Source organism: Hermetia illucens, chromosome 5 (genome assembly GCF_905115235.1).
Source record: "Hermetia illucens chromosome 5, iHerIll2.2.curated.20191125, whole genome shotgun sequence".
Lineage (NCBI taxonomy): Eukaryota > Metazoa > Arthropoda > Insecta > Diptera > Stratiomyidae > Hermetia > Hermetia illucens.
This window is the reverse complement of record NC_051853.1, coordinates 106,176,253-106,379,492: the sequence shown is the minus strand read 5'-3', so window position 1 is coordinate 106,379,492 and position 203,240 is coordinate 106,176,253. Positions and strand designations below refer to the sequence as shown.

The 203,240-nt window shown below is 39.1% G+C and overlaps 3 protein-coding genes across 6 annotated transcripts; 2 read left to right on the top strand and 1 right to left on the bottom strand.

The window, feature by feature from the left end:
• The first annotated feature begins 50,560 nt into the window (after positions 1-50,560).
• LOC119656758 (disks large 1 tumor suppressor protein) lies at positions 50,561-189,884 on the top strand. 4 transcript variants are annotated; one of them, XM_038063325.1, is made up of 18 exons: positions 50,561-51,429; positions 60,719-60,850; positions 101,323-101,450; positions 103,672-103,833; positions 144,824-144,856; positions 146,632-147,126; positions 148,220-148,454; positions 148,515-148,602; positions 158,994-159,207; positions 161,722-162,126; positions 162,277-162,379; positions 162,520-162,558; positions 168,989-169,033; positions 173,014-173,094; positions 181,563-181,712; positions 182,630-182,912; positions 182,970-183,061; positions 186,869-189,884. In XM_038063325.1, exons 1-18 carry the CDS (start codon positions 51,027-51,029, stop codon positions 186,973-186,975), a joined length of 3,195 nt encoding a protein of 1,064 aa, XP_037919253.1. In that variant the 5' UTR covers positions 50,561-51,026; the 3' UTR covers positions 186,976-189,884. The 4 variants fall into 4 exon arrangements, with proteins under 4 accessions (XP_037919253.1, XP_037919257.1, XP_037919255.1 ...); XM_038063327.1 differs by lacking the exon at positions 173,014-173,094 and having other exon boundaries at positions 50,562-51,429; XM_038063328.1 differs by lacking the exons at positions 168,989-169,033; positions 173,014-173,094 and having other exon boundaries at positions 50,562-51,429.
• Positions 83,927-86,191, top strand: LOC119656759 (PCI domain-containing protein 2 homolog). Its single transcript, XM_038063330.1, has 4 exons — positions 83,927-84,076; positions 84,800-85,037; positions 85,118-85,358; positions 85,432-86,191. The coding sequence occupies exons 2-4, from the start codon at positions 84,815-84,817 to the stop codon at positions 86,159-86,161; spliced, it is 1,194 nt and encodes a 397-aa protein (XP_037919258.1). The 5' UTR covers positions 83,927-84,076; positions 84,800-84,814; the 3' UTR covers positions 86,162-86,191.
• LOC119656760 (protein CTLA-2-beta-like) lies at positions 96,751-97,543 on the bottom strand. Its single transcript, XM_038063331.1, has one exon. The coding sequence runs from the start codon at positions 97,402-97,404 to the stop codon at positions 97,081-97,083; it is 324 nt and encodes a 107-aa protein (XP_037919259.1). The 5' UTR covers positions 97,405-97,543; the 3' UTR covers positions 96,751-97,080.
• Positions 189,885-203,240: the final 13,356 nt, after the last annotated feature.

Genomic DNA, 203,240 nt, shown 5'->3' with positions numbered 1-203,240 from the left:
GTTTCTCAATCTCCGCACAGAGAATATTGATCTGTTAGTGGTTTGCTTGGAGTGGTATGGGTCGATGATGCTATGTGCCTATGAGGCTATCCGGCCTAGTAAGATAGCGGAGAATACCTTATAGATGGTACTCAGCAAAGTGATACCTTTGTAATTGCTCCAATGTTTTTATGTATGGGACAGATAATCTTACTTAGAACAATGTGCTTACCGTCACGTGCCATAGCGTTTATGATTTGTTGTTTATCTTTAATAGAACGGCTAATTCTTTTGAAGGCATGGTAAAGTTAGACAACTGTAACGAAATTGAATTGTAGGGAGAAAAGTAGTACGAATTAACGAGGTTTCTGAACTGGAGATAAGAATTATAAAACTTTTAAGTGAACTCAAGCACAAAAATAACCGTGGGGTCTAGATGCATTGTTTTTATACGACCTTTCAAGATTTTCTCTGGAGATCGGCAAATTAATACGAATTAACCGAAAGTACACTATATTATACCTATATTTAATATAATATTATATTATACCTAACATACGTATGTGCTCCAAGCTGTTATATTTATATATGTTTACAGATTTTTCTCGATTCTTATTCAACCTCTCTGCGTAACTATATATTATATTATTTTAACTTTCTAACGAGTATTCCAAGTTCATCCTTTTTCAAATGGACTAGTTCATCTATTTGATTTTATTTTCTCCGTTTCACCCGCATCGATTAGATAATAATTACAATTCTCCTAAATAGTAGTTTTGTTTAATACAATTTTAAGGTGGTAGTTTTTGTTTTTCGTTGCGCTACATGATAGCCAATGTTTTCTTTTTGTGTTTGGTATTGAAATTAAATCGCTCGTTGTGTAAAAATTGATATCTAGTTTCCGTTTTTATGATTTTCAGATTTTACTTACGCCTGAAACTAAGTCTATCGGTCAACGTGCTGATATCGTGCACAAGCATCCTTGACAACTAAACTGAATTCACGACATATTGTATTGCGTTACAGTGCAAGCCAACATTGGGAAGTTTCTAGCTGCAGATTTCAATCATTCTTTTCTCAACCTGGATAGCAGCGACAATATCTTGATCTCATTTCTGACATTAGAATAAAATTTAAAAAATTGTGTACTTATGTGTCGGTTTAATTAAATTTGAAAGTATTAATAATAAATAGAGGTCGTGAAAGAGATAAAAATGTGCGTTTAGGCAAAATTAAGTTTTACATTATTCCGAGAGTAAAGTGTATTGTAAAGTGTGTTAAAACGTTGTTGATTTATTGTTTTTCTCGCTCCGTCGAGTTGTTAACCTGTACGTTACGGATTTTGTTAAATCCATAAATTGTTGCCGTATTGCTAATTCGTTATTTCTTTAATACAAAATTATTCAAATTTCGTAATCTCCATAGACATTAACATTTGTAATAAATTATTGTTAAGTATTTAAGTGCCAGAAAACTACTGATTTGAAACAATGCCCGTTAAAAAACAAGGTAAGTAGAAATTTTAGCCTTATGAGCTATCCTAGTGTAAACATTTTTTTTATTGTTCGATAGCTTATACCATGTTGAATGATGTATTAATATTTCCAGGCCGAACTCTTAAGTAGACTTGAAGTAGTAGGGGTTTAGACAACGCAGCGTCTCGTGCCCTAAAAAGGCCCTTGTGGGAGGATCGCTTATGACATATTTGATTGCCATTTACCCCTTGGTGGGGTGTAGCGCGTCAAGTACACCTACCCACCATTACTCATACCCTCTACGTCTTCCCGAGATGCCCGCACTCCTCCTCTACTGTTGTGCTTTCGTAGAAACCCACACATCGGCCGTTAGGAGAATGGGTTCCACTGTATGGCGTAGAAAGCATTGTAATAATAATAATAATAATGGAAGGAATGGAAGTCGAAGGCAATGCACGGTAAACACGTGAATTGTCTTTGGCAGCCATTTGTCGATTTGCATCTGTCGAACAGGTGGCTGTGTGCTGGGGAGCTCTTTGCTGAGACGGAGGGGTTCATGTGTGCCATCCAGGATGGCGTGGTCGCCACCCGAGCTTATAAAAAGCTCATCATGAAAGAACGGGTGGAGAACGACCAGTGCAGAATGTGTGGTTCGGCGTTAGAGACGTTGGACCATCTCATTTCTGGCTGTACTGTTATGGCACCGGTGCAATACATCACCAGGCATAATGCTGTATGTAAGGTTATCCATCAAAACCTTGCATATAAGCATGGGCTGATCACGGGGACATGTCCGGTTTACCGATATGAGCCGCAAGCAGTACTTGATAGTTCTGCTTACAGCATGTATTGGGACCGGCAAGTTCTGACTGATCGCCATACCGCACACAACAAGCCTGACGTACTGCTAGTTGACAAGACGGGTCGCTCCGCGTATATTATTGATGTTGCTATCCCCCATAATAGCAACATTGAACGGAAATACGTGGAGAAGAAGGTGAACTATGAGCCATTGGCTCGGGAAATCAAAGAAATTTGGCGTCTCGAGCGGGTGGTTGTGGTTCCCATAATATTGTCAGCTACAGGTATTGTACCTAAATCCCTCACGGCTTCCCTTGATGTCCTGGGACTTTCGCACAGTCTGGTTCAAACCATGCAGAAGTACACCATTCTGCATACGTGCTCGATGTTGCGGGGAGTACTCGACGGATTCTCCCACTGACCTACCACCGGCCACCACCACCAGTGCCCCTTTAGTTTTTAAGTAGGTAGGATCGTCCGAGCCTAAATGCTTGGCACTTAGTGCTAGTATTAGGTAAAATCCGGCATCTGCCGAGATTGTGATAACTCGGAAATAATCGTTGCCGTAACAATCCAAATTGGATCAGGGCCTTGAAGTGTGTTAGAGCACTTCATTCAAGACCGTAATGGTACACTACAGTACACTGTAGGAGGCAATGTGATCAGCATTGCGCTCGCCCGAGATGATTACCCTGATTTGGCTCAGAACGTCAAATCACGATACAAATTCCACTGTCACCAGTGATATTTGAACCGCGACCTTCCGTACGACAGCCTTATGCTCTAACCACTCAGCTATCCGGACACTATAGCAATACTGTAATACTCGTCCTTAATGTGTGAGCAATCCACTGCAACTTGCGCTTTCTGTAAACATTGCCCATAGATGACAAGCCTGTCAAATAATATCAGAGCTCGTCTAAATGTGACATTGATACCACACTAGTGAGAGGGGCCGAGTTTTTATCGTAGAAGTATAAAAAATAGTCCGGGTAGCTGAGTGGTTGGAGCACGAGGCTGTCGTACGGAAGGGCGCGGTTCAAATCTCATTGTTGGCAGTGGGATTTTTATGGTGATTTGATGTCGGATACCAGTTCACTCAACTGTGAATGAGTATCCGAGTCAAATTAGGGTAATAAGCTCGGACGAGCGCAATACTGACCACATTGCCCCCTACAGTGTTACTGTAGTCTACCGCTATGGCCTTGAATGAAGTGCTCTAACACTTCAAGGCCCTGATCCAATTGGATTGTTGCGCCAATGATTATTATATAAAGAATACACGTGTTTAGTAATTAATATTAATTAGTAAAGGGAGGCAACACCCAGAGTGACTATAGTTATATTTAGTTATAGTGGCTCGCTTTGACACTTTACTCTAAAACACCTCCACAATGGAGCAAGAGCTGTTCAACTCTTTTATTGTTCCAATCTTTAATAACTTATCAAGCAAATAGGCGAAGCAACGAGGCTTCGTACAGCTAAAACTTTAGCGAAGCAAAGAGGAAGATGAATTGTACCGGCCGGAATTGCGGATTAGCTGTTATAATCGTAAAATATCACTTTACCGAATTAAATTTATAATAATAATAACCGTTCGCGCGACAATCCATTTGGGCCTTAAAGTGTGTTGGAGCACTTCATTTAATACCGTAACGGTACCCTACAGGATAACAGTACCCTGTAAGAGGCAATGTGGTCAGCATTGCGCTCGCCCGAGATTATTATCCTGATTTGACTCAGGTATTCAATTGCAGCTGAGTCGACTGGTATCCGACGCAAATCACCATACAAATCCTACTGCCACCAGTGAGCAACCTTCCGTACGGCAGCCTTGTGCTCTAACCACTCAGATATCTGGACACTATTCAGGTTCCCTATTCTTCCCGAATTGGTTCCGATGTAATCGCCAATTGTTTCTGCTCTTCCTTTTTGACACCACGTGTGTTTCATAGAACGCCTCTTTTCAAACCCGTGCTCAATCTTAGTCAAACGTGTAAACACAAAACCTTATTAAAATCGGTTTACTGTCTGTCTGTCTGTCCGTCTGTCTTTTTTTGAGGAGGTGGAAATCTTCAAAAGACTCTGGCCGCCAGAGTGTGGGATTTTTACCCACTAAAACTACCGTCGACTTCCCCCCCTACCCCGTGGAACCACCTTTAGATATTACATTACGGGGCGGAGTTATCTTACTTTAGCTAGGTCTTCTTTCGTCTACCCGCATGGTTCGTAACCGCGTCGACCTCACTTCTTCCGCTTTTCGCAGTTTATCTTGGATTACAGCGATCATGAAATTGATCGCAACCCAGTCTTCCTGGCAAGCTACCATTCTCCGGACAAAATTTTCTGGTAACAGCACTTCACCTAGGGTTTCCTCTAGGTTCCTCCTTTCTTCCACGAACCTAGGACACTGGAAGAAAACGTGCGCCGGGTCCTCTGGGACCCCGCAGTTTGGACAATTAGGCGAGGTGTCCAATTTAAACCTGTACACGTATTGACGGTATCCTCCATGGCCGGTGAGAAACTGGGTGAGATTATAATTGATCTCCCCATGCTTTCTCTCCAGCCACTCCCCGATGTAAGGGATCAACCTGTAAGTCCAACGACCCTTTTCTGACTAGTCCCATCGCTGTTGCCATCTGCTTATGGATTTATCCCTTTCGGCTGTTTTCACCTGAGATAAGGGAGAGGTGGACCTGGTGTTATAAATATTTACCACCACCAGGATGTCAATCGGCATCATTTCCGAGATGACGAACGCTGCATCATCTGAGACGGTCCTGAAGAGCCATACGGTGCCAGAGCCATACTCGTGGTGGATGCTCTTTTACAAGTATGCTCTATGTGCTGCTTAAAATTAAGTCCTCCGTCTATCATCACCCCCAAGTATTTGATGGCCGGCTTGGAAGTGATGATACGATTCCCGATTCTAATGCAGGCGTAATTTCTTTTGCGGCGCTTAGTGATGAGGACCGCTTCCGTCTTTTCCTCCGCGAATGCCAGTTCAGTACTCCCTAAGCAAGTCTTAACAACACTGATTGTTTCGCTTGAGTACAACTCAGCATCCTCGAGATGCTTTGCGACCACAACCAATGCTATATCATCGTCGTAATCCACCACCGTGGCCTCCTCCGGAACCGGAAGGTTGAGTACATCATTATACATGTTGTTTCACAGTAGTGGGCCCCCTTCCTCTGGGACGCCCGCGGAGACAACGTACTCTTTGGGTCCATCATCGGTATCATACCAGAGTGTCCGCGCTTTCAAGTAGTTATCGGTAATAGCGGCGACGATTGGTGGGAACACCAATCGTCGCCAGAGACTTTCGTATAAGGCTCCAATTGGCCGAGTTAAATGCATTCCTCACATCCAGGATCACCACCACACAATATTTGCTGATACAACCCCTTCCGTGAATTGCATTTTCGGCCAAGCCAGCAACCATTTTGATGGCATCAATGGTTGATCTGGCTTTACGGAACCCATACTTGGCTCTCGACGACTGGGAGTAGTCCATTATAAATAACCCGCTCGAACATTTTCCCCATAGTGTCTAGAAGACATATGGGTCTATAGGAGAACGGTTCCCCTGGAGGTTTGTCAGCCTTAGGCAAAAGCACCAGCTTCTGCCGTTTCCATGGTGCAGGAAAGATACCCTCCGACATGCACGTTTCGAACAGCTCCGCGAACATATCCGGTCTACATTTGACGGCAAGTTTGAGGGCCTTATTGGGTATGCCGTCAAGACCCGGAGCTTTACTGTCGCCTATTCGACTGCAGATCTTCATCAGCTCGTCCCTGATGACTGGTGGAATCGGCGTCACATTCATAGGGCGCTGGAAGGTATCAGTACCCCCCTCTTGCCGAGAAAATAATTCCTGGATTATTTTCAACAAGAGTATAGAGCACGAGGATCGAGACGATCGGCCTCTGCATCGTCCTGTCGCGGTTTTATAGGCGCTACCCCACGGATTTATGTCTGCTTCCGAACAGAGCTCCTTAAAACATTCCCTCTTACTCCGCTGGATGGCGACCTTGAGGTTCTTGCCAGCTTCCCTATAGGCATGCTCCTTTTGCCCCTGATCGTTCTTACCTATTGCCCTCTGAGTCGTTCATCTGGCTCTGTGGAAAATCGATCGAAGGCCGGCAAGTTAACTATTCCACCAATAATTGGGTCTTCTAGTGGGGAATGAGCATCTCCTAGGCATCAACGCGTCACATGCTTTAGAGATGCTCTGTGTGACATGGAGAGCTCTATCCGCGGAGGTGTCTGCTTTGCTAGGTAAGTCTGGCCACACCTCCACGAATGTCTGCTCATCCATCGCTTTGCCAGACCATCCTGGTGTTCTTTTGGATTTCGGTTTGTGAGGTGCGGGTCTCCTTCCTTGTTGCTCCGTCCTTAGTTCAAAGGTGATTGCCTGGTGTTCGCTGTACGTGAAGTCCTCGCTAACTTCCCAGGACATGTCACGTGCTAACGCAGGGCTGACAAAAGTCAGATCAACAATTGAACCAGTTCCCCCTTTCTGATAAGTGTTTATATCGCCTTCGTTGGCCAGAACTACATTCAACTGGGCGAATGCTTCTAATAAGCACCGCCCCCTTGCGTTAGTCTCATTGCTGCCCCACTCTATAGCCCATGCTTTAAAGTCACCGGCTATCACCTTTGGACTTCGTCCCCTTGCGTCGTGAACAAGATCGTCTAGCAGGTCTTCAAACTCAGGCAGTGTGAGACTCGGTGGGGCGTAACAGCTATATACGAATATACCGCTTATTTTTGCCCACACGAAGCCTCTAGTCGCCTGACCAATGCTATATTGTATGGCTTGACGACGGCACGCTTATATCGCCGCTCCACCAGTCGAATCTGTGACCCATACACCACCGTCAAAATTTCTGTACGGTTCACTAATGATAGCAATCTCCATCGCGGATTCGTAAGTGTTCTGCGCAAGCAAATCTGGCGCGACCCTGCAATGATTAAGGTTTATTTGTATTAACCTCATTTTTTCACTGCAGTTAGCGCCTTCCTAAATTCTGGGCATTTACCACTTCCGGCAATATGCCGGTTATTCCTTCCCTCCTTTTCTTCGCACAAAATACATTTGGGATCTCTATTGCACTCCTTGGCAATATGTCCTTTTTCCCCACATCTTCGACATCGATCGGACCGATCGATGCCGCTAGTGCGTGCCTTCGCGAAGTGTCCAAACATCGGTCTGTCTGTCTAACTGTCTGTCCGTCACACGCATTTTTCTTGGAGACGGTTATAGCGATTGACACCAAATTTGGTAGAAAGCTGGGAACTGTGAACACTCACGCATACAGTGAGTTACATCCTTTTACGACGAATTTAAGGTGGGTCCCCATACATGCAAAAGGGGGTGTACATTTTTTTTCACCAAATATAGCCATGTGGAATATCAAAAGAAAAGTCTTGGTTAGTACTTTCCGAATCCGGTCTTAATTTTGACATTTTCTGGAAAGGTGGGGAGTGGGAGGGGTTGCAAATGATGGTTCCTTTAAGGGGGCCATTCTCAGAAACTACCCAACCGAAAAATCAGGAGGGGCCTACTATATGATGCCTGGGCTCCGAAATACCTTCTATACTGATATCTGTACAAATAAAGTTAATAATGTACAAATAAAGTTAATAATATATTATTATAATTTTTAGTAATTGGCTGCAAAACCCCCCTTAAGTTCATGCTAGCACCACAAAATTTCGCAACCATATAGTGTATAACATAGAGCATGATCTCACCAAGGCACAAAGTTGTAATACGTCAAAGTTGTCGCTTCTTTGCAATTTCAAGATTATTAATGTCAATATCATCCGAAAGTGGATATTCTCACATAATATATGCATATATTACGTGCTACGTACTAAGAAATACACAAAACCTTTCGTACCTGAAGCGTCCAGCTTCCGATTTCCCGACTTGTTATGACTTCAATCTGATGTGTTTGGAGAAATATTATTAAAAATAATGATAATGGCGTCCTCGATAGTATGGTCACGTAATTCACGCTAACGAGAATTCACTTGCCAAGATTGGTCTGAACATCGAAGTTGATGGTAAATGACCAAAAGGCCGGCCGAAACAACGGTGGCTTGATACGCAGGATGGCGATTGCATCCAGATTAGGTATTTGATGACGAATGGCGAAATCGATCACAACGAGCCGATCCCGCTTGTGAACGGAACAAAGGCTGAAGAAAAAGAAGAAAGAAGGGAAAGTTCGAGCAATCAGGAAGATTGGGAAATCAACCGAGTCCTGGAAGGCCAAAGCGACTCTCTGCAATGGAAATACACTCCGCTGCAAATATCACACAAACTGAGGGGCACAGGAATAGAAATTAGCGTCTATAAAATCAGACGGGTGTTTCATGCTAATGGTATGTTTGGAAGGGTTCCGTGGAAGAAGCCATTCATTTTGAAAATCAACCAACAAAGACAACTAAATTTTGCGAAAAAATATATAACAAGTTGGGAACTGGGAAGTTGGACGCTTCAGGTATGAAGCATGAACATTTGAGTGGACAGTTATGCCATTAGTACCTAGCACGTAATATATGCATATATTATGTGAGAGTATCTACTCTCGCATGATATTGACATTCAAAATCTTGAATTTGCACAGAAGCAAAAAATATGATCTATTATAACTTTGTTAGCAATAGTGTATTTTCCACCAAATCTCAGAGAGTTTCCGTGATGCCACTAAAGAAGTTGAACGATTTGATGACCGGCTGTTTACCGTGATTACCAACCATTACGAATTTGGAAGAATCAAGTAGAATCAAACTAAAGACGCGATCCACAAAGCGGCCTTTGCAACCCTCGGAGTGACCAAGCCAGGTAAGCGATACATCAATCAAGATACTTGGTTTTGGAATGATGAGGGTCCGCGAAAAAGAAAGTCCCGAATTTCTCGACGGTAAAACGCTGACCAATTGGCAAATTTATAAGAATGCCAACCAGGAAGCAAAGAGAGCGATCACTGTCACCCGGATGGCGAAAGAGATCTGTATCGACTTGCGAAAAGCTGACACGAACGCACACAAGATATCAACCACTTAATGACAAGAACGGTACTTTCATTACCGAACGTCGAGCCGCGACGGGTAGATGGCGAGAATATTTCGAACACATTTGAACTGAAGAATCTGTTCATCCTCCCCTTCCACAATCACTGCTGATATTTGGAGCAATAGATTCCTCGCGTTATTTTCACTAATAACGGAAATCACTTCTATGGTCGAATCTCACAAAATTCTCAAAGACCGTTTTTGAGAAAAAACTGTGTGTTTGAAATTACCAACATTTCTAATTTCAACTAAATTCAAACTGAGTTCCGAAGGGAAATTTTAGGAAGAAGTCGAACACCATCGTCCGACGGAATCCAGTTTCTTTGGAGTCAGGTTTAAATTGTGAGCGTCATTTCAATGGGAGTTAACATTTTTTAAACTTTAACTTCAATCTTAATTGATAATATACGGTTTCGTTGGAATTTTGTGCCTCTATTATTCAAATTCAAATCAAGTCAGAGAAAAGATATCGCAGAATATTCAACGTGCCCAAGGTTCAAATCCCGCTCACCGCAAATCCGTACGCTTTTTGTCGCCGTTCAGGTAAAATATCAGAATTTGTTATATAGCTTGTTGGCATTAGTGCCAACACTTAAAGTAGCTTGAAGGATTGTCCATTCACACATCAATTTCCCACCTTTCTGTCAAAAACTGATTGATTACTTGAGAAGTAACAAACACTAAACTGACTGCCTTCACGTAGATCGGATTCAAATTGCTCGCTCGATGACGTCATCGCCTTTTGTTTCCCACCTTGTGAGAATTTAATTCTTAAACCATTATAATTAACAAACGAGGGTTCCGAATGTTTTTTTTTTAACAGACGTGCTAATTTGTCAGGTGAAACTACTATTTTAGCGTAAAAAAACACAGTCATTTCTTAACACGTCTATTTCACATTTCAATACAACTGAAGTCGAGGAAGCAATGAAACGAATGAAATCGGGGAAAGCAACAGGACAACATCGCATCTGAACTCTCGAAAGCGAAGAGCTGGGGCCCAACATTGTGGCCGAGTGAAATTTTTAATCGGATTATTTAGGAAGGTAGAATACCATCTGGCTGGCAATGAAGTACCACAGTTCCAATATTGAAAAAGAAAGACTGTTCAGGAGAATTTTCTAATTACTATCCAATCCGGTTACTTTCCTATACCATTCGAACGCATTATTGAACGCTACTCGCGAAATTGTTGAAATAATCGTGAATCAAGCCGGATTTGTCAAGAACTGCGGACCTACTGATGCAATATACGCTGCGTAGTTACTCATGGAGAAACTCCGTGAAAAGCATCGCCCTCTTTACATTGTATTTCTGGATCTAGAGAAAGCGTTTGACTGCCAGTCCTCATGTATTCCTCGGAAACTTGGGTACTTAGCAAGAAAAATTGCGAACTATTGGCCGCGTTCGAGAGAAGAATCCTCCGAAGAATTTTTGGCCCCCTACATGAGGATGGACGATTCCGTAGCCTACACAATGACGAAATCTATGAGCGATACCATGACCGTCCGGTTGTGGATAAAATCCGGCTCAATAGGGTACGGTGGGCGGGTCACTTAATCCGTACGGATGAGGATGATCCCACCTGGAAAGTCTATAAGGGCAATATCTATGGTAGAAAAAGAAGGCGATGGCGTAGGCCAGGACGCCAGACAGCTTTTAGCGATATCGAATTGGTGGACCTCGGCGCAAAACCGGGATGGCTGGAGTTCCTTATTAAGGCGCCGTTGAGGATGATGATGATGGACGCTGTCACACGAGACATACAACGTCCAGCGCCGTATACAGTGCTTTATGCAGATGATGCTTTCCTAGCGTCTAATGATAAAAATGATCTCGTGAAACTTGTGCAAAAATGGAATAATCGTCTCATGCAACACGGTCTCAGATTGAATCTAAATAAAACTGAATTTTTGACGACCGATCCCCATGAAACAGGCACAATCAATCAATCAATGAAATATTTTTTGAAATCGCTTTGTTAAGCATCGAAATGAAGCAAATGTTAAATGTATGCTGTACACTTTATTTTGATGCTGACAGTATATGCATGTTTCGGAACTGGGAATTGCAGCTCACAGTTCACATTTGCAAATATATTTGCACGCATCTCAATTCACAATTTCGACTTTCAGCAAACACGCTCGTAGATATATATGCATATTGCTACGGAATTCAAAGTAAGCGACCTCCTATCCAATTTCGGATCATCTATGTGCGTACTACGAGGGGTTGTTGTGATGACATACATATCTAGGAGCGTTTTCGAAACTAGCCGGAGTCGTGCATCGAGGTATATACAAATGTATGTACATATGCGTATTGTAAACTGCAACTTCCAATTGCGAAACATACCTACTTATACATATATATACGTATATCGTAGTAGCAAACGTGTATATGTACGTTCTGTGGCAGGCTCGAAATACAAATCGGATGGAAATATTTGCCTGATTCAGCCACAGCCAAACATCTGTCTGTTTGTTGCCTGAGACAGATACAAACATTTTTTTGGCACAGACACATACTTTTTCCAGCAACTGAAATTTAGCTGAGACAAACATGTCTGATATCTGACCCAGACATTTGTTTAAAACAAGCGCAGATTATTGTCTTACATAACAGTTTGTCTGGAATAAACATTTGCCCAAAACAAACATTTATCTGTCTGATGCTTGAACTGAGTGCGGGTGTTAAATTCTTCTGTTGTCGACTTGCACGAAAACATAATTTCAACGAACAGCCAAACCAGTTGTTAGTTCCCCTCCTCATTGCAACCAATCCACCAATTTGTTTAGTTAAAAGGTTAAATAGCCAATAAATATGCTGATTCGTAAAGCACAAATGACTTCATGATGATTTCATATGATTGCATGATTATGATTGCACGATTACGTAATTACATCATTACAATCATAATCATGGCCTGTGATTATGACTACAATCGGGTAATTACGAAATCATCCCTGATGACAATCGTTATTATAAGCATGATTACGATTTTGCTCAATTCTGTGATCAGAATGTTATCATCATCATCATCTAGGCCTGCCTTAATAAGGAACTCCAGACATTCCGGTTTTGCACCGAGGTCCACCAATTCGATATCCCTAAAAGTTGTCTGGCGTCCTGGCCTACGCCATCGCTCCATCTTTGGTAGGGTCTGCCTCGTCTTCTTTTTCTACCATAGATATTGCCCTTATAGACTTTCCGAGTGGGATCATCCTCATCCATACAGATTATGTGACCCGCCCACCGTAACCTATTGAGCCGGATTTTATCCACAACCGGACGGTCATGGTATCGCTAATATGATAGATTTCTTCATTATGTAAGGTACGGAATCGTCCATCTTCATGTAGGGGGCCAAAAATTCTTCGGAGGATTCTTCTCTCGAACGCGGCCAACAGTTCGCAATTTTTCTTGCTAAGAACCCAAGTTTCCGAGGAATACATGAGAACTGGCAACATCATAGTCTTGTACAGCAAGAGCTTTGATCCTATGGTCAGAGGTTTCGAGCGGAACAGTTTTTGTAAACTGAAATAGGCTCTGTTGACTGACAACAACCGTGCGCGAATTTCATCATCGTAGCTGTTGTCGGTTGTGATTTTCGACCCTAGATAGGAGAAATTGTCTACGGTCTCAAATTTGTATTCTCCTATCTTTATTCTTTCTGTTTGACCAGTGCGGTTTGATGTTGTTGGTTGGTTGTTTTTCGGTGCTGACGTTGCCACCATATACTTTGTCTTGCCTTCATTGATGTGCAGCCCAAGATCTCGTGCCGCCTGCTCGATATGGATGAAGGCAGTTTGTACGTCTCGGGTGGTTCTTCCCATGATGTCGATATCGTCAGCATAGGCCAGTAGTTGGGTGGACTTAAAGAGGATCGTACCTCTTGCATTTATCTCATCATCACGGATCACTTTCTCGTGGGACAGGTTAAAGAGGACGCATGATAGGGCATCCCATTGTCGTAGACCGTTGTTGATGTCGAATGGTCTTGAGAGTGATCCTGCTGCTTTTATCTGGCCTCGCACATTGGTTAGGGTCAGCCTAGTCAGTCTTATTAATTTCGTCAGGATAACGAATTCTCTCTTTGCCGTGTACAGTTTTACCCTGGCTATGCTAGATGAATAGATGGTGCAACTGTTGTCCATATTCCATCGCTTACCGCAGAAAGAAAATCTGATCTGTTGCTGATTTGCCTAGAGTGAAGCCTCTTTGGTATGGGCCAATGATGTTCTGACCGTATAAGGCTATCTGGCCTAGCAAGATAGCGGAGAATATCTTATAGATGGTACTCAGCAGCATGAGACAGATAATTCCTCGGTGTCAATCGTCAGGCATTGATTCGCTGTCCCATACCTTGAGCACAAGTTGATGAACCACTTGGTGTAACTGGTCGCCTCCATATTTAACCAATTCGGCTGTAATTCCATCGGCTCCTGGCGACTTATTATTTTTTAGCCGATAAATTGCATGGACTGTTTCTCCTAAACTTGGTGGTGGCAGTATTTGCCCGTCGTCTTCAGTTGGCGGGACCACCAACTTGGTGCGGTTGCTCCCTGTACTTTTCTAGTTCACAGATTTGTTGGTTCTCCCAGGCTTCCTTTTTCCGTCTGTGAAGTCGCTTCTCCGCTCGACGGAGTTCGAGATAAATCTCTGCGCGTACCCGCGTTCTTTGTGGATGCAACATTACTCGGTATGCGGCATTCGTCCGTTCCGTTGTTACATTCATCGTCAAACCAGCCCTTCCGACTCCTTTCGCGGCTGAGGCCAAGTATGTTTGTGGCCGTATCAATGATAACGTTCTTCAGGTGATTGTATGTAATTATGTATGTATGTATGATTTTCATATCATACTTGGGGCAGGCTTCGAGGGTCTGCTCAACTGCCTTGTAGAACCTGATTGTCAGAGGGGATTCTAGGTGGTGTTGTTATCCGAGCTCGGAGCACCATGCCAACGAGATAGTGATCCGAGTCTATATTGGCCCCCCTATATGTTCTGACATTCATCAAGGCTGAGAGGTGGCGGCGTTCGATCAACACGTGGTCAATTTGGTTGAAAGTGGTCCTGTCTGGAGAGGCCCACTTATGTTTGTGGACCGCTTTCCGCGCAAGCCGGGTACTTCCAACAACCATTTCGTGTGATGCTGCTAATTGAATAATCCGGAGTCCGTTATCATTTGTATTTTGGTGTAAGCTATCGGAGCCAACATATCGCCTAAATACGGGCTCCTTCCCTACTTGGCTGTTAAAATCCCCAAGTATGATTTTGATGTCATATCTGGGACATGCTTCGAGGGTTTGTTCTATTGCCTCGTAGAAGGTATCCTTCTCCTACTTTGCAGTCTCCTCTGTTGGAGCGTGAACGTCATTTTTTGGCTGACTACTCCTGTGTAACCTACTCCGAGAACATGGGTTACTGGATGGCCAATATAATATATGGTGTAGCGGCTCTTCTCCAGGAAAGCGATCCCTGTCCAACGCATCTCCTGTAACGCTGTTACATCAGCCCTATATTGGGACAGGGTATCGGCTAGCTGCTCATCAGCTTCATCTCTGTACAGAAAGAGTTCCCAGCGGTGACCATGTGGAGGTGGAGATAGGGTTTGGTAGTGGAGCTGTTGGTTCAGCAGGCATTTCCCAGGTTCTATGCTCCATCGTGGGTACCATTCCGCGTTTCGCCCTGGGACCTATACTACCCTTTGACCACCAGAATATACTCTCCCAATATTATTTGAAACGGAGAACTTAGTCGACGCACAAATCTGTCACTCATACGTAATGTGATCAGAAGGCGGAAATGGCAGTGGATAGATCACACATTAAAAACAGAAGAGCAGAGCAATTCAGGCATCTCGGGAAGTCGTAGGGGAAGTTGAAGCGCATTTCAGGCAACCGTGAACGATGGTACGTGGGGATGGGTGACGTGCTATACCCCATCAAGGGGTAAATGACAACCATGTAGATATATTATATTATGTTATATGTATTCCTGTCTCCTTTCGAAGTGCTTATTGGTATTAGATCGCAAAGCGATGTGATTCCCTAGCTTGACGTTTTCTATCGATATTCCCAAATTCCGCAAGCAAAGTAACTTATGTCCCATCTAGCGAATCCACCGAAATGTACAGATGAATGGTTCCGAAGTCTTGCATACAGGGTGCGTTCCTGGGCAGATGAGGCAATCAGGAAGGAAACGGTAGACCAGGTATTTGGGAAGGAAACTGTAAACAGTAAATAGGCTAGGGATCGGCATACCAAAAGCCCTTTCTTTCAATATACTTGTACATATACATACATACACATAAGTACCCGTTTAATCGCGAAATTGCGATTAATGCTACACGATATGTCTAATTCAGGAAGCAATTACGTTTCCAATCATTGAAAACTTGGACTGTTGGCAACAGCTAATATTCCTAGCACAATAAAAAAGCTACAAATATTAATTGATTATTGAACTCCTCATAAGACGAGCTGCATCAGCTATGTATATATGTAGATCGATTCAACGTGCAGCGTAAGCGTTTCACAGGAGCCTTCAAGTTACTCCAATATAATAGGAAGAATGCATTTGTTATGGTTTTTCCGCAAGCATTCACTTTCTGTGTCAACAAGGTAGAAAATATTCCCCGTTATCACCTCAATAAAATAATCTCTGGTATTGTGTGCTTAGCGGTGAAGGAGTTTCGATTGAATGCATGTGCAGATAAATATTCGATGCGGTAAGTAGATACATACATTTAGCTTTTGCAGATGTGTATGCATTATGTATGTGCTATGACGACATGAAAATTTGCGCTGATCTCGCAGAAAGTTAGAAGTGAGATGTTATGAAAATCAATACGTTCCCTTCTAGGTCCACGGTGCAAGTATTTATAGTAGAGACGACGGTTAACCGGCACTGTCTCATTTCCGTTTTGATGTTTACGTCACAAAGCAGAGAAACTAGGTCGACAAAAGGGATTCCGAAGTCTGCACACGGCCACACGTACACTGTCCGATAAGAGCTTTTGTACATTTTTGCTTTCCGGCTTCCGGGAATTGTTAAGCCGATCACATTATTTCCATTGACTTACTTCCTTGTAAGTACACTTGACCGATATTTTTGTTTCACTGCAAAGTGATGGATCCCTAATGGCAATGGGTATGTGGTAGTATTTGCATATTGTATCCTGGAATTTTAGCCAGTAAAAGGGTTTCAGATGCATTTTTTGTTTCCCTTTGCTTTGAAGGTTGCAATGTTTCCTTTGAATCATTGCAAATGGCCAAGGTGCCTGTAGCAAGTTTGGAAATTATTCAACAATTGTGGTAAAATAAGATATATAGTGTATCAGTAATCGATGAATGAACTCGTCCCAATATTTTAGACGATCAGAACTTCAAACGCACAAGCAGATTCTATGAGAAAAAGATTTAACTACGTCATTATTCCATTCTGAATAATATACCCCATGTAGGCCTACAGATAGTTCAAGGATTCTGGTTCACAGTGTTAGTATCAATTTTCGTGGGTGTTAAATATATAAATAGAACTAGCGCCCCCTCTACCATTTAACTCCCTTTTAGCGAAGAAATCAATTTCGCTGGCGACAAGAAGATACTTGTACTTCCTGGCTCATGGCATCCCAAATTGAGAGCACTTAATTCTGCCGCTAACAGCCTATAATAGATTTCTGTATCATGGAGGCTGTGTATTATAGAAAGCATGAGTTACATATTTGGGAGGAAGTAACTTGGAAGTTGCTACTGTGGTGCATCCTTTTCTGAAACCAGAGAAATCCACCTCGGAAGATAAAACTACATCATATAATTTTCTAGTGTTTAAGCGTCTATTTAGAGCTAGAAAAGTATTAACTTTTAAATTCATAGCGGTCCTCATTTTTGTTCACCAATGCAAAGTAAATGTTTGTTATAATGGGTCAAGGTTTTAAACGATTATTGAAAAACCAAACATTGTTAAAATTACTTCGCTATATGTCTGGTTTTGTTGGAGTATCACAATATATCATATGTATATTTTGAAAGTATTTGTTTCACCGTGCGACGGTGGAGTTGATTGAGCATCGGCGTATCGATCTCGTTGCCTCGGGTTCAAATCCCTGTTAGTCATGAATAGTTTGTTTTGTTTCGTTGTTGTTGGCTTACCACTTGCATAGTATTAGTAGTGACAATAAGAATGAAACTGAAACATAGCCACATTGAAATAATAAAAATAAGAAAAATTACAATACCGTACCCACCACGAAGGACTAAAAAGAAGACGAGATATATGTATAAACGCACTGTAATATATTTCTTATCTGCTTTATTATTCACAAAATAACTTGAAAAACAGCATATTATGTCTCAAAATGATCGTTGAGCGAACAAGAAATGTTATTTATTTGCAAATAACAACTTTCTTTTGTTTTACAATAGCGACATAGCAATATACGAAAATCATCGTTGAATAGGGTGCGTTTAAGGGGGTCATCCCGTGCGAAGGCCGTTTTTTTTGGCTTTTTTTAGAAATTTTTTGTGAAGAACTGGATAAAGACACAAATATGAATTTTTCACTATAGATTTATTAATATCTTGAGCGTTCATGTTAATTTTTCCAGTCCGATCGCATAGTGGGTTATTGAAATACAGAGCAATTTATACACCCATCTCCAAAAAGAGATGTTTTTCTGCTGTCACGCTAGAGGGCGCTGTGATCATCTTACAGAAAAAATTAAACGGTATTTTAACGTCGAGACTTAACTACAGTCCGCAAACTAGGATTATTAAAAAATATTAAAAACTAAATTTTTGGTGCCATGTTAAACTTTTTTTTATGAATTTTGATTTTTTTCACGACTTCTTCAACGAATAAAAAAAAACTATTGAATGAATCGCAATTATCCTAGTTTACGGACCGTGGAAATATGTTCTGAATAAGTAGTAAAAATTTCAAAGAATTTCGTTGGATAGATTTTGGGTTATGGTGGCAGCCGATTTTCAATATGCAGTTTCGAGAAAAACGCATTTAAAAAGTAGAATGCGATTTTTAGCCATAAAACCTTAACAGGCCATTAATCTGTTATACCTAGTCCATAAACCTTAGGTTTCTTGAAGAAACACATATACAGTCATGGCTTTAATTCTTGTCCTTTTAGCGAAGTCATTCGGATTGATAAAGACGAGCTTTATTACGGCGATCGAAATAAATCTGGCATGTGATTTATCACCTGTATAACACTATAATTCCCGAACGACTCCGAATATCAAAAAATCGCTTTGTCCATATATTCTACACTATATCTATATATAGTTCGATTCCGCGGATCCGACACACGGGATGACCCCCTTAAGTGATAAAACCTGATTTCAAGATATTTAACGAATAAAACATAAAAAACTTTAGATGTGTTTTTCTCCAAATGGTGCTTTTACAACTGGCTGTAAGTTAATCTCAGTACTCAATCGATTTTAATAAATGTTAGTGCGTTTTGCTTGTTAACATATTCTGCACAATTAAGTCAAAAAATTGATAAAAGTGGTTTTAGGGTGGATATTCTGCACAATTAGACAAAAAAATCGAGCAAACCAATTCTCGCGTGCACACAAAATTCCCACCATCTTTTTTCTTTTTCAATTTTTTATAAACAGTGGTCAATTGTCACGTAAGGGACCTTCCACTATAAACCCCATTTTTAATTTTCTGTTTCAATCTTGCCAGATAAACTGTCCGCTGCGATAAAGTAATTTTTGAGTTATCAACTTTAACACCCTTTGTAAAATAGCTAAATAATGAAAATTAAAAAAAATATTTTTTGTATTCTCTCTCTCGGTGTCCGCGTAGCTGAGTGGCTAGAGCACACGGCTGTCGTACGGAAGGTCGCGGTTCAAATCTCATTGATAGCAGTGGCATTTGTACTGTGATTTGACATCGGATACCAGTCGACTCAGCTGTGATTGAGTACCTGAGTCAAACAGGGTAACAATCTCGGGCGAGCGCAATACCTCCTACAGGGTACTGTAATCCTGTAGTGTATCGTTACGGTCTTGAATGAAGTGCTCTAACACACTTCAAGGCCCTGATCCAATATGGATTTTTTCCCCAACGATTATTATTATTATTAAAGGATAGATTAATTGGTCAGATAAAGTTGAATGATCATATTTAATAAAGGAACTGAAGACAAAATTCATAGAAATTGACTTTTTGACATCTAATGTAGACTAGTACCTATCTGTCGCAGAAACTCATTTTTACTAACCAACTCATTTTAACTGTATAATTTGTCCGAAAGTCAAAAATCAACTGAGATGTTATTTCAACGAGTGTTAGAGAAAGCCACGGTCAATTAAAAGTTGTTAAAATAATGATAATTTCTAGAAAACACAAGCCAGTTTCAGTTCACAGTTCCCTCGTTTGATACTGTATGTGCTTTCTTTAAGGGGGTCATCTCATGTGAAGGCCGTTTTTTTGCCTTTCTTTGAAAAAATATTTTTGAGGACTGGGTAAAGATAGAAACGTGATTTTTTCACCATATGTCTATTGATATCTCTAGTATATGTGATAAATTTTTTAGCTTGATATCGTAGCTAGTTTTTGGAATACGTGTCAATTTATGCAGCCATCTCCAAAAAAAGGTGTTTTTCTGCTGCCACGCTGGAGGGCGCTGTGTTCATCTGAGGAAAAAAAACTAAACGGCATTTTAATGTGGACAATATTCCACGGTCCGCAAACTAGGATAATTAGAAAATATTAAAAGGTAAATTTTTGGTGGGCCTTCAAACTTAATTTCTTGGATTTTGGTGTTTTTTTACGGCTTTTTTTATGAATAAAAAAAAACTGCCCGTCCGATTGAAATTATCCTAGTTTGCGGACCGTAGAAATATGTACTAAAGAAGCCGTGAAAATTTCAAAGAATTTGGTTGGATAGATTTTGAGCTGTGGTGGCAGCCGATTTTCAAGATGCAGTTTCGAGAAAAACGCATTTGAAAATTTAAATGTGATTATCAACAGTAAAATTTTAACTCACCATTAATCTGCTGTACCTGGTCCATAGAGAGCACCCTCCGTTTCTTCAAAAAAGTCTTTTAAGGCCGATTGTTGCTCTCTGGTTTCAATTCTGGCTCTTTTAGTGAGGTCAGTTGATCGTCGTTCGGACAGCCAAATTCGCGCTTCATTACGGCGGTTGGCATAAATCTGACATATGTGACCAACTTGACATCCCATTGTCACTAAGATTTTCAGAATGCCATTGAATCCTTCATTGAAAATAATTACAGCCAGAAAAGTGGTTATTTCTACGACCTTGGTCCCAGAATGAAGGTGTTTAGGAGCGAAAGTCCAGATCGATGCATTTAACGACTTATTGTTATTCCGGGTCTCTGCTCCTAAACATCTGTTCAAGAGATCATCTCGTGACAAATCTTCGTAGATTGGTTTGATGACTGTTTGAACTTCTTCAGTCAAAGGTGCCTTCTCATGGTGGAAACTATCCAGTTCTCCTTTAGCTTCCGCATTGCGCCATTTGCACCAATTGTCCTCGCCTGCTGGACAATTTTGATGCTGAGGATTTTCGTCTGTAGAACATTTATGGAAGAAAGTTGCCCAAATTTCTTGCTTCATTCCTTCTATCGAATTTGCGTGTCGACCAATTGCTAACCCAAAAAATGTAGTGAGGTCGTTAATAACCTTATCAGTAAGTTTTCCAGCCCCTTTTCCACCAATGCCTTTGTGATTCTTCTTTGCATTTCTAAGCCGCGCTCCCATTTTTTTCTCGACATGTCCTACGCATTCCTTTTTTACTACTACGTATATTTTATTATTTGCAGAAATATCGGAGAAAACTCCAGCAAAATCCAATATACAATATACAAAACTTGTCGCAATTGGAACATCCATGTTCATGCTTGCTAAAAGTTTCTTTGCTGATGTTGATGCGAAGTCCTTTTTCTTCTCTGATAAGTATCGATTCCCATGAAATACTCGTTTTTTAGTGCGAGCATGACGTTGAACGTTAAAGCGATCTCCCATCGTACGATCCATTTAAAAAAATCACACACAAACAGCACAATACTTACAACAAAATATAACTGAGTATAGCTTGAAAGCCTTTCAGTGCTCACTCTAGACTGGATTATCCTTTTTATTCCAAACAGCAACTAAGTTTAGATAATTTATTGGTTTTCTATCTTTTTATATTTACACCTGTGCTCGAATTTATAAGGCTCAGGTAAAAAACTAACAGGTAAACAAGTCGGGAAACCGGAAGCTGGACGCTTCAGGTACGAAAGGTTTTGTGTATTTCTTAGTACGTAGCACGTAATATATGCATATATAATATTATATGAGAATATCCACTTTCGGATGATATTGACATTCATAGTCTTGAATTTGCAAGGAAGCGACAACTTTGACGTATGATAACTTTGTTAGTAATAGTGCTATTCTGACCAAACTTGGTGAAATCATGCTCAATGTTATACCCTATATTATTGTGAAATTTCATGGTGCCAACATGAACTTAAGGGGGGTTTTTCTGCCAATTACTAAATATTATGGTAATATACTATTATTAACTTTATTTGTACAGATATCAGTATGGAAGGTATTTCGGAGCCTAGGCACCATATAGTGGCAGCCTCCTGATTTTTTTCAGATTTTTCGGTTGAGTAGTTTCTGAGAATGGCCCCCTTAAAGGAATGGTCACTTTCAACCCCCCGCACTCCCCACCTTTCCAACAAATGTCAAAACTAAGACCGGCTTCGAAAAGTACTAACCGAGACCTTTAATTTGATATCCCACATGAGTATATTTGGTGAAAAAAAAATTTACACGCCCCTTTTGCATGTATGGGGACCCCCCCTTAAATTCGACGTAAAAGGATGTAACTCACTGTATGCGTGAGCGTTCACAGTTCCCACCTTTCCACCAAATTTGGTGTCAATCGCTATAACCGTTTCCGAGAAAAATGCGTGTGACGGACAGACAGACAGACAGACAGACAGACGGTAAACCGATTTTAATAAGGTTTTGTGTTTACACAAAACCTTAAAAAAGATTCGATACTTTTTCTCATGGAGTACTCTAGCCGCGGCTGCAGACTCCTTACTTGTTTAACACTGTAATTTCTGAACGACTCGGAATATCGGAAAATCCCTTTGCCCACATATTCTCCACTATATATAGATGTGTGTGTGTGTGTGTGGTGGGGAGAAGCTACAGCTTCTGAGCACTCAGGCCGTGTTGGCCCATTGTACTCGCGTCCCCCGTCTAACGGAATATTCCGGATTCGTTAACGTATCGTAGGATTTCCGTTAGTGGATGTGATGCTACCCATCGTAATTGGAGAACATCGGCACCAAAGATTTGATGCCTGATACGTCCATAGGCGGGGCATTCACATAGGAAATGCTCCGTGGATTCCGCTTCCTTATTACAGGAGGGACACGTATCATCTTCGGTAATTCCTATTCTGAACATATGCCCAGCTAGTGAATTATGGCCTGTCAGAATGCCCACAATACACCTGCAAGTCCTCCTGCTTTTCGACAGGATAAACTTTGCGGTACGTATGTTGGGTTCTGGCAGGAAAAGTTTGGTGTGTCGAGCAGCATTAAGGCTCTGCCACCTGTCATTATGGGAAACCTGTTCCCAGTTTTTGAAAACAGATTTAGCCAATGCTACTGATACCCCAATTGCTGGTTCCGGTCCCGGCATAGCGGAGATTGACCCCTCTTTCGCTAAAGCGTCCGAGATTTCATTTCCTTCTATGCCACAGTGACCAGGTACCCAGAGTAGTTCCACCGTATTGAATCTAGACATAGAATTCAAACGGTTTCTGCATTCCTGAACGATTTTCGAGGTGATCAAAGGACTGCTCAATGCCCTCAGTGCAGCTTGACTGTCACTGCAGATTGCGATGCGCCTGCCCTTCAACCGCTCGTCAATCACCCAGTTTGCCACCCTTAGGATCGCATAAACTTCGGCTTGAAAAACCGTTGCATATTGTCCCAAAGGAAAAGCCCACTTCTCGTTTTTATTCGAGAGGTAGACTCCGGCTCCAGAACCCTCTTCTGTTTTTGAGCCATCCGTGTAGAAGACTTCCGTATATCCCTCCACGCATTCCTCTGGGTCTTCCCAGTCCTCTCTACGCTTCAGGGTAACTACATATCTTCTACCAAACAGATGTATGGGGACACGAGAATCGGAAGGCATTGTAAGAACTGGATTCAGTCCTCCCAGTAACTCTTCCAATGCTCTGTGCCCCCCATATCCGTTGTTTTCCCATAGATCTAATCGAATTAGCCTATGGGCTGCTCTCATTGCAGTGCTTTGAATAAATATATCCAGGGGCTGCAAATTGAGTAGTGCATTCAGAGCTGCGCCGGATGTCGTGCTCATGGCACCAGTGATACCCAGACAAACAGTTCTTTGCAGTGCAGCTAGTTTACGGTGAAAACCTTTTTGTCTCACTTTAACCCACCACACTACGGATGCATATACGAACATCGGCCTAATGATGGCAACGTATATCCACATTACCACATGAGGTCTGAGTCCCCATGTCGAGGCAAAGGTCCGTCTGCACAGCCCATAAGCTGTGAGAGCTCGTTTCATCTTTACCTCTACATGTTTGCTCCAAAGAAGTTTTTTATCTAGAGTAACCCCCAGGTATTTCACTTCTTCGGAGAGTTGAAGGGTAGTACCCCTCATCTCAGGGAGGCAAAGTCCACCCAGTTTTCTCCTTTTTGTGAATAAAACCATTGTGGTTTTATTTGGATTAACGGACAAACCATGTCTAAGGCACCAGCTGTCTATCAAATCAACGGCACGCTGTATATTCCTACACACCGTTCCAAGATCCCGATCAACAGCAAGTACAGCCACGTCATCAGCATAAGCTTGAGCGTGTATTGGCAAATTTTGCAGTTCGCATAGCAGTGAGTCGATCAGCATACTCCACAGAAGCGGCGAAAGCACACCTCCTTGGGGGCAGCCCTTCGTTGCCTCCGTAGTCAGGTAGCGATCGACCCCTACCTCAGCGCACAGCAATCTTTGCGTTAGCATAGCATGGATCCACTTAATTAAAGCATCATCAACACCATGCGCTCTGGCGGCATCATAAAGTTTTTGAAAAGGCGCACAGTCAAAAGCCCCTTCAATGTCCACAAACACCCCCATCGCGTACTCACCATTCAAAGTTGCATCCTCTATCTTTGTGACCAAAGAATGAAGAGCAGACTCACAGGACTTTCCACGTTGGTAAGCATGTTGGTTTTCACTAAGTGGGTGTGACCTAAGTGCCTTTCCACGAATGTGACGCTCCACCATTCTCTCCAAACCTTTCAGCAAGAATGAAGTCAAGCTGATCTGTCTGAAGTTCTTTGGATTAGAATAGTCATCTTTCCCAGGTTTCGGTATGAAAACTACCTTAACCTGTTGCCAAGAAGAAGGCACGTAGCCCAGAGCAAGACATCCTCGAAAAATATTTGTTAGAGGTCGCTCTAAATGCTCCATACCCTCCTTTAGCATTGCCGGATAGATGCCATCCATGCCAGGTGCTTTGAAATGTTCAAAGGACAGTATCGCAGCTCTCACCTTTTCAAGGGTAACAACCGCTTTCGCAGTGTTCCAGTTCCTCTTGCAACACTTGCGTGTTGAAGGGGTTGCAAGAACCGTCAACTCTCCCCCTACCACCTCTCTCACCCGTTCCCCCGGGTGGTGTACTTCCAGGAGGGTCTGTACTGAGTCCAGTCTGGAGTTCGTGAAAGTACCGTCGGGTTTTCTAAGAGAATCCAACTTGGCCGACTCATCCCTTTTGAGGACTCTGCACAGCCTTGAAGTCTCCCTTTCGCCTTCCAGTTCCTCACAGTACGCTCTAAAGGAGTCTCGTTTCGAGCACCTCACGAGCCTCTTATATTCACGTTGTGAGTTCCTGAAATTTAACCAGTCTTCGTTCTTGTTACTTTTGCAAGCACGATTTAGAAGTCGCCTGGTTGATTTTCTGAGTTTTTGCAGTTCTCGGTTCCACCAAGGAACTGTTTTACCGCTTTGGCCTCGGGAAATAGGACAAGCCTCTTCATAACACTCTAAAAGTGTGTAGTTCAGAGTTTTCAATTCATCTTCCAGCACCAAAGGAGTCCTTAGTCGCCTAGGGAACTGTACTTTATTGCCAAGAAGTTCATTGAACTTTGCCCAATCCGTTTTCCTAGGGTTCCGTCTTTGTACTGCAGACTGTTCGCCCGCAATAGTCAGATTGAATTCTAGATATCGGTGATCTGACAGTGAGACCTCGTCTAGCACTCGCCAGTGTGTAATCAACTCTAACAATTTTGGGGTACAGATTGTTAGGTCAATTACTTCGCTTCTTCTCGGTCCCACGAACGTAGGGGCGCACCCCACGTTTGCAGTCATAAGACCAGCTGAAGTGATGAAATCAAATAGCTTCTCTCCTCTTGGATTGCATTTGCTACTGCCCCAACAAATATGTTGAGCATTCGCATCGCAACCTATTAAGAGTTCGAGACCACTTGATTCTGCATACGCCACCAGATCCCTAAGTTCTTGCGTCGGTGGAGGATACAAAGAATCATAGGGTAAATAAGCGGAGGCAACTATGATGTTTTTCCTCTCGCCATTTATCTGGTATTGTATGATGACCGTAGCTAAGTCCTGGGAACAATATTGTCTCAGCATAGTTGCCTCTAACCGTCTTGACATCAGGACGCAAGCTCTCGGTCTTATGGATCTTTCGTCGTAAAAGATCCTAGCCCCCTTTACTGATCCAATACCACAGATTCTGTTAAATCGAACCCACGGTTCTTGCACCAGAAAGATATAGGGGAAATCCTGTAGCTTTGTCATTCTCGCTGCCAACAGGTAGGAGGGAGCTTTGGCATGCTGCAGGTTGATTTGACCAATCTTTATGTTTTTCGACATAAACTTAGTCTATTGTCTTATAGAAAACAGTTAGAAGCGTATGCGGCAGTCCGCGTATGACGGGGTTTCCCCCACACCGTACCGCCAGAGACTCGATCCCCTCGTGATTGATTTCTCTGAGAAAAACCGTACTTGGGAGTACCGCAATTCCCATGTTCTCATCCACGAAAGATCTCACCTCATCCCGCAGAGCATTCGTCTGTTTTCCACTTAGCACCTTACTTGGTTTGCGGTGTCCGGGTTGCATAGATTCGATCACTCGAACTGGCATCAAGTCAGTTTCGTTCACGTCTCTGGCTACCCTTCCTTCCGCCTGTTCCTTGGAAGGTGTAGGAGAAGTTACTAGCAGGTAGGATTCACTCTGTAGTCCCTTCCCCAGTGCGAGCCCCCATACGGGGGTTCCGCCCCTGTATGCACTATCCTCCGCGCACGTCTCCATTGTGGGAGAGCGCACCGAAGATGCTGCAATTTGCTCTATGTTGTGTAAGTCGAAGACCATCATTGTTCTTCGCTCTCAAAAATGGAGATGATGCCCTACAGTCTCCTGATATGACTGAATTTCAGTCTATATAGGAAAAAGTGGAGCACCATATGGTGACTTCCTCTGAGCACATTTAGACTCTGTTGGTCCAGTTCGAATACCAAGTTGAAGCCCTCCACGTTTGTAGATTGGTCCTTCCTGGCATTCATGAACTTTACCCTCCAGTGTCCAAAGTCCATGCCCGGGTTCTGTTCACCCAGCAAGCGGATGATGTCCTCTGCCTTCCTTCGAGGGCCCGGTAGCCAACATCCGACATGTTCTATCCTGCGTAGCTCAGTGTTCACAATAGTGAACTTGGGCCGACCGCCGGAACTCAAAGTTGGGATTACCTGCTGGAGCCACTTTAAGGCAGCCTCGTCAGCGCACTCCAAATGTAGAAGCCCATCACGAAAACCTTGATCGTTAAATCGTGGCTTCGATCCAGGCTCCATCATTTTCTTCCACAGGCATTCCTGGAGGATGGTAAATTGTCCCTCTGACATTTTGCCATCCTTGGAGGAAACTCCCACGGCAGCAGTCAGAACAGAGGCCGCAGCTTGCGCATACGTCCTCTTCCTTCCCGCCTTCGTGTTCGTATTCCTGTGGGAGGGACCAGCTTCATTGAGATCTCTCTCGCTGATTTGATCACCTCCCGGCACACCGGTCCTAATCCCCGCGAGACGCGTGGATGTAAGCCCTGGTGCGGAGCACAATAAAGCGTCGGCCACAGCAGATGTGTTGGTCTTACGCTTCTTGCGCGCATTACCGCTGACTGAAGAGTCTGGTGCGTCCAGTGTGGATCTTACCGGGGTTTCCAGTTTATCCCCACCTTCCGCCGGAGATTCCGCTACCTTGCGTCCGATTTCTCTGGGCGTTACCGCGCCTAGTGGTACAGCCACGTCCATGTCCTCATTCCCAAGGTGCTTCATCTTCCTTCGCAGTGCTCTCTTCTGCCGTCGGCTTAGGGCCTTTCCAGGTTCACGGTGTTCGGACCGCTTGGATCCATTTCCACATACTGGCGTTGAACCAGTAGCGTCCACGTCACCAGCTTCCCGTTCTTCCGCTCTTCCCAGTAAGGATGGCGGAGAAGGTTCTGACAGGCAGGATTCAGCCTGTAATCCCCCCTCCTTAGTGGCCGAAGTTCCCTTCTGCCAGGCCTTTCTCTTCCGCTTGCGGGTAGATTTGGGCTGTAGTACCGCGGACGGGCCGGCCGTAGTCGGATTTCCAGTTTCTCCCAATTTGAGAGTTTCCGTACTTTCCTTTCTGGCTAACTTCGCCGTAGGCACTAAATGCAAACTTTCCACTGAGTCGGAAAGCATGCCTTCTACAGATTGCTCTATAGGCAAATATGAACGTGGTGAGGCCTCCAAAATCCGCGCCTCGGCCGCGACATGATTGCTCATGGTCGCGGGTGGATTCGAAGTCTGTGACTTCTTACCACTTGGAGAGTTTATATCCATTGTTTCCATATTCATATTTTGGACACCCTTAGTGTAGCAGTAAACTACTACAGGCTCCCCCACCACGACAAGGTGGTGTTCGAGGGGGAGTATATATAGATACAATTCATGCAAAAAAAAAAATCGATTTCTCCAACCCGACACACGGGATGACCCCCTTAATTGACCATACATAATTCGCACATATTTTCCCAACTATTTTGATCACAATAGCAATGATCGTCACTATAGTTAACGCTAGAAAAGAGAGGGCGAAAAGTAAAAATACACACAATCCCTATTTCAAAAAGTTCTCTATTATAAATTTTAAGGAATCAGGTTACACTTTCTCATAACATATATAATATATGTCAAAATATATCTTAATACCTCCTCACCTAAAGCGGTAAGTTTATTTCAGATACTGACGTGCATGAAGGGTAATAAAGAAATAAATAAAACTACTAAGAATGATTGGTCGAAATCCTATTGTTATCAGTATTAATAGTTTAAAAGCGTGCTTCCGACGGAAAATACTTTGACGTGTGGGCAGGAGATTTTCAATGATCCAGATTTTTATGGAAGTATTACATCATAGCATTCAATTTAAGTATTCGTTTTGAGAATGATGGGGTCCTAAGTCCGCATCAACTTAATGCTGGACCGGACCAATTTAAGCTTGTTTTGAAATAGTAATAAATGCATTTTTGGGAACTTTCTAGAAAACTTAGCTTTCAAAATCTATTTTTATCTTCTAAATATTTTTTTGGTTGCAATAATATTAACAAGTCGGAATACCGGAAGCTGGTGCCTCGACTATGAAGGTTTTGTGTTCATTTTATGTGAGAAAGTTTCCACGTACATTTTTCCATTCGTGTATGGCTAAAATCCCAAAATATTTCTTCATATTTCATATTTTTTTAAACCACAAGATATATGTACATAACTGTTACAGACATAGGTATTATCGTCACCCTAAACAAACAAACTGCCTATTACTGAATACTATACTTATACATGCATGTATAGAAATTGATCGTACACATATTTCCGATTTATTTCGTGCACAAAAGCATACATATGTACATATATAGTATGTATATTGAATATCGCTGGTTTAATGAACAAATATATCTATTTGAATTAGGTACTACTCCAAAGCTTCATTAGCATATACATACATATGTCTGCCTCGAGTAATTGATATTTATATATAAATGATTGAAAAACTAAAATGAAATGTTTCCCTGCGATCCCCCATTCATATGAGCTGACTTTGATGTGATATTGACGAATTGCAATGGGATAATGACTTCATACACCTTTTAGAATGTACGAAATTTACATAAAATGTAAAAGTTTCACCTTCTATAACTTTACTAATAACTTTTGGATTTCCTTCAAAATGTCCAAAGCTATGCCTTATGCAATCGTTTGTACCTATGCCAAATTTTGTATTTCTAGGATGAACTTAAGAGGGTTTCCGGCTAAATTTCTAAAATATACATATATAGTATTATTAATTTTATTTGTGCAGATTTCGGAACGGCATGTATTTTGAGACCTAGATATCGTTTACTTTGTGTGTATTTTTTTTTGTTTAGATTTTTCGGCTGGACAGATTTGAAGAACGAGACCTGTTGCACTTTTTGGGGATCATATTTTGAGCCTTCACTCCCCTACATTTCAGCCAAAGTCACATATGGGGTCAGTTTCGAATAATACGAATTTAGCCCTTTCATTTGATACCTCACATGGCCATATTTTGTGAAAAAAATTGTGCACATTTTTTTTCGCATGTATGGGGAGCGTTCCTTCAACTCAACACACAATGGCGCCACTTGCTATATATAAAGGGATTCACAGACCACATATTCCCACCAAGTGACAATCGGTCTAGCCGTTTCCAAATAAATCAGGTGTAACAGACAGATAGCCAGACATTGAATTGATTCCAAGAAAGTTTTGTTTCATACAAAACCTTAAAAAAATATGAAGCCAAATACCTACTTTGTTTCGAAAAATATAATACTCATTGCAGATGAATGAACAAGAAAATAAAAAGCGCATTTTTTGAAAAGTTGTACTTTTTGAAAACAAAGTTCGCAACTTTCCATGAATGCTCTCTATCTTCAGGTGTATGATCACCACTTCCCATATTCTTAATTCTTTCTGTATCTCGGTAATTCGATTAAAGTGATTTGCTGCAGTACTCACGTCGGAAAATGAATGGCTGATTTTTGCATGTGAACAAGAGATACTTTTTAACAGATACAGGAATAACATATCTATTTGAAGAAACTTGGTCTTATAACTCGTTTTCGCCGGTTCTAATGATCTCTTTGGCATTCATATTCGCGCTACAACCTACAAGATGGCACTGATCACCTCTTCTAAATATTCTCCAATTGACCACGCACTTTATTGCACGAAAACATGAATGCAATTTTGATTTTGTGATATCAAACATATACTTCGATTAGGAGCTACTACGAATTCTTGTATTAGAAGAAACAGAATTCCTTCCGATCGTCTGTCTTTCAGTATTTGACATTGACGAAATTACGAAATAGCATTTCTTGGGCAGTGACCTATTTACATAAATATGTAGACTAAAAGTCATATGAGCACCTTTCTTACTCAAATCTAAAAATATCCGCCAGACAGCGTAAGACATGAGTAAAAATAGAAAATTTTAGGAACTTTCATCTTGAAGATCTTTACACTATCTTTCGGGCGATTAGAAGCAATTGCATTCTCTTTTCAAATGTTATGCATTTGACTACAATGTGAAGGAAACTGACTACTTAATACGATGCTGTAAACTATAAATTCAAAAATAAGAGATTTCCAGAATTTGTTTAAATCCAAACAAGTTGATTCTCGTGATTCGGGAACTCCGATATCACTGACTGCTAGAGTCTAGAAGTTTATACATTGCATGGTTAGACAGTAACATCGGTTGTGAGGACACTGATAATAACACTTTTTTTGGTGGCAGTCTTACTGTTCACATATTCAGCAAAAAATCTTTATCGAATTTCGAGAAATTTTCGGCCAGTGTAGGTACGAGTATGTTTAAATTTTCGCCTTGCAGTGTGTTTACCATGCTCACATGTCATTAAGTTACATAAATGTTCCCACTTCTCATGAATATTTGCAAATGTTGTGTGTTGGATGAAAATGTGACCAAAACAATGCGTCTAAACCTGCATTTGTAAATAATTTTGAAATAGGTGGCTAGACGAAAATGGCCGCAGCACTTCTACTTTCATCCTGCACACGCGTATAAGGCAACAAAAACAATGTCCATGGTAGTTTTAGATACATTGTTTTATTAGAACATTTTATAAGCTTTTGGAATTTCAATATTCGCTGATGTCTTTTCCTTGGCTCAAAAGATTTACAAGTGTGATTAAACCTACCTTACTGGATGCCTCGGGCTAATAGAAAAAGGGGCAAATCAGCTAAATACGACATTGCGGATTTAATTTCAAAATATAATATTACATAACTGTAGAATTCAAGTCTTCTATGGTTCACGGTATATTATTGCTGTTATTGGAGTTGGAATTTGATGAAAATGGAATGATCAGCAAACTTGCAAATAAAAGATTATTGATGGGTACATGGGCCTATGACGTATTGTCTAAGATCGGAACTTATAATTACAATACGATATTAATATTTAATTAGGGCTGTTAGACACTTGCTGATACAAACACTTGCTGTACAAATTATGTTATTATGCACCTACTGTAGCACTATGTGCATCAACCCAGAGATCCTATTTCACAGAAATTGAATCCGAAGTTGGGTCATCAATTAATGAATACCAAATTGGTCATATATTGCCTTATTGTTTCTATGCAGTGCTATGCATTATGTAAACGACTTTTCCAACAAATCTGATAAATGATTCACATGAAACCGATACATTCTAGGAATCTTACTTGGTATTTTTTTTTAAAAAGACGACTACGGTTTCGTCCGGAGCAGAAGCAACCAATCAGACGCTGTCTCTGCCCTGGGAGTAGCGTGACCGAAGTGGTTAACAGATGTAGTTCGCTCCTTTTTATTATTTTCGCCTAGTATTTTGGCCAAAAGCCGGCCGAAGCTGAAATGTTTTTTGTTTAGAATAGAGTTTATTTTCCGTACCCGTAATCGTAATCTTATCATCTCTTAATAAATTATATTAAGAATTTGTTCCCAAAATGACCGAAATAACTTCAATATTTAACTGATCCTTCACTTAACCACCTCCATAACCGCCTTTCCAATATCGAGCTTAACTCTAACACATATAGAGCTTAGGCAATTATCGCCGTGCCTCGGCAAAGCTGCAAGTTTTAACAATATCGTTCCACAAACTATTTCCCCTCCAGAAATCCCACAAGGCCCTGACCTCTCTTTCAACCTTTTCTCATTTTTTACCGCGATTATCCCGAAACTCGTCATCAGATCCAATCCAAACAAGATCCTGCAATATGTGGATGACCTCATCGTTTACACCACCACAAGAGATATAGTATCCGACAGAGTTCGTTTGAATTTACATTTAGACGAGCTCTACTGATACTTCACGAGGTGGAAGCTTATGCTTATCCAACAAAATGCCAAAAAAATAGTTCTTGGGGAAAAATGAAGATGACAGCGAAAATGATTTCCACTATCAGAAACCTGCTTTTAAATATCCATTCCCATTGTCACAGCGAACCACATTATCTACCTTGGTATCAATATAAACTCAGCTCTATCGAGTATTCCTTATAAAAACAAAGTGTATAGTTAGTTAATAGTTAATCACTAATAAATTTTGGTTTCTGCTTCTGGATCAGTATCTATCCTCATCAGATGGAGAGGTTCTGCCTCAAAGAAAGACAAACCCACATCCACTGTATGAGCGACGATGCTACGAAGTAAATATCCTATCATGTCTTATATGAAACACTGTAACACTGAAAACACTGTATTAATGCTTTCATAACGCATTATCCAGTGAAATCCCTTAAACATTGTTGGTCGCACCCCGTAGTGGCGAATTGTTGTTGTGGAAGAGATAACCGGTTTTCCGACATAGAAGGGCGATCAATCCTCCACACATCCACTCTCATGTCCAATACATGTCTCCACTCGAGCAAAACGACCAAAGTCATCTCTAACCCGCTTTACTATCTCCAATGCTCATTCCACTCCTCTCTCATTATCCCACCTCTTCTCCGCTGTTAACATAAATCAACAACAACGATAGGGAGTTTCCAGTTATCTTTTTTCAAAATGCCGTCCGAATAGGATAGAGGCTGAAGACGAAAAAACCATATGCACAGTCTGTTTTTCGTATTGTTATGTTCTCCCGAGCACATTTGCAGAATGGTGTCCTTCTGCATGGTTTGAAGAAAACCGTGTGACAATCCCAGGGCGTCAAGGGTAGCTGCGAGGGTTTTAGGTACAATACCTGTAGCTGAAAATATTATGGAAAGTACAACCGCCCTCTCAAGACGCCATTTTTTCGAGGTTTTGTGTCAACCATTACCACTCCTCTTTGTTCCTGTTATGGACACCGCCTCACGGGGCATCCAACGTCCAGCGCCTTATACACTGCCTTATACAGATGATGTTTTCTTCGCATCTAATATCAAAAATGATCTCGAGCAACTTGTCCAAAAATGGAATGATCTCCTCATGGAACACAGTCTCAGATTGAATTTAAACAAAACTGAATGTTTGACGACCGGTCCCCATGAAACAGGCATAATTACTGTCAGCGACGTTATGAAATTGCTTCACGCATTAATGCAACCTGGATGAAGTGGCGTTCCACAATTGGTGTCCTTTGTGATGGACGTATCAACGAACGACTCAAATCTAAAATTTTTCGCAATGTCGTCCGTCCTGTCGCCCTTTATAGTTCCGAGTGTTGATCGATTATAAAAGACAATGAATGGCGTCTTGCGGTAATGGAAACAAAGATGCTGCGTTGGACTAGTGAGGTAACGCGTTTTGATCACATCCGAAATGAGGATATCCGCGATCGATATGGGATTGCACCGAGCTTGGAAAAATTACAAGAGAGGCGTGTTCGATGGTATGGTCACGCAATTCGTGCTAGTGAGAATTAACTTGCCAAGATTGGTCTGAACATCGAAGCCGATAGTAAACGACCACAAGGCAGGCCAAGACAACGGTGGCTTGATACGTTGGATGGAGGTTTAAAAGCCTCGAGATTTTTAAACCTATCACGACGAGCCGACACCGTTTGTGAACGGGACAAAGACTGAAGAAAAAGAAGAAGATATACCCGTTTCTTGTTACTTGGCGAGTTTGAAACCCGCACCAAATAAACCCAAACTCCATATATATTGGTGAATTGTGAAAATTTATACTACATGGAAAGCTGAAATAGAAAAATTAAATAACAGCTCGGCCGCCATCGGAACCACAAAACTCGACAACCTGAAACCCACGATCACTGGATTCTTTAACCTTTGCAGATAGTGAGGAGCGACCTTTGGGATGAGCCCTTCGTCGTCATTTCAGATATGCCAACTTACCTTTTGTATTAATCGCAAGCCAAAAATATATGTATCATATATACTTACAAAAAAATTTAAAATTACTGATGTCATTCGATAAAATGCACTTGAAGAGAGCAGACGGGTTGAACGGAAGGCAAGAAGCATGAATTTTTATTTCTAAAGTACTATGCAAAACAAAACCTTATTAAAAATCTATTCAATGCCCGTCTTTCCGCGTGTCTAGTTGTCTGTTTCGCACTTGTACCAAGGTAGGATAGCCCTATGAGAACAAATGCACTTGGAGAATCCCACCATGGGGGCCGGTTATTTGCGCTGTGTGCTCTGATTGTGGTCCCCACACTAACTGTGGAATTTTTACTGCACGGCAGGTACTCATGTTAAACCACCAGAACATTTATATAAGCATAATTCACTCAGAAACGCATGAAATTTGGTAGAAATATGTGGTCTTCGAATTATTTTACATGAATTCAGTGATATTTATAATTTTAAGTTGAGTTTAAAGAGGGGAGACTCCCTATGCATTCGAAAGAGGAAAGCTTGACTGGTGCTAGTATTGCAAAGCAGCCTCTAAGGGTGAAGATGGGGAATACCATACCAATACATATGAACTAACGCATCTTATATCTCACTGAGATAGTAGGCGATAAGAAGGGATAGAAATTTGTGTGCGGAAATTTTGATTCTTCCTTTTGCTATCGAAGCGTCATCCACCCCTCGGATAAGCACGAACTTATCAGTTACAATCTTTGGTCAGTGCGCTCCTCTACAACGATACAGAGGGTCAGGTGAATAAAGTTAGGCGGTGGAGTTGTGACGAGCACTCCTCTCCATATTGCTATTTTAGTCCGAAACATGTGATGGGAGCGAGCATGAATGAACTAAAGTCTACGATAACCGCATTATTATTATTATTAATTTCACGATGCGACAATTTAGTGGCACTCTTACACCTCTGGATGAAAATCAATGCACTTCTTACTGTCACTATCTAAGACGGTGCTTATTGTTGAAACTATAGAAAGATGGTTTTCAGATGCTAGCTTAGGAAGTGAAAATTCGATACACGAACACTAAAAACAAACGTCAAAGCATTGCACCGAACTATTTCAATATTCTCTTAACTTGCTGAATATTTTAAATTAAATAAAACTTTAAAATTTGAAATAATAGTTTTTGATCATTATTGGCTCGGTAATATCCTAGCCATTGCGTCATTGGTTCGGTAATATGCTAATCTTTGCAAGCACTTTAATGAAAGTCTAAAATTATTAATATTTCACTTTTCAAAATATACACAAGCGACTAACCATCGCTTCCTGCATCCCACTATCGACCAAAACCGTCGCGTTTACTTTTCATTGCCACTAATCCCGCATGATACGCCCATTCCCTTTGATCGTAATTGATGTTACCTAACTAACTGCGAGATCGACAGACACTACAAGGTTTTACAATAAATGTCGAAATTCTTTTAGTTATACCGTATTATTAATTTTATACGGAAGGATATGGGAGAGATATTTTGAGGCCTTGATCATATAGTGACATAATCATTGAATTTATTTGAGATTTTCAGATTCGTTTGTTTCTAAGAATGAGTTCGACCTTCTTTTAAGGGGGTCATTCCGTGTGTCGGGTTAGAGAAATCGAATTTTTTTTTGCATGAATTGTATCTATATATAGTGGAGAATATGTGGGCAAAGGGATTTTCCGATATTCCGAGTCGTTCAGAAATTACAGTGTTAAACAGGTAAGGAGTTTGCAGCCGAGGCAAGAGTACTCGATGAGAAAGAGCATCGAATCTTTTTTTATCTGATAGTTTTTTACCTGAGCCTTATAAATTCGAACACAGGTATAAATATAAAAAGATGGAAAACCAATCAATTGTCTAAACTTATTTGCTGTTTGGAATAAAAAGGATAATCCAGTCTAGAGTGAGCACTGAAAGGCTTTCAAGCTATACTCAGTTATATTTTGTTGTAAGTATTGTGCTGTTTGTGTGTTCAGTGATTTTTTTAAATGGATCGTACGAAGGGAGATCGCTTTAACGTTCAACGTCATGCTCGCATTAAAAGACGAGTATTTCATGGGAATCGATACTTATCAGAGAAGAAAAAGGACTTCGCATCAACATCAGCAAAGAAACTTTCAGCAAGCATGAACATGGATGTTCCAATTGCGACAAGTTTTGTATATTGTATATTAGATTTTCTCCGGTATTTCTGCAAATTTATGCAAATAATAAAATATTCGTAGTAGTAAACAAGTCAGGAAACCGGAAGCTAGACGCTTCAGGTATGAAAGGTTTTGTGTATATCTTTTATAAAGAGATTTGGGTGTGCATTTGTCCCATTAGCATGTAGCACGTAAAATATGCATATATTATGTGAAAATAGCCACTTTCAAGTGATATTGACATTCATAGTCTTGAATTTGCAGAGGAGCGCAGATTTGACCTAGTATAACTTTGTTAGTAATAGTGCGATTTTCACCAAATTTGCGGGATCATGATCTATACTGTAGCCTACATTACTGCAAAATTTTGTGATTCTAGGGTGAACTTAAAGGGGGTTTTCCTGTCAATTACTAAAAATTATTTTAATATACTATTATTAACTTTATTTGAACAGTTATCGATATGGAGGATATTTCGGAGCCTAGACACCATATAGTGGCAGCCCCCTGATTTTTTCCAGATTTTTCGGTTGGGTAGTTTCTGAGAATGGGTTCGTTAAAAAAATGACCACTTTCAACCCCCCGCACTCCCCACCTTTTCAGCAAAAGTCAAAACTAATACCGGCTTCGAAAAGTACTAACCGAGACCTTTAATTTGATACCCCACATGACTATATTTGATGAAAAGAAAATTTACACCCCCCTTTTGCATGTATGGGGACCCCCCTTAAATTCGTCGTAAGAGGATGTAACTCACTATATACGTGAGCGTTCATAGTTCCCACCTTTCTACCAAATTTGGTGTCAATCGCTATAACCGTCTCCGAGAAAAATGCGTGTGACGGACAGACAGACAGACAGACAGTAAACTGATTTTAATAAGGTTTTGTTTTACAAACAAAACCTTAAAAAGGAATACGTAGGACATGTCGAGAAAAGAATGGGAACGCGGCTTGGAAATGCAAAGAAGAATGACAAAGCATTGGTGGAAAAGGGGCTGGAAAACTAACTGATAAGGTTATTAACGACCTCACTACATTTTTTGGGCTAGCTATTCGTCAAGACGCAAATTCGATAGAAGGAATGAAGCAAGAAATTTGGGCAACTTTCTTCCATAAATGTGCTACAGACGAAAATCCTCAGCATCAAAATTGTCCAGCAGACGAGAACAGTTGGTGCAAATGGCACAAAGCGGAAGCTAAAGGAGAACTGAATAGTTTCCACCATGAGAAGGCACCTTTGACTGAAGAAGTTCAAACAGTCATCAAACCAATCTACGAAGATTTGTCACGAGATGATCTGTTGAACAGATGTTTAGGAACAGTGACCCAGAATAACAATGAGTCGTTAAATGCATTGATCTGAACTTTCGCTCCTAAACACCTTCATTCTGGGGCCAAGGTCGTAGAAATAATCACTTTTCTGGCTGTAATTATTTTCAATGAAGGATTCAATGGCATTCTCAAAATCCTAGTGACAATGGGATGTCAAGTTGGTCACATATGTCAGGTTTATGCCGACCGCCGTAATGTAGCGCGAATTTGGCGGCCCGAACGACGATCGACTGACCTTGCTAAAAGAGCCAGAATTGAAACCAGAGAGCAACAATCAGCCTTACAAGACTTTTTTGAAGAAACGGAGGGTGCTCTCTATGGACCAGGTATAGCAGATTAATGGTGAGTTAAAATTTCACTGTCGATAATCACATTTAAATTTTCAAATGCGTTTTTCTCGAAACTGCATCTTGAAAATCGGCTGCCATCATAGCTCAAAATTTATCCAACCAAATTGTTTGAAATTTTCACGACTTCTTTAATACATATTTCTACGGTCCGTAAACTAGGATAATTGCAATCGGACTGGTCGTTTTTAAGGTTTTGTGTAAAACAAAACCTTATTAAAATCGATTCAATGTCTGTCTGTCTGTCTGTCACACGCATTTTTCTCCAAAACGGCTAAACCGATCCGAATGAAATTTGGTGGACAGATGGGAACTATGAAATCCCACGCATACAGTGAGTAGCATAAATTTAGGTGGAGTTTAAAGGAGGGCTCCCCATACATGCAAAGGGGGATTCAACATTTTTGTTCACCGGATATAGTTGTGTAGAGTATCAAATGAAAGGTCTCGATTTGTACTTTCCGAAACTGATATTAGTTTTGGCATAAATTGCAAAGTGCATGAGTAATGAGTCAAAATGTACGCACTTGAAGTGAGACAGGACTCATTTTCGGAAACTACCCAATCTAAAAATCCGAAAAAAATCAGGGTGGTGCGCCTAGATCTAGATCTAGGCCTCAAAATATGTCCCATTTCGATATCTGCTCAAATGAACTTACTAATAGTATATTACTACTTTTTAGAAATTTATTGAAAAACCCCCTTAAAATCATCCTAGGACTTCCGAATTTTGTACCAGCATAGGGGACAATATTTCGTATATATTTGCTAAATTTCATGGAAATCAGGCAACTAACGCCAAAGTTATAGCAGTTCAAACTTAGCAATTTCGCGCGAGTCTACTGTTTCCAAAGCCATGCAAATAAGATGCTGACGTTATAATTAACGAGAATAATTGAAATTCCAGTGAAATATTAAAATTCCATTCAAGAAGAATCTAATTCTCCCTAGCCCTTTTTTATATTTGATGTTGGTTAAATTGTTTTCATTCGCTAATAATATTAAACTCAGAGCGTGAAGCGTATCAGGTTGACCATTATCAACACAGGGCTTTCCATCAAATGATTTATTTAAATCGCTTTCTAGAAAATAGAGGGCAATGGAATTTTTAGCTATATTACACGGAGCTGTCGTGCACTCGTCGCTCCTCACATCTTTTTCTTCAGTTCACAAGCGGGGTCGCCTCGTGATGATCGGTTTCGTCATTTTATTTTATCAAATGCCTCATCAGGATGTAATCGCGAGATCTTTAAATCCCCATCCAGCGTATCAAGCCACCGTTGTTTTGGCCGGTTTTTTGGTTGCTTACCATTGCTTTCGATGTTCTGATCAATGCTGGTTGTTGAATTCCCGTTAGCGTGAATTACGTGACCACACCATCGAAAACGCCTCTCTTGCAGTTTTTCCACGATCGGTGCAAACCCATATCGATCGCGGATATTCTCATTTCAGACGTAATCAAAACGTGTCACGCCACCAGTGCAATGCAACATCTTCGTCCCCATTACCGCAAGACGCCGTTCATTGTCCTTTATAGTCGGCCAACATTCAGAACTATAGAGAGTGGCAGACGGACGACATTGCAGTAAATTTTAGATTTGGGACGTGCGCTGATACGTCGATCACAAAGAACACCAGTTGGGGAATGCCACTTCATCCAGGTTGCATTAATGCGTGAAACAATTTCATTATGCAGTTCTCCATTGGTTGATAGCGTTGACTCGAGATATTTAAATCGCTGAGTTCTGGCAATGGAAGTAACCTGCCCTTCGAGATACTTAAATCGCTCAGTTCCGGCAATGGCAGTAACCTGCCCAGAACTGAACGATTTCTATATCTCGGGTCAATGCTATAAGCCAATGGAGAACTACGTTATGCTCCTCACATAGGGAAACACAAAACCTTTTATACCTGAAGCGTCAAGCTTCCGGTTTCCCGACTTGTTTTTTTATTCATAAGAAAAGCCGTAAGAAAACACCAAAATCCAAAAAAGTAAGTTTAAAAGCCCACCAAAAATTTACCTTTTAATATTTTCTAATTATCCTAGTTTGCGGACCGTGGAATATTGTCCACATTAAAATGCCGTTTAGTTTTTTTCCCTCAGATGAACACAGCGCCCTCCAACGTGGCAGCAGAAAAACACCTTTTTTTGGAGATGGGTGCATAAATTGACACGTATTCCAAAAACTAGCCACAATATCAAGCTGACAAATTTATCACATATACTAGAGATATCAATAAACATATGGTGAAAAAATCACGTTTCTATCTTTAACCAGTCCTCCAAAATAATTTTTCAAAAAAAGGCAAAAAAACGGCCTTTACACGGGATGACCCCCTTAAGTTTGGGCTTTTTGATCCCTTTATTTGGCAACCGATATCAAAACTAAGACCTGTTTCATAAAATACATTTACTGTATTTTATGTTAAGGAAAGTAACCCTTTTTATCGAAAAATGAAACACGAATTCCTAGATATATGAATGAGGAGAGGGCGAGATTTTATAGCGAAGTTAGCGGCTTTATATTGGACCCCTCATATAGAAAAAAAAGTACCCATTTCTGAATAATAAAAGGAATCCACTGTAAATATTTGCTCTGCTTTCTTTGATAGTGTTCAGGTTATAAGACCAGAAAAATGGGCGTTTAATTTAAGAAAAAAAGATTTGCATGAGCAAACATAGAAAAAGATCGAAATGGAAATCCAAAAAGGCAGGAGAGTATTTTACGACGAGGACTTTTCGGAGGAGAGAGTCAAGTAGACGTTTGGAGACAGGCAATATCGATGAAAAACTAGGAATAACTTAAAACGGGTGATGACGAAACGACAGAACAAATTAATCTTCAAGTCATTTTCTAAATTTATCCTGAGGAAATTACGATAAGTCAGTGATATTCTGTCAGAACGCAGTATGGGCGTATCCCTAAATATAGCAAGTCAATTATTGAAACTAAAGTGATTCATACAAGTTATGTGAAACAATGTTTACTCTCTACAAAACAGCTGCAAAAAAGAATTCAAAGGGACCAAGAAAATATTAGTCACGAATAGACTAAATTATTTCACAGATAAGTCGTCGTTATCCGTGGTGCGGGACCTATGCAAATGGTCTCAGGAAACTGAAAGCTTTATTCAACTTATCGTAAAATATTCTCCGAAGATCCAAAAGCTTTGATTTGTTATATCGATACCTTGGATGTAAAATTAATGACACAATTAAACAAATTTGATCTGTTGAAGTTTTCCGAAAAGCTATATAGTCAAATCAATGAGAATTAGGCTCTTTAAGAAGGGAATGATCCCAAACACCAAGCCGATTAGGGTTGTAATAGAAAAGAAAGACAGGATCAATAGACTGTAGACTGTCTATCTCAGCCACCAGATGTCAACTAGGGAGAAAATGTTTGCGCTTTAATAATGCTCTGTATATTTGGGAAAATTTTGACAAAAGCAAACTAGCTCGAAAAAGGGTATAGCAGGTTTATGGAAGAAATGTATTGCCTGCGTAAGTATCTGTTGATTAACAACAACGGATGAAGTTAGATTACATATATAATGGCGTGGAAGGTTTGCCCGTGCTCAGTGTGCTTAAAAATACCATATAAACTTATTCTAAACAAGTCAGGAACCCGGAAGTTCAGCGTTTCAGGTATGTTTTTAGTGATTTTTTATGTAATAATATTTGGCTAGATGGTGATTCTGCTTATGTATAGCTCGTAGTATATATATGTTGAATATACCCGATACTCAATTCAATGTGGTACTGAAATTTTATCTCGTGGGAAATAGTAATTTAGCGTGAAAAAGACAAACTTAACCTACTATAACCTTGTTAATAATTATAGGATGCCTACCAAACTTTCCAGTATGGTGGTTCCTACTAAAATCTATCTTACCAAGCAAATTTTACGAATCTACGGTGAACTTAAGGGGGGTTCGCAGTAAATTTTCAAAATATAATAATACACTATTATTGGCTTTAATTAAACAGACATCGTAACGAAGAGTCTTTTGAGAACCAGATATCATGTGGACCACCATGTTTTTTTTTCAAATTTTTAAGTTGGGTAGTTTCTTTCGGACCTCCATATTACTTCCCTTTGCAATTAATGTCGACACTAATATCTGCTTCGAAAAGTACTAATCGAGATCTTTTATTTGATGCCCCGCATGGCTATGTTGGGTAAAAAAAAATTGTACACCCTCTGTTTTAAACAAAAAAAAACTTAAAAACGACAACGTTTAGTATTTTCAGGAGACATAAAAGGCGGCTCTCTTACATACTATATATACTTGACCATCGTTTTCTTCTTTTAACAAACTGTAGGCAAGCTCCAAAGCCGCTATTGGCAATGAATTTAACATATCCCAGAATATGCACTTCAAAAAGCCACACACCTGCTTCGTTGCAAGGCATACGTCATCACTCAGGAAATAATGGCTTCCGACTAATTCTTGCATATGTGCATGGAAGTAATCGTATACAATGAATGTACAAGCTTATGTCTGCAGTGAGTGTATTCAAAATCTGATAGTGAACCAACAAATGGGTCGAGACGGTCCGCACAATCGATTACATAATCCTTGTTTTCGAACTTTGCTCGAATTATTTTTAAAAATTGATCGGAATACTCACAACATTGCTGCTAAAAAATATTTGAAAGCTTTTGGCTGATAATATAGACACTACAGCAAAAACAATCCCTTAGAAGTGGATTTGCACTGGCTCGGGTTGCAATCACTTGTGGTCTACTACTGTATATATGGTGAAATCGAAACTTTATTTGTTACTAAGGGTTATATCTGTTTAGATTTTTTTCCTGCCCTTTCTTATTGGCTTAAAACACACTAAAACATCCCTAGATTCATAACATAACAAAGGAGTTGTTCATCCCCGCATGACGCTTTTACGAAAGGACCTGCGTCGGCCTCACATTATTACCTGTATACCGGAATAAAATTCAATTGGGGCAGAAGTAAAAAAAATTTCGAAGGATTTTAATGTTTAAAATAATGAGTATTTCAATTTCCATGTTCCGCATGTGGATATTATATATGTACAGGCACAATGTCAGCAACATTCGATTCTGTTCTTTATGAACTCTGACTTGAAATTTAAACTTCTGTTGTCTATTTTCAGCATAAGTGTTCATCCGAGATTAGTTCTCCTTTAAATTCTTCATGCTCTTCGCACACATGGCTAGTTCTTTCTTTATTAAAACAGAAATAGTTATCTTCCCCACTCAATAATCCTGCACTTAATAATTTTCAAGTACACGATCCACCGTTTGTGGCAAGAATAATCGTATCAATTTTCAAGTTGAATTAATTTTTAAATGAACCAACTGCCATTCATAAAAATACAATCGCTGAAATATTATATATTAAATCTGGTACTGGTATTCACACAAGTAGATGCAATACAACGTATCTAAGTTGTCAGTTTAGGGTCTGAGAAGCAAGCTTTAAAAAGTAATATTCCATAAAATGCTCCAGATATACTTTAACGATCCGCTTACTTCAAATTCACAAATGGTTCCTTAGTTGTTCTCACAGTCAGGTCGGGAAGAGTTGAATTTAGTGCCATGGAATAAGCTGCGAATATGGGAACTATCAAATCTCAATTATAGTTAGGCGAAAAAAAAAACCTAATATATGCACCATAAAATGTAAACATTTTGATATTCAGAACTTATTGACAGAAAAAAAATTGGACTATGCCCTATACAAGGTCCACGGTTACCAATATTATGTATGGTAAACCATTATCACCATGCTACGGTGAATTCGTACCTTTGAATTGCCATACTGAAAGTTATAAGTTTGACCGAGTATTATAAGGAAAAATTGAAATGAATATTTATTTCAATATGATCATGACATTCAATAACATCTTGGCGTGCAGTAAATTCAACCAAAAACTTCAAAAAAACTTTTTGCCAGCGGATATGTCGTATATCAGTAACAAACGTAATGAAAACCAAGTCGAAAAACCAGAAGATAGGCGATTCAGATATAAAAGGTTTTGTATTTTTTGTTATGTGAAGTACTTTCAATGTACGTTTACCCATACGGTAACTAAAAATTAAAACTATTCCTTCATATATTTCCAAACTCCATGGTAACCATATCTCGTATGCAAATCCTAAACATAACTCTAATTTTATAGAAATACTGACCCAAAACACGCTGCGAGGTAACTCATAGAGAAACATCGCCCTCTCTGTATTGCATTTTTGGATCTAGAGAAGGCGTTTTACCATGTGCCACATAAACTTATCTATAATAGTATGCTCTGCGGCAACACCCGCCAGGGGAATTTGTATATCAACATCGCTTCGTATTTCTGTCGGTACGCACCAAGGAAGCGCAATGTCAACTGACGTCTCAAATTGAAAATTTAGTATAATGTCATTCGCCTGAGACCAGCCGCATAGAGGGCTATGTTTCTGAGTAACAATGACAATGAACTGGCTGCGCTTTGCAGTCATGGATGCTAAGACATTGCGTTAGGCACACATTCGAAATGAGGACATCCGCGATCGATATGGGGTTGCACCGATGATGGAAAAATTGCAAGAAAGGTGTCTTCGATGGTACGTACAGGTATTTCGCGTTGACGAGAACTCACTTGCCAAAATTGTTCTGAATATCGAAGTAGACGGGAAACGACGAAAAGGTCGGCCGAAACAACGATGGCCTGATACGCTGGGTGGTGATCTTGTATCTCGTAACTCCATCCAGATCACGCCTATGTCCGAGCAAAATAGCACAATCGATCAAGATGAGCCAGCCCCGATTATGAACGGGATGAAGAACAAGAAGAGCGTACATACATATATCCACATGTACGCATTTAAGGTGATCATACACATCTGGATATTTCCACCTTATATATATGTATATATCAAATAATCGCATTGTTTCGAAACTTCAATGGGAGCTGGGAGAGAGTTAATTAAATTTAATTAAATAATTGATAAATTTGTATACCCTTTTGAATTCAAATTATTTTGGTTTCAATTTAAAATGACTTAACGCTTCCAATGCCGTTAGAAACAAGATGATCGGATCGAGTAATAAGCCTCGAAAAGTGGACGTCCACCTCAGTCGACGCGGCAGGACGGGCCCCAATCCTGTCGAGAAATAGACAAGGGTTCTTGCCCATTTTGGCGCATGGACGGCGTCAGGATGTAAGTAAGTTAATCCGAACAAAACAAATACGTGTCTACATGCTACTCTTGGTACCCTAACTGGAAAGACCGAGGAACTCGCAAGAGTCTTTCGGAAAAGGCGCATTGATATCTGCGCTCTGCAAGAAACCCGATGGTCTGGTGCCAAAAGCTACGACATAGAACGCGAACGCGGCAAAAATGGCTATAAACTTCTCTATTTTGGTAGCTCACGCACTCAACATGATGTTGGCATTGCCATCTCCGAGAGTTTCCGTGATGTCGAACCTCAACATCTACCGTTGATTGCCGTCCTGCGAGTTAAACCACCGATAAAACAGCGTGAGGAACGCACTAGCCCGCTGCGCATTAAATGGTGGCGATTTCGTGAGAAAAAAGAAGAAATTATCTCACTTACGCGATTACCAGCCATTATGATTGTGGAGGAATCGTGGAACCAAATGAAAGACACGATCCACAAAGCGGCCTCTGCAACCCTCGGGGTCACTAAGCCAGGTAAGCGGTACATCAACCGAGATACTTGGCTTTGGAATGATGACGTGAAATGAAGGACCGTGCAAATAAACGCCTCTACCACAACTTTCTCAACCATAAAACGCTCGCTAATTGGCAAATTTATAAGAATGCCAACCGGGTAGCAAAGAAAGCGGTCGCTATCACTCGAGTGGACCATTATAAACATCTTCACGATAAACTGGACACTCGGGATAGCGAGAGAGATCTGTATCGAGTTGCCAAAAGCCGAAATGGACGCCTACAGGATATCGAACACTTCTGTTGCGTTAATGTCAAGAACGGTACTTTGTTTACCAACTGATAGATGGCGAGAATACTTCGAGCAGATTTCAACTGAAGAATTTTTTTATCCTTCACTTCCACAATTATTGCCAACATTTGGAGCAGTTCAACCTGTCAGTGGAACTGAAGTCGAGAAGGCAATAAAACGAATGAAATCTGGAAAGCGAAGAGCTGGGACCCAACACTGTGGCTCAGTGAATTCTTTAATCGGGCTATTCAAGCAAGTAGAACGCCATTTGACTGGCAAGAAAATACTACAGTTCCAATATGGAAAAAGAGGTAGTCCAGCAGAATGTTAAAATTACCGTCCGATCCGGTTAATTTCCCATATTATGAAGATTTTTGAACGCATTTTTGAAAATCGTATTCGCGAAATCGTTGAAATAACCGTAAATCAAGCCGCATTTGTCAAGAACTGCGGAACTTCTGACGCACTACACACTGCGCGGAGAAACATCGTGACAAGCATCGCACTCTTTACATTGCATTTCTGGATCTAGAGAAAAGGTTTGACCGTATGCCACACGAACTCATCTGGTATATTCGTTTTGAGAATCATCTGGTATGCTTTACGACAACACTTAATGCCAGCAGAACTCATGCGCTGGGTTAAATTGCTCTATCACGATCCGAAAAGTAAAGTTCGAGGTGTGGCGGATGTATCAATACCGCTTCGTCGGTTGGTGTTCATCGAGGAAGCGCCGTCTCACCAATCCTTTTTGTTCTTGTTATGGATACCGTCCAATGGGATATTCAACGTCCAGTGCCCTATACACTGCTTTATGCAGATGATGTTTTCCTAGCATCTGATAGCAAAAATGATCTCAAGCAACTTGTCCAAAAATGGAATGATTGCCTCATGCGAATGAGAATTCACTTGCTAAGATTGGTCTAAACACCGAAGTGGATGGTAAACGACCAAAAGGCCGGCCGAAACAACGGTGGCTTGATACGCTAGATGGGGGTTTAAAAGCCTCGAGATTTGATAGAGCCAAATGACAAAATCGATGACGACGAGCCGACCCCGCTTGTGAACGGGACAAAGGCTGAAGAAAAAGAAGAGGAAGAATGTAATGCTATATAAATAATAGAATATATCCTATGTCTGATGTCTTTCGGGCAATAAAGCCACGCGAAATTGGAAATTATTGGCAAACGAAGCGATAAGCCGCAAATCAGGAAATCAAAAATAAACGTTACAAACCTGATTTTTCTGGCATTTGCCCGCAAGTGGAGATTTACGAAAGTTAAACTCAAAGTATTCCAGCATAACCCATTTAGTGTTCTGGTCTCCCCCTACTCAAAAACTTCCTCAAGAAAATAACGAACTGATTAGGCACATGTTCCACATTGGAAGATTTGGTTTCGACATATATATTCTATTCATATGTCAACTTTTCCCTCTTTGTAGAGTCTAAAATATGCAGTATTAAGGAGTATCCTGATACATACAAACAACAGGGGGGATATCAAACGAAATTTGTCGGAAATGAGCTACGACATTGGAAAATGAAGAGGAATGGCTGATGAAACTTTACTGGGCTAACTTATCAGGAATAGAGCAATCCAGGGTGCTTATGGGAGGTTACGAACCCAAGCTCTCCGAAGAATGTTAAACCTCACCAAGAAGAACCTCTGAATTATAGTGGGAATACTCACTGCAGGCAACTATCACCTGACGAGGGTCATCTACGGACACTGTCTTTAGATTCTGTGAGGAGAATGATGAAATCTCCTCACTTATTCCGGGCAGTGTCCAAAGTCCAAAGTAGGTTTAGGCACCTGGAAGAATAATTAATACCAGATGCTAGATTGAGATGCTTGGAATTAGGGAACATAATAGAGTTTCTGTCAGTTATAGGTTTAAACGAAATATAGGAGTGCAGTTTATGTCTATACTATAACCAGTAAAAATGCCCAATATTTATTTTAGGACGCAGTGTGACATCCTTTGACGATATTATTAATATAATATTATACCATTGCGCTGGGATTACTTCTTCTTCAGGGGTGTTTCTTCACGGCATCCAGAACTTTATTTATTGCTATAGAGGCTTCGTTAACATGGATTCACGTTTTTTTATTGCGTCTGTAACTCCTCGGTTTCATGTCGGCCTTTTCTACGTTGCCTTCTTGTCTCTCTTGAATATCACATGCAATTTATTCAGAATATTATGAATATGAATGGAAAATAATTTTCGAAACAAGGCTTCGTTCTGACGGAAAGTACACATTTAAATCTAAATTGGAATAGAAACCGAAAAATAAACTTTCTTTCTAATTGTTCCGATCTGGACAATCTCATACCATTAAAAAAAAAATGTAGATCAGTCTCGGCCGATTTAGACTTGACGTTACTAGGCGGTTTTTAACATGGAAATAATTCATACCCATGTCTTCTTATGGATTATATATAAGGCGACTAACAACACTCTGTAAAAACTCGCAATCTAGGGGCAAACGAAAGTTAAAAATCAATATTTCTTTTTTAAAAAAATTTTCAAGACCAATGTGTAAACTGAATACACCAGAATAATCACAGAGAAGGTGTGTAAACACAAAATCTTATTAAAATCGGTTTACTGTCTGTCTGTCCGTCACACACGCACTTTCCTCGGAGACGGTTGTAGCAATTGGCACCAAATTTGGTAGAAAGGTGGGAACTGTGGACGCTCACCCATATAGTGAGTTACATCCTTTTACGTTGAATTTACATGCGAAAGAGGAGTGTAATTTTTTTTTTCATCAAATATAGTCATGTGGGGTATCAACTTAAAGGCCTCGGTTAGCACTTTTCGAAGCCGGTCTTAGTTTTGACATTTTTTGAAAAGGTGGGGAGTGCGGGGGGTTGAAAATGATCATTTTTTTAACGAACCCATTCTCAGAAACTACCTAACCGAAAAAACTGGATGCCACTATATGGTGCCTAGACTCTGAAATACCCTCCATACATTACTATAATTTTTAGTAATTGACAGAAAAACTCCCCTTAAGTTCACCCTAGAATCATCAAAACTGTCGCTTCTCTGCAAACTCAAGACTATGAATGTCCATATCACTTGAAAGGGGAAATTTTCACATAATATATGCATATTTTACGTACCACATGCTAATGGGACAAATGCACACTCAAATCTCTTTATGAAAGAAATACACAAAACCTTTCTACCTGAAACGTCTAGCTTCCGGTTTCCCGACTCCTTAAAATTATTGAAGTTAGATAAGCTACATTTTAAGCTAGAAGTAAAATATGTGTGTAGATTGTAAGCCACTTTGAAAATAAAAAACTTAAACTTAAAACCCAGGGCAAAGGCATCATCTGACACGGACACATCGGACACATAAGAAGAGTCTGCAGTCAATCTACAAAATATAGTAACATACTATTATTAACTTTATTTGTTCAGATATCGATTGAAAGTATTTAGAGGAATATTTAGACGTTAACCATGATTTTTTCTGAAACTTTTCGATTAGGTGTGCTATCTATTATTATTAGCTATGCTATCATAGGCGGATTCAATTGGAACATGGCCATCAATTGCACCATGGGCGCAACTGGCGGCCAGATTACAACAGTCCCGCTATCAGCTTCTAGACTTGATTTTTGTTGGGAAATTGTTAATATGTTATATGTCATAAATCGAATGCGATTTCGCTTTGAAACCACGTTGTGATATCCCGAAAACCAAAGTAAAAACTTCCAAAAATCATCCTTAATGGAATTAAAACAAATCCAAAAGCGCTACCGTTTATCTCCCCAGATGTTCTCAGCCTGAACTCTTTGTTCAATTCATTTAATTGTGGCTTGCTACTTTCGGCTAATACTGTGTACTTTTTTTGCAGATAATAGATATTGGCTAGCATGTATCTGTAAATAGCATGCAAAATGTGAATAGGTTCCGTTGTCTTCCACGCTAATATGGAGAGCATTCCTTTTGAAGAGCTCTTCCCTAAGGCTTAACCAGTATTCGAACGTTGCAAATTCGAATTCGGCGCGAGTTGCTAGTTATTTTATTTGGAATATTCGAGGCCAAACACGTTTAGTTAATAGTATCGCGAATGGGAGCTCGGATTTTCTTGACTTCGAAGCGAAAGTTAACTCGAAATTAATCGTAATCTAGGAAGTAGTTAAAGTAGTGTAGTTAAATTTTGAATTGAGTTAACAGCTCAAGTCGAATTTCCGAAAAGAAGCCATTTGGTTGCACCAAGGAAAAATCAGAAAGCGCACAGTGACGAAAACTACATTTCGCAGATCCATAATTGAATTATAATATCAATAAAGTTCAGCAGAATGCACGTGCACAGTGCATTCATTCAGTTTACACTAATAGAATCGGCCAAGCCAAACGCCACAAGAGCAAAGTAGGAAATTTGAATGGATTGTGTAATATTCAAATGTGGCTTTAATGTTCGAATTCAGAGGTGATTTTACCACGGCTTTGATCGTTGTGCTGCAGTTCTTCCTGCAGGTGTATAATGGTGAATTTTTGAACCGGAACCTCAATAATATTAGCGATCCGTTTAAAACTCTAATAGATAGGATTGAGTTCAGTGACAGTAACGTAACCTGTGTAGATAAAGAAAAACGTGCGTGCGTGGAAAACGGTGCAACTGGGGACAAAGCCAAGCTGGAAGAAGTGAAAAGACTTCTCACCTCCAGGAAGATGGCAGTAGGAAGTGACGAAGATGATGGGAGTGAAGCGAATGATACAAGCGGTGATGAGAGTAAACTAGAACGTAAAGAAACTTGGCCAATAATCAACAACAAAATCTCGCAATGCATGTGTGTCACGATCCCTTGGCTAAGAAGTATGTGTACATATATCTATATCTATATTGTATTTGTAAGGCCTTTTACAGAAAAATCGAAGAAAACAGAAGGAAAACATTTCCAAATTGTCAATTGTTGTTATTGTTAAATGGCAATCGATATAACTGGGACAGAAAGGTGATGAAGTTAACTTGTGCCATATAATTGTCCGGATAGCTGAGTGGTTAGAGCACAAGGCTGTCGTACGGAAGGTCGCGATTCAAATCTCACTGGTGCCAGTAGAATTTGTATCGTGATTTGACGTCGGATGTCAGTTGACTCAACTGTCAATGAGTACTTGAATCAGGGTAATAATCTCGGGCGAGCGCAATGCTGACCACATTGCCTCCTACAGTGTATTGTAGTGTACGGTTACGGTCTTGAATGAAGAGCTCTAACTCACTTCAAGGCCATGTTCCAATTGGATTTTTGCGCCAACGTTTATTATTATTATTATATATATGTAACTGTCCACACAAGCAAAGCCAATCTTTTTCACCTAATATAGTCATTTGAGGTGTCGATGAATATTTTTCAAAGCTGGCATTATTTCTAAAGTTTCATGCAAAAGGAAGGAGAGCAGGGCTGGACAGTGATTATTTCTTTCGTTGATCCATTCTCAGAAACTACCCAACCGAAAACTATGACAAAAATTATGGTGGCCTATATACATACTATTGTGGCGCGGCAGGATTCGCAGCATTCGAAATTTATTTCGAATGTTGCGAGTGCGAGCGAATAGATGGCGCGGATCTATCCACTTTGCGTAGCACGCCACGGGAGTGGAAGATCGGAAAAAAAGTGTGCCATGAATTCAATAATTCCTCATGCCAAATTAATTTGTAATTAGAGTTTTAAAATAGAATGAATTCAATAATTCCTCATTCCAATTAATTTGTAATTAAAGTTTAAAATAGAACGAATTCAATAATTCTTTTGTTATTAATAAATAATAAGTATACAATAAATATTTAAAATAAAGAATGTTAAATACTTAATTGGTGACCCCGAAGAGCACCGCAGCCCCAGACATCATCCAATTCCGACAGCGTCAGGGGTCGTCTTTTTGTAACCGGCACAACGGCCCGGGCGAAGAACAGCAGCAGCGCAAATAACACATATTGGTGACGCCGGAGCACGCACCATAATTGCGTGAACAACCGCAGCCGCAGTCGTTTCCAGGGGTCGAAGCCGCCCCCGTCACTGCAGCTCCGCTGTCCCCGTCGCCGCCACCGCTGCCGCCACAGACGCCGCAACCACCACCGCTGCCATCACAGACGCAGCAGCTGACACCGGTGCTGCCACAGACGCAGCAGCTGCCACCGCTGTCGCTACAGACGCCATCAACGCAGCCCCAGCCACCATCATTGCCGCAGCCACTTCCGCCGCCGGAATCGTCTCCACCATCGCCGCAGAGGTCGAAGCCGCCGCCGTCACTGCAGCCCTCAAGATCAGCGCAGCTGACCGACACCAGCATCACTGCCACAGCCACCGCTATCAGGCAGAAACCGAAGACTCCGCCACCATCGCTGCAGAAGAAGCCGCCGCCACCGCCGCCGCCTTCACATCGACGCCGTCTTCACCAAAGAGGCCGCAGCAGCGAATCATTATTGTAATTTATTTTAAGTGAAATTATTGTTCAATACATTAAAAGTTAAAAAAAAATAGTAATAAAAGATTGAAATCGCTGCAAGAGACGGCGAGGAGGTGTTTAGCACCGCGAGTTCTCCATTTTCATTGGTGGTATTTTTGGTCTGCGCTGGAGAGCGTCCGCTTCGCTCGTCGTTGTTTCTCGTTTCGTGCGTGCATTTGTGGGTGCGGCCTGCCGTGTCGGTGTAAAGTTCACCGCGTTTCAGTATAAACTCACCGCGTTTACATCTCAATCTCGTACTTCTCAGTAAGAAAAATGTCTTTTGACAATAAAGACGCGGCAGGCCCATCGGACCCGCAAGTGACCGCCCTCGCCGTACGCGTTCCTCCGTTTTGGCGACGGAACCCCGAGCTGTGGTTCGTGCATTTGGAAGCACAGTTCCAAATGTCCGGCATCACATCGGATGCGACCCGTTTCAACTACGCGGTGGTCGGCCTGGACGAAGAGTCCATACTTCTGGTGTCCGACGTGGTGAAGTCGACATCGTACGTGCAGCTCAAGAGCGAGTTGATCAGGCGCCTGTCGGCAAGCGAGTCGTGTTTATGCGGGAGGAATTTGCTGCCGCAAGTTTGAGCGGTTGTGGGAAAAGTTGATGTTGCCGAGGTACGGGAAGAACCGAAACCTCCGCACCAGTATCGATGAGGTAGCTGCGCCCGCTGAGGGGGTCGAAAATAGTTAGGCGACGTGGCGCTGCGTTCTGGGTGGCCGCCGCCAAGGCCCCCCGCGGACCTAGTTTTTTGCGGTAGGAGAGAATCTACACGGTAGCGTACACCTTGTCGCTTTATTCCCGAATCTGCGGTGGTACCAGCAAATCCCTTGGTCCGTGGAGTGTCTTGACGACCTGCTACCGGATCGCCCTTTTCGGGTGGCAGACCGCGAGCGTGCTCGCGATCTGGCGCCCGAACGCTGAGCGTCCAACGTCGCCCGCATCTCGGCCATACTGGCTGTTAAAGCAGCAATCTCGCGCCTCAATTCACCCACCTCATCCGACGGTGGTTGAACGGCCGCCAAGGTTGGGCGTACGTACACCTCCTGGACCTGGTCGGCCGTCGCTGCCAGTTCCTCCAAGGAACCGGAGACGCAAGCGAGGATCGCCTGGGTGCCCTCCGGGAGCCGACGCAGCCAGAGCGACTTGATCAGGTCGTCGCCGATCTTGCTCCCACCCAATTGCCTCACTATCCAGGCCTCAAAATACCCTCCATACCGATACCTGTTTAAATAAAGTTAATAACAGTAATTATTATAGGTATATGTTTTTGGAAATTGACTAGGAACTCCACTTAAGGGGGTCATCCCGTGTGTCGGGTTGGAAAAATCGATTTTTTTTTTGCATGAATTGTATCTATATATAGTGGAGAATATGTGGGCAAAGAATTTTCCTATATTCCGAGTCCTTCAGAAATTACAGGGTTAAACAGGTAAGGAATTTGCAGCCGCGGCTAGAGTACTCGATGAGAAAGAGCATCGAATCTTTTTTACCTGTTAGTTTTTTACCTGAGCCTTATAAATTCGAATACAGGTATAAATATAAAAAGATGGAAAACCAGTCAATTGTGTAAACATATTTGCTGTTTGGAATAAAAAGGATAATCCAGTCTAGAGTGAGCACTGAAAGGCTTTCAAACCATACTCAGTTATATTTTGTTATAAGTATTGTGCTGTTTGTGTGTTCAGTGATTTTTTTAAATGGATCGTACGAAGGGAGATCGCTTTAACGTTCAACGTCATGCTCGCACTAAAAAACGAGTATTTCAATCGATAGTTATCAGAGAGGAAAAAGGACTTCGCATCAACATCAGCAAAGAAACTTTTAGCAAGCATGAACATGGATGTTCCAATTGCGACAAGTTTTGTATATTGTATATTGGATTTTGCTGGAGTTTTCTCCGAGAAAAGAATGGGAACGCGGTTTAGAAATGCAAAGAAGAATCACAAAGGCATTTGCGGAAAAGGGGCTGGAAAACTTACTGATAAGGACCTCACTACATTTTCTGGGCTAGCTATTCGTCGACACGCAAACTCGATAGCAGGAATGAAGCAAGCAATTTGGGAAACTGTCTTCCATAAATGTTCTACAGACGGAAATCCTCAGCATCAAAATTGTCCAGCAGGCGAGGACAGTTGGTGCAAATGGCGCAAAGCTGAAGCTAAAGGAGAACTGGATAATTTTCACCACGAGAAGGCACCTTTGACTGAAGAAGTTCAAACAGCCATCAAACCAATCTACGAAGATTTGTCACGAGATGATCTCTTGAATAGATGTTTAGAAGCAGAGACCCAGAATAACAATGAGTCGTTAAATGCATTGATCTGAACTTTCGCTCCTAAACACCTTCATTCTGGGGCCAATGTCGTAGAAATAGCCACTTTTCTGGCTGTAATTATTTTCAATGAAGGATTCAATGGCATTCTCAAAAATCCTAGTGACAATGGGATGTCAAGTTGGTCACATATGTCAGATTTATGCCGACCGCCGTAATGAAGCGCGAATTTGGCGGTCCGAACGACGATCGACTGACCTCGCTAAAAGAGCCACAATTGACACCAGAGAGCAAAAATCCGCCTTCCAAGACTTTTTTGAAGAAACGGAGGGTGCTCTCTATGGACCAGGTATAGTAAATTAATGGTGAGCTAAAATTTTACTGTTGATAATTTCATTTAAATTTTCAAATGCGTTTTTCTCGAAACTGCATCTTGAAAATCGGCTGCCACCATAGCTCAAAATCTATCCAACCAAATTCTTTGAAATTTTCACGGCTTCTTTAGTACATATTTCTACGGTCCGCAAACTAGGATAATTGCAATCGGACGGGTCGTTTTTTAAGGTTTTGTGTGAAACAAAACCTTATTAGAATCGAGACGGTGTCTGTCTGTCCGTCTGTCCGTCTGTCTGTCTGTCTGTCTGTCTGTCTGTCTGTCTGTCACACCCGATTTATTCGGAAACGGCTAGACCGATTGTCACGAAAATTGGTGAGAGTATGTAATCTGGTGATCCCTTTACATGCAGTAAGTGGCGCCATCTTGTGTTAAGTTTAAGGGGGGCTTCCCGTACATGTGAATGGAGGGTGCAAATTTTTTTTTCACAGAATGTAGCCATGTAGGGTATCAAATGAAAGGTCTCAATTAGTACTTTTCGAATCTGGTTCAATATTTGATATTAGATGAAACATAGGGGAGTGAGGGTTCAAAATATGACCCCCAAAAAGTGTAACAGGTCTCGTTCTCAGAACCTATCCAACCGAAAAATCCGACAAAAATCACAGTGGTGCATCTCTACGAAATCAAGGCCTCAAAATATATCCGGTTCCGATACCTGCACAAATAAAGTTAATAACAGTATATTTCCACATTTTAGAAATTTACCCGGCACCCCCCCTTGTGTTCATCCCAGAAGTACAAAATTTGGCATGCGTGTAATGAAGAATATAATGCACAGTTGGGTCAAGTTTGAAGAAAATCCAACTATTATTAACAAAGTTATAGGGGGTGAAACTTTACAATTTTTTGTGAATTTCGTGCACTCTAGAACCCGCATGACGTCATCATCACATATCAATCCGTCAATACCACAACGAAATGAATTCTTATGAATTGGGTCGCAGACAATTATTTTGTTTTAGTTTTTTAGTTATTTGCCAACCAGACATGGTGTATGTAGGTATATAATATATGCGTGCTAATGAACTTTGCGAGTAGTGCCTAATTCAGATAGATATAAGACGTAAATCGGAAATATGGGTACGATAAATTTAGATACGTGCATATATGTGTACAGTAGGTAATAGGCAGTTTGTTTGTTTAGGGTGAGCGTGATATCTATGGCTCTAATATGTACGTATGTCTTGTAGTTTGGAAAAATATGAAGGATTATGTTGGATTTGTAACTATATATGGACAGAAAAACGTGCGTCTCTTACATAAGATGAACACAAAACCTTTATACTCGAAGCGCGAGCTTCCGGTATTCCGACTTGTTTTATTCATAAAAAAAGCCGTAAAAAAACACCAAAATCCAAAAAATTTTGTTTGAAAGCCCACCAAAAATTTACCTTTTAAAATTTTCTAATTATCCTAGTTTGCGGGCCGTAGAACATTGTCCACATTAAAATGCCGTTTAGTTTTTTTTCTTCAGATGAACACAGCGCCCTCCAGCGTGGCAGCAGAAAAACACCTTTTTTGGAGATGGGTGCATAAATTGACACGAATTTCGAAAACTAGCTACGATATCAAGCTGACAAATTTATCACATATACTAGAGATATCAATAAACATATGGTGAAAAAATCAGGTTTCTATCTTTATCCAGTCCTTCAAAATAATTTTTCAAAGAAAGGCAAAAAAACGGCCTTCAAACGGGATGACCCCCTTAAGTTGATCCTCGAATCGTCTATACTATAGAGCATGATACTGCCAAGTTTGTTACAAATCGTAATGAAGTGCAACCTTATTATAACCAGCCTTAAAATAACAATTTCCTCGATTTAACAAATTTTTGGGAATCCTCTAGAACTCTCCATAAGAGTTAATGCAAAATATACCTTTACATTACGAATAATTTTTGCCAGAAACCTCTTTATAACGAATTTTCAATCATTACGGAATGTAAATAAAAAGTATAATTTACCTCTATATAACGAATTTCATCAGCTTATAACCATTACATAACGAATCCTACCAATTAATCTTCCACAATTCCACAATAACAACAACAATTTATACATTTTGATCATTGATCATTGTTGTTTGATGCAAAGTACCGTAAACACTGCTTAAAGTTTTTAAAGTAATTTAAAGTTGCAATGGCTGAGAAATTGAAAAGCTGTTCCTTAACCGTCGCAAAGAAAAGAAAAATCATTAAGTATGTAGGCGAGAATCCTACAGAGAAAAGAATGGACATCGCTTCAAAATTTAAAAAAAAAGACGAAATTATTTTTCGAAAAATATGTGGGGAAAGTGCTGGTGTCGATCACGGGAAATGTAATGAGTGGAAAGACAAACTTCCACAACAGACCGAGGGATATGGACCTGACTACATCTTTAACGTGGATGAAACAGGTCTTTCCTATAAATATTTACTTGATAAAACCTTCTCATTCAAAGGAAATAACGTCGTGGTGGGAAAAACAGCAAACTTCGTTTAATAGTATTGCTAGGAACAAACTGTAGCGGGACATACAAACTTAAGCCATTCATCATTTAAAAATATAAAAAAACACGATGATTTATAAATGTCAATAATTTACCAACAGAGTACACGTCAAACACTAAGACTTGGATGACCTGTGATTCTTTTAACAATTGGCTTAGAAGTCTTGACAAAGAGATAAAGAAAAACAGAATAAAATTCTCTTATTCATCGATAGTTGTGCTGCACATGGGGACATTCCACATTCCAAACCGGTGGTAAGCAAACCATAACTTACGACTTTTTTCTCTAATCGAGATAAACAAAACGAAGATTAAGCTTCCATAACCACTGTACAAACTGTTTAAACTGCTTTTAAATAAACAGTACAGTGTTTTCATCAAAATATGTTTTAATTTATTAGTGGAAGTTGTTCGCTATAACAAGGTAAGCAGATGTGTACCTACGTAATGTTGAGGTTAATAAACAAGTTTTCTTACCTTGTTAAAACGAATCGTAGACAAACCTATATAACAAACCTCATTGTAATAGATTACTGAATATAACGAATATTTGGTAATCCCCTTCAACTTTGTTATATCGAGGTTGCATTATAGTAACAAAGTTAAAACAGGTTAAAGTTCTCCCGTTTGTACAAATTTACTACATTCTGAGACTTTGAATGTCGGTATCATACTAAAGTGATTAGTCTCACAAACTAAATGTATAAACCCAGATATTCTTAGATAAGAAATACACAAAACCTTTCATACCTGAAAGTTTCAGCTTCCGGTTTCCCGACTTATTTTTAAGTTTTTGTGTGAAACAGAACTCTATTGAAATCAATTCAATGTCTGTCCGTCTAGCACACCCGATTTACCCGGAAATAGCTGAAACGAATCTTACGAAATTTGGTGGGATCGTGTGGTCTGTGAATCCAACAACAATCACCCCCATCGCCCTATCATTGAATAGAATTGCTAGAACGACTGCTCCTGCTTTTAGTAACTCGCTGGAATTCTATCATTACTTGGCCTTATTGTTCTAAAAAATTGTAATGGCAATTCGCGAGCGGGCGTTAATGTTGCGGTGTTGAGAAATCGTTCGAAATAGTGAGTCAATCTGTTCTTTATTTTCTTCATGTCTCTTAGGAAATTTCCGGCCACATCTTTAATATATGTATCTCATGATCGCCATATGACAATATTCTAAATATTGTCATGGCGCTCTATTGGGAGAGTCTTGAATCCTTATTTCTAAAGCTTTTCAATTTGCGAAATACGTCGTTTAATTTTTTCCTCTTGCAAATTTTGTCAAATGTTTTCTCTCAAATCTGTGTTTGTCTTCTTTAGCTCTCGGCAAACGCTGCAACATTTTTACTTCTAATGGCGATGGAATTCGGACTGTTACGCTCGTTATAGTTTCTGGGTTTTCATCTGTCGGTTATGTTGCTTGTCCATTGGCGAAAATGTAAAGTAGTCAATTTATTCACTATTAACTAAGTTTCTTTATGGCTTTACTTGATGGGCCAGCATTCTGAAAAAGAATTGATAAAAGCATAGAGCTTCTGAATGGTCATTTTTCAGCTGTTCCTAACACCGAGGAAAATTTTAAAAACATAAGATTTATTTGAATTTATTCCTTGGCTGCATTTTGGTTGAGGGTAACATTTGGATTAGCGTTTTGGCTTTAGGAGCTAGCACGAAAAGAGCCACACGTCGAGCTCAAAAAAGTTACTATTTGATAACTGTTGGCTTGTATGTATGTTGTTTGCTCGCAGGCTTGACGACCCTATCCTCATAGTGGATTTCCTTTTGTACAGAGGTAACAGAATTTATCAACTTGCTAAAAATAGCGGGCGGCGTCCAAGCCCCCAGCCAGCAAAACCCTGGGTCAAACCGAATTGCGTGTTGATGAACATAATAACAGGATATTTGAAGGAATTTAGTTGTGTGGTTTTCGAAGTTGTGGAAATTCCTAATAATAGTTATGATTTCGAAAACATAGCTGAGTGGTTAGAGCACAAGGCTGTCATATGGAAGATCGCGGCTCAAATCTCGTTAGTGGCAGTGGAATTTGTATCGTGATTTGACGTCGGGCACCAGTCAACTCAGCTGTGAATGAGTACCTGAGTCGAATCAGGGTAGCGCAATGCTGGCCACAGTGCCTCCTATGGATACTGTAACCCTGTAGGGTACCGTTACTGTCTTGAACGAAGTCCTATAACACACTTCAATCACTTGATCCAATTGGATTGTTGCGCCAACGATTAAACACAACGATTTAAATCCAGAATATAAAATCGAAAGTTTGACAGTCAAACGCTTCGGCTGTGGCACGGTCTTTTGTAATCAGTAAATTACTGTATTCTATCTTGGTGATCGGTTCCATAAATAAAATTTACATGGCCTGCAATTTTCAATTGCAACCTTTTTAATTTCAAATTTCAAGCATCTTTTAAAATGTTCTGTAACTTCCTAGACTGAAAAGGATTCATATGTTTTTTTTACAGAAGCTCATCGTGCTCTTGAACTTCTCGAGGATTACCATTCGCGCTTATCAGAGCCACAAGACCGTGCACTTCGTATAGCAATCGAAAGAGTTATACGAATCTTCAAATCACGACTGTTCCAAGCATTATTAGGTAAGTACACATTTGATCTTATTATGAAAAACTAAATAAATTGCACAAGGAACTAGTTAAATAATGTGTGTTAGTTCAATTTGAAACTCCACCGATTGCATTTTCTGAATGTTACAAATACATAGTTATAAACCGCATCAGCTCAGACTCGAAATTTACATTAAGGGATTGCCCACCCTTTGGCCTCAAGAACAAAGTTACCTATGTGTATTTTGTAAGTGGTGGTTAGTGGTTAGTTAGTTATAGTACATAATGATATAATTTCTTCCAGATTACATTAATGCACTTCTCTTTTATGAATTTTACACTGGCAATAGTTAATTATAATGTTATAAAAATGCTTTAAAAGAGGGGTAGTCCGCTTGCGTTGTAAAAATCTCCGGTTTGGATGGTGTGAACCCAAAAAAGTCAAAAATATTTGTGATCAGTAACAGGCTATCATCTTTACCTAAATAAAATTTGCTCATTCAAAAAAAAAGACGGGAAACAATTGATAATTGCAACTTACAAGTAATCGGTAATCTCTGAACGATAGAGACTTTCTGATATGCAAAAATTGCATTTTGGTCCAATGTAGCCCTTCTACGTTGGGTCTTGCTTTTTTTATGTAATGAAAGCCAAATAGCTCGCGGGAGGAAGAGCAAGGAATGTGTTTTTCGGCCAATACCGATGATCACGGACTCACAAAAATTAATATAATTATGTAAGTACTATCCCGATCTTCATGAAATTTTAAATATCAACACTTTCCAAAAATGCAAAATAAAGCTATTTTTAAAAAGTTCTATGGCTGGAATCATCCTTAGCGAGTTTTGCAAATAAATATTTTATTGTAAACAGGAGTCAAGATTTTGTGAAAATCTCGTTATTTCTGCACGTTATTAGCAATCAATTTCGTCTCACCATATCAAAGCTCTTACTGTACAAGACAATGTCTTGCTTGGCCACGTTCGAGAGGATAATATTTTTGGCCTCCTACATAAGAATTGGCGATTCCGTAGCCTACATAACGATGAAATTTATGAGCGATACAATGACCATGTCTGATTGTGGATAGAAGTTCAATTGGTTACGCTGGGCGGGTCATTTAATCTGTAGTGACGACCATCTAACGTGCAAAGTTTATAAGGGCAATATCTACGTTAGAAAAACAAGACTTGGCAAACCCTGCCTGAGATGGAACGATGGCGTGGACCTGGCCGCAAAACCGGGATGTCTGCAGTTCCTTACTAAAGCAGGTCTAGATTGAATACCAATTGCTGCACCGTTGATAATAATGAATACTATCGTATTATAGAAATGTATATTACATTATTTTTTTCCAAATATCATAATTGCATTTTTTTAAGTGCCTTCTCGTGCTACGTACTAGCGGGACAAATGCACACTCAAATGTTTTTATAAAACCTTTCATACCTGAAGCGTCCAGCTTCCGATTTCCCGATTTATTTTATTGTAACGTGCTCTAATTAGTCGCGCGATCTGCTCCACTGCTAGCGGAGGCAGTGACCGGTCTAGTTGATCAATGAGTGTGTAAGCTAGCAAGTCAAAAATCGAAATCTCGACATTTCAGATATAAAGGTTTTGTAGATTTTTCATGTTCATCAAAATATTCAACTACGGCTCCTATATGCCCATATGGACGGAAATCCAATTTGCCTGATGGGATGAGCATCGAGATTCATCTGCCTTCATCCAGCTGAATTATTAGTAATGTGGTTGCTCCTCTACTTCTGAAGTTCACAGGGCTTCTGACGAAGTTCGCGGCAAGCAAACAATGATCATTTCAAAGAGTATCTTCAACAGAGAATAATGTTTTATCGAAGCATTGACACTTTCACAAGCAAATAATAATTTTAAAAAAATGCGAAGGTGGTATAATTTTCGATGATAATCAAAACTGTAATTTTAAGGATTTGTGAAAAACAATTTTAATTGATTTACCATCTGTGTGTCTTTATATTTTTCATACAAATTTTCCTCAGAAACGATAATGATCAAATTAAAGATCTCAATAAGTAGTTTTCGGTCGATTTGGATCTTCATGTCAATGTTACGTACCGTGGATGATGCGTCTCTGGCAATGATAGGCACAACAAGTTTTCAGTTTAATGGCGAGCGACCTCATCAACGTTAAATATTTGACCTTTGGTCTAGTTCGCATCTATATCTTGGAATTTCTTTTTGAAAACATTTACGGCTGGACTTGCATACCTATCTCATACAAATTTTATTTTCTAACTTTGTAACGAGCCTACTACCTATCAAGGCAATGATTTTCCATTAAACTTGGTACTGGTATTGACAGCATCTCTTCCTTCGGCTGTGTAAACCACAGTAAACGTTTCCTTTACCTTTTCATACTATAAAAGCTCAAGAAGTTGACATAACTTCCTATTCGGCACTTGAGAGTAATATTCTTCTAAGGTTTATTTTTCACCCAGATTTATAGAGGAAATTAGAGACTTTGGCTGGTTATTTTTATGTAAAAACATTAGACTTTCAAAGCTCCTTTTACGCAGAACTCCCTCGGAATCCGTATAGTAATTCTAAGCTTTGGTACGAATTGGATACATTCCGTGGATCCTTATCATTGTATTGCCTTACTTATTTACAAAAATCGGTGTAGTAAATTTTATACTAAGCTTTATTGACAGCAAATTAAAAAGCAGTTGAATTAAATTCGCTTATTACTGATGCGTATTACTTCGCTGCTCAAACTGCACTGATTCTCAGGAAAACGTATTGCGGAAAACAGAATTTTATTCCGTATAAATTGACAGGGGAACTCAAGAGCATAGATGGTACTTACTACTACTACATTATATTATACATAACGACGAAATCTATGAGCGATACCATGACCGTCCGGTTGTGAATAAAATCCGGCTCAATAGGTTACGGTGGGCGGGTCACTTAATCCGTATGGTTGAGGATGACCCCACCCGGAAAGTCTATAAGGGCAATATCTATGGTAGAAAAAGAAGACGAGGCAGACCCTGCCTAAAATGGAGCGATGGCGTAGGTCAGGAATTGGTGGACCTCGGCGCAAAACCGGGATGTCTGGAGTTCCTTATTAAGGCAAGCCTAGACCGGATACCGGTTGTTGCGCCGTTGATGATGATGATATTATAATATGACTCAAATTTCTGCTATTAATTATAAATGAATTTGGAAAAATATTTCAAACCTTAAGGGATAGGAAGGGAAGGATAAGGAAAACCAACTAGTAACTTATTCTGGTCCTTAAAGTAAGAATTTTAAACCTGCCAAACCGCAGGTATAAGTATAATTGTGTGGAGCATATATGTAGCTAAAGTGTGCCCGGATAACTGAGTGGTTAGAACACAAGGCTGTCGTAGGGAAAGTCGCGGTTCAAATCTCACTGGAATTTGTACCGTGATTTAACGGCGGATACAAGTGGACTCACTGTAAATAAGTATCTGAATCGAGTCGGGGTAATAATCTCGGGCGAGCGCAATACTGACTGTAGTGTACCGTTACGGTCTTGAATGAAGTACTCTAACACACTTCAAGGCTCTGATCGAATTGGATTGTCGCGCCAACGATTATTATTATATAGCTTTTATTCCCTACACAGGGAATTGATGAATGAGAGCACCTGCCTAAGTTCCTTCCAAATGACTCTGGAAAGACCGAGTTCAGAAAAGCTGGAATTAAACAGTTCTTAGGCTTTGTTATTAAACAGGTGAAATGACGTCTATTTGGTGGCGATATCGTGCGACGGGGTCTAGGAATTTGCTGAACTGAGTCTTCGAACGGACCTCAGGGCCTTACTGAATGTTCTAGAAAGGTATGTGGATACTTTTCTGGAAAACTGCTTTCATGGGGCAGGGAATGGATTTTTTTTTTTCATGGTAACACGGTGTGCGTTAAACTTCTGGTAGTTCACCAATATTTAATTTATTCTTCTCCAATATCACTAACATTTCTCGACTTGGGAAAACCGAAGGAAAGCTTATATCGCACATTGAACCTTCTTTTTGTTTTCCTTTGAAAGTTTATCAACAGAGCTGATTTTACTTATGTTTTCAAGTTTACATCTTGGGTCTTAAACTTATATGAATAAAAATGCCAGCAAAGGGGAGAAGTAAAATCACATGGATTTAACGAATCATTAAAATACATATTTATATTCAGTTTACTAATTTTAGATTGAGATTACGCTGACTAATATTCTTTATTATCTTTTATGTGGTATTCACTTTTATTTATGTAAAAGGTTTATTCTTATTCTACAGTAAAAGGTATATACATATGCCTACTCAAGCAATATTAAGCTTGAATACTTTCACCCATTAATTCATGATGTGGATAGTGCCTCTCGCTGCTTCAATTTTCCATCCCGTTTATGAATAATAGGTTCAAATAAGAGGCAAATTATGCAAGCAAAAGAGTTCTCCATGAAAAAAGCACTCCAGACAAAGCCAAATACATAACTGAAATCATGACTTTAATAACCCACTTCTCCGCAGGATTTGCTTGGAACCTTGAACCAGGAATAGTTATGGTTTTCTTATGGTTAAGCGAATCCTTCTAATAGGATTTTTTTCAAAATAATAAAACATGTCAAACGAATTTTTAATGAATTAACTAAATCCCTTTCATGAAATATTAAAGTATTTACAGTGGTGTTGTCTTCTAAAACAAACTTAAGTATCTTAAATCTGGCGAAAAGAAGCTAAGGTTATGGAGTAAAATATGTACATACATAGAAATGAAATCATATCAACCTTGTCTATATGTCACCTTTATGGCATTAGCCTCATTTTTAAGGTTTTGTGTGATGATTCAATGTCAGTCTTTCTGTCACACCCAATTTACTCGAAAACGGTCGTACCTATTGTCACGGAATTTGATAAGAACGTATGGTCTGTAATTCCCTTTACATGCAGTAAATACAATGAGTTTGTGTTAAGTTTAACGGGGAACCCCATACATGTAAAAGTGGTGTATAAAATTTCTTTGATTGGCCATGTGAAATATCAAATGAAAGGGCTCAGTACTTTTCAGAACTAGTCTAATTGTTGATATCAGCTGGAAGAACAGGGAGTTGGGACCCTAAACGCAGTCATCATAAACTGTAACAGGTCTCGATCTCCAAATTTCCAACCGAAAATTCTAGAAAGAAAAAATTAATATAATAATAAACTGAACGTCTAGAAAATCTAGGCCCCAAGATACATCTCCTTCAGATATCTTCTCATACACTGTTATTAATGGTTTATTGCTATATTTTAGGAACTTATCAAAGAAACCCCTTTAAGTTAATTCTAAAAATACGAAATGTTCCATGAGAAAGAACATTACAGGGCGTAATAATGGATAGATGTACTTTGAAAGAAATCCTACTATTTTCAACAAAGTTTTAATAGGTCATATGAAAGTACTGTCCCTCAAGACATGATGCACAGAATGGAATAAGAAAAACCCATATACATGTGGCCACATTTATCCGCTTTTCCTTACGAAGTAAAGTGGAAATATCATTTTTTAAGGTTTATCATCATTTTTTAAGGTTTTGTGTGGAACAATTCGATGTCTGTCTGCCACACCCAATTTATTCGGAAACAGCTAGGCCGATTGTCACGGAAATTGGTAGGAGCGTGTGGCCTATTGCTCCCTTTACATACGGCAAATGGAGTCATGTGTTAAATTTAAGGAGGGCTCCCCATACATGTGAATGGAGGGTGCAAAATTTTTTTTTATAAAATGTGGCCATTTGGGGTATGAAACGCCCCTTCATTTGATATCGGGTATAGCATAGGGGAATGAGTGCTCAAAATATGACCATCAAAAAGTGTTACAGGTCTCGTTCTCAGAACCTATCCAACAGAAAAATCTGAAAAAAAATTACAGCGGTGTATCTCTATGAAATCTAGGCATCAAATTACATCCCGTTTCGATATCTGCACAAATAAAGTTAATAATGGCATATGTTCACATGTCACCCTTATGTCCATCCCAGTAGTACAAAATTCGGCATGGATGGAAAGGATAACATAGGGCACAATTTGGTCAAGTTTGAAGAAAATCCGACTATTATTAACAAAGTTATAGGAGGTGAAACTTCGCCATTTTTGTGAATTTCGTGCATTCTACAACATGTATGACGTCATCATCACATATCAATTCGGCAATACCACAACGAAGTAAGTTCATATGAATCGAGTCGCAAAGAATTACTTTGTTTTAGGTTTTTAGTCACTTGTATATGAATATCAATTACTCCAAACATGCGTATGTAGGTATATAATATATGCGTGCTAATAAAGTTTGCGGGTAGTATCTAAATCAGATAAATATATTTGTACATTAAACCAGCCGAATTTAATATACGGTATATATGTATATAAGCATACGTATGTGTGTATATGTGCTCGAAGTAAATCGGAAATATAGGTACGATCTATTTATATATGTGCATATATATGTAGAGTGCTCGGAAATAGGCAGTTTGTTTGTTTAGGGTGAGGATAATACATATACGACTTGTAGTTTGGAAAAATATGAAGCAATATGTAATGTAATGTAATATATATACGGATAGAAAAATGTACGGTGAAGTTTCTTACATAAGATGAACACAAAGCTTTTGTACCCGAAGCGCGAGCTTCCTGTATTCTGACTTGTTTTTGTTTCATGGATGGCATCGGAAATTGTAGAAAGACGCTGCTGCTGGCCGTCCATCCATATCCCTACTTCTCATTTCATATTCCTGCGGGAGGATAGTGAAGTATTACTTCGAGATAACCACCATGTCTCGTAAGGAATTGTGTTAAATGATAATTCAATTCATCGTATTTTCACTCGACCTATCTCTTAATACACGGGATCAGTGTATGGGTTCAACCGCTTTTCCGGAATTATGCTGCCATTTTCCATACAGCCGGCGACTATATTTTGGTCCTAGGCGTCATCCTTGCTAGTTATGAACTAGCTTTTGCTACCCTTCTCACGTGTAGTTCAACTACCGCTTAACTCAATCTGACATCGCTGATTGCTATTGCAGCGATCGAATGGGCTCGCTAAGTCCATACGGCTGCTCCGATATACCACCCACTAGCTCTATGAACGGAAGCGGCCTGTAGTATATCATCTTCAATCCCGGATAGAGCTATATGAGGTATTTTTTGGGCTTCGGAGCAGAATAAACTTCTGTCTCTTCTACTGGGCAGGAAACACTCCAATTCAAACTTGAGGGCTTTGTTCAGAATCCCGTTTAATACAGGGGTCCTATTATCTCCAATCTGTCCACAGATCTCTTGTAGTTCTAGGTCTATTTTCTTCATGTACGATCAATTTAGATGCTACATATATATGTACGCACCTATGAGCGGTATAATGGGTGATGTTTGTTTCTTTATGATGAGCATAAAAATTATATCTATACGATTTAGAATATATAACTTGGAGTTTTGAAATGCATGAAAGAATATTTTAAATTTTTAGCAATGTATGAATGGGAAAATATATATTGAAAGTTCCTCTTCAATAGAAACTAAACAATCTGGGAACCCTTCTGTAAAATTGCAGTAATATAGGTTTTAATATGAAGCAGCATACTGAAAAGTTTTTTGGAAATCCGACTGTTATTAAGAAAGTTATACTACGGCTGCTTATAAGGCTTAGGACTTAAGGGGTAATATCAGCTTGTGTAATTTCTTTTAACACTTTTTTTTTTATTAGCTAAAATGCTTTCTTATTTATTTAAAATTTATACCCAAAAGTATAACAAGAAATTTTTTTTTAAATGGACGATAAAGTCGATTTTATGAGTAAAGCCTCAAAAAAAAAACGCTAGAAAATGCGAAATAGGAATAATGCAAGTTATGAATCAGCTTGGTATTATTACAATGATATTTTATTGTTATAACTTTCGCTCAGAAGCTGACACTATGTGTACAGTGCAATTTGAGCGTTATCTCATTGAAGAAGCTAGAGAAGTCTGTAGAACATGTTTTTCACAAAAGAAGATTTTTCAATTTTCAACCAATTTTTTCGATCCACTAAAATTCTAAAATTTTTAGGCCAATTCCTCAAAAAATAAGTTTTTACTCCAAATTGACGCCATTTTATTAGAAATCCATATTTTTTAGGTTTTTAAATCTACTTTAGGATTTTTTTTGGTTTTTACTTTAGATAGAAAATTGCGATCTGTGGACTTTCGCTCATGGAGGTCATGCAAGCTATTGCGTCGCCATTTTGCTTTCAAATAATGTAAAAATATTTTTTCTTATACCTTAAGCTTTAGATTAACATATAGAAACAGGCAGAACTAAAAAATTATGATTTATTTTTCTTCTATAAATCGTCGGAAATGACCCTTGATATCATGCACACAAGATAGTATCACCCCTTAACTTGGAGGATCGATCTTCCAGTGACTTAATGAAGTCGTAGGCAATGCACAGTAAACACGTAAATTGCCTCTGGCAGCAATTTGTCAATTTCATTTGTTGAACAAACGGCGCTTTTTACTCAGGCAATGGGGCTTATTTGAAGGGTGGTGCAGCTCCCATAATATTTTCAACTATTGGTATTGTATCTAAATCCTTTACAACTTCACTAGATGTCCTGGGACGTCTGGTTCAACCCATATGGAAGTTCACTATTCTGCAAACATGCCCATTGTCGCGGGGAGTTCTAGGCGGATTTTCCCACTAGCCTACTACCGACCACCATATTTTAAGCGAGTAGGATCGTCCGTTTATAATAATTTTTTGCAATGTTGATTTTTTTGAGCAAATTTTCTACCTTTTAGAGGAGTAAAAAAGATAGCACACAATACATTCCTCTTAAATTAGTTTCTGTTCCTCCACCAGATCACTTCAGATTCGACTTTTAAGGCAGGACGATCATATTATAAATATCCAGGGGAGAGTGGAAAACAGCTTTAGGAAACAGAAGGTTTCGATTACATGAAAAATGGGAGGCGGTGAAATATTGAACTCGTCAGAAATTGATACAGGAGTCGAATCATTAATTTGATTGAGATTACGGTGAAAAAAGTCATCAGATCGACCATGAGTGATAATGCGAAGCCACTATCCAAAGAGAATATGTCAAGTTTTTAAATTTATTGGAAATTCAACCAAACATTACAAGCTTATCTTCGTTTTTTTCCTTTTTAATTACTTCCTCTGGGTGTGCTATCTTTTTAAGGTTTTGTGTTGAACAAAACTTTATTAAAACCGATCTACTGTCTGTTTGTCTGTCTGTCCCTCACACGCCACATATAAAGAGTTACATCCTTTTACGTCGAATTTTTCACCAAATATAATCATATGAGGTATCAAATGAAAGGTGTCGGTTAGTACTTTCCAAAGTTGATCTTAGTTATGACATTTGTTGGAAAGGCGAGGAGTTCGAGGGGTCGAAATTGATCATTTATTTAACGGGCCCATTCTCAGAAACAGTCCAATCGAAAAATCTGAAAAAAAATCAATCATTTTGCTACCACTATATGGTGGCTAGGCTCCGAAATACCTTTCATACCAATATAGGTTATAATAGAGCAAATTCAGGATTTTGATTGTCAATATCACCCGAAAATGTATACTCTCTCATAATATATGCGTATATTACTTGTTAGGTGCTAATGGGATAAATTCACACTCAAATGTCTTTATAAAAGAAATGCACAAAACCTTCCATACCTGAAGAGTGCAGCTTCCGGTTTCCCGACTTGTTTTCATAAAATCCGCCATAAAAGTTCAATCTTTGAGAAAAATGCAATTATTTTGAAGTATGAAAATGAATTTTAATCTACCTGTCTAATTTTTTACAAATTTCGTTCATCTTTGTTATGCACACTCTATCTATCTCTATCTTATATTAAAAAAAAAAGAATAATTTATTGAGTGCTTTTTATTACCTCATAACAAATCAATATAAATTATACAACTGTAACACAAAATTTACTATAAAATAAGCAGAAATTTCTCATAGAAAAGCCAAATAAATCTTGTTTCTTCGGAAAAAACTCAAAAAGGTTATTCACTGAGGTGTTGATATTTGTTAAAATTCTGTTTTGGAAAAATGCCTAAAATGTTTTTCAGTTGTGTAAATGATTTTATTTCCAATGGAATCAATATATTCTACGAAAAAGGTAGTTTCGTATGCTGAAATTTTAATGTGAAAATTTGGAAAAAAAGACATTTTTATGTCGAAAGTGTTTTTAGGTTTTTATTAATTTCTTTGTTTAAATTGGACTTGTAATCGAGAAGGCATGTTTTCATATTATTTTCTTATTAGTTCTTATTTCTGTCGACATTTTATAATAATATATAATATTATTGGGTTTATAACGGCCTATATTTCTCTCACCTATGTGCTCAGTGGAAGCCTCTACAGTAGGCAAGAGGCCCTTTTCATAATTTCTGTATAAGTTGCCGAGTTTCAGCGCCTTCTAGCATTGCTTCTACGTCACACCGTGACTCCCGGATCTGGGCCAATTTAGTCGGGCGGAATTCATTTCCTCTGTGCGTTTTTTCCTAAGCTCGTTAAACTTCAAACTATTTTCCTATCACCGTTGTTTTGCAGCTGGGCTGTTTCAATCCACATGATGAGCATCCTTTAATTCCGCAGCAATTTCTGAAATGATTTTAAGATGATTGCATAGAGATATTCGGGTTCCTATTCTCACCGCTATTTATATACCGTAAGGGTACTTTTCACACCCAGAGCGATATTAGTAGTGTTTTTAAAATTCTGATTTCTCAGAAATGGAAAAGCATACTGATTTGCTGTTTTTTAAGGTTTTGTATAAAACAAAAGTGGATGCATTTTTTTCAGACACGGTTGTAGCGATTGACACCAAATGTGGTGGAAAGGTGAGAACTGTGAACCTTCACGCATAGGGTGAGTTACATCATTCTACGTCGAATTTACATGCAAACAGGGGCCGTACATTTTTTTTCATTAAATGTAGTCATGTGGGGTATCAAATGAAAGGCCTCGGTTAGTATTTTCCGAAGCCGGTCATAATTTTGACATTTATTGGAAAGGTGGGGAGTCCGGCGAGTTGAAAGTGATCATTTCTTTAACGGACCCATTCTCAGAAACTACTCAACCGAACAATCTGAGGTTGTCACTATATGGTGCCTAGGCTCCGAAATACCCTACATACCGATATTTTTTCAAATAAAGTTAATAATAGTATATTACTATAATTTTTAGTAATTGACTGGACAACCCCCGTTAAGTTCATCCTAGTACCACGAAATGCTGCAGTAATATAAGCTATAATATAGAGCATGATCCTACCAAGTTTGGTGGAAATCGTATTATTGCTAATAAAGTTATAATACGTAAAAATTGTCGCTTCTTTGGAAATTCAAGACTTTGAATGTCAATATCACTTGAAAGTGGATATATGCATATATTAAGTGCTACGTACTAATGGGACAAATGCACACTCAAATGTCTTTATAAAAGAAATACACAAAACCTTTCATACCTGAAGCTTCCGGTTTCTCGACTTTTTAAGGTTTTGTGTGAAACAAAACCTTATTAGAATCGAGACGGTGTCTGTCTGTCCGTCTGTCCGTCTGTCCGTCTGTCTGTCTGTCTATCTGTCTGTCTGTCTGTCACACCCGATTTATTCGGAAACGGCTAGACCGATTGTCACGAAAATTGGTGACAGTATGTAATCTGGTGATCCCTTTACATGCAGTAAGTGGCGCCATCTTGTGTTAAGTTTAAGGGGGGCTCCCCGTACATGTGAATGGAGGGTACAAATTTTTTTTTCACAGAATGTAGCCATGTAGGGTATCAAATGAAAGGTCTCAATTAGTACTTTTCGAATCTGGTTCAATATTTGATATTAGATGAAACATAGGGGAGTGAGGGTTCAAAATATGACCCACAAAAAGTGTAACAGGTCTCGTTCTCAGAACCTATCCAACCGAAAAATCTGAAAAAAATCACAATGGTGCATCTCTTCGAAATCTAGGCCTCAAAATATATCCGGTTCCGATATCTGCACAAATAAAGTTAATAATAGTATATTTCCACATTTAAGAAATTTACCCGGCACCCCCCTTATGTTCATCCCAGAAGTACAAAATTTGGCACGCGTGTAATGAAGAATATGATGCACAGTTTGCTAAAGTTTGAAGAAAATCCAACTATTATTAACAAAGTTATAGGGGGTGAAACTTTACAATTTTTTGTGAATTTCGTTCACTCTACAACCCGCATGACGTCATCATCACATATCAATTCGTCAATATCACAACGAAATGAGTTCTTACGAATTGGGTCGCAGACAATTATTTTGTTTTAGTTTTTTAGTTATTTGTTTACCAGACATGTGTGTATGTAGGTATATAATATATGCGTGCTAATGAACATTGCGGGTAGTGCCTAATTCAGTTAGATATAAGACGTAAATCGAAAATATGGGTACGATAAATTTAGATACGTGCATATATGTGTACAGTAGGTAATAGGCAGTTTGTTTGTTTAGGGTGAGCGTGATATCTATGGCTCTAATATGTACGTATGTCTCGTAGTTTGGAAAAATATGAAGGATTATGTTGGATTTGTAACTATTATATACGGACAGAAAAATGTGCGTCTCTTACATAAGATGAACACAAAACCTTTATACCCGAAGCGCGAGCTTCCGGTATTCCGACTTGTTTGGCTGGTAGCATTGACTCGAGATATTTAAATCGCTCAGTTCTATCAATGGCAGTAATCTGCCCCTCCAGATATTTAAATCGCTGAGTTCTGGCAATGGTGGCAACCTGCCCAGAACTGAGCGATTTAAATACCTCGGGTCAATGCTATAAGCCAATGGAGAACTACGTTATGCTCCTCACATAGGGAAACACAAAACCTTTTATACCTGAAGCGTCAAGCTTCCGGTTTCCCGACTTGTTTTATTTTGAAGACAAAGAATCAAATCAAAATAAAAAGTCTAGTAGTATTTAGTTGTTTATATGGTTATAATAATAATACTCAAATGAAGTCGAACTGCGTCTTATGTAAAAAAACTATTGTGCTCCTTTACTGGTTATAGTATACCTATAAACTATAGTATGTTATTTAAACCTATAACGGACAGAAACTTGATTATGTTCTCAACTTCCAGGTGTTTCAAGCTAACATCTGGTATTAACTTTCTCCCTGGTACCTAAACCTACTTTGCACAAGTGCCGAACACATAATAAATGGAGAATTCATTACTCTCCTCACAGAATCTACAGACATCCGTAGCTTCCCCAGGTGATAGTTTAACCCACAGTCACCAGTGAGTATTCTCATTGTGATCCGGAGACTGTTCTTGATGAGGTTCAAACAATCTTTCGAGCGCTTGAGTTCGTTTCCTCCCATGAGCACACTGGACTGTCCCATTCCTGGTAAGTTCGCCCAATAAAGTTCTCTCAGCCTTTCCTTTTCATTTCTCAATATCGGAGCCATGAACCCATTTTCGACTCTACAGAATGGCTCTGGCCCGTATAACGTCATCGTTTATTTATAATTTGTAAACAAACCGTGTCGATTGCAAGCCGAAATTGCGAATTGAGATGAGCACAAATTTATGTGTCCACTGCGGGCTCCATTTTAGAAACTTAAACATTTACCAGGTTAGCCAGCCATAAACACTGACTGCGCGAGATAATATATTGAATCGGACGGCACATGCTGGAGCTAACCCGAATGCTAGCAACTCGGCGAGAGGAGTGCCGTAGTTCTTGATTCAATCATATATCATGATACCGCCGAAAATTTCTTTCCAGAGACATTTAAACTGCCTAAAGTCCCAACAAGGGAGGGGGCAAAATCACAAAAAAGCTAACGTGCAGAGGTATCGACGGGGAAGGATTAGACCCGAGCTGATTCTTTCACCTACGCAACAAGTAGCCCCCTTTTCCTTTCCTTTTCATGGGGAGGCCGATGACATAGTGGCCCTGCGGTGGCCCACCCCAACCTAATTGTTTACCCTTGCCACTTCAATTATAATGGGAGGGGGACCTTAATACCTGGGAGGGCTAGAGAGAAATACGACCTCAGTTCAACGCTGATTGTAAGTTAAATAACTTTATGTATGTAGGAAGTAAAGCCAATATAATAAACACATTTGTCTAATACAGAAGCACATTGTCTAAAACAGACATTTATCTGAAATAGACATTTGTCTGTCTGACGTTTGATACAAGTGCAGACATTTACGTGACATAAGGACAGAAGAAGAAGCATATGTTTTCGGCAGACTTGAAAATATCTTTTGACTTTATATGTACATACTTAGAGATTAGATATTGTCTGCTATTTGTAGTCTAGCTTAAAATTGATAGACCAGTAGCTTCCTCCAAACTACAATTTTTATTTTTCTATGTAGATATATATAATATTTCGGGAGGAACTTATCCCCTTCATCAGTACAAAGCTACTTTGTTTTGTACTGTTGAAAGAGCAGTTTCGATTGATCGTCCTGCTCGGTAAGGGTGCTGACATGGATGTAGGGGATTGCGTAATAGAACGTTATGGACAGGGTTGTATTTGGTGTTGAAATTGCTCTTTTTAAGGTTTTGTGTAAAACAAAAAAAAATTTCACCGGATATAGTGGTGCGGGGTATCAAATGAAAGGTCACGCTTAGTACTTTCCGAAACTGATATTAGTTTTGATGTGAATTGTAAAGTGCGCGAGTAAGGAGTCAAAATGTACATAATTAACGAGAATAATTGACATTCGAGTGAAATATTAAGATTCCATTCATGAACAATCTACTTCTACTTCTTCTATCTCTACTTGTTTCACACAAAACCTTATTAGAATCGAGAGCCTGTGGTCTGTTGTTCCTTCAATATACAGCAAGTGGCGCCATTTTGTGTTAAGTTTAAGGGGGTGCAAATTTTTTTTTCATAAAATGTGTGGGGTATCAAATGAAAGGACTCAATTAGTACTTTTCCAATCTGGTTCCATATTTAATATCGAGTGAAACGTAGGGGAGGGGGGGTTGAAAATGTGACCCGCAAAAAGTGTAACAGGTCTCGTTCTCAGAACCTATCCAACCGAAAAGTCTGAAAAAAAATCACAGTAGTCATCCCTACGAAATCTAGGCCTCAAAATACATCCGATTCCGATATCTGCTCAAATAAAGTTAATAATAGTATGCTTCCACATTTTAGAAATTTACCCGACGACCCCCCATATGTCCATCCCAGAAGTACAAAAATTTGGTATGAGAATTAGGGATAACATAATGCAAAATTTGGTCAAGTTTGAAGAAAATCCAATTATTATCCAAGTTATAGGGGGTGAAACTACCATTTTTTGTGAATTTCGTTCATTCTAGAATGTGTATGACGTCATCATCACATATCGATTCATCAATACCAAAACGAAGTGAGTTCTTATGAATGGGGACGCAAAGAATTATTTTGTTTTAGTTTTTAATCATTTGTATATGCATATCAATTACTCCAAACAGACAGATGTGTGTATGTAGGTATATAGTATATGCGTGCTAATATAGTTTGCGGGTAGTGTCTAATTCAGATAGATATATTTGTACATTAAACCCACCGTATTTACTATACGTGCTATATATGTACATGTACATTTGTGCACGAAGTAAATCGGAAATATGGGTACGATCACTTTATATACGTGCATATATATGTAGAGCATTCAGAAATAGGCAGTTTGCTTGTTTAGGTTGAAGATAATTTATATGGCTGTAATATGTACCTATGTCTTGTAATTTGGAAAAGTATGAAGGAATGTGTTGGATTTGTAACTATATACGAACAGAAAAATATGTATTGAAGTTTCTTACATAAGATGAACACAAAACCTTTATACCCGAAGCGCGAGCTTCCGGTATTCCGACTTGCTTGTATCTGTTCTAGGTTAAGTTCTTCACATTTGCTAATAATATTAAACTCCGAGTGTGAATCGTGCGAGGTTGACTATTATCAATACAGTACTTTCCATTAAATGATTTTTTTAAATCGCTTTCTAAAAAATAGAGGGCAATGGAATTTTTAACTATGTACACCGGAACTGTCAGGCACTAATCGCTCCTTAGATAGGGAAACACAAAACCTTTTATATTTGAAGCATCTCGACTTGTTTGAAACTTCATCCAATTTTTCCTGCTTTTTTAACCAAGCAGTGAACTCAAAGAAGATAGTTTAATTATGGCATCCTGCTTAGTGCTGATAATGCTGCCCGACTATCGGAACAGATTCGAACGATGCGACCCCTCCATTTTTGCCGCAGACATTCTTCTGCTGCCAATGATGTGGTATATAACTCCGCCTGGAATATGGTCGTCATTTTTCGAAGGGGCCGTGCCAGTTCTAGAATCTGATTACCCGAGGACACCCCTGCGCCTGACCCGTCGGTGCAGATTATTAAGTCTGTAATCTGAAAAGACTCATGGCCATTTATCGACCATTCTTCTCTTTTGGTAATTACGACAGTGTATATCTTTCCAAAGACGAATCTGGAAACCATATTAACGGCCAGCAACAGAATTACCTGATGTTTGTTTAGGAATTTGCAGATGGACGCATGACCGTATGACTGGCCGCCTTTCCACGTTCCATCGTATTGTGTCTATATGTGTCGTTGGATACTTTCCATCTTACCTCCAAATGAATGGGGGGTAGATTTAGGATAACTTCAAATGTCTCAGTCGGCATAGTGCTCATTGCTCCAGTAATACTTAGGCAACCGAGCCTCTGTATCTGCGTTAGTACCTTACTGCTGTTAGCAAAGTTCAGTCTCTGCCACCAAACGATGCATGTATACATCCCATGAATCTATTGCAGTGAAAGTACCCAGGTCTTACCTATCGCAATCCTACAGCACCAGAACAATCTGCAGGATTTCTGATATTGTTTCTGGATATATGTCCTTCACGTTAGCTTGGAGTCGAAATGTATTCCTGCATACTAGACTGTTTGTACCAGTTGGATAGAGTATAGCTGCCCCACATCATGTTCCTGGTGAACATAACCAGTCCCTAAAACATCCTGCCTCAAAAGCCGTCTGGCCGAACAAAATATGTGGATCTTTCTCCACTCTCTAGCATGCGACGGATCCAACTGATTAACAGCGGATCGATTCTATGCTCTCTTGCCGCGTTACAAATCGCCGTGAATGAGGCATAATTGAAAGCACCTTCGATGTCTATGTATGCACCTAAGGCGTATTCTTTATCGGACATCGTTTCTCGATCAGCACAAGGAGTGCTGTCTCCGTGGATTTGCCATTCTGGTAGGCATATTGCCTACGGTGAAGTAGACACCTAGGGACATATGTATCTCTTATGAACCGATCTACTAGTCTTTGCAATCCTTTTAGCAGAAAAGAAGTTAGACTGATCGGTCGGAAGCTTTTTGCGTCTGTGTAGGTTGGTTTACCTTGTTTAATATAATAATAATAATAATAATCGTTGGCGCAACAATCCATGTTGGATCAGGGCCTTGAAGTGTGTTAGAGCACTTCATTCAAGACCGTAACGGTACACTAGGAGGCAATGTGGTCAGCATTGCGCTCGCCCGAGATTATTACCCCGATTTGACTCAGGTACTCATTCACAGCTGAGTCGACTGGTATCCGACATCAAATCACGATACAAATTCCACTGCCACCAGTGAGATTTGAACCGCGACCTTCCGTATGACAGCCTTGCGCTCTAACCACTCAGCTATCCGTTTAGGAATAAATATTACCTTTACATCACACTAGCTGGTTGGAATATAAGCGTGTATATATTTCGAATGTGTAAACCCAGGGCATCCATTCCCTCTATTACTAGAGCAGGAATAATGCCATCCGGACATGCAGATTCCATTCTATAGAACGAATTAAATGCCCATTTCACTCATTCCAATGAAATTACTTTGCATGCCAGAGTCCAATCTTCCGATTGAAGGCTACATGTGTCTGTCGACCCCAAGATGAGATTGTGTGCTGCCTGTGAAGTGCACTTCAAGCAAATGGTTTTCCGTTTCTTCATCGCTTTCTTGTACCTCCCACTCTGTAAACGTAGATAACCCAACTGCTGGCTAAGTTCTTTCATAAGGATCCGCTTTAGCTTTGAAGTTGCCTCAAGAGAGTTGGTCTTTTCGCAAAAGCGTCTCCATGATGATCGTTTGGCCGACCTTATGCTCTTCTTTAGAGCTTTTTGAGCCTCTTTGTACCAAATCCACTAAGCGGCTAAAACAGACTTTAGAACTCGGTTGAGGAGCACCCTTGTCGTTCTCCTCTGTTTCACCAAATCCAAGTTCCAAAATAGGGTTTTACCCTTCTACAGCATAGTTGTGATCATGGGTTGTTTTCTCAATTCAGCAACGGCTTTGATGCGTCTCCCAAGGATCATAACTCAGGCGCTCAGTTCTCTTTTGTATGTCGCCCAATCTGTCTTATGTGGATTCCAAAATTGAGTGGATGGAGGTGGTGTGATCCAAGAGCGTGATATCGTTTGATACTCTCGACTCTCCGACAAGAGCCACAATGTCTGGGGATGCCACCATCATGTCGATGTCTTCTTGCTTGACGACTTTGAAGAAAGTGGGATCATTGCGGATATGCATTCGGTTCCTCCTAGATACCCCAGTAGTCTCGAGCCTCTCGCGTTCCTGTTGGAACTTCCCCGCCATATATAGTGGACGTTAACATCACATCTTATTTTTATTCCTGCGCTTTTACTTTTGACATATTGGTTAACTCTGACCTCCTTATCTCCCGGTTGGTTTCTTATGGTCAATTTGATCGTTGTGGTATCGACATCACATAGGTCATTAACCAAGATAGCTTGGAGATCTTTTGAAACCACCATGCAGAAGCGGAATCTACAACTTCCATTGGCATCCAACAAATCACCATGTCGGGAGTTTAAGCCCCTAATTTCGCCGCTTTATAGTGCTGCAAATTTATCTGAGAGATATAGCACCTCATCTGCGGCTCAGATGAAGAGGTGCCGACACTTGTAATGTGACGGTCTTAAGCCCGTATTAGAGCCCGTAGCCCGTTTATTCCCGACCTTCCTCCTGCTTTGCTGCCTTATAGCAGCCAGGTAGAAGTGCTGAGATTATTCTATTATACTATAGGGTACTGTAATCCTGCAGTGTACCATTACGGTCTTAAATGAAGTGCTCTAACACACTTCAAGGCTCTGATCCAATATGGATTATTGCGCCAACGATTATTATTAAGGTTAGTTTAAACTGACGGTCGCCTGGTACCCAAAGTTCATCGTTCACGGCCGTATTTTAACACCTGTGACCATTCAGCCCTCGGTACGGTAGTCATACCTTGGCTTGGAATTTTTGATTACCGCTTCAGTTGGTTTCCCAGAGGATCCTCATTATTGATAATGACGTCATACACGTTTTGAAGTGCGATTGCACTGCAAAACAAAGTTCACGTGAAATACAAAATCTTGATCTTCTATAGCTTTGGTAATAATAGTTGGACTGCCTTCATACTTTTCAGAATCATATCTAATATTATCACTTATAATGATGCCAAATTTTGTACTTGTAGAATGGAACGTTAAATTTCTAGAATACAGTAGTATATTATTATTAACTCTAATTCAATAGATATTGGAAGAGATTTATTCTGGAGTCTAGATTTCGTATAGATGATCATTGAGATTATTTTCAGATTTTTCGGTTGGATAGATTCTGAGACCCACCCAGTACCAGAAATATGGTCATTTTTGAAACGTACTAATTGAGCTCTTTCATGCTGCTCCTCCTTTTCGCATATATGGGGCCCCCTTAAACCCAACACTTGTATCGGTTTATAGACTACCTATTCTCATCAAATTTTGTAATGGAAGTTTCAGCGCTTTCGGAGTAAATGTAATATGACAGACAGACGGCCATCAAGGAAGCCTTGACCGGTATTGGATTGGAGGGGTATCTCTCGCATTGGATTATATCCATGCTGAGTACCAGGATAATCCAGTCCGATCTGGGAGGCAACCACTTGACCAGAGCTGTGAACAGAGGCACGTCCCAGGGTGGTGCTATCTCACCGGTGCTCTGGTTAATAGTAATGGACAAAATTTTACGTACATTGGACAGCAGCGGAGTGAAGGTGGAGGCGTATGCCGACGACTTGGTGATATTAGTATCAGGGATGTTTCTGTCCATTATGAGCGACATCATGGAAGGAGCGTTGCGAAAGGTGTGCCTGTGGGCCGCAAGATGCGGACTCAGCATAAACCCAACCAAAACGCAACTGATGCTATTCACCACCTAGACAAGGATGCCTGAATTCCATCTACCACGGCTGAATGAACAAAGATTGGTTCTTTCCTCTAATGTAAAGTATCTGGGTGTAATCGTGGATCCTAAGCTAAATTGGAGGTTGAAAATAGAACTGAGGGTTAAGAAGGCCTGTAAGAGAACCTTTGCAAAGAAATGGGGTCTCCGGCCGAGGATGGTTCTCTGGATGTACATCGCTGTAGTGCGTCCGATCCTGACGTACGGCTCTATTATATGGTGGCAGGCTTTGAAGAAGAAATACAATAGAACGAAGCTTAATAGGATTCAAAGAACCGCGTGTGCAGGTGCTACGGGGGCTCTGCAGTCCTGCTCGGCAAATGCTCTCAATGTACTCCTGCATCTCCTCCCCCTAGACCTCCACATCAAATATGTTGCAGCGTGCAGTGCCGTCAGACTATGTGAGTCCGGATGTTGGGCAGCGAAGTCCTACGGCCACAGCAACATCCTAGATGAAATACCTCGAGAAATCTGGGCATCCCCCACGGACTATGTCACACGCAAGCTGAACTTCACGAGAAACTTTGCTGTGGACCTTCCAACCAGGGCAAAGTGGAAGACCGGCGGCGTGTTGCAAGACTATGACACGGTATTCTTTACGGACGGATCAAAGATGGCCTATGGAGTCGGCGCGGGGGTTTTCTCGAATACACACAGTGTATCCAAGTCGTATGGTCTCCCAGGTTTCACCAGTGTATTCCAGGCGGAAGTACTGGCGATATTGGAAGCCTGTCGATGGCTGGAGCGTGATTCGAGCCCCAAGCGTACCATAGCCATTCTGACCGACAGCCAAGCGGCCATCAAGGCCTTGTACTCAACGACGACATCTTCCCGGCTGGTGGGACAGTGCAGAGACGCGCTCAACCATCTGGGCGGCACGCTCAAGGTCACTCCTCTGGGTTCCCGGGCATAGGAACATAGAGGGGAATGAGCGGGCTGACGGATTGGTCAGGCAAGGCTCTGCTCTTGGCAGTCCTTCGGGGAATACAGTCGGTGTTCCGCTGGCGGCTGTCGGGGGCCGAGTCTACTCGCACTACCTAGCAGCCACGGGCCTGAGATGGCGAAGGCTTACAAGCTGTGCCAAATCAAGGAGAATTTGGCCCGCTTATAACATAGTCCGATCACGTGAGCTCATGTGCCAGACGCATGCAAATGCATTCAAGATTACGGCGGTCTGCACGGGGCACTGGCCCATAGGGGACCATGCCGCTAGGCTCGGCTTACCCTACAACCCGCATTGCCGAAGCTGCTTTAACTTTAATAGTCCAATTCTTTGCAAACCACAATTTTTAGGTACACCGGAACATAGACTAGGTTTTTACAATCAATACTCGATAGATTTAACAATTAGACTTTATTAATTAATTTGTGTCCGGATAGCTCAGTGGTTAGAGCACTAGGCTGTCATACGGAAGGTCGCGGTTCAAATCTCACTGGTGGCAGTGGAATTTGCATCGTGATTTGACGTCGGATACCAGTCGACTCAGCTGTGAATGAGTACCTGAGTCAAATCAGGGTAATAATCTCGGGCGAGCGCAATGCTGACCACATTGCCTCCTAGTGTACCGTTACGGTCTTGAATGAAGTGCTCTAACACACTTCAAGGCCCTGATCCAATATGGATTGTTGCGCCAACGATTATTATTATTATTAATTAATTTATTTAAAGAATGAAGAAAGAATGAAGTGACTATTTACACGTTAGAGGTAGAAGAGAATTATCTCGCTTCATGTGTTTCTTTTCTGCCCCTAACTCATGGCACACTTTTCTCGCTAGTCTTCCACTCCCGTGGCGAGCTTTACAAAGTGGATAGTTCCGCGCCATCTATTTGTTCGCATTCGCAACATTCGAAATAAATTTCGAATGCTGCGAATCCTGCCGCGCCACACTGCGTAGAAGGAAGGGAAACCCTTATGTACTTTCTCTGCGATTGCCCAGCTCTGGCTCGAGTCAGGCTGCGGACACTGGGTAAACCATTCTTTGGGGACCTCAGTGAGATTTCTAGCTGCAGGGTCGGAGAGCTGCTTTCCTTCGTGAATGCTACGCGCTGGCTCTGAAGATCCGAGCCAGCTGGACTCTGCTTCCCTGTTCCTATAACAGCAGTCACTGTCTTAGAAGTTTGTGGCATCAAAACGGCGCACCAAAACGCTAATTGGGCTCCTCGGAGCGGTCACTGATACCTACCTACCCTACCCAACAGACGGACAGACATTGAGTCGATTTTAATAACAACAACAACCCTTAGAAGGCCAGTAAGACTCATCTTATCGGCAAACACCTCGGAAGCACCTATACGCAAGCAACATTGCTATTTTGGAGTGTGAATGTATGTTCTTAGACGTTGAAAGCAATGAAATATATTTGATGAATGTGGACAAAATCGAGAATTTCAGCCTTTGTCATTTTGAAAAACATGTCAAATATAGAGGGTGTACGATTATTTATTATTTCCAACTAATTTTGGGTCAATGTATCAAGACCCATTATCAAATTGTAGTCTTATGGAGACTGTAAAAGTACTAAAGGGCACTTTTAATATAGGATTCCAGTGCAATTAATATTTACATCGGTTAAATAGGGAGTGAAACTGCCGATTTTAACCCCCATCATAAAGGAAAACATCATTGTGATTGTGGAGTGTGTTAATATATAATTATGTCCAAGATACAATAAATCGCCTGGATTTTCAAAGTAAGAATGATACTTTGTGTGTCCTTTAGATGGCACCAACGTCGCGAAGAAGTGAACGAATGTTTGTGAACTAGAAAATGTGGATGCGATGTAAATTGTGAATGCGCTCATGGCAATGACAGCTTGAAAAGATTGTCAATGTGACGGAGACATCACCGCGGTTTGTGTTAGCGGGCGGATGGGATTTCTCGGGAATAGATTCAGTTTAAATACATTTGCCGACACGCCGTAGTGAATGGGTTGAAAAGGTAGAAAGTAAAATAGTTTCATTATATGATTTGCTGTTGGTTTTCAAAAAGTGGCACAATTTCAATTTGTATCTTTTGGCCGCCGATGGGTTAGTAAATGGCTAATTGATTTTTTTCTTTGAGGATAAACTTACACTAGAGAAGTGGTAATTAATTAATTTAACTTATATTTTTGGCTTTGTATCCTCCAGCCGCTATAACTCCATCAATCAGGAGTTTTCCAAATTCCACTTCATTTATTGATAATTCTCCAACATGCCGGTTCTAGAATGAAATGAATGTACATAAACTGACACAAACGGTTGCCTGTTCATATCTATTTCATTCTATGATGTACATTAACAGCTAAAGCTTTTCCAAACAGTTTATTTCAGTTCAGAGTTTCACTTCAAATCGAAATTGCAAAATTAGATTTATGTGTACCCAAGATTTTTTTCCCCACAACGTTTTGTCGAGTCGCCTCAGCATAATAAAGGAAGGCAACATATTGCCTGATAAAGTTTAGCGAAAACCCTCTGATGTAAACCAATTCGAATTCATTAAAAAATCTTCAGAGTTTGTAAATAAGAAGTGTAAATAAAATTTGCCGAAATCGAAAGAATCTTAATTTCCCTTGTGGAGCAAAATTACCCACGTTAAGTGCACACAAGATTTTGAAAACAAACAGCTAAATAGTTCTTATTGTCAACCTTCACATGCAATAAACCAAGAACATTTTTTTAGAAAATAAAAGTTAAAATGTTCGGAACCTTAAACAACTATTTGAACGGCGTTCAACGGGCTTGGTCAGGTCAGGATGGACAAACCGTGGCATCGTTCGTGTCGCTTAGCGACAAGCATATTATGAACAGAAATCTCTACTTGCAAAATCCGGAAAGCGCCGTTGAAAGACAACTGGATCAACCGATTGATGAAATTGTTTCTGCACACCTGAAAGTTCTCTACTACCTAGGATGCGAACGTATGTTTTTCAATATATCATGAGCATTGTATGGTATGATAAACATTCAAATGGCTTAATTTCCACCCAAACACAAACAGCTCGCGGATACATGGAAGCATACAAACATCAGACGCAATGCACGCAAGCTGTGGTTAAAATGCTACAACTACTAAAAGAGGAAAACTGGTGCCTGCCGATAATGTATGCAGTTTGCCTTGACTTGAGGATATTGGCCCAGAAATGCGAGGAGGAAGGGAAAAGTTCGAAGCCGGGAGAAATCCTAGAAAAAGCGGCTGAATGTCTGATGGGATGTTTTCGTGTCTGTGCAGCTGATAATCGGTTAGCTTAAAAACTATTCAAATTTGAGCGAGTCCAAATGTTTTCAAAGTTTTGCAATTGATTGAAATTTTAGGTCATCCGATGAAGATACAAAACGCCTGGGAATGCTGACGTTGGTCAATCAACTGTTTAAAGTGTACTTCCGAATAAATAAGCTTCATTTGTGCAAACCACTTATCAGAGCTATCGACAGTTCAGCATTCAAGGATTCATTTCCTTTAGCAGAACAAATCACATATAAATACTTTGTGGGCCGTAAAGCCATGTTTGACTCCGACTACAAAGCGGCAGATGAATTCCTAAGTTTCGCTTTTCAGAACTGCTCCCGTAGATTTCCGAAAAATAAACGATCAATTTTAATTTACTTAGTTCCTGTTAAAATGTTGCTCGGTTTCATGCCGAAGAAAATGGTTTTGGAAAGATATGATGTTCTACAATTCCATGAGCTGGCGTGCGCTTTGAAAGAAGGAAATGTGCGGAGATTCGACGATGTCATACAAAAACACGAAGCGTTTTTCATCAAATGCGGAATCTATTTGCTGGTGGAAAAGCTTAAGTTTATAGCATATCGCAACCTGTTTAAAAAAGTGTATTTAATAAAAAATACACATCAATTGGATCTCAGCAATTTTCAGTCAGCTCTGGAATTTGTCGGCGAAGAGGGTATCACAATGGATGAGACACATTGCATTGTCGCCAATTTGATTTACGAAGGAAGAATCAAGGGATATATCTCGCATGTTCATAATAAGCTCGTAGTGTCTAAGCAGAACCCATTTCCACCTCTTAATACTGTATCTTAAGTGTAATAAATATAGTCATATTTCTGCAAAAACAGGAATGTTTTACTTAGTAGTATTATAGAAGAAGACATGTATGGCGGATATGGATGATAAAGTCGAAGTATGAACGCAGTTATTGAACAATGCGTAATATAGTCAGTTTCAAAGCGGAATTTTTGATATTTTTGTAGCCAAATTCAATGGTTGAATGAATTGGTAGAAAATTCATCTTTGTTGGGCCACTTCATAATATATCGATTTCCTGCCTTTTAAGAACATTCGTTCATAGGTTTGTGTTTAAGGGTGTGGGGGGAGTCCTAAGCCCAACATATACTTGATGGCACCCTGATCCAATTGGAAAGACACTTTTTCTTCTGCTCCTGATCCACGGAACCCTCCAAACTATACTAGAATCCAAATTTGCCCTGGACGAAATCTTCTTATATTTTAGTGCCTAAAAACGAAACAAAATGTACCAACTGGTCCTCCAGGTTGGGGGTTGGGTAGGGCTAACAACCCTACACGGAAAAACAATATTACGAAACCACGAAAGGAACCTCGGACAGGATGGATTTTACAACAGCAACGGATTAACGATTTGCGCATTTTCTCATGGAACGTGCGTTCCTTGTATATAGCGGATGCTGCTTAGCAGCTAGCCGACATCCTGTGCCAATATAAGGCTGATGTAACAGCGTTGCAAGAGATGCGATGAACAGGGGCTGGTTTCCTGGGGAAGAGCCGCTACACCATATATTATAGCAGCCATCCTGTAAACCATGTGGTCGGAGTAGGTTTCTTAGTCAGCCAAAAAATGAGACCTGCTGTTATTGACTTTGAAAATATAAGCGAAAGGCTATGCACTGCGTTTACGCGGCATATTTAGAAATATAAGCCTCATAAACGTCCACGCTCCTACAGAGGAGCCTGCAGAATCGAAGTGGGATACTTTCTACAAGCCAGTTGAGCGGACCCTCGAAGCCTGTTCCAAGTATGATATCAAAATCATACTTGGGGATTTCAACAGTCAAGTAGGGACGGAGCACGTATTCAGGCGATACATCGGCCCTGATAGCTTACATAGGGATACAAATGATAACGGACTGCGGATTATTCAGTTAGCAGCATTGCACGAAATGGTTGACAATCAGGTGAGATTGAATACTGAAACCATCCGCGACACCTATAAGAGGGAAATGGATGCCGCACTAACCGCAGTCAACAGAGATCCTGGAGATGAAGCATCAACAAATGATCTTCACAACCACCTGAAGAACGTTCATTAATACGGCCATAAAGATACTTGGCTCCAGCCGCAAAAAAGTCGGAACGGCTGGTTTAACGATGAATGTAAGCTAGCTACGGAACGGAAGAATGCCGCATACCGAGTAATGTTGCATTCTCAAAGAACGCGGGCACGCGCAGAGACTTATCACGAACTCCGTGGAGCGGAGAACTGACTTCACAGACGGAAAAAGGAAGCCTGGGAGAACCAACAAGTCTGTGAACTAGAAAAGTACAGTAAGCCTTATACACCTCGATGTTCTCCCTGCGGAGGGAAATCTGATTTCCGACAGAATGGGCATATTGGAGCGCTACTGAGCTACTGAACAGCCAGAACATCGGCGAGTTGGAGATCTCGCCAACTGAAGACGACGGACAAATACTGCCACCACCAATTATAGGAGAAACAATTCGTGCAATTCATCGGCTTAAAAACCATAAGTCGCCAGGAGCCGATGGAATTACAGCCGAATTGGTTAAATATAGAGGCGACCAGTTACACCAAATGGTTCATCAACTTGTCCTCGAGGTATGGGACAGCGAATCAATGCCTGATGACTGGCAAATCGGCATTATCTGTCTCATACATAAAAAGGGAAATATCACATAGTGCAGCAATTATAGAGGTATCACGTTTCTGAGTACCATCTATAAGATATTCTCCGCTATCTTGCTAGGCCGGATAGTCCAATTCGCCCAGAACATCATTGGCCCATACCAAAGAGGCTTCACTCCAGGCAAATCAGCAAAAGATCAGATTTTCTCTGTGCGGCAAGCGATGAAAAAACTGTTGAAATATGAACACCAGTTGCACCATCTATTCATCGACTTTAACGCCGCTTATGACAGCATAGCTAGGGTAAAGCTGTACCCGGCCATGAGAGAATTCGGTATCCCGACGAGATTGATAATACTGACTAGGCTAATCCTAACCAATGTGCGTGGCTAGATAAAAGCAGCAGGATCATTCTCAAGACCATTCGACATCAACAACGGTCTACGACAAGGGGATGCCCTATTATGCGTCCTCTTTAACCTGGCCCTCGAGAAAGTGATCCGTGATGGTGAGGTAAATGCAAGAGGTACGATCCTCTCTAAGTCCACCCAACTACTGGCCTATGCTGACGATATCGACATCACGGAAAGAACCACCCGAAACGTACAAACTGCCTTCATCCAGATCGAGCAGGCGGCCATTGGGGCGAGATCTTGGGCTGCACATCAATGAAGGCAAGACAAAATATATGGTGGCAACGTCAGCATCGAAAACCAATCAACCAACAACATCAACCTGCACTTGTCAAGTGGGAAGAATAAAGATAGGAGATTACAACTTTGAGAACGTTGATAATTTCTCCTATCTAGGGTCGAAAATCACAACCGATAACAGCTGCGATGATGAAATCCGCTCACGGTTGTTGGCAGCCAACAGAGCCTATTTCAGCTTACAAAAACTGTTCCGCTCGAAACGTCTCTCCATAGGGTCAAAGCTCTTACTGTCCTCTTAGACTTGGGTTCTTAGCAAGAAGGATTGCGAACTCTTGGCCGCTGTCCAGAGAAAAATCCTCCGAAGAATTTTCGGCCCCCTACATTAGGATGGACGATTCCGTAGCCTACATAACGACGAAATCTATGAGCGATACCATGACCGTCCGGTTGTGGATAAAATCCGGCTCAATAGGTTACTGTGAGCGGGTCACTTAATCCGTATGGATGAGGATAATCCACCCCGGAAAGTCTATAAGGGTAATATCTATGGTAGAAAAAGGAGCCGAAGCAAACCCTGCCTGAGATGAAGCGATGGCGTAGGTCAGGACACCAGCCAGCTTTTAGGGATATCGAATTGGTGAACCTCGGCGCAAAATCGGGATGTCTGGAGTTCCTTATTAAGGCAAGCCTAGATCGAATACCGGTTGTTGCGCCGTTGATGATGATGATAAATAATAGAACCACTTTTTTACAACTGTTGACGAAACGTTTAATTAAATTGAAGTTTTTCCTGAAAGTACACCCATTATCAAAGTATTTACCCCGAAACAATATCTTAAATCGCACTTGCAGAATTCATTTCAGATTTTCCGTTTTTTTTAATCATTCATAAATGATAGAATCTCTTATCTCTTTTAACTTTCATTAAATTTTAAAAGTTGAAAGCAATAATAAAAACTGTTAATGTTAAATAGATCTTACACCGCTCTTGATAAATAAGTTGATACGTGTTAGCATACTAGAAATAAGGTTCTTGATTGCTTGATGCTCTATTTCGTATACAACATCCTTGATTACCCTTTTCAAATCCAATCCAATTTAGAGTAGGTACTTTATTGGTGGCAAGTAGTCTTTTGTAGACGGCGACGCATCCATTGCTGCGAATTATGCACAAAAGTAAGCTTAGCCGATCGAAACCGCCTCAAATGCAGCAACATTTTTTCTCCCCATTGACTACTGAAACGTATTGTGAACATAATTCGAAAAAGTCTGCACTCTCAGCCAAACGACCAAAACAGCCGTTGTGGTTTTATCATTTATGAACTTTTAAAAAATGAACAGTTTGAAACAAATGAATGCTGTAAATGATACGATTAACGGATGTTTAAAAAATTGGTTAGAAACGTTATCTATGCAACCACTTTAGAAAACAAGTCCGAATACTAGAAGCTGGACACTTCGGGCATAAAGGTTTTGTATTTATTTTTTGTGAGAAAATTTTACATTCGTACACAGCCAACTCCAACTCCGTCGTTCAAATGACTCGCTTTATATGACGATTGCGTCATACATGTCTTACGGTAAGACCGCATTTACGCTGCGCGACGCGACACTGCATTCAGTCCAACTGTTGCGACGCGGCGTGCCCTATATTGCAGTTGCGCGGCGGCCAACTACAAAAAAACTGCATGTTTCGATTTTAACAGGTGGATATAAACCAAAATTGGAAAACCGTAGCAATCAACTGAGTTCATTATATGGAAATGACACGCGATGCTGGAACTCCAGACATCCCGAGGTCCACCATTCGACATCCCTCAAAACTTTCTCGCGTTCCGTCCTACTCCATCGCTCCATCTGAGGCAGAGTCGCCCATGTCTTCTTTTTCTACCATGAGTGTTGTCCATCTAAACTTTCCGGGCTGGACCATTCTCATCCATACGGATTAAGTGACCATTAAGTGACCACGGTCGTAGTATCGCTCATAGATTTCATCGTTATAGAGGCTACGGAATCCATCATCATGTAGGGAGTCAAGAATTCTTCTCACGAACGCAGCCAAGAGTTCGTAATTTATCTTGCTAAGATCCAAGGTCTCCGAGGAATACATAAGGACTGGCAACATCATTGTCGTGTACAGTAACAGCTTTGATCCTATGGTGAGACGTTTCGAGCGAAAGATTTTTTGTAAGTTGAAATAGGCTCTGTTGGCCGCAAACACCCGTGCAAGGATTTCGTCATCATAGCTTTTATCGGTTTTGATTTTTGATCCTAGATAGGAGAAATTTTCAACGCTGTGAAAGTTGTAGGCTTCTTTATTGTTCTCGATTAACCAGTGCGTTTCGATGTTGTTGGTTCTTCGGTTTTTGGCGCTGACGTTGCCAGCATATACTTCGTCTTGCCTTGATTAATGTGCAGCCCAAGATCTTGCGCCGCCTGTCCGATCTGAATGAAGGTAGACTGTACATCTCGGGTTGTTCTCCCCATAATGTGAATATCCTCAGCGTAGGCCAGCATTTGGGTCGGTGCTTCTTGCATTAACATCTGTATTATGGATCATTCTTTCCAGGGTCAGGTTAAAGATGACGCATGATAAAGCATCCCTTGTCACAGCCTATATTGGCACCTTTATATGTTCTGATATTCATCAAAGCTGAGAAGGGGCGGCGCTCAATCAACGTGTGGTCAATGTGGTTGAAAGTAGTCCCGTCTAGAGAGGCCCATGTATGTTTGTGGACCATTTTCCGCGCAAACCAGGTACTTCCAACAACCATTTCGTGTGATACCGCTAACTAAATAAGCCGTAGTCCGTTATCATTGGCATCCTTATTTAAGCTATGGGAGCCGATGTCTCGCCTGAATACGGGCTCTGTCCATACTTGACTGTTAAAATCTCCAAAGATGATTTTGATATCATAGTTGGGACCGGCTTCGAGGGTCCGATCAATTGCCTCGTAGAATGTATCTACTCCGACCCTGCAATCTCCGCTGTAGCGGAATGAATGTTGATGAGGCTTATATTTCTAAATTTGCCTCTCAAACGCAAAGTGCATAACTTTTGGCTTATGTTTTCAAAGCCGATAACAGCAGATTTCTTTTTTTGGCTGACTAAGAAACATACTCCGAGCACATGGTTTACTGAATGACCGCCATAATATATAGTGAAGTGGCTCTTCTTCAGGAAACATTGGGACAGGGTGTCGGCTAGCTGCTAAGCAGTATTCAGTCTGTATAGGGAGCGCACGTTCCATGAGAAAATGCGCAAATCGATCATCCGTTTTCGTTGTCCGTTTCGTCGTCGTGCAGGGTGGTCAGCCAGTATTCGTACAATTTGTCCAGTTTTTAGGCGCGGGAGATTCGTTTTCATCCTTTTCCGTCGCGCGATTACCACGTGGAGGTGGAGATATGGTTTGGTAGTAGAGCAGTTGGTGTTGGTTCAGCAGGCGTTTTCCAGGTTTTATGCTTCATCGTTTTGCCCTGGGACCTGGTCGCAAAAATTTTGACCTTCTATAACTTTGTTAAAAATAATTGGATTCCATTTTGCAGCCTAGATTCGCTATGATTTTTTCAGTTTGTTCGGTTGAATAGATTTTGGGAACGAGACCAGTTTCACTTTTGGGACATATTAGGTTGGGGAAAAAGTAATGTCGTATTTCGTCAATAGATGGCGATACTTAAACACATCTTGTGTTGTACTTATCGCATCGGGTCATACTATACGGCGATTTGAAGACGACAATCTGGGCTACAGATGTCTCTTTGAGAGTGTTGTGATCATACGTTTCAGTCTCAAGTTATAGCGCATCAAAAATGGAGTCCGCCAAGCAAGAAATTCGTCATATTTTACATTTTTACTACCTGAGAGGTAAAAATGCAACGAAGGCGGCCAAAAAAATTTGTGAAGTTTATGGGTCTGATACTGTAACGATTCGCACAGCACAGCGTTGGTTCGATCGATTTCGTTCTGGTGTAGTGGATGTCGAAGATAAACCCAGTACTGTAGGCTAATCGTCGTAGAAATCGATAAAATCGTCGAAACCATCCAAGTAGACCGGCATATGAGCATTCGCTCGATTGGCCAGGAACTAGGTAAGGACCATAAAACCGTTTGAAACCATTTGCAGAAGATTGGATTCCAAAAAAAAGCCGGATGTTTGGGTGACACACGAGTTGACAGAAAAAAATCTCTTGGACCGAATCAACGCCTGCGATGCATTGCTGGAACGGAACGAATTCGACTCATTTTTGGAGCGGATGGTGCCTGGTGATGAAAACTGGATCACGTACGGAAATCTCAAGCAAAAAAGATCGTGGTTGAAGCGCGGCGAGCCGGCCCAAACCATCGCCAAGCACGGATTGACGGCCAGGAAGGTTCCGCTGTGTGTTTGGTGGGATTGGGAGGGAGTCATCCACTATGAGCTGCTCAACTATGGCCAGACCCTCAATTCGGGCCTCTACTGTGAGCAACTCGACCATTTGAAGCAGGCGATTGACCAGAGGCGGCCAGGATTGGTTCATAGGGATGGTGTTCTGTTCCACCAGGACAACGCTCGGCCTCACACATCTTTGATGGTCCGCCAGAAGTTACGGGAGCTCGGATGGGATGTCCTATCGCACCCACCGTATAGTCCGGCCCTGGCACCAAGTGATTACCATCTCTTCCGGCCCATGCAAAACGCGCTTGGTGCTACTAAGTTTGCCTCAAAAGAGACTTGCGAAAACTGGCTGTCTGAGTTTTTTGCAAATAAGGAGAGGGTGTTTTATAAGAGGGGAATAATGGAGTTGCCTTCTAAATGGCAACAAGTTTGCCAACAAAACGGCTCATATTTGACTTAAATCGAATAGTTCTAAGTATGTTAAATAAAGCGTTAAAATTCAATCACAAATACGATATTACTTTTTCCCCAACCCAATATATTTTGGGCCCTCACTCTCCCGTATTTCACAGAATATTGGAAATAAGATCACTACTGATACTAATTGAGTCCTTACATTTCGATAGGATAGGAAGCAGGTTTGTCGGGCGGTATGACGGTGGTTTTGCATAAGAAATTAACATATGACTGATGTTGGTGGTTTTGCGTAAGAAATTAACATATGACTGATGTTTTCTACATGTTCTGAAGATCTGAAATAAGTACTTAATGTCATGGAAAGAGAATTCTTTGCTTGTAACTTTGTCATGACTACAGACTTTCTTAGGATCGATTTCCCCGATTATACGAACGATATTTTTAAGTGCAAAGTGAGCGAATGGAGCACCTTTTTCGGCGTCTTTTTAGATTCCTACCATCCTTTCAAAGAGAGTAATAGTTGTCCACTGTCACAGCTGAACCTTTAAGGCAATTTTGTATACTCTGCTGAGTTTTACCGTTCAGCGCTTTTCGCTAGCCTTTTTAGCGTTTGACCTTTGGGTATTATGTGTTTGCCATGCATTTCGTTTTTGTTGATCATTTCTAAAATAGGCCTTTCATTTGGTTTTTTGGATAGTCGCGCGGCCAGATAAAAGCTGTTGTCGAAGCTTTCAATGGCACTCTCTCGCTTCGCCTCCAGAGGGCGGTTCTCCGGGCAGTAAGTTGGGCGCCCAGATCAAATGAAATCATAATCCTTTGAACCGTTCAGAACATTCCAAAGCTCCTTACCTTTCGGATTGACTAACCGGAAGCCCCTGGGGGTTTCGCGTTGTAATCTTCCGCAGCAATGTCCAGAGAAAAAAGTCATGAATTTAAATTTTGAAGGGTAGTAGATTGATTGAGAGATTGATAAAGTTAGTTCTTCGGACATCTCTATTGTACGAATAAAAGTTGCTCAGAGGTAATTGGCACGTTGATTTTCAAGGACACAATGCTTTAGAGGTGGTTATATAAGGATTCCGGTACCACCGGCCTTATTTTCAGGTGGTTTCGTATGGTAGAACGTGAATCCTTTGATGCCGAGGTTGTATTTATTCGTTAGATGTACTCCAGAGATGAGCATGATATCTATTCTATTATTAAGAAAATATACTCATTCGGGTTTGTGTTCGCTTATAACGTTTGCATTCCAGTGGCATATTTTAAGGGTGCTCATGGTTGCGAATGCAATATGATGTCATCGGTGACCAAGATAACAGCTCTGTAAATTTCTTTGTCTAGATAATTAGAGGTCCTTTATATTTTTTTTCAAAGTCCCCTTTGACGCTAACTATGATATAAATTTGTCCCAGTTAGTGTGGGCGATCTCATTGTGGTCATTTCTCATTTTTGTAGCTGGTAAGATGAACAGTATTTAAGTTCAAGCGCGAAAAGGTCAGACATACCTTGAAGTGTCCTTCATGATTTCAACTGACAGTTTTGTCTAGTTTCAACAGGCAGCGAAAAGTAGCCAATGATGGGTCTTGTTGGTTAGACCACAAACCTAAGTAGGTTGACCTGTAACGGTCGCCGAACCATTTCAATTAACTGTCATATCCCCCAGTAAGTGTGCCTTCTGTTGAAGTGGTCACTAAAGATGAGGTATTTATATTTCAGCTGGAGATTTGCAAATACTTTCAAATCATGGCCTAATTGCTCAATTATAGGTCTACACTAGATATGGACGGAAATGATCAAAAACCGCCTATTATCAGGGTTAAAACCCCTGATTCCTCTGCCAAAGCAGAGAAAAAAGTGAGCATGTTCTCGATGACTTTCTCAAAATCAGTTTTCGTGACTAAAAGAGCAGCGTCGTCGTTGGAGTCATTCCGGATAGTGTTATATTCGATGAAGTCGTCTTTATTATTATCGTTGAATGAGTCTGTAAAATGCAGCTGAAGTCGGCTTTGTGAGAATCAATCAGTACTTGGGCAGTAGAATGTTGGTTATGTGAGGTCAGGGGCGCAGGGTTGAATGCAACAATATTTAAGGTATAAATTCATGATAGATTTGGTAATTTTGGAAAAAGTACTTCAGCGGATTGGTCGAAAGAAACACTTGGTTTGGAAAAACTTTGTAACATCTAGGTCACATGTGCTTTTATGCAGAAATCCACGCTAGCTGACGGGATGTCCCACTTGACCGCAGTTGCGCCATTATGATCCCACGATGGTGGTTTTTGTACATTTAACCCATCTGTGCATGATCGGACAGTTCTGGGGAAAGCACATCATCAATGCCCTTAACTCTGTCAAGAGTCATCTTCAGGTGAAGGATATACTTCACTTTGAAAACCTTCGTTAAACTCGGTAAGAATGCGCAAAAGTAGCAATGAACAACTCCAATTCAGACTTCATTGTGAGCGAAGGATTCTCCTTGTGAGGAGCCTTGTCCTATGTCACAAAATTAGCGACCGCGCACAATTTTGAAATCTGATAATGAGAATCCTTAGAGTTGATTGAGGGTGTTTAATGTTTCCTGGAATTTGAGTTGAGTTGATGATTGAGAACGGATTTGGTTTCTGAAGGGATATTTACAATTTTCTTCCTAAGCTGGTAAGTTGTATGTCTACGCTGCCGGCGAGCGCTATCTGTATTGGTGCCCCTGACCTGATTGTAAACTGTTGCGATGCACATAACTGGCCGCAGGTTTGGCTACCTGAAACCTAATTTTTAGGGATTTTACTAAATCGTCTTTAGTTATTGTGCAGTTAATGAGAATATTCAACCCATCACTCAAAATTGCCCATATGGTCGGAAATGAGATTACCCTTTTTGTATGGACAGATTAAGCATCAAGGTGTACATATATGGTTTCAACCTGCTGACTTGTTGGTAAAACTCGCGCCTGCTGCAATTGCTTCTCCTTTCCGAGATATTGCTTCTGTCTGTGAAGTCGCTTCTCTGCTCGACGAAGTTAATGACAGCTCTCTGCCTGGGAGATTGCTTTATTGCCCGGTATGCAGCTTTCTTCCAGATCCACTTTCAGCCAAATTGATAACCTTTTAATTGAACGCCGCTACCTCTCAGCGTTGATGAATGTCAGACCATATAGAAGGGGGAGGCAATGTAGACTCGGATCATTATCTCGTTGGCCTGGTACTTCGGGCTTGAAACCATTCACAACAAGGCCCTCCGTAAGAACTATAAGGGGGAAATGGATGATGCAATAACTGCGTAAATATACTGGATCTTAAGTGGCCAGCAAATTTATATCATGCACATATTAAATTATAACAAAAGTCTTGACTTTTTAAGGTCCAGCATGCCTTAAAAAAATCACTTTTTTAATTGCTTGACACAATATCTCAGCTTTGAAAAATGACAAAAAAAATCAAATTTAGCCGTTGAAGCCCGTACCAGAATTAAGTGTCATTCCTATTTACAATTTTTGAATGATTTAGAAAATTGGATATTGGTTCTTCAAGGTTCTTCAAACTACAATTTTCAAATTTGTATCTAGTAGCGAATTACTTAAAAGTATTCTAATAATATCTTCATTTATAGAGAATATTAATTAATAAAAAATAAACAAAAAAGTAATTTTTGGTAAATTTCACCGCTTCTTTTTCTTTTTTTTATCTGCGACGAAACCTGTATATTGTTGACATTCCTCTTCTGTCATATCAGAAAACTGATTTATTCCCTTGGTATATGTTTCTTCGCCTTTTTCATATTTTGCGTTGTGCTCAGCAATGCTTTTCTTGTTTTCCATATAAATATCCCGATGTTTCTTCTCATCATCTGCATCCTTATACGATTTTTCGAATTTCTTTTTGAAGTCCTCCCATTCCTCATCAGTCACAACCTCATCATTTTTCGCCGATGCCATTTGAACTTGTTTTAGATTTTGGGAATTAAATTTTAAAAATACAACCATGAGCTAACTTAAACCAAATCGCATCAGAATGTTAACAATGAAGAAATATTGATATTTTATTGAGCATAAAACCATTCTTCGAAATCTGTTTACTGTGTTTTTGACAATTTGACAACAAATTTGATACACAAGTACTAAATGTCTGGGTATACACATATATAATTTAGTAAATACCCAGGGCCGTAGAAAGGAAATCCGAGCCCGAGATGAAAATTGTGCAAGAACATCGGGCCCAGGGTGAAAATTCTACGGGAATGTAGTAAAAATTTTCCTTTCCGTCCACCCCTCATCAGGCCTGTAGATACATCCTTGCTAATTTTTTGAAAAATATTCTCGTATTTTTAGGAAAAAGGTTTCAACTTAAAGCTACGTTTCAAAGGATGTCATGGCACTTCATTTCAACATCGTAAGGGTACACTAGGTGCACGTTACCATAATATGGTTCGCATTGCGCTTCACGTAGTTACCACCCTCTCAGCTCCTCATCTCTAGCTAAGTTTTGACTAATATCCAGCCTCCATTCTGCAATACAAATCACGGTCGATTTTTGACCAACCTTTTTTTAAGTAGGGAGGTGAAAATTATTTTTGCTCAAAGTGCCGGACATCTGTCTCAGACTACCGGTTAAAATACCTCCCTGGAGCGTCTAGGACTCTAAACCGGAACCGATTGACACACGACTTCAGGTCAGGCCTGTTCAGTATAGGAGCAAAAGGGTCTCTCCTATTTGTGTCGTCCTTTTCGCATTAAGAATTTTTTTTTTTTTTTGGGAGTAGGGTAGGTGAATGCGTTTACGCATAGAGTGTTGGACTCCCGCAACAGCACGCTGGCGGACTACCAACTAAACACCTCCCTAAGCCGTAATAATTATCGGCAAGTTTGCGGACAGAGTATGTGACCGCATGAATGCAACTCTGCATGTAATCCACAGCTGGTGCCTCCGCAATGGACTCACGGTGAACGCTAGGAAGACTGGACTAGTTATGTTCACTAGGAACGTCAGGTGGGGCAGCTATACGCTACCCACCTTAGCAGGGGCGGAAATCCAGCTGGCACAAACAGTCAAGTACTTAGGAGTACATTTCGACTCCAAGTTAACGTGGAAGCATCATATCCAGGAACAATATCAGAAATCCTGCAGATTGCTCTAGTGCTGTAGGAATGCGATAGGTAAGACCTGGGGACTTTCACCTAAACGGATATATTGGATGTATACATCCATAAAAAAACCCATTTTGATGTATGCATGCATCGTCTGGTGGCCAAGACTGAACTTTGCTAACAGCAGGAAGGTGGTAACGCAGATTCAGAGACTTGGTTGCCTAAGTATTACTGGAGCAATGAGTACTACGCCGACTGCGGTACTTGATGCTATCCTAAATTTACTCCCTATTCACTTGAAGGTGAAACGGAAAGCGGCCAATGACGCATATAGGCTCGATACCATTGGGGCGTGGAAAGGCGGCCAATCCAACGGGCATGCGTCTAGCTGGAAATTCTTTGAAAAACATCCAGTAGCCCTGATGCCGACCGATCATATGGTTTCCAGATTCGTCTTTGAAAAGACATACACTGTCGTAATCACCGAAAGAGAAGAATGGTCGATAAGTGGCCATGAGTCTTTTCAGATTACAGACCTAATAATCTTCACCGACGGGTCAGTCACGGAGGATGGATCGGGTGCAGGTGTGTTTTCGGAGAATCCGATTATAGAACTGGTCCAACCCCTCGGAAAAATGACGACCATATTCCAGGCGGAGATATATGCCATTTCATTGGCAGCAGAATAATGTCTGCGACAAAAATGGAGGGGTCGCACCATTCGAATCTGTTCCGACAGTCGGGCGGCATTATCAGCACTAAATGGCAACAACATATCAAGCCAGTTGGTGTGGAGTTGTCATCAGGTGCTGCTGAAACTTGGCCGACTGAACGAAACATTCCTGATGTGGGTGCCGGGGCACTCTAACATGGCCGGTAATGAGGGGGCTGATAGACTGGCTCGCCGAGGGTCTGGATCCACAATAGTGGGGTTAGAACCAGCTCTTCTAATCCGACTATCTACTGTCAAGTCTACTCTCAAGGGTGAAATTGCAAGGATTCACGCAACCGAGTGGAGAAATTTGGACTCTTGCCGGCAAGCGAAAATCCTTGTGAAGGAGCCTAGGGCCACTAGAGCGGCATTTTTGGTGTCCCTTATGAAGTGGGACATGAAAACCCTAGTAGGGCTTTTGACGGGACACTGCCCCTTAAACTACCATATGGAAAAGATTGGGGTAGTGGTTTCGGCTGTGTGCAGCTAATGCGAGGAGGAGGAGGAGACAGCCCTGCACTTTTTATGCAGCTGCCTGGCATTCTCAGATCTCAGACGAAGACACCTTGGCAAGGTTTTCTTCAATGAAGAATCTGCACACTCTCTGCCTCTTGAGAATGTCCTCAGATTCGCTAAAGCCTGCGAACAACGTAAGCGGGAAGCCAATGAATAGGCAACTTACGGGGATAGTACAATGGGCCTAATAATGGCCTGCGTGCTCGGAGCTGCGGCTCCCCCCAGTTAACTAAACTAACTAAACACCCCCTGTCATCAGAGAACTAGCCTGGAACCGTTTGACACATTACTTCGGGCTAGCCCTCCCGCTCTCCCGGCTTTGGGAGCCTGCAAGTCAGGGAATTCCTTTCACCAACGGGAGGGGAGGGGAGGAAGGGAGTTGTTGTTAGTTCAGGGAACCCCTTACCGTCCGATCCCTCTGCCGGTCGAGTTCAATCTTCTTCGTAGTAAGAAGAGCCCGAACATAATGCGCAATACGATTCCAGCTGCCAGCGCTCTTCAGCATCTCCCTGACAATGTTGTCTGGAGAGAGCTCCCATGTGTCTGCATAAAGCTGCTGGCGGAGGCCCTCCCACCTCTCGCAAGAGAAAAAGGTGTGTTCAGCGTCATCCGCCACTCTATTGCAGAACACACAATCAGGAGATCGCGCCTTCCCAACCCTGTGCAGGTAAGACTGAAAACGTCCATGCCCACTTAGAAGTTGGGTAAGGAAGTAATCAATCTCACCGTGCTTTCTGTTCAACCATGGGTCTAATTTGTCGATGAGCCGTGCAGTTCACTTGCCCCTTGGCTCATTTTGCCAAGAAAGGTGCCACTCGCTAAGGGTGCGTTGACGTTCTTCACGGGCAACTACTTCTCTTAAGTTGAAATAGGGTCGCCGACATTCGCCATTAGCCGACTCAAGGCCGCGACTCCAGCTGCAGCCCTGTCCGCGGCTGCTTTGATTTGCTCGAAGAAGCTCATCTTCGCGTCGAGCATTAAACCAAGGTATTTAATCGCTGGTTTTGACTTTATAGTCAACTCGCCGATCGATATGGGACGCAAGGTCGGGATTCTCCTTCTGGTCAGGATGACTACTTCGGTTTTTTCCAGCGCAAGGTTGAAACCGTGAGCAGTCATCCATCCGCTTCCCCGTCGCATCAATATGCCAAGTCTGCTTTGCGCCTGTTCAACAGTGCGTCCGGCATTAAGAATGCCTTGAGTGTAACGTGCCATTCGGCTCCTGCTCCTCATGTTGTCCGGGGACGCAAGACACTTTTCCATCGAAAGGTGATGGGATGGCGCTTTGCAAAAGAGAAAGGTGTGGGCGGCATCATCCATCACAACCTTGAAATTAATGCAGTCGGGATCATTTCACAAACCAATCAAAAATCACTTTCGATAGATTCTAGCCCTATTCGAGTCGCAGATAAGGCAGTTTCGAAATTTAAAGGGTGCTATCTCAAAAATTTCTTTGGGCGGGATACTTTCATGCATTCTTAAATCCTTCAGTGGGCGCAAAAGTTTTGTTTAGTAGTTTAAAGTGTTATATTAGTCTGATCAAAATGCATAATTTAGTTAAACAACTAAAAATGATATTTTCATTGCAGATATCCAAGAATTCTATGAATTAACATTATTAGATGAGTCGAAAACAACTCAACAAAAAACTGCGGAAACGTTACAAATCGCTAGTAAATGGGAGCAGGAAGGACATACAATTAAACCAATATCGGATGTAAGTATACATAAGCATGTAAAATGTAATTTTTACGTTGAGAATTTTTTATAATATGAGTTCAGTTTGGTACAATATACCTCCGAGTTTGACGTTTTTGGATTCTGGGAACTAAAAAACGATGATATATTATTAACTATATACTTGCATTTGAAAGGAGCACAAACCAATGGAAATTATAATGAACAAAGGAGATAAAAAAAGTCCGTTTTTCTGCTGGAGAAAATTAGTGTTTTAGGTGAAGTAGTCGTTCAAAATCAAGCGGTACACTTATTAACGGTCAGTTTTTATAGAGAATTTAGTGTGCCAAAAAATCTATTAAGACTAGCTAGGTTGATTCTGACCACATAAAACCAATAGGATCACTGTAATGGTCTAAGAGAGGGGATATATGCATTTAAAACTTACTCTAGCGAAAGTGATCTCCAATCAGAGAAACTGCTCTCCTCCTCAAATTCGCGTAACTGTTCGATTAGTAATTATAAATTGAAGAAAGTGCACACCAATATAGTTGCTGTCTTTATTTTTTTTTAAACTTGAAGCGGCTAGGTATCAGTGAGGTTGCGTTCGTTCACAGCCACTGCAAGCTAGTGAATGAGTATGGTACAAATATAAAAATATTACCTAAATAAATACTTGGAAATGGCGCAAATAACAGCTTAAGGCCTAGACTATCAAAAACAATGAACGGCGCCTCACAGTAATAGAGACGAAAATGTTGCGTTAAATCAGGCGTGATCGATATGGTGTTGCAGCCATTGTGGAAAAAGAGACGTTTCTTCAATGGCATGGTCATGTAGTTCGTGCTAACGAGAACTCACTTGCCAAGAATGACCTGGACATCGAAGTCGATGGAAAACAACCAAACGACTGACCGAAACAACGATGTTTCGTTACGATTGGATAGCAATGGATCCAGCCGAGCCAACTCAGGCTAAAGAAGGAAAAGAGAACTATTAGTAAAGGTTGAATTTTTAACCACGTTTGAGTGTATGGTGGAGAAGTGCGCTCCCCTTCTTCATACCCGCTGGAAACTTTTAGTGCCCCCCCCCCCCCCTCCCAAAAAGTTTACCTCGTTAATGAGAGAGGATGGAGAAGACATGCAACGGGAAAGGGAAGTTACCCTCTCTCTAACCCCGTAGAAAATTGCGGCACCAATTCCTCCTTTAAAAGGTATTGTCCCTTAAAATGAGGCTCTTTTCATGTTAAAACGATAGGTTTTAATTTTGAACACCATCCCCGCAGGCAGAAATTAGGGTACGAAAAGAAAAGCATGAGGTCCTTAGACTCGAACTGCATTGATAAATTGGTTTCTTTAAATTTAGGCATAGACCGTGCTGTATGAAGCGATCATTCCTCATGATGATGAGATGAAAATAGAGCTATATCATATAAGAAAGTGTCCATGGAAAAAACGAAGAGGAATAGAGCGAGGATAGAGCGCTACCTTGATGAAAACTAACAAAACCATAGAATGATTTTAATGTACCTAGGGTGGAACATTTTAACTCAGCAGACAAGTTTTTCAAGCCTTAAATGTTATCGCGTTGAACACCAAATGAGTTTTCATAATACGCAAGCAAATGCCTTCTCTCGATCGGAATGGGAATCTAGAGACAACGATGTTTTATCACGATGTTTTCACATGAGTAATCATGCCTGTGTTACACCAATATTGTCAGAGTTTTTAACAAATCTGGCTTCATATCCTCAATTGTAATTCCATGTTTCTTCAATGCTCTCTCTCTGTCCCAGTTCCATTAACAAAGTCGTTTCCTCTCCGTTCTTACGAAGTTTCCCACATTTAATTCACCACGAACTAACCTGCTCCTGGCGGTTTGATGTGCACGACAACAATCAATGGCCCATGTTGAGATGCAATAATTTGGCAGGGCATGACTTTTCTATTGTCATGATGACACCATCGGGTCTACGAGTATTATAGAGTTATCGGTACCAATGTTAAACGACCAGACACGGATTTGTAATTGAAATATCCTGATGCCACCTTTGCGGGAAGAACCCTTGTTCATTTCTCGACAAGACGAAGCCGCCCTAGAATTTTTTGGAGGTATATCCAAAGGCATACCGATTTGATTCAATAAGCCACATATGGAATAAAATAGAAAAGTAAATGGCTTCTTTTTAACAGTTTTTACCAAAATGTTCTCAACGTGCTCAACATTATTATATAACACAATGACATTTTTATTCGTTCCAGAATCAACGATTTAAGATAGATTCAGACAAATCAAAAGACCAAACTCTAGTGCAACCACTGCATCATCAAGTGTTGCATCAACAGAATGACGAAGAAAATACAAATAAAATCGGATTGGAAGATCCAGCTTTGAAACGGTCCGAATCCCCACCGAAACAAATGGTAAGAAATAATAAAAAGTAAATATTTACCAGAAATTATCTAACCAAAATTAAAGAAAAAATGAGAATATAGGTTGAAATACACTTTTATTACACGTACATCATATTTCTGGAACCAGATGCTCCCTACTTCAATACACTCTATTCATTTACTATTAAATATAAAGTATAAAACACACTTGAGCCACATTCACTGATATAAAATCAAAACCAGATCTAATTTTTCATGCCATGCTACCAGCACCTTTTATCCGTAAATTCAATTGAATCAAGACCTTGAAGCCTGTCAAAGGTCTTGGATAAGACCATAACTGTACGCTAGGAGGCAATGTGATCAGCCCTGCGCTCGCCCGTGATTACGATTTTACTTAGGTACTCACAGCTGACTCTGACATTCTGTCAGGATACAAATCTTCTATTTCGCCAACAATTCTAATCACCAATCCATCCGGACACACTTTATCCGTAAAATGTTATCAAAAAGATAAAAATTCCGTTGTGGACTTGACGATGGCTGGTCGCAGAGATGGCCGGCTCTGTTCTCCTGGGGGTGAATGCAATAGTAGCACACACGAGATGTCAGCCTTACTGGTCAATCGCAACCCAACTGGCCTTATGACAGACCTTGTTCTCGAACATTATGCCACCAATTACGCATCGGAGAAAGTTGCAAAACTCCATCAACTTTTCACGGTTGCGGTTGCGATTTCCAAGACCATGCTTCCCCATTCCATTCCCCATTCCCAGTAAGGTGTCATAAAGTCCCATCATGACATTCAGGTCACCTACCAAGATTATAATATATAATATATAGGGTCCTGTCATCTTCCTTCGCTTAGGCGCAGAATGTCGAACTTATATCACTGGAATGTCCACTCAATTTGGAGAAAGTCATTATTCTACTGTTTTCTAGAAACGCAAAAATATTCTAGGAACTAATAATAAACCATTTTCGAAAGTGACAGGTCGTAATCGTGAGATGAGTCCTTATCCGATACGCCGTTGATGATTTAGCAGCAAAAAAGTTTTGAGATTTGTAGATGGCTACCTCACAGATTTTAAGTTATCTTTATGATAAGTAGAGAATACTTTGAGCGTAGTCTTGAACCCCATCTCAATGGACTAAAGTCTCTAGTAACCGATCTTTCATTTTTAAAAATATTTCTGTAATAATGTTAGTACGGTGAAAATGGAAGGATATATTTTATATTTTTAAAGCCGTATGTCTAAGATTTTGATATTTTTTTACAGATTTTTTATAATATAATTTACAGTAAAACTCGCATTCGTAGCACGAATAAAACAGGAAAAGGATGATTCCACATTCCTCATTGTAGGAAGAATAGCTTCACTTAAGCTTATCATGTATATCAAGTTACGTCAGTTAGTAATGCCAAAAGCTTATAAAAAATACATTCCAAAAAGGCAAAGCATATTAAATACATATATGGAAGTAAACATTTCAGATACACATTAATTTTTTAATTTAGTTTCGTTACTTTGATTGAAGTATTATTTAATTAACAATTAATGCTAAAATTGTGTTTTTGTTTGCATGTGAAAAAAAAAAACATTTTTGAATAAAACTTGATTTTTTTATTAACTTTTTCGTCTTATTTTAACTATGAAATGAGAATAATTGACGCTTGCAATCCTAACAAAATCATCTTGTATTTTTTCAGTGATTTGAAATTATTATTTTTTTTATAAAACAAAAATGTTATAATACTTACAAACATATCAACTAACAAGGGTTTTAATGGCTAAACAAAGTTCGGTGTTCGGACTTATTACCGCCACGTAAAACTCCGAGGCTTTCGTAATGGGAATTCATGTGTTTCGAAATCACTTGTATGACAGCATACTATAACCATGAACTCGTATTACTGGATTGCGTAGCCCACTAACCAAAACCCGATCTATAACTTAAATTATTTATTCACAATTACATAGTTTAATAATATTTAATTAACTTCCGGGTGAATTTATAAATCCAATGAGTATGACTCTATAATTTAAGCTGGACTGCCTGTGAGGTTGCATCGCAGGCCTTGCATATTTTGTTTCGGAAAATTCTTGACGAAATAGTATGATTTGGTATCTTGACTAAATATTCGCCCTGTTCTTGTGCAACTTTTGTATTGTCGCTTGACCTTACTTCGAAGTTCAGTTGACGACGTACATACATAGTTCTCTAAACTTACATTCGTCAGTCAGTCAGTCAGGAACGGTGAGCGAATAGTGAAACTATAAATCGCATTTATTCAATGAATGACGCCAGATAATTTGATATAACTGGATCAATTTTGGTAAACCGCCTCGAACCCTAACGTAAGTAGGTTAAAACGATTATTTTACCAGTGCGGTTGTTGTTCCCCAAATCATGGCAGTTCAAAGGAGAAAAACACTTGCAAAATGGTATATAGGTTGGGGGATCTAGGCGCTAGGAAAATAACCGACTATAAAGGACAATGAACGGCGTCTTGCGGTAATAGAGACGAAGCTATTTTGTTGGACTAGGGCCGCGACATATCTGAAATGAGAATATCCGGAATCGATATCCAATATGGATTGTTGCGCCAACGATTATTATTTTTATATGAATAGTGAACTTATATGAGCAGCGGGGTCTATGGGGACGTTTTGGTTTCCCTTTTTTGGCTTTTTATAGTTATTTGCATATCAGTTTCAATTACTCGAGATAGACATGTGTATGTACATATATGTATGTGCTAATAAATACAATATAATTAAAAAAAATAATATAATAGAGATGTGTGTATCTGGTTACCAGCGGTTATTAATTTAAGTAGGTAACATATATATGTATGCTTTTGTGCACGGAGTAAAGTGGAAATTCGTGAAGATTCGCTAGATATATTTTGATACGAATGTAAAAACTAAGACCCGCTTGAAAAAGTAATAATCGAGATCTTTGATACCATTTGATACCCAACATGATTATATTCGGTGAAAAAAAATTTGACACCCCCCTCTGTCGCATGTATGGGGACTCCCCCCCGTAATCTCAACATAGAAGGATATCACTCACAAAATGTAAGTGTGTGTGTGTGTTTGAGGTAGGGGGAAAGACAACGCCTCTGAGCACTCAGACCTAAGTGGCCCATTGTACCCGATTCCCCGTCTAACGAAATATCGCGGATTCGTTTATGCATCGCATGATTTCCGTTAGTGGATGTGATGCTATCCGCTGCAGTTGGAGCACATCAGCACCAAAAATCTGATGTCTAATACACCCATAGGTGGGGTACTCATATAGAAAATGTTGGCTATCGCTACAGATCGCGATGCGCCTGCACTTCAACCACTCGTCAATCATCCAAATTGCCGCCCTTAGGATCGCATGCACTTCAGCCTGAAAGACCGTCGTGTATTATCCCAAAGGAAAAGCCCACTTCTCGTTTTTATTCGAGAGGTAGACTCTTGCTCCAGGACCATTTTCTGTTTTTGAACCATCAGTAATAGAACCTATCAGTATATCTTGCCATGCATTCTTCTGGTTCGTCCCAGTTTTCTCTTCGTTTCAAGATAACATCAAAGCTTCCATATGATATATCATATCATATCTTCTTCTACCAATTAGATATATGGAGATCTGAGAATCGGAAGGCATTACGAAAACTAGATTCAGTTCTCCCAATGATTCTTCCAATGTTCTGTGCCCTCCATGTCCGTTGTTTCCCGAATGAATTAGCCTATGAGCTGTTATCTTTGCAGTGCTCTGAATAAACAAATCTAAAGGCTGCAAATTGAGTAATGCATTAAGAGCTGCGCCGGATGTGGTGCCCATGGCACCGGTGATACCCAAACATAGTTCTTTACATTGTGGCTAGTTTAGAGCGAACATTTTTTTGTTTCACCTTAACCCACCACACTACGGATGCATAAGCGAACATCGACCTAATAATAGCAATATATATCCACATTACTAACTGAGGTCTAAGTTCCCATGTCGAGGCAAAGGTCCGCCTACACAGCCCATGAGCTGTGAGGGCTCGTTTCTCTACATGTTTGTTCCAAAGGAGCTTCTTGTCTAGAATAACTTCCAGACCCTTCTTCGGAGAATTGAAGGGTTGTATTCCTCATCTCTGGAAGGCAAATACCACTCAGTTTCCTCCTTTTTGTAAATAATACCATTGTGGTTTTATTTGGGTTCACTGAAAGTCTATGGCTAAGAAACCAACGTTCAACCAAATCAAATCAAATCAACGGTGCGTTGTGTATTTTTACACACCATTCCGAGATCTCGACCAACAGGCAGTACAGCCGCGTCATCCGCATAAGCTTGAACGTGTATTGACAGATTTTGCAGTTCGCATAGTAGTGAGTTGATCAGCATACTCCACAGAAGTGGCGATAGCACCCCTCTTTGAGGGCAGCCTTTTGTCGCTTTCCTTGTTAGGTAGCGATCAACACTCATTTCAGCACACAACAATCTCTGCCTTAGCATAGCGTAGATCTATATTATTAGGATCGTGCTCTCTGGCGGCATCACAGAACTTTTGGAAAGGCGCATAGTCAAAAACCCCTTCAATGTTCACGAACACCCGCATCGCGTACGCACCCTTCAGAGTTGAAACCAAAGAATGAAGAGCAGACTCACAGGACTTTCCACGTTGGTAAGTATGTTGGTTTTCATGTAGGGGGTCCGACCTTAGCGCCCTGTCGGGAATTGCCGCTCAACCAGTTTCTCCAAACATTTCGGCCAAAATGATGTTGGGCTGATTTACCTGAAGTTCTTTGGATTTGAATAGTCTTAGGCATGAAGACTACCTTCACCTTCTGCCAAGAGAAAAGCACGTAGCCCAGGGCAAGAGATCCTCGAAAAATATTTATTAGAAGTTGCTCTAAGTGCACTATACCCTCCTTTAGTATCGCTGGGTAGATGCAATCCATGCCAGGTGCTTTGAAGTGTTCAAGTGATAGTATAGCAGCCCTCGCCCTTTCATTGGTAACAACCGCTTTCGCAGTGTCCCAATTCCCCTTGCAACACCTTCGTGTTGAAGGGCTTGCAAAAACCGCCAATTCACTTCTTCCCACTTCTGAGACCTATTCTCCGGGTGGTGTACTTTTTTCCCATTAGTACATAACACGTAATATACGCATTTATTATGTGAGAATAGCCCAAAGAAGAAGACACCCCAAAGTCCAATAAAGTGTAAATGTACCTCTGTCATAGTATAAAGGTTGAATTTTGGATTCTTTACCATTCTAATTAGTAGAATAGCTTTCCTCTGCAGGCAGACATTTTTGACAGTTCTATCACCTGTCAGACCAAGCGCCACTAGCATTTTAACAGTTAGAAAGGGCTTTTCCTGTTTTATTTCTTTTTGTGTTTTTTCTAGTTAATATACCATTACTACCACAAATTTGAAATGGGAGATTTGGTTTTTCCCACAAAATAATACATTGTGTATGTAAAAATTCGAGTAAAAACAGGTTAAGCAGTAAAATTTTGGGGTTGAGAAGCACAATTTTTGGATTTGGAAAGCTATTTCTACACAGTTTACTCTCTTTTCACAAATGGAGAGTTAAGTCCTAGATACGATTTATCGTTTATTCCAATGCTCTAGCTATCGTAGTTTAGGTACTAGCACTGATGAAAGAGGCACGCGGTCTCCGAAACAATTATATGCGAAAAGAAAATGAAAAAAAGAAATGTACAGTATAAGGAACAATACCTAGTTCTTTTCTTAATTTATATATTAACTGTTAAAGAAACATGGACATAAATTTCAACTTACAAAATTCAATCTTTATACTATGACGTAGATGCACCTACATTTCGTAGGACTTTGGGGTGTCTGGCGAGAAATTGCCACTATGATAACTGTCTGGCAATGTAAAACTTGATTTTTGACATTACCCCGAAGAATTCATAAAAACAATTAGCTTTTATACTATGATGTGATTAAGTAGGAATTTTACTCACCTTTGTTACCTGTTACCTGCCGAACCCACTGTGACTCAAACTTTATAGTACCCAGTTGCTCCTATACCTGTGGAGAGTTTCCACAGGCAAACATGCCAAGTTTTATACTATGACGTAGGTCTGGGATCCGCTGGCTCTTACTCTATGAGGGATGAACACTAGGCGCCGATAAATGAATTTTAACAGCTGGAGGACCTTAAGGAGGTCATCCCGTGTGATGGACGTTTTTCTTGGCTTTTTTTTAGAAATTTGTTGTGAAGAACTGGATAAGGATACAAATACTTTATTATTTTTCACCATAGATTTATTAATATCTTGAGCGTGCATAGTATTTTTTCCAGTCTGATCGCAAAATTCGTTATTGAAATACAGAGCAATTTATACACTCACCTCCAAACAAAGGTGTTTTTCTGCTGCCACGCTTGAAGGTGCTACGATCATCTTATAGAAAAGAAGTAAACGGCAAACTAGGATTATTAAAAAATATTAAAAGCTAAATTTTTGGTCCCTTGTTAAACTTTTTTTTATGAATTTTGGTGTTTTTTCACGGCTTCTTCAATGAATAAAAAAAAACTACTGAATGAATCGCAATTATCCTAGTTTGCGAACCGTAGAAATATGTTCTAAATAAGTCCTGAAAATTTCAAAGAATTTCGTTGGATAGATTTTGGGCTATGGTGGCAGCCGATTTTAAACATGCAGTTTCTAGAGAAACGCATTTAAAAAGTAGAATGCGATTTTTAGCCATAAAACCTTAACTGACCATTAACCTGATATACCTAGTCCATAAACCTTAGGTTTCTTCAAGGAACACATGTACAGCCTTGACTTCAATTCTTGTCCTTTTAGCGAAGTCATTCGAATATCATTCGGACCGATAAATACGAGCTTTATTACGGCGATCTACATAAATCTGGCATGTGTTTAACACTATAATTTTCGAACGACTCCGAATATAAAAAAAAATCACTTTGTCCATATATTCTACCCTATATCTAGACACAGTTGATGCCAAAAAAAAATCGATTCCGTGGATCCGACACACGGGATGACCCCCTTAATTCTATTCCAGAAATTTGTTGCGGCTTCCTTAAAGATCAGGGAGGCCTCAGCGACCTACAAACAGTTGCTGAGCCCTCCGTACCGAAAGACCATCTCTCACTTTGCACCCTGGAATTCTTGTGATCCTTCCAATTTGGCCTTCGACATTTGCTCTTTGATACGTATGTTGTAAGTAGTGTATTCTATAAGTAAAAAGTACTAATGCGGATTGTCGCAAGTTCTTCTTTATATGCAAATTTGCCATCTTTTTTGCAACTTTAAGTCTATTGGCAACCCTTTATCTTCCACCATATATTTCCTGTATTTGTGGTCCCAAAGGCATTGTTGCTTTTTAAAACATTTCCAGGCACCTGCAGCACATTTATATAAGACGTATCAGTAGATTAGTAGTCACAGGACATAACTAGGTAAGTCGATTCTTACTCAGGTTGACTTGCATATCAATGCCGTGCTTGAAAGTTATGGAAGTTACTGAACTCATGAAGTCTAACCGTTGAGAATTTCAAGTTACAGGCTTTCACACTCCATAGGAATGTTGTAGTAAATTAAAAGCCAAAGTCCGTTTACCTACTGTAGTTATTACCTGTGAACAACCATTCGCTTTTCATCGGATACACGTAAATAAATAGTTAGTACCAAGAAAACGTAATGCCGACCGCAGTCTTCTTACGAGAACCTGAGGCCACAACCGATGATTTCCACAAAAGTAAGTTACTTTTGAAAGATTGTGCGTGCCATCTATCATTTTGAGTAAAAAGGTTACTCGCCGGTAAAGTAGTTCTCTTTTGCTCAGATCGATACTTCTATAACACGAGTTAGCCGAGACTCCCTCCAGTAACTGTGGAACAGCTTCCCAGATTCGGACTGGAACATGTATCTACCCGCATTCCAATCGGTAGATTATGCAACCTACGGAAGCGAACCTGTCATGTTTCTGTTTTCTGCAATAGAAAATGTAAAAGTTACTTTTGCCCCCATAGTTACTATTCGTGTGACCGTTTCCTCCGGCAACCGTGTTGGATGTAAACTTTGAATTGTGTCGCAAGAAAAACGTCTTCATGCAGAAATGTGCGGTTTGCATTCTAGTTTCGACGCGACGCCACCCGAAAACCTTATCTCGTGCGGCCTACTTTCTCAGAAAGCTTGCGGAAAATGAGAAGTGAAAAGTGGCCCAAGTTCTCTAGTGGATCGTGAACTTCAGTGTGTGATTCGTAGACTTCGTCATAGAATTTCCACTGGCCAAAAATAAACTTGTCGTGATGGGAAAGTTTATATGATGCCAGCACAGAGAATGCCGTAAGCACGGGTGCCGACCGAATTGAAAAACGATCTAAATATTTTCGAGGAAGATATTGAGTCGTGTGCTAATTTGTACTAAATTTGGAGACTGCTCGCACCGCCGCTGCCACTGCAAGCGAGAACAGGACAGCATGATGTAGATCGGGTTGGGTGATTACAGCGGTTGTATAGTTAGCGGCGGTTGGGAAAGGTGAAAGAAACCTGAAATCCAGAAAAGTAGATAAAACGTCAGGGAGTTCAGTGATCGGTTTTGGAATTTATAACTGGATATTCCACAGGGCTGCCGGAATTTTGTGTGCTGACGAATGGTGCTTGTGTACTTCGCATCCGGTTACCGATCCGCGGTAGGGCGACTCGCCCTTTTGAACGATAGTCTCCGTAGGAATTTGGTGTCGCTTAGGGAAGAGAACTGATCACTCGGCGATTTGACAGAAGGGTGGTGCTCGGTATCAACGACCCATTGATTAGTGGACAGCTCACAAAGTTTATGGTGATTTATGAGTGGCGTTGTGGCTCCCATAGGTAGCCCTGGTCATCCAAACATTTTCCCATGACTCGGTACCACGTCAAATGTTTGGCTTGAGTAATCGGCGTGTAAGCAACATTTGCAGTGAATTGTGGGCGACTCCATTGTGCTAAACGTCAGCATACGTTAGTCGTCGAGAAAACGTGACAAATAATTGCATGAGTGATTGAATCGTAAATGTAATCGGATCAGCGAAAGTAGCTTCGTCAAAAAGCAGTTCGGGCTGCTCGGCCGGAATTCGACTGCTAGAATTTGTGAATGACATGGTCAGTCGAGTATTACGACGGCGGTGTCTCGGTTCGAGATAGCGGGCAGCAGGTACATTGACTCAAGAGCCTGTCCGGTGTCACAGCTTCATATCAAAAACCCCCCCAAAACATCCCATCCGATCTCAGGAGATTTTATCTAGGATTGCAGTAACAACTGAGCAAATGATTCAGTGCTAATTTGTGAAAGTTTGTGGATGAGGTGCAATCCCATTGTGCATGTGGGCGCGCATCCATCATAGCATATTTTGCTCATTTTACACATTCGGTCTAAACACTGCCGTAACCAGTAACGCCGCGGGCGAAAATGTAATACATTCGAAACACTAAATCGTAAGGAATATCAAGAAATCTTCCGAAAAGAAACTTTTTATGCGATGATTACTGTGACCATTCGAATAGCAGCGATCGAAATCTGAAAAAAGTGTACGTTCTCGTTCTACGAAGTGTTAATCGTTTTCGAGACACATCTATATATGTGCACGCGATAGACTTTTTTTCGAATTCCCAGGGGCTCGGTGCCACTTCGTTAGAGAACTGAAAGTGAATCTCTGGATTGAGATAGCGGAAGCAGACTAACAGGATCAAAAGCTCACCAGGACAATGACGACCCGAAAAAAGAAACGGCAACAGGATGGTGGCGGCGGTGGTTTTATTAAGAAAGTTTCATCGCTCTTCAATTTGGATACGGTAACAGTCCCACTTAATATTCATTGATTGTAGCGAAAATACTGCTTTGATATTAGGTAACATCAATATATTCAAAGCAGCAGCTTAGGAGGCTTCGCCCAAACCGATGAGAGCAACAAACATCTAAGGTGCATTTTTGGCAAATTCAAAAGTAGTCACCAACGTAAACAAACCTGGAGACGGGAGATGGAATAGCAGCAAAGGCCATTTGTGCCATACTTCTGGGTTCTCTTTAAAATAAACGCAATTTGCTCACAATCCGGACCAGCGGAAAAAAAAATACTACTTAGCTCATTTATATTTATCAATGGTTTTAACGATGAAAAGAAGAAAATCTTGTCAAGGAAAATATTCTGATGTGCGTGTGCATCACACGCCCATAATTTTATTGTACCGAAAACTTTTATTCTTTCGTCGTTTTTGAACAGCTTGTCTGAATACCTGAAACAAGTCGGGAAACCAGAAGCTGGACGCTCCAGGTACGAAAGGTTTTGTGTATTTCTTAGTACGTAGCACGTAGTATATGCATATATTATGTGAGAATATCCACTTTCGGGTGATATTGACATTCATAGTCCTGAATTTGCCAAGAAGCAACAACTTTGACGTATTATAACTTTGTTAGTAATAGTGCGACACCAAACTTGGTGAGATTATGCTCTATATTATACCCTATATTGTTGCGAAATTTCGTGGTGCTAGCATGAACTTAAGGGGGTTTTGCAGCCAATTAGTATAGGCACCATATAGTGGCAGCCTCCTGATTTTTTCCAGATTTTTCGGTTGGGAAGTTTCTGAGAATAATAATAATAATCGTTGGCGCAACGATCCATTTTGGGTCAGGGTCTTGAAGTGTGTTAGAGCACTTCATTCAAGACCGTAACGGTACACTACAGGATTGCAGTACCCTATAGGAGGCAATGTGGTCAGCATTGCGCTCGCCCGAGATTATTACCTTGATTTGACTCAGGTACTCATTCACAGCTGAGTCGACTGGTATCCGACGTCAAATCACGACACAAATTCCACTGCCAGTTTCTGAGAATGGCCCCTTTAAAGGAGTGATCACTTTCAACCCCCCGCACTGCCCACCTTTCCAACAAATATCAAAAGTAAGACCGGCTTCGAAAAGTACTAACCGAGACCTTTAATTGGATACGCCACATGACTATATTTGATGAAAAAAAAATTTACAGCCTCCTTTTACATGTATGGGGACTCCCCTTGAATCCGACGTAAAAGGTGTCAATCGTTATAACCATCTCCGAGAAAAATGCGTGTGATGGACAGACAGATAGACAGACAGTAAATCGATTTAATAAGATTTTGTGTTTGCACAAAACCTTAAAAAATGCTTTAATTGTGCATGAAATTGGTCGTGATTGAAATGTCTTAACATTGTAGCCAATATGAAACCTCCATCACTTGATTTTGTTCGCAAATATCTCACGATGAGGTACTTTTACTTCATGCTTCCAAAACATAAAGTGTTTGATCAGGTCCGCCATTCATTGCTGTAATTTATTGCTCTAGGGATTTTAAGGGGGTAGGGTATCTTCCTGACACCGGATGTTTATAGTTGCGATTAGAAAAGTTTTTAACCCGGGGCTATTGGACCCTACATAATTTAGACTCTTATGTGAATTAAAAACTACATAGATGTTTGTATCTTTGGTTTCTCTTTATTTATAGAATGAATTTTAAAGTATTACAAGATATAAGGAGGGGGAAGGATTGAATAATTAAAAAAAAAAGTTATTCGTCGTCGAATTAATATCTTTGTTGATCTGGGACACTCTCGGCAATCAAATTCAGTAATAGAATATTCATTGCAGATATGTTTACGTCAGGCTGTATAAACTTGCCGTAGTTTTCGGTCCTTCGATGGGGGCATAATACAGGGGACCCTTGCAATGATGTTGAAGGTTCACAAAAATTAGATCAATATTCAGTCAATGCTCAGTGTGTAGAGTCATCTTGCTTCTCCCTTTTATTTGTTATTTGCTGATACACAGGCTGATCGCTGAAATTGATCGAGATCTGTTTTCATCGTTTACCAGGGAGTTTTCAACACTTTGATGAAACATATGAGCTGCAACTACAGTGACGTTGATCAAATTATAGAACATGACTTAAGGCCAAGGTATAGGTGTGACAAAATTGATCAAGAGTGTCCACCCCTCCTTTCGTTTTATTATAAAATATATTTATCATTTTCGAGAGTTGACAAAATCACCACAACCTTGTTTGGTTTCGGAATGTGAGGTAAAATCTGCCGAAAGCCAAACGAATTGCTTCCTATATCATAGCGGTGATTTGGATGAAATCCTTGTAGAATAAATTTTTTATTTTTTCGTACTATTACTACGCATGTCAATCCGTCCGTCCGCACCACTTCGTTCTTTCATCAAATACCCTTTTTCGTTGAGAGGACGCGCTGTTTTGCAGTCGCAAAACCAGAAAATTTTCATTCCACATTTGTCGTGTTTAAAGAGTATACAGTATCTGTCCATTGAATTATGAACGCTAAGAAAATGTGCAAAGTTTCAACTTTAGGCAATGATTGAAAGTTTTCAATTTAAATCAACAAATGACTTTATTATTTTTAATTATTGTTGAAGTCCAACGGCTTCTTCTGTTAAGGGAACGGCTTCTTACATTTAATACTTTGTAATGCCGTCCCTATTTTTAAGGTTTTGTGTGAAACAAAACCTTATTAGAATCGATTCGATGTCTGTCTGTCCGTCTGTCTGTCTTTTTTTTTTTTTTTTTTTTTTTTTTTCGGCGTTGGGAGGTGGAAAGGTTCAAAACCTACTGCTGGCTCCTGCCACGCAGTTATGTGAGACTTCTACTCACTAAAACCACCTCCTTCTCATTCCACTCTCCCCACGGAACTCCTATCAAGTATTGCATCGCGGGGCTGGATCAGCTTTTAGCTGCGGCTCATTATGGTTCTCTCCCTTCCTTGTTTTCGTCGTAGTTCTTCCTGCCTAAGCTGTTGGTGAATAGCTTGTAGTTCCCTTACAACCTGGTTCCAGGCATCCGTTGACTCCAGCATAAACTCCACAATGTTTTCGGGTGTTAAACGCCTGTCTGCGACCGCTTCCATTCTTGTTCGGTGCGCGGTGAACCTGGGGCAATCAAATATGACATGCTCCGCATTCTCAGCCACGTTACCACATCTTGAGCAGCATGGTGATTCGTCGTGACCAAATCGATGTAAATAAGCACGATAACCTCCATGTCCACTCAAGAATTGTGTTAGCTCGTGGCTTAATTCCCCATGGTTTCGTTCAAACCATCTCCGAATATCCGGAATGATGCGGTATGTCCAACGAGCATTTTGGGACTCGTCCCATCGCTGTTGCCACCGTTCGATAGATTCCCACCGTGCCAGCTGCCGTCGAAATGCGCTAGACTCTCCAGCTGCATACGTTTTGTCGTAGAGTCGCCGACTTTCATTCGCCAAGATGTCTACGGGGAGCATCCCTGCTAGTACATATGCCGCTTCTCCTGATGTTGTCCGATATGCACTGCATACCCGGAGTGCACTTAACCGATACGCCATTCCTAGTTTTCCGCAGTTTGATTTGTTTTCCAGAACGGTTGCCCAAACTGGAGCTGCGTAGAGTAGCACGGAACTAACTACCCTTGAAATAAGACGACGTCGACTTTGTCTTGGTCCACCAATGTTCGGTAGTATCCTCGAGATCGTTACAGCGATGGAAGATGCTTTAGTTGCAGCGCACTCAATGTGTTTTTTAAAGTTGAGTCTTTTGTCAATCATTACTCCCAAATATTTAAGCGACTCTTGGGAGTAAATTGTTTTTCCACCAACTTTAATTTTCACGGTCGTGTCTTTCCTTCTTTTGCTGATTAGCACTAGTTCCGTTTTATGTTCAGCAAGTGATAGACCGGACTTTTTCAACCAGGAATTTATCTCCCATATCGCTTCATTTGCATAGATTTCGATCTCGTCTAAGCGTTTTGCCACTATTGTTACCCCGATATCGTCCGCAAAACCAATAGTTGTCACACCGTTAGGAAGGCGTAGCGTCAGCACTCCGTTGTACATAATTAACCACAGTAAGGGACCTAAGACAGACCCCTGTGGTACGCCGCACGTCATTGGGAATAATATCTCTCCATCGTCCGAGTCGCAATATAATCTTCTTCCAAGAAGAAATGCAACAACGATGCGTACAATGTACTTTGGAACCTTTAATTTGGTTAGAGCCTCTACGATTTTCGTCCACTTTGCAGTGTTGAAAGCATTTTTTACATCGAGGGTCACCACTGCGCAGCATTTGTCATCTTGTATTGCAGCGCGAGCCAGGCCAGTCACCATGCTGATTGCATCGATGGTTGATCTCCCCTTACGAAACCCGAATTGCTTGTCGGATAGGCCTCCTTCCTTTTCCGCAACAGCGAGCAGCCTGTTGTATAATACTCGTTCAAATAGTTTACCAATGGTATTGACCAAACATATCGGTCGATATGAGGAGGGGTCTCCCAATGGTTTACCTGGCTTCGGAATAAGTATCAACTTTTGCAGCTTCCATTGCTCGGGGAATTCTCCTTCTCTGAGGCATGCCGTAAAAACTTTAGCAAACATACCTGGTGCTGACCTGGCTGCCACTTTCAGTGCGATATTCGGGATTCCATCTGGCCCTGGGGTCTTATTTTCAGCCAATTTACTTGCTGCATCAAAAATTTCCTCTTCTACCACTTCAGGGATTTCGTCGGGGTTTACATGCACTTTAGGCAGATTTGTGTAGTTCACATCCTCTGGGAAGAGAGTGTCCACTATGTTTTGTAGTAATTTTGGACAGGTAATCGGTGGGGAGCGCTTGCCTTTCAGTGATGACATTACAGACCTGTAGGCGCCACCCCATGGATCAGAATCAGCTTCGGTACACATCCGCTTGAAATGTTCGGATTTGCTCTTCGTGATAGCTACTTGCAATTTTTTCCTCGCGTTCTTGTATTGCATGTGCAGCTCAACGAATTCAGGTTGATTTCTTCTGCGCTGGGAGCATCTCCTAGCTCTGAGGCAGTTTTTCCGACATTCCTCAATTTCTGAATTCCACCAGAAATTGGGATTTCGTCTTCGGAAAGCGCTACGCCGTGGCATAGAGGCATCGCATGCTCGCTGCAATTTTTCCGCGGCCTGTAAAGCTTTTTCTTGTGCGCTTCCCGATACTAATGTGTCATCTAGAAGTACCTCCTTGAACATTTCTTCATCGAATTTGTTAGTTACCCAGCTCATCGTTATTCTTTTTTGTGGCTTCATGTAATTCCTACGCGAGGTTTGGAAGACAATAGCCTGATGATCGCTGTGTGTGTACTCTTCGCTAACATGCCACTGCAAGTCTTTGATAAGGGTGTCACTGACGAAAGTGAGGTCTACTACCGATTGTAATTCTCCCCTCCGGTATGTGTTGGCTCCCCCAGAGTTCGCAAGTACGACATTTAGACGCGAGAATGCCTCTAGCAGTATTTGCCCCCTTGCATTTGTTTTTCTGCTTCCCCATTCTTCTGCCCATGAGTTGAAATCACCGGCAATTATTTTGGGATTATAGCGCCTGGCATCAAAAGATAGTTTCTCAAGCAACAAAGTGAATTCCTCCAGCGTAAGGCTCGGGGCTGCGTAACAACTATAGATGTATATACCTCCTATTTTGGCACGTGTAAATCCGTTCTCTGGATGTTTTTTTACATCTTCTATAGCACGACTTCCGCAGCTCCATATCGCGGCTTTGCTGTTTTTGTCAGCTACCCATACTCCGCTATGAAGATTTTCATATTGTTCGCATACAATAGCTACGTCGACATTATTTTCAAACACGCTCTGGGAGAGCAGGTCTTGGGCCGCTCGACAGTGGTTCAGATTTAGTTGCATAAACTTCATTTGTGCTTATTTATGAACGCCTTTCTGAATACTGGGCAATTACTGCTTCCTGCAATGTGGGCGCTGTCGCTATTTTTCATTTCAACACAGAACACGCATTTGGGCTTTCCGCTGCAATCCTTCGCAAAATGGCCTTGCTCTCCGCACTTGCGACACAGACTAGATCTGTCTTGTGAGCTGGTACAGGCTTTCGCAATGTGGCCGAACTGCCAGCACTTAAAACATTTATGCACCTGACTTTGCTCTCGTATCCGGCAAACCACCCATCCAATACGAACTTTACCTGCTGCTATAGCCTTTTTTGCTGCTTCGACAGGAAGACTTATCGACGCTATCTGTGTATCCCCGTACGCCTTCCTAAGTCGTAGCACGTTGGCCTCGCTCACTGACTGTATTCCTAATTGAGATTGCAAGGCTTCACAGATCTCGGACTTCGTGGCGATTTCGTCCAAGTCCTTACATTCTATCACCACTGAATCTCTGCTCATTTTGATTGCTGCCGCCTCACCTAGTGCCACTTCGATTTTTTTTCGTAGGTTTTCGCCTACATCTTCACCCGCTTTAAGCTCCAGCAACAGATCACCTTTCTGCGTACGTCTGATACGCGTAACATTACCACTTAGTTCAGTCAGGGAGGTATCTGCTTTTACTTTGCGCAAAATCTCCGCGTACGTCAGCTCGCTAGTTTTTGTTATGATCAGCGCGTCTGGCCTGGCTCTCCTTTGCAACCGTTTCTTACTTTCTACTTTAGTCCAGGTAGATTCGCGGTTAGTGGCTTTTTCCGGGTGGGCCGATAAGCTTCCGTCTCCTGTCTTCGTAGGTTGCGCCGGAAGTGGTTTCTCCTTTTTGCGTTTCGCTGTCCGTTGGGGTGATTGTACCTCTTCGTTGGGGTCTCTTTGTCGCTTATTGCGCATTGCTGAGATGTCTCTTTCACCTTGGATACCTTCCTTGTCAAAAAGCCTCTTGGGAAGAGATGTTTTCACCATAGTTTGTGTTGCTACAGTAACCATCACTTTCTGTTGGCTGTTCGGCAGTATACCTTCTTCGCGTGCTTTTACATCCTCTTTAGCCTTAAAGTACGTCGCCCTAATAGAACGCACTTGGTCTTTGATAGCGTGATGGACGTTATTCCGCTGACCATCGTACTCCATCAGATTTTGGATCATTGCTCCCAGCTGCGTGAACGCGTCGGCCTCATTTAAAGAATTGACTCCACCGCTGCTGCTCCTTTGATCCGACATCTGTTTCTCACTCGATTTCGCTGGAGGCGATCGCACTAATTTACCGCTCCGCCTAAAAGGATCATTAAGGCTAAAAACCATCAAAGGCGACTCCCCACTAGCCGTTTTGCTAGTGGGAAGCCCCCCGAAATTCTCGGCTTCCTCCACTGTTTGCAGTGAAATAATTTACAAACAAATTTGTCTGTTGATTCCTACACACTCTTGCTTTGGCTGCAGATCGAACTGAGGGCTATCCACCCGCAAATGGTTCTAAACTGGGGTTTGTTTATTAATGCCTAATGTTTCAGGAAAAAAAAGGATCGTCCCGCGCTGCAGCCCGGGATTGAACCTCGATCCCGAGAATCAGGGGCCAAACGTGCTCCCTCTAGGCTGCGCACTACTTGAAAGCACGAGCTCTGCGTAGTGTGGACCACGTAATTATTAATGTCTGTCTGTCTGTCCGTCTGTCTGTCTGTCTGTCTGTCACAGCCGATTTATTCGGAAACGGCTGAACCGATTGTCACGAAAATTGGTAGGAGTATGTAATCTGCCGTTCCCTTTACATGCAGTGACTGACGCCATTTTGTGTTAAGTTTAAGGGGGGCTCCCCATACATGTGAAAGGAGGGTGCAAATTTTTTTTTTATAAAATGTGGCCATGTGGGGTATCAAATGAAAAGTCTCAATTAGTACTTTTCGAAACTGGCTCAATATTTGATATGGGGTGAAACATAGGGGAGTGAGGGCTCAAAATATGACCCCCAAAAAGTGTAACAGGTCTCGTTCTCAGAACCAATCCAACCGAAAAATCTGAAAAAAATCTCAATAGTGCATCTCTACGAAATCTAGGCCTCAAAATATATCCGGTGCCGATATCTGTACAAATAAAGTTAATAATAGTATATTTCCACATTTTAGAAATTTACCCGACACCCCCCTTATGTTCATCCCAGAAGCACAAAATTTGGCATGGGTATAATGAAGAATATAGTGCACAATTTGGTCAAGTTTCAAGAAAATCCAACTATTATTAACAAAGTTATAGGGGGTAAAACTTTACCATGTTTCGTGAATTTCATGCACTCACCACCTAACCTGAATGACGTCATCATTACATATCAATTCGTCAATACCACAACGAAATGAGTTCTTAAGAATGGGGTCGCAAAGAATTATTTTGTTTTAGTTTTTTAGTCATTTGCATATATCAATTACTCCAACTAGACATGTTTGTATGTAGGTATATAGTATATGCGTGCTAATGAACTTTGCGGGTAGAGCCTAATTCAGATAGATATAAGAAGTAAATCGGAAATATGGGTACGATCAATTTATATACGTGCTTATATGTGTACAATATTCGAAAATAGGCAGTTTGTTTGTTTAGGGTGAGCGTAACATCTACGGCTGTAATATGTACGTATGTCTCGTAATTTTGTATCTGTATACGGGTAGAAAAATGTGCGTTGATAAGATGAACACAAAACCTTTATACCCGAAGCACGAGCTTCCGGTATTCCGACTTGTTATTTGCATCTTTCATGCGATCAGGTATAGTGCGAATACAATTTGTAATCATTGTTTTGAAATCAACGTCAGAAAAGCCCAACAATGTTCTAAAATTGAAGATCCAGTCGATTTAGATTATTCATGCTAGCTATGGATGTATGGTAGAATGAAGCGGCTGGCAGACAAATAACGGTTCTAATGTTATTCTAACATCCCAACCAAGGTAGTGGAAAAATTAATGATTGATTTTTCCTCACAAACAGAAACCCAGTGATATAGTAAATTTTTTCAAAAAGCTCATTCATAATTTGATGGACAGATACTGTATAATGTTTGAAAGAACACCGACCGCGAAAAGGAACAAGATGCTCATCAACAGTTAAATTTTCGCTGGGAGAATAAGATTTTTCCAAATTTTTCACAATCAGATCAAACACCTCTCTTCGAACGCTGCGTGTTTCTTTCTCAGCGAATCGTAAATGACGAAGAAGTTCTTCAATTCCATCGTAGCCTTGAATATCGGTGGTCCGAATAGACGATCGAAAAACTCTTCGTAATTCCTTTTGCTCGACCGGTCAAGGCCTGCAACAATCAACAAACCAATGAAGCCTTTCAGTTCAATGGAGTCAACATCTTTTCAGTTGTTCTCAAATCTTTTTTTTTGTTTCAATATATGTGTACTGCACAATCATATTGATTACGTCATAAAAAATGAGCTAAAAAAAATCTAGCGCAATTTCCAAATATTTTCCGGGTGATAGCAGTACTGTGCCTAATTGCGGACGTGAATATTTAGAAATATTCAAAGGATCGCGTCTACCGCCGATCGGAACTGATTTTCATTCAGCTTGGTCACGGCCAATGTATGTCGACTGTTCTTTCTTATTATTATCCTGTTAAGGGAAAGTCGCACCGCGTCCTTGAAGAACTATTGCGCCCTTTTTACTGGTTATAGTGTACCTATTGATCATAGTATCTCAAGCAGGCATATAACCGTTAGGAACTTTAGTATGTTCCCTACTTCCTGATCTTTCAGCTTTGCATCTGGTATTAAGTGTTCTCCTAGATGCCTCGACCTACTTTGCACAAGTGCCGGACACTTTCCCAGGACGTGTATAGAGGTTTCGTCCTCCTCCTCACAAAACCTGCAGATAGTGTCCGTAGATATCCCTAGCTTCACTCGGTGATAGTTCATCCGACAATGACCAGTGAGAATTCCCACTATCATTCGGAGGTTTAAGCAATCCTTTGTGCGTATGGGTTCGTATCCCCCAATAAGTACCCTGGACTGCTCCATCCCTGGTAGGCCCGCCCAGTATAGTTCCCTCAACCGTTCCTCTTCATTTCTTAGATAGTCATGAAACCGTTTCCGATTCCACAGAAGGGTTCTGGCCTGTGTAAAGGCGTCCCTGCTCCCTTCTTGGCTAGTTCGTCCGCCTCGTTGCCTTTCAACCCAGTATGGCCTGGAACCCAAAGTATCCAGACTTTGTTGGACGACCCGAGTGTATTCAGTCCTCAAAGCACGACTGTTCTGTCAGTTGCAAATCTGATATTTCTTCATCTGAATCTATGAATTCATTTTCTTAATTTGCGTCTGATTCGCCTTAAAACGCCAAATCTCCTCCAATTTTTTCCCCGTTTTGATAGTCAGGTTCATCTGCTTATTCCAAATCCGAATCTCTGATAGTCGATTAAGCAATCGAGTGGAGCCCCTTGCAGCCATTCTGCATTCAAAATAGAACACAATTAACTTATTTATCAAAACCACGACAAAAAGAAAACTACCAAACTAAAAGTCCCGTACTTGCGAATGCATTGAGGAAGCCTATCTGTACATATCATAGGCGCTAAACAATGACAAAGCAGGATCGTCGTCAAATCCCATTGATAAGAGACATATGAGAACTATCTGTCAGCGATGGTTGATTAATTATCCATCCATACATCCAAAACTACTTTCAAAATCCCTTCACGTATTGACTAATACGTAGGCAAAAGTTGATCAATTTCACCAATTCAATCGAAAGTCCCGACTGGATGTCAAACAAAGTTGGTTGCATTTTTCTGTTTTTCGTGGTCATGCTCAAAGCCTGATGTATTTGAAATCGTGTTCGATCGCTTTATTTTCGTTGCGATGCAGGGTAGAGTTGAAGTGTGGTAGCTTTACTACACTAAAAGTGCGTTATTTGCGAATTTGTCGGAAAAGTTTATCTTTGATGTTTATAAAAAAACAGGATCCACTGAACTCAGCTTGCCCTTTTGTGTCGGTAAAAAGTTGATACGCTCATGTTGCGCCATCTACAATTCGAATGTACAAACCGTATAAATATTTGGATGTATTTTGGGTCCATTTAAAAGAAGTTCTAGGCTCAAGCCATTTCTACATAAAGATTCGGAGAAATTAAAAAAAATAGGTACTTGGCGCTTGCTTGCCCAAAGGTGAAAAGAGTGAGAAATATGGAGTCTTGATTAATACAGGGTGCGGCAGCATAACTTCCTTTTTTAAAATGCGCGCCACTCAGTTAGTTGATGTCATAGCGGAGCGCTAGTGGTCTCGTTCAAGAGGGGATACTGTAAAGTTTTGTCCCGACACGATTCAGTCGTCATCATGCGTTGGAATAGTGAGGAGCGTGCCTTTGCCGTTGAGGTTTACTTTTCAAGCGGATGTTCGGTTATTGCAACACAGCGTGCATTTCGGAATCGCTTTAAGTTAGCCCCGTTGGCTCCCGTCCCAGACCGCAAATCAATTGTTACATGGGTCACTATATTCAGACAAACTGCAAGTGCGACAAAAGGAAGAACTGGAGTCCCTCGGCCCGTTAGATCACCTGAGAACATTGAAGCAGTGAGAGCGTCAATGTTGCGATCGCCACGGCGTTCTGCGCGCAAACACGCATCTGCCCTTGGACTATCCGATCGTTCTGTGAGAAGAATTCTTCGTGATGATCTTCATTTTCATCCCTACAAGATGACGATAGTGTAGGAACTTTCAGTACGTGACTTCAATTCTCGGATGAATGCGTGTGAGCTTCTTCTTGATGTCGTTCCCGAGGGTGCTATTGTTTTTTAGCGATGAAGCCCATTTTCATTTGTGTGGGTCGGTTAACAAACAAAACATGCGCTACTGGGCTGACACCAACCCTCGAGAATTGCATCAAAAGCCTTTGCATTCACCCAAAGTGACAGTGTGGTGTGCAATTTCCTCAGCTGGAATTATTGGTCCCTGGTTTTTTGAGGAAAATGAGGTTACAGTGACAGTGAATTCGGACCGGTATGTAAACATGCTACAGATTTTTTTTTCCCACGGCTAGAAAATTTGGATTTGGGGGACACTTGGTTCCAACAAGACGGTGCAACAGCACACACTTCAAGAGCATCGATGGCTGTTTTGAGGGAACACTTTCCAGAGCGCCTTATCTCAATTAGAGGCGATTTGGAATGGCCGGCACGCTCTCCCGATCTGTCCCCTTGTGATTTTTTTCTATGGGGTTTTTTGAAATCCCGTATTTATGTGAACTGTCCAAGAAGATTTGAAGACCAACATCCAAGAAGAAATTGCCAACATAACACCTGCTATGCTAACAAGAGTCATGACAAACGCCAGAAATCGGTTTACGCAATGTATGGAGAATGGGGGACGTCACATAACAGATTTGATCTTCAAAACAATGTAAATAAAAACTTTAGACATGTACCTACATTATAAAAGATAAATAAATATTTTCCGATGCATACAATAGTTTTTATTGAGTTTTGAAAAAAGGAAGTTATGCTGCCGCACCCTGTATATTTTGCAAGGGATTGAAAACGACTAAACAGAAATGTATCGCGGGATGCAAAAGTATGTAGCATACTGTGATGCGATCGCCCGAACGAATCGAAGCTCTAGACTACGCACTACTAGAAAAGATTATATTATACACTATATTTTACTACACCGAAATGAAGAGGGGCACAAGTTTTACACAATGCATACCTGCGGTTTCTCCAAACTGCCTTTATTTTTGTAGTATGATTAACAGTTAAAATGCTTACGAACAATATCGGCTCAGCTGTGAAATGAGTACCGAAGTAAACCAAATCAGGGCAATAGTCCCGGACAAGCACAATGCTGGTAAAATTTCCTTCTAGTGTGTTAGGATCTTGAAATGAAGTGCCTCCAACGTACTTCAAGTAATAGATCCAAATTGGATTGTCGCCCCATCCATTATAATTGGGCCAACTATTATAATTAGTATGCATTAAATTATACTCCTATGGATCTATGAATCTAAAGCATTCGACATGGTGCGATCACATCGCATTCAAGATCTGGAAATTGTATTCAATTTTAGATCTAATATGCGATTTACCGATAAACGCCATTTCGGATAGTAAAAAGTATTTTGTATACAATAGAGATCCCCCAAAAAAGTTAAATATACGGAAAATTTAACTAGGGTTCCGCCATCACAGGAAACCCTTAAAAGTTAATTTTTTTCGTTAACTTTTCAAAGTTCCTCCTTCAATTTGATTTTGTGTCGATTGTGACTGTTTGGATATTCCCAAGAAACAATAAAGCGGTCATGTAGTCGCATTAACCGTTATGAAATATGAACATAGATGTTTGTAAAAACATGCATATTGTTTTTGTCGAGAAATGCCTCATCTTAAAAAACAAAAACAATTGGTTAACAATGAAATTTAGTGGTTCTATTGCAGCAATTTCCAAAGGCAAGTCCTTAAAAAGTTGATAATTCACAAAAACAAAGGGGTTAACTTTTATGAATCTGTATTAGTTTTTTGCAATTAAAAAAAAAACATGATCAGTTCTGCTCAGTTTGATGAAGTGTGCCTGAACGTTTGGAATATCTCCAAACTTTCGAAATATCCACAACAAAAGCCCTAGACTCACTATTTCGGAAATCCGTTGAATGCTAGCAAGAGGCCCGGCAATACCCATCACAAAAATCATACTAGCGATCGTTGATAAGATTATTCTCCAGATAAGCAACTGATTGGAAATGGACTAGTGTTTCCACGGCTTGAAACTGACAAAATCGCAGCAGCCGTATTGCTGCCTACAAAATCATATAAACCTTTTTTGGCATGATGTAGTGCAGTTTTTGTTACCGCGTCGCATAGCGTAGATACGGTCGTACCTTCTTCAAGGTTTTGTTTGTAAAACGCCCAAACGTGAAAAAGAGTGGTGTAATTCTTTTTCACCGAATATAGACATGTTGGGTTTCAAATGACAGGTTTTCGATTAGTACTTCCCAAAGGTCTTAGATTTGACATTTTTCGAAAAATCAGAGGAGTGTGGGGACTGGAAAACGATAATTTCTTTAACGGATCCATTCTGAGAAACTACCCAATCGATAAATCTGAAAAAATCAGGATGCTACCTCTATAAGGTGCCCAGGCCTCAAAATACCCTCCATATCGATATCTACTCAAATAAAGTTAATAATAGTATATTACTATGTTTTCTTGGAAGATTGATAAGAAACCCTCCTTAAGTTTAACCTAGAGTCATAATAATATATAAAATATAGCATAAATTTTGATCAAAATCGTACAATTGCTACTGAACTTACAGTAGCCCAAATTATTAAATATCAATATCACGCTGAAATTAGTAGACTGACATGTTAAATATACGGGCTATGAGGACTTTCGGCTTGTTAAGCTTTTGTTGAAATCGAAACTATTAAAATCGGTTCACTGTCGGTCACACGCACTTTTCTCAGAAACCGTTAAACCTATTGACAGGAATTCGACAGAAAAGTAGGAACTGTGAACTTCCAGATATGCAGTGAATTCCTTCGTTGCACGTTGAATTTAAGGGTGATCCCCACACACGGAATATAACCATGTGGAGCATCAAATGAAAGATCTCGAGGGGTGCAGGTATTAGTTCTGACATTGGTTGCAAAAGGAGGAGTGCAGGGATCAAAATGAGCCAATTACTTCAAGGATCCATTCCCAGAAACTATCCACTCGAAAAATCTGAAAAAAATTATGGCGGTCCCTGCATATCTACACTCCGAAATGTCTGTTACTATATCTGTTCAAATAAAGTTAATAATATATGTATTATTATACTTTGAAAATTTACTGTGAACCCCCTTAAGTTCACCCTGCATCGGTAAAATTTTGCAGTAATATCAAGCAGCATACTGAAAAGCTTGGTGAGAATTCTACTATTATTCACAAAGCTATAGTAGATCAAAGTTATTTCTTTCGAATCGAATTACTACTCCTTAATAGATAAGATCAGTAAATGAAACCATAGTGAACCCAAACATTCTTACATAAAAAATCAACAAAACCTTTTTTCATTCCTGAAGCGCCGAGCTTTATTTGATTTTTTTCGTAAAAATTCTTAGCTAAGCGTACGCTTTGTTTCTAGTGACTAACTTATTTGAAATGATTAAGACTTGTGCGAAAATGCCGCCATTATAAAAAAACAAATGGCGAAGGATTAGATGATGATTGTGCCATATCTGGTAGATGTCGTCTTTTGACAATTTTGATGCAATTCTTTATCGCGTCCCTGCAACTTCTATTGAAACAGAACGGCCATCTGAGGGTGTATATAAAAAAGCGAAATTTCTTATTAAAAATTACACAAAAGCGCAAGAATTTGTTTTTTTTTAATTAAGGACACATTTGCACATTGACATTTTGAGAGCCAGATGCTTCCTTCTTGAGGATTTGTTGTAATCAAATTGTGAAAGTATTTTACCTCAATTTATATTTCGGGTTGTGTTGGAACGTAAACTTAAGTTGCCGGTCGGATACTTGATAGTTGTTCGGTAACTTAAGTATTTACTATTTGTATAGCGTAGGGTCGCTCATGAGGAATAATTGTTGGTTTGATGTGACATCACATTGATTTTTCCATTTTCGAATGTAACCTTTCTCCAAACATGGTTGACAAATTGTTCTCCTTAAATTACTATATCTCCGAATTAAATCAGTTCTGTAAGCGATATTATTTAGTGTTTTAAGTTCAGAAGATCTCGCACTGAAAAAGGGGTCAAGGTCATCATATATCATATTAATAAACTTTGGTGTAAAGCGGAAAAATCTTTCAATTATTTTAATTTGGGAGAGGATAAGTCGAGTCATCCAATCAAAATGCCTAATCTGATTTCAAGAAGCCAAAAACGCAAGAAAATGAGCATTGAATATGCAATAACAAATGATTTCATGCTTTTATCTCCCATTCGGAAAAGGTCCAAAAGACCTCCTTTTCCAATTTTATTGAGTGGGCCTTTAGTGATATCTGTAGGTTTGAAGCGGTAGCAGAGAAACGTCAATTGGTTCGCTGGCAGCCATCAGAGTAATATAAAGAAAATTGCGTAAAACATACGCTAGCCGCGATGATATGGTTTATATCTTGACCGGTCGAAATAGACCGTTGTATTTTGGGTGACGGAACTTTGAATAGCAATATCATGTGGTGGATGACATTTGAATTATCTTAGGTGTTGTGAACACCTTTATACACGATAGTGCATACACCGCTGAATAAATTTTGTCCAGAGTTTACGACACTGAAAACGGTTAAAAGACGATTTACAAAAGTGAACTTATTTGATGACGTTGCAACTTTGCATGATTCAAAATATGATAGAACACTGCACTTATCTTAGAATTTTCGTGGCAAAAACAAGGTAGAATAGTTCGTGGAAAATATCCCTCGCTAAAAGGGAAAATGTGTATTGCTGCGAAAGATGGGTGATACACCATTACTTAAAAAAGGACCACTGTCCTATATAACAAAGGTTTCAAAAAAGGAAATGTAAAGGAATGATAACTGCTCTGTTTGTAAGTAGGCATTCCAAGATAATAATCGAAGTCTTCAGTATGAGAGCTGCACACACAATCATTATAAAATAAACAAGTTATTAAACGAAAAAATTATTTGTTTAGTACTATAGTCTTTTACTTGAATCTCCACATGCATGGATTTCAGTAAATTGATTAAAACATTCATCAGATTTTTTCCACTTTTATTGAAATGCCATCATCAAATCGATAACTTCCCCTCTGCAAATTATACAGTTTAATTTTTCGCAAAGGTAATCTGCGGATTTTGACCGGAGGTTTAAGAAATCCTTTTCATTGTATGATTGGTCATTAACCGATTCTTCACAATTTTTGAGGTGTGTGGGTCGCCATGTTCTTGGAATTAAAAATCTTCAATCATTTTACAATTGTATGTCCAGATAGCTGAGCGGTTAGAGCACAAGGCTGCCGTACGGGAGGTCGCGGTTCAAATCTCACTGGGGGCATACCGTTCGACTCAGGAAAAAAAGGACCTGAGTCAAATCAGGGTAATGATCTCGGGCGAGTGCAATGCTGACCACATTGCCTCCTATAGGGTGCTACAATCCTGTAGTGTACCGTTACGGTCTTGAATGAAGTGCTCTAACACACTTCAAGGCCCTTATCCAATTGAATTGTTGTGCCAACGATTATTATTATTATTAATCATTTTATAGTATGAATTCCATTCTATTCTTTGGGATGTCGCAGTGCCCTTGCATTAAATTTTTGCTTTTTACCAAAGGATCGACTAAAGTTACCTACAAAAACAATTAAGGATTCTATTCCAGACGATGACGCGAGATACCTCGTTACTGAAAACAACCTAAACTGCCTATTATTAACCTGCGCTTTTTGCAGATTTTCATTGTCCACAATTAGTTTTTGATTCACGTTAGAATTTATGTATTTATATGATTACCATGAACCCGTATGCAGGGTATAGCACATCAACGACACCCCACGCTGTCGCGGTAGGTTCCTGGTAATGTGCTTCAACCGCACAATCTTTCGAGAAGCTTCCTATATCTACCTGTGCCTTTAAGGTGTTGCTGACTTGGTGAGAGTGTAGTCATTATCCAGGGATACTTACGGGATTCCTGGTTGATTCGAATCAATTCGGGGGACTTCATTCATATCTATTCTTTCGGCAAATTTTAACTACTAAGCTAGAATCAGCTTGGGTTACATGAGCATGATGTCGCGAACCTTTCTTTTACAATTTATCGACAATGGGCTGAATGGCATATATGGCAGAACGCTGTATTGACCAACCACGGATGTCCTCATTAAAATTTAGATTAAAGCCTTTGTTGATGAGCGGAATGCAATGGATATCTATTGGGGTCTGCTGATCCGCGAAGTAATTTCATGACACATTTCACCATTGGATTTAAATAATGAATATCCGATGTAAGATGGAACACAAACACACAGGAAGGACTACTTAGACCTTCAGCAACTTAGCTATCTATATTTTGGTTATCGCAGATGAAATTTCTGATGTTCCAATCTATGTGTTAAGTACAAATTTGCATGGTTGGAAGGCTGTCAAAGATATTCGTTTGGTAGCTTGAGAAAATTCCAATTACTGGGAAAATAAGAAATTTATTGAAACCACGATGATTATGCAGGTTATCATCAAAAAACTAATGCGATTAGAAGCGTTGAATGCATCGGCAATTTCTTACTAATTGCTTTTGTTTGCAAAACAAGCTCGAAGTAGTACCTTATTCGATATATTCAAATTTGTTCGTGATAATTTTTAACCCTAGAAGAGATTTGAGATGCAGCGTCATTTCCAGAAAAGAAAGTGTGGAATCTTTTTGTGAACTCTGAAGTTCAGAGTTGCTTAGAGACAAACTTAAAACTTTATTAAAAGTAGATCATTACTTATTTACTTTTGCTTCATTCTAGAGAGTAAAGTCGTGTATCCTGTTTGAGTCGTTTTCATTCCTACTTTATTGTCGAAAGAGTCTTTTAAAATTCTTCCGTTCACCCATGAATAATTGGTTTCAGGTTTCAACAACAGGTAGACCTTGTAATATTATGATATATTTAGAGTTTATTTGTTTTGGAGAGCCTTTTCAATTTTAGCAGATTTAAACGTTTGAAATATGCTCTATTTGTTGCTGTAAAAATCAAATATTCAAATCCAGAGGCACCTCGAAAGCACAAAGTATTGTTAGGTTTTCAAAGAAATTCGACGGTATTTTTTCTTTTCAACGTTTATCTTCAATCCTATTTTTGCTGCTTTTCGTTTTAGGGTTACGAAGGTTTTTTTAAGATTGTTAAAGTTCCTCGAAAGGTTGATAAATTAGTAAGCAGTAAATTATTTGATAAATCCGAGGGTTGGTAGATTCTTACTTAAGGGGACCTTGAAATCGTTCATACTTAAGCGCATCAAACTTTCGGTTTACATCTCATTTCAAAGTAGAATTGGTGAATCTGATGTTACGGTCAACTATGAAAAACGTGATTTCAACAATAGAAACGAAAACATTATGCGCCATTTATGGTCCATTGGAGACATATTCGAAATGTACCTCATCCTGAATTTTCCGTTACTTGTTAAAATCACCTTTGAAACCCTGAAAAGGAAAGCTTCGTCTAAGAATTATTTCATGCTTTTGTAACGGAAAGTTGCTCCTTGTATACTCAAAGAAAGAAGTTTTAAAATTAAAATATATTTCCCTGGAATATGGAATTTGCAAAAAGAGAATGAAATGTTCTAGTGCCCTCCCGCGATAACTAAAGTATACAAAAATGAATCTCTTGTAGGGTTAATAATACTTACTAATTGGGTGATATCTGGTACACGAATATGTGTAACAATGCAACAATATGTCGACCGCTGGAAAATGACATACGCTGACCCCTTCTATTTGGTAAGTCTTCGCGGTCTCTCGACAATTAGAAAATATCGCAAATGTCAAGTATTGTAATTCTTAATTAGCGCATCATTTGCATACGGCTTTGGTGGTTTAATCTAATTGAAAATGTGTGAGTGTATGAATAGCTTGCGTGCTTCTGCGTTGCTGTTCTAATTAGAATTTTATTTACTTTGGGCCACACCCTAAAAGAGGTCCAAGAAATATTTGTATTATCTTTTTTTTTATCAAGAAAAATTCAAATGTGTTACATTTGGACAACAACAAAAAGACAAATCTGAAGTTAGGTATATGTACGTAAATGAAATAATCTAGATGAGTTATTTTCACACGCGGAAATTCCTGGCATCTGGCAAATTTTGTTCACCATAGTCACGAACAAAAAACGCAGATTGAAAGAATATACATATCGAGTAATTTGAAGTTAGACGCTATTTGATAAAACAATCATGCAAAATATCTTTCATGAAGTCCTTCTCCGACCAAAAATTATAAATTTATAAAATTAGCTGCAATATATTTGAATTGAAAATTCAGAAGCTAAAAGTTTCACTTTTTCATAAAAGAAATATGCTCACAAAATGGCTACATTTACACACACTTTGGAGAAATCTAAAAATATGCGAATCTAAATATAACAAATGATTACAATGGGGTACACGTATGTATGTATGTATGTATGTCGAGGCAACCCTGGGCATGAGAGCAAACAAAAATTCAAAATCAAACAAACATTGAATTATGACTTGGTGAGCGGGGCACCGTGCAGTAGTTATGTAATTTGTGATCTACGAAAATTACACTTATTGTTTTTCAACTTTTGGTTTGTCGAGAAAACTTTTATCTAAGAAATCAGAAGCATCGTTTGGTAGGCATCTGGGAGTGAATACACACATGCGTGTACGATATCGCTGGATATTGATTGCACAGGGATAAATATGCATATAATAAATAATGATTTCATTTATCAAATGTCATTCTGAAGACGGTTTATCTCTGATCACTAGAAGAATACGATGCCTTAGGTGTGAAAACAAAACCCTCCTTACCTTGAGGGTGGGAGAGGCTTATTTAGGAGGGCAGATACCTAGTTTTCCCTGTTCCGATTAAAATCATATCATTATATTGTCGCCTCTCCAGTGCTATTCTTGAAGATGAAATATAAGTCAGCTATGAAGGGATCACCTCGCACTTCTCAAATTTTCCAACTACTACACTTAAATTTTTCAAAGTTCATAGGAGCTGTATGCCTAAGCTTTTTTAAACTCCTACGTATTCATATACCAAGATGCTTTTTTCATTTAAGCGGATGGAGTCTATTTGAACATAAAACAAGTCGGAAAACCAGAAGCTTGATGCTTCAGGGATAAAAGGTTTTGTTTCCCTATGTGAGGAACGATGAGTGCCTGACAGTTCCGTGTGCACATATTTAAAAATCCATTGCCCTCTATTTTATAGAAAGCGTTTTAAATAAATCATTTGATGGAAAGCACTCTATTGATAATAGTCAACCTCATACGTTTCACAGACGGAGTTTAATGTTATTAGTAAATGTGAAGAACTTAGTAGATTCTTCAGGAATGGAATTGTAATATTTCACTCGAATGACAATTATTCTCGTTAATTATGACGTGAGCATCGTATTTGTATGGCTTAGGATGCGGTAAATTTTTCCGAAATTGATAAATTTGAACTGCTATAACTTTGACACTAATAGCCGCATTTTCATACATGTCATGCTGGCATGCATATGCACAATACTGTCTTCTATGCTGGTGCAAAATTTAGTACTCCTAGGATGAACTTAAGGGGGATTTTCAGTCAATTTCTAAAAGTTGATAATATATTATTAGTAAGTTTATTTTGGCAGATATCGGGATGGGGCATATTTGAGGCCTAGATTTCATTTAAGTGCACCACCCTGATTTTTTTCAAATTTTTGGGTTGGGTAGTTTCTGGAAAAGAGTCCTGTCTAACTTTAAGCGTGTACATTTTGGTTCCTTACTCGTGCACTTTACAATTCACGTCAAAAAGTACTAAGTCCTTTCATTTGATACTTCACATGCCTACATCCGGTGAAAAATAAATTTTACATCCCCCCTTTGCATATATGTGGAGCCCCCGTTTAAACTCCACCTAAATTTATGTCACTCACAGTATGCGTGGGATTTCATAGTTCCCATCTGTCCACCAAATTTTGTTCGGGTCGGTTTAGTCGTTTTGGAGAAAAGTACGTGTGACCAACAGACACAAACCTTTAAAAACAGGGGATTTTTTCTGAGATAAATTCTTTTCAAATTTCATAGTTTTTGCTTGGTGAGCTTTTTCCCAACCATAAAAAAAAATCTACTTAGTGAAGTTATCATTTTACGTTTCTGAGAAACTGTGTTCCTGGATTGAACGTGGGTTTTACGGAATAATTTTAAAATCCAGTAATATACTATTATTAATTTTATTTGAACAAATATCGGTATGACGTAGTATTTAGAGGCCTACATTTTATATTTACATCACATTTTGTTTTAAATTTTTCGATTGAGTAGTTTCTTAGAATGAGATCTGTCCCACTTCAAGTTTCTACTTCTACCTACGCCTACGTTGCAATGGATATCAAATGTTCTGTAAAGTACTAATCGAGACCTTTCATTTGATACTCCACACGACTATAATGGGAAAAAAGAAGTTTTGCACCTTTAAGGCGATTTCTTAAATTCACCACAAAATTGTGCTTTTCAGCGTGTGCCTTAGATTTCTTAGTCTATATATGTCCACTGAATTTCACCTCAATAGGTGCAACCATTTTAGAGAAAATCACGTGTGACATTTAGGCAGTAAACGGATTTAAATAAGATTTTGTTTTTATATTATATGTAAACTTAAAAATTGGCATCTTCACATAAAATAGGTAGTGTTCAGTATCTATCCAAGTAAATGTAATACATAGTAACATTTTACTGTATTACTGTAGCGCAAAAAGTGTAACAGATCTCGTTCTCGGAACTTTGCCGACCAAAATATATTACATTCCGATATCTGTTCGAATAAATTTAATAAAAGTAAGGATTTACCCAACCCAGTAAAACATTGAAAGAAGGTATGACCCCCAGCCATTCATTTCCATTACTATGCTTAGCAGTTGTAGTCAATTCGCATAGATTATAGTACTATTCTAATGGCGAAAAGATATTGAACAGATTTTCTTCTTTCGAAAGGACTTTCAACCATTCCTTTCACGTCCAAAATGCAGGTTCATTTACCAAGGCCAGACGTCCTACGCGATTTTCTTTTAAATCACGCCTAATTCCGTGGTCACCTGCCAACACAATTTATGATACAAAGCATGATTTGCCCTTTACAATAAAACATCAAATATACAACAGTGTACAATCTGACAGCACTGTCAAAACAATAATATACTTACCGTAATAAGGAAAAATTTAGGATAGGATAGGTTGATAGAAAAAACTGGCATTTATAATTTAAACCGCAGTTGCAGGCGATTTGGCTGTTTGATTCGTTAATGTCTTATTCACCGCCCGAAAAGAATGAAGCGATTTTAACTATACTCCGAGGATTATTTTTTGTTATTATAATTGCGTCCTTTATCAGCTATGCCTATTGCATTATCTTATACATAGATTGATTTAATATGGAAATGATATTAAAGGATATATATAATGAATTTGTAAACTAAGAAATATCTCCGATTTGCAACATGAGGGCAACATTGTCTGAGATTAAGTAATAGGCCAAAATCTGTTTAACTAGGTGGAAATGTAAAATTGAGGAAGCTAAGTATCTACAGTACGAGCTACCAATATGAAATGAATAGATAAGATAAATAGAGCTAGATTGGAATAAACACAACTAATGTCAATATACGTATACATGTGTATCTATTTTCTTATCTATTATAGGGCTTTATTGTCGGTACAGAATATTTGCCTTTCGAGGCACCAACTATACCTGGTGTTGGTTTTTATGATTTATCTTCTAGTATTACACACTCTAAAAATACCAATGTACCTTTGGAAGTGAGTGGATTTTTTGCCAACAATTTTAAGGGGACTTTTCACAGTCAGCATTTTTATTCTGCAATTTTATTTATTTACTAATTCGACAGAATATAGTTTCAAGAAACATTCCTATAAATTTCAAGTCAAAATTCGCAATAATTTTTTAGTTAAGAAATTTCATACAAGTCAAGTCACAAGAAGTATAGTAGATTTTTCATATGAATTATATTTATGACACATTATTTTCCGTATACTTTTTGAAATTCTTGGGTATTTATAATTTCATTGGTTGATTTTTTTGTCGTTTTATACTCTTGATCTGCCTTTAAAAGATTCCAATGTAAATTTTTTTCATGGAGTATAGTCGTATGGGATATCCCATACGAAAAAAGTCTTGTACTTTTCGAAACCGGTATTATTTTCCCACATTGATTCGAAAAAGAGGACAAATGCGGGGATCCAAAAATGTTCATTTACTTCAACGACCCGTTCTCAGAAACTACCCACCCCAAATATCAGAATAAATATGGCGGTCCATGCATATCGTACCTAAACCGCAAAATACTCTCCATACCTATAGATAAAAGTTTAAGTTTCCGCTTGCATCAACAAGTTGCATTAATAAAGGCTATAGTATAGAGCACGATACTACCAACTTTGGTGGGAATTGCGCTATTACTAACAGAGATATGATAGCTCAAAGTTGTCACTTTTGTGCAAATTTATTGAATTCTAAATGCCTAAACATCCCGAGCTAGGTGCAATTAATTAAAGCTGCCAAAATTCTACTTTTCAACCGATCCCATTAGTTTTACTTCGAGCCATAACTACATGTCTTCTAAACAAAATTGCAATTATAATACAATTTCTTCATCGAGTTTACGGTTTGGTCAAATACGCAGGAGAAGTTGGATCAAGTTTCAAAATAGGGCAATTTCAACATCAACAACAATCGGATACATCTTCTATTTTAATTTCATTTTTTATCTTTAAAGTAAATGAACCCTAAATCAATAGATATCACAATTTTAACACATAAAATGTTCCACTAATTGCGCTCTGAGTGTGAAAAGTGCCCTTAATTTGAGTCAGACACTAGTATCCACAGTTACTTATATTTGATGTTGAAATTTTGAAAATTCTCAGTTTAACTTGTATGAGAAGAAGTACAAGGTTCAAGCGTTATCATGTTCTGAATGAGTGAGTGTTCTAATAAGACTGCGCAAAACTTGGTTGTGGATGTACAGTTTATACTAAAACACGAGGCTGCTGATAAGGGAGATTGATTAACTCGTTTAATCCTTACCTGTTCCGAAGAATCGTGAATTGTTTGAGCAGAACTTTCCTGAGAAGCCTCCTAGACACCGATATAGGCGCACAGATTTGTATTTATCCCCATTAACATATTTCCTGTGAACTGCGGCTAGTATGTCATAATTGTTAGCTATTGTTCCATGCTCCATGCTTAGTTTGCTTATTTTTTGTTTAGATGACTTCGTTGTTTGCTGAGCTAAGTTCTTAAAAAAAATTGAATTGAAATGATTTTCACAATTTCGGTGGTGGCTCTCTCATGCTAATGGCAAATTCTTTTTGCTTTCCTCAGAAGACGAATGTACTGGAAGATTATTTCGTCTGTTTGGAAAATCATCTGAATGCGACTTTTTTTGAGTCAAAAAGGACGACGCTCACTTTTATCGATTTCATCGGTACTATTTGTCATAGATTTTTAAAAGAAGAGCTGATAATAAGCAAGGACTATTATTTGGACGTTAGCAATTCATCAAAACGAAAGGATTTGTGCACAAATAATTCGAGGATTTTGCGCCATAATAACTAGTCGTTCCATTATCCACAAATTTTTGACCAAACACATAGAGACCCTCAACGACTGCGGAGTTTATTTGATTTCGCTTTCTGCGATTCTTTCTATACATATATTACCGAAAACTCATTGCTTAATTTTTCTCAATTTTACACACATACGTCATCACTTTATGGAAGTATCGCGAAAATAATTCAGCGAAATTAGAGTTTGGGATTATTACTTTGCTTTTATACTTTCTTGATATTGTCCGGAAATTGATTTGTATCTGTCGAAACGTAAAATTTATCAAGAAATATCATAACAACCCTCGTTAAGGTTTTGTGTGCAACAAAACCTTATTAGATTCGATTCGATGTGTGTCTGTCATCACACTCGATTTATTCGGAAACGGTTGGACCGATTGTCACGAAAATTAGTGAGCAGCAAGTGGCGCCATAAATGTGAATGAAGAGTGCAAAGTTTTTTTTCACAAAATGTAGCCATGTGGGGTATCAAATGAAAGGCAGTAGTAGTAGTTAAATTTCGAAACTAGTATCATATTTGATATCAGGTGAAACGTGGGGGAATGAGGGCTCAAAATATGGCCCGCAAAAGGTGTAGCAGGTCTCGTTCTCAGAACCTATCCAACCGAAAAATATAGAAAAAATCACGGTGGTTTATCTAAATGAATTCTAGGCCTCAAAATACATCCTGTTCCGATATCTGCATAAATAAAGTTAATAATAGTATATTACAATATTTTAGAAATTTAGCGAGAAGCCCCCTTAAGTTCGTGATAGAACTACAAAATTTGGTACTTACATAAAGAGAATAACATAACTTTGAAGGAAATCGAACCATTATTAACAAAGTTATAGAAGGTGAAACTTTTACATTTTGTGTGAAATTCGTGCATTCTCAAACGTGTATGACGTGATCATAGAATATCAATTCGTCAATACCACACCAAAGTGAGCTCTTACGAATGACGTAGTGGTCTAATTTAGATAGATATATTTGTATATTAAACAAGCGATATTCAATATATCATACGTATACGTATTTCTGTTTGCTAATCTAGACCCTTTTACACCTGACCGTGAAACCTACCTGCTGACTTTTCGCTGGATTTATGTATTTAGCTTCAATATCAGATACCCTTTTTGTGTTCGCTTGATATGACTCACAATACCACCCAAATAGGTCAATATCGTATTCTGCTTTCACTTTCTAAGAATATCGCCGCAAGACATATCTCCTTTCTTGAAAATAATGATTAATTCCGGGTGGATCTTGCTTTTGTCCTTTGGTCGTTTTTTGCTGCCCACCTTTGTCTACTGCTTGGTCACTTGCAAAGCACTAAATGGTTCACTGGTACTGTTCATGCTCTCTTTGCCTGCGTTCCCAATTAATTTATGTTTAGGAGCTGTCATCTGGGTTCCTTAGGTGAGTTTGCTACATGATGCATGAACTTTTTTCGCCTATGTACTAATATAGGACAACTTAGTTCTCCATATCGGAGGCCTGATATTTTGGTGGATATTCAGCCTCTCTTTGAAAAATTCACAGAGTTCATTGATGCATTCTCACAGTGATAGAAATGCTGTTTCTGTATGGGGGACTATCGGCATTCCGTTACGAGACCCGCAACGAATCCCGACTGTCATGGGGTAACCTTGCCCTCAGTAGTGATTTTCCAGCTCCTGTGAAAAGGATCCGGTGTGTATGTCATCCATCTCCACTCCACTATTATCTTTTGTAGCATTAAATGTCACAGTAACCAAATTTCCGCGGTGAATCTACAACTACGCTGCAGTTTTTATGAACACCACCTGCAAAGAGCGACTGAACTTTACTTTTCGGATCGTAATAGATCTATTTAACCCAGCGTAAAAGGTGCTCTGGAACCAAATGTTGTTTAGATGAGTTTTTACACAGGATAAAACACAGTGTTTCTCCATGAGTAACGGCACAGCATGTATTGCAGCTTGGTTTACAATAATTTAAACTGTCGCGATTACGGTGGTCAAAAATGCGTTTAAAAAACTTCATGGTATTTAAGAATTTACTGGGGCAAAGTGTTGGGCCCCAAGACTTTCTTTTCCAGAGTTTTGCTGCTTGCGGTCCAGAACGAGAAACATTTCAATAATACAGTACGACAAACGGAGGCTTCCGATACAGAGGAGAAGATTCGTAAAGGTAGCATCGCGATCATGATCGGTGATCTGAATGAAAACCTAAGCTCCAATAACACATTATCTGGAAATGGGATCGGGAAAGTGTAATAATACTGGGGACTGTAAAACAAAAAAAAAATAAAATGCTGAGATCAGGGAGATAAATAGAGTATCGTTGGAGTTATTCCACTATGCTAAATCCTACCTGATCTCTCTTGGTGACAGGTTCCGCGACAGGCCGACCAAGAAAATGCATACAATGTCGTTACAAACATGATGATCGGATTGAGTCACAGGCCTCGGAGAAATGCTAGGGCGTCCACCTCAGTTAACGCGGCAGGAGGGGCCCCGGTCCTGTCGAGAAATGGGCAAGGGTTCTTGATGCCTGGACGGCATCAGGACGTAAGCAGGTTAATCCGAAGAAAACGAACAAAACAAATACGTGTCTGCACGCTAAATGTTGGTACCCTAACTGGAGAGAGCGAGGAATTCGCAAGAGCCCTTCGGAAAAGGGGCATTGATATCTCCGCTTTGCAAGAAACCCGATAGTCTGGTGTCAAAATCTACGAAATCGAATGCGAACGCGGTAAAAATGGCTATAAACTTATCTATTTTGGTAACCTACACACTCAATATGGTGTTGGCATTACCATCTCAAAGAGTTTCCGTGATGCCATTACAGAAGTCGAAAGATTTGATGATCGGCTGATGAAGCTCACCATTATATCAGCTGATCGCACTATTCACTTCTTCACTACGTACGTACCACAGACAGGTCGACCTGATGCCGAGAAAGACGCCTTCTGGTAACTTCTCGATGAAAAAACTTGTCACGTTCCTGTTGACGACTATATTATCATTACCGGCGACCTTAATGGTCATGTGGGTGAAAAAACAGACGGTAACAGGTGCCATGGGGGAAAGGTGTTCGGAGCGCGCAATGAGGGTGACGAGCGTATAATCGATTTTGCGGACACCACCCATAACCTTGTACTTATGAATACATGGTTCATCAAACGATTGTATCATCTTCCTACATTTTATAGTGGGAGCAGTAAAACACAAATCGACTATATTCTCATAAGACGCCAACATTTTACCAAAGTCACTGATTGCAAAGTCGTTCCCTATGAGACCATCGCACCTCAACATCGACCGTTGATTGCCGTCCTGCGAATTAAGCCACCGATAAAACAGCGGGAGAAACGCACTGGCCCGCGGCGCATTAAATGGTGGCGATTTGGTGAGAAGAAAAAAGAAACGATCTCACTCATACGATTGCTGACCATTACGAATATTGAAGAATCGTGGAACCAAATGGAAGACACGATCCACAAAGCGGCCTCTGCAGCCCTCGGGGTTACCAAACCGAGATACTTGGCTTTGGAATGATGATGTTGAAATGAAGGTCCGTGAAAAGAAACGCCTCTACCACAAATTTCTCGACGATAAAACGCGTACTAATTGGCAAATTTATAAGAATTCCAACCAGGAAGCAAAGAAAGCGATCGCTGTCACCCGAGCGAACCATTTCAAAAATCTTTACGATAAACTGGACACTCGGGGTGGCGAGAGAGACGCTGTACTCACTTTCATTTGCCGGCCGTGATGCAGTAGGCGAATGCTCCAAAAGCCTAATTAGGGTGATCAGACCCGAGTCTGTACGGGGACTCATCTGAAGTGGCAAATTGGTCACGAAACCTTACCAGAAGTATACTGGTACCATGGGAACCGGGATAGCCCCTGGACTCACATACTTCGGGAGAATTCCTGTTGTATGTGAGTACAGCTCGGTTGTTTGCGGTTGGTCCCCTAGTGGGAGCTTCATGGGGGTTGTGGTTACGTTCAAGCGAGAAGAGACCTTCGGGCCTCGACGTGGTGTTGCGTTTCAACACGGGCGCCGTACTTCTTAGTTCGGTAGAGATTTAGGTAGGTCTTGCATCCACCAGTATGATACTAAGCCATGCACTTGGTATAGACTGGTACCGCTGTTGCTTGTCTCAGTGGGGCTCTGATTGTGGTCACAAATCAATCCGTGTCTTAAGAAGACCGTGGGATTAAGTCGCCCAGACAGGTGCTCACGTTAAACCCCCAAGGAATATAACTGTCAGTGCAACTGAAGTCGAGGAGGCAATAAAACGAATGAAACCGGTAAAGTCACAGGATCTTACGACATCGCATCTGAGCTCTGGAAAGCGAAGAGCTGGGACCCAACACTGCGGCTCAGTGAGTTCTTTAATCGGGTTATTCGGGAAGGAAGAATACCATCTGACTGGCAAGAAAGTACCACTGTTCCAATATAGAAAAAGAAAGGTAGTCCAGCAGAATGTCCGATTCGGGGGGAAAGTACCCATACCATGAAGATTTTTGACAACCGTATTCGCGAGATCGTTTAAATAACCGTAAATCAAGCTGCATTTGTCAAGAACTGTGGAACTACTGACGCACTACACACTGCGCGGAGAAACATCGAGAGAAGCATCGCCTTCTTTATATTATATTTCTGGATCTAGAGAAAGGGTTTGACCGTATGCCACACGAACTCATCTGGTATGCTCTACGACAACACAGTGCCAGAAGAACTCGTGCGCTGTGTTCAATTGCTCTACCATGATCCGAAAAGTAAACTACGAAGTATGGCGGGTGTATCAAAACCGCTTCGTGTTTCTGTTGGAGTTCATCAAGGAAGCGTCCTCTCACCACTCCTCTTTGTTCTTGTTATGGATACCGTCACACGGGATATCCAACGTCCAGCGCCCTACACACTGCTTTATGCAGATGTTGTTTTCCTAGCATCTGATAGTAAAAATGATCTCGAGCAACTTGTCCAAAAATGAAATGACCGCCTCATGCAACACGGTCTCAGATTGAATCTAAACAAAACTGAATTTTTGACGACCGATCCCCATGAAACAGGCACAATCACTGTCAGCGGCAGTGATCTGCCTAGAACTGAGCGATTTAAATACCTCGGGTCAACGCTACCAGCCAATAGAGAACTGCGTTATGAAATTACTTCACTCATTAACGCAACCTGGATGAAGTGGTGTTCCACAACTGGTGTTATTTGTGATCGACGTATCAACGAACGTCTCAAATCTGAAATTTACCGCAATGTCGTCCGTCCTCTCGCTCTCTATGGTTCTGAGTGTTGGCCGACTATAAAAGACAACGAACGGCGTCTTGCGGTAATGGAGACGAAGATTTTACGTTGGTCACATCCGAAATGAGGATATCCGCGATCGTTATGGGGTGCGATCATGGAAAAGTTGCGAGAGAGGCGCCTTCGATGGTATGATCACGCAATTTTATGGTTAATGACCAAAAGGCAGGCCGAAACAATGGTGGCTTGATACCCTGGATGGGGATTTAAAAGCTTCGATATTGCATCCAGATCAGGCATGCGATAGAGCCAAATGGCGAAACCGATCATGACGCGCCGACCCCGCTTGTGAACGGGACAGAGGCTGAAGAAAAAGATGATCAATGTAGTTTCAATGGCCTGACAACCTAAAACTAAAAAAGCGCTTACAACGGCCTTAGGCAAGATCATCACTTGATGGTTGCTTGTCTTCTTTTGCGTACTCTATTCCCACATCTATTCGTACCTTCGACTCTCCAGACATTCCGCTTAGAGAGCACCTTTCTGATGGGATAACAGACATTTCAAGTAGCCCGCTGGAGATTTTTCTTCACAATTCTTCAACTAGGTTTTAGGATGAAGCTATTGAAAATTTGGAGATATCTATGAAGTTATATACGAAACGCCGATCCAATATAATTTTAATGGATTATTGTTGCATTTCGAGACTTGGTTCATTAACAATTTATTTTCTCCGACTTCTGCTTCCAGGCACACACACCAGCTGCTTCCAATGACATGAAGGTAAGATGAGAAATTAATTGTGGCATCAATCCTCACTGTGTCTGCTTGTTTTTGTCCCGTACTTGCTTAAATATGTTGTGATGTCTAATATTTGTTTGCCTTATATTTATTTTGTACATTTCAAATATTGTTCTTTGAGGTTTAAACTTACCGAGTTTTCTAAGTTTCGATGAAATTTCTGAGAGAAACAATCCACTAACAATTGTTATATTGTTGTTTGCATTTGAATTTAATATAAGTATTACATGACCAATAAAATCCCACATCACTCCAGGTCCATTTGAAACCGCAACACAGACTAAGTCTAGTATCATAAAAGAAATTTCTTTCATTACTGGATAGCAATAATACACTCGGAAAGTATACGAATATTTGTTCGAGTGTTATCTTGATCTTCTGGAATTTATAAAAAAAAATTAAAAACAAGATTATTCATCAAAATCGATGTTGTCCCTTTTAAAGAAATCCCAATCGATTGCAACGCATCTATCCCAACGGTTAATCCAGCCGTCATTTCGGTGCTATAGATACAATATAGCTACGTTTTCGGACTGCGATTTCATATTCTTCCACTATTCCTATAAACTGTATATCAATTATTTGATTTAATGTTGTCCGCATTTTCAAAATCAGAAAAATCTACAAATAAGTAACTTTTTTGGTCCGATTATCTAATAAGATTTCTATTACTAGCAGTTTCGGCGCATTATTTATGCGTTTCATTAAGCCATTTACGGCAAAGTGTCTAGAAATCCAGCCAGATAGATATTGTATAAATCAGATGTGCCGTTCAATAACACGGTCAGCTCCCTTCGATTGGATACTCAGCCCTGTCCTAGTGAGTTGATTATTAGCGCGGATTACATGACCATACGATCAAAAACTCCTCTCTGGCAATTTCTGCAGGATAGGTGCAACAAGTCGAATGGCGGTAAATTGTGGATTTCAAACGTTATGTGATGTGGGTCGCCACTTCATCCAGATTGCGTTGATGGGTTTAGCGATTTCACGATATAGTTCAACTTTGGCTGAAAACCCCTATTCAAGACACTTAAATTACTTCTCGCCAATTTATCGTCAAACACTCTATTTTATTCAGATTTAGGTGCAGATCGCACTGCATGAGCGACCATCCCACTTTGGGACAAAGTGCTCGAGATCAACTTTGTTGTGAGATACTAGAAAAATATCATCCACATAAAACAGGGTGTAGGGCACTAGTGTTTGAATGACCCGCATCATACACATTGTAAAACAAAATAGATCGTGGAGTCCGTCTTTGAGCAATTCATTCACCGATAATATTGAAAAATTGGAGACGATTCGTTTGAGAATATATTAATAATATCGATACACGTTTGTCATAAGGAAGGAAGGAAACAACCCTCCTACAAATTAACATGTTTAGGAAATTATTGAAAATAGTGTTTTCCAAAACAAATCCTACCAGGTTGTATACATCTAACCCTCATATTCAGAAAGTGGAGGTCAGATAATGTCACCATAAGGATTCGAATGATAAACTTAGTTTTGTTGCAGGAGCTTTTGGAAAGCTATATGATAACCATTATCCGAAGTGGAATTTTTGATTTGTTTTTTGCTAAACTTTATTGTAAATAATTTGTGATTTGTTTGCCGCAAGAAAAATAGCGCCGTATTTTATATTGCTTGTTTGTTTTATTTTATGTTGAAAAATTTCATAATTTGTATATCTTACGTCCGTATATATATATAAAGAGTTGGTCTGATCATTTGTTAACTTTGTACCATTTTAGGTAAACGGGGATGACCGCTGGCATTATTTCGACATAACACTGGAACGGGGAAACTCAGGACTAGGGTTTTCTATTGCGGGTGGTACAGATAATCCACATATAGGTACTGATACGTCGATTTACATTACGAAACTTATTCCTGGTGGAGCTGCAGCAACCGATGGACATCTCATGATAAATGATATTATTGTATCTGTTAATAATGTATCAGTAGTAGATGTAACACACGCAAGTGCCGTTGATGCCCTGAAAAAAGCAGGCAACACTGTTAAACTTCATATAAAACGGAAACAACCTCCAGCAGGACCCGTAATAGAAATTGATTTAGTGAAAGGATCAAAAGGGTTAGGATTCTCGATTGCTGGCGGAATCGGAAACCAACACATTCCTGGCGACAATGGAATCTATGTTACGAAAATAATGGAGGGTGGTGCCGCCCATGTCGATGGGCGTCTTGAGATTGGGGATAAACTAATAGCTGTTCGAAACAACTCGGTAAGCATATATAATTAGAAATGTATTTTAGAACATCATTACAGATATTGAAAGGTGTATGATCTTCCTGTTTCCCAAAAATTCTAAGATACTTTGATACAAGTAATAACCCCAACTACTTATTCAAAGTATGATAATATTGCTTATCATTTTATTTGATAAGAAATTCAACATAAAGAGTGGAATGTTATCTTAAGGAAGTTGATATCATTGCAGATATCCTTATAGGTACTTTTGTAAACAGTAAACTAGTTGGGAGACAACAAAATGTCAATTCAATGTTAATATATCAAAGTTGAGAATTGCTTTTTCTACTAGTTACGTGGAGTGAGATTTGATAGAATTTTGAGCGGTATATATATCTCGCAGTCCGTGTCCAATGTTTTGAACCGATGGAATCGTCTCAATTTACAACCTATCCACAGCCACATCCGTCAGACCTAGAAATTATTTGACAGCTTCAAAGTTATGCCCATTGAGGCGTATATCGTTCTGAGCTACTTATACCTCAGGAATATTCCTCCTGGATATAGCACTTTAGAAACACTCCGTGGCGCTGTCGAAAGCCTAAAAATTAATGAGGAGTGGGTGGAGAGGGATCCAAGCTCCGCGCATTGTTCCATAATCATCCGATTATGTAGTAAGAGTAGAATCCAGACACCTCTTCTGTCGATCAGATGTGAGCATACAAACGCCCGCCCTATTATCACCCTCAAATACCTTTGCTTTATATTTTAATTGCTATACCGTTAGGTCCTCTAATAAAACTCTCTTCTTCTACATTTCAAAATAAGTGGTTGAAGCAACTCTCTTTTAGGGGGCACATAATTTGGAAAAATTAACCATCTTTAAGTTATGAATTGAAAAAATGCCCGCTCGCAATTTGTAAACAAAGAATTAGGAAATATAAAGACAACCTTTAACGATGGTCTACGTTTGAAATACTGAATATCGTTGTCGGTTCAACTCTAACATAATAAAGGGTTTCTGTTTAAAGTCTTTGTTTTGCGCCTCAAAACTTTATAATTAATGGAGTTCTAAAACTACTAACATATATATGATATATTGAAATTATATAATTTTTCATTTACAGAATGATAAGAACCTTGAAAATGTCACACACGAACAAGCTGTAGCTGCGCTTAAATCCATCACTGATAAAGTCACATTAGTTATTGGTAAACCACGACATATAGTTAATTCGTCTCTAGCTCAAGTGAATTCCCATTCAACCGGAGCTGTAAATAACATAGGACAAAACGTTGTAGATTTCGGAAGATCTGCATCTCCCGGCCCAGCTACTTCGAGATCACATTCTCCATTACCTCGTAAGAATTTTTATATTTCTTTTTTTTTCCTAATATTAAATATTACTTTTTTAATTTGAGAACCGGCATCGCGCTACGCATCTTCAAATGTTCTCGCTGCAGTGCCTCCTGGAACACCACGAGCTGTTAGTACAGAAGATATAACAAGGTAAGTGATATTTTTCGTTTTAGAAATTTGAAATGTTAGTGCCCTAAAATTTTGTTTAAGAATTAGAGGACTCCTAAGTCCGCCATCCACTTAACGGCGGACCGGATCAGTTGGAAAGCAACATGCTTTCTCAGTTGTAGTCCACAGAACCCTCATCCTTGTGCAAGCACCCAAGTTGCAAAATATATGACTTGCGGTTTTGTCCAGGGCAGTTTTGTGTTCACTATAATTCATACACATGTCGTGTTTTTGAATTAATATAAGGTAGCAAATACCATCTTATAACCACTTCGGTCACGCTGATCCCATGGCAGAGGTGAGGCGGGGTCTTATGATTTGCCTCTACCCTGGACGAAATCGTAAGTCAAATGTTAGTGCCCTGTCAGAAGATAGCCAATCACCTGTATTCGAGTTTATTACTGTCTCTGTTGGTGTTCATTAAGTAAGCGCCCTATTATCACACCTCTTTATTCTTGTTATGAGCAATGTCACACGGGGCATCCAACATCCAGCGGTTTATATAGAAGACGTTTTCGCAGCGTCTCATGGCAAAATTAATCCCGAGCAACTTGTCCAAAAGTGGAATGATTTTCTCATGCAACATGGTCCAGATTGAATTCGAATAAAACAGAATTTTTATCGACCGATCCCCATGAAATAGACACTATCACTGTCAGTGACAGCGGCCTGCCCAAAATTGACCAATTTAAATATCCCGGATCAGTGCTAATGGCCAGTAGAGAACTGCGTTATGAAATTTCTTCATGCATTAGTGCAACCCGAATGATGTATGAACGAACGTCTGAAATCTAAAATTTACCGCAGTGTCGACCGCTCTGCGCCGACTATAAAAGACAGTGAACGGCACCTTGCGGTAATTTAGACGAAAATGTATTAGTGTATTCTTCTGAAATGTTCAGCAGGTAGAAAACGGCCTGAGGTCCGCCCTTAAAACCAGTATAATAATAAGTATCGGCTATAAATACGTCTCAAATGTCATTAAATATTACATAATTATGAACATAATTATGAATGTCCGGATAGCTGAGTGGTTAGAGCATAAGGCTGTCGTACGGAAGGTCGCGGTTCAAATCTCGCTGGCGGCAGTGGGATTTGTATCGTGATTTGACGTCGGATACCAGTCGACTCAGCTGTGAATGAGTACCTGAGTCAAATCGGGGTTAATAATCTCGGGCGAGCGTAATGCTGACCACATTGCCTCCTACAGTGCTCTGTAGTGTACCGTTACGGTCTTGAATGAAGTGCTCTAACACACTTCAAGGCCCTGATCCAATATGGATTGTTGTGCCAACGATTATTATTATTATATATAATTATGAACTAAATGTTTGTATAAGAGTTGTAAAAAGCGTCCCTGTTCCTATGCTATGCAATCCAATAGTATGGTTCCGGGGAGTGGTAAGGATTTCGATTACAGAAGTCTGAAAGTTTCGCGTAAAGGAGCTTTGGAATTCGTAGAGAAGGCCTAGATTTTTTATACTAGGTGCATCATGATTTTTTTTTTAATTTTCGATCGAATAGATTGTGAGAACGAGATCTGTTGCATTTTGTTGTGTACATTTTGATCCCTAATTTCAAGTCAATCTTTTAAAGTAGTAATTAAGCCCTTTCCTTGGGTACTGCACATGACGTATTCTCAGAAAAAATGTGTGTGGAGAGTTTCCTTTAAATCCAATACACGCTTAATTTTAAGGATTCCACAGACTTCATATTCTCACTGAATTCCGTGACAATATGTTTACCCGTTTTCAAGTAAATTTGGTGTGACAAAGACATTGACTCGATTTAATAAAGTTTTGTTTTACACAAAATCTTAGAAATGAATACACTGATTGTCTGTAATTCTGTGTAGCGGGATATATATTTTATTTTGTTAGGAGATGCAAGACATTATGGTTTATACTTTCACCTCTTTGCATGCATTGATCTATTTTCAAATACGTATTTGAAATGAATCAAGTTGAGACGATTTGGTTTCCTTTGTGTAGGAGACAAATTTCAGAGACATCGTCTGTAGAAGCATATGCAAATTTCTGCTCGGCAAACACGATGTTTAGATAGCACTTTCCTTCGAAACAGTAAATATTCAAGGGAAATTCACTTCAAGTTTTTCTATCTCTATCGAAATCGTTTCCTACACGTATAGCAATTGGTTTTACGTACGCTTTCTTGAGCAAGTATTTCTTCTTTCTTCAGTTAATTCTCCTTTTACATTATTTTCTAGTCCAAATTTACATAATTAACATTGGTTAATTCATATAAATCGGTTCATTGCCTGTCTGTCACATGTATGTTATACCGGCTGACATAAAATACGGTGGGAAGATTGGAACTGTGAACACCCACGCATTAAGTCGAAAAAATCGTTTTCCATTGACTTTAGGAAGGAATACATATGCATAAGTGGATTGGAATGTTTTCAACCAGAGACATGCTTGGGGTATTAAATGAAACGTCTCGATTAGTAGTCCGAAGCCATTAGTTCTAGGTAAATTGGGGAAAGCTACAATATAAAATGATTATGGTTACTATTAACCCGTTGGTGGGGTACACACCTACGCACCATCGTCGACGGTTCGTTGAAGTGTGCTTCAATTCCTGCAGGATTTCCCGAGACTTCCACCCCCCTCCGCTACTGTTTGGGCCAAGTGTCTTTGGGGCCAACTCGTCGGTCATCTTAGGAGACTGGGTTCCACAGTATGGCGTAACCAGCAATGAAATTGTCACACCTCCTGAATGTCCAACCAACCTATCCCAGTACCCATTGCCACTTATGCCTTCCATCACATCGTCCACGGCTGACAGGCCTGTACGCTAACCAAGGTCTTTGAAAGAGTATCAGGCCAGCGTACTCCGATGATACGTCGCACAAAGGTTTGGAGTCTCTGCTTGCTTCTCTCCCCAAAGTCATTTGACAATGGTCCATGAGAGGTGAGACAGCAAACAGATGTCTTTACCGTAGTTAAAGTATTTGAGGGAAGATGTCATCGTGCATTGAGTGTCACCGATAACAAAAAGAAAGACCTTCTTTTCTAACCTATCACAAAACAAATCGGAATACCGGAAGCTGGGCGCTTGGGGTATAAAGATTTTGTGTTTATGTTATGTGAGAAATTCCATTCGTACATAGCCAAGAATACAAAACATTACGTCATATTTTGCCAAACTCCAAGATACACGTATGTACATATATATCAATGACATAAACACTGTGTCGATCTAACGCATCTTCACACATTTCCACTTTACTCCGTGCACAAAAGCATGTACGTAAATTGAAAACAGCTGGTAACCAGATACACAAACGTCGATCATATTGACTACTATCCGGAAGCTTTATTACACATACACATGGCTCGGTCAAGTAGTTGACACTGATATGCAAATAACTAAGCCAAAAAAGGAAAACTAGAACGCCCCATGGACCCTGCCGTGCATATAATTTCATTTTATATGACAATGATGTCATACACGCCTTAGGGTGCAATAAATTGACCTGAAATGCGAAATTTGGCCCTCTAAAACTTTGTTAATAATGGTTGGATTTCCTTCAAACTGCACAATTATTTCCGCATACGATGAAGCCAAATTTAGTGCTCCTTGGATGAACTTAAGGGGGGTTTCCGGTAAATTTCTAAATATTATTAACGACTATTATTTACTTGTTTTGTTTTACACAAAACCTTGAAAATGACAAAAGCTATCGATAGGAAATTTGGAATGCTCATTTACGACATTTTGAAGCTAACAATTTCACTTCTAAAAAAATAGAAAATGGCGGCTGTCACAACTCAGCGCTTTAGCAGTTTCTAATGGAAAAAAGTAGAAAATTTATAATCTGGGCGGAATTATATGTAATATAGAAAATATAAGAATATAGAAAATTTATAATCTGGGCGGAATTATATGTAATATAATTCCGCCCAGATTATAAATTTTCTACTTATTTAAACAAACAAATTTAGTTCACACTATCTATTGGCTAAAAGATATAGACTACAATATAATATGAGTCATGATATGCCCAACTTTAATGAAAACCGTACTATTACTAGCAGATAGAGCAGGCGGCGCGAGATCTTGCGCTGCACATTAATGATGGCAAGACGAACTACATGGTGGCAATGTCAAAAATCAATAGGGTCAAAGCTCTTACTGTACAAAACAATGATCTTGCCAGTCCTCATGTATTCCTCTTAGACTTGGGTTCTTAGCAATAAAAATTGCGAACTCTTGGCCGCGTTCGAGAGAAGAATCTTCCGACGAATTTTTGGCCCCCTACATGAGGATGGACGATTCATCAATGTACCAGATAATCAAAGATTAAGGAAGTCATCCCGTGTGTTGGCCATTTTTTTTGCTGTTTTTAGAATTTTTTTGTGAAGAACTGGAGAAAGATACAAATATGAACTCTTCACCGTTGATTTATTGATATCTTGAGCGTGTATAGTAATTTTTCCAGCCCGATCACATAATTCGTTATTGAAATACAGAGCAATTTATACACCCATCTAAAAAAAAGGTGTTTTTCTGCTGCCACGCTAGAAAGCGCTGCGTTCATCTTAAAGAAAAAAAGCAAACGGCATTTTAACGTACAGACTTAACTACAGTCCGCAAACTAGGATTATTAAAAAATATTAAAAACTAAATTTTTAGCTCCTTGTTCTATTTTTTTTGTGAATTTTGGTGTTTTTTTACGGCTTCTTCAATGAATAAAAAAAGCACTGAATGAATCACAATTATTCTAGTTTGCGAACCGTAGAAATATGTTCTGAATAAGTCGTGAAAATTTCAAAGAATTTCGTTGGATAGATTTAGGGCTATGGTGGCAGCCGATTTTCAACATGCAGTTTCGAGAAAAACGCAGTTAAAAAGTAGAATGCGATTTTTAGCCATAAAACCTTAACTGACCATTAACCTGATATACCTAGTCCATAAACTTTAGGTTTCTTCAAGGAACACATGTACAGCCTTGGCTTCAATTCTTGTCCTTTTAGCGAAGTCATTCGGACCGATAAATACGAGCTTTATTATCGATCGACTTAAATCTGGCATGTGACTTATCACGTGTTTAACACTATAATTTCCGAACGACTCCGAATATCAAAAATCACTTTGCCTATATATTCTACACTATATCTAGATGGGTGTCCGGATGGCTCAAGTGGTTAGAGCGCTGGGCTGTCGTAGCGGAAGGTCGCGGTTCAAATCTCGCTGGGGGCAGAGGAATTTGTTATCGTGATTGGATGTCGGACACCAGTCGACTCAGCTGTGAATGAGTACCTGAGTCAAATCAGGGTAATAATCTCGGGCGAGCGCAATGCTGACCACATTGCCTCCCACAGTGTACTGTGGTGTACCGTTACGGTCTTGAATGAAGTGCTCTAACACACTTCAAGGCCTTGATCCAATATGGATTGTTGCGCCAACGATTATTATTATTATTATATCTAGATACAATTGATGCCAAAAAAAAAATTCGATTTCGCGGATCCGACACACGGGATGACCCCCTTGAAGTGACATTTCCGACAGTTTGTGCGATTGTCAGCTAAGCAATTGTTATTGTTTATATTCAATTTTAATGATTGATTTCATATTTTTCTTAATAACTTGTCATTCATTAAATCTGATCACCAGAAAATTAACAAGTTGACAAGATATTTTATGTATTCGTTGGACATTTTTTCGAAACCGAAAGTCCATATATATTTATGATAGGAACAAATCGTGGTTTTCATAGGATAATTACTTTTATAGCTCTAAAAGGAAGGGGTCTTCACTTTCATCATTACAACTATTTTGATAATCACTTAAGTTCCCTATTTTAAATTATTTTATTTTTTTTTTTTTGTACTTTTAGTTTTTTAATTTGAGATTCTGTTAAATTTTTCTGGTTTTTTTTTTGTATACTTAACAATTTAGATTTTTAAGTTATAGTAACATGAATTCGATTAAAAATCTTTGATTTGAGGACTCCTTCCCCTCCTCCTCTCTAACCCGCGAAACCACGGTAACTAAAGAGACATCCTCCAATATTATGATCTGAGAGTGCCAAGGCAGGGTAGAATCAGAAAGGTCACACCTCACGAAGATTGAAGGCATCAGAAGCATTGATTGAGGATGTGATACGCCGTAGATCTTTCCTCTCGATCGGTGCATTCGAGTTCGCAGTTTATTTTTATTTTGTAGTTATTTATTTTTGTTTTATTTGCCATTTGAGCTCGTGTTTCCCTCGAAAAGGTTCACACGAAATCCCGATGTTTTGTTTTGGTTATATTTTGGTCCAATGTTGAAAGAACCACCAGGCAGGTTTAGATAGGATACCAATCGTTGGCAGTTGATGATGATGTTGAATATAATTTTCATCATAGTCAGATTTTACAAAAAGACTATTGGATAGCTGGGTTTAATACATGTAAATAGCTTGCTTTATCCGATATAAATATCTGTAAGAAATAAATCATGACTTTGCATAGTAATATTGCTAATGTCAGATATGGTTAAAGATAGCAGCTCCATAATACGTTTATAGCGTTTATATAACCTTGAAATTGTGGCTTAATTTAATGCTTGAAATTTTCCCTCGGATCGGTGTCAGGATGTATTAGGTGAATTTATTCCCAGGACACTATCTACATGCTGGGTCATATATTATCTACTGGCTCTCCTGGACTAGAGATGCGGATCTGCTATCCTATTGAGCTTCCCATTTGATAAAAAAGAACTGGTTGGGTGGAAGTTGAATGAAAAGTAAGCAGGGGTGAGGGACATTTGAAACTCGACAAGGTTATTTTTCAATTACTTATAGCACTTTTATGTAAATGTTTAGTTTAGTATATTGGGAGGAGCCGCAGTTCCGAGCACTCAGGCCTTTATTAGGCCCATTGTACTATCCCCGTAAATCATCTATCCAATGGATTCCCGCCTACGGCATTCGCAGGCTTAAGCGAATGTGAGAAAATTCTCCAGAGGCAGAGAGTGTACAGATTCTTTATTGGAGAAAACCTTATCAAGGTGTCTTCGGCCGTTAAAAGCCCTATTAGGGTTTTCATGTCCCACTTCAGGGACAATAAAAATGCTGCTCTAGAGGCCCCAGGTTCTTTCACAAGGATTTTCGCCTACCGGCAAGAGTTCAAATTTTTCCACTCAGTTGCGTGAATCGTTGTAATTTCACCCTTCAGAGTAGAGTTGCCAATGGATGGCCGGATGCCAAAAGTTGGTTCTGGCCCCATCATTGCGGATCCAGACCCTTGGCGAGTCAGTCTGTAAGCCTCCTCATTACCAGCGATATTTGAGTGCCCTGGCATTAGGAATGTTTCGTCCATTTGGCCAAGTTTCAGCAGCACCTGATGACAACTACAGACCAACTGGCCTCATATCGATCGCGGATATCCTCATTTCGGATGTGATTAAAACGTGTCAGTATTCTAACGCAACATATTCATCTCCAAAATCGCACGGCGCCGTCCGTTGTCTTTTATAGTCGTCCAACACTCAGGACCATGGAAAACGACATTACATCGATCACAAAAAACACCGGTTGTAGAACGCCACTTCATCCAGGCTGCACTAATGCGTGAAGCAATTTCATAACGCAGTTCTCCATTTGCTGATAGCATTGACCAGAGATATTTAAATCGCTCAGTTCTAGGCAGGTCACTGTCATAGACAGTGATTGTGCCTGTTTCGTGGGGATCGGTCGTAAAAAAATCAATTTTATTTAGATTCAATCTGAGATCCTGTTGCATGAGGCGATCATTCCATTTGTGGACAAGTTGATCGAGATCATTTTTTTCCTGCCAATGAAATGGCATATATCTCCGCCAGGAATATGGTCGACATTTTTCCGATTCTTCAGATTTCTTTAATTTTTCTGAAATCTGAAAAGATGGCCATTTATCGATCATTCTTCTCCTTTGGTGATTATGACAGTGTATGTTTGTTTAGGAATTTTCAGATGGACTCATGACCGCCTTTCCATGCTCCAATGGTATCGAGTCTATGCGTCGTTGGCTGCTTTCCGTTTCACCTCCAAATGGATGGGGGATAGCTTTAGGATAACTTCGAGTGCCGCAGTTGGCTTAGTACTCATTGCTCTAGTAATACTTATGCAACCGAGCCGCGTTAGCAACTTCCTGCTGTTAGCAAAGTTCAATCTCAGGCACCAAACGATGCATCAAAGTGGGTTTTATCATGGATGAATACATCCAATGAATCTATTGCGGTGAAAGTCTCCAGGTCTTATCTATTGCAGTCCTACAGCATCAAACCAATTTGCAGTATTTCGATATTGCCGGATTTTATCCACAACCTGACGGTCATGGTATCGCTCATAGATTTCGTCGTTATGTAGGCTACGGAATCGTCCATCCTCATGTAGGGGGCCAAAAATTCTTCAGAGGATTCTTCTCTCGAACGCGGCCAAGGGTTCGCAATTCTTCTTGCTAAGAACCCAAGCCTCCGAGGAATACATGAGGACTAGTCTTGTACAGTAAGAGCTTTGACCCTATGGTGAGATGTTTCGAGCGGAACAGTTTTTGTGAGTTGAAACAGGCTCTGCTGACTAACAACAACCGTGCGTGGATTTCCTCATCATAGCTGTGTAGGAGAAATTATCAACGGTCTCAAAGTTCTATTCTCCTATCTTTATTCTTCCCGTTTGATCAGTGCAGTTTGATGTTGTTGGTTGGTTGGTTTTTGGTGCTGACGTTGCCACCATATATTTTGTCTTGCCTTCATTTATATGCAGCCCAAGATCTCGCGCCGCCTGCTCGATCTGGGCGAAGGCAGTTTGTATGTCTCGGGTGGTTCTTCCCATGATGTCGATATCGTCAGCATAGGTCAGTAGTTGGGTGGACTTAAAGAGGATCGAACCTCTTTCATTTACCTCAGCATCACGGATCACTTTCTCAAAGGCCAGGTTAAAGAGGACGCATGATAGGACATTCCCTTGTCGTAGACCGTTGTTGATGTCGAATGGTCTTGAGAGTGATCCTGCGTTTATTTGCTGAATTTTTCGAAAGAACAGTACTGGGTCGCATAAGAAAGAAACATGTTCTCGAAAGTCCCACTATTGTGCTTCGTTAGAATCCAAGGAATGATAATTTATGCTTTGTTTGGAATTTCAAACAGAATCACCACGGTGGTTCAATCAAAATTGACAACTTATAAATAGTTTACTCGCTTCATTCTGGAAAATTCGATGTTAAAATGCACGGTGAACTGGTCGATAAATCATGGAAAAATCGAAGAACTTAGAAAAAAAAATTGCAAAATCTGCCTTTGAATGAGACAGTAAAATTCATTTATATAGGTTAAGCATAAGAATGCTTAACGTTTGCATATTACATGAATTGATCGTTCATGATATGATATCAACGCACGGATACACCTTCAATTCTAATTTTTACTGTTGAAAAATTTTACGATTGAAGCGAGTGAATCAAAATATATGGACTAAATTTACTATAGTGCATTACCGTGACCAAAGTACGTTTCATAATTTAGCAAAATTGGGGCTAGCTTAGTGAGAAAGTGTTGATATATCCAATGTGCCATTAATTTCGGTCTCGTAAAATATAGTTTTCCCTTTTAAACTTCTTAATAATTCCGAATGAAATGATATATGGTTCTATATGGTATGCATAAATAACTTTTCATGTTAGACATGAAGTATAAAACCCACAGTTACTTTAGGCTACTTCATATACGGATTACATTCAATGACACACGGTCATTTCTGATTTGGAGTGCTTAATTCTCGTAGCCTACCTTTTCCTAAAGCTTCGTTTATAATTACATATACCACTAATGATTGAAATCATAAGAAGCATTGGCCAGTACTAAACAATATCGCTGTAAAATCATACATTTGTTGCCATTGTGAATCACTTGATAACTATTTGTATACAAATTCAAATTTGGCATGTAGGTAACTAACTACATATGCACATTAGAAGCGATTCGTTCGCACAATATTCAATTATTTCTTCCATCTTCATACGAACAATTCAATGAGAGATACTATTCATAATTCTGCTCACGTAGTTCAACACCTAGCTCTGTACGGTTAACTGTGTGATATTTCAATATGTGCAGTAGGAGAAAATAATTTAATACGTCTGAGCATTATATGATATTTGACGTTCGTCCCCTGAAAAGTTCTTCATTACAATCTCTTCACGAATATTTGAAAGTTTTATGAATAAACGAATTACAGAATGAGTTGTTTATCGTTGAATCTTTTGTCCCACAAGGGTGAGGTTTTATGCAAACATAAAGGACAGACGCCTTCACTTAAATTGTAATTACCAATAAGTTTGTGTTATAACTTAGTTAAAATGATGTTGTTCTTAACAAAATTTCAGAGAGCCGCGAACCATAACGATACAAAAAGGGCAACAAGGTCTTGGATTCAATATTGTTGGAGGCGAAGATGGTCATGGAATCTATGTATCATTTATATTAGCTGGAGGACCGGCGGATGTTGGTGGTGAATTGAAACGTGGAGATCAGTTACTAACAGTAAACAATATCAGTTTGAAAAATGCTACACATGAGGAAGCAGCACAAGCATTAAAAGTAAGTTATTTTGATTTAATATTCTAATTTTGACTAAATATTCTAACAAATTAAAAGAGAAATATCTTCAAACTTGCAATTCTTGAGCAAAATCATATAAGAAAATAAGATAAGGAGATTCGAAAAATATGGCGATTATACATATTGCCATATGAGTTAATAACTTAATTTATAATTCAATAATTTATGCAGTGTTTACACCAAAGTAATCGAGGAAAAACCTTAATATTGCGTCTTTGTCAATTTTAATAAGAAAGCTGCCTGGTGGACCATTGAACTATGTCCATTTTAGTGGAATAAATCTCAATTCTGCATGTGAGCTTCTTCGAAATTACTTCAGTTTTTACATCCACCTCACTTCCCGACTCTTCTGCCGATAGTTTCGGTATTCTTACTTTTGTCTCCTGCCATTGTCGAATTTCTTATCGATAATTTAGATATTAATGGAGGTTGTAATCCGGAGTTATTTTTTTTAAATGTGAACAAAATGTCCCCTTCCGCTAATTTTCAACAAGTTTCTTTCTGAAAGTGTATTTCCAGACACGTATCATCCCCTTAGACAAAAAAGACGCTGCAACTTTACCTGAAACTACCGGCTCATATCACTCCTTTGCTCTGTGTCTTGCTTCGGACATCTAATTGCGGAGGAACAACCTGGGTTTCAAAGGATTTATTGAATTTTACCAACTTTAAATCCCTCAATGGAAGGAAAGACGCGCATACAATTTGTACTGATTTCGCCAAAGCTTTCGACTCCTTTGATCATATCCTGCTTCTCAAGAAATTCGGTTCATATGGCTTTCTGCCATCTGTACTCTCCTGGTTAGGGTCTTACTTATGCGGTAGTGTGAGTAGGGTCTCCAGTTCCGTCTCAACTTCTTTTTCTCTCACCTGGAGTCGCACAGGCTTCCATCCTTGGGCCATTTCTTTTCTCCTTGTTTATTAATGATTTTCCCTCCTTTTTTTACTTGTCCTTGTCCTTTGTATGCAGATAATTTAAACCTTTTTTCTATTGTTGACTCGCCTGCAGAACCTGCAAACAAATCTTGACACTCTGTCCAGTTGGTATATGCAAAATAATTTGGCACTTAATGTTAATAAATGTTTCGCGTTAGTTTTTTCCCTGAAACTTCCAGCCCTTACACCTATTTATTAACTGGATGGCCAGCCACTCTCAGTTATTTCCTTTTATTAGGATCTTAGCGTAACAAATAACTCCGATTTAATGGTCACTTCGTTGACATTCTCAGCCGAGCCTACAGAATGTCTGGTTTCGTTCTTCACTCCTCTTAATCCATCAGTTTAAGGATGTTCCTTCAATTCTTCTGTATTACTCCTTCGTCCGCAATATCCTAGAGTATGCTTCAGTAGTATGAACCATACTATCTTACCATTATTGTGACAGTCAAACTAGTCAGTCCAGAGGAAATTTATTCGCGCTCTGCTCTTTAAGAAGAACCTTCGCTAGTCATTTTAACTTGATCGTCTTGCATTTCTTAACATATCAACATAACAATAGTCGCCTCTTCAACAGCACAGATCTCTAGCTGCTGCATGTGTCCCTTATAAATTATGTCATGGTCTAATGGACTGCTGTTTAACCTCTGAAATTCAGTACCGAGACCCTTCACATAGCATATGCTACTATTACATACTCCCCTGTGTCAAGAATGTTTCGTAAATACAACCTTTTGCAGCTTGGTTCTTGGTCCTCATCATTTGATTTATTTATGAAGGAAGTAGCATTATAATTTTTAATTTTTCTTTTTTGTCGTATTCTTTTTCATTTGTACAATATCTTCATGGATTTTTTCTGTTGAGTATACATTTTGAATAAAAGAAAATCTGGCTCCAGGTCTAGTCGTATTTTTCGTTATTTGTTAACTGTGAAAACATTGGACCTGAAGTATAGCACGAAATTATCCGATTAGGACTCGTCAGAAGTACTTTTGATGTTAATAATTGTGTTTCTTCCACTCTCAACAACAATAGAAAACAACAAGAAAAGTTTCTTATAAATAAATAAATAGTCTTGAATGGAGGCATTCACTAGACGCAATGTAACCTACTTTTCACCGTTCATCAAAGTTTACATTTTTAACCAACCAATTACTCTTAAAAATATTTTTTTTTAATCGATTGGTTGATTGTGAACAAACCTCAAATAACATGGACGGCAACAGTGGAAAACGCATAAGTTTTCTGTTATATGTGTTTAGAAGAATAGGGCCTCACATTAGTAGACGTTGTTGTTGAAGACTGTCATACCTACCTGCCTAGTGTATGATAAATATAGTATCATTATACATTTTCTGTGAAACCAATGATAGTCCAGTAAAATGTACCGGAATTTATTAACATTTAATCATCATAATCTGGTTGATGATGCCAATATGAATATAGATTTCCCGTTATGGATGCATTACTTCATTAAAAGAATTTCTCTAGCAAGAAATTCAAAGACATGACAAAAATTGATTGAATGCTTTAAAATTGTTTACGTTTTAATTGCAGAATGCTGGTGGCGTTGTGACATTAGCTGCCCAATATCGTCCTGAAGACTATAACCGATTCGAAGCTCGGATTCACGAACTTAAACAACAAGCCGCTTTAACGGCAGGCGCAGGAACTCTTTTACGAACTTCGCAGAAACGGTCTTTATATGTACGTGCACTTTTTGATTACGATCCAAATCGTGATGATGGTCTTCCTTCGCGGGGGTTACCGTTCAAACATGGCGACGTATTACACGTAACAAACGCATCTGATGACGAGTGGTGGCAAGCCAGGCGAGTCTTAGGCGATGGCGAGGAAGAAGGAATGGGTATTGTCCCGTCAAAAAGACGATGGGAGCGGAAAATGCGAGCACGCGATCGTAGTGTTAAGTTCCAGGGTCATGCAACCAATAATATGGATAAAGTAAATATTGTTATTATTAACGAAATTATTCGAAAGTCATCTTTGGAAATATTATGTTACAACTACGAAATAATCTGCACTTTCCTATGTATTTCCTATTTCAACTAGAAATTGATTTTAATTCTTTTAATTCTATTTTAAAAATTATAGCAATCTACGCTAGATAGGAAAAAGAAGAACTTCACTTTTTCGCGAAAGTTTCCGTTCATGAAATCTAAAGACGAGAAAAATGAAGACGGCAGCGATCAAGAACGTAAGTGGTTGAATAATAGCCTTATGCTTAATAGTCGCTTCCACATGCATTTATTTTAATAGTTACCATTGGTTTTAATTTAAAATGATTTTATTTTCCTTTTATGTGTTTGTATCGATTAATTCATTTTGTATGATTAGACAATGGAGTCGTTGAATCTCTTGAAACTGAACAACAACGTAAGTTATTTTTTATTTTATTATTATATTTTATAAGTTGAAACTAAATATTTTGGTCTACAACGCATTTGTGATTCGCTTAAAAGTTGGAAGGTATTGATTCGCCGCACACTTTCAATCTCGTTTCTAATATTTGATTTCAATTTTGGCTGTTTTCGACACTTTCACTTAAAATCAATCCAATGCTAATATGTATAAGGTGAATAAGAGCTTAATTAAGAGTGTAATATATTATAAATTTTTTATCTAAATGCTTCTTGCAATTCACTTTCTATCTTTGTTTAAAGCACTGAGTGTGGTGAGACGGAATTGGTAGTAGGCAAGAAAAGAAAGTTATTTTGCCTGCAGACAAGATCTTTTGAGAAAATGTTCGCAATGTGCATATTTTCTTAATTCTCCCACTAAATTTTTCATGAAATGTTGGTTATTGGAAACAAAGTCGTTGACAAAGCAATGGGAATTTTGACAATAAGAATGTTATGTATGACATGGTATAATATTTACTCTCATATTGTTTTTTATTCCAATTTTACTTATAATAATAATCGTTGGTGCAACAATCCATGTTGGATCAGGGCCTTGAAGTATGTTAGAGCACTTCATTCAAGACTGTAACGGTACACTAGGGGGCAATGTGGTCAGCATTGCTTACAAGTTATCTCCGATTAAAATTGCAGTGACCTTTAATTTTTGAAAATTTTATTTGAGAAAAAACAATATTGGTATTTAGATAAAATCACTTGCGATGGCAATAGGTGGAATGCAAATTGCTATTCCCTATATAAAAAAATATTGAGAAAATGCTTCCGAAATTCCAAGGAAAAGTTGTTGGATGCTACAATAATGATATTTCAATAATTTCTGCTTGCCTGATGTGAATCTGCGTTCGGTTCGAATTACCAACCCAGTGATGTACTTGCTGTTAAGTTTGCTTATGATATTTACTATTAGTCTCCAGGTTTTTTTTAGACCTTCGACAATTAAGAGCAATAGATTCCGAAGCGTCCACATCTGCAATCCGAAAATTTGAAATATCTGCATTTCGTCTAATTTATATTTGGAAACCAGTAGAAAATATTCACACTGAGCCCAAAACAATTTTTTTTTTGTGTAAAATAAAACCTTACTAAAATGAACTTAATGTGTCTATGAACCAGTTTAGCCATTACACTCAGTTTTGTCCCAAACAGCTAAATTTATTGCCACGAAATTTGATGAAAATGGTGAATGGCATGATTTTTTATTCCAAATGCGAAAGCAGGGTATATATTTTTCTTTTCTCACAAAATAATCATCCTTGAAAGATGGTCCAAGTCCGTTTGAGAAAGAACAAAAGAGGACAGGATAAGGATACAGATGAAGCTAATCTCAATTGCTGCGGATAGTTATGACTAATTTTTGAGCTAGAAACTCTAAGATCGTGACTTCTCTTCGAGGTAGAGATTGGAATTCACTATTTGTTATAAAAGGTCACTGAAAGGGATGGAAATTTATGGGTTTATATCGTGCAAAAATCAACTGAGTTTCTCACTAAAAGTTATTCACGCCTTAGATAAGGACGGCGATATGTCACGGGATGTCGAGTACATGCTATCATTAATTTTTGGCCAGTGGTCTTCCCTAACTACGGTCGTCCCGACTTTTGAATCAAAGCAGTGTTTTAATAATAATTATAAACGTAGGTGCAACAATTCGTATTGGATCGGGGCCTTGAAGTGTGTTAGAATACTTCATTCAAGATCGTAACGGTACACTACAGTGCACTGGAGGAGGCAATGTGGTCAGCATTGCGTTCGTCCGAGATTATTACTCTGATTGGACTCAGGTACTTATTCACAGCTGCGTCTACTGGTATCCGACATCCAGTCATGATAACAAATCCCGCAGCCACCAAAGAGATTTAAACTGCGACTTTCCGCTACGACAGTCCAATGCTCTAACCACTTGAGTCATCCAGACCATCATTGCCCATTTCCTGCTGGTTCTGCTGGCGTCTATACACCGCAAATCTCCCATCTTTCTTCAGTAAAAGATCCAATGGTAGCAATACCTCTAAAGCAAAGATGGACGTGCTCTTAATGGCACCAGGAATGCAGATGCAGGAAACTCTTTCAGGCAAAAACAGTTTGTTAACAGCTTGCCTCTGCTTCAAATGTGTCCATCGTTTCTCATAGGTAAGCACACGTTTGATTACGGTTTGGTATATCCAATATACCATGTGAGGTTATTTGTCGCACTCTTAGAAAGCTTGATCGACAAGAGCAGGCGGAGTGCGAAGTTTTAATTTCCAATTGATTAGCTTAAACAAGAACTGCACAATAGGGGCATTCTGGAAAAACGAATAACAATTATCAGAACGACATGCAGTGGTGCAAAAATTGACGTGCTTCATCTAGGTAGAATTACGGAGTAATTTAAAACTCTGTTACCGATTCATTCTATTCCTTTTCGTCATTGATGACGTCTTTCATATTGCGTTCCTCGGAGGACGCGATGTGTTTCAATAGGCTGCGACTTTTTTTTATACATCCTGCAAAGTTGATAACATGGCTCTAGATTCAGTTAAAGCGACAAGCAGAGTTGAACTAAAAATGCAAAGCAACAAAACGAAGGTTTTCAGTCTGACTGGTCATCGTACTTTTTCTCTCTGCATTACTGGACAGAGCAGTGAAGGTGTCGATCAATTTGTATACCTAGAAAACGTTTTTTTCTACCGCGACGTCCACTAAAATTGATGGCGGTTGACGTATTAACGGCGCCGGGTCCGCCTTGGCAGTTCTGTCCAAATTCTGGATATGCCGTTATTTGATCACCAATATTCAGTTGTGATCTCATTCAAACTCCAATAGTGAGGGAGGCGATGAGTAGTCGTCGAAATATGCATATTTATAAAAATTTAAAAAAAATGTTTAATAAAGGTTTGTATTTTTTTATTTGTAATTAAATTGTGATTGTGCCAATGTCCTCTCTGTGTTACTATATCAAAGCAGCACATGGGAAATAACCACCACTGTTACTTGTAAACTCTACGCACTCGCCAACCTTGTGGACGTCGTGTCATAAGGACACTCTAGCATTCGTAGGCCAGATACCCGTGGACGTTTTGATGAGAAAACGCTATGTCCCTTTCAGGAGTCAATGGAAATCATGTCTGGTATGAATCTCTAAGGTCCTTTTGTAGTCAAAGTTCCAATTTAGCCTCAAATGGCAGTTAAAGCATTTTACTAAAAAGGGATGGGAGTTTGAATTCATCCAACTTTCTGTTTTTGGTGAACATTAGGAGACTATTCTTGTCTTGTTTATGGTGAGATTCTCACTACTCTATTATGAGCTTATTGTGCCATCTACGAGATCGTTTGCAGAAATTTTCTGATATGAGTATTCTGATGTCATCAACCTTGCCGAGCCCTGGGGCATGAAACCTTGCTTCTTCAGTAAGACTAGTAGTTTGCCTACTACAAGGTGACACTTAACGGTCTACAAGCTTTAACTTCTGTTTGGTCTCTCCTTGACTTGATAGCCCAATGGTTGTAGGTTTTAACTATGTAGATGCTGCTAGTATAGATTTTAACTAGATACTGCTTTATAAATGGAGATGCATGCACCTAAACCGGATAGTTTGTAGAGTTCATGTGAAATTATCGCCTTGTCTATTTCACCGTATTAAGGCTGAAGGCTCGACTAAGAATTATACCATATGGTGTCGTCTATTTGTTTCCGACTTTTGCTAGCCGCTTTCGCTGCTTTGTTTGTCCTTTCACTATATTTTTAGTCTTAGTGTCACAGGCAAGTTCGGAAGATTCCAGTCGCCTTTACTTCCCTTTTGTGTAGAACTGTTTCATTTAACTAATTTTTATTTAAGAAGTGGAAAGTGGTGAAAATATTCTACGATTCCCGTTCCAGTTTTGTGTATGCCGTGTTGAGTCTCTGAAGATGCATTTCTTCTGGAAGTATTTCCATTACTCTGCAGAATCTCCTTCGGGAATCAATTTTGGCTTTACGGATTCTTTCCGAATAATGGGTGTTTCATCACATTCCTCCCGTCGCTCTCTCCTTCTTGGCCTATTGAATAATCGATGTATCTTCCACGGTAGTTTTCCTAGTTTATGATTTCACAGTATCCTTGTCAGCCTACAACTATTTTCATAAAAGGTGGTAATTCCCCTGTTTAGTTCATCTATGGCTACCACAATATTGTGTTGATTTCCACCACTTTCTTTATGCCCCCATTTAAATTTCCCAGATTGCGCTTGTATCGTTCCCAGGTACTGTTTGTGGGTTGCGATATACAATATACCAGTGATCTGGAAGAGCGGGCTGATTAGATACACCCCTTTGTAGTACATTCAAAAAGTTGAAAATGTAATATCAATTGCTACCTCTTTTCACGTGCACAAATTTTGCCTAATAAAAAACTCATAAAGGTACTCATCCCTCCTGCTCTTGATGCTTTTGCAAGCTTCGTCATGCGCATTTGCGTCTGCATTAGTTGATGAGGCCTTTAATTCCGTCGTTATCGCTGCGATCTGCGGGATTCTATTAAATAGACAAGCTGGCTTCAATTAAAACCATTTAACAGTAGTGTTTGAATTTCGGACTTGAGGAATATATATGTTCTAGGCTTGCCAGAGTTCATGTCAGCAATATGTAAATTTACCTTCCACGTTTCTGAGAGCGGCTATTCTTCCATTTACTAGTCAAGTTTCCTGGAACTATCATCTTTTACTCTCAGGTCCTCGGATTTAATTAGTGGTCTGTTTGCTGCCGTATCAGTTTTTCTATGCTGAAGGTTTATCTGAACAATGATGGTGCGTAGACGTGGTTCATTCACACTAAGACACCATAACAGTGAATAAATTAACATATTACGGTGAGAACACTCTTGCTATTTGTAAACTCCTGGAAAATAGCTTTACAGCCGTCGCTTAAGGGATCTTCATTAATACAATACTTTACTAAAAAAAAGTCAAGCGACGACGGCTTTACGGTTTCTTACCAGGGCAGAGGCAAATCGTCAGACGCTGCCTCACCTCTGCCCTGGGAGCAGCGTGACCGTAGCGGCTCGCAGATGTTGAATGCTCCTTTATATAATTCGTAAAACACGACATGCCTACGAATTATATTGAGCGCAAATCCGCCTTATTGACCAAAGCTGGCCAGGGCCATTCTCAAAATGAATAATACTTTACTAGATATTATATTATCAATAACACACAATTTATATTCCATGAATATCCAGTCAAAATCAATGGCGGTTGAAAGATGTCGAAAGACAAGAGTTGTCCGAAGCGGTTAGTGCCTAGAAGGGGAACATGGGAAAATTTTATATAACGTTTTTAGTTAATTATGTATAAAACACAGTCTTTTACTCGCGAATTCGTAAAAGCCCTCAGATTAAAATAATAAAGTAGTTACTTTCTATTTGCTTTCGACTTGTTTCGGATTTAGTTTTTTGTTTGTTATTTCAAAGTCCCCCAAGAGTTTTTCCTCTAATCTTGAATTCTATATTAGGTGTAGAAAACAATTGAAGAAACTTTCGTTTGAGTTCATAAATTATTTTACTTTCTTGGATTTGGGTATTGATCACGATGATATTTTTCTTCTCATATTATCTCCCTATGCGCCACTTGTCCGATGAAAAAGCTATATTTTGTTGTAGAAAACAGGTCATAAATAAAGGAAATGCCTATAAACGGAATGTAAAATTTCTGATTGTTTTATTAAATATTTGGGAATTATCAGGTGAGATTGATGGTTAGCAGTAGGAATTCAATAAAAGGCTTTCTTGATCAACTTAATGTCAACTGAAAAATCAAAACCATCTTAACAAACGAAGGTTAATTCTATTTATATGATCGCCCCAGATGAAGAATCTAAACAATCAGGCTTTAAATAATAAATTTACTTATTCGCGCTTAATAATATTATAATTCATTTCTCTCATTCATTGTGTTTGATTATATCGACTATCTTTAACTAATGCTACTTCGTAAATTTTAAAATTCATCATTTAATTTCAAAATATTTTTCTGTTCATCTATTTTTTCTATTATAACGATACTTACAAACACATAAATAAGCTCTAGTTTCACTTATCTTTTCCTTGAAAAATGTGAATTATTTAATGTTTGAAAGTGGCGGGTTTACATATTTTATTTAGGAACGGGTTAAAAAAAATCAATGCTTGGGACTTTAAGATAATCTCTAATAGATATCTCTATGCCACTGGAAATCTGGAAAAAAAGAAGTTCTAGATTTTCCGATCTAATTTTCTAAGCATCATGATAGTTCGAATGTGTTAGTGGCATTTAGTTATTAATAAACAACTTTTTCATTTGTTTAATTGCTCAAACGTATGTAACAAAACTCCATACACACATCTTTCTGGCTCTTAATTTGTATGTAATTTTCTATATCTGTTATTTTCTAGCTTTCATGCTTTGCTACACACAAGATGATGCCAATGCAGAAGGAGGTATGTACTAATAACATAATTTGGATGATTTTCAATTTATTTGACATTTTTCGTTACTTAACACAATATTCTGCAGAAAATTATTATTACATAATGTCATTCTATTTTACTACTTACAACTAAATTAATATTCAACCTAACAAAACCTACTATCTTGGAAAATAGATCAAAGTAGCTAATGAACAAAAATATTGTAGGGAACATCAGAATAAAGTGGTCCTTTTAACATCTATGGGGTTTTTGTTCCATTTTCACGAATCTAGTTAATTTTCATTTGTTTCTTGATAGCCAACAGTTTTGTATTCGAATTCGTCAATGTGCTTTCTTGATAAATTAAATGATATTTATTGGAAAGGCGTTTTGGCAAACCAATTGGTGTCTAGGAAAGTGTATTTATTAATCACGGATACCTATGCGAACTCGATTTTTAATTGAAGTCGAAGGTTGCCGCATTTTATGATTGTTTTGATGTTTCAACGTTTTATTTTGGCCATGGTTTCATAACTGTCTAAGAATAGGATTGGTTGCCTATGCCTAGCTTTGTTTCTTATAATTTTTCTTGTAGACTGATAACTGTAATACGAAATGTATACCAACGAAATTTTGTGATACTTATCAATTCCATTTCGAATGCCTTGTTTGTACAGTTTATCTTATTGTCGATCGTTTAATATGGAGTTGTGCACTTTCTTTATTGCTTTGATTTATTCGATTAGATTAACCCCAATTTCTAAATGGAATTTATTCTTAATTTTCTGAATTAAACCGAGACGATTTTCGTTCCATTTATGCTAACGATCACTTTCGGTAAAAAGTTAAGTTCAAGTGAATCCTGTATATGATCCAGTTAAGATATTTCCATGAAATCCCATCAAGGTCTCCGAAACGCAACAGACAAACTTGCAACACTCGATTTTTAAATAAACATCATAAGTTTAATGCAATTCCAATCAAATGGAAGCTAAATAAATAATAATGTTAATCTCTTTTAAACACACTTTTCAAAACTCGTATAAAACACCCTAGGCTCTTCTAAAACCGGAATTAGTGTGCAACGGTGATATGTAAATGGGCAAATTGATAGGCAGCAAATGAAACGAGAATTGTGATATTTTTTCGAACATCTAATAATTTCAAAATTCAGTGTAAAGGGGAAAAACTTTCGACAATAAATAAACTAAGGACTAATATCAGTTAAGATCTTAAGTTACTGGAAGTAAGGAAAATGTCAGGTCCGTGTGAACTGATTATTATCCAAAACAACGTATGAAGGAATATCATTGAATGGTATTTTAATATTTATTCATCAGCATGAAAGTATAAGCATACAACAGTTTCAAGCAGATAGATTTTCATTAGGAAGATTTGTCGTTTACTGTATGAGAAAGAATAAAAACCACAGTACAATTTTTAGAAGATATATATATCATATATACCTGAAAAAAATGTATTATTTATTGAATTTCTATTCACATTTTTTTCGATTGGATTCTATCAATGAGTTCTCATTCCTGAATAATTGCATTTATTTCATATGTATATTATATCTTCATTTTCTGTTAACCGTTTAATCGAGATCCTATATATATTTCCCACTAATTAAAAAATTGTATCCTTTTATATTTATTGATGTTATACCAGGCGTAAACCAGGCACATTTTGGTATTCATTTTTTTATTTCTGGTAGTTATCCAGTTTGAATATTAGAATATCTTCGGGAAAATATCGGATGCCTTCGTAAATTCCTTATCAACATGGGAGTTAATAATAGTCTGCAAGGAAGCCACATATTACAATCTTATCTACAAAGAGTATTATTTCCAACGGTATCATGTGATTGTTTATTTCTAACAGTATATTTCATTGATCGAGATCATATTACTTATTTACGTCTTTAAAATGTTGAGTATCTGAGTACAAAATCAAGCTGATCCGCCTATTTTCCTTGATTGTTTATTCATCAATTTCATCCATATACATACATCATTATAACGTTTTTGCACACTTTTTTTTTTGTTTCCAAAGCCAATAGAATACACATGAATCAGAGTGATTACTTAAAATATAAATTCTCGTTACACTCTTTTCTTAGTTGTGTTATATTTTGTTATTATATATATGAAGCCAAAATGAACTTTATTTGATTAGCATTTTAGCATCTCAATATTTTTTTTTTAATATTAAAAGACACTAAACGTAAACATACAATGGCGGTCGCGAGCTGTTTGGGTATTTTGAATATTGAACATTTTCAGATAGGATAAAAGAGCATATCAGGGGGCATTGCAGTTCACTTACTTTCGTTTTGAACAAAGTATATTACATAATTTTTTCGGTATTTTACCTTGCGCACTCTAGTCATTCGATCACGAATTGTAACACAAATAATATATATACTAGATTTAATTGGGTTGGTGTTCTGCTAAGGGTCTGTACCATTGAGGCTTTTCTCCATCAACTTTGTTGAGAGTTGATTTGAATAAAAAAATGTTTTCTTCTTTACTATTCTCTCTTCATACCTCGTCTTTTGTGGTATCTTTTAACTTGTCTTTTGTTGCTAATTTCCGATGATTATGGAGGGAGGAATTACAAGGTATTTTAGGTCGGCCGTTATCAATAAATATTCTGACTGAGATTTCCTTCTTGCAAGTCTTTCATCATTATTTTTGCCACGTTTCAATCTGAAAACATTTTTAAACTTCAAGTATTTCGTCTTTAAACTGATAATTAGAAATTTTAATGAAAAATATAAATTTTTTGAACGAATCTGTATATAACCAGGAGATAAACCGATTTGTTTATCAGAGTGAAATTATGCAGTGTTTCCAACGATTAATTAATTGAAGTAATAAAAACTTGTTTCTTTTCCGTTGGTGTGGGTATTTTATTCTTGCAAAAACTTGTTTGCACTGATGAAGGGAACAAGTGGTTCCCGAAATATCGGTATTTGCAAGAATAAAATACCCACACCAACGGAAAAGAAACAACAAGTTTTTATTACTTCAATCGATTTATTTAGTTTCCTTTTGATCAATTCCCGATGCTCATTATTTTAAACCTATTGATTGGCTTTTATCCGAAAATGATAAACGGCAATATGAATGCAAAGCTCTCATATATAACGATCCGTCAGCAAATGGAATTCCAAGAATGATTATGTTTTTTCATGTTTTATTTTACATTTTTCTGGTAATTGCCTGTAAACAGAGCTAATCAAATGCACGTTGCCGCGGCTGCACTCTTTTCCGTAGAGAAATGTTTCCCATTATCCTTAATGGTCTTATTATAGGAGGGATATGTACGTCAAAACCACTATAATAATTTCTCTTCAATTATTCAATTGCCGAGAGTAATTGCAAAAGTATTATAATGCTCCTACCAAAATTCGAAACTATTAAGGAAGTCAATTGATTTGTACATCTAAATGGCACCCAAATTTAAGACAATGGAAGCGGAGATGCTCGCCGATTAATTTGTGATACAAAATAGCGTCATAAAAGCAGCTGATTATGAGAAGATGCTAAATTATTATGAACACTTTGTGGAAATCAATAATTAGCATCTTATAATCTAGATAATTGTTATCCATAGTGGCACATATTTCAGATATGATATTGTGATTGTGTCTTCCTTCCGAGCAAACCACTAATGTTTATTATACATATCACTTCAATATTCAAAACATAGAATAGTGAATTATTATAGTGTGATGTTTATCGATTAGGATCTTTTTTCACCGAAAGTGAAGAGGACAACAAACACTTTAGCTGGTCATTTATGATTTCTTTATTTTAAATAGTTTCAAATATATTTTGAAAATTTGAGTTTTTATACAATACAAACAGATTAAATTGAGAAAAATCGTAATGCTCAATGCCATCGTCACCAAACTCCATTCTACTACACAACCAAAACATGTATCGAAAATCAAAAGTAATTTTTATATTTTTTTGATTATTTGATTACATTTTGAAAAAAAGGAGAGATTATCTACAGAGTGGAGTTGCCTGATATGGAGCAGATTACACTTATCTACCTGGAGAATAGTGATGCTGACTATTGTAAGTCGAGCAAAAGTTATAAACAGAATAAAATTTTGTTATCGAAATATTTGAAAAACTCACGATGTTTATGGAAAAACAATCTCTCGTAGAGATGAATTTTACCATTTTCTGTTTTGTTCACGTGTTTCAAATAAAATAGAAATCAATTGTCATTTCATCCTCATAAGTTTTTCATAAATTGCATTGCTTTATGAGTTTTAAAATATTTTAGTATGGAAAACTTCGCTTTCTGAAACGTTCAAAAGTCTTGATAAAATTTTTTTTGTCAATTATGAGGGTTTCAATGGCATGTATTATTCAGCATTATTCAAGCCTTTGAACAAGTTGTCCCAGCGCTAACTGGGCAGATCTGTTTGTTACCATATTACCTGATAATTTGATTGAAGTAAAACTGCGAGTTGGCTCTAGGCCATTATTAAAATAAACAATTATCTACGCTATGTTAGAAGCAAATATAATTGGAACTCTAGAAAGTTGGCCTGAAAGATTCAGCTTAAAATGTAACTTTGTATTCCCAGATAAACGCTGTTCTACTCGTCCACTATGCCGGAAAAGTTGCCCACTCTTTGTTTACCAATCCTTGAAATTATTTGCCTGCAGCTTTTGAAAATTCCAGCCAAACAACATTTATTTGTATTTAGATTTCCGCAAAAACGACAATTGCCTTTCTTCAATGTGAGTTCCACTTAACCATGCCGAACTAAAACTACCTTGGAAATATCATCAGATTGAGTGTACATATAGTAAATATAAAAATCCCACCTGTGGAAGCTATAAAAATGTATGCACACTTATTTCTATTCCAATACATAATAATACTGCATCATGAGAAACGATCCTGGTATTCACTTATGCAGTATTTATCACAAATTTTAAAGTTCCAAAATGTACATATAGGCAAAATATCATTTGACATCGACACAACCGAAATATGTAAAGAACTTTTTAAGAAACAGAGATGCAGTTCAGAAATAAGAAAGCTTTGCTACTTACCGAATAGAAATAAAAAGTAATCTGCCTCTTTTTTATGATAAATTTAAATATTTATCACTTTGAATATATCTGGAGCAGCAATTAATTTGCACGGATGGTAAGAAAGGCAAAACAGACGATGTTAAACAGGTTCTTTTCCATTTAAATTGATATGATAGCTATAACGTACTGAACGGATATCAATTTTCAGTAATCCAATAAAAATCTAAAGATGCACCTGCTATTTCTTTACATCTCAGAATACTCATTGTCTAAGATATTTTTTCAGTCTTCAATATTTTGTATTAAATTCATCTCATCCTATTTGACATTGTTTTCACAATCATATAATGTTAGTTTCTCTTAAAGTTGCGTTCCGCATGAACTAGGTGGTAGTCTGGAAGTACAATATGATATAGCGTTTCTGTGTTTTTTTATGGAAATTATCTATTTTTCGAATGATATATCCGAAATCGGAAAAAATTGCATTATTCCATTCAAACTAAATACGACTGATTGTTTTTGGAAATATCATTTAAACCATGTTTGAGAGATCACTCGTTTTCGATTTCAAACCCCTTTTCTGTTTCTCACTACTTGAATACTGTACATTGGAGTGATATTTTTAAGTTACAATTTGGTTTTGAATACTCAGTTCTTTCTATTTTTCTTTGCCTGGTTATGCTTTAAAGTCGAGAATCTAGATTTAGTGAAGATGGAAATTTAGATTGTTCTCCTGCGTGCTGTTATCAAACTAGCATTAGAATTAGTGATTATTTGTCAATCAAACCTAGAATCGGTAAATATATTAACAATATCCACTTGAATCCAACTCCCAATTGCGTAAAAAAAATCATTTTGCAAAACAACTCAACAAATATTACTTTTATTAATATTATGTTTATTAAAAGTTTAGTTACATTCAATTTGTTTTGCTCGTTTTCAACAAAAAAAAAATTAACATAATTGAACAGGAGAACAGAAAGAATAGTATTTATACTTAGTGCGAAGGTAGGTACTAGAATGACCTGAAAAGCAGTTGTATATATATTTTATAACTAATGACGCAAAGTAGGTCAGTGTCGTAAATTCCTGAGCATCATGTTTTTATTGCACATTACACATATGTAACAAATATTATGATAAAAAAAGATTGTATAGAAATAGATTTTAAATTTTAATTCCAATTGTAAAAGATTTCTTTCTCCTATACTGTAAAGAACTAGATAATTGAGGAATATAGATCTAGATATTGTTCCCTACTGTTAAAAGACAATATGAAATAATATAGATTAGATTGACATTTGATCCCGAAACTGACGGGATAATAATAAAGGTAGTTTCACTAATGACTCAATAAAGACGTACACACCCGCTACTCACTAATTTGGATTAATATAGAAAACGTGAGCAAAAACAGGCAAATCGATAGGATCAGTGGACTTCTGCTATTACTATTTAGGAAATTTATTTGTTGATGCAGTAATTATGATTTAATTTCGTAGAGGATTGCAACTGGATTTGATAATCAAATTGCTATAACTGGTAATCAAATTCTTATAACTACCATACCAACCTTTATATTTCACTCTTATGCCAAAGTTATGTAAGTTTATTTCGACCAAATTGGTTTCGCTATTTGTATAAATATGAAGTAGAACACTTAAAGAATACAATAAAGATGGTTGCTATTGGTATTAAATGGCAATTCACTACTTTTCGTAAGTGAAGAAATATATTGCTTGTGGGAATATTTTTTCAGAAGAATTCCTCTCTTTTTCTACGGATAGAAACTTTATTTCTTCTTCTTAAGCCTCTGTCTCATTTGTTAGTGGGATCGGCTCGTCTGGGTTGGGTTCGCCGTTTTTCTCGACTGTAACCTTAGTCCGGGTGAAGTAGTGAAGTCCTGAAATCCCCATCTAACGTATCAAACCATTGCTATATTTCTTATGTTCCAGAATAAAGTTATGAAATTTGATTACACATTTTTTTTTCCAATTTTTTCATTTCCGTTATATTTCCATGTTTTTTCCCAAAATTGATATCATGATTCGCAAATAATTTCCGAAGCACATGTAAAATTCAAGATAATTCAAATCTCTTAAATCGTGGAAGATCTGTAAAATTGCTTTGAATATAAAAATTTGCCGCGTTTTGTTTTGTGACATTGAAACCTCACCTTTAACATAAATATCCTGGTCCAACTCTATATTTCACTCAAATCGCATTGAATTCAAAAGTAAAGACGCTCTACTAATATACATTCCTTAAGGATGATGGCACACCTAGGATTGTCCGATTAATCGGTTTTCCAATTTTTGCATTTTCATCATTCGCATTATTTGCAATCTGGAGAATATTTGGTGAAAATTTTCAGTGAATATTCGAAAAAATAAGAACTTATGGGCCAAAGAAAGAATACGCGGCCGCTGAACGCGCGCATGTTACCGAAACTTCAAATCGCTGATTTCACAAAACTACCTTTTTTTGGTCGATGTACAAAATATCTCGAAAATTACTGATCCGATTGCCTTGATTTTTTTCTGGTTATTATACACATAATTATCGAGCCTTTGTAACAGGGTTTTTTCATTGCATGCTTTTTGTTTTATGGGCAGAATAAAATCAATTTTTTCGTTCAAAAAAGTCACTTCAAGTTCATACATTCACCATTTTCTCTGAAATCGATATTTTTAAAATCGACTATGACAGAGACTAGATTATAGTACCTAGTTCGATAATCCGTTTGGTTTTTTTGGTTTGCTAATTAACTCTACGAACTTTCTTTGAATTCGCATTCGATTTGACTCAGGTACTCATTCATAGCTGAGTCGACTGGCATCCGATGTCAAATCACGATACAAATCCCACTACTACCAGTGACATTTGAACCGCGACCTTCTGGACACACAAAGCAGTATTTTAGTGACGGTAAAATCATTGCCCATTTCCTACTGGTTCTGCTGGTGCCTAAACACTGCAAATCTCCCTTAAGTAAGAGATCCAGAGATGGAAATTGCAGCATCGTCTCTAAATCAAGGATGTGCGTGCTTCTAATGGCAAAATAAAAAATATTAACAGATTTGAAAAAAAACCTCCAGCATTACCTCACAAAGTATGTGCAGAAATAGTGTTCAAAATTTGAAAAGGATCGGTACAGTAATTTTGGAGTTATGAGGGGCATCGACTTTGAAACCGTGAGTTGTGGAAAAAGCGGTTTGAAGTTTTCAACACTAAAAAATTTGAATTAAAACGTTCATAAGGGAGTTTTGTCGGCTTAGCTCACACTGATGCCAAGCTCATAAAGGATTCTGCTATCATCCTCGTTGTCTAAGACATCTTTTCGTTCCTGTCTACGACGAATCCTGCCTCCTTACTCTGTTTTTCAGCTCCCTGCGCCGCTCGAATTATCGGTCATGGCTTGCATGAATGTTAGTAAAGCAAAGAATCTTCATTGAAGACACAGGCTACTGCATAGGCTGCAATCTCAACGATAAGAGATGTCCACGTGTGTTTGAAAGAATCCAATATATTAGCAGTTTCTGTGTTTTGCCATTCGCACGACGAGTCCGCGTTGAGTCATGTACGGGACGTGGTTGTTTAAACCGCTATATCTTTCTTAGTTTAGCTCCCATTTATCTTAAATTTTCACGCAATATTCTTGAAAGGTTCTGCATTCAGAAAATGAAAGAAAAGAAGGAAAAAAAATTTAAAAACCTTCAGTTTTAGAATTTGCACTGAAGCGACAATTTTCACATATTAGAACTTTGTTAGCAATAGTGCGATTTCCACGAAACTTGGTAGGATCATACTAATCCCCCTTAAATTCTATGTAGAACAATGTAACTCACTGTATGCGTGGGCATTCACAGTGGCCACTTTTCCACCAAATTTGGTATCAATCGGTACAATCGTTTCTGAAAGAAATGCGTGTGACAGACTAACAGACAGACAGTAAATCGATTCTAATAAGGTTTTGATTTACACAAAACCTTAAAAGATGAATACAACCATTAGTTATTTCCTTCTCTTATTTATAAATTATAAATGCATATAGCAAAGTATTTTCGCGACATTCCCAATAACATTGTTTTTTACATGCAATGTGTTTGTTAGGAGTTTTTGTTTGAAGAGTGAAAAGTTAAAAATAACAATATTCACTTTTGATTTAGCCAATTCCCATACATATTCTATTTTCTTTTATTTTTTTGACCAATTTTTTGTATTGATTGATATTTTAAAAAAATATCAAAACAATGTAAATATTAAGAACTAATTTTTGTATGCTAATCGCCATGATACGTAAAAACTACTCGATAGAAATATACTCGTAGGTCATTCCTGACATTAGGTAAGATTTACCTGATATGTTTTTTTTAGATTTTAGACGAAATTGTGAGAAGATGGTGCTCTCCAAATTTTGTAAGGGTACTGAAAAAAATCAAAGAGTTGGTTTCAACCAAACACTTATAAAAGTGTAGATACTTTTTACCTTACACACTTTTGTGCAAGTTTTCCGGAGGGAAAATCTTAACAAAGATTAATTATGTTTCATTCCTTTTAAACATTGTTATCATGCCATTTCGTTCTGTGATTTTTCTTGACCATTTCGTGCATTGACAAGCCATTTTTTTATTATGATTATAACAGTTACCTTTCAAAAACCCGCGTCGGTGTTGAAATCAGTGACTTCTGCAGTTTCGGAATTCGGAATAATCTACATTTTTGAATTACAGTCGAATCAAACACACGACTTTGCTCATGCTATTTTGAAACTTTCCGAGTTATTTTCCCTACTTGTTTAGGGCATCCTTCTATGCTATTTGCTTCCTTAACTCTGCGTTTTCTTCTATCGTTTGAGTTCCTTCTAACCAATTTGGTTCCATTCAGCGGTGATTTTTGTAATTTCCGGTAAGTCCGTACAGTTGACGTTCCAGATGTTTCTCGATGAGCCTCAATAGCTTCAACGGCATCAGTTTTTAGTTTGCTCCACACGTAAATTATGGAGTTTCACTACAAATTACTTAATTCTATCCCTTTCACTACGCTCATGAATGCCGTTACCTTATACTGCAGTGTCTTTTTCTCGTAGATTTCATAGCATAAATATGTGAACGCTCGTGAATGGTTATTTACGATAATTACTACTTAAGTGTAGTAATATTTCAACATTCGTCTACTGGTAAGAAAATTCCGACCATTTTATAATCCTGAAGTGTTCCGCAAAAGTTTAAAACTAGTTTGATGGAAATTACTATTTCCGTATTAATTACTAATCCATTTATGATTAATGTGTCGTTATACTAATGGCCTGAACTTCAAATTTCACTTGATACGACGTATAATTTAAAAGTGAATACATTGCAGTATATATATATATAATATAAAGGCAACCAGAAGCTATTATTTTTGCCAAAAATAATGGATAGGAAAATTCGTCTTATTGTTCTGTAATTAGGATATTGTATGGCTTACATTTATATTTGATAAACTTGAACTCAAATTGCTTAAAATTGGTAAAAATACACACGATTGAAAATTAACCAAGTTATATAAACTATTTCATCATAACAACACAACATAGAGCTAATTACTACTTTCACATATATACTACTTGAAATTGTGAAGCAAAACTGTTTGAAGGGCACTTCCCCTGCAACTTTGCTAGTTGCTTTTCGAAAGCATAATAAAATCGTATCACCATCTAACTAACCATATATATTGCAGAAACAAAAATTATTTAAATATTTGCCCCCGTTCAATTAAGGGAAGTGCGATTGTTTTTCGGATCGGTTAGCTGGTTGTTTCTCCCGAACTTATATTTCTCGGCTTCTACGAAATTGATTTAGTTTGCTTTCGTCTCGTTTTGTCCGGAAACGTTTAAGCTAAATGTTTTTTGGAAGTGGTCTTGATTTTTACTGAGTTTATGATTTACTGAGTTGAAAATGGGATATTGACTCCTTTCAAATCATATCACTTCTAGAGAGGTTCGTTGAAAATGATGGGGGGAGAGGGAACGATTTCTCCAGACACAAAGAACAGAACGGGCATCCGGAATAGAAATACTTAAACAAAATTAGAATGGTTATGCAATTAGAGGGGACTAAGCAGTTTTCATGAATTTAGATTTCGTTTTTTTTAATTGATGTTACATTTCATTGAATGATATGTTTATTTTAAGTTATCATAAGATTGATGCTAACATTTTCAGTTCTTAGCCACCTTTTGTTTTATTCCGAATTTAACTAACTCTGACTCAAATAATCATTTATTATCACGCGAGAAAAGAAAAAAGGAACGATGATGATATCATTAACATTTTTTGAGAAATCAGAAATCAATACCAAGAATCGGGAAATGTTTTCCACTAGAAACTATTTCCTAGAAACCTTTATATTTGGTTCGTTCCCGTTTCTTGTTGCATCACTAGAAAAATCTAAATACACATTGAACCAGAACCAGAAATGTACATTCTTCTTTTATGGATCCTTCCCCGTTTCCCTTTTAATCAATTCTTTCTATTTCTAAACCGAACATTCGAACAGTTGTTTCAAAAATATTTGAGTCACTTCTAGTGTTCCATATTAAGTGGAACCAACACATTAGGTGCAGAAAAGGATTAATTGTAGTTAAAAAGATAACAAATAAAAAACTTGTCTTTACTGAAAAAGATTGACATATTTTTTCGTTGATATCAACGAAAAAGCTAATTACTTTTTAATTTGGCATTATGTATAGGTGGGTTCATTTCTCAGTTGTTCAAAATGTTCATTTGTTTATTGGACAGATTTCACATTACGAAAAACTTATAACCATTTCTATTTTTATATCAAATAGTGCCAGCAATTATACCTAAAAAAAGATATTTACAATTTTGTTCGCTACATTTTAAGTTCTGCAGGATTTGTTTGCTTTTTATACTCATTTCATAGAAATTAATTCGCTCAAATAAGTTAATTTGCTTGTTGCATTTTTTTCATAAAGTTGAACACTTTATAAACATATACTCTTTTGGATATCTCCTTTTTATCGAAGCACTGCTAAAATTTTTCCAATTTAGAGTAATGTTTCTAAACGTCTGAGTATACTATAAATGGTGAGAAACGGTTTCTATTTATATGTAGTGTTGAATAATTTTCCTAAAATATTATTGCTTTCTATGGTTGATCGTGTTTTTCTTTCACATGTAGCAAATTTTATCAACTAAGATTGCTGTTCATAGAAGATCATTTGAGTCGTTAAAAAGTTTTTGATATACAGGATGAATCGAAATTTGCTCTTTTGAAAGGATTCTACATTTGACATTTTTATACTTGTTAAAAATCTTACTAGCCGTAACTAATTCAGTTTTTAGTCAGTGCAATTTAGAACAAAATATTTAGAATCTTGTACCACAATCCGATTTTATTTAATTTCACAAAATTTATGAACCTTTTATACAAATATTTTCCATAAGAACATGATTAGAACAACTAAAAAAATATATTTTACAGCATCTGAAGAAAATGTGCTATCATACGAAGCAGTGCAACGCCTACAAATTAACTACACTAGACCTGTAATTGTGCTGGGACCATTAAAGGATCGAATTAACGACGATTTAATTTCTGAATTTCCTGATAAATTCGGGTCATGCGTTCCGCGTAAGTTAAAATATTTCCAAACATACATATATGTTGTAGAAAATCATCATATATCTTAAGTATAGCTATCTTCCAAAACAGTTGTAGCATTCAGAAAAGTATCTTCATTATTATTGGAAATTTTTCTGGTATTAAATTTATAAAAACGTTCTTCATTCTTTCAAACTACTATTTATATAGCTATCATTTCTTTTCTGATCGTAAAATGAAATAACAATAGAGTTGCTTAACGCATTTGAGAGATAAGAGGCGCTTATTCTGCAATATTCTGATTTTAATTCCGCAGCAATGTAAATTTGCTGCCGCAAATATCACAAGTATGAAGTTCCGCAGCAATAGTTCATCAGAGCAAGCGACAAGCAAGGAGTTTGTACAACATTCTTGTTATTAATTGAAAAATTAATTCCTCAAATTTATAAAGGATTAGAACAGTGTCCGGAAATTTTAAAAACAAAACAAAATCAGAGTTATACTTTCTACACAAATTATTTCCAAATCTTTACAAATAAAGATCAGCTAAGGAACTTTTCTTGTTGCGCAGATACTTCATCTGTTTATGTTTGGAATGTACATTTACAGTCGATTCAGTACAATTGGACAGACTTGTTTCCTTAGGCTAGGATTATGGTATCTGTGGATCTTTACATACGAGTATTTCAAATTTTATCTCTATTCTCCTTCACCTTCTAGAGGAATAGAATTCCGTTTCAATCTCTAAACATTCTTCTGTAAATATTAACTGATTGTATAGCTTACATATGTGAACGGGTTGTCGTATATGTGTATGCACACACGAATTATGAATACACTACTCCTGTGGTAATATATATATATATATAATATATTGTATTATGGTGGTATTAACAAGAAAAAAAATTGCATATTTTTTATATATTTTTTACCCATTTCTTCCACAGATACTACTCGACCAAAGCGTGACTATGAAGTTGACGGTCGCGATTATCATTTCGTCTCTTCGAGAGAGCAAATGGAACACGATATTCAGAATCATCTTTTTATTGAAGCGGGACAATATAATGACAATCTGTATGGCACGTCAGTGGCCAGCGTGCGCGAGGTAGCCGAAAAGGGTAAGCACTGCATTTTAGATGTATCAGCCAATGCTATCAAACGGCTGCAAGTGGCTCAATTATATCCCATCGCCATATTCATAAAACCTAAATCGGTTGACTCCATAATGTAAGTAAAACATACATTAATTATTGTTTCCTGAAATAAGGCAGAATATTTTTTTAGGGAAATGAACAGACGTATGACAGAAGAACAAGCGAAAAAGACGTTTGAACGTGCTTTGAAAATGGAACAAGAGTTTGGAGAATATTTCACAGGTAACTAAAATATCTTCGAAAATATGCTCGTATAGAGCTTTATAAACCTTTTTTTCACTCGATTAATTCATGATTCTCCTCACCACTGATTCATAATTAATAACTGATGAAGTTCGATTGATGATACGTCGTTCTATTCAATCATTGATTTCGTTTTTCATCGACTATATTTCCTGGAAGGTAAAGGATATATCAAAAACTCGAATTGTGAAGAGTTTAATAAAGATGATGTCTCTTTACAATCGGTTCACTGATGGTCATCAACATTTTACTCGAAAACAATCTGGCCTTATGTTATACGATAAGACATGCAAAAAAGTTTATCCTTTCTAAAGGAAAATTCTGAAGAAATTAACAATGATGTCCTTAAACGAAATGTATGCCCCAAAATGAATGTCGTTCAAGCAAGGTTCATAATACCATAAAATTTCCGAGTGAGCAGAACATGGAGGGAGTTGATCAATTTGAATATCTGGGTAGCGTTTGATGTTGTGTCTAAAATCTTGAAATGCAAGTATCTGAACACTAGCATCAAGTTGAGGCTATTCCGCGGCAGTGTTCTCTCTGTGCTATTATAGTAGTACATGGAAAGTAACCACCATCCTTGCTACTCGGACTGTCATCAATTCATGTCTGCGTTATCTTATCGGGGTATTCTGGCTGCTTTGGGACTGTCATCAATTCATGTCTGCGTTATCTTATCGGGGTATTCTGGTTTGAGATGTTAACAAATGAAGAACTTGTCGGCGTGTGGCCAAGATACCTGTGCACGTGTTTATGAGAAAGGGAGTGGCAGTGGATAGGTTACACATTTAAAAAAGGGGCGACGATTCCATTGTGGGTTGTGTCATGCAATGGAAAATATTAAGGAGGAGTGCAAACTTTTCGGGAGTCAGTTACGAGAGCGAATCGACAGCGACGGTGCGTAGGGTAGGGTTTAGGATATGGTATATCTAAAAAAACGCCAATGTATCCGGTGAGCGGAACACTTTCAGAAAGAACAAATTTGCCAACGGAAAATTAATTCAAATCCACATCGCGTCAAGAAGTAAAGGAGGAAAATCCATGTACTTTTAATGATAGACACAACTAATTCAATGAAGAAAACATCTCACACACAAATTTCTTACAGCCGATAGAGGCGCGAAGTGATTTTGATATATCTTCTTCTTTTTCTTCAGCCTTTGTCCCGTTCACAAGCGGGGTCGGCTCGTCGTGATCGGCTTCGCCATTTGACTCTATTGAATGCCTGATCTGGGTGCAATCTCGAGGCTTTCAAATGCTTAGGTCTGCCTTTTGGTCGTTTAGCATCGACTTCGATGTTCAGACCAATCTTTGGAAGTGAATTCTCGTTTGCACGAACTGCGTGACCATACCATCGAAGACGTCTCTCTCGCAACTTTTCCACGATCGGTGCAACCCCATAACGATCGCGGATATCCTCATTTCGGATGTGATCTAAACGTGTGACGCCACTAGTCCAACGTAGCATCTTCGTCTCCATTACCGCGAGACGCCGTTCATTGTCTTTTATGGTCGGCCATCACTCAGAACCATAGAGAGCGACTGGACGGACAACATTGCGGTAAATTTTAGATTTGAGACGTTTGTTGATACGTCGATCACAAAGGACACCAGTTGTGGAACGCCATTTCATCCAGGTTGCGTTAATGCGTGAAGCAATTTCATAACGCAGCTCTCCATTGGCTGATAGCGTTGACCCGAGGTATTTAAATCGCTCAGATCTGGGCAGATCACTGCCGCTGATAGTGATTGTGCCTGTTTCATGGGGATCGGTCGTCAAAAATCAATTAAACTTTACTCTTCTAAGTAAGGGAGAGCTGTGTAACTCAGCGCACAAGTTATGAGTATGTTAGGTCCAGAGTTCATTACAGCCTGATTTTGATATACCTGCCATCAATTAAACTTTACTCTTCTAAGTAAGGGAGAGCTGTGTAACTCAGCGCACAAGTTATGAGTATGTTAGGTCCAGAGTTCATCACAGCCTGGTTTATAGTAATTTGACCTGTCATGAATGCGATTGTCAAGAATCCAGTCAAAAATCTCCATAATATGGGATAACAAAAGAATGTGGATAATTTGCACAACCTGCTGGACTTTTCTTTTTCAACTTTGGGACGGATGTGCTTCTTGCCAATAAGTTGACGTTCTGCCCTTAATAATGCGATTGGAAAACTCATTAAGCCACAATGTTCAGTTCTAGCTCTTCCTTTCCCAAAGGTCGGCTGCAATGTATTCGTCTGATTGCCTATTAAACTTGTGTACCGTTGGCAGTTGGAGTTGCTCCAAATATCGGAGGGGATGCAGAAATATGTGTTGAGTTTTGTTGTTCCGCTTGGTCCGAGGAGTTGCAACCCGCTAAATTCAGCTGTCACTCGACAGTGGGAGAGCTATCTTGCTTATTGAGCGGCAGATCTACTGACAGACGCGCCTGAGAATATCTATGAGCATTGGGTCGACATCAAAAATGATCTTTTCTCGAGTGTTGTACAGGTCGTGCAAGCGGATGGATGAATGGAGGAGGTTGAAAGCTCTACTGACCGTTATGAGTGATGGCGGGCGTGACACGCTCGAACTGCGGAAATGCAGTTACTCAATAGTAAGATCAACTTGAGGCTATTCTCTCTGTGTTGCTATATGGGAGTATCATATAGAAGCTGAACTCCACTGTTACTCAAAAACTCCATGCTTTCATCAATACCTGTCCGTGTCTTATTATCGGAGTACGCTGGCCTGACAGGGGGGGAGCGAATTTCCGGTAATCGCAAGCGGTTGACGCGCTATACCTCACCAAGGGGTGAAAGGCAACCATATATATATATCTTTCACACTCCTTAATGATCATTGCGACCTGCCTGCTGACCAATCAATTACGCTGTAGCTACTATTACGAGATTATCCCGGATGTCGTTTACAAGAGCTATACAGCCTTACAGGTAGACAGTTCCAGCCTTATATAAGCTTTGATGGTATCCATAGACTGAGCAATGATGTACTTTTTATCATTTTCCATTTTCCAATGAAGATATAAAATAAGTCAATAGTTCATTAAAGTATGAGGAAGGGTCTCTAAGAGGATCTCTTGCAGTTGAACTCAGCCACTGTTTATAGGTATAGATAATACTATCGGATCCGGGATCAGAATGCTTTGTCCTGTCTAATGCAAGGATTTTGATGAAGATGGAATTCTCGAGAGTATCGACGTACTTGCGGAAGTAGGGGGTCTTTTGCAATCTGCTCCTATTCCCACCATCTATCTGCCGCAGCTTGTCGGTTGGTAAGCAAGTATGCTTATCAGAGAGAGGCGTTAGATATTCTTTATGCGCTGATGTCAGTTTTTGATAAGATCTCTCTTGTCGATCGGAATGCCCGGTTTATTTTAAAGATCTTTGCAAAGGACTGCTCGGGTAACAACGATGACTTTCTTTACTTTTGACAAGAACACGGCTTTCCCATAAATTTGACAATTGGACTGCGTTTTATAACCAAGGAACTTATGATAGAGGCGTTTCTCCTCAGAGATCTTCACTTCGATTTCGTCACTCTAAAGACAAGTATCTCGGTTGATGAATCGTTTACCGAACTTGACGATCCTAAGGGTTGCGTAGGCCGCCCTGCGGTCTGATCTCACATTTCTTCGACGCTCTTAATACTCACCAATTCAATTCATTCTGTAGAGTTACGTACAAAAATATCGTTATTTTTTATATCCACCGTGTATAATAAATCATTTTTCAGGTCAGCAAATGGTTGTTCAATTTAGTTATAATTATTTTTATTTTGCAGCTGTCGTACAAGGTGACACAATTGAAGAAGTTTACAATAAAGTTAAGCAAGTCATCTGGTCACAGTCTGGACCAATCATATGGGTGCCGTCTAAAGAATCTCTATGACCAACAGCCACAACCACTTGGACCTTACCGCCTCGGGCCCGTGCGCGACCAGTGTCAAGGTCTGCCTATCATCATTGATCAATTGTTTTGCTTGATTTCATTATAATTGTCGATTATTTTGTCTTTGGTTTAAATGTGAAAAATTGAAAAAAAAAAGTACGAAAGATGTAAGAAAAACCTATTGCAAGGGATATTTATTAAAAAAATACTAAATATACATAAAAACGAAACATTAGACTAGGAACTAAGACGAGATTCGAAATCGAGAAAAATGAATTGAGAACGTTTAGAATTATTTATAGGAAATCCAGTTTCAGAATATATGACAGGACAAAAATGATGCAATACAATATTAACACATAGAAAATTGTTTTAAATGGAGTAAAAAATACAATGATGGAATTAGCAATATGAGTTTGCTACTTAAGGGCAATACGTTGTTGTTGGCTATTCTTATTTATGTCCTTTTTCCTTCTGTTCATGGTATTTCAAAGTATTTCGCATATTTTAGCAAGTGTGAAAAAATTGTGAACCCTAAGCAAATGAAATGGAATGAAATCCACAAATGAAAAAAGAAATGATGACATTGAGAAATGAATTAAAAAAAAATCTAAAAACTTTGCAGGAAACCAAGCCGTGCATTCATTGTATCATGTTTTTGTTGCTTACATGTTGTTTCGAGCATTATTGTCAAAAAATTATATGTTTTCGAATATATTATATTATTAATTTCATCCCTTTTTTCATTTTTGATGTTTTGTTTGAACAATTGTTACAGCTAACGTCCAATTAAAATATCTCGTTCCAATCCGCTACGCAACAATTCGCTTTTGTCGCTATCCCAATACTCACTGTATCCTGTTGGATTTCTCGCGAATCAAACAAAAAGAAGAATGCAGATCATTGTTCGTTCTGCGAGTGAACATCATTAAAATTCACACTTTTCTAAACTAAATATTAGTCAGATATCGACTTATTTTATTTAAAACAAAACAGTGCCAAATATGACCTAGACAAAAGGTTAAGAGGGGAACATAACCACTTACATCAGATGTCAAATGCAACTACTCCACGATTTGTTTATTCAGTGTTTCCAGGTTGCTGGTTGGACAAAGCGTGCGCTTAACGGAATGGTTCGTTGGATTTTAATGGAAACTTACCTAGCGCTTTGCACAGGAGATGCTTACATACCTACTATACGACTGATCGAAATTTATATCACATTCTAATTACCGAATTATTTCCCAAGTAAATTCGTCTAAATGATTTAACAATTGTCACAAATAAGGAGCAGAGATTTCGTTCTGCTCATACGAATACCTGTAGTATTTATCTATCTACTTATCAATAATGATAGTAATAAACGTTTCCTTGAAGTACCAATGTTTAGTTCCCATATAATATCTTCAATTATTACTAGTATGTATTGGCTTTTCCCAGTTGTTGAGGTCGTACTAACGAATAAGTCTTCGATTTCAATTATTTGAAGCATCAATTGTACTCTTCCTAATTCCGCGCCCTTTTGAAAAGTAACTCGCATAAATTGCTATTGCCTTTTGAATTTTTTGTCACTTTCAAATTTCTGCACCTATAATTCTCCACTTCACATTCCTTTATAAGTCTGAAATCCATTGGCTTTTAGATAGATACTAAAAATTTAAAAATCTGAAGATATTAAGAAAGACAATCACTAAATAATAAATTTCACCAAAATTCTCACTCAAACCCATCTCCAACAACAAAGGTTATAATTGAGTGTTTATTAATTATGACTTATGAAATAGCCAATGGTTTGCAGAAATAACTTAAAGTTAAATAATGAAGCCGAATTTTAATATTCCTTGTCGTTGGGCTGCAAATTTCACGGAGATGAATGATTATTTACAAAATAGAACTTCTCATTCAATAAAAATTTACAACGAAAATTGTCACCACACGGATATTTCACATAACTATTTACGCCATGTGGCGTGTGTCTCCGTCCAGGTCGTGCGTCATTAAAATACTATCCAGATTAACGGATAAACATTCATGCGGCAGAGCACCCACATAAAGAGCCTTTATGCGGCGTTGATCAAAAAAACGATAAGGTCCCGGAGCACGTGTGGCAAATTTGTGATAAGTTCTAGTTTGGGTTGACATGCCTGAACTTCCCGATATTCTCATCATATATAAAAATGTTCGCTTTGTATCGTTTTCCGCGTAAATTTTCATTGGCATGGAAGCACCTCAAGATCTCGTATTTAACAAAAGAGCATATAAATCAGCAGTTATTGATTTGTACCTGTTGGATGATAAGTAGCCTTCCGTTCAGAAAAGAAATGTGCAAGTTGTATTCTAAATCAAAATTTGAATATTTATTTTGCCATTTAAACAATACAATAACAACATTTTCGGAAAGTTTAGTCGTTGATAGTGTGTAATTATCTCACTGTTGCGAGCTTGCAGGCATTGGTGAATAACATGTATAACTTTTCTATACATTCTCAGCCTTCTCGTTTGTTGATAATTTCAACTTAGTATCATTTGTGCCTGAACTTTATTATAAATGCCTTTATACAAATATTTAGAAATAGAAAATATATAAAACAAAAGAAAACTATGACACAGTATAGTGAAAGTTTAATTTTCTAGTATAACAAAACTGGAAGTGTTCATTTGCTCCTAAAATTGGCGTGTATTATATGCCAGATATTCGAAGTCACGTTCATTCCGTGCTTTTTTCGTTCTATTTTACGAGTTGAACAATGCAATATGAACCCTTGCAATTATGAACAAAAGTTAATTTCACCACCGGAGTTTTTATGTTCGCATGTGAATAAATTGAAGCGGATCCATTTCCATGTTTAAATTTTTATATAGTATCTCTTTGAAAATTAATAAAACCATGTTAATTAGTAAAATATGTACATATGTGAATATTTTTTATTTTGTTGTTTGAAGGGAGTAAGCGATATTTATCGTCCAAGCACTCGTAATGGTAAGGATGGGGATGTTACGTCCAACTATTGAAATTTTTAAATTGTTATGTTGAAGGGGCTTGTCGAAAGAAGAATCAATAAGTATATTAAGAAGTTATCTTAATGGTTATATATGTTTCTGTTATCAGAAATGATTTGTGTAACATCAGTTATGCATAGGAACGAAGCGACTTTGATATACCCGCAACACTTCGAAATTTACTTTTCGGGTCGTGCTAGAACAATTTAACCCAGCGCACCACTTCTTCTGACACTAGGCGCTAGAGCATTCTAAATGGGTTGGTGTGGCAAACGGTTAAATGCTTTCTCTAAATCTAGAAATATAGTGTAAAAAAGGCGATGTTTCTCCTGTTGCTTCTCAATGAGTAACCGCCCAGTGTGTGTTGCGTCAGTACTTCCGCAATTCTTGACAATACGGCTTGATTCATGGTTATTTGACGATGTCACGAATATGGTTGTCAAAAACCCTCCTCAATAACCAGATTGAAAAACTCACTGAGCCGTAGTGCTGGGTCCCACCTCTTCACTTTCCATAGTTCAGATGCGATGTTGTCAGACCTTATTGGCTTCTTCGATTTCATTCATTTGATTGCTTCCTCGACTTCAGTGGCGCGGTCATGAAGATCCTGAGGGTTGCATGTGAGTGCCTGGCGTTAGGCACAATCCCGCGATCTTCTGCCACGGATTTAGAAGAGGACCACAATCAGAGTCCCACTTTGACTAGCACCACGGTTTTGGTTTATATTGAGTGCAGATACAGCATTCATACCAGTGAATGCGAGGCCTATTTAATACCTCTTCCGCAACTAAGGGGTACGGGGCCCGAGGTGTACAATGAAGTTCTCACAAGGGGATCATGTGCAAGCAACCGGACCGAGGAAGATATCCCCAAGGAATTCTCCTGGAACATATGCTCTTAGGGAGTTACTTCCGTTACCATGGTACCAGATAACGTCCTGTGAGGCTTCGTAGCAAGGACAACAATGTGGAATTGCTTCAAATGTCGCCCAGTGCTTATGGACGTGGATGATAAACAAAACCTTCCATTGAAATTTGTTCGAAATATTCCCGCCATCTATCCGACGCGGCTTGTCGATCGATAAGCAAAGCACTGCTTTTGTCCTTAACGCAAGAGACGTGTTCGGTATTCTGTATGAGTTAATATCGATTTTTGATAAATCGAGCCAGATTTCTGCAAGCAACCCCGGATCTCCAGCTTATTTTAAAGATCTTTGTACCGCCTGGGTAACAGCGAAGGCTTTCTTTGTTCCTCAGTTGGCATTCTTGTAAATTTGCCAATTGGCCAGTGTTTTATTGTCGAGGGACCTATGATAGAGGCGTTTCTTTTCACGAACTTTCATTTTGACATCGCCATTCGAAAGCCAAATGTCTCAGTTGATGAACATCTTACTAGGTACCCGGGGTGCACAGGTGTCTTTTTAACTTGATTCCAAGATTCTTCCACATTCATAATGGTTGATATTCGCGTAAATGAGATAATGTCCACCACCATTTAATTAGCGCCGGGCTAGTGCTTTATTCGCAAGAAAACAATGGCAGATGTTGAGGTGCAATAGCCTCATAGGGAACGCCTTTGCAGTCAGCGATAGTAAAAAAATGTCGGCATCTTAAGTGGATATAGCCGATTTGCGTTTAACTGTTCCCACTACGAAATGTAAAAAGTTGACGATACAGTCATCGACTGACAGGTTATAAGGCTTGGTGTGAAGTAGTTGCCAGACGGCAACTTTCTCGTCATCAGTTCGATGTCTGCAGTGCGTATGCGTCGAAGAAGTGACTGATTTGATCAACTGGTATAATGATGAACTTCATCAGTCGGTTATCAAATCTCTCAATTTCTTTAATGCACCACCGAAACCCTCAGCCAAAACTATCCTGAGTGTGTGGCAAACAAAAGCAAATCAGGAAACCGGAAGCTGAACGCTTCAAGTATGAAAGATTTGGTATATTTCTTTTAGAAAGTCATTTGAGTGTGCATTTGTCACATTAGTATGTAACACGTAATACAAGGTGTCTCAAATGAAATTTTATATTTATTTAGCTTACCACGTGAACGCAACGTATCCGAGGGGCGCGGGAGTTATATCAATCGGTAACCTGGCTCTTGGGAATTCAGTCGCTATGAAGCGTTTCTCGCGAGCAGACCGCACGTTGTGCGTGCGAGAGTTTTACAAAAACGGCGATTCGGCAGCTGTTGCGCGTAGGAAATTCTGCAGTATTTGAGGTTTTCGCCACTTAAATAATACGTCAAGCTTTCCTCTCATTCGACATTGGGTTAAAAAGTTTGAAGAAGCTGGTACAACGCTGGATAAATCAAAATTCGGGCGACCTAGGTCATCAAGAATGAAAACGTGCAGAATGTTAATCAGCCTGTTCGTGCTGACCCGAACCTTTCAATTCGGAAGCGCGCAAGTGCTTTAAACGTGCATAAATCATCATCACATCGCATTATGTACAAAGACCAAAAGCTGCACCCTTCAGACTTCAATTGGTGCACGAATTAAAGCCCCAAGATGCCAGTCAGAGGCTTAATGGAGGCTCTACCACTCGTGCTGATCACAAATTAAGCTCCTTTTTGCGAAATTCTCAAGATTAACGGAGATATAAGCGTTTATAGTTTTTCCCCAGATTCCTCGAAAAATCAGAAATTTTCCTGGCACCTAGCACCCCACAACCTATATACCATTTTGAAGCTCAGACCCTCTACCAGTAGTGCTGATCACAAATCAAGCTCCTTTTTGCGAAGTTCTCAAGATTAACGGAGATATAAGCGTCTACAGTTTTTCCCCAGATTCCTCGAAAAATCAGAAATTTTCCTGGCACCTAGACCCCACCACCTATATATCATTTCGAAGCTCAGACCCTCTACCAGTAGTGCTGATCACAAATTAAGCTCCTTTTTGCCGAAACTCTCAAGATTCACGGAGATATAAGGGTTTATCGTTTTTCCCCAGCATTCCTCCGAAAAATCAGAAATTTTCCTGGCACCTAGACCCCACAAGCTATACCCATTTTGAAGCTCAGACCCTCTACCAGTAGTGCTGATCACAAATTAAGCTCCTTTTTGCGAAATTCTCAAGATTAACGGAGATATAAGCGTTTACAGTTTTTCCCCAGATTCCTGGAAAAATTAGAAATTTTCCTGGCACCTAGACCCCACAACCTATATACCATTTTGAAGCTCAGACCCTCTACCAGTAGTGCTGATCACAAATTAAGCTCCTTTTTGCGAAATTCTCAAGATTAACGGAGATATAAGCGTTTACAGTTTTTCCCCAGATTCCTGGAAAAATTAGAAATTTTCCTGGCACCTAGACCCCACAACCTATATACCATTTTGAAGCTCAGACCCTCTACCAGTAGTGCTGATCACAAATTAAGCTCCTTTTTGCGAAATTCTCAAGATTAACGGAGATATAAGCGTTTACAGTTTTTCCCCAGATTCCTGGAAAAATTAGAAATTTTCCTGGCACCTAGACCCCACAACCTATATACCATTTTGAAGCTCAGACCCTCTACCAGTAGTGCTGATCACAAATTAAGCTCCTTTTTGCGAAATTCTCAAGATTAACGGAGATATAAGCGTTTACAGTTTTTCCCCAGATTCCTCGGAAAAATTAGAAATTTTCCTGGCACCTAGACCCCACAACCTATATACCATTTTGAAGCTCAGACCCTCTACCAGTAGTGCTGATCACAAATTAAGCTCCTTTTTGCGAAATTCTCAAGATTAACGGAGATATAAGCGTTTACAGTTTTTCCCCAGATTCCTCGAAAAATTAGAAATTTTCCTGGCACCTAGACCCCACAACCTATATACCATTTTGAAGCTCAGACCCTCTACCAGTAGTGCTGATCACAAATTAAGCTCCTTTTTGCGAAATTCTCAAGATTAACGGAGATATAAGCGTTTACAGTTTTTCCCCAGATTCCTGGAAAAATTAGAAATTTTCCTGGCACCTAGACCCCACAACCTATATACCATTTTGAAGCTCAGACCCTCTACCAGTAGTGCTGATCACAAATTAAGCTCCTTTTTGCGAAATTCTCAAGATTAACGGAGATATAAGCGTTTACAGTTTTTCCCCAGATTCCTGGAAAAATTAGAAATTTTCCTGGCACCTAGACCCCACAACCTATATACCATTTTGAAGCTCAGACCCTCTACCAGTAGTGCTGATCACAAATTAAGCTCCTTTTTGCGAAATTCTCAAGATTAACGGAGATATAAGCGTTTACAGTTTTTCCCCAGATTCCTGGAAAAATTAGAAATTTTCCTGGCACCTAGACCCCACAACCTATATACCATTTTGAAGCTCAGACCCTCTACCAGTAGTGCTGATCACAAATTAAGCTCCTTTTTGCGAAATTCTCAAGATTAACGGAGATATAAGCGTTTACAGTTTTTCCCCAGATTCCTGGAAAAATTAGAAATTTTCCTGGCACCTAGACCCCACAACCTATATACCATTTTGAAGCTCAGACCCTCTACCAGTAGTGCTGATCACAAATTAAGCTCCTTTTTGCGAAATTCTCAAGATTAACGGAGATATAAGCGTTTACAGTTTTTCCCCAGATTCCTGGAAAAATTAGAAATTTTCCTGGCACCTAGACCCCACAACCTATATACCATTTTGAAGCTCAGACCCTCTACCAGTAGTGCTGATCACAAATTAAGCTCCTTTTTGCGAAATTCTCAAGATTAACGGAGATATAAGCGTTTACAGTTTTTCCCCAGATTCCTCGAAAAATTAGAAATTTTCCTGGCACCTAGACCCCACAACCTATATACCATTTTGAAGCTCAGACCCTCTACCAGTAGTGCTGATCACAAATTAAGCTCCTTTTTGCGAAATTCTCAAGATTAACGGAGATATAAGCGTTTACAGTTTTTCCCCAGATTCCTCGGAAAAATTAGAAATTTTCCTGGCACCTAGACCCCACAACCTATATACCATTTTGAAGCTCAGACCCTCTACCAGTAGTGCTGATCACAAATTAAGCTCCTTTTTGCGAAATTCTCAAGATTAACGGAGATATAAGCGTTTACAGTTTTTCCCCAGATTCCTCGGAAAAATTAGAAATTTTCCTGGCACCTAGACCCCACAACCTATATACCATTTTGAAGCTCAGACCCTCTACCAGTAGTGCTGATCACAAATTAAGCTCCTTTTTGCGAAATTCTCAAGATTAACGGAGATATAAGCGTTTACAGTTTTTCCCCAGATTCCTGGAAAAATTAGAAATTTTCCTGGCACCTAGACCCCACAACCTATATACCATTTTGAAGCTCAGACCCTCTACCAGTAGTGCTGATCACAAATTAAGCTCCTTTTTGCGAAATTCTCAAGATTAACGGAGATATAAGCGTTTACAGTTTTTCCCCAGATTCCTCGGAAAAATTAGAAATTTTCCTGGCACCTAGACCCCACAACCTATATACCATTTTGAAGCTCAGACCCTCTACCAGTAGTGCTGATCACAAATTAAGCTCCTTTTTGCGAAATTCTCAAGATTAACGGAGATATAAGCGTTTACAGTTTTTCCCCAGATTCCTGGAAAAATTAGAAATTTTCCTGGCACCTAGACCCCACAACCTATATACCATTTTGAAGCTCAGACCCTCTACCAGTAGTGCTGATCACAAATTAAGCTCCTTTTTGCGAAATTCTCAAGATTAACGGAGATATAAGCGTTTACAGTTTTTCCCCAGATTCCTGGAAAAATTAGAAATTTTCCTGGCACCTAGACCCCACAACCTATATACCATTTTGAAGCTCAGACCCTCTACCAGTAGTGCTGATCACAAATTAAGCTCCTTTTTGCGAAATTCTCAAGATTAACGGAGATATAAGCGTTTACAGTTTTTCCCCAGATTCCTCGGAAAAATTAGAAATTTTCCTGGCACCTAGACCCCACAACCTATATACCATTTTGAAGCTCAGACCCTCTACCAGTAGTGCTGATCACAAATTAAGCTCCTTTTTGCGAAATTCTCAAGATTAACGGAGATATAAGCGTTTACAGTTTTTCCCCAGATTCCTGGAAAAATTAGAAATTTTCCTGGCACCTAGACCCCACAACCTATATACCATTTTGAAGCTCAGACCCTCTACCAGTAGTGCTGATCACAAATTAAGCTCCTTTTTGCGAAATTCTCAAGATTAACGGAGATATAAGCGTTTACAGTTTTTCCCCAGATTCCTGGAAAAATTAGAAATTTTCCTGGCACCTAGACCCCACAACCTATATACCATTTTGAAGCTCAGACCCTCTACCAGTAGTGCTGATCACAAATTAAGCTCCTTTTTGCGAAATTCTCAAGATTAACGGAGATATAAGCGTTTACAGTTTTTCCCCAGATTCCTGGAAAAATTAGAAATTTTCCTGGCACCTAGACCCCACAACCTATATACCATTTTGAAGCTCAGACCCTCTACCAGTAGTGCTGATCACAAATTAAGCTCCTTTTTGCGAAATTCTCAAGATTAACGGAGATATAAGCGTTTACAGTTTTTCCCCAGATTCCTCGGAAAAATTAGAAATTTTCCTGGCACCTAGACCCCACAACCTATATACCATTTTGAAGCTCAGACCCTCTACCAGTAGTGCTGATCACAAATTAAGCTCCTTTTTGCGAAATTCTCAAGATTAACGGAGATATAAGCGTTTACAGTTTTTCCCCAGATTCCTGGAAAAATTAGAAATTTTCCTGGCACCTAGACCCCACAACCTATATACCATTTTGAAGCTCAGACCCTCTACCAGTAGTGCTGATCACAAATTAAGCTCCTTTTTGCGAAATTCTCAAGATTAACGGAGATATAAGCGTTTACAGTTTTTCCCCAGATTCCTCGAAAAATTAGAAATTTTCCTGGCACCTAGACCCCACAACCTATATACCATTTTGAAGCTCAGACCCTCTACCAGTAGTGCTGATCACAAATTAAGCTCCTTTTTGCGAAATTCTCAAGATTAACGGAGATATAAGCGTTTACAGTTTTTCCCCAGATTCCTGGAAAAATTAGAAATTTTCCTGGCACCTAGACCCCACAACCTATATACCATTTTGAAGCTCAGACCCTCTACCAGTAGTGCTGATCACAAATTAAGCTCCTTTTTGCGAAATTCTCAAGATTAACGGAGATATAAGCGTTTACAGTTTTTCCCCAGATTCCTGGAAAAATTAGAAATTTTCCTGGCACCTAGACCCCACAACCTATATACCATTTTGAAGCTCAGACCCTCTACCAGTAGTGCTGATCACAAATTAAGCTCCTTTTTGCGAAATTCTCAAGATTAACGGAGATATAAGCGTTTACAGTTTTTCCCCAGATTCCTGGAAAAATTAGAAATTTTCCTGGCACCTAGACCCCACAACCTATATACCATTTTGAAGCTCAGACCCTCTACCAGTAGTGCTGATCACAAATTAAGCTCCTTTTTGCGAAATTCTCAAGATTAACGGAGATATAAGCGTTTACAGTTTTTCCCCAGATTCCTGGAAAAATTAGAAATTTTCCTGGCACCTAGACCCCACAACCTATATACCATTTTGAAGCTCAGACCCTCTACCAGTAGTGCTGATCACAAATTAAGCTCCTTTTTGCGAAATTCTCAAGATTAACGGAGATATAAGCGTTTACAGTTTTTCCCCAGATTCCTGGAAAAATTAGAAATTTTCCTGGCACCTAGACCCCACAACCTATATACCATTTTGAAGCTCAGACCCTCTACCAGTAGTGCTGATCACAAATTAAGCTCCTTTTTGCGAAATTCTCAAGATTAACGGAGATATAAGCGTTTACAGTTTTTCCCCAGATTCCTCGAAAAATTAGAAATTTTCCTGGCACCTAGACCCCACAACCTATATACCATTTTGAAGCTCAGACCCTCTACCAGTAGTGCTGATCACAAATTAAGCTCCTTTTTGCGAAATTCTCAAGATTAACGGAGATATAAGCGTTTACAGTTTTTCCCCAGATTCCTGAAAAATTAGAAATTTTCCTGGCACCTAGACCCCACAACCTATATACCATTTTGAAGCTCAGACCCTCTACCAGTAGTGCTGATCACAAATTAAGCTCCTTTTTGCGAAATTCTCAAGATTAACGGAGATATAAGCGTTTACAGTTTTTCCCCAGATTCCTGGAAAAATTAGAAATTTTCCTGGCACCTAGACCCCACAACCTATATACCATTTTGAAGCTCAGACCCTCTACCAGTAGTGCTGATCACAAATTAAGCTCCTTTTTGCGAAATTCTCAAGATTAACGGAGATATAAGCGTTTACAGTTTTTCCCCAGATTCCTGGAAAAATTAGAAATTTTCCTGGCACCTAGACCCCACAACCTATATACCATTTTGAAGCTCAGACCCTCTACCAGTAGTGCTGATCACAAATTAAGCTCCTTTTTGCGAAATTCTCAAGATTAACGGAGATATAAGCGTTTACAGTTTTTCCCCAGATTCCTGGAAAAATTAGAAATTTTCCTGGCACCTAGACCCCACAACCTATATACCATTTTGAAGCTCAGACCCTCTACCAGTAGTGCTGATCACAAATTAAGCTCCTTTTTGCGAAATTCTCAAGATTAACGGAGATATAAGCGTTTACAGTTTTTCCCCAGATTCCTCGAAAAATTAGAAATTTTCCTGGCACCTAGACCCCACAACCTATATACCATTTTGAAGCTCAGACCCTCTACCAGTAGTGCTGATCACAAATTAAGCTCCTTTTTGCGAAATTCTCAAGATTAACGGAGATATAAGCGTTTACAGTTTTTCCCCAGATTCCTGGAAAAATTAGAAATTTTCCTGGCACCTAGACCCCACAACCTATATACCATTTTGAAGCTCAGACCCTCTACCAGTAGTGCTGATCACAAATTAAGCTCCTTTTTGCGAAATTCTCAAGATTAACGGAGATATAAGCGTTTACAGTTTTTCCCCAGATTCCTCGAAAAATTAGAAATTTTCCTGGCACCTAGACCCCACAACCTATATACCATTTTGAAGCTCAGACCCTCTACCAGTAGTGCTGATCACAAATTAAGCTCCTTTTTGCGAAATTCTCAAGATTAACGGAGATATAAGCGTTTACAGTTTTTCCCCAGATTCCTCGAAAAATTAGAAATTTTCCTGGCACCTAGACCCCACAACCTATATACCATTTTGAAGCTCAGACCCTCTACCAGTAGTGCTGATCACAAATTAAGCTCCTTTTTGCGAAATTCTCAAGATTAACGGAGATATAAGCGTTTACAGTTTTTCCCCAGATTCCTGGAAAAATTAGAAATTTTCCTGGCACCTAGACCCCACAACCTATATACCATTTTGAAGCTCAGACCCTCTACCAGTAGTGCTGATCACAAATTAAGCTCCTTTTTGCGAAATTCTCAAGATTAACGGAGATATAAGCGTTTACAGTTTTTCCCCAGATTCCTCGAAAAATTAGAAATTTTCCTGGCACCTAGACCCCACAACCTATATACCATTTTGAAGCTCAGACCCTCTACCAGTAGTGCTGATCACAAATTAAGCTCCTTTTTGCGAAATTCTCAAGATTAACGGAGATATAAGCGTTTACAGTTTTTCCCCAGATTCCTCGAAAAATTAGAAATTTTCCTGGCACCTAGACCCCACAACCTATATACCATTTTGAAGCTCAGACCCTCTACCAGTAGTGCTGATCACAAATTAAGCTCCTTTTTGCGAAATTCTCAAGATTAACGGAGATATAAGCGTTTACAGTTTTTCCCCAGATTCCTGGAAAAATTAGAAATTTTCCTGGCACCTAGACCCCACAACCTATATACCATTTTGAAGCTCAGACCCTCTACCAGTAGTGCTGATCACAAATTAAGCTCCTTTTTGCGAAATTCTCAAGATTAACGGAGATATAAGCGTTTACAGTTTTTCCCCAGATTCCTGGAAAAATTAGAAATTTTCCTGGCACCTAGACCCCACAACCTATATACCATTTTGAAGCTCAGACCCTCTACCAGTAGTGCTGATCACAAATTAAGCTCCTTTTTGCGAAATTCTCAAGATTAACGGAGATATAAGCGTTTACAGTTTTTCCCCAGATTCCTGGAAAAATTAGAAATTTTCCTGGCACCTAGACCCCACAACCTATATACCATTTTGAAGCTCAGACCCTCTACCAGTAGTGCTGATCACAAATTAAGCTCCTTTTTGCGAAATTCTCAAGATTAACGGAGATATAAGCGTTTACAGTTTTTCCCCAGATTCCTGGAAAAATTAGAAATTTTCCTGGCACCTAGACCCCACAACCTATATACCATTTTGAAGCTCAGACCCTCTACCAGTAGTGCTGATCACAAATTAAGCTCCTTTTTGCGAAATTCTCAAGATTAACGGAGATATAAGCGTTTACAGTTTTTCCCCAGATTCCTGGAAAAATTAGAAATTTTCCTGGCACCTAGACCCCACAACCTATATACCATTTTGAAGCTCAGACCCTCTACCAGTAGTGCTGATCACAAATTAAGCTCCTTTTTGCGAAATTCTCAAGATTAACGGAGATATAAGCGTTTACAGTTTTTCCCCAGATTCCTGGAAAAATTAGAAATTTTCCTGGCACCTAGACCCCACAACCTATATACCATTTTGAAGCTCAGACCCTCTACCAGTAGTGCTGATCACAAATTAAGCTCCTTTTTGCGAAATTCTCAAGATTAACGGAGATATAAGCGTTTACAGTTTTTCCCCAGATTCCTGGAAAAATTAGAAATTTTCCTGGCACCTAGACCCCACAACCTATATACCATTTTGAAGCTCAGACCCTCTACCAGTAGTGCTGATCACAAATTAAGCTCCTTTTTGCGAAATTCTCAAGATTAACGGAGATATAAGCGTTTACAGTTTTTCCCCAGATTCCTGGAAAAATTAGAAATTTTCCTGGCACCTAGACCCCACAACCTATATACCATTTTGAAGCTCAGACCCTCTACCAGTAGTGCTGATCACAAATTAAGCTCCTTTTTGCGAAATTCTCAAGATTAACGGAGATATAAGCGTTTACAGTTTTTCCCCAGATTCCTGGAAAAATTAGAAATTTTCCTGGCACCTAGACCCCACAACCTATATACCATTTTGAAGCTCAGACCCTCTACCAGTAGTGCTGATCACAAATTAAGCTCCTTTTTGCGAAATTCTCAAGATTAACGGAGATATAAGCGTTTACAGTTTTTCCCCAGATTCCTGGAAAAATTAGAAATTTTCCTGGCACCTAGACCCCACAACCTATATACCATTTTGAAGCTCAGACCCTCTACCAGTAGTGCTGATCACAAATTAAGCTCCTTTTTGCGAAATTCTCAAGATTAACGGAGATATAAGCGTTTACAGTTTTTCCCCAGATTCCTCGAAAAATTAGAAATTTTCCTGGCACCTAGACCCCACAACCTATATACCATTTTGAAGCTCAGACCCTCTACCAGTAGTGCTGATCACAAATTAAGCTCCTTTTTGCGAAATTCTCAAGATTAACGGAGATATAAGCGTTTACAGTTTTTCCCCAGATTCCTGGAAAAATTAGAAATTTTCCTGGCACCTAGACCCCACAACCTATATACCATTTTGAAGCTCAGACCCTCTACCAGTAGTGCTGATCACAAATTAAGCTCCTTTTTGCGAAATTCTCAAGATTAACGGAGATATAAGCGTTTACAGTTTTTCCCCAGATTCCTGGAAAAATTAGAAATTTTCCTGGCACCTAGACCCCACAACCTATATACCATTTTGAAGCTCAGACCCTCTACCAGTAGTGCTGATCACAAATTAAGCTCCTTTTTGCGAAATTCTCAAGATTAACGGAGATATAAGCGTTTACAGTTTTTCCCCAGATTCCTGGAAAAATTAGAAATTTTCCTGGCACCTAGACCCCACAACCTATATACCATTTTGAAGCTCAGACCCTCTACCAGTAGTGCTGATCACAAATTAAGCTCCTTTTTGCGAAATTCTCAAGATTAACGGAGATATAAGCGTTTACAGTTTTTCCCCAGATTCCTCGAAAAATTAGAAATTTTCCTGGCACCTAGACCCCACAACCTATATACCATTTTGAAGCTCAGACCCTCTACCAGTAGTGCTGATCACAAATTAAGCTCCTTTTTGCGAAATTCTCAAGATTAACGGAGATATAAGCGTTTACAGTTTTTCCCCAGATTCCTGGAAAAATTAGAAATTTTCCTGGCACCTAGACCCCACAACCTATATACCATTTTGAAGCTCAGACCCTCTACCAGTAGTGCTGATCACAAATTAAGCTCCTTTTTGCGAAATTCTCAAGATTAACGGAGATATAAGCGTTTACAGTTTTTCCCCAGATTCCTCGAAAAATTAGAAATTTTCCTGGCACCTAGACCCCACAACCTATATACCATTTTGAAGCTCAGACCCTCTACCAGTAGTGCTGATCACAAATTAAGCTCCTTTTTGCGAAATTCTCAAGATTAACGGAGATATAAGCGTTTACAGTTTTTCCCCAGATTCCTGGAAAAATTAGAAATTTTCCTGGCACCTAGACCCCACAACCTATATACCATTTTGAAGCTCAGACCCTCTACCAGTAGTGCTGATCACAAATTAAGCTCCTTTTTGCGAAATTCTCAAGATTAACGGAGATATAAGCGTTTACAGTTTTTCCCCAGATTCCTGGAAAAATTAGAAATTTTCCTGGCACCTAGACCCCACAACCTATATACCATTTTGAAGCTCAGACCCTCTACCAGTAGTGCTGATCACAAATTAAGCTCCTTTTTGCGAAATTCTCAAGATTAACGGAGATATAAGCGTTTACAGTTTTTCCCCAGATTCCTCGAAAAATTAGAAATTTTCCTGGCACCTAGACCCCACAACCTATATACCATTTTGAAGCTCAGACCCTCTACCAGTAGTGCTGATCACAAATTAAGCTCCTTTTTGCGAAATTCTCAAGATTAACGGAGATATAAGCGTTTACAGTTTTTCCCCAGATTCCTCGAAAAATTAGAAATTTTCCTGGCACCTAGACCCCACAACCTATATACCATTTTGAAGCTCAGACCCTCTACCAGTAGTGCTGATCACAAATTAAGCTCCTTTTTGCGAAATTCTCAAGATTAACGGAGATATAAGCGTTTACAGTTTTTCCCCAGATTCCTGGAAAAATTAGAAATTTTCCTGGCACCTAGACCCCACAACCTATATACCATTTTGAAGCTCAGACCCTCTACCAGTAGTGCTGATCACAAA

Bases quoted from the DNA above. Each gene is read 5' to 3' on its own strand.
- LOC119656758 (XM_038063325.1), top strand. From the start codon at position 51,027: ATGTTCGAATTCAGAGGTGATTTTACCACGGCTTTGATCGTTGTGCTG. The intron at 148,455-148,514 runs GTAAGAATTTTT...TTTTAATTTGAG, and splicing joins ATCACATTCTCCATTACCTC to AACCGGCATCGCGCTACGCA. The intron at 181,713-182,629 runs GTAAGTTAAAAT...TTTCTTCCACAG, and splicing joins ATTCGGGTCATGCGTTCCGC to ATACTACTCGACCAAAGCGT.
- LOC119656759 (XM_038063330.1), top strand. From the start codon at position 84,815: ATGTTCGGAACCTTAAACAACTATTTGAACGGCGTTCAACGGGCTTGG. The intron at 85,038-85,117 runs GTATGTTTTTCA...AAACACAAACAG, and splicing joins CTACTACCTAGGATGCGAAC to CTCGCGGATACATGGAAGCA. The intron at 85,359-85,431 runs GTTAGCTTAAAA...TTGAAATTTTAG, and splicing joins GTCTGTGCAGCTGATAATCG to GTCATCCGATGAAGATACAA.
- LOC119656760 (XM_038063331.1), bottom strand. From the start codon at position 97,404: ATGGTTGTATTTTTAAAATTTAATTCCCAAAATCTAAAACAAGTTCAA.